Source organism: Ursus arctos, unplaced genomic scaffold (assembly GCF_023065955.2).
Source record: "Ursus arctos isolate Adak ecotype North America unplaced genomic scaffold, UrsArc2.0 scaffold_8, whole genome shotgun sequence".
Lineage (NCBI taxonomy): Eukaryota > Metazoa > Chordata > Mammalia > Carnivora > Ursidae > Ursus > Ursus arctos.
In genome coordinates, this window is record NW_026623100.1 from 66,236,514 (window position 1) to 66,519,636 (window position 283,123).

Consider the following 283,123-nt stretch of genomic DNA (forward strand, 5'->3'; position numbering starts at 1 on the left):
GGGCAACAGAGGAAAGGGTGAGGCTCACTCCTCAGCCCCACACTGGGCCGACCCTTCGCTGGCACTGACACTTGCTCCCCTGCTCCTGCCCCAGTCTCGTCCATCCCCTTGGCCCTCTGGGGTAGGAGCACTTGAAGGAGCGTGACGCCACAGGGGGCAGGTCCCCGTCATTTGGGCTACGGAGGTAGGTGCTCTGCTTGCTGTTTGGGGTCTAAATGAGAGGGTGTCACAGAGAATGGCCTCAAGTCATTTTCTTTGGCCCAAGAGGTATTTTTAAAATGATTTAATACGTTGCAAATGGTGAAACATCAGAAGATTTTACAGAAAAGTCCAGATTTACAGCTTCTCTGGAGAAGTTAAGAGTATCTGGCTACTCTGGTCCCACAAGTCCCCCATGGCAACGATTCTGCCGAAGACCCTCAGACACCCTTCCTTCTCACTGACCATGCCTGCGCGTCCTGGGCAGCTGCTCCGGGGGCTGCCGGGGCCTGGAAGCAGCAGGTCCTTTCCTGCCGTGTGGGGGTATCCGTTCATCCTCCGAAGCCCCAGCCACAGAGCACCCACCCTTCCACTCCCACCTCCTCACCATTCCCAAGCTGCAGCCCAGAAGAAGCCTCCCTCTGGCCCCAAGGAGAAGAACGAGCCCTTTTAATAGGAGCCGAGACAACTGAATTTCTGGGGAGCTCAGACTTGTGGGAAAGCATCCACACCCACGGTTATCCCACCCCCCTTTACCATGCAGACCCAGAGTGCTGGGCCAGAAAGGCCAGAGAGGGGCCTCACCGCTGAGTCAGAGACAGTCCCCTTTGCCCCGGTCAGCTGCTGCCACTGCGCTTTCAGCCACCATCACTGTGGGGGAACTCCGCTGGCAAAAGCCCCACACCCCCAATCTATATGTGGACCGCTCTGTTTTGCTCATCAGCGGCCGATGTAAAATTTGCATAGGTAAATGCCAAACTGTGGTGTTCCTGGCAGACATGACTTCGGGCCACCCCATGCTGATGGTGGCCCGGTAATGACTGTCCAGGATGGCCCTGGGCTATAAGCAGGAAAGGAGGGAGATTTGAGAGAAAAAAGCAACTGGGGAAGAACAGGAGGAGAGACGCTTCAATGTTGTCACAATCGGGAAGTCAGCAGCCCAGAAGCTCACGTCCCTGGAAACGTTTAGGCTTTGTGTCTCCATTCATTCAACATATACAACCTTGAACCTTGGAGCTTTGAACATGGGCTCCTCTTGACTTCCTGAATGGACTGTAAGCATCCCAAGGTTGGGGATGGTGACCTCTTTCTTCAAGTCTTCTCATAGCAGGAAATACGACATTCTCCAACATTCCTCGGGACTAAAATGAGTGCTTATGGACAAATACCTAAAGTGCAAATGATTTGATAAATAGAGATGGATAAGATCTGCCCATCAACCAACACCTATGAAATAGTGTTATTGTTATCCGATACTCACCTCGGATAGTAAGTATCTGAACAAAGTTTACAAGTAATATTGCTATTTTGTTGCCTTTAAAAATTTTTTTTATTTATTCATTTGACAGAAAGAAAGAGAGCACAAGCAGGGGGAGCAGCAGAGGGAGAGGGAGAAGCAGACTTCCCGCTGAGCAGGGAGTCTGATGAGGGACTCGGTCCCAGGACCCTGGGATCCTGACCTGAGCCAAAGGCAGATGCCTAACTGACTGAGCCACCCAGGTGCCCCTATTTTGTTGCTTAAAAAAAATATATATATATGTATATGTATATATATTTATTTATTTCTTTTAGAGAGTGCAAGCACAAGCAGGAGGGGCAGTGGGAGTGGGAGAGAGAATCTCAAGCAGACTCCCCACTGAGCGTGGAGCCCGAGGCGGGGTTCCATCTCACGACCTTGAGATTATGACCTGAGCGGAAATCAAGAGTCAGATGCTTAACGGACCATGCCACGCAGGTGCCGCCTCCCATCACCTGTCTTCCTGAGTGACCTCCGCCAGCCCACGGCCGCTGCTGGCCCCAGCTAGAGCGGAGAAGCTAGTGTGCTCTCCTGAAGCAGCCTGGGGACCCCCATCCTGGGACTCGGGAGCCGGCGCCCGCCTGCGGGTGTTTCCTGGGGCGGAGGCAGGCAGTCCGATTACTCCGGCCCACGGGAAGCGATGTTTTGTTCTGGCGCAGTGACCATGTGGATATTCCCACCTGGGAGCACCCAGAAGGGGTGTACCTTCCCTGACACACCAGTCCACTTGAAGCAGGGGAGAAAGAGCTAGAAGTGAGCACTAAGGGCAGATTGGGCTGATTCTGAGCAAGCAAATGGCCGATGATGGGGACCCAGAGAGTGCATTGGCCTGGAAATGAAACTTAAATTAGAACCGAATTGTTGTGTAGACTGTTCCTAACTAATCTGGGTAAAAGACTGCTTTTCAGTGCAGTTAATGACTACGTGGTTTACGATGATGCAGAGAAGCATCCGTCTCTAGAAAGAACTCGGGCTACCGGGGATGGTAAGGACCGCGTGGAGCGGCAGAGGGGAGCCAGTGCTCCAGCTGTCTGGGGTCCTCTCACTGCCTAGGAAAGAGCCTGCCTGTGGTCCCGGCCGCCCCCTGGTCACCGGGGGGCCGGACCCTTGCTCTAACTCTCTCAGTCCCGGCAGCCCGTGCGCCCCCACCTGCACTCTGTCTGGTCGCGCTCTCCAGCTCCGAGGCCGGTGCAGGTGACCCGCCCAGCTCCTGGAGACCCCGCGGGCACCAGGCCTGCCCTGTGCCCCGACTTGCTCACAAGGCATCCAGGCCTGTCGGGGCACCTCAGGCTGCCCCCGGCTTCTTCCCCCCACGACCTCCCCAGGCCTGGCCTGACTTTAATCTTTGGAATCCTCTCTCTTCTCTCTCTGTGAGCCTGCCCCCTGCAAGCCCCTCACTAAGGCTCCTCCTTCTGCCCCATCTTTCCTCGAAGGCGCCTTTGCCACGAGGGCCCTGCCCTCCTCTCTGAGCTCATCCTGTCCTCTCTCAGACACCCGGGTGAGGTCCTATTCCTGGGGGGAGCTTCCTTGGGCTCCCTGCCCCGGACCTTGTTTTCTTGGGCAGCCGTAGGGTAGAGTGGAACAAACAGGGGCTTTGGGGGGGCCGACATGCCTACATCTGAATCCTCATGCTGCTCCTTTCTAGAATGTGACGTCAGCTAGGTCACACCTTATTCTCCGCATATAAAGGGAGGATCCTTTCAGCCTACATGGTTGTTATGAAGACTATATTAAAAGTCTGGGAGAGCGCTCGGCACACAGCAAACGATCAATAGCCGTTCCTTCCCTTCCTTCCTCCGATGCTAAGTGCCCCGCCCGCTCGACAGGACGGCCCTGCCCTTCCACAGCCTCAGCCCTGGGGAGCGCTCCAGAGCCAGGCCTGGCAGCAGGTGGCTCAGAGTCACCCCACTGGTGTCTCCCAGGGCCAGCGAGGGCCGCAGGGGCTTGGGGCACCAGTTAATCTCCCCTGCACGGACGCATGAGGGGCCACAGTGTGGGGTCCAGAGTGCTGAGCTGAACGAATGTCTGTTCCCAGTGTGGCCTTCCCGTCACAGGAAGAACCACTTCCGGGATGGAGGCTGCTCCAGGAATGCCGGGTAAGGACCAGGACGGGCCGGACCAGCTCACGGACCCCACCCCCCACACCCAAGCACCTGCACACCCCACTCTGGTGACCAGTGGCCCCCTCAGGGGGTGAGGCCAACGTTTCAAGCCTCTGAAACTCCAGAGTCTCGCACCAGCCTTCTCTCAGGGCTCAGAGGCCTCTCAGAACAATTTATCCTTCGATGGGGATCCCCGCTCTGCACACTCCTCATTACACGGAAGGAAGCTTCTTTATAGACCAGGAGGAATCTGCTTTGTTCTTTCATTTAACAAATATTCATAGAGTACCTGCTAGGGAGCAGACATATCCCAGGCCCTGGGGATGCAGGTACCTGCCCTCTGGAAACTTCCATTCCAGGGTGGGAGCCATACAACAGACGACCTCGTGTGCTGCCAGGAGGTGGAAGACACTTGGTGGGGGGCCGTAGGGGAAGCAGGGGGAAGTTTAGAGAGGACATGGCGGGGAGGGCAGCCTGTGAACTTTCCAGAGTTCTCAGTCTCTGCCCCTGTGCGCAGGAACTTTGTTTTTTGTTTAAAGATCTTATTTATTTATTTGAGAGAGAGAGGGAAAGAAAGAACAAGCAGGGAAAGGGGCAGAGACAGAGGGAGAGGCAGGCTCCCCACTGAGCAGGGAGGATGTGGGGCTCGATCCCAGGACCCTGGGATCATGACCTGAGCCGAAGGCAGATGCTTCACCAAACTGAGCCACCCAGGCGTCCACCAGAAAATGGCCACTTTTTAGGGGAACAAAAAGAAAACACAATTACACTTGGCAGGAAATTCCTCTGGTAGGTACCCAGTTGAGGACAAACCCTTTGCTCTGGCAGCTTATGACCCTCTGGGTCATGTCCCACCGTTGGCGGCCACCCAGGCCAGACTCTCCCAGCAACTAATCCAGCCTCAGGCTAAAACCTTCCTGCCTCCTTTCCCCCTGCTTCTCCCCTCTGAAGTCCACGCTCTGTCCACAGTCAGGTGTGGCTTGTTTGCACGCTTGCTTCGCCAGTCCTTCATTGGCTACCTTCTCCAGGGACAAAGTTGATAGTCCCCCTAACCTATCTGACCCCAGAATATAGCTTTCTACCTGGAACAAGAAAAGAATATTCTGGAAGTTACACACTTTCCAGTGCTTTCCTCCACACCAACCAGACAGAAGGCCAGGTAGTCCACCTTGGCTGCCCGAAGGTATCTTCCGAACCACCTCACATCTCCTTCTACTCCTCCCTGGCTTCCTCGTCTTCACAAGGGAGCCCACGGGTTTTCTAGAATGAGATCAGTTACGCTTCGGTAGCCTGCTCTTCGGGGGAGGGGCTCTGTGGCCTGCCCTCAGTACTACACTTCCTCAAATCTCCACGCTTCTCTTTCAGAGCACCAGCCACTTCTCATTTACTGCCACAAAGGAGTTTTTTGCTTCGTTTTGTTTTAATTTGGCATGGACGTGATCGCTAAATCGTGTCCGTGAGCTCCTCGAGGGCAGGGCCCAGGTCCGTTTTGCTCCCTGTTGACTCCACGAAACCCCGCCCAATGCCTGGCAGAGAGTAGAAGCCTAACAGTTGTCAACTGTGCAAATAAAACATACCCAAGATACAAGTATATTGGTACTACGCGTACAACAAAGACGAAGGAAACACGAAGAAGGAAGGTCTGAGTGGTAGATCCTAAACCTCGGCTCCCTTCTAAATAAACGATGTATTTATTACAAGTAGGCCTGACCAAGGATGTTCCCTGATGTGCAAATTTATGAGGCGTCTTATAAGGGTATGAAAAATGGAAACTCAGTTTAGCTGTAGAGAAAAAAATAATAACATGAAACACAGAGACACGCACCCCTTCCTCTCGCCCCTCCCTAAAACCTGCTCTGGACACGAAAAGAAAGCGAGACTGAGCCCAACCAATCAGAAGTCAGCTTTTCCAAGGCCCGGCCCGCCGCCGGGGTGACGGACAGCAAGCTCCGCACCAGCGCAGCGCCACCTGCAGGTCTAGGCGTGCACATGCGGCGCCTGCCGGTAGGGTACTTTGCCCGGACCTGGCCGGTCTCTGTGGCCCGTAGAGGCGCGGGCCTCCGGTCCGCACGCCCACTCCGCACACCCCCCGAGTCAGAGCGCACAGGGGGCCGCTGTGGGGTCCATCAGGCAGGATGGGAGCCGCTGAGGAGCTGTCAAGCGGTGTTTATTTTGTTCACTCAAGTGACTTGGCCCACAACTTTCCCCTACTTTAAGCTATCCCTGCTTGGCCAGAAGAATGGATTTGATGAGGAAAAGTGTCTGAGAAAAGTGACACAAGAGTGGTTTTAAATGCTTCAGTTGCATCTGTTTGGGGCCCAACCTCCATTAAGCAGATGGATGTGGAGGGCCTAGCACCCTTTCCCTGGTCCCCAGTCAGTGGGGCAGGGCTGGGGGAGGGGTTGCTCCACTCCCACTCCCTGTCTCCCCCCACTCCCTACCCCCCACCCCCAGCAAGTGACCCGGAGAGCCCAGGCTGCTGGCACTACACCCAGACCCGCAGGTCGCCCTCTCTGAATGGGCCTGACTTGGTGACTGTCAGCCCTGCTCTCCCTCACCTGGGCAGGGCACAGAACTAAAATCATCATATGCGTTTCATATTCCTTATTCCTGATTTTTAAAAAATTTTATGCATTATTTATTTATTTATTTATTTGCAAAGTTTATTTATGTAAATAATCTCTACACCCAACGTGGGGCTCGAACTCACCCCAAGATCAAGAGTTGCCTGCTCCTCCGACTGAGCCAGCCAGGCGCCCCCTTATTCCTAATTTGAAAGAAGGTCTGAGGAGTATTCCTGCAGGACACTGAAGACTTGCTTGGCTCAAGGTAGATTTTCCCCTTGTGTCACTCAGTGGCCCTCAGGACAACCCCTTGGTGCTGCCTGACCTCCTCTTCAGGAGGGGTTTGTTCTGGAAGGAGGGCAGCCCGACATCCGGGATGTCCCGATGCTCTCAGGAACCCCCAGTATGGGGAAGGTCGGGGAGGATAAAAGTGTGGGGAAGAGGCATTTTTATTTTAGTGAGCAGCTGCTATGTGCCACGTACCATGTTAGATTTCTGACCAGAACAACAACGTCCTCACAAAAGCCCAAGAAATTTCGTTTAAAAAACATATTTATCATTTGAATATCACATATTAATTTTATACAAACAAGAATATCCCTTAAGCCTCTTCTTCTACCACCTGGCCCTGCTTTTCTTGCCTGTGGCCAAAGCAAGTGGGAGTCTGTAGGATGGAATGGACAGGTATGCCACCAAAATCACCTGACAAGGTAGTCCAGATCCCGGTCTGATTACTACCAGAGCAATTGCGAGAGCTGGAAAATAAGGACCCAGGCCTCTCCCAGATGGGCAAGGAAGAAGCTCGAGGTTTCTGAAGAAACTGGCTCTGGAAACTCCAAGATGATGTGTCTGGTCAAGGGGGAGTGGACAGGACAACCCAATGAGCCCTGCTCACTGCTGGCTGCTGGGAAGGGAGGGTCTAGGTCAGTTACGGAATCTGGGAAATCTGGTCTTTGTCCAAAGCCACCATAGTGGTGAGGGAAGACTTGCTTCTTGGGGACACAAGTTTGCCCCGGCAGAGTCAGCAGCCAACCCAGGACCTAAGACAGGTCATTCCTGTCAATTCCTAGGCCAATGCCTAGGCATCACAGTAAAGTAGCCTGTGCTGGGGGTAAACTGAGGCAGGCAATTGGGGCCCCAGCACGGGTACTGCAGGGACAGGGCTGGGGTGAGGCCTGCCTGGGGACAGAGCTGTGAGCCCAAAGGTAGGTCCTATTGAGGGAATTTTCCGTATTCCTTTCCCACTTCTGAGACAAGGGACAGAGAGAAGTGGAAAGGCAATTAATAAAATTACTGCTAGTACACCTGAAACTAATATCACGCTGCATGTTAATTAGGCTGCCATTAAAACATATTAGACTTGCATTAAAAATAAACAACTGAAAGTCCTGTCTGCTGACGTTTGCGGAGCGCTTGCTGAGTGCCAGGCTCTGTACTGGGCACTTAGCGTTAGCCATCAAATCCTCCCAGCGAGCCCAGGTGTGGGCAGGCCCGTCCTGCCTCATTACGCCCGAGTTCACAGCGTCTGCGGAGCGGCCAGGCCCGACTCACCTCCGCATCTACCCGAAACGAAGGCCCTGCCCTTCCCCGCAACACCGTCCTGGGACCGGAGCCCCGGTGAGCGAGACCCCCTGGCCTGGGGAATCTGACCTGAGTCCCGTGCTGTCGCAGCTCCCCGTGTGGGCCTGGGAAACATGGACTTCTCTGGGCCACCACCCCCTCCTTTGTTCACAAGGGGTTTTGCTCTCCACGTCCCCTGCTGGGTGTTTGGGGTCATTTCTATCGTTCTTACCCTGGTCCTCTGTCTGGTTAGAAAAGGAATAGACGTGCAGAAGAGGGGCAGACATGAGGGGCTGGGGGGGGATGTCCTGAGTCCTAAAGTGGATTCCTGCAGCTGTTGAGCATCCCCACGTGTGGTCTGGACTCAACCGCCCCGAGTGGGGGGTGGGGCAGTGGAGCCTGTTGCCAAGCCCACGGTTCAGAAAACTAATGTCTTCTCAGGTCGAAGAGCAAGTCAGAGGCAGAGCTAGGGTTAATCCAGGTCTCTCGAGCCCTAGACCAGGCTGCTCTCGGCTCCCTGGGCTCAGGCCCCAGGCTGGAGCAGAGGAGGAAGGACAGGAGAGGGGGTGTCTGCAGGGCTGTGGTCCTTTCTGAAAGCCTAAGGCCGGACCCATGTTCTTGCCTTTGCCAGCTTCCAGAGGCCACTCACAGCCCTTGGCTCGTGGCCCCTTCTCCTCCTTCAAAGCCGACAGCAGCAGGTCAGGTCCCCCTCACACCTTGTCCCTGTGTTGCTGACTCTTCTGTCTCCTCCCCTACTTCGAAGGCCCCCTATGATTACACCGAGCCCCCTCCTCCGGGATAATCCAGGTGATCTCCCCATCTCCAGCGGGGCTGACTAGCAACCTTGATGCCCCTTGCCATGTGACCCAACATATTCCCAGGTTCCAGGGATTAGGATGTGGACATCTTTGGGGGTCACTATTCTGGCTGCCATATGCCCCTTGTCCCAAAGGCGGCTTCCCCCAAATAGTCACATTTCCTGCACATCGGCCTGTGGACTGTGATTTGCACCGGCGGCTTTCTCCCGAGTACCTCTCGGAAAAGATGGTGTCCGGCCCCAGCCTCATCCTCAGAGAATTTCCCCTCATTCCATTTCTGGCTTCCTGTGTTCCCCTGCAAGGGTTCCTGGGAGGTGCCAGCCCCTGGTGGGCAGGCCCTGGTTCCCACCTTCTCAGCATTCCCCTGTCTTTCTGTGTGTCCCTCCCACAAGTGGACCCCTGGCCTCTGGCCTGGACGAGGGACAGGGAGACAGGCCCAGGTTGCTGGCCAGGCTTGGCAGGGGAAGGCAGACTTGTCTGCAGATGGGACAAGGAGGTGGTCGAGGCTGGCGCATCAGCTGACGGGCCGTCAGTCCTGGAGTGAGCAAAGGGCTATGGAATCCATTCCTGTGCTCCCAGGCCCCAGGGAGGGTCCTGTGCCTCACCGGAGAAATGGAGGTGGTTTCAGCTGGTGAAATGGAGATGGGGGGCCAGGCTCGGCCTGCTTATGTGGCCCTGCTCTGCTTGGGGGTGGAGGGGGGTGGAGGAAGCCGACCAGGCAGACAGCTGTGCCAGGATCTTTTGGGAACTGGGGTGGAGGCCGTGAGTTTGTCCATGTCCCCCGAAGTGCTGGGGGCAGCTGGGAATTGGGCATCACTGCTGGTCGCCCTCCATGCTGTCCCCTGCCCCTTGCACTCTCTTGACACTGTCCTCTCAGGGGCCACCTGGGGCCATCTTGGGTCAAATGCAGCCACCTTGTCTTTGCTCCCTGTCCTAGGCAGCCAAAATGGTTTCCTGGGACTCAGACCCTTGTGTAGTCCCTTCCCCTTGAGTGTGGGCTGGTCCTGGTGACTTGCTGTTTACAAAAAGAGTAGGACAAAAGCTTCTAAGATACTGACACAGAAGTCTGCGACTTCCCTCCTGCCTGCACACTGTCTCCCTGTCACTCTGACGAAGGCAGCTGCCATCTTGTGAGCTGCCCTGTGGAGAGGCCACACGGCAGGGAACTGGGGGCCACTTTCAGCCCTCAGCCAGCATTGAATAGATGGCCTCAGTCCGACAACCCGCAAGGAACTGAATCTTGTTAAGAACGACCACATGAGGAAGCTTGGAAATGGATCCTTCCCTGTCAGACCTGGAGATGGCTGGAGCCACCCCCAGATTCCTGACATACAGAATCTGTGAGATAACGAATGTTGCTGTTCAAACCACCAAGGTCTGGGTTAGTTTGTTACACAGTGATCGATCACACACACCCCCCTTTGTCCTTGACCCTGTTGCCCCATCAGCCCTTTGTCCTTGGCCTTTGTTTACTCATCTGGTTCTCCCCTTGCCTTCCCAGCCTCCTCCTCTCTCCTTCGCCGTCATCTCTTCCACCCCAGGCTGAGGTTTCCCCCAGCATCTCTGGTCGCCACACACCTCAGGGAGAACCCATCTATTCACGGCTTCAGTAATGGGTAAGTACCATGTCTATAGCAATGTTCTTCCAGTCATTCCCCCCGTTCCATCAGCTCATCTGCATTCAGTTCCATTTCTCCTCCGGCCCCTGAATATATATTTTATCTGAATGTTACTATAACAACCCAAACCAGTGAATATGTCCCTTCCCGTCATCTCTGTTTCCAGTCAGCAATAGATGTTCCTTTTGGAAGGAGGCTGAGGGCTTGCTCATACCCCCTGTCAGAGCTGAGCACAGATCCCCTCGCCTCTGAGCTGCCTCCCTCCAAAGCAGACTCGCCTTCCTTAAACATAATCCCCAAGACATCAGATTATCACTCTCGAGTCTCCACATCCTTTCCCATTGACCTTGCCTGATGTTTTCCACCAAGATGCTCACGTGACTTTAGCGGCCAGACTGGGGTCTGCATGCTGGTTCTACCATATTCTGCCTGGGTGCCGGTGGGTTCATTTCCTTGGCCTCAGGTTTCTAACCTGAAGCTAAAAACTGGAAAGGCCCCAAATGTCCTTCAACAGGTGAATGGTTAAACTGTGGCACATCTGTACTGTGGAATTATGTTGGGTGAATAAAGCCAGTCCCAAAAGGTTTGACTCCATTTACATAACATCAGTGAAATGAGAAAACTGTAGAAATGAAGAACGGATTCATATTGCCTGGGGTTGGGGAGAGGCACAGGGGAGGTGGCTGTGACTATAAAAGGGGATGGACATGTTCTGTACCTTGATTGCGTCAATGTCAATATCCTGGTCGTGATATGACATTTAAGTGTTGAGAGAATTTATCACGGTCTGGGGCGGGGGACTGGTAAAGGGTACAGAGAATTTCTCTGCAGTTCTTACAACTGCACGTGAATCTAAAGTTATCTCCAAAAAGGGGCGCCTGGCCGGCTTGGTCGGTTGAGTTGGTAGATATCGTTGTCAGTATCAACGTGGCTATTGATCTCCGAGTTGAGAGTTCAAGCCCCATGTTGGGCATAGAGCTTACTTAAAAAAAAATGATCTCCAAAAAGTTTAATTAAAAAAAAATACCCCTTTCATTGAGTTGCAAGGAACTCAAAGCCTGGAAGGCACATTACTAATAAAAGAATATGAATGAAAAAAATAACTGCTTTTTACTCACGAACATGTTTGTATCTGACACACACCACAGGCTTCCAGGCTTTTATCTTGATATTGAATTACCTGCCCCACAGAGAACCCGGTGGGCTGCGGGGTTGCTCAGCACCTCCCCTGAGCCCATGAGACCCTATTCGGCAGGGGGCAGCTCCTTTCCTCTTCCCTTTGCCGGAGCAATGAAAGGGGGGGTGGTGGGCGGACTTGGGTGAGGGAAGGCTGCTGCAGAGTCAGGAAAGTTCCGTAAGGCAGGGTCACTGAGTCTGAGGGTGCAGGCCGGCAGCAGGGGGAGAGAGATTGAGGAGAAGTGACCAGGGGATCACGATCTTGCCCTCCCTGTGCCTTCCTGAATATTTCCCTCTCAGCCCTGATGCCCTCACCTACCAAATCCCAACCAGCTTTGAGCTCTGGCTCAGGTCTGTTTCCTGAGACCCTCATCCCAGCCTCAATCTCTGCTTATTTGAGCTCCATAATTTACATTTTATTTTAATTTTTTTTTTAGAGAGAGAGAGAAGGGAGGGGGGACAGGCAGAGGGAGAGACAGAGAATCCTCAAGCAGACTCCTCACTGAGCACAGAGCCCGACGTGGGGCTCAATCGCATGACCCTGAGACCATGACCCGAGCCGAAATCAAGAGTTGGATGCTTAACTGACTGAGCCACCCAGGTGCCCCTGAGCTCCACAGTTTAGCTCATGATTCACTGGCTAACGTTGCCTGGATAGTGTCACGTGATAACGCCTCACAGAGAGAAAGCCTTGCACCAGGCTCCTTGGCACAATGCTGGGCGTAGAATACACGTACAGAAATAATTGTTGGCTTATATCACAGTCAAAGGGATGACCCCCTTGATTTATGGAGCAGTCATAACAATCAAGGAGAAAGAGATTCACAGCCTGATGGAAAAAGGGTCAAAAATAAATGGATAGTTTTCAGTTTATAAATGCAAATGGCCCTTAAACCTGTGAAAAGATGGTCGACCTCCTCAAAAAGGAAGAAATGCAAAACAAAATGTGTGGTGAGAGATCGCTGCTCACCTATCAGATGGGCAAACATCCAAGAGTTTAACAACATTCTCAACCGGCAGCATACTTTTTCATGCATATTCCTGGTGGGAAGGCAAAATGCTGCAACCCCTAGGGGTAATTTTTTGAAAATTTTATTTAAAAGCAATCTTAAACTTACAGAAAAGATGCGAATCCAGTAAAAGAACTTCATTTTCTCTAAACTTTTTAAAAGATTTTATGTATTGACACATTTATTTAGAGTGTGAGCGGGGGAAGGAGCAGGGGAGAGGGAAGGAGAATCGCGAGCAGACTCATGTGGGGCTCAAGCTCATGATCTTGAGATTGTGACCCCGAGATCATGACCTGAGCCAAAATCAAGAGTCAGATGCTTAACAGACTGGGCTTCCCCCCATCCCAGGCGCCCCTTCTCTAAGCTTTTTATGATGTGTCAACATGAAGCCCAACCACTTCCAAGAAACTTTAGTATTGGATATATTTCTTTCCAATAAGGACATTCTCTTTCACAATTATAGCATAAACATAAAAATCAGGAAAGTAACACTGACCCATTACTACCATCTACCCTCAGACCCCATTCAACTTTCTCCTATTATTCCAATAACGTCCTTTAGAGCAAAAAGATTTGATCCTGGGGCGCCTGGGTGGCTCAGTCATTAAGTGTTTGCCTTCGGCTCAGGGCGTGATCCCAGAGTTCTGGGACCGAGCCCCGCATCGGGCTCCCTGCTCCACTGGGAGCCTGCTTCTTCCTCTCCCACTCCCCCTGCTTGTGTTCCCTCTCTCGCTGCCTGTCTCTCTCTGTCAAATGAATAAATAAAATCTTAAAAAAAAAAGATTTGATCCAGAATCACATATTTAATTGTCACGTGTTCAGTTTCCTTTGATCTGAAACAGTCCTCAATCTATCATTGACTTTCAAGACCTTGATAGTCTTGAAAAATACAGGTCAGTTATTTTGTAGAATATCCCTTGGTTTGGGTTTGCTATGGTCTGGTGTTTGTGTCCCCTCAAAATTCCTATGTTGAAACCTAATGCCCAAGGTGATGGAATTAGGAGGTAGGGCTTTGGAAGGCTCTGCCCTCATGATTGGGATCAATGCCCACAGAAAAGAGACCCCAGGGTGCTAGCTTGTCCCTTCCACCGTGTGAGGACACAGAGAAAACATGGCTGTCCACGAGCCAGGAAGTCCTCATCGGACATCAAATCTGCTGCTGTGATGATCTTGGACTTTTCAGACCCCAGAACTGTGGGAAGTGAATGTTTGTCGTTCATAAGTCACCAGCCTATGGTACTTGGTGATAGAAGCCCAATGGATTAAGATAGGGTTTGTCTGATGTCTCCTCAAGATTAGATTCGGATGGGGCGCCTGGGTGGCTCAGTTGTTAAGCTCTGCCTTTGGCTCAGGGCGTGATCCCGGAGTCCTGGGATCAAGCCCCACATCAGGCTCCTCCACTGGGAGCCTGCTTCTTTCTCTCCCACTCCCCTTGCTTGTGTTCCCTCTCTCGCTGGCTGTCTCTCTCTCTCTCTGTCAAATAAATAAATAAAATCTTAAAAAAATATTAGATTCGGTGATGCATCTTGGACTGGAATATCATAGAAATGATGTCGTGTCGTCGCGCATCCCGTTGGTGGCATAACATTTCAATCCGGCTCATTACTGATGATGTTGACTTTAATCACTTGGTGAAAGGGACGTGTTTCAGGTTTTTCCATTGTAAAGTCACTCTTTTCCCCTTTGTAATTAGTCAGTATTTTGTTGGGAAGTATTTTGAGACTATATAAATATCCTGTTCCTCATTAAACTGGCAATTTGTTCATCTATTTCTAGCAGTGGGGACTCCTAGATTCCTATTTTATTTGTTGGGTTATAATCTGTTGGTATCATCTTGATTCTGATGCTCAAAATTTCCCATCTTTTGCCAGTGGGAGCCTCTCCCCTGCACCCCGTTATTCTTTGAGCACTTCCTTACTTTTCAGTGTGATGTGTTCTGGGCTCATCTTGCTCCTTGCTTGACCCCACTCTGGAATCTGCCATTCCTCCAAGAAGGTTCTGTTCCTTTTAGTAAAGAATGGTATTTAGAAACTAAGATCTGGGCATGAGGTGTGCTCATTGCTGTGGAGGACTCGTTGCTCACAGGCGCTCTCCATGGACAGAAAAAGAGACACAGACAGACATGTATATACACACGCATATTGTACATCTGTATTTTTATACCTGTCGAAGCACAGTGTGCAGCTCATGCTGGAGTGAGAAGTAGAGGCTGAGGTGTCTCCTGGAGGGAGGGGCTGACCCAGTGTCTAGAAATGGGGGAGGTTCACGACAGTTGCTGCGGGAATGGTCCACCCAGCCCTTTGGGCCTTTGGGGGGCTGGTTGCTGGTCCACGGACTTCCCAGAGAATAGGCTGACTGGCAGCTGGCTGAGGCTTTACAGAAGTGACGTCAAATCCCCAGCCCTAGGGATGGCTCATGCTCTGAAGGCATCCCCGGGAAGGAAGGCATGACCATGCCAGGAGGAAGCCGGCTCCCCCCAAAGGAGACTTCCCTGTTGGCCCTCAGGCCCAGCCGAGGAGGACAATGAACCGGGGAGATTCTCTCGGGACCAGGACCTGGATCCCCTGTGGAGAGGTGAGCCCTGGCAGCCCAGCCAGCAGGGTGTGGTGTAGGCCGTGGGCTGGCAACCCCTGAGGGTCCTCCCCTTCTCCCCTTTTGCGAAGTCAGTCCTTACTGCGGACAATCTGTTTTCTCTCTGCCGTCAGAGATTCGGTGTTTGGGGTGGTTACATTTAGAATTGAGCCACCGTGATAGATAAGCAGCCACATCCACCTCATTGAGAGAAATGCACATTACTCAGAGATCCTGATTTTAGAGCTGGTCATGACTTGGATCGTCTTCCTTTGGGAAGGAGATCAAGTGCATTTTTAGTTGTAGATGGCGTGGGTTCTTCATTTTAGTAAGAACATCTTAAAAATATCTTTTTTTATTGAGGTGAAATTCCCCTAACATTAATCATGTAAAAATGTACAATTCGGGGCGGGTAGCACCCTTGCAATGTTGTGCAACCACCGTCTCCATCAGGTAGCCAGGGCGTTTCGAAAGTGCGTCCACGAGGAAAGAAGGTACGTGTGGGGGCTGGGCAGCCGGGGGGTGCGGTGTGTCCGGCCAGCACCCCTTGCTCGGGGGACAGCTCTGCTCCTGCTCCGCGCGCGCTGGCTGCATCCGTGTGCACCAGGGCCGCCTCCGCGCTCACTCGTGGGGGTGGGCGTGTGACTCAGCTGTCCTGCTAGTTGTAGAACCCGGTTCACGGCGGGCCTGGGACCCAGGCCGGAACAACTGAAGTGACCCTTGGAACTTTTCTGCTGGGGAGGGCCCCTTGAGTGAGGGTGACAACGAAACACAAAACAGAACAATTAGGTGTCTCGGACCTTGAGGCTCGAGGTGGGGGAGGGGTCGTTGCCAAAGGCCGCGGAGCTTCTTGTCCTAGAAGCACGAGGGCACTTCCTGAGGGGAAAGAAAACAATGTTCTTCCACTGGGATCGCAAACTGGCAGGAGGTACGCCCGCGACTGCTGGCCGCCATCTTGGAGTCGCCTCAAGGAGGAGACAAGGTGCCGCCACAGTGGCGAGCAGACGAGCGTGATGGCGCCAGTGAGCTCGGGAGCTAGCCTTTGAGTCCCCAGATTTACCTGTTCCTCAGTCCCCGACCCCGGGGCTTCCCAATTGTCTCAACCCTAAACTACTGAATCCCTTTGTTTAAAATCTGGTTTAGGCTGGGATTCTGTCCCATGTGACTGAGAGTCTTGACGAATATAACAAGCCACATGGAAGGTAGGTGGAAGCAGCACCATTTGCTATAGATGAGGAACCTACGTGGATAGTGGTCCGTGATGCAGCTCTCCTGGTGGGTGTGACAGCCGTGGATATTAAGATGACCCAAGTGGTGAGTCACTGTGGGGTTGCAATCACCGAGCCGGGTGGTAGGTGAGCCAGGTCTGGACACCAGCGAGGGGGTGCAGCACAGGTAGGCGGAATGGCTTCAGAAGCCGACTGATGGAGAGGACAGAAGGTCTCGCAGGGTGCGGGGGCCAAGGGTAGTCTCATCTGAGTCAGAAGTGTGGGAACGGAGCCTTCCGCTGGAGTCCCCGGGTGGAAGATGTTAGAGGAACATGCTGTTGGGGAAGGAGCTGAGAGGCCCGGTGGTAGTCATTGGTGCCGGCTGCTGAATATGCCTGGTTCTCCCTGCTTTGCGGTCTGGTAGTGGTTACCTCGCGGTCCCGGTAGTTGAATGGAGCTGTGTGGCTGGTTCCGGCCAATGAGGGACGCGTGGCCATGTCAGGGTGATACCCTCCGGTGCTCTCCTTGCGATGGTGGCTCTCCGGTCAGCCAGGGTCCCAGAATATGCCATGAGCTCTACCCCTCGGCAGACGTGCCGCAGACATGGAACAGGAGCGAGAGAAGAAACTTCACGTTTTTTTTAGAATAGATTTAATAGATTTAATTTATAATTGGGCCATGCTAGATTTTTTGTATTGTGGTAAAATCGGTATAACATAAAATTGCCACCTTCACCGTTTCGAAGTGTAGAGTTCCGAGGCAGTAAGTACGCTCTCATAGTGTGCAGCCATCGCCACGTCCACTTCCAGAACTCTTTCCATCTTTCCACACTGAAGCTCTGTACCCACCAAACACGCGCTTCCCACTCCTCACGCCCACCCCACGCGCCCCAGTCCCTGGCGGCCACCATTCTGCTTCGTCTCTATGAATCTGACTACTCTGGGTACCTCCCGTAGGTGGAATCACACAACATTTGTCCTTTTGTGTCTGACTTATTTCACTTAGCAGAGTGTCTTCAGGGTTGATCCATGTTGTGGCAGCTTTCAGAATGTCCTTCCCCTTTAAGGCTGAATAACATTCCATGGACCGTATACGCCACATTGTATTTATCTGTTCATCTATTCGTGAACATCTGGGTGGTCTTCACCTTTTGGCTACTGCAAACAATACTGCTATGAACACTGGGGTACAAGTAGAGACTATGAGAGTCTCTGCTTTTGGTTCCTTCGGGTCTATACGTAGAAGTGGAATTGCTGGATTGTATGGTAATTCTATGTTTAATTTTTGTGAGGAGACACCGTACTGTCTTCCGCAGAACTTTTGTGATTTTAAGTCATGAAAATTTGGGGTTGTTTGCAATATTGCAGGATAACCCTAGACTATCCTGATACTGCCCCTTGCTCCGGATAATCTAGGATCAACCAGGATTCTGGTCAGGCCACAGTGGAACGGACAGAAGTGAGGGGGTCTAGGAGCCCGAAGGCTAAATCAGTCGGAGTCAGACCCAGTGTGATGTGTGGGGAGGAGGGCCAAGTAGAGTTAGCCAGCACTGAGATGCCTCTTCTCGGGACCACCTGGAGGGGCCACGTCAGGGCTAGGTTCCAGAACCAAAACTGCAGCCACATGGTTGCTTCTTGCTGGACACAAACCCCCTCTAACATGGTCATCTTGGGCCTCTTGACCCCAGCAACACAGATATCCAAGGTCACACACATTTTGGGCTCCCAGTGACTTCATCATAAATAGTTCTACTCAATAGAAACTTAACTTTGCTCTTCTTGACCTGAGAATCTCAGCTTGTGGAGAGCAACTATAATGTTTTAAAAGTGTGAGGTGGTGATGTCAGGGTCCGATGGACCAGGTTTTGAATCCTGGTTCTGTGACTTCCCCAACTGTGTGGCTTTGACTAAGCCTCAGTTTCTTCCTCTGTAGAGTGAGGATAATATAAACTACCACATAGGTTCGGCAAGGACTAAGGGAAATGTGCCAGGTCCGGTGCCTGGCGCACAGGAGGCACTCAGGAAACAGTCGCTGCTATTTGGGGGCAGTATTATATAAGCCCTTGAGGAAGGGAGAGGCATGGCGCCATCTTTCTGAACACGGCCTTCCCCTTAGCCATGCTTCAGAGTATTTGCGGGTGCCTGTCTTGATGTGGAAAGCAAAGCGGCAAGGAGCCTGCAATGCACACATTCATTCAACAGATGTTTATTGAGAACCTACTGGGCGTCAGGTGCCAAGCTACAGATGTGGTTCCTGTCCTCAAGGGGGAAACAGCATGAGTCTCTGGAACTGGACAGGTGAATCCACGGATAGCAGGGCCTGTCATCAGTGGCATGGGGCGACCACTTGAGTGAGGCTGACACTGAAAGAGGCCAGGACGATTGTGTGGAGAGTGGCCTCTGACCTTGAGGCTGGGGAGTGGGGAAGACTGTTGGTTGTGGGAGCATTCCTTCCAGAAGGAAAACTTCTTGGACGAAAGTTGGGTTCCATGTCTCAAAGAGTTAGGTAACTCTGTTCCTGTGCCCTCAAAGGGGTGAAGCTGGAGGGGGAGAAGGGAAAAGTAGGACTGGTTTCAGCAGTGAGGGCCTGAGTACCCATCTTTGGGACCCCCCACCCACAAGTGGGATGATGGGTGCCTGCGGAATGGAGCACTCCATGCCCTGGGTCAGAGAGCTCAGGGCACTGCCATGTGGCTGAAGTGCTAGGAGGATTGGGGGTGCACAGTAGGAGAGGCTGGTGGAGGTATGGGCAGAAGTGGAGAGCCAGGCTGGGGGGATCAGGGGGCCCAGCACCAAGCCCGAGAGGTAGCAGTTGGGAAAGTGATGAGCAGAGGGTGGCTGTGCTGACAGAAGTAGACAGAGATGCCCCAAGTCAGAAACCTGGAGCCCGTAGAACTCTCTGGGAAATGAGAACAACCCCCGCGAGAAAGGGGTGAGTAAGCGTGAGGGTGGAGTGTAGGTGTGCAGAATCTTCGAGCTGGAAGGGATCTTCAATGTCATTTAGTTCAACCTCCCACCCCATGAAGTCTTTCAGTCTTCCACTGTCCAACTGAGGGCACTCAACTCTACTTGGACACTTCAAGGTATGGGGAGCTCACTCCCTCTAAGGGGACTCATCCTATAGAAGTGCCCGAGCCTCCAAGACGGCCTGGATGGACCTGGCGCCTCGACCTTCGTCCTGTTGAGTGGGCTGGCCTCCACTCGGCGGCTGCACCTGGCGGGGGTGGCAGGTCGGGTGGGGATTGCGGTGCGGATGGGCCGGCGCTGCTGTCCCCAGCCCCAGTGCTGAGGCAGGCAGAGTGCAGTGGGCTCTGGTGGAGGTCGGGAGAACTGCAGGGTGAAGGCCGCCGGGGGCTCCGCGGGCTTCTGGGGGGAGGCACTTGACACCGGCCCGGGGAGAGGAGGGGCCGCTGTCCCTGCGGCCAGTGCTGGATGCGGGGACCCAGCGCAGAGGCAGCGCCAGGTAGCGGGGCACCCCGCGGGGGGTGGGGGGGAGGGCTGCAGCAAGGCCCCCGGCGGAGTGGCCCGGAGCGCGGCCGCGGAGGGGTGCCCAGGCCCAGCTCAGGGTCTGGGCACTGCGGGGTCCGGCCCTCCGTCTCGCAGCGTGCGTAGACCCCCGGCGGGGCCGCAGAGGCCGGGAAGTCGGGCCGAGGGCGCTAGGACCGGCCGCGCGCCCAGGCCGCTACCGCCGCGGCGCCCCGGGGCCCCCCAGTCGGCGCTGCCTCCCGGGCCGGCTCCGCAGCGCCGGGGCCGGGGCCAGCGCGGCCGCGGGGGGCGAGCAGCGGGCGGAGGCCTGGGCCCGCGGGCGGCCGGAGGGAGGGAAGGAGGAAGGCGGAGAGAAGGGGTGGGAGGGGGGGACCCGGCAGAGGAGGCGGAGAGAGGGAGCGCGACAGCGAGCGGAGGGAGGGAGCGAGCGAGGCAGGCAGGCGGGCCGGGAGGGAGGGAGGGCGCGCGGGCGGCGGCGGCGGCGGCGAGAGCAGAGGACGAGCCGGGACGCGGCGCCGCGGCACCAGGGCGCGCAGCCGGGCCGGCCCGACCCCACCGGCCACACGGTAATGAGCGCCGCTGCTGGCGGCCCGGGAGGCCGGCCCGGAGGCGGGCGGGGAGGAGGGGAGGCCGGGCGGGGGACACGGCGGCGGGCAGTGCCCGGCTCGGGGCACGCTCCCGGACCCCTGCAACTCGGCGCCGGGCGCTCGCGGGGCCAGGGCTGCGGGCGGGGACGGCGGGCCGGGCTGGCCAGGGCGGCGCGGGGGATTTGAGGGTTTGTTTATGTCCCCGCGGGCTCGGCAGGCGCCCCCTCCCGTCCCGCCCGCTCCCGGCGCGGAGCCCCCTCCCCGCCCCCGCCCGGCTCTGGGCTCAAGTTCAAGTCTATACAATGCCGCGGGGGGCCCCCTCCACCGCCGGCCTCAGCCGCGGTGCCCGGCTCGGCGCTGCCGCAGGGGCCCCGGCCTGGCCGCCCCCGCCTTCCGGGCTCTGCCCCCGCCCCGGGGCCCCGCCTGGGGCCTGCGGCCGGGGCGCTGGAGGGCGCGGACCCCGACCCGGAATGATCGGCTCCCGCCGCGGCCCGCAGGGAGCGGGGGAGGGGGCGGGGGCCGGGCCCCGCGCAGGCTCCGCGGCGGCGGCAGAAAATGGCAGCCTGGCACGACCCGGCCCCCCGCCCCTCCCCCCGGCTCCCGGCCCTCCTCGGCCCGGCGGGGCGGAGGACCCGGGAGGCCCCCGGGGGCGGGCCGAGGGGTGATCCGGGGGCCGGGCCGGGGAGCGCTGCGCAGCGATCCTCCTCCGGCCACCTGTGGCTGGGGGTGCGGGGTGCCAGCGGATCTGGGAGGGGCGGCGGGGGTGGGGAGAGTGCCACTTGGGGGGCACACCTCCCCGCGGAGGGCCGGGCAGCGCGCGGGGGGGGACGTCGTGCCTGGCTCCTCCCTGCCCCCGCCGCGGGCCGTGGGAGCCGGGGCGGCGGCGGCGGCGGCGGCGGTGGCGGCGGTGGCGGCGGCGCCGCAGTGTGGGGGCGGGGCGGGGGCGGGCGAAGATCCCGGGCCGGGGCCGCGGGGACCGGAAAACGCGGGGATGGGAGCTGCGGGCCAGGGCCAGGGCCGGGAGCGGCGCGGGTGGGAGCGCCCGGGGTCGCCCCCTGCAGCAGCACCCCCCGTCGCACACACACGCACGCGGACACACTCACGCACACGCACCCCCGCTGGGCCGGTGCAGACGTGTCCTTGAAAGCTTCGCATCTGCACAGTGAAGGACGAGGCCTCGCAGAGGCTGCAGATCGGGGTCTTCGGCCCCGCGGCCCCGCGCCCCAGGAGACCCCGAGCTTCGGAGCCGCAGGCGGCCGCGGTCCGTGTCCCGCCCTCACCCCGGCTCCCCTCCCCCAGGCCGCCCTGCCCTCCCTCCCACTCGGCGCGGACCGAGCTGGCGTGGGTCCAGGGCCCGCCCCCGGCCTCCCCCAGCCCCCCATCGCTGGGGCCCGCGGCCCTCCGGCTGCCAAACTGCATTTCGCTTTCCTGGAACCTCCCTTCTTGGGGGCACCCACTCTCCTCCCACCCCCCCTCTGTTATTTCCCACTTTTCTCTCCCCCACTTTTCTATCCCCAACGTCCTTCCACCTCTCTCTCCTGCAAAGCCAGTTGAGTAGGTGTTGCTGCCCTGGTTGGGGAGTGGGGGCTTGCTGAGTCTCGGGGGCTTTCTTCCCCTGCTCCTGAGGGGAGCCCCCTGTGGCTGCACCTTGACCCAAGATGGCGTCCAGCACCCAGCTGGGCAGCTCCCGCCTGAGGGCGGGGGAGGAAGGGCAGCGGGGTGTGGGGGGCACTCAGAGCCACTCCACGCGCCCCCTCCCAAACTAGCAGGGACAGGAGCCTGGGCGAGAAGCGCCCTCTGCCCTGTGACCCAGCTTGCCCCTCGCTGCCATGCCCAGAGACTGCCATCAGCATCCCTGGGGGACTGCTCAGTCTTCATGTTTCACCCTGGGCTGCCAGCGGCTGAACCGGCTTCCAGTCTCCTGGGCTGGCGGGCTGTGAAGGGATCCTGGGATCAGGTGCTGCTCTGCTGTGCCTCCTCCCTTCCAGGCAGATGTGACAGCTGCAGCCAGGGAAGCTTTTCTCCTTCGGCGGCGGCGTTGCTGGAGTGTTAGGACTGGCCTGTGGGATCTGGGGAGCCCAGCTGTTAGGCGGAGGGACCCTGTTTGGGTTGTCCTCTCTGCTGGCAGGGGCTATCTTTTGGTGGCTTCTGAGCTGCCTGGCTTTGGGAGGCTGGGGTTGTCAGGAGTTCCTGCTAGGCTTCTGGGGCAAGGTGGTCCCCCTGTGCCTCCAGGTCCTATTGAGGAGAGCCTGGTTGGTTGACAGGCAACTGTGAAAGTGTGAGCGTGCGTGCCTGTGTGTGCGTGTGCATGTGCTGCACCCAGGCAGGGGCCGGCCGACTTGTGCCTCAGCTCTGGCACCTGCCTGCCTTCCTCCCTTCCCCGGCCCCACTGCTTTGGGCCCTGGCTCCGTCTCTGCACTCTTCTCCAGCTGCTTGGTACCGGTCTGCAGCTACTCCTCAGAAGCATAGCCCCTGCCCTGGCTCAGGCTGACCCATGTTCTCCTTGTTTTCCACCCCAGGTCTGGGGGGGCGGGTGGCTGCAATAGGAGGCCGGCCTTAAAAAGGTGAATTCCTTCTAGAATCGAGGCGTGCCGGGTGCACAGTGCAAGGGCAGCCCCCCTAGCCCTGGAGAGGACGACCGGACGGTGGCCATCTGTCAGGGTGTCTGCAGACAGGATTCCTCTGTGGGGTGGGGGTTGGACTGGAGCTTGGAGGTCCATTCCAACTTTGAAATTCTATGGCTCTGATTCTACTGGTGGAATTTCAGAACCAGGAATGGGGGCGGGGTGGTCTGTTTTCACCATACAGCGGTAATCCGGAAAGGCTTCCAAGGAGAGGAGGTCTGAGAGAGCAAGGCCTCCTGGGGGATGGGCCTTTGAAAGGAAAAGGTGGCTCGAGGGTTGGGGGCCCTGCAAGGAGAGAGGTTTGTCACAGGTGACTCCACAGAGAGTGTAAAAATACAGCCTCGGGGTGAAGCTTCACACGCGTGTGTCCTTCTGTAGGCTTATGTGTAAATCTGTGTGTGCACGTAATTTCTGAGGTTTTTTTCCCCCGAGTTCAATTCATAATATGCTCTCGAGTCCCTTGTGAATATTTTCCTATCACAGTCACACATCACTGCCAACGGTCCTCTGAAAAAGGCTGCAAGAAATGCAGGACAAGCTATAAAATGCTTGCCCAGCGTGACTTGGCCCCACACTGTCCCGTCTCCTGCTCTCTCCCATAAGCCTGTGGTTTCCACAGGACAAGGATCTTGACTTGGCTGCCTCCGGGTCCCCCATCAGACATTTAGTGGGGCCTCCATGGGTGTCTGCTGGACGGTGGGGGAGCTTGCTACACATCTGTGTTTTGGGTCCCTGCCCTCTCCCTAGCGGTGGCCAGGCAAGGCTCCTTTTGTTGAGAAGTATACAGGAGACTCGGAGGAGTCTTACCTGCTCCCTAATGGGTAAGTTAAGAATAGACCACTCGATCCTCATTACTGGGCCTGAAATGTTACCATTAGTATCCAAGCCTTACAATTTAGGCTTGAAAGAGAACTTTTAAGCTCTGAGAGCACTTGGAGCTGGGTTGGGACTGTTAGGGTGTGGGGCCAGACCCTGAGGCCAGAAGAGCCAGTCCTGAGCCTTTCCCTGTTTGCTTCATGCTGCTTGTGCGGGCCTGGGGTCCCTGACTCAGTGTGTGGTGTGTGGCATGGCGCTTGGGAATTGTTTCCACTTCCACTTTGGTATCTAATAGGTGGGAGAGCCAGTTAGGAGCGCTCCCCCCCCCCCCCCGCCCTTGGAAGCTGGGCATCTCCATAGGCCTGAGTTTGGCCTCCCTGAGGGCTTTCATGGTAAACTAAGGTGCCAGATACCTTTCCTCCCAAATCTTGAGGGCTTGTTTTCAGTCTAGTCTCTCTTTGACTATTTTTCCCCAAAAAAAACAACAACAAAAAAAACCAAAACCAAAACCAAATCTGAGACCCATGAAGTGTCAGAGATGTGTGTGTCTGTGTATGTGTGAGTGTGTTCCAGCCTGCCTCCACTTGGCTGAATGTTGTGGGCAAGACAGGGTGTGGTGCACGTGTGTCTGTGCAGACTGTGTACGCGGTGTGCAGCCGCGTGGGGAGAGATGTGACTTGCTTAGAAATGAGCCCGTTTTGAGGCATCCGAAGTGAGGGTCCTGGAGTCAGCCACTTCCCTGCGGCGAGATCTGGGGCAGCTAACTTAATTACTCTGTGCCTCTGTTTCCTCACCTGTACCGTGGAAATAAGATGCGGCCGTACTTAGGGTTGTCGTGAGGATTCCGGGGACAGCGTGCGTTCCTCCCTTAGCGGAATGTCAATGCCCAGTGTTTGGGCAGCATGGGTGGACCGACGCTGCAGGAAGTGCTCTCAGAAGCCTTGTCCACCTTCCTGCCTCTTTTGCACAATCTTGGACAACGGAGAAAATTGCTGATCCTGATTGACGGAGCTTCAGAGGGGAGGGCTCCTCAGTGCCACTTGGCAGTCTCTTCCGGAGTGTAACAGATCACACTGTGAACAGGTTGTCTGTGTGCTCACCTTAAATCCCTCACGCCGGAGTTCCAGCTCTTTATTCGGATCTTACCTTGAGCATCCCGTGTTTGCTTGCTGAGCATTTCCTGTGGGCAAGGCCCTGTACTAGGATTTGAGGGGACACAGAATGAGTTCAGGATGAGCCCAGCTAATTAATCACCATAGACCAAAGTCACAGGAGAGGGAGAAATAAAGCGCTCAAAGGACAGTGAGGTCACAACGACCTGAGGGGATCAGGGAAGGCTTCTTGGAACAGGTGGTACCTAAGATGGGCCTTAAAGCACTGAGGCGGGGCTTCCAGGCTGAAGGGAGGAAGCCAAGCTGTGGGGAAAGGGGTGGCTGGAGTGTGGGGGAGATGCTGGGGGGTGGAGTGGGGCCCCCGGTGTGCTGGGGGCCACACTGAGGCCCCACATCGATTTGGGGAGAGCGGCCCCTGTTCTGTGTAACTCCTGCTTGTCCTGTGGACAATCGTTTTGAACTACCCTGCTTGTCGTGGCTTTATGGGGTGGAGTGGGGTGGGGAGAAGCCAGAGGGACGACAGGGAGGGCAGGGAAGGGGCCAACGGAGCTCATTTGCTGTAGGCGCTTGATGAGCCCTTTATATTCCATAGATGAGCACTTAAGAGCTCAGACTTGGAGGGAAACAGAGCATATTTAAATCACACCAACCCCAGGGGGCTGTGGCGATTAAGGGGAACACCAGCCAGGGTAAGATCTGCATGCCAGTGAGGGCAACCGGCAACCAACCGTGGTATGAATGGGGAGGAGGAGGGTCCCTGGCCTCCCATTGCTTCCCCTCACCCAGGCTGAGGTGCCCCAGCATCCAGAACATTCCTGCAAGGGGCTGTGAGTGGGAGGGGAATGAGGGAAATGAGGGCTGCAGAAGCTGACTCTGCCCTTCTCTCCAGTCTCCCTCCAGCACATGCAGTCGAACTGAGCCCCCGGTTCCAAGGGGATGTGACCTGGGCGTGGCTGCAGGTGCCTGGCAGCCCCCAGCAAGGACAGCTAGTGGTCAGGGCCCTCCAGGCCACATCTCCCTTGCTGATCACATCCAGGCCAGGCCTGTCTGGAGGACAGCGACAGGGGGAGGAGGTGCAGACGTCTGGGGCTTTCCTAACCGAATCCCTGTAGGGAGTGGAATTTTTTTTTTTTCAACCATAGCTAAGCATGGTCCACTCCAGTCCTGCTGAGGTCCCCTCTGACTCCTAAGGCTTCCCAGCCTTATTTACTTCCATACCCAGGTTCCTGTTTTCTCTTTCCTGCGGTCATGGCCCTGCTCACTGTCATCCCTATTGATCTTCCCTCTCTGTTTCTGTTTCAAATGTCAAGGTCATTTTTATTCTGAGCCAGTTGTTAGCTGCCCTGTCTGGGTATATTGAGGGAACAGTGGACCATCTCTCCCAGCTAGTAAGCGGATGGTCAGAACTTGGGTGTCCTTGACTCCTACTCTAGTACTCTGCTGTGTGCTGTGTAGATGAATCTGGGGGTTGGTACAGATGTTCTGGACTTAAGAGATGACCTAGATCCCTGTGTTCCAGTGGTCCTTACTTGAACAGGTTAAAAGATGCTCAGACGGGACCTTATGGGACGGTGGGGTCAGATCTGTGGCTTATTGAGCCCTGGATTGGACCAGGCCACGTCACGGTGAATGTTGGGGAATGCTTGGACTGGGAGGCCATGAGGCTGGGGGCTCTGGAAGTGTTCCTCCCCTCAGAGAGGACCCTGAGAGGGGCTGGCGAGGGCCGGCAGGCCCGTGCCTGGCAGGTGGGTTCCTCTAACACTCCAGCAACCAGAACCTGGGGGCTTCTTGAGAGAATGGTCCTGTGTGATTAATTTTAGAGATTCTGCGAAGATAAATACATTTATGGATAAAGGGGAATCTATTTAGATTTGATATGTCTATTCTGATGTGTTAAGTGTCCGCAATATGGTGTTGGGTAACCCACAAAAGCAGCGTACAGAGTGTAATCTTGTTTTTGTAAAATCCTTTAAAATAAACACAAATATACATGGACAGAAAAAGTTGTTCTGGAAGGATACACAGCAGACCTGTCAACAAAGACTTTGCCTTTTTACTTTATATGCTTTATACGTTTTTGTAATCTTTGAAAAAATGTAAACGCACATGTGTTACTTTTTAATGACAACAACAAAAATAAATAAAACCACACTTTTTAAAGCTTCTGGATAAGAACATGAAAAAGATTTGAGTCATGCTAGGCTGGAACGATAACTCTTTTTTTTTTTTTTAAAGATTATTTATTTATTTATTTATTTATTTATTTATTTAACAGAGATAGACAGCCAGCGAGAGAGAGGGAACACAAGCAGGGGGAGTGGGAGAGGAAGAAGCAGGCTCCCGGCGGAGGAGCCCAATGTGGGACTCGATCCCGGTACGCCGGGATCACGCCCTGAGCCGAAGGCAGACGCCTAACGACTGCACTACCCAGGCGCCCCAGGATGACTCTTTTTTATAATGGATAAGAAATGAGCTTGGAGACTGACAGCAGAGGGTAGGGCCACTCAGGTACCTGTCCTTCCCGGAAGGGTTGCAGGGAGAAATAGTACAGATGCTGGGGGCCTCTAAGCAAAGGCTGGGCTAAGTGGGCGAGTGGAAAATAGGCAGCTGGCTGAATCCCCGTCTGTGCCAGGGCCAGCGGGCCAAGTTAGCTTTATAGGATGGTGTTCACCCGGATGGGAAACAGATCATTGAGGGTCTTCACAGAAGGCTTCGATCTGGTGGCTCTTGTGGCCCAGATGGTTCCCTGGGAACAGGAGGTATAACCAGGGCCGGGTCCCAGGGTGGAGCTCAGGCGACCCATCCCTGACACAGGGACAGCCTGGGGAGCTGCGCACAGAGAGGACAGAATGGGGCTTTGGGAGGCCCCCAGAAAGGGATGGAAAGGGTTCTGGGGAGCTCATCTGGCACGTGGGCTGAAGCTGCACCCAGCTCTGTGATCTGGAGGCCCACGAGTGGGTGGCAGTGACCCAGGGGACAGGGTGGAGAGGTGAGAAAAGGCAGCTACAAATTCCTCTGCCTGTTGCTTGGCAACAGCTCCCATCTTCCCCTTCCACAGCCCCTCCCCCAGTGCCAGCCCCCACCCCCACCCATGGGTGCCTTCTTGGAGTTTGCTTTCCCCTCTGAGGCTGCCTGTTTAACATGACACGAGAAAGGGTATGCGTCCTTGTCCGTCTCTGTCCCTGCCCTGAATTAAGGCAGGAAGATACATACAGGACCACACAAGCAAGCGTGGAGCAGGTCCCTCTACCCCCCCCCCCCCAGCCCTGCGCCCTGAGTCCTGGCAGGCGGGCGGGGGCAGATGTGCATCTCGGTGCTCCTAGCTCGCAGTGGCTGTGGGCCTCCATGTCCTCGTGTCCTCGTGCCACAGGCTCTGCATCTGTGCTTCGGGGAGGATGGCCTCTGCCTCGTGCCTCTTACCCGTGGTGCCCGAGTCAAATTAACACTGTCTGAGACAGCTGGCGCTGTTCCTGGCACACAGTAGGTGGCCAGAAGGTAGGAGTTCCTTTTCTTTAAGTGGGGTCACGAGACAGCTGCATGAGGGTTTCTGTGGGGACCGGGCAAGACGACCCCCGTGAAGGCCCTGTTGCTCCGTCAGACCCTGCAAATGTCGTCTGTCATCCGCACTGTAGGGGTCTCAGGGCCTCCGGAAAGCCAGCATTCGGCTGGTCGATCTGTGAGCCCTCAGGCCCTGGCCGCCTGGTCTCTGGGCCTTTGCTCAGGATGCACTAACTTCCATCTTGCTAGCGTCCATGCCCACTGGGGACCTCGCTGGTCCCCTAAGTCCTGGGCCTCCTCTCTCGCTGCCCTCTGGTCTCTTTGGGTCCAGAGCAGGCAGTGACCTCTCTGCCGGGTTCTGGCCCTGCTGGCAGGGCCGGCTCTGCCCCCTGGCCTGGAGGCATGGGAGGGTCTAGACCGCAGCGGGCCTGGCAGCTGGTGCACAGCAATGGAGCCTAATGGTTTTATGCCCAGCAACAATGTGGTGCCTATTGCCATCCTCTCACGGCCGGACTCCCCGCCCATCTGGTGGTGGCCTGAGGGCCTGCCTAGTACTGGAGGCTCAGCTGGGAAGCCCAGTGGGGCCGGGCAGTTGCTTCTCTGTTTTTTTTTCTGTCAACACGCTCTACACAGTCTGGACTCCAGGAGAGCTGGGGTTCAGCACAGCGAGCGTCTGGGGCCCCACCTTGGCAGGCCTGGCGGCTCTCGAGTTTCTGTCCAGAGGTCCCTTGCTTCAGATCCTTGAATAATGTTCATCTGTTCATTTATTCAAGACCTACTATGTGCCAGGCACTGGCCACAAAGACGAAAGAGACTGAGCTGGTCTCTACGCCCACAGCGAGATGCATCTGAGCAGGGCGATGATTCGAATACAGGCTGGGGGAGAGAGCTCTGGACGTCACGGGGCCTCAGAGAAGCGATGTCTCCTTCAGAGGGGAGAGAAAATCAGGAAGGGCTTTTTTTTTTCTAATGGAAATTTCTTTGACCTGTACTGTTAAATGAGCTTCAGGTGTACGACATAGTGAGTCGGCAATGACATAAGGAAGTGCTAAAGATGCTTGAACAGGGTGTCAAAGGGCAGGGAGCAGTGAGCCCGGGGGTCAAGGGCATTTTCTGACCTGATGGGCTGTGAGGAATGGTGGCCTGTGGGGGCGGGGCTGGAGCTGGACCATGGAAGGCCTGGAGTAACGTGCCCGTGTTTATATCTGAGAGCGCACCTAGGGGCCTCCGGGCAGAGAGATTGGACAAGAGGATGGGGGCAGGGAGCCCAGGCAGAAGGGGAGCAGCAGCCTGGACATGGAGGCGGGGTACTCCGTGAGGCATTTCGGGAGCAGAGCTGGCGGGAACGGCTGGGCCGTGTCACCTGGCCAGATGCGTGGGTGGAGGTGGCAGCCTCTGAGAGGCACAGGTGGGGGTAGCCTGGGAGAGCCCTGGGGGTGCTTCACGTGGGGGAAGGGACTGGAGTTGGGGAGCCCAGGGTGGGGCCCGGTCCAGCATGATGGATTAGAAGGGCAGGCACATTTTCTTCCATAACTGTAGCCATCCCTGTAGATTTTTGAGGAGGGACATAACTGGGGGAATCCTGATGTTTGGGACCCTGAGCAGGGGCTTGTACTTCTCAGGAGTCCCCTCAAAAGATGAAGCTCGGGTACCTGGGTAGCTCAGTCAGTTAAGGTTAAGTGTCTGCCTGCCTTAGGGCTCAGGTCATGATCCCAGGGCCTTAGGGCTCAGGTCATGATCCCAGAGTCTTGGGATCCCCACCTGGCCTCGGGCTCCGTGCTCAGTGGGGAGTCTGCTCCTGCCTCTGCCCCTCCCCCTGCTCATGCTCTCTCTCGCTTTCTAATAACGTCTTTAAAAAAAAAGAAAGAAAGAAGAAGAGCCTCTAAGGCCTCGACTCTGTCCCTGGGCTCCCTGGCTGCAGGACCTGGGTGAGTCCTGTCGCCCTTTGAGAATAGTATGTGAATTGCAAAGTTGGCATCCGCCCTCCCTTCAGAGGCAGGCCTGCGAGATCACTGTGGATAAGCTGGGGACAAGCTGGGGACAGCAGTTTTGGGAATCAAGTAAAAGAAACAAGCAAAAACTTTCTCTAAAATAGAAGTGAGTCTTCTGTATGTCACAGGAAGGGCCATTTCCAAAGAACTTCTAGAAGAATGACACAAGCTGGGATAGCACCACTGAGAGAAGTGTGGCATCATGCCAGGGCCACCAGACCCAGTGCTGGACAGACAGGGGTCTCGCCTTGGCCCTGCCGCCTCCTCGCCGCACCCTTGGGCAGATCACGCCACGCTCCTTAGCCTCAGTTTTGCCATCTGCCAAGTGGAGATAACTTCACAGGCTTGTGTTTGCTTGTTTGAAACACTGCTTTTTGTACTAAACCTGGGTATTTTATGTCACTTGTCACACTTTTAATGTCACCCCTCTTGTAAAAGAATCCTTATGCGGTTGGCCTCACAGGTGTTTGAGAATTCACATTCCGCCGCTCCTGTTCCCCGTCTGGGGTTGAGGGGGCACACACGTGCGTGCCCCTTTCCCTCTCTCGCTGGTTGAGCTGCTTCTCGCTCTTTGCCTCTGGGAGGCCTGTCCCACCTGTCTCCTCGGTAGGTTGTGAGGAGTCCCCTGTCCTGGGCAGGTGGGCTCTCAAGCCTGGGTCACCCCGGTGTATTTGAAGAGCAGCTAGTGGACGACATGGGAGTTAGGGGAGTCGGTTCCTTTTCTCTTTGATAGAGGGGGGACAGAACTGCCCACGGCTGTGTGGAGAGCAGAGGGCAAGCGCGGGCGGAGTGCTGCTGGGACCTTGCCCAGAAGCTTCCTCGGTGTGCCAGGGAAAGGGGTGCAGGGCCCTGGTGGGGTCTGGGAGATGAGCTTGGGGTGACCCTGTCTGCACAGTGAGGCCAGCTTCCTCATGAGCGGTCACCCATGGTGACCATTGGCAGGATCCTGGCCCCTGTGACATGTAGCCACGCCCAGGGGGAGACCTTTGAAGCATCTCTGCTTTCTGCAGGAGGCTCTGCTGGGAAGATGGCTTCCGGGCCCCGGCTCCCGGGGCGGTGACGTCGGCAGGAAGGCCTGGCTGGAGTCAGGCTGTCTCTGGCTGGGCAAGGGGTTGGGGTGGGGACCACTATCGATTTGAGTGTGGAAACCAGTGCTTCTCTGGGTTTGTACAGACCTGAGCATGTACCCCGTCGGAGGGGCAGCCTTCTGGAAGCTGGGCATATATGGACTGAGGGTGTGGTGTGTAATCAAATGAAACGTACAGCATAATTAATCTGGCATGCCCTTAATGGTATGCATAATTGTGCTGCATGGTAATTAGGTGTAAATGGTAAGCAGTTCACATAAATGTTTTTGTAATTGGTATTAATTTTGCAGAGGCAAACTAAGTTTATGCGGTTTTTCTCTTCTTGCTCTGTTAGTTTTCTAGCACAGGCAATTCCTAGCTCTTGGAGGAATTCTATTGCAAATGTTTGTTTATCGGGCAATGTTTTGTGTTTTCTCTCGGAACAATGTTATGAATGGTTATGAGGTTCCCAAGCTGGTTTCCAAATGCCTCTTTGGCCCAGAACATAGGTGAAATGTATGACGCATGTGCAGGGGGTGCCTGGAGTGGGAGAGGCGTGTGTGTGTGTGTGTGTGTGTGTACATACGTGTCTGTCTACATATGTGTGTCTCTGCATGTCTATGTGTGTCTGTATCTGGCTGTGTGAGGGGGAGTGTCTGTGTGTGTGTACGTGTGCGCACGCTTGTATCTATGTGTACACATACGTGTGTCTGTGCATGTGCATCTGTCTGTGTGTATCTGTGTGTGCACGTGTGTGTGTGTGTGGCCACGGTGACAGATTCTGGGCTCTGCGGAAAAGGTTACCCGTTCTTGTGGCCAGGGGCCTTGGACTGGGGGATTAGCAGCAGACTCGGGCTTTAGCTCAGCGAGGGGACTCTGGGTCAGGCCACAGTGAGCGAGAGCCACTTGTGGGTGTGGTCTTAAGCCAGAGTCTAGGTTTCCTAAGGACACTTCACTGGCCTTTTGCCCTGGTTAATCACATAATACTTTTTTAAAGACTTACCATTTATTTAGTGCCCACTGTGTGCCAGGCACGTGCTGAACGGTTCTGGAATCCTCTCATACCTTAAAATGGGTCTATAAAGTAGGGGCTCCTATGTACTCCATTGTACGGATTGAGAAACCAAAGCCCACGTCTCTGAGTGGCAGAAGGGTTTGAGGTGGGGTCCAGCTGAGCCTCCCTGGGGCCCAAGGTGGGGACGAATGGCACCAGGGCCTCTGGGCCAGGGGCTAGTGATTCTGAGATGTGCTGCCCAGAATCTGGGGCTCTTCCTCCTCTCCTCAACCCCTTCCAGAAGAGGTTTGGTTTGGGGTGGCGCGGAGGGTGAGGGAAGGCAAACCAGGAACCAGTGGGAAGCTCATTTAGCAGTGGGTGGGGAGGGGCTGTGCCCCGGCAGCAGCTCCCAGGCCCTGAGGACCCTTTGGGGGACATCTTAGTTTTGGCCTGGGAGGGGTCAGGTAGGTGATCGCTTGGTGTCATTTGATCTCGGAGGAGTGGAAGAAGCATGCCTGTAGATGGTGGGATAACAGCAGTCACAGGCGAGCCGGGGGCTCAGCCTCCAAGGGCCTGGAGGGGTGTGGGAGGCCAGCCCCCCTTCCTTCCTGTGGTTCACTGACACCCTGACCTGGGACTCTCACAACCCTCTTCTCCCTGAGCATCTGGGGGCTGGTGGAGCCTGCAAACCAGCAGGTGTATGTCCTGGCCTGGGAAAGGTGGCATAGGAGCCCAGAGTCCCCGAAGAAGGCCTTTCCATTGGCATACTGCCTCAGGGAACTCTGCTAAGCGACCCCTAGAATGGGGCTTGTGGGGGGTCACTCTGGGCACCGCAACACTGTGCTAGGGATGTTGCAGCTGCCTGGGAGTGACTTCACACAGTCCTCTCTGCCTCAAGGGTCACCCAAAACAGGCAGAAGGGGGAGGGGTGGGAGGGGGAGACAGCTGTTGCCCATTTGGGGGGCCTGCAAGGTGCAAGACATGAACTCTGACCTCATCTGTTTGGGAAAGTAGACACATGCATATACACACGGAAAGCAAAATGACCCCACAACAGAAGCTGATTAAAGACCCCTGGATGGGTGGTCGAGGAGAAGCAATGGGAGTGAGGGGTGCTGAGGGATGGGGGAGAGGGGGCCCCGTCAGAGGAGAGAATGCTGTGAGTGGAGTCACAAGTGTGAGAATGGAGGATGTAAGCTGGGGGATAGTGACTGGTGCTGGAATGATGGGGTCAGCTGGGGGTGGGGGGGCAGGCTGCAGTGAGCCATTGGCGTGGGACCAGGCCAGAGTTTAGAATTTACTGTGGTGAAAATCATTGGCATCATGGGTTTTTTAAAAATACCAGCTTTATTGAAATATAATTCACATACCATACAATTCACCCATTTAAAGTGTGCAATCCGATGGTTTTTGGTACATCCACAGAGTTCTGCTGCCACCATTACAATCAATTTTAGAGCGTTTTCATCAGGCATCATAGGTTTTGACTGAGGAAGCCAGGTGTGGAAAATCTTTGCTGAGCGGCTGGGGTGGGAGGTAGAGGTACGAGAGGCAGGGAGCCCCGCTGCAGAGTAACCACCAAGGTTGAGGCCTGTGATGCAGAGGGCCCCGGCGGACGTGGGGGATGGAGGCCCGAGGATCGGGTGGAGTGGAGACAGCAGGGGAAGGGGGATCACAGTTCTCTTTGGGGTTCGGGGCTTCGGCAGCTGAGGGGAGGCTGGTGCCAGTTGCACAGAGGGAGACAAGCCAGAGGAAACAGGAGGCATCTGGTTCTAGAAGAGTAGGATTTTAGGTGACTGCCAGTCAGCCGGGAGGACATGTTCACAAAGGGGACTCTGAAGCCTGAGTATCTCAGCGGAGGGGCATTTAGAGGGCAGCTGAAGGTCCAGCGCAACCCCTGAGGGTGCCCACTGTGCAGAGTGGGCCTGTGCGGGGCTGAGATGGAGCAGAGGGGCCCGAGGGGTGCGAGAGTCCAGGGCATGGAGCCAGGTGGAGGCATGGATGGGGAAAGAGCCAGAGAATCCCCCACTCTGTGAACTTCCAGAAGTAGGGGTGTCTTGGGGCTCAGCAGTGGCACTCAGTAGATGATGGGCGTGCTGGAAGTGGGGTAGTGGTTGGCTGGCACGGGTGCTGAATTGAACTCAAGGACCGAGAGGATGGAAAACGGCCCTTTGAGGCTGTGGGTGACCGTATCAGTCAGAGTCCATTCAGAAAACAGAAACCACATAGTGATTTGAACAGGAAAAGTTCACTATCAAGACTTATTAACTATGACAGGGGATGGGAGTAATGAGAGATTGACTAGTAAGCAGTAAAAGGAACAGCAGAGAATCTAGAAATAGCACGTTTGAGACCAGCCACTAAGGGGAAGAGGACCCCCAGGGCTGAGACCCTAGCTGGAAACCTGCCCCCTGGAACTCACTGGAAGCCCGTCCTTTGGGTCCCAAGGAAAGCTGTGCATGAGGAAATACCTTTGCTGGAGGCACAGTCGCCACTAGATCCCCCTCGAGGGGAGTGTTGGGTGAAGCTGCTGGCCGCTGCTGGTGGTCCTACACTGCAGAGGCCCCTCCCTGCAGGAGCCCCTTCCCTGCAGGAGCCCAGTGCTGGATGGGGCAGGACTGGGCGTAGAGGAGCCGCAGGGGGGGATCTGGCTGCTGGAGGAACTGTGCATGGTGCCTCCGGGAGAGCACGGGAGAGCACGCTGGGTCTAGGAAAGATGACTCCCTTTTCTTCAGTGTCCCTCCATCACCCTCTGCTGGCAGAGTCTAACACCGGGCCTGCCGGCCAAGGAGAAATATTTCAAGGGCCTAGCTCCATTTTCACTGAGCAGGAAATGAAGGATGAATAAATCGATAACTGGCACCGTTTACTCCTTTGGCTGCTCAGTTCCATTTGCACCTTTCACGCACATTTGGGCCCCCCTACAACGACCAAATAAGCTATATTTCTACCTAGCGAGATGCAGCTATTTTTCTCACTGAGGTTCTCACCCTTTTCCCCAGATGAAGAGTCCCACCAATCATTGTATCAACCACTGTCTACATGAATAACTTCTCAAATTCAATCACAGTCCCACTGACTATTCTGTTACCTAAAGACTAAATTATAGGGGCACCTGGCTGGCTCAGTCAGTGGAGCGTGTGACTTTTTTTTTTTTTAAGATTTATTTATTTATTTGAGAGAGCGCAAGCAGGAGGGGCAAAAGGAAAGGGAGAAGGAGAGAGAATCCCAAGGAGACTCTGTGCTGAGTGCAGAGCCCGACGTGGGGCCCAATGCCCAACCCTGAGATCACAACCTGATCCAAAACCAAGAGTCGGACGCTTAAGCGACTGTGCCACCCAGGCCCCCCTGTGCGTGCGACTCTTGATCTCTGGGTTGTGAGTTCGAGCCCTTAAAAAAAAACAAAACTAAATTATAAAGTGAACTTCCAATAACTGGTGTATAAAATAATGGAAAGAAGGAGGAAAAACAAGAGAACAGTTACCATGTACAAATACACATGTATATATATCAAGTAAATAGGAAATATGCAAAACCACTACAGTTCTCATTTCTATATTTTTTCACAAGGCCACGTTTGCTGTCTGGCTCCTCTCTCCCATCGCCCACCCTACATTTCCTCTGCACTCAGCTGAACTCTCAGCAAGCCAGGCTTCTTTTACCTGGTGAGTGACCTAAACCTAGATTCTCGAAGGATCTGAATTCCCAGTTGTCCTGTCTTCTTTGTTGTTGTCGCTGTTACTGAAGTTTTCCCTTAACCTTAACTTTGGGGCATGGAAGTTCTAAGAGGTGACTGAGAGGATCCTCTGGATTTCAGACATGGTCTTCCTTGCCTCTGTTGTGAACCAGCAAGCCGATTTCTCTTTGGTAACCAGGATGGATCACCCAAGCCAGTGGGGTCCCTCCTTTTTTTTCGTCTGTTGGTTCAGTGGCACAGGGATCCAAAAAAGCCAGGCTGTTGACTTGTCTTCCAGTGGAACCATGGTGGTGGCAATCATGACATTCAGCACTGCTAGAGGGTTTCAGAGACGTGGGGACTAGATGCAGGGGTCAATGGGGGTGTAAGTGAAAAAGCAGGTGTGGACCACGGGCCACCTCCGGGGAGGGGAGGACAGAATCTGACCCATTCTCAAGGCTGCCCCAGACAGCAGGCTCTGCCGGGGTTCCCATGGCTAATTCTCACATGGACCCTCAGCCTGGCCACCCTGGGTCCCTGACTCCGAGGGCGTGAGATGCCCATCCGGCTGCTACAGCACGCATGGCTCCTGACAGGGCATCTCCTGCCTTGTCACGCTCAGAATTGCATGCTCCTTTCTGGAAGTCTATACTGGCTCTTTTTAATGCCCAAGGACAACTTCAGCTCCTTACCAGCATCTATTTTGGGTACAAATCTTTTTTTTTTCCCTCCTTGCTTTTGGGGCTGTGTCATGGTAACCATTAGTATGAGCAGAGGAGTCTGATTCAGCTCCTCTCCGCTAGTGTGGCCATCTTCGTGGCAGCAGGTTTGAGGTGATCAGAAATGCTCACACTGGTGGTGCCTTGGCCTCGAGGGTGGTGTGAGAACCACAAGTCATCGTGTTGTGACTCCAGAGCCAGACAGATGGGCTTTGAAGTGGCAACAGGATGGCAGGACTGTTGGCCTGCTGCCCATGGCTTTTGGTATTCTATGTGCAGCTGGTGGTTTGGATGGGAGAGACGTTTCTGGAAGCCAGAGTAATGGTATGATGATGTGCATCTCACTCACGTTGAGAGAGAATGAGCAGTCCAAAGGAGAGATACTCACCCCACCCCCCCAACACACACATCCAGCCCAGTCTTGTGACCGAGAGAGGCTGTGTGGCACAGGGGAAAGACTTGGCAGATAGACATCTCTGTCTAGGAAGCCCTGATCGCTCCCCTCAGCCTTCTACTGGCCCCCAGCTTACCAGTGCCGGAGCTTATCACCACCCTGGGTGGCATGGGGCCCAAGATGACTCTCCTGCCTTCTGTCATCTAGGAGTCATTGGTCCTCCTCCCAAGTTCAAGTGGGAAATTCAGCTCTGAGGCTGTTATCTGTGGACTGGTGTCACAGCAAGGGCGTAGATAGCTGATCTGGGGTACATGCTTAACATGGGTATCCATGACGGAATGCTGCCATGTTTGTAAGGCCTCTGGAGTTAGATGGACCTGGATTCACAATCCTGCTCTGGAACTTTCTCCCTGCACTACCTTGGAGAGGCAATAAACCTCTCTTGGCCTCAGGTTCTCCTTCTATAAGATGGGAATCACAAGAGAACCTACTTCATAAACTTCCCAGGATTGTTGTGAGGCTGAAATGGGACAGGGCATGTCTCTTAGCAAGGGCCTGGCTTATTGTAGGTACTCAGCAAATAGCTGAATGAATGACTGCCACATTGGGCAGGGCACCAAATACTATGATTAGAAGATTGCATTGCTTACCACCCTCCCCCCAACCCCGTCCCCACCGCAGACAGGCCTAACCAGGAAAAGGAGGTTAGCTGGAAACTTCGCTTTCGGACCAATCTGTGCCCAGAGTGAGTATGTCTGCAACAGTCTCATGTTAATTGTAAGAAGACATTGGAAAACTCTGGACTTCAGAGTAGGACAGACCTGGATTTGAATCTGGCTCCACCGTTTAATTATGACCCCGGGCAGCTTTGTTAACCTCTTATATCTCACTTTTCTCATCTGGAAAATGGGGGAAAAATAGTCCCCGCTTCAAAAGGTCAGAGTGAGGCATCAGGATGAACGAGATATTGCGATTGTAAAGCTCTATTCACAGGGGCTGGCACATCGTGGGAGCTTCCCAAGTACAAAGCTGCTGTTTGAGCGATGTACGCTCACAGGCACTCGGGGGATTTCAAGAAAGGAAAGAAAACTGTGGGCTGGATTAGTCAGGGACTAACAGTTGCTAAAATGTATTGTGTATTTTCTTCGTGCCAGGCACCCTTGTAAGCATGTTCAATACATTTCATTTAGATTCTCACAACAGCCCCGTGAAGTGGCTCCTGTTCTTTCCCCCATTTTACAGCTGAGTAAACTGAGGCTGTGGTCCACGGTTTTGCCCCAGGTCTCACAGCTGATGGAGTAACCAGGTCAGTATTTGAACCCACGCAGGAAGAAGCCCTTTAGGAGGCTGAGATTAGCATATGAGTCAGGACTGTCAGCCACAGGGCACAGACTCACTCACACCCAAATACGGAAAGGCTCCCATGACGGGGAGGTTCAGAGATGCCCTGCGACCAGGTACACAGAGTCGGGGACCCAGACAATGACCACAGTTTGCCATCCCTCTATCTTCAGCCCTTTGTTCTCAGGCAAGCCCTCCCCCGCAGGCAGTCGCTCCTGACTCACATCCTATCCTGTAGCATCTTTCCATTGCACCCCCACGGGCCTGGGAGGTGTCTGATTGGCTCTGCCTGGTCACGTGCTCACTCTGCCTGGGGTGAGGTGCGGGGGGGGGGGGGGTCAGGCAAATACCAGGTAGCTGGAAACAAGCAAAGTCCACGAGGAGAAAAGTAGACTTCACATGGAGGGGAGAAGGAGGGCCTGCTACAGAGATGGTCAGATGTTTTCCAGCAGTGCAGATCGAGGGCTGGAGGTGGAGTGCAAGGGGCTCTTACGGCCCTGACGTTAGGATTGTTCTCGATGGAGCAAGGATTTAGGTTTGGGGCAATGCTGGTTTTGCTTCTGGAAGAGAAAATACTTCTGTGCAGCCCCTAGTTGAGGTGACACAGTGGGGTGACAGTGTCAGTGCTGGTTGGGGCAGGCTTGGAGGGGAAACTTGGGGTGATCAGCGGGGGAGGTGCTGATGAGGTCGGTGGGAATGGTGGGGTGTGGGGGGATAGTGGTGGGGGCAGGGGTGGCAGGTGACGTGGCTCGGTTGGCTGAACTGCAGGTCTCTGGCTGAGGTGGGCTGTTGCGTGAGCCGGCGTCATGGCTAGGGATGTAGGCAGCAGTGGGGGGCACACTATGCACTGGGAGATATGAAACGTTTGGTGAGGGGGGGTGGCGGGGCGGGGAGGGAGGTACCACTTCTGTAGCTGGTGATGGAACTCTGTGTGGGTGTGAGGAGCTCGCTGGTCATGGTTATGCTGTGGGATGTGATGGTTTCAGAGAGCAACAGTGGTGGAAGGGCTGAGCTGCGCTCAGAGAGGAGGATGGAAGCCATACCCAACCAATGGTTGCCGTGGGGAGGTAAGAGCTCCTTCCCATCCCCATTCTGTCTTTTAAATTTTTCTTTTCTATTTCCTCACGGTAGAACATGCATATCATTTAAGACGGCAGTACCAACATCTCTTCCCCAGAGGGACGCTCCCATCCTCTTCCTCTTCTCAGAGGCCACCACTTGGAGCTGCTGCTTCTAGCAATTTTACATCTCGCGTTTCTGAGGAATGTGCATCTTTTTGATCCTTCATTTTAGACATTTCCCATTGATTTCCTATTTAGTCAATAAGAACGGAGCTCTCCTACATGGCCACACTTTCCCCTCCTAAATAGCTCTAAATAGTGGTGGGCATATCGTTTCTTTCAGAAATGTTTGCTGACCTCGACATATTCATCTATTCACATACACATGAATTCACGTGTGTATACTCATGTTGTAGGCTGTGTAGTGCCTCACGCCCCAAGACGGACACATCCTCATCCCCTGAACCTGTAAATATGTTACCCTTATGTAGCTAGAGGGACTTTGCAGTTAAAGATCTTGAGGTGGGGGAGATAATCCTGCAGTATCTGGGGGCCCAGTGTCATCACAAGGGGCTTTAGAAACGCACAACAAACGCAGGAGAGACCGAGGAGTTAGGGAGGGGAGCGGGGTCAGAGTCATGCGATGGGGGAAAGCCTGGCCGTTGCTGGCTCTGGGGCTGGATGGGGCCAGGAGCCACGGCGTGTGAGCAGCCTTTCGGAGCTGAAAAAGTCAAGGGAATGGATTCTTCCTAGAGCCTCCAGAGGAGAAGGCAGCCCTGCCAACACCGTGATGTGCAGCCCGGTGACATGAACCATTTTGAACTTCTGATTCCCAGAGCTGCAACGGAGCAGATTTGTGTTGTTTTAAGCCCTTAATTTTGTGGTAAGTTATAAGAGCAGCTGCAGGAAGTTTCTATGTGTCTATATGTATATACACACACATCCACATGCATTACATATGTGTGTATATACACACACACACATAGTTGTTAAATCAATTAATGCAGCTGTGTTCACAGCCAGGCCTTACAGTAGCCTGCAAGAGTTTCCTTTCTTTATTTCCCCAGAAGTTAATAATGACCTTGTTTCTTCATCTGCCTTATTTTCTTTGTACGTTCTGCTGATTGCTGCCTCACCTTCTGACAGCTGTCAGCGGAGCTCTCTGCAAGGGCAGTCACATCAAGTATGACATGTTTCAGTTCCAGTTCTCCAGTTTCTGCTGTCTGGGTGTGGGACGTGTCGTAGCGGCCATCCTGGGACTTCCTTTTGTGGTCCTCCTTGGCATTCCCTTTGCCCTCTTTCTGGTTGGAGTTCATGTTTTCTGGATCTCGTGTCTTCCTCTTGTTTGGTTTACTCCCCCTCCTAGAGCACGTGGTCCAGGACAGGTACCTGTCAATATCTGAATCCATTCAGTTCCCGAGTTTGGATGACAGAGTGCAAACAGTGAGAGACACCTGTGGTTTTGTCGGATTTAAAAGACCCTTTGGTGGTCGCGGGCATGGCGACCACGACACTCAACAGACCGGAGCCTTGAGTCACAGTGCTTAGATCTGAACAGTGGCCCTCGATGCCTTCATCTGACCTCTTTTCACCTTAATCCTGGAGAATCCCTTCCTTTGTCTCGTGTGTCTTAGAGGACATCTCGCGGTTCCTGAGAAAGGAGCGTCTGAAAATATCTTTATTCTACTATCGCACCTAAATGATGATTAGGCTGCATAAAGAATTCTAATGGGAGAATTATTTTAAGAATTCCGAAGGTATTGGTCCTTTGTCTTCTTGCTTTCCACATTCACGTTGAGCAGTCTGAAGCCATTCTGGTTCCTGAAACTCTGTATGTCACTCTTTTCTCCCTCTGTGCAAGTCTGTAGGAACTGCTCTTTGTGCCAGTGTTCTGAAATTTCACAGTGACGTGCCTTGTTGTGGGTCTGCTGCCGTGCAGTGGGCCTTTTCAACTGGGCCACTAGTGTCTTGCAGTTCTGGGAAATTCTCTTGCACTCTTTCATTGGTAATGTTCCCCCGTTTTTTTAATTTTCTGTAACTCTTGCTTTTCAGATATGGAAACTTCCGGACCAGTCCTCTCTCTTTTCCATCCTCTCCACTTTTCATTTTTCTTTTTGAGGTACCCTTTGCGTTGAGTTTCACATCTTTAGCATGGTTTGTATTTCTACGGACCTTTTTTGTTCTTTGGATCCTCTTTTTAAACAGCACCACGTCCTTGTTTCATGAATGTAGTATCTTCTCTGTGCGCGACGTGTGTCTTTTCCAAGTTGGGTTTTGGTTTGGTTTGGTTTGTTTGTTCTTGTCTCTATTGTCCAAGTCAGAGGCCTCCCCAGCTGTCTGCTGGTCCATGGTTATGCTGTATAGGACTAAGAAGAGGGGACTGGAAGGCTGATTGGGAGTTCTGTGTGTGATGGTGAAGCTTGCTTCCTGGCAGGTCCACACTGGTTGACCCACACAAGCCATTTGGACACCATCTGGGTTCTGGGGGCAGCCTCTATATCCGTAGGCCTTTCCTCTCAGACTGGTAAGATTCTCCAGAGAAGAAGGTAAGGGTCTGGCTGCCCGGGGTCGAGGAGCCCAGTGGGGGAAGAGCTGGGGGCACTCAACATCAGCATTGAAAATAACCTTCATCTCCTTGATTTTGATCTTTTACCTTTGCTCTCAGCTGTGCCAGTCAGCTCTGTACAAAGACCCTGTGTTTTGTGCTCCCCAGAAGGTAAACCTTCAGACTTCTGGGGGAGGGGGTCTAGGGCTTTTCCTTCTTTCATTCAGTCTGCTTAATTTTCACACATGGGTCCTCTCCACCCCTGGCCTGGGAGGTACCTGGTGCCCTTGCCTCCAGTGTCTTTGAAGGATTCCTGTTATAAATTTGGTTTGTTTTGATTTGATTTTGATTTGAAAGCAGTTTTGTCTGAAATCTGGCCATTGCAAGTCTGCTTTCCAGACCCCAAAATTTCGTTGGTGGTGTCTCCTCTTTGTTCAGCCCACTCGTGTGACTGTACGTCTTTAAAAAAGCTTTCTACTAAGTTGGATTTAGAAGGCAGTGAAACTGGGTGTGCGTATTCAAAATCCCAGTCCTTTTTCCACAACAGTTTTGTAATTGGAGTAGTAATAATGGTGACCGTGTCAGTTGTGATACCAAGAATTTTTTATGATGTGGGATTCCTTGAACGTTTGTGAAAGTTATTGTTAGAAACATTATTTATGGCCCCTGTGGCCATTAGAAGTATCAAGGAGGAAATAAAAGCTGCCTGTCATGGTGGTAGGGTTTTTGGCATGGGTTTTTCTTTGGTGGTGGTTCTTGTGGTACAGCCCTTGGCGTGGGTGAAGAGGATGCTTCAGTGCCAGAAGCAGCAGAGCCATGCTTGGCGAAGGACCATCATGGTGGGCACAGGCTGCTGTGTTGGGACTGTGGGCCTTGGGGCAGGTCCCTCCCCTCAGAAGGGCTGCTGGAGACAAGGAAGCTTCTAGAGCCAGGTAGGGAGCGCTGTGTCAAGTCCTGGACCACGGCCACCACAGTGGGCCCCTGGCGTTGTGCAGCGCGTAGCCTGCCTGGGCATATGCTGGATGGTTTTAGATAATGCGGGGTGACTCTGAGGAACACTTTCTGACAGATCTGTTCCACCGAGGAACACAAAGGAACCTACAGACTGACCCAGGTCAGCTGAATTTGCCTGGAGGCTAGCGCACGCAGCTCTGATATCGGGGGATACGTGGGAGAAGGGGAGGAGGAAAGAGCATTTCCCTTCCTTTCCGGGGTGTCTGCCCTCAGGGTCAATGCCTTGTGATGTTCTGCTTTTCCCTCCTACTTCCTTCCTCTTCTCGCTGGCAATCAGAGGTTCTCTGAAAGTGTTTGTTTTTTTTTTTTCTCACAGAAGCTCCCTGGATATTTCTAGGCCTCAGGCAGTGCTGAGACAAACATCTGGCAGAGGTTATCTGCCTGTATTTTGTGCCCGGGTCTTCATGGACTCCATGCTGGGGCTCTGGGGCTCCTAAAGGTGTCCCAGCCTTGTCTGCTTCTCCCCTTTGCCCTTGGCGCCCCCAATAGCTTGGCAGGGCAGGGCTAGAAGACGCCTTGTAGATCATGTAGTCCAACTCGCCCATTTCATGGATGAGGAAGCTGAGGGCGGGAGGCCCTAGTCAGGACTAGAACGCCCATCTGCTGACTCCGGGTTCAATGTTCTTTCCAACCAGACTCTGCCTGTCTTAGCTTCCACATCTTTTTGCAGGCTTTGATGTGGGGGGTGGGAGGCCATTGGACATGTTTGCGCTAACAAGCTGTGTGTGGGTTTGAAGGGGAATTGCTGGCTGGTAATGGAGGGAAGGCTCATGGAGTTCTGGGTTGGACCAGTTCTCTAACGGACTCTCAAGAGTTGTTTCTGTGCCGTGGTGTGAGTTGGGGGACACAGCTTCACAGAGACCGCCCTCAGAGCTTTAGTGAGAGAGATCTGGGTTCAGGCCTCCGCTCTGACTCTGGAATACGGACAAATCCTAATCTTTTTGAGTTTGAGGTTCCACTGCAAGCGGGGGATAGTAATCGTACTAGTAGCTGCCCGCAGGCAGGCAGGCCGGCCTGTCACGTGCTTAGCACCGCGTCTGACACGTAAAGCAACACTCTCTGTTGCCGTCTGCGCACGCACGCGTGTACTGGGGCAGCAGACGTGCGTGGAGCCCAGTAGGGGGCTGCGCTGAGAAGTTGCACCTGGAGTTTGCTCAGGGCTCACCTGTGGGGCTTGGCGCACCCTCAGCCCGGTGAGGTTTTAACTTACAGCCCCTCCTGTCCTGGCCCAAAGGAGGCTCCTCCCAGTGCCAGTCTCCCCCTCTGCACCCGAGGCAGAGCCCACCTCCCTGCGAAGCCAAGTCCCTGGGGAAGGGGCTGTGCCCGTGGGAGACCCAAGCCTGTGCTTTCTCCAGTGCCTGGTTTTCCAGGGAGCCTTGGCTGGAGGGGGATGGGAGAAGAAGCCCAAGAGGGAGGGGAAGCCGGGGAAGCAGAACGGGAACTGGAAGGGGAAGGGTGTGGGTGGGCCCAGATCCAGTGCCTCCCACTTTCCTTCTCCTGCCAATCCCCTCCCTGCAGGCGGGTGCACTGGAGGCAGGGGCTTGGCCCGTGTTTCCTCCTGGGGGGTGGGGAACCGAGAACTCAGTGTCTCCGAGCAGAGGGGGTTGAATCTGCAACACCCCCACCCCTAGCTGAGGCCTGCGGCAGGGGCTTTGTTATTTTACTGGCTTGAGGCCCACACCTGAAGCAGGGAAGATGAAAAGCCCCTAAAATTAAGCTGTGTGGGTGCGGAAGGCCCCCTCAAGCCCCCCAGTTTCCCGAGGCAAATGGGGCCGATTTGTGGGGTGGGGGGGAGAGCAGCCTCTGGTCCGCCCTCAGCGTGGCCTTGGCTGTGGCCTCTCCCCACCAGGACGTCCTCTCAACAGCACTGCAGACCTAGGCCTTCAGCCTGGCCGCAGCCCGAGTTCAACCTCAGCTTTCTCTGGGCCCAGGCGCTGGTCCTAAAGTGAGGTGACATTCATTTCACTACATCCTGTGACTGCAGCTCACTTCCTCCACGTGGTGGGAGCGGTGTGGGGGTGGGGGCGTGAGGGGAGGACAGATTAGAAGGAAAATGTAGCAGGGCTGGGGACCTCTGGGATTTCCCAGGGGGTGGCTGGGTGGGAGGAAGGGTGCGGGAAGCTTTCAAAGGAGAGAACAGAAGTGAATGAAGAGAAGGGAGGAGGCAGGAGGCAGTTGGAAGGCCCAGAAGTGGCACCCACTGCCACAGCAACGCGGAGGCCCGGGGAGACTGTGGCCGCCGCGGAGGCAGGAGGCGGCCCTGAGGGAAGCCAGGCAGTACCCTGCCAGCTGAGTCGGCCTCGGTTTCCCCCGCTCTCTGGCGTGCCAGGCTGGCCCGAGCTGCCGGTGAGCTTGGGAAGAGGAGTGAGGTCCGAGTTGCTTGGGGCTGAGGGGGGAGGAGTGTCAGGTGGGGCCTGGGTTGGGGGTGCCCTGCCCTGCTGACCCCTCTTGTCTTCCCCCCACAGGTGGAGCCACTGGAAGCCCACACCCCAGGCAGCCGGAGTCAGAGTTTCACCGGGATCTATGTCTAAGTTCTAACTCTTGCTTACAAAGACCACGATAATTCCTTCCCCAAAGCCCAGCAGCCCCCCAGCCCCGCGCAGCCCCAGCCTGCCTCCCACCGCCCAGCTGCCCGCAATGCCCTCCAGCGGCCCCGGGGACACCAGCAGCTCCGCTCCGGAGCGGGAGGAGGACCGCAAGGTGAGCGGCTGGCTCTGCCCAGGACCCCCTGGCCCCAGCCCTGGGACGGGGAGAGGGAGGGCCCGTCCCCAAGTAATGACAGCTCCCTCTGAGCGCTGGACTGTTCACCTCAGCCTTCACACTGGGCGGTGGGGAGGGCTGATGTCCCTGTTAGAGCCATGGTTTGTAGAGGTTTGGTCTTGGGGGTACGGCGGGAATTTGAAGCACATAGTCAGGCTCTAGTACCCAGGCTTTTAACTCTCCTGGTGTTTAAGTAGAGGTTCAAGCCCCGGGTCTCTATGGTGTTGGGGGACAGCCCAGCAGAGTGTCCCCAAACCCAGATTCCTCTCTGGATTGGCCTCTACCAGCTCTGTGTCCTCATGTGGGTCCCTTCACCTGTCTTAGCTGCCTCTGCTTCCCCAGAGTATTCAATAGCTTCCGGGAGGCCAAAGACAAAGACAAGTTTGGGGAGGCTTAGTAGATAGGAGGCCGCGTGAGGGCTCCCCCTCTCAGAGTGCCAGGCACACTGTGACACCAGTCATCCTGGAGATGATGATTTCCTGCCCCTCACCCCCACCCCGGTTTCTGAATGTCACTTCTGACCATGGAGCCAATGACATCCTTGTTCTCAGAGCCCCCTGCAGGGTGAGCTCAGCACTCTCTGCTGAACTCCAGAATGGGCCTGAATCAAAGGAGATCCCCGCAGATCCGTAGGGATTCCTGCTCGGTCCCAATAGGCTGCCTTGGGACCATGCCAAGCTGTGTCCACCTATAGGCAAAGCCACCCTGAACCCCCCAAATCGGGCTCTATTTTCGCTGTCTGGCAGTGAGATGGTAAACCCCACCACCACCTTTCTGGAGAAGCTATGCAGCTATGGGTCTTTCTGGGGTGTCCTATCTGTTGTGCTCTGGTCCCCACAGTTCTCTCTGCCTGTTACCCTTTTTCTGAGTAGGAGGGAGGGGTGGTGAGGCTCGGGGGGTATAGTTTGTCCTTCTGGACACCTGGCAGCAGGTATGGGCCCCCTGGGCACTGCAAGGAGTGTCCCATCTGCTTGCCCACCATCAGGGACAGCTCTGAGACCCGCCCCCTGCTTATCCTCCCCAATGTGCCCCCACGCGTGCTCAGCTCCTTCCTGGGTTCCCTCAGCCTTACAGCCTGTTTTTGTTCTCTGAGTGATTTCCAGCCAGTTGGTTCTCGGGAACAACCCTTGAAATAAGTGGGGCAAGGACAGATGGCCTTAGTTTACAGATGAGGAAGCTGAGCCCGGCCACTCAGTGGTGGGTCCAGATGAGAGCCCGGTGGATCAGAACCTTTCCCGCCAGCCCACCTGTGTCAGTCCTTGTGTGGACACACACGTGGGTGTGTGCACGAAACCCGGTCACCTGCCTTCCCAGCTTGGAATTATGCGAATGCCCTAGCGGGTGGTGTGTACCCAGGGAGCTGGGGAGAAAGTACTTGCCATGGCCTGCTGAGCCAGGCTCCTAGGGGCCACGGGTCCCCTTCTTTCTGACCCCACAGAAAAAGAACAAGTAGTCCAGGTTATCCCACGGGCCTTCTGAGCTACTCCTGTCTCAGGCAGCCATCGGGCCACACCCTGCCGCCACAGAGTCAGGGCCACCTGTGCTCTTGAGTGGAGGCTCTGGGTAATTCCTTTCCTCCATCGGGTCTGTTTTGCTCCTCTGTCGGATTAGGTGACCTTGACCTCCCTACCCGCTCTGATGCCCCGGCTGGTGCTGACAGAGCTCTGTGTCCACACACCTGCGGTTGGTGGTCGGCTGCCCCCCACAGGTGGGGAAGGTGGGGACAGTCGGGCCAAGCTTCTCTTGTTACCGGACAGTGCTGCCCTAGATAGCAGAGCCGCTGGCTCCCTCGCACGGAAAGCAGCAGAGCAGGCTTTCTGTTCTGACAGTTTAAGATAGAGAAAGAGCGCTGGATGGAGTCAGAAGCCCCAGGTCCCAGGCCCGAGGACGCCACTTCCTGGAGATGTGACTTCAGGCCATCTGGGTTTGCGTTTGCTCAGCTGTAAAGTGGGGATAGTAACTCTAGCTGTGCCTGTTTTACAGGGTGGTTGTGGAAGTCAGATGAGGTCATGGGCATGGAAATGCCCTGCAAACAGCAAAGTCTGGTCCAATTATGAGGGATTACGACTGCTATTATTATCTACCCATAGTAACTGTTCTGGCTCATGCGGCAACAAACACACACCCAGGCCCAGATCCTCGTGCTGATAGAGCGGGCTGATAGACGGGGCCGGGCTCGGCCGGCGCTCCTCCCCAGCCGCCCACGCCCGCGGTGCGCATGCTGGCTCACCTGGCACACCTCCCTGGCACCTCTGGGCTGGCTCCCGCAGCTCCGGGGAGCCGCCCGGGGAGGGCGGGTAGAGACACTGACAGCCGCCCACAGCAGCCAGAGAGAGCCAGGCCTGGGGCAGAGGAGCCATGTCACTGCAGAGGGGGACAATGGGCGTGGGCTGCAGCCCAAGGAGTCTGGCAGAGTTGCCAGGGGCACCTGGCACTAAGGAACTGTTTGGTGAGCCAGAGGGAAGGGGTGTGGCCACCCACTGGCCCCTGCTCCGTGGGCCCCACGTGTCCCTCCAGCCTCCTTCCCGGCCATGCCTCCCCGTACCTTCCACTCCGGTACTTCCTGGAGCCGCCAGCCCTTTGTTTATGCCCCTTCCTCTGCCTGGTGTGCCCTTTCCCTAATTTTCACTGCTCCTCTCTGATCAGAGCCCTTGCTTCCTTTGGTCTGCCTTGAATTACAGTTTGTAGGGGACCCGGGGTTTTCAAAATGTGACCCCTGAACCAGCAGCATCCAGTGGTACCTGGAAAGGTTAGAAATGCCAATCAGAGCTTCTGGGGCTGGGGCCCAGCAGTCCATGTTTTAACCAGGCCTCTAGGGCATCTGAAAAGGACTGGCGTGGATAACAGGCAGCCCCGCTGCTGCCCCTGCAGGGCCCGGCCTGACTAGCACAGAGTAGGTGCTCAGGAAGTGGCTAGGGTAGGAAGAAAAATGAGAGTGGTAAGACCCCTCCACAGGAGAACAGCCTGGGGGCTGGATCCGGCAGGCTGGGTGTGGAGCCAGGGGTGAGAGCCGAGGAGCACGTTTATGGCTGGGAGTGCAGGGAGGTCTGCCCAGCATCCCTTCTCCCCATGGCCTCCCCTACCCTGCCATCCATATGTTGGAGGGGGAGGGAGCTACTGGGGAGGCTGGGACAATGCAGGTTTTGGGGGAGCTGAGTGCTGGGGTTCTCGCCAGGCTGGGTCAGCTGGGGAAATGTGGCCACAGTGAAGGGAGGGGGAGCTGGCCTTATGGGAGATGGGTGGGGAGGTAAAGAGCAGGGAGGCCAGGAGCGGGGGGTGGGGTGTCAGGCCCTGCATGGACGGGAGGGGAGGGGCAGAGGGAATAGGAAAGGGGACCAAGAGCATTCCAACCTTGGGGCTAGAAGGGCCTCCTCAGATCCCCAAATATGAATCAGTGCCTGGCCAAGAGTCCAAGCCCCAGGCTGGGCCCCCGATCGTGCGGCTCCCCTCTTTCTTTCCTCTGGCCTCAGAAGCACAACAGCCAAGCTGCACCGAGTGCTGCTGTCTGCCAGGTGCTAGTTCGAGCTCTGTGCTCACGTGGTTTTATTTCACCCTTACTGTTGCTCCGTAAGGTCGGCTCTGTTTTTCAGCACTCTGTCTTGGTAACCGCCGAATGGATGCTTAGAGACGTGAGGTCATTTGCCTAAGGTCACACAGCTAGTGAGTGGCTCCTCTGGGGGCATAGCGCTCAGGCAGGCTGCCCCCTGTAGGAAGAGGTTCCCCCCCCCCCACCTTGATGCTCCACAGTCCTGCTCACACTGCTTCTCCTGGAGGTTCAAGGATGTTTATCTAGACTGGAAGTTGGGACGGTCAGGGAATGCTTTACTTGGTGTGAGCGCTCTTGCCCCAGGGTGATTGGGGGCGCTTCATCTCCATTAAGAATTCACACACAGGGGCGCCTGGGTGGCACACCGGTTAAGCGTCTGCCTTCTGCTCAGGGCGTGATCCCAGCCTTATGGGATCGAGCCCCACATCAGGCTCCTCCGCTATGAGCCTGCTTCTTCCTCTCCCACTCCCCCTGCTTGTGTTCCCTCTCTCGCTGGCTGTCTCTATCTCTGTCAAATAAATAAATAAAATCTTAAAAAAAAAAAAAAAGAATTCACATACAAGCCTAGTATACACACATACACATACACACACACACACCCACTCCAGATGCATACTCTTCAATGAAGGCAGTGCCATGGTCGCGCTGCTCCTTACCATTCCTCCCTCCCCGCCTACATGCCTCTCTCCCTCCTGCATGCATTGTTTCTCTTTTCTCCTCTTCCTCTCTTTCCTTCCAGGTACCTTTCCAGGTACCTGGCACATAGTGGGGCTCCGCAGGTCTGGCAGATGAGCTGAATAAACATCCCTGGAGGACCTAGTCAAGGAAAGGGGATAGGAAGATACAAGTCGTGGCTGCCATCCAGAGGACAGCTGGGGAGTACAAGCAATGGCAGGGGGTGTGGATTCGTGCTGGGCGAGCACAGCAAGTGTGCCTGTGTGCATGTGCGTGTGTGGACACGTGTGTGTGTGTGTGTGTGTGTGTGTGTGGCCAGTGCTGTGGCTGGGCTTGTTCCTCCTCACCCAAGGCCAACCTGGAGGCCTGACAGGTGCCAGCTTCCCTTGGGCACTCACTACTTCCTGCGGTCAGCACACAGGCTCGAGGGCGCCCTGGGTGGGCTTCTCCCAGCTCCACTCTCCGCCGTTCTTGCTGGTCTCTGGGTCCACTGCCTGCTCGGCAGGCTCTGCGTTCATTACACTCAGATGCCCACACACCGTTGCTGAGGGCCGGCTCTTTGCTTTCTGATAGTCGCTATAGAGGTGTTGAAATAGCATCCCTCTTAGTACCTTCAAGCACTGAGAGAAAAGGCAACTGTACCCTTCCCTCTTCGGGAGCCCAGCTAAGGAGAAGGGCGCGTCCATTTTTAGCGGAATCGGCAAGGTGCTTGGGCAGGTGGAGCAGGGGTGGGATGCATGCAGTGTCCGCCCTCGTGCTGACTGGGACCTGTGTTCTCGTGTTCAGATTCTCTCAAGTTCTCTGAGTTAGGAATGACGGGTGTGCCTCAGGGAGCTTGAGGGCTCGGTTCCAGATCACCACCGTAAAGTGAGCGTCGCACTAAAGCAAGTCACACGAATTTTTTTGACTTCCCAGTGCATAAAAGTCATGTTTGTGCTCTTCCAGAGTCTATCAAGTGTGCAATGACATGTCTAAGAAATTTACATACTTTAATTTTAAAATAGTGCTAAAAAATGCTAACCCTCTGAGCTTTCAGCAAGTTGTAATCACTGGTCACCGTAACAGATATAGTAGTAATAATAAGGAAAAAATTGGGAATATTGCAAGAATTACCAGAATGTGACACAGAGACACGAAGCGAGTGAAATGCTGTTTTAAAAGTGGCGCCGATAGACTTGCTGGACGCAGGGTTGCCCCAGACCTTCAGTTCATTAAACGTGCGATATCCGTGCAGCGCAGTGGAAGGAGGTAGGCCCGTGCGCGTCCTGTTCCCATAACCTGCAGTCGATACAGTTGGGAGCGGGCGTCCCTGGGACCCTGGAGACCGGTGTTTGAATCTGGACTCTGCTGTGTGACTCAGCTACGTGGCCTCTGAGCTGGAAATGAGCGGTTTGCGTGGTGTGTGTTTAACACGGGGCCTGGCACGTACTCATACTCAGTTAGTCTTGGGGCTGATTTTGCATAACTAGCTAGCTTGCTGTCTACCTACCCAGCGATCTCTTCATCTACCTGCCTGCCCACCCATCCGTGCTGTAGGTCTGCAGCCCAAGGAGTGCAGGGGCATGGGGCGAGAGTGTGGAAAATATAGGTGGGGTGGGAATGGTGTGGGTTGAAAATCCACGGAGAACCTGCTCTGTGGAAGGAAGGTTATTTCTGGGTCTTTGACAACAGGCAGGCCTGAGGTCCCTCTTCCCTTCACACACTGAATAGAAGCAACACTGAGGCGAGAGACTGGGAGCCCTAAGTCTTGTTGTGAGAGGCTGTGGCTACCTTCAGAGGCTCGGGTGAGGGTCCTGCAGGCCTTCAGTGGTCAGACTGGGGATGGAGCCCCTCCCTGCCAGGAAGCGTGTCCCCCAGGACCTGGGCCAGAAATGCTGAGCTCAGCTCTGCAGAATAGAAAAGGACAAGCTGCAGTGGGTGTCCTGGGATGATGGGGAAGCGGCGGGGAGGCAATGCCCTTCCTTTCTGGCACCTGGGCCTGGCCCTGCCCTGCGGAGAGCCACAGTGCAATTAGGGAGATTACTTACAATCGTCCCACGCAACGTTTGCACAGTATGGAAGGGCATGTAAAGGAGTTTCCTTGGCTTGGCAATTAATTCACTTAATCCTCACGATTGCCCTGGAGGCATATCCTCTCATTATCCCCATTTTAGAGATGAGGAATTGAGGCATAGGGAGGTTAAGAAAGTTCGCAAAGGTCACATGGCTGTGAAGCAGTTTCATCTAGATTCTTTCCTTCTGTAAATCAAGACAAATCATGCCCGATTGTAGTGCCTCCAGAAGGGGGTCCCCAGTGGGGTGGGGATGAGATGGCGGGCTGTGCAGGGCCGGCGCGGGCTCGGGTCCGCGGAGGGGGACACTCTACTCAGGTACTTCTTTGTTTATGTGTTGTTTTTCTCTCTAAATCGAGTGTTCTGTTTGCTTATCTTTGTATCCAGTACACAGTAGGTACTGGATAGATATTTTTGAGCGTGCCCGCTGGCCTGGCCTCCTATCGGCCTTGAGGCCACTGAGGTTAACAGGGCTGGGCTGCTGTGTGTTGGGTGTGTGCCTAGTGGAGTCTCCATTCTGGAAGGGGCTGAGGCCCCAGCATGGTGTACAGGTTGTGGGTGAGGGTTGTAGCCCTGGCTGGAGGGCCTGGGAAAACCCACAAGCACCACCCTTTTCAACCATTTGGCACTTATGGAGCACCTGCTGTGTGCAGGTAACCTGGGAGCTGTGGGGGCTTGGAGGGCAGAACACGACGTGGCGGTACCCTCCAGGAGCATGGCCTTTTGGGAGGGATGGAGGCTTTCATCGATATGTATAGTACGAAGCAGACTAAGCAGTCGATGAATACTTATTGAATATGGTCGAATAATTGAAACGGGGCTGAGAGCTTTGGGAGGTTAACAGCAGGGGGCTTTGGAGGGTATGCAGAAGTATGAGCCTTTGCAACCATTCCCGGGGCCACTGTGTGGCCACTTACACTGCAGCCTCATATCCCTGCCCCCCAGCATCTTGCCCTGCTGCCCACCTGCGTCTAGGCCCAGCCTGGGCGCATGGCACCTGTCAGCCTGTGTGCACGCTGTGCTGTGCGGGGGTCCTCTGGCCATTGCTCTGCAGACCTGGGCCTCAGGCAACCCAGAATGGGGCTGGGCCTGGCGGAAAGGCCCATTGGTTTCACTGAATTGCACGATCTCAGACAGACCCCTGGAGGCCAGCCAGCCAGCTGGCCAAGGCTGTCCGTGCTTCTTGTCCCAAAGGGTCCGGGCAAGTGGCTGGCTAGATCCGGCAAGTTCATCCCCTCCACTCAAACACCAACTCGAGACATCTGCTCAACGGATGCTGTGTCAGTAGCATCCGGTGTATGTTCTGAAGGGAGCCCGTACATCTGGCTGGTTGGCTCCGGGCGGGACATAGATCTCTTAAGGGGAGGGGTCCTGTGTCCAGGCAGGAGCCTCCTGAGACAGCTGCGTGGATATGCACACTTGAATGCCAGTGTGTGCCTCTACCTCGGATTGCCTGTGTGCTCATGGTTTCCCGGTGACGCACACGGTGACACACGTCAGGAGCACAGAGCGTAGTAGGGTATAGTGGCGTGTTGCAGCAGAAAGACCCATGAGCCTGGAATCAAAAGATTTAAATGTTGGTTCTAAAGCCTTTTTTCCTGGCTTTCTGATCTCTGCAAGTTAGATAACCCCTCTGAGCTTCAGATCTCCCGCCTGTGTGTTGGAAGAAAATAATACGGGCCCTGCTTTCTGTAAAGCAGAAGAATAAAACGGAACAACGTATGTGAAAATGCTTTGTTAATTACCACGTACTGTACAACTGCGAGAGATTATTATCGTCACAGCCCAGCTCATCAGAATGAGAAGTTGTATGTGGCTTAAAATAATCCATCCAGTGAGCTGTGTTAAAATCTAGGTCAAATCATAGCCTCAGAAGTTTAGAGAGGCTGATGGTAACTACCTAATCTAACAGGCCACCAAATGTAAAGGTGCTTTGAAAGCTGTGAAGAGTTACATAAATGTAAAGTGACGTGACTGTGTTTAAGCCTAGAAAGTACATGTTGGTCATCTGGTTTCCTGATTCGAGATCATAAAGATCAGAGGAGGACTGGAGCCTCGTGCACAGTTACAGTCATGCCGGTGTGTGGATTTACATGTGTACTGCTCTGTGTGTGTGTGTGTGTGTGTGTGTGTGTGTGTGTGTGTACTCTCTCACGGAGGACCTACTATGTGGCCGTCACTCCTCAAGGGTTTTTGAGTGCCTGCCTCACACTAGGTGCCTCGGTCTAGGTGCTGGGGGTGCCGAGGTAAGACACAGTCCCTTCCCCCAAGGGGCTCATGGCCTGTCTAGGACACTAGCTGGCAGTTGCAGTGTGGGGAATGGGTGCTATGGGGGAGAGAGGACCTATGGACTCCGTCAGAGGATCAGAGGAGGGAGCCTAGGGGAAGGAAATCTGGGAAATGAGGTTGGAAAAGGAAGAGTTTGCTGGTCAACCTGAGGGGGAGGTAGTTGGGGCAGAAGGAATGGTCTGTGCCAAGGTGCTGGACAGGGGGGAGGGGGTGGAGCAGCCTGTTTTTGCACCTGGTGCAGTCTGTTGGCCATGGGTGGGAGGAAGGCAGCAGGGAGAGGAGACCAAGGCGGCCCGCCAGATTCTGGGGGCCTTCCTTCACTCGGGCTAAGGAGCTTGGCTTGATCCTGCAGGCCCCTGGGAGCCCCCTCGGCAAGGGCTTAAGCTCTGCAGAGTGACATAATCAGCTTTGCATTTTGGAAAGATCAGAGAGCCCCATGTTCCTGAGTATCTCACTGCAGCAGGACCAGCTAGATGCTGGGGTTTGTCTGTAGCAGTGAGTGATGGCTGCAAATGCAGGGCGCTGGGATTTGCATAGGGATGGGAAGGGGGGGCGGGGGGAAGAGGGAGGGATGCACTTTTGTGAATAGTTCTGGTCAGGATGTGTGGAGCAGAAGTTAGCAGTCCTGGAGGGACTGTATCATGTGTCAGCTTTGGATATATTACTACCTCATTGAATTGTCACAGCATCGTTGTAAAGAAGATGTTATCACCCCCGTTTTATAGGCGAGGAAAGCAAGACTCAGGGTAAATAGCCTGAAGTTACTAGTGAGTCAAGAGTCCAGCTCACACCACCCACACACACCGCCCTCTCCAAATCCCATCCAACTAGAATTTCAGCCCCCTCCTGCCACCTCCCACTGTAGGGATTGACTAATTCAGTCCCCTTCATGGACGGATGAGGAAACCAACCTGGGCTCATGTCTGTTCCTGCTCAATTTGTTACTGTTTTCCAGCTGCTCCAAGTCACCGTGGATCCGATTCTCCCCTTTCAGAGTATTAGTGACGCCGCCTAATTCAGTGCTGCTTACAGATTTGATAAGCATAGTTTACATGCCTTTGCTCAGCCCATCAGCAAAGATATTGAATGAACCCGGCCCCATGACAGATGTGAGAATGGACCACTTGATACGCCTCCTTGAGGGGCATGGCTCTGAGCCATCTGCTCACCCTCCTCTGTGTGTTATCCCCCCAACTCTGTGTGAACTCAGGCAAGCCTGGAGCAGGAGGTCCCACCGCCCTTCTCTTTGCCCTTATGACATCACTACATCGCAAAAGAGTGTGTGTTGGCCCCAAATAGCATGCTTTTCACAGAGCCATACTTTAGGGCCTAATGGAAAGGGCATGGGCCAGGAGTTGCATAGACCTAGGTTCAAGCTCCCACTCAGGCTCTTGGGGAGCTTTGGTTTGTTCAGGCACAAGCCAGGGGTGCCTGAGGCCTGAACGCCAGATGGGGCATATCGTACCGTGCCTGGCACCTGGCGCGGGGCACAGACTCGGCATGCGGCGGCCTGCCCTGGTGATGTCCACACTCTCAACGTGTCGGGGCCTGGTGAGGTGGCATGGCATCCGGGCAGTCCTTCCTCCCGGGGTGTATTGCGCTGCATTGAATACAACGGGGGATGTGTGTCGAGCATCTCGTGCGCGTCCGGCATAGACCGTGTCGCCACCATGCAGAATCACAGCCGTCTCCAGCTAGTGCAGGAGCTGCCTGCCAGGGGCCTCCCGGGCTTTTTCCGCGTGCTGATGGGAGCCAGGGCTTAGGGTTCCCGGAATGTCAAGTATCTTTGCTGTTAGGTCATTGCAGTGGGCTAACTGTGGTTCCTAGTGCAGAGGCTCCTAATGGCCTTTGCATCTCGGGTCAGTTCACAATAAAAGAAACTCCGCTACATCCCTCTGTCGGAAATGCAGTCTGTTAAAGAAATAGTTCATAGCCCAGAATTTCTGGGCAGTAGGAGTCTTTCCAAACCCTGCGGCCACTCAGACTGATCCTGATCCACATTGGTGGCCCCCTCTTGCCCATTGCCTTGTGCATTCCCCTCCCAGGGGCCCTGCCGGGAGGAATGGTCAGCAGCTTGGCGAGGTCTGGCCTCGTGCTTTCCAGGCCAACACAGGGGCTGCGTGGGTCTCCTGCCGCCAGGGAATATGTAAGCCCCCCTCTCGTGGGGGGGCCTGTGGAATACTCACTAAGTGCGGGGCCGGGTCTAGGCTCTGGGAACTCAGCAGTGCACAACACAGACAAGGGGACAAAACGTCAGTTCATTCCTCTTGAAAACTTGAGAAGCAGGCAGAATGGGCAGCTTCGGGCTCCCCTCTTATGGATGAGGAGAGTGAGGCTTGGAGAAGGTGATATGCTGTAACTAACTAATGGGCTAGCCTGGCCCAAACCCTCGTGGGTCTGCTCTAAGTCCTGTGCCTTTACATGACCTTACATGACCTCACACTGACTCTGTTTTGTACATGCTGAGTTACCTGGTCAGAATGACCAAGACAGTGCCCATTTTGCAGCGGTGGAGTCCGACCGAAAGCACCATCTCAGCCTGAAATTCACTACCATTGCATAGATCCAGTTGAAACCATCACCAGGATTAAGGTGCACTGGTAATACTTCCTCTCTCTGCGATCCAAGTGGTCATTTCTTCTACGGAAGTGTCTGCGGGGGTCTCAATGACAGCCCAGAACCAGAGGCCTTGCCTACCGTGGGCTATGTGCCCCAGCCCCTCCACCGTCTGGCTGTCCCCCCTGTGGACGTCCTGCCCTCACAGCTTCTCTGCTATGTTTTCCTGAAAAGAGCCTGTCAAGGGTCTCTGGTCCTCTCCACCCTGGACCCTCCCCTCCCGCCTACAGACGGGCAAACCACAAGCTATTTTGAAATCACAGAAAATGAAAGTTGAGTGGGATGTTGAGGGACATCTTGATTAAATCCACTGGGAACCTGGGCACCCTCGCTTTCTCTCCTGTGGCACCGGTGCCGCTCTGGGCTGGCACCCTCCCTGGGGGGGGGGGGGGAGACTGTGAAGTCATCTTCAGCTCCTGGCGTCCTGCAGGAGCTTGAAGAGCTGCCCGTGGTCCCTCCGCTGGGTCAGGGTCCCTTTCTCCTTCCCCGGCGTTGTATCTGTTTGTGATTAGTCATGCTGGAGCCGGCTGAGTCAGAAGCGACCCGTGGGTGGTTTGTGGCCGGGCTGCTGGAGCAGTGAGGCAGGAGGACTTTCTAGGTTTACGTCTCCGGGCTCCATGAGACAACGTAGCAGGGCCTGGCCCTGGCAGGTGCTGGGTGATGTGGGTCCCCAAACCAGACTTTGGGTCCACAACTCCATGAGTGCAGGCAGGGCATCCAGATGAACCAGGACCCTGTCCCTGAGGTGCTCCCGTGGGGTGACAGGCATCCGGGGCAAGCCCTTCTGAGCAGGTGTATTCACAGGGGCCTTGAAAGTTCTCCATCGTTGGCCACAGTCCTCATTCCAAGTGTTGCACCTGCTTCCAATCGCTAAGTTTAATATTTCTTTTTGGGGGATCTTATTCTCAAGAAAGGTGATCTGTTAAATAATATGACTCATTTGATTTTTGAACCTGTGTAAGATGTGTTTCACGGAAATAAACTCCTATCCAGAAACACACTTTTTGTCAGAGCACGTGTTGTGATTCTGTGGTTGAGAAAACACGTTCACCAGGAGGGAGCGCGGCACAGCGTCGGGCGGCAGCATCTACCCTGAAGTCCCCCGAGGTTCTGTTTACATGGGACCTGAAGGGTCGGCTCCCACTTTGCCAGGCCAGAGACGGACGAAGGTCACCCCTGCCGGGGGAACAGCCCGGTGTGACCCTGGAAGTGTGGCCGTTGTGGGGGTCGGGGGACGGGGAGGGGGCCTCTGTGAACCAGCCCCTGGTTCATAGGCTGTGTCTGTACCCACAGGAGGGAGAGGAGCAGGAGGAGGCTCGTGGCAAGGAGGAGCGGCAGGAGGCCAGCACGACCACGCGGAAGGTGGGGCGGCCTGGACGGAAGCGCAAGCACCCCCCGGTGAGTGTCACGGCGTTCCCCCAGCACGCACACACGCATGCACACGCGTGCCCGCACACACGCTCTAAACAGCAGTCATGTGTGTCCTGTAGGCACCTGGGGACATTCGGGCTGGGCCATGGGGTGCAGAGCTCACTGACATTCCCCATCCTCGGAACCCTACCACCACCCTCACAACTTTCCGGTTTCTGCCTTGAACGGGAAGTCCCTAGAGACCAGAGGACTGTGAGTTGTGGCAGAGCTGGGACTTCCTTCTGGAAGGGGCAGTAAGAGAGCCTGACAGTGACCCCAGGCTAGGCCTGTGGCTTTGGCAGAAGGACTTGCTATTCCCTGGGCAGCCTGCACAGGCCCCTTCCTCCCCATTTACACACCCACCTTGGGCCTCAGCCCCACCTGAGAACCCGGAGGAAGGGAGCCCAGGCCTGCGAGTCCGATCAAAGTGAGGAGAGATGCAGGCCAATGGGTCCCTTCAGAATAAAGAAGGAGCCCCAGACACTGTTGAAGTGTGGGCTTCAGGGCTGGCCCCAAGCCCAGGCCTGGGGTTGCCCCAGATGAACAGTGCTCCAGAGGGCACGGCCCGTGGGCTCTAGGAGCCTGCCTGCCTACGCCTCAGACTTAGAGGCAGAGCTGTAGTTATTTGCCAGCGCCGAAGACAGCTGGCTCCTTTCTTTCAGCCCCTTCCAGCTGAGAACGGGAAAGTCGAGCAAGTAGGCAAGGGGGAGCTGGGAGCTCAGATTTGTAACTCAGCCCATCAAGGAAATGTTCTCAGCAGGGCAGGATTTTCTCCTTTGGGGTGGAGAGTCAGGGTGAATGGTGGCCTTAGCTCAAGGGACAGCAGAGGGAGGGAGGGCTGCAGCAGCTGGAGGCGAGAGGGCCCCCAGAGCCAGAGGTCGGGCACCTGTGCGTACCAAAGTGCACCGCTGCTAATTCTGCTTAAAGAGTGGGAGGGGCGGGGGGCAGAAGTTAAGTCATTTAATTGGTAAGTAATTTTAAGCATTTTAATATTAAAGCAAACATGGATATTTTATGGCCTGTAATGAAAAATTCACATGCAGTTGAAAGATAAAACAGGGGACTTCAAAGGAATTTCCAGCTTGCAGCAGACTCCAGGCTGTACTCCCAGATTCCCAGGGTGCCCCTCTCCTCTCCTCCTTGTGGGAGAAGGTGGAGGGCCCCAGTGCAGGCTGGAGTGGGAGGGGGAACTGGGCTGAGTCAGAGCCCACCGGTAATTCCCCATCTGCCCATGTGACCGTGATCTGCGTGTGACCGTGATCTGCGGGCAGGAACTCCACACCCTGCCCGCCGCCCCCCATCCAGGTGCCTTGGAGACAAGTCACCACCTATAGCAAATAAAGACCTGGCAACCCTTCGGGTCATCCTCGTGAGTCCCTAGGACCAGAGGGAGGGCACATGAGTGGGAGGTGGCTTGAGACCCTGGGGACAGAAAGTGCAAGGAGGTCAGGGGCAGGTGTGTGCAAATGCATCCAGAGAGGGACCAGTGAGAGGGAGGAGGGGCAGGGCCAAGTGGGGGAAGGGTCCGTGGGTCCTACGTCCTCCCCACCCCCAGCCCTGGGACAGGGGCTTAGTGTAGAAGGAAAAGCACCGTCTTCAGAATACAACAGACCTGGGTTTAAATCCTGGCTCCTCCACTCACCACCCATGTGATCTTGAAGAAGTCACTGTCTGAACCTTGGCTTCCCCTCTGAAAAACAGAGATGGTAAGGATGCGTTCCTCCTAGATGCCTGGGGGAATTAAATGTGTGCAGGCACCAGGGAGCCAGCGCTTAGCGAAGGTCTGTCCTGCGCTTGCCCAGCCAAACCTTTCCGCTTTCGGAGGCCGCAGCAACCTCAGTTTGATAGAAGAAATAGCACTAGATTTACTGCTTCCCAGCTGTGTGACCTTGAGCAAGTTACTGAGCTTCTCTGACCTTCTGCTTCTTCACTGGGAAAATATGGCTACCAGTAATACCTGTCCCTGTCCACCTCCAGGGGTGCTTTGCAAACAGCAGAGTGGATGCAAATGTGCAGGGCGGGCAGTGTAATAAACTTGCTCCTCTGCAGGGGGGCCCAGGAGCTGGTGGGGCCAGGGTCTACCAGACCTTTCAGGTGGGAGCCCAGCCTTGGCCCCGCAGCAGCCCTGGTGGGAGGCCCTGTACATCCTGTGCTGGTCACAGTCTGCGTTGGTCCGGCCCAGGCCCTGGCTGACACCTGCCGCCCCCTGGACTCTTGAGGAGGCCCCAGGATGGGAGAGACAGCATGGGGGAGGCAATGCCAATGGGGGAGGCAGCTGTTGGGAAAGGAACCCCTTGCACTCTGGGGGAACAGAGAAAGACTGACCCCAGAGAAAAGAGCTCACAGGCCTTCCCAGGCAGCAGGCCCCTGGGCCCCGAAGGGAGCCCACGTGGGGGAAGTTGTTGCTGCCGCTAGAGGTTGGCTCCACGTCCCCTGGCTCCTGGCTCCTACGCCGTCTGGCTTGCTTGGGGAGCAGGTGCTTGCCCTGGCCTCCTCCCCTCCCCAGCAGAGCAGCGTAGCTGGAGGGCTTCTTGGGGACCTGGTGCAGCTGTGGCCCTGGGAACAGATTGACCAGGGAGCTTTAAAGCAGCTGAGTGTGTGTCGTCCAGCTAAGCCTGGAGAGAGGAGGGAGCTTGGCTCAGATCCCGACAGGTGGCACGGGGCGGGAAGTGCTGGGAAGCGGAGAGTAAGAGCCGGCTGTGGCCTGGGGTCTTGATTGGGCGTATCCTGTGCTGGACAGGGAGGGGTGAGGCACAGCCCGTAGTCTTCTCACCCTCCCCTGGCCCCAAGGCTAAGGAATCATTGTCTCTCTCCTCGTTTTGTCCCCAAGGCCCGTCTGTCCCTGGCTATCTCCCACTCATTCCTGCTCTGGCCTCAGCCTCCTGGCCGCACCCCCACCCATACCGGACCCCCGCTGCCCCCAGGATACTTTATAACCCCTCAGCGACGGACACTTGACACCCACTGAGCCCCTACCAGGCTGAGGAGGCCACACTGATAAATAAGACTTACCTTTCATGCTGGCGTGCTGGAGAGGAGGGCCACATTCAGTTATGCTAAATACTGTCCACGGTACGTTTCTGTTCAAGAATCTCCAGCGACCCCCTTTTTTTCTTTTTTAAGATTTTACTTATTTGAGAGAGCATGAGCAGAGGGGAGGGGCAGAGGGAGAAGCCGACTCCCCACTGAGCAGGGAGGCCAACACGGGGCTCCATCCCAGGACCCTGAGATCATGACCTGAGCTGAAGGCAGATGCCTAACTGACTGAGCCACCCAGGCGCCCCCAGTGACCCTATTTCTTATGGAACAAGGTCTGGAATACTCCCAGTGGCTCCTCACCACATGATCTCTCCTGCCCCTGCTCTGGGGCTCCATATCCATGGCTTTTGTCATAGAAACCTCAACTTCTCGCTATCCCCGGAACACACCAGGCATGTTTCTCGTGTGCTGGTCGGCGGTCTGCCCTTCCCTCTCCCTGCCCCACCGTGCCAGACCATCGGAGCCCGTCCTGCAAGTGAAGCCTACCTCAGCCACTGTGACCCTCTCTCCTGAGCTGCTGTAAAATAAATCAAAATGAACACTAAGGAATGAAAGAGAAACTACTGAGCCCACCAACCGTGTGCTTCTATGGCACCGGTCTTTGAACTGCTACAGGTCTTTATAGGACGGGAGATGAAGTAATTTGAAACTTTTAGTCAATTTGATACTGTCGCCACATCCACGTGCATGATTCTGAATTTTACCAAAGTATCATTTCTTTTCTTTTTTTTTTTTAAAGATTTTATTTATTTATTTGACAGAGAGAGAGAGACAACGAGAGAGGGAACACCAGCAGGGGGAGTGGGAGAGGGAGAAGCAGGCTTCCCGCTAAGCAGAGAGCCCGATGCGGGGCTCGATCCCAGGACCCCGGGATCATGCCCTGAGCTGAAGGCAGATGCTTAATGACTGAGCCACCCAGGCACCCCCAAAGTATCATTTCTTGATGGGTTGAGAACTAAGAAAACTACAGCAAAAACCTGGTCTTTCACCCCAGATAGTTGGAAAAGCACATGGAGAGAGCTTGTCCCTTCCACTAGATTTGACGTTTACTGCCTCCCCACTTTGCACTGTCTACCCACCTCACTGAGGCCAGAGACCATGAATAAAGCCTCGGAGTAGTGTAGCACTTTATTGCCTACGGAGGCTTGCGGCAAGGATGACCTCCCTGTGGGAGGTAGGTGGGGCCTCTGTCGTTACCAGTCCCACATTCAGATGAAGAGACCGAGGTTCAGAGAGGATACGTGGGACCTGGAGTCCCCATGTCCCGCCCTGCAGAGCCCACAGTGCTCATTCCTCCTCACCACTCCAGTCACGTGCTCTGGAAGCCTGGGTGTCCAAAATCCCCTTTAAGTTAACATGTGAATGCAGGGCTGTGGGAAAGCAGTGTAGACCCGGTCCAAAGAGCATACAGAGAAATAGAACTCACATATATAATATGAGGAGGGTGATTGACCTAAGTACCGGGGAGCCTGTGCGTAGGCGGGGAAGGCTGCGGTGGTCTGAGGAGTGAGAGTTGGGCCCCTTCAAACCAGGCAGTGGCGTGGGTCTGCAGCGCTGGCCTCAGAGCCAGGATGCTTGAGCGGAGCAGGCAACAGGAAACAGGAAGCCAGTGCAGGGCTGGGCGGGGCCTAGGAAGGGAGCTGGCACCTGGGCTCGGGGCCTGTGGGCTGGCTGGTGCCCATGATGGGAAGGAGGGACAGCAGTGTGCAGGGCTGATTTCTGCCGGCCGGAGAGTGTGAGCCTGTGTGTGGGTGTGAGTGTCAGGGTGGGAGGAAGAGGCATCTTCCTGTTCACCAACTCCTGAGGACGTAACAAGTGAGGGCGTCCGAAGCTGGGTCCTGCCTGGTCACAAGCCCAGGCGGCCTTGCCGCCACCTTTGTCTTTCATGCTGGTTACAACTGGGGCATCAGGAGGGACAGTTTCTGCCCTTGCCCACCAGACCCTGGAGGGGTGACCAGCCCTTTGGGGCTCCATACCCTGTTTACTAGCTATATGTATTTATTCATTGAAGATTTATACCCACCAACTTCCTCCAGGGTTATTTTTGCTCAGTGGGAGCATTCTGAGGTCACCTCTTGCTAAGAATAACCCAGAAAGGGAGGGGGAGGGGGAGCAGGAGGGGGCTGGGAGCAGGGGCTGAGCTCAGCCAGGCCAGCCCAAAGCCAGCATTACTCACTCCACGTTGGAGGCTAAGCCTCTGTCACAATGCCCGAATGAGTTCAAGAGGGCAAAGCTGCCCCTCTTTGGAGCAGAAGACTTGGGGTATAAACTGGGAAGTTAGGGGCCGTTCAGCTGCAGCTTAAGCCAGCTGGGGACAGTTTAACTCAGCTGGGAGTTTGCAGCGTGGGCTTATTTGCCAGCCTGATAGGACCTCTTGATTTGTCTCCAAGTTAAGACGGAGCTCAAATCCCCTTTTTGTGTCCAGGTCAGAATGATTCCTTCACCAATCCCTGGAACCTCGATTTAGTGACTTTATGCCCCCTGGTTTTTATGCACAAAACTTCCAGAAAGAGTATCTCCCAGTCCTAGCTGCCAGCCCCTCAGAGGGCTCCCCTGCCTGTGAGCCTGCGTGGACACTGCTGGGGCCCCTCTGCTCATGTGTTTGAAGGTGTGAGGAAAACAGGTCTGTCACACATCTTACGGGGTGAGAGACCTCTCTTGTAACTGTGTCCACAGATTCATATGCCCATTCCTGCACCTGATTGGTCAAAGCAGCACTCACCCATGGCGTCCAGGACCGAGAGGCTGGCTGCTGGTCTGGTCTCCAGGTGCCAGAGACATGTTGTGGGGGGAGGGGATCTGGGGAGGGAGGTCGTGTTTTGAAGTCCAGGGCAAAGCGGGAGACTTTCCTACCTGGGACCTTCCTGAACCAAGGTTTGGAGGGAGGAATGTGCAGGGGGGCGGGGGGGCCGGGTCTGCGTGCTGACTGGTGTGGCTGAGCGCCTGAGGGTTTCTTGTGTGAACATGTTAGACCCTTGTTGGAGAGGTCATTTGCAGGTGGCCTAGGGGGTTTACACTTTATCATCTCAGAAATATGTTTACCTGGAAGGTTTCTGAGGGGGTGGGGGAGTAATGTTTTGGGAAGCTGGGCCTGGCATCCGTGAGCATGGTGGGTCGAGCACGAGAGGATGTGGGGAGATGGGGGGATGGGACGGTGCCAGAGCCTGCTGGGGGGAGGCAGTAGGGGACAGATTCGGCAGGGCCTGCACTGCTGGCTGCCGCAGACCAGGGAGAGCAAGGGGAGAAAGGAGATGCTTCAGGCCTCAGGGATGGCGTCAGTGTTACTGTCAGAGATGGAGACTTCTGGAAGAGAGCAGATTTGGCAGGGGCTCTTGCGGAGGCCACTGTAGATAGCCAGTCTTCGTAGGGGAGCTGCTCAGTGAAATCCCAGCATCTCCATTTTGTTTTTCCAAAAATCCCCATTGCTTTTCATCCCTCCCTGGTCCCTTCCTTGGAGTCACACATTCCAGGGCCACCTCCAGGGAAAGTCACGCGCTCCCCCCGGGTCTGGCCTCTCTGGGCTTCCTGGGAGCCTGTGGCCTTCCCTGGAGCCCGAGCTGCTCCTGCACCACTCTGTGCGGCTGGGACTCGCTGGCAGGTGCGTCTGGACAGAGCTGTTGACGCTGCTTTTCTTTCATCATCCTCGCCTAGAGAATTGGGTGCTTTTCGGTCCTGCCACCTCGAGAAAGATATAACCGAACTGGAAAAGCTCCAGAGCCCGGCAGCTAGCTTGATCAAGGGGAAGGCAGTGCTGCCAAGTGAGGACAGACGAAAGAGATTACAGCTCTCCAGTCCGGAGAGACAGAGGCTAGCGGGGATATGATTAAAGCTATGAAATCACGTTGTGGGGTGGGGCAGGGGGAGTGCACCCCAGTGTGGGCGTGGCGGGGTGGGGAGATACCCATTTGAAGCTTTAGAAAGGTACGTGAAGCATAGAAAAGAAAGCCCCATTTCCCAAGGTGGGTTTCCTACTTACCAAACCCCAGGCATGGATGGTAGAGGTTGGAAATAGAAATCACTTCAAAAGAGATTCACTTAAATATGTGGATCTTCTATACATAATGGCTTGTCAGAGGGAGCCTCCAGCTCATCCTGAAATCCTTTGAGGTTGACTTCAAAGAGCACAGCCAGGCCCTCTTCCAGGTGGACAGGTGTCCCAGCTGGAAGCGGAAACCCCAGTGGCTTGGCCACCACCAGGCATGCTCGTTCTTGCATCCACCTGCCATGGCCAGCAGAGGCACGGACTGCATGACCTCTGATGCTCTGCTGGGCCCTGAAGTTCTCTCCTAAAATCGGTGTCTGTCTGTCTCTCTCGGGCACATGCACATATGGTAGAGGGATCTCTGGGAGGAGGAAGGGAAGGCAGCTCCCCGCCCAAGTGGCGAGGGAAATGGTGAGACCCGGAGGGCATGCCCAGGCTTTCCAAAGTTGGCCCTCTTTGGTTTCTGGTCCTACTGTCCCTTCATCCCCCTGGTGGCCCTTTTAGCTGCTCCACCAGGGAAATGGAAATCGGAGGTCCTAGTTCCAAAGTCTTGCAGCCCGACTCCACTCACTCCAGGAAGGCTGAGCAGGGAGGCTTTGAGGACCTCTCTTGGGAGCTGGCACGGGGTGGACCTCTCCCTCTCTCCCTGCCTCAAGGCCACTTCCGGCCAGTCAGAAGCCGGGCTGCCAGCAGAAGGGGCTGCAGGAAGACCTGGAGCAGAGGGGAGGGGGGAGCGTGGGCCCAGCGCCAGTGCTTGTGGGACAGGCTGCCCTGCTGTTTCCTGAAGCTAGAGTCAACCTGGGAAAATCCAGGGCTTGGTCAGGGGCTGATGGGCTTGCAGTTCCGAGGAGAGGGGGACCGTTTATGTGTTTTTGTTGACATGGCTTTGCCGCATCCTTGCACATCTCCCGGGCTGTGTCTCCGGGAGGTGGCGCACCCCTGTGTGTCTGTGTGTGTGACTGTGTGTCTCTAATCAAGAGGCCAAGGCTGGCCGGATGCCAGGGTTCCCGGCTGGCACGGAGCTGAGTGCTGCCAAGGGCCTTAAAGGCACAATGGCGGTAACATGGGGTGGGAGGGGCCGCCCCACATCTGCCAGCCTCTGGGCCTCCCTCCCCAGTGCTGTGCTGGGATGCGGCAGAGAAGCCCCTTCCAGCCACAGCCCCTGGCCTCCAGCACCGCAGGGAAGAGCAAGGCAGGTGCCCAGAGCCAGCCCTGGACCCTGGCTCGGACCTCCAGGGGCTTCCAGTAAGAGAAGCTGGGCCCTGGGCCTGCCCCCTCCACACCTGGGCCCAGGTGAGCCTGCATGCAGCTGGTCCCAGACAGCTGGTCCCTGTACCCCGGCCGCCCCCAGCGAACGGGCTCCTCTGACCACAGATGTCTGGGCCTTGTCTCTTTTGTATCGTTTCCCTCATCTCTTATTTGTTAGGTTTTAATTTTTTGTGTGTAAATATTATTATTATAATAAAGGGCCTCTCAAAAATCACTTCCTTATTTGGAGCCTCAGCACTCTGCCCGACTTTGGGAGACCAGGCCTCACCTGGAGAGGGCGGGGAGGGCGTTCTGGGGTCTGGTCCAGACTTCTAGCAGAGAGGGAGGAGGGCCGGGGCTGGGGCCTGGACAGGTTCACTGCTGAGGGTTGCTTCTCGCTTTGCCTCCGGCTTTTCCCTGCAGTGGCTGCTGCCAGGGAAACAGCCGGCGGCCTTTCCCTGGCCCTGCTTAGGCACATCAAAGCCTCCTTTTCCTCCTTGGAACCCTTGGGATTTGAGGTTGGGTTTTTCCAGAGACTCAACCCAAAGGGGGAGCCAGCTTTCAAATGCCTCTCTTGTACCTGGGTCATTCTGGAAGCTTTACCACTTAGAAGGTGTGTGACTTGAGGCAAGCCTTGGACCTCTTTCCTCGGAAAAGTGAGCGTGTAACACTACGCATCGGGACAGTCGTGATAACGACATTAATCGATTGTGTACCCGTATTTACGTCAGCCACTGTGCTGCGTGCTGGGGAGCTGGATGTGGAGTGGTTGGAAGGGAGACAAAAAATAAGTAAGGCAGAGCTCACAAGTCTAGGAGGGAGACACGCAGTGAATAATGAGGTGCAGGAGAGGAGCGCTATAATGAGATAGGGTGTGGAAAGCTCTGTAAACACACGGTGCCTGTGGTGGGCCAGGGGTTCGGTGACCATGCAGCGGACTTTACCCCCACTCCTTCGCTGCCCGGCTGGGGGGCTGGGGGGGGTGAGGGCTGTGGCCTGGGGGCGGAGCCCAGCACAAATGCCTCCCGGGGGTGAGTATGTGTGTAAGAGACAGACAGGCAGACTTTCAGACGTTCCTGCGAAGACAGAAAGCCGAGTAGTGGTGACCGGGACCGGAGGCTGTGGGGGAGGGGGGTGTGTGGGGAGTTAATATTTAGTGGGGACACAGTTTCAGTCCGAGGTGACGAAAAAGTTCTGAAGATGGATGGTGGTGACGGTTGTACAATATGGATATACTTAATGCCACTCAGTTGTACACTCGGAAATGGTTAAAATGGTAAATATTATGTCATATATATTTGACCACAATATTTTTTTAAGGTTATTTATTTATTTATTTATTTTAAAAAGGCTCTTAGAGAAAGGCAGTCTCTGGTCAGTGCGCTGACCTTCAGCCCTGTTGACCTCTTGGGCCGAATAATTCTTCCGTTGTGGCTGCCGCCCTGTTCTAGTGCAGAGTTCAGCAGCATGCCTGACCCCTACCCACTGGAAGCCAGCAGCCTCCCACCCCAGTGTGACCACCACAAGTGTCTCAGACACACAACCAAAGCAAAAGTGCCTCCAGTGGAGGACTACTGCCTTCCCCAGGTTGGAAGAAGCCGCGCGCAGGGGAGGCCCGAGGTGGGGGCAGTGGGCAACAGGGAAGCAGGAGGCAGCTGTCCTGGGATGGAGGGGTCTTGCCTGCATAGAAGGCAGAGGTCAACAAATTCTGAGGGACCCCAGGGGGTGGTGGGAAGAGTCTCAAGATCCAGAATGGCCAACCGGACATGGGTAGGTACACAGAGGGCAATAGGATCAGGCTTTACCCAAAATTTGTTGCCCCACCCCCAGGGAAGAGAGGGGCACTCATGGCCATCATTCCCATTCTGCCACCTCTGCTACCCCCCCCCCCCCCCCCCGCCTCACAGGTGAGAAGCAGAAGAAGTTGAAATTGTCACCTTCAGCTGCTGGTGGTGGCTTCTAGAAGGACCAGGGGCTTCTGCTGCTCCCCCTCCCCCCACGGGGAAAAATGAGTATCTCAGGGTATGCTGTCTCCTTTCAAGGCAACTGTAAAATAAAAGCAAGCAAAAATAGAATTTTAAACAGTTAACTTCTGACGTGCAACTAAGTTGAAACTCCCTGTACGCACACGAGCAAGATGTTCTGAGTCTTAAGCGAGGCTGAAATTCAGGAATCAGTTCTGGATACCGAGTGCCCACCGGGCGCCCTGCTCCTGTTCCTGCTGAGTCTAGCCTGGGAAAGCAAAGTCCCTGCCTCCAGGAGTGGACAGGCCCAGGGTGACGGGGGCCAGGAGGTGGCTGAGAGGAAGGGGTGAGGTGGGGGCAGAAGGGCGCAGGTCCAGCTCTCCTAATGGCTTCCAGGTGTGGAGTAGGCTGTTCTCATCAGAGATGCCCTCTTCCGGGCGAACCCAGCCCCTCTGAGAGATCTGGACAGGTGCTTCAGTCCGTTTGCCTGTGGACCTCCTTCCTTCCTCTCAGTGGTTTCTTACAGGTGGATCCAACCTGCTCAGTTGCCTGGGCCCCAGAGAGGGAGCCAGTGAGGGTCAGCTGCTGGCTGGGGCGGGCCGAAGGGGGTGTGTGTGTCTTTTCTTTCTTTATTTTATTTTTTTTAAGATTTCATTTTTAAGTAATCTCTGTACCCAGTGTGGGGCTCAAACTTACAACCCGGAGATCAAGAGTCACACGCTCCACCAGCTGAGCCAGCCGGACGCCCCAGGGCGGGAGGGCTCGTGAGGGCTGAGTTGGGTCAAGGGCTGGCCTGGGCGGGAGTCAGCAGCTTCCCGGATCCCAGAACCTTGGTTAACACAGGGTCATCTAGAATCAGAGAGGGTGGCTCAGTTGGGAGGAGAGGAGGTGAGGACGGAGGGGATGGGGGGTGGATTTCAGCAGGCTGAGCTCACCCTGGGCGGGAGCTGTGCAGAACACTTCCCTTCCCCTCCCTCGCCCACCCCTGGAAGGCAGGTGGGCCTCAAGCTGCTGCAGACTGGGGTCCTCCAGGGCAGGCCTGGGAGGGATGCTTGATCAGCGTGAGTGTCAGAGCAGGTACTCCTGGCTCTCTCTGCTATGGAGCTGGCAATCAACAGGAAGTGAGTCCCAGAGTGAGAGGAGGCCATGTGGTCCCCAGGCAGGAAGTTAGTGACAGCAGAGTTATCTCAAGCAGCTTAGTGGGGCTGGGAGCCTGCCCCAACTTCAGGTGTCTGTGGGGCAGGTGGTCAGAAGGAAAAAGGACACGGCCATGGGAAGAGCTTGGCTCTGACCTGAATTTCCCAGCCTGAGTTGGCCAGGGGCCCCCCCAGCCCACCTCCCTGAAAGTGCCACATGTAGATCGCTGGGATACCCAACACAGCTGGACACTAGGGTGGCTGTGGGGGCCTGACCATGCCCCACTCTGCTCGTGCTGTCTAGAGGTGAGAGGATTTCTACCAGGGAGGGGCATTCTAGGCCAAGGAACTCTGTTGGCTTGAGCTGGGAGGTGGGAAAGGCCATCTCAGTACTGGACAGAGCGTGTCCCAACACTCAGGGATGGAGGCTAAGGAGAAAGGGCCTGCTTGCTCACTCGCATTCCTGTGTCTGACCTCCTGGGTCTGCTGGCTTCAGCCCTCTGTGCCCAGGGCTAGGCTAGCAGAGGACTTCTTGCCTCTTCCAGAAGCCTTCTCATTCTCTTGCTCCCTACCCCCACCTGCCAAGGACTGCACACCTTTGCAGCTTTCCCTGGGAGCTTCCCTTCTTGGAAGCAGAACTGCCCCGAGCTACCTCACTGGGCCAGGAAACAGCCTGGCAAGTCCCTCTGATCGCCCTTAGGCTGCTCTGTGTGCTTGGAGCCGTGTCCAGGGAAGACTCTAGTTTTTATTTTTGCTTTTTTTTGTTTTTTTTTTGTTTTTTTTGTCCCCCATGTCCTTGTCCCTATTTGCCACCCTGTGGTTCCTCAACAGACAGCAGTGGGCTCAGAGTTGGGGATATAGACCTTAGAGCAGAAGCAGCCTTGCAGATTGCTGGGCTGTGTGGGGAGGGAGCCCAGCGCTCTCTCGGGCTGTCAGGGTACGCTGAGGGGTACAACTCTTTGGAGGGAATTTGGCCTGTCGACTCACACTTAGGCAGGCCCTCCTCCAGCCAGCCCACCTCTGGGATTCGGATCACAGACATACGCAGGTGCACAGAACTGTAAGTTGAAGGGGTTCATTGCAGCAGAAAGCAAATCGGCCCAAAGTTCTATTAGGGGACTGCCTGAATAAATTACGGGGCATCCATTCAATAGCATGTTGAGCAGCTGTGAAATAGGAGACAGATCCATATGCACGGGTATGGAGAGATGCCCACTGTGCTTGTTAAGTGAAAAAGCAAGTTATAGAACACTGAGTAGTGAGACGCCCTATTAGAAAAAAAAATTCTGGATCTGGCTGTGTGTGTGAATCCTTGTGTGTAAACATGTAACTCACACGTGATTGTAGACGCATAGAAACAAAGTCTAGAAAGGATCCTAACCAAACTGTGAATAAGGGTTTACCTGTGATTTTGGAGGTAGGGGATTGAAAAAGGAGCTTTAACCCTTTACCACGACTCATTTTTGTGTCATTTGAATTTTTATATGTGTCTGGCTTTTATAAACAGAAAAAAAAAAAAAAGACTTAGATGGAAAAAACCTCAGGGGACTAGCCTAGGCGTCTCACCTTACAGCTGGAGCCGCCGAGGCGCCCTCCTGAGCAGCGCCCTCGCTGAGGCGGCAGGCCGGCCATGTTTGCCCTTCCCGAAGGCCTGCCGCCGATGGAGCTGGGCGGGAGTGCTGAGGGCAGCCTCGTGGCCATGGGTGTGAGCGCAGGGGGTGCTGGCCTCTTCTGCCCCAAGAGGGCACCTCTGTTCCTTCTGAGGTACCCTAGCCTACTTGCCCCCCTCAGGGCCAAGGACAGAGTGCTCACCGTGCTCTCATGCCCTCACTCTGTCCTGACAACCCGTGTGACCTTGAGCAAGTCACGGAAGTCTCTGAGAGCCTCCTCGGGGAGGTTGAGTGGCCCTAAAGGAGTCATGGTGTGAAGGAGCCTTGCCCACCATGCAGTGGCACTTACAAAGGACAGTTATGATTACTCTTGCTGTGATTCTTATTACCTGGAACTGTAGCAAGTTCCATTCTTAGAGTCTGGGGATGAAGGGATACATTTCCTTCTGGAAGGGGAATGTAAGACCACATGCCAGGGTCCAGAGCTGAAGGAAAGAACTGCGCTGGGCTTTGGGGCCCAACAGAATGCTTATTTGGGAGGCCTCCTTTGACCCTTCCGCTCCAGTCGGCAGCTAGTCCCTGTTTGGGTCTGGGCCTTGAGAGGCCGAAAGGAAAGCTGGAGGGATCTGGCAAAAGTCAGATCAGAGTTTCAGATCAAAGGTTACCAGAATTGATTGGTGGCACTTGAATCTTCTGAGGAGGGGTCCTGATTCGAAGTAGGGAGAGTGTGAGGAATGTTTGTTTTCAAAAAAATCCTTGATTTATTTTTTTGTTTTTAAGTAAGCCCAGTGCAAGGCTTGAACTCATAACCCTGAGATCAAGAGTTGCATGCTCAGGGCACCTGGGTGGCACAGCGGTTGAGCGTCTGCCTTCGGCTCAGGGCGTGATCCCGGTGTTGTGGGATCGAGCCCCACATCAGGCTCTTCCACTATGAGCCTGCTTCTTCCTCTCCCACTCCCCCTGCTTGTGTTCCCTCTCTCGCTGGCTGTCTCTATGAAAAAAAAAAAAAAAAAAGAGTTGCATGCTCTTCCGACTGAGCCATGCAGGTGCCCCAGAATGTTTGTTTTCACTTGCTTATATATGTATTTTTTGGTCACTTATGTATAGCGGAACGTTTGTTTGTAACAGGGGCTGCAGGGTAGGCTTGGAGGCCCTGTGTCACCGCAGGGAGTGGGGGTGCTGGCTGCCATGGGTCACAGCTGGGGCAGTGAAACCAGGCTGGCAAACCTGCCTGCATTCTTCTTCTGCTTCTTACACCCGAGTCCACAAACCCCTTGACTTCAGGGTGTTGGGCCTAAGGATCCCTTAAAACTGAGAGCAAAATTGTGTGTGTATTTGCTTGCATGGACGCTTATGTGAACAAGGTTTTCTGGACAACGGGTACATAACTTTCACCAGAATTTCAGAGGGGTTAGTGATCCCGAAGAGGCAAGACCACGGATCTAATCTTCCCCTCCTGTTTCTTCATCTTTCTAGGTGGAAAGCAGTGACACGCCAAAGGACCCCGCAGTGACCTCCAAGTCCCCGTCCATGGCCCAGGACTCAGGCCCCTCAGAGTTGTTACCCAACGGGGACTTGGAGAAGCGGAGTGATCCCCAGCCAGAGGAGGGAAGCCCTGCTGGAGGGCAGAAGGGCGGGGCCCCAGCGGAGGGAGAGGGTGCGGCTGAGACCCCGCCCGAAGCCTCCAGAGCCGTGGAGAATGGCTGCTGCACCCCCAAGGATGGCCGAGGAGCCCATGCAGAAGAGAGTGAGTCCTGGGCGCAAGGGGCAGCCTCTTCTGGGGTCTCCAGGATTCCCCCAGGGGCTAGAGACTGGGAGCCAGCAGGCCCCAGGAGGCATGGGAGCTGGAGGTCTACTTGCCAAGGCTGTACCCTGAAGGCTGCTGGCTGAATGCAGCCTGCGCACATGTTTTATTTGGCCCATGTAGTGTTTTAAACATTTTAAAAAATTAGTTGCCAGTATTTAAAAATCAAGAAATTTCACATAAAAATCTGGAGTTCTGGCTTCTCATGGGAAAAAAAAAAAAACCTAGATCTGGCAACAGTGGGTTTATAGAATGCCAACAGTTGCAGGACTGGGGTGATGGCTCTCCCCGCACCTGGCCCCCCACCCCTTCGAAAGCTGTTGTGAGCCTCAGTTTCCCTCAGCCCTCACCTGGCCTGCTTCCTCTTCTGCAAGACCTGCAGCTCTCCGGGACTGCGTGTGTAGCCCCTGGCCTGGGTGCTCCAGGCAGCGGATGCCCTCATAGCTGGGAAAAGCCCAGTTAGCCTGCCCCAGCACAGAAGTCTCGAACCCACCACAGTTCAGCTGACTCAACTCAAGTGTGGTTGTAGCTGAGCGGGGTGAGGGCGGGGCAGAGAGGGGTGGCCAGTGCGCCGCCCCGGCCCAGGCCCCTTCCTCCCCAGACTTTTTGGCCTTGCCCTGGAATCCTGGAAAATTGCCTACTTTTCTCTTTCAGGTTAAGCCAGTGATTTCAGGGCCAACCGAGCTGTAAACATGTTAGTAATGAGGACAACTAGCATTTGTACGGGGCTTCACAGTTTACAGAGCGCTTCCTCATATATTATCACATTTGATCCTCCCGGGGCCCTGCCAGGCTGTTTTGCATATGTGCATTTTAATTCCAAAAGTCTTCCTTCCAAGTGTGTATGATGGAATGAGTAAATCGATTAATTGGCATAACTTATTTTGCATGGCTCCAAACCCAATATTCATGCAGGGTTGAAAGCATTTCCAGAAAAGAGATTTCCAAATTTAAAAAAAAAAATATATATATATATATATTTCATTCATTATTCAGCTAATATTTGTGATGTTCCCATTATGTGCAAAGCTCTTTCTGAGGTACTCTGTATTTGTTGTTTTAGTCCTCCAAACAATCTTCTTCAAGAGGTGTCATTATCCCCATGTTAAGGCAGAAAAAGCGTGCCACTTAGCGAGATGAAGTGACTTGCTCAGGGCCCCCTAGCCTTAGGCGGTGGATCCAGGATGCATTCTGTCTTGGTCTCTGGCTTCAAAGTTGGTGTGCCTTCCGCTGTCCCCTTCTGTTCTGCAGTGGGGCCTGGGGCAGGCTAGTCTGGAACTGCCCAGAGCTCCTGGCCTCACCTGATTGCCTTGTGGGTAGGCCCTGACACAGGGCAGGAGTGTTCAAGGGGCCAGAGTGGAGGGAAACCAAGGAGAAAAGGGAGATGAGACCCCATCCCTCCCGCTAAGAAGACCAGATATTCCAGAGTGGAAGCTGGGAGCCCATCAGCTCCCCCCCCCCCCCCCAACCCATGTGCTGATTCCTGGGACCCCACCACTGACAGGCAGAAGCTGCAGTCCTTCCTGCCTGGTGGGATGGGGCTGTAGCTCTAAGGCCCCTCTTAACCCTTGAGGGTTTGCTTTCACTTTGGAATTTCCCTGTCTCCACTTCTGTTTGTTCTCCAGAGTTCCTTCTTCAGTCAGTCAGTAGGTGTTTATTAAACATCCATTTAGGGGTGTGTGTCAGGATCTGGGCCAGGAGCTAGGGAAACCATCATGAACAAAAACCTGGTTCTTGCCTTCAAGGACCTCACAGTCCGCTGGAGAGACAGACATTAATGAGAAATTCACATTGAAAGGCGTGTGATTATACAGGGAGATAAGTTCTCTAAGAGAAAACAAACACAGTTCTATGAGGAACTGTGACCAGGGAAACCCCAGCCAGCCCGGCCTGTTCCACGGAACGGAAGGATGACTGGGGGTTCACCAGGTGAGGGGTGGTGTGGGAGGGAGTGAAAACAGGTACAGAGGCTCCCGGGTAGGAGGGAGCAGGGCACCCAGAGACCTGACAGAAAGCAGCAAGGCTGCAGAGGAAGGAGCAAGGGAGAAGGGTGTGAGAGCTGCCGGGGCCAGGGCAGGCCTTTGAGGACACCTTGGGGCTGGCGGGCGGTGGGGGGAGTGACACGATCTGCTTTGTGTTTTGAAAAAATCACTTTGCGCTCTGGTTCCCAGAATGGAACAGAGGGTCTGGGAAGTGGTGTTAGGGGGCTGCTGCAGGCGTGGAGGGGAGGACGGCGGCTGTAATGAGGGGGCAGCAGAGGTGGAGAGAAGCGGGCTACGCCAGGAACCCAAGGGGAAAGGGGAGAGATGGTGTCGAGGTGACTCCTGGGTTTGGGATTTTTGCATATCGGGAGGACCTTCTTCAGAATCTTAGTGCTGAGTGTGGCAGGCAAACGCTCCAAGACTCCCTGACCTCCCAGTAGCCTCAGAACACTCCTTGTGAGGAGCTGGTGGGCCTCAGAGCCGCAGGGACCCCTGAGATGCTGAGACCGGTGAGGTGCTGCCCGGGGGCGTGGGCGGTGGTCTGCTGAAGGCTCCACCGCCTGGCCCACAGTCAGCCACACAGAACACGTTCGCAGCTGCTTAGCTCCAAGGAGGAAGGAGACTAAGGCCCCAGGGAGGAAGCAAGTTGGCCACAGTCTCCCTTCTGTTCCCCTCATTCCAGGTCTCCTCTCAGAGGGCCCTATCCATTTCCCCTGAACCCCTCCCATTAGTTCCTATACAGGAAAAACAGAGGACTTTAAGGCAGCGTTCCTGTGCACACAGGTGCCCCAGATCCTGATAGTACAGCCAGGAGAAAGAAGGAGGGACAGGGAAGATGATGAGTAATCAGGACAAGAGCCACCTGGATAGGCAGGTGGTGGCCTTCAGACTGCTCCTGCACTCCTAGCATTAATGCCGCCATGATTATAATAGAAATGATGGTAATACGGCTTTCTTTTACTGAATATCGACTATGTGTGGAGTGTCCTACATCCTCACTACTCAAAGTGGCCCATGGACTAGCAGTGTTACCTGGTATCACCTCGGGAGTTAGAAATGCAGAATCTCAGGCCCTACCCTAGACCTGTGGAGTCAAAATCTACATTTTAAAGAGATGCTCATGATTTCGATGCATATTAAAGTTTAAGAAGCCCTGCTCTTTAGTTACATGTTCTATGGTTTAATCTTTGTGATCAGGTGAGGAAGACTCTTATTGTCCCCATTTTTCAGATGGGGAGACTGAGGGTTCAGAAAGGTTAAGTTACTTACCCAAGATTATACAACTAGTAAAGGACCCGATTAGGGTCAACACAAAGCCCTTTTCTGCTGAGATGGAACACCCATTATTGGGCTAGTGAAGGCCCTCTGAGGCAAGCCTGGGCTTAGCCTTGTCATGGAGATTTGGGTTCTTTTTAAAGGAAATTTGGGGTGGCCCCCAGCTGAGTATAGGCTTCAACAGACAGGTAAGTGTTGGAAGCACCCTGGCCTCTCCTGCCCCCTGGACCTGAGATACTCTAGGGTCATGTCTGAGCCTGCCAGGGCCACCCCGGGAGGCACACAGCCACCTGGCCCGCCTGTGACCCTGGGTCTGGGCCAGGAGCAGATGGACTGCAGAGGGAGTGTTGAGAGAGCAGCTGACCCTCCTTGACTCAGGACAAGTGCTGCATTCTGAGGCAGCCCAGTTTGTTGTTTTGCTGGGCCAGGCTGGAAAGTGTGTGTGTGTGTGTGTGTGTGTGTGTGTGTGTGTGTGTGTGAGATATCACTCAGTGGGCATGTGCAGAATCTGTCAGGGAGAAAATTCCAGAAAGAAACCAGTTGGAAACTGCACGAGGAAAAGTAATTCTGTTTGGGGGAGCATGGGGGCCAGGAAATGGGGAAGGGGAGAACATGAAGGTGGTGGAGGGCACCGTGAACGGGCTTGGCATTCAGGAGCCTTGAAATCAGATTTCAGCTCTGTCACTAAGTCACTCCACACCCACCCCCCAGCCTCAGTTTCCCCACTGGCAAAATCTAGGGGCTGGACAGATGCTCCATCATCTCTACAGTTCCCTTCAACCCTGACTTTCTTTCATCCGAATTAATAGATGATTCCCCATCATGAGATGCCCTGGAGGGATCCCTATAGGAAACGTTTGCGAGGTCCGTGGGACCCCGGGCCGCGGCCTGGTCCGAGGGCGGGCGCCCCCTTCTGGCAGCCCAAAGCCTCGCCGGGACAACGTTGCAGGTCTGAGAGAAGGGGGGGGTAGGGCGGGACCCCGGGGGCGGGAGGGGGACCCGGCTCCAGGGAGCCTGAGAAAAAGTCGGGGGAGCTGGCTGTGCTGAGCGGAAGCACGGAGGAAGAGACAGCAAGCTCGGGTGAGACACCCCTTAACGAGCCTGTCGTGTAAAGTGTTAGCGAGCACCCCCGTTGCCACCGCGCGCGCCCACGACAGATACCCACGACAGACACCGGCGCTTCCTCCCCCGCGCCCCCCGCGGCAGCCGGCGGCACCGTCCTTGTCCCTGTCGCACGGCCCGCGTGTGTGCCCGTGCTGGCTGCTGGGGCCCCTGCGAGCGCCGGGGGCGCTGTAACCCCGGGACGGCCCCTCCCCCGGGGACACACACTAAGAGCCCCAGGGCTTCTCTAGTGAGAGAGAGGGAAAGAAACTTCCTCTCTGGGGCCTGAGGAGGCCTTCAATGCTGTGTCTGGTTTCCGCTTCAGAGCCAGGAGATGAAGTAGGGGCTGTTTTTTCCGTTTTTGGCTCCCCCACCCCAACTACCATGAGCCAGCCTCAGTGACCTTCCTGCTTTGGGCCCAAGCTCAGTACTCTTGGCTTCTGAGAAGTTCAGGGGCCCAGGTGAGAGGAGGGCTCCCCGCCCCCCCTCTCCAGGAAGCTCTGGAAGGCATAATTACCCCAGCCTCACAGCCAGGGGCAGCTAGACTGCAAGGTGTGTGCTGGGCCTGGAAGGGCATCTGGGTGAGGACCTGAGAGGACCAGGGTAGGAGCACGGGGATATTCTGGAGAAGTGTGGCTGCCCTCTCGTGTGGAGCCGGGACAGGGACAGGGAGAGGATGAAACTCTCCTATAAACAGAACTTCTGGGGCTTCTGTCCCCAGGGGAGCCGTTCCTTCTAGGAACTGGATCCAGGCCCAGTTGAAGAGCTATGGAGAAGAGGAGCAGAGAAATGCATTAGGGAAAGGGATCCAAACTAGTATTTATTGAGCACCTACTATATGCCAAGCCCTGTTCCAGGCACTCAATGTTCCCAGTAACTAAAGATTTTAGAACAGTTGGCTATCTTGATTCAGTGAGAAAACAGACTAGGAGACGTTACAGGGGTCACACAGAAATACCTGGAATCCAAGTCTTTTAGAACAAAAGTTCAGAGACCTGAGAATGGGGTGGGGAATGGGGGTACAGAGGTAGGTATCAATAACAGAACCATAGTATTGAGAACTGCAGAAGGACCCTAGAAATCATCTCCAGCATCATTGTTTTCCAGATAAGGAAACTGAGTCTCAGAAACAAAGTTACTTCACCGGTCTTTCTCCAGTGGCCCTATACCCCACTGTCCCCCAGGACATCTTTGCCTCACTCCATAGAAGCATACAGCTCCCTTCCAGGGCAGGGGGAGGCTGTGCCGTCTGGCCCCTCCTCTGGGAAGGGAGCTGTTCCCAGATGACCCCGTTTGTGTGCCTGAGACAGTCAGTGGGCCAGAAACTGTGGCCCTGGCTTTTCTATTGTTCCTTTGGATTTGGGCCTCTAAACCTGCCCCAGTCCCTTCTCTGCTCTAGGCCATGCTCTGAGTCCTTGGGGCTAGCATGGTGCTTAGCACATGGCGGGCCATCAGGTTTGACACATGAACAACTGAATGGTTGGAGGACCCTTGTCCCTGTGGCAGGGACCCCAGGCACGAGGTGGGGCCTCTGAGCCACTCCTGTAACCCTGCCGACAGTCCCTTTGTTCTTCCCTCTCCACAGGCAAAGAACAGAAGGAGACCAACATCGAATCCATGAAAATGGAGGCAAGTGTTTTCCTCACCCCCCAGGGGCTCTGTGGATCCTGATTCTAGAAGAAAGCCACCTCTCTGACCAACTGTGGCGAATGTGTGTGAGGGGATCGTGAGGTGGTCCCATCCCCTTCTTTACCTGTCCCTGTGTAAGGAGGAAAGGAGATGGGTGTGGAGGTTAGAAGCCCCCCAACAAAGCAGCCAGCTGGTCCCCCTCGGAGACCAAGCGCCTCCCCTCATGGTTCACGTCCATTTGCCCCCTTGCCCCGTGGCTCACTTCTCCAGCCCAGACAGGACCTTGCCCAGCACTTGCAGGGTTGACATCTCTGGCCAGGAGTCAAAGCTCCTGTGTTCTGTTCGAGGTGAGTGCCTCCTCAGTTCCCCCTCAGGAGGAGCAAACCTTGCAGTGGGACTGCCAGTGCCCATCTTAATGCCAGTCTCTCTGTCGTCTCTCTGTCCTAGGGCTCCCGGGGCCGGCTGCGGGGTGGCTTGGGCTGGGAGTCCAGCCTCCGCCAGCGGCCCATGCCGCGGCTCACCTTCCAGGCGGGGGACCCCTACTACATCAGCAAGCGCAAGCGGGACGAGTGGCTGGCACGCTGGAAAAGGGAGGTGAGGTGCCTTCTGGCCTGGGCCCCAGCCTGTCCCACCCACAGAATTGGAAAACCAGAAGTTAGCTTCAGCCACCCTCTGAAGCTGTTGTCAGGCCCTGGCTGAGCCTCAGTTTCCCCTTCAGGTTAACCTCTTGCACTTACAGGGAATTGCTTAACTCCTAGGCAGTGACTGGTTTATTTTTTTGTTCAACAAACATTTATTGATCACTTACCATGTACCAAGTAGCATACTAGGCTCTGTGCATATGTAATTCCCAGCCTCGTGGAGCTGACATTCTGATGGAGGAGATAGAACAAGTAAAGAAGGAACAGTAAAGGAGGGGCTGAAATAGAGGATAACAGAGGTCTGCTTTAGGTGGGGTGGTCAGGGGAGGCTTCTTGGAAGAGGTGGCATTTAAGGTAAGATGTAAAGGAACAGGAGAGCTGGCTCCGATCTGGTCACTCCTCGGTCCTTCATTCTCCACTGCCGCAATGCCTCTTGCTGCTAAATCCCTCTGCTAGCTCGCTTCCACCCCCAACCCACCCCCTGCTATCCACAACCCCCATGGAAGGTATCTGGTGAAGAGCAGGCTGGGGTAGAATGTTCCAGGCAGAGGAAACACCACAAGCAAGACCCCGACTTGTTTGGCAAAACGAGAGACCAGTATGCCCAGTGTGAAACGAGCGAGGGAAAAAGTGGGGTCAGACAAGACTGGGAGGTAGGCAGAGGTCCAACCGCATGGGGCTCTGCAGGTCTCGGCCAGAAGCTGGTGTAATTCTGAGTACATGAAGGTTTCTGTGCAGAGGAATAATGTGATGTGGATTAAAGGGGCAGCAATGGAGACAGGGCAGATTCAGGATGTATTTTGGAGATAGAATCAGTAGGGCTTGCTGATGGATGGGAGGGGTGAGGGAGGGGAGGAAGTGGAAGGACCCAAGGACAACTCCCAGGGGTCTCACCTGAACTGTCCAGACCCAGTGGTGGTTGTGCCAAGTCCTCAGATGGGGAAGACTAGCAGGGGAGCAGGTTTGGGACTGGCGGGAACTGCCAGTTCCGTCTGAGAGGCTGAGATGCCTGGCGCCTGGGGGGTAGGGAGGTCTGCTCTGCAGATGCAAAGGCTGGAGGACGTCAAGAGCAGAGGCTGGTGTTTAAGTCCAGAGAAACCGATGAGCTCCCCTAGGGACAGGGAGAGAGAAGAGCCCAAGTCCCAGGGTCACATCCACAGAAACCCCACCGTTTATGGGCCGTGTAGCGAGGACTGCAGGAGCGGAGAGGCATGCCCGTTGCCTCTGCCAGCCTGGAGGTAGCTGGTGACTTTTCTAAGAGAAGCTTCCATGGGGGTGGAAGCCAGCCTGTGGCAGGCTGCAGCAATGACAGGTGAGGCCGTGGAGACTGAAAGACCAAAGAGACAGCAGCCCTTCAAGCCTGATGTGTGGGGCTGCTCTCCTGTCTGATCCGCAGAGACAAGGTGGTGGACCTCTGGCACCAGGAAGGGAGCGGAAATGGCGCTAGTTGCCACCATCTGGGGCGTTCACCCCAGGCCTACAAAGGAAGGTGTTATCCCGTTTCCGTTGTGTGAGAGTTTGCTCTTAAAAAAGTTCAGAACAAGGTTGGGGCTTGGCTACTTGACTGTTTCCAGTTCCTTCGGGATCCAGGAAGGCAGAAATTTCTCTCCTGGAAGAGCCTGGAAAAGGGGCAGCCTGTCGAAGGTCCAGGAGAAGAGAAGCACTTGACCCTGAGCACGAAGTGTGATATAGGATGAAATTCAGGAACCTTGGGACTACTCTTGCCATCTGGTCAGTTGCCCACTAATCAGTCCCAAACGGCCAGCAGGGGGGGGCTTTGCTTTTTCCTGCTCTCCCTGAGCCCTGAGGCAGGAAGCTAGGCAGAGTGACTTTTAGACCTGGGACGTTTATAAATTCTGTGGTTCTCAAACTATGCTCCCCTGAAGAAGCATATGGAAGCCTGCCCTCGGCTGCCATAGAAAAGGGGATCTTCTCCCAACTCGCAGGAAAAACTAAGATAGTAGGTGCATTTTCTCGATTTTAAGATTTCTACTAAAAAATGAAAAAGACTTTATCATGGGCCTCTTGTAGCATACACAGAAGTAGAGAGAGTGGTGTGCTGAGCAAACCCCCACGTACCTATCACCCAGGGTCAACAATCATTAAAAGCTTTTCTAGTAAATTTTAAACATTTGGCATCCGCTTCCCCACCCCCAGCCAAGAAAGGTAATCAATGAGCATTAACAGAAAAACTTAAAAAGTTGATTTAATTGAAAATGTTTTAGGTGTACGTGACTTGAGATGTTGAGACCTGCCCCTGCCCCCAAAATATATTTTCTGGGGCACCTGGCTGGCTCAGTCGGTCGAGCATGAGACTTGATCTCTGAGTCATGAGTTCAAGCCCCACGTTAGGTGCAGAGCTTACTTAAAAAAAAAAAAAAAAGTATACTTTTTGCCAGTAAAACTGTTCCTTCCTTATTTATATTCTATAACTAAGATGTCCATAGTGAATTCTGTGACTGCCAGTACAGATGTCAGAACTGCTGGTCCCCTTACTCAGACTAGGGGGGCAGGGGCTGCACTTAGGCGCTGGCCATAGGCTTGGGCCCCATTCAGGATTCCTGCCGCCCACCGAGGCCTGGCCCCGGTACTGTACCCGCCCGCCTTGGGCTGGGCCAAGGGTCTAGAGGACAGCTAGCTGCAGGTAACAGCAATGTTGGGGAATCCCAGGTCACTCTCAAGACTGCCAGGTTCCCTTCAGACTGAAGAGTGTTAACTGTCCCCAGCAGAGTGGCTTACCAGAGGTAAGGAATCCTGTCCTCCTCTGGCAACCTCACCTCGTCCCCTGGTGTTGGACCCTATCTTCTGACATGGCCTCGCTCGGCCTTCCTGACCTTGGCCCTGAAATTCTTCCCCATTTCCTCCAACTGCACTTCTCAGTCTCCTGCTCTGTCCTGTGACAATGGCATCCCCAGATCTGTCCCTGCCTGCCACGCTCGATCCCCTTACCACTTATGTGCTCTCATAGATCCTACTACCCGCCTTCTTCCCAAAGAGACACCTCCCCTCCCAGAAGCATGGTTCCAGCAGTTTCCTAGGCAGTCGCTTGAAGGCCCAGCCAGCACTTCTTAACCTCAGAATGCAACACCTGCTCTTTAAAACTTCCTGCAGGGCACTGTTACTGGGCAACCAGAACCCTCCATGTCTGAGCACTGTGTAAGATACTGGGGATACCTAGTTAGAGGATTCCTAGTTATCCCAAGATGGGATGAGGGTTCAGGGAACCCTCAGGAAGAGTGTCACCCCAGGGGACTTAGATCAGTTTTGCCCAGATCACCCTTGCATCAGCTTTTGGCTTTTAAGGTATGAACTAGAATTTAGGGAAGGGGGAGGAAGGGCATCGCAGAAGGGCCTTGCAGCCCGTGCAAAGGTTCTGGGGCACACGGCAGCATGGCCTTTTCAGGATCAGGAAGGGAAGTTGGTGGTGGAGCACAGGATGTGGGGCCTGAGGACTGTGTTGTTGTCCTGTCTCGGACAGTCTGCACCTGCTCCTTCCCTGGTCCACGGGGCCTGCTTCTCTCAAAATACTCCCTCAGCTAAATTTCCTTTCGCCACGACACCCTTGTCAGGCAGTTACTGAGTGAGGTTTACTCTTGACTTTTCCATCTGAGATTACCTACCTCCCCGGGCTTTGCTCCCCCAGAAAAAAATGCTTAAGAAGGCTTAGAATATCACAAAAAGAATGAAATTTAAAGTAACTGGGTGAGGAAAATGAGACATTTGCTCCTTCCCTGGGGCTGAGGGGGATTCCGGCTGGAGGTGGGAAGCTGTTGTCTTCTGTCTGTCCCATCACGTATTCCCTTCGCTTCCTTACTAATCCTTTTAAGGACTAAGCTGTGCTTGAATCATGACCAGGCCCTGCTATACAGCCTATAGTGGCTCCCCATTGTCTCCCTCGTGGTGCCAGAAATCCCCTGGCTGCTTCTCAAGGTGTCAGCTTTCGCTGTGACTTCATCCCACCCTGCTTCACTACCATTCTCTAAGAGAAAGGTCCTCTAAGAGGGACCAGTCCCCGCTTTATATTTGCCTCTTGTTTCCTCCGTGCTTCTGTTCCCACTTGGCTTTCTTTTATCTGTTTGGCAGGAGTGAGTCCAGGAGGCTCTCGGTTCACACTGATCCCCTTCACTGCATCCCACAACCCCTACCGTTCACACTGACCCCCTTCTCTGCACCCCACAGCCCCTACTGTTAGTATTTTTGGACTTAATGCTCTGTAGTATTTCATAAGGTATTTTTCACTGTTTCTTATGTGTTAATCGCGTCTTCCCCCATCATGCCTAGTCTGATGTTGGGCAGGGGAATTAGGCTCAACAAACGGCGGTGGGTTGGCCACGCAGTTGACAGGTTGGTGAACGTGGACACCTCAGAGAGCTCAGGCCCAGGATTTCTGCCTTGAGGCCCCAAGCCCTTGGTTTCCATGTGGTTTTTCCAGAGGCGATGACAGGTGTACCTGGAGAACAGCACGGGGCCAGGGGACCTGTGTGGTTGGGTTTTCATGGATAAGGTGGTGCCCTGATTCTCGTTCACCCTGTGCTCCTGCGGTTTCTGCCGGGCCTCTGCTGTGCTCGAGCCTGGGGGAAGCTGCCCCGCCCTGGTGGGCAGAGCGGGCCAGGCCCTGGCAGCGGGGAGGGCAGGCGTGAGGCAATTCCTCCTCCCAGGGGAGGGCAAGGCCTAGGCTCCTCTTTCTGGTAATTAACGGAACAGAAGGACCCAAGGGAGTACTCTGGGCTTAGGAAGGGCTTCTCACATGCGTTACTTCGTTGATTCTCCCCACTGTGAGGCAGAGGGGGTGAGGAGGGCTAGTCAGGCAGCTGGAACAGTCATCCAGCCAGAGGGGCTGTGGACGCCCAGTTTGTACTACTGCTAATGGTTTTAGGACTAGCTTGTAGCTGGGGTGTTATGCTGTCAGTTGTCTCTTCCCCCAGCCCGATTCTAAGTTCTGTCAAGACAAGGATACCACATCCCGCTGGTCTAGGATCTGCTCTCTTTCCTGGCTCCCATCCTGAAGGGAGGGACTCAGGCCTCCTTACACCTACGGGATGCTTCATGTGTATTCAATAGTGATGATGACAGATCATCTGTGGTTCAAGTCTAATCTCTCCTCCCTGTCCGTCCCCCTCCTACATCAGGCAGCCGGGCGGCCCTACAGGTAGCAAAGCTTTCATATTCCTGAAGGGAAGGGTGCCTTTGGAGGTGAGTTCAAATGCTGTTGGTGACTTCCCAGAGGTGGGACCTTCAGCATCACTTTTAACCTCAGCGAGCTGAGGTCCCTAGGCTGGCTGGCCTTGGGGATGCCGGGCGCTCCCGGGCGTGTCTCATGTCCCTGTGAGCAGCACTTGCCCGGGCTTGCTTTCTGCCTCTCCCCACCCCAACCTTGGTAGATGCAGGCACTCTGGGCACCTCTGTCCCCAGGGCTGGCATTCGGGAGGGGCTGGGTAAAGGTGTGCTGAATGAACAAATAATTCTAATCTCAGCATTGTGCGGGTTAATAAAGTAATTCTTAACATCTAAAGCTCCTAGGGCAGGGCTCGCATATAACAGGAGCCTGATGATTTTTGAAATGATTTTAAATGACACAAGTATTACACAAGTACGTTCTTCTTGTAAGAGAGAAAACCTCATCCCTCCCCCATGATTTTAATTCCAGCAGCAGAGCTGCCTGACGTTGTTAGTTTGGTGTCTGTACGATGTGATTTTTTTCTGTGTGTATAAATTGCTGTGTGTATAAATATATAGTTTTGCTTCACAGTTGCTTTTGTTTCTTTTCCCTTTTTACATAAATGGAACCACAGCTCGGTTTTTCACTGACAATAAGTATCAACAGTTTAGCCATGTGTTTATGGTTCTGTCCCACCGAATGGACCACCATGATTTTACTTACCTGTTCTCTGAGCGGGGGGCGTCCATGGTGGTTGTAGTATTTTCCTGCCTGCGCACCTGCCACGGTGAACATCCTTGGTCATGCCTCTTTGTGCATCTGTGTTTCTCTATGACAGAGACCCAGAAAGAGAAATGCTAGGTCGAAGGGAATGTGTATTTTGCATTGGGTCAGATCTGCCAAATTGCCCTGCAAAAAGGGCAGGCGCCAGTTTACGCTCCCATAAACAGGGTATGAGAAGACTTCCACCTTTGCCAACATCAATATTTTGCTAATCTAATGGGTGGGAAAAAACGGTATCTTGTTATGATTTTAATTGGCATTTCGCAGATACTAAGTGAGGCTGGACATCTTTTCATGTGGTTATTGGCCATTTGTGCTGCTGCTTCTATGCGCCGAGCAAATGTTGCTTCCTCTTGCTTTATAACCCCACAGTCTCAACAGACTGTGCTTCCTGTCCGTCCTGGGAAGAGCAGCCTGTGAATGTCCAGAGGGTCATCTCCTGCTGTGCTCTATTCCATTTACTAAGCAATCACTAAGCACCTACTAAGTGGGGGGCCTCTGTGCTGGGGGCTTTGGGAATAAGGAGATGAATTAGGTGTGATCCCCTGGACTTTAGTACAGGAGACATGAGAAATGGTGGCAACGCAAAGTAAACCATTAAGGACTAAAACCAAATGATGAGCAAAGTATGCGACTAGTAGTTTTAGGGTGTTGTGACCAGCAGGCCTTCTTCACTTATCCACCCTATATACATTAATGACAACCCGAGCTTTTGCAGGATGGCCTCAAAAATAACATCTCCCTTTAAGGAGGTGGGGCCATTTGGGGCAGGCGTGACAAGAATACTTTACCAAAAGGCTGAGCAGGTTTTTAAACGTATGCCTGTGACAGCCTGTAATCAGAGTGACTTCCAGGGCTGCTGACCTTTAGGATGGGCTGTGAAACTGTCATCCTAGAGGCTCCCATGGTCTCCTAAGTGGGTGGGCCATTTGTACACTGGGGCGTTCACTTCATCCGGGGGCACAGAGGAGAGCTCATAGAACAACCCTCACTTTTTAGGGTTGAGAAAGCAAGTGGGGTTGAGAAAGCAAGCCGCAGGCTGGCGGTAGGAGTGGGCAGGGTCTAGCAGCTGGCCGCACCACCCTGGAACCAGGAGAAAGGGGTTGGACTTGACTGAGCACCTATTTCGTGCCACGCACTGTGCCAAGAGCATTCACTTTCACCCCAGAGCTAAGATGTGATCGAGTGAATTCGTGTTTTGGGACTCGCAAAATTGAGTCTGCTCCAGGGGCCCAGCCCAGGGCAGACATCTAAACCTCAGTCCATCCGTGCTTATGGGAAACACCTGTCCCAGAAGCCTCAGAGACACCAATCACAGCCGTCCAGCTCAGCTCTTGCACTGGCTCACCTTACCCTAGAAAACAAGACCTGTTAGCCTTATAAGGAAATTCCCGACTTCCTAGCCAATTGAGTCCTGCGTCCGCGTTGCCTCTCCCAGCATTCTGTCACACTCACTCCTCTCCCGAATCCCTATTGCGTGTTAGGCCCTGTACTCCCCGATCCGTAGGTTGTTCTCCCTTGAATAAAGGACATCAAACTCATTACTAAATTGTATTATTTTTGTCATTTGACAGATATATTGTCTGCAATTACTATAAGAACTATTTTTATCCCTGTTTTACTCTTAGGAAACCAAGATTTCCCCTAGATAAGGAGGTAAGAGCCACACGGATGTGCTTGTGGAGAGTTCACAGGGGCAAAACTGATCTCAGGCTGCTTCTGTTTTGCACCCAAATGACTCACCTAGAACAGAATCTTCCTGGTTTGCAGTCGTGGCTTCTCCTCCAACTAAAGTATGGGGTTAAAAGAGGGATAGAGCCAGCTGGCCCAGCAGCCTCCAGCCGCCTCCACTCCCCACCTCCGGGGCTGCCCGTGGGCAGGCCGATCTATCTTTCCAGGTTTGGGTCCTTTTCAGCCCTTGGGACTGGTCCCCCACTCCGCTCCTTTGGTCCTGAGCCTTTCCTTCCCTTGAATTGCCGGTTTCTCATGACTGTGCGTTTGACATTGTGAGATGGGATTAAAACCATGTTGGAATGCGACTCAATAGACGTCACTGACCCCAGAGATTCTAAAATTCTCTCATTTGGGGTGGGGGCGGGGGGAGGAGGGCTGGAGTCCTGCTCCATAGCACCTTTGTCTTCTAAAGTACCTTGGACATGAAGTCCACATTAAATATTCGAGCGCATTCTCTGACCTTACATACATGCCTCTTCAAGGAGTACACCTGTAAAGTATCCTGATAAGGGTTCTTACAAAGTCTTCGTATCATTTACATGTTCGGTGCTAGAGTCTAGCTTTCCTTCCCTCTTCGCTACTACCCCTCTTTCCTCCTCTGCTGTTATATACCCGGATCAGAAAGGTTGACCATGGTGTTCATCTTCAGATACTATGCCCACGCTGGGGAGGGGCAAAAAGGCCATGTTGCAAAGCCCCCCCCCCCCCCATCAGTTGACACTCATGTCTTCCTGGGGCGTTTCCTTAGCTCTGGAAGTCACATTCCAGCTTCTGACTTTGGTGGCTGTCTACTTAGATCTGCTCCTTATTGTTAGTTTTCTTTTCATGAATCACATAATCATTCATTATTTTAAAGACTTGTTGAACCTTAACTGAGCAAATGCTGTGCGCTCAGGCTTTAAGACAACACCGCTCGAGTTTGGGTATCTACTGCAGTCCAACATTTTCTAGACACTAAGGAAACAAATTTGAAGGAAAGCCAGAATCCCACCCTGGGATCCCCCTTCCCCCCGAGAGGCAGGCAGGTAAGGGAGTACCTCGTGCTGTAACCCAGGAGGGCCATTTTAGAAAAATGAGCAAATGGGCCATGGGAGCAAGTAAGTAGCCAGCCCTTTGGGGCAGACTTGCCAAAGAAGAGACAGCATGTAGACCCTCCATGGGAACCAGGAGTCTCCCTGGCAGCGATGGTGGGGGAAGGGCACTGAGCAGGATCCTAAGATAGGTGCTGAGAAATCCTCTGGGAGTTTGGAGTCTAGAGCACCTCAAGATGGCTTGCATAGTTAGTTCAACTTCGAGAAGCATTCTCGTAGCACTTTCTATGAGGCAGACAAAGGAGAAGATATAATGGTGATGTTCTCTCTGCTTTGCTTTAAAGACCAGACCGTTTGTCCAGGAGGGCCCAGGGATGTTCAAGCATGGGGATGGGGGGGTGCCAGCCGAACTGTGTGACTCTAAGCCAATACACTAGACGAAGGAGTTAATGGGCTTGAATTCAGTTATTACCGAACACACAGCACAGTGCTGGTGCTGGAGGACTGGCTGCCTGGGCACAGCTCCCGTCCCAGAGGTGCACGGTGGAGGAGGCTGGAATGTTCACCGTGAACCTCGGTGTCAGGTAGAGCGCGGGGCTTGTTCTTGCTGCTGGCACCAAGAGTCTGGTGAGCTACAAGGGAGGGCGGGAGTACTTCAGGGGGGATTCCCAGGAAGCTTCCTGCCGGGGCGTCCTTTGAGAATTCTAGTAGGGCTACGTAAGGAAGGCATTTCAGGGAAAGAACCACTGAAGGCAAAGAGAAGGAGGCATGAAGCTTCTGGGTTGTTTAGGGAGCAGCAAGAGATCTGGTAACTAGGGTGTGAGAGTCAGGGAGGAAGCTAAGAAGAGATAAGACTACAAAGGAAGATGGTCAGATCGGCAAAGGCCTTCCTGTCACCGTGAGAAATTTAGGCTTCGTTGTGCCAGGGAGAGCAGGAATGTGAGAGAAGTGAGCATGGATTTTAGGAAGATAACCCTGGCAACATTGTAAGGGAGTCCAGAGCAGAAAAGTTGAGAAGCGGGACAAGTTAGGAGGGCATTCCACTTGGCTTTGACCGAGGGTCCAGGTAACAGGAGGCAGACATGATAGAATGGTCTCCAGTTGGAGGGCAGGGAGCAAGCTGCTTCATATCTGGGGGCTGGGGGGGGGGGGTGGTGGTCATTATCTGAGCTAGAGAACCCTGGGGGAAGAGCAGGTTTGGGACCAGAACGTGGTGGGGGGTTTTCATTTCCTTAAGGATGTATTTTTATCAGCAGGAGCTTTTAATTTTAATAAGGTCTAATTTATCCATTTTGTTTTTCTTTTATTGGTTAGTGTGCATATCTCTAAGCATTCTTGCCTACCCCAAGGTCAGGAAAATATTCTCTCGGGTGCGGGGGGGGGGGGGGGGGAACCTTTGAGTTAGGCGTTAGACAGGCTGCTTTTGAGAAGCCAGCGGGGTGGCTCTGCTGGGGAGAGGTGTCGCAGGCCTTTCAAAAGGTGGGTCAGGAATCAGAGTCCCAGAGTCACCATTGTGGAGGGCAAGTGCCTGCTGCAGAGCGGCGAGGGAAGGGCTGGGAGCAGGAGAGCAGCCCGCACTGACAGGACCCTTATAGGGAGGGGCAGGGACACAGAGCTTCTGGGAGCAGCCGGCACCCGGGACTTTGAGGACTTCCAGAACCCGAAGGAGTTCTGGAACCCATTAGAGGACCATCCAGGCCCCCTTTTTTGCCAATCTGTGGAGCCCTTTCTAATCTCCATGTAGTGTCCGGCCATCCTGGCTTTCCACCTCTCCATTTATACTCTCCCATGGCTACCAGATCGTGTGTGTGTGTGTGTGTGTGTGTGTGTGTGTGTGTGTGTGTGTGTATAATTTTCCCAGTTTCCAGACTTGCCATTTTTTCATTACAACTCTTTGCAGATGCCTTATGACTCTTTCCCATTCCTCTTTTGTCAGTAAACGGTGGGCAGTATAAATATTTTAATTTTTCATTTCCAACTCAGATGGGTGGGACAAAAACAGGGACAAAACAGCTCAGTCTCTGCTGTATCTGCATCTAGATGCTGTTTAAAGGGCAACTTTGTGGCATAAACAAAAACCAAAAATTGAGTTGGACTTGCTTTATACATAACGAAAATGCCATCAGAATTCAGTGTGTCTGGAAGGGCAGGTTGGTGTAATAATTCCGCATCAGAATCGTCTGGGCAGTGCATTCAAAAGGCACATTCCCAGGCCCCTTTTGGAACCTATGGAGACAGATTCTCTAGGGCGGTTCCTGAGAAAGCTGATTTTCTAGCCAGCTACCCAGATGATTCTGCAGCTTATAGGAGTTTGAGAACCACCAAGCTTTGGATGAGTCCAAGAAAACCAAACTCGGCACAGAAGTGATTCCCCCAAAAGATGCATTTATCGTATCACCCACATCGGGGGTCTCTGTGCACATTACGATCACCTGGGAGTTTCGTTTTGCTTTAACCCCACGGCCTGGGTGCCCCCTCTGGATTCATTACATCTGGCGTTTAGCGATGGGCCCTGGTTCACAGAGTTGCTGAAGCTCTCCAGGCGATTCTGATGTACAGCCTGGGGTGAGACTGTGATCTGGGAATACCGAGCTAGGAGAGCAGCGCGGCCTCTAAGGCAGGCAGAGCTAGGGAACTGTTTCCAAACATGGGTGGGGGAGAGAAGACCGGAAAGGACTTGGTACAGGAATTCAAATTTTCCCTTTGGGATGGAGATGGTAGGCGTTCCCGCTGCTTTCAGCAGTAGTTTACCGCAGTGCTTGTCTGCCGGGCTCCTCCTGGGGCTTCTCTTAGGACTCTGAAACTTGAGAGGGTCTGCATGCCTGAATCTGAATGGTGTCACCAAGGCCCCTCCCTTTGACCCCCAGGCCTGGAGCAGGGGTGGGGGAGGGGAGGGGAAAGGACAGGAGGGGAGGGCAGCCCAGGCTGTTTGGGTTTACCAGGTCCCTTTTGACCCATACCCCCCACGTATGAAATTCACACTTCTCTCTAGGGTCAGGTTTCTAAAGCAAAGTGACAACATCATCAAGTCTTCAAGCCAACTTGTCATAGGGTTCTTTCCACCTCTCAGATGCAGCTCCCCCCTGACTTCTTTCCGTCCCCCCTGTAACATTCAGCAGATACTCGTGGTCCCATCAGACTGATTAGGCAACTAGGATCCAGAGAAGCTAGGCATTTACTGAAGGTCCTGGCATCTGTTGTGATCCCCTGTTCAGTCTAAGACCTCACATCCTGCTCCTTGTGGGGGATGTAGTGAGGTATGGGGACCAGGGACCCGCAACACTGTCACCCGCACCCCTGCTCCCTACCCAGACCCTGCCCTCCACTCACTCACTGGTGGAGCACTGCACACCCAGCTGCTCTGGGCTAGGGGATGCAAGTGATCCCGAGGGGAGAGCTGGCTTTGGGGGAAGCCCTCCCCTTACGGAGCAGACCTGGAGCTGGAGAGAGGGAAGGAGAAGGCAGATGGGTGCAGAGAGGAAGGGGGGTAGCGGCTGAAGCTCTGGGAGCCTCAGGGCTGCCCTGGCGAGCTAGGGCTTCCGGGCACACAGCATTAGGGAGAGTGCGGCAGTGACTGGAGAGAATGCCAGGGACTGGGGGAGTGAAAGCTGCGTGGAGTGGTGGCAGGGAGAGATGAGGCGAGGTCAGCCAGGAGGTGCCTCCCCGACCCTTTCTGTGGCTCTCTGGATCCGAAGAATGCCTTTGAGTGATCTGAGTGCGTGGACTGTGCAGCGGGCGCCCCGGGGCTCCTCTCTCACAGCTAGGCGTGGACACTGTGCCTGCGCCTCGCACCCCTGCCCTCCATCTGCCGGGGAGCCGATGCAACTGCAGACATCCCCAAAGATCTGGCTGCCTCCGTCTGAAAAACCTGGGAGGTTGTGCCCACTCCCCGTTCACCCTCTGCCACGCTCACGTTACTGCCCTTACTGATCTTGGTCTCCTCCAGTTTCCTTGGGCACATGGAGACAGCATCCCCACCACATAATTCCCCAACTAATTGCATGCTGTCTTGGAGGAGGGCTGTGGTTCCATGTGTGGTGGGTCTTGGGCACACAATTAGGCTGTGAGTAACACAAGAGTGGAGGCCCGTCTCCCCCACCTCCGCAGTGTCCTCCCCCGGCCCAGCTCCTGCAGGTGCTCAGGACGGCCATGCTCCTGGATTCTGGGGTCCGGCTGTGTTTCAGGCAGGGTCCGATGTCCGCTCCAGAGCACAGCAAGGCCCCCCTGTGGGTTCTTAGACTGGTGAGGGGGATGGGATGCCCCTGGCCCCCAGCATTTGCCTGAATGCTGCACCTCTCCTGGGCCCAAGTTTGGGAGGATGGCACAGAGCCCAACCAGGCCAGCACGCTGCAGGTTGCCATGGTGACCCTTTTGGTTTCCTTCCGAAGGAGGATAGTTTCTTTCAGCCCAGATCATCTGCCTGGACTGCCACCATTCTCTACACTCTGGGAACCAGACTGCCCAGCCCCATTACCTCTGCTTTGTGCCACAGGGGACAACGTGTCGAGAGGCTCGGTTCTAAATCACAATCCAGTATCAGCCGCTAGCGTGTTCCGGCTTGAAGGGGCGCAGGAGGGAAAGGCCCCGGAGATGAGGCCTCCGCTCAGACGCGGGCACTGGGGGAGCTTACCTCTGCACCTCCTTCTACCTACCCTTCCTCTCTCCAGACCGCTTCCTCTTCAGTTAGTGGCTCTGACCCTTTGGGTGGGCTCAGTTCCTGCAGGTTTCAGTTTCCTCATTTGTAACAAGGACAGCCAGGGCCTTTAGTGGTTTCCACACCTGGCAAGAGCCAGAATTACCTAGGGAGGTTTTCAAATAGATTCCTGGGCCCTGCTTCAAGCCTGGTGATCTCCACAGGAGGGCCCAAGAATCTGTATTTTGAAAAACCTCCTTGGGTGATCCTAATACAATTAAACCCAGCCAACTTTGGGATTCTCCTGGCAAGATGATCTGTGGGGCCTTTGTGGAAAGAAAAGGAAGCTCTGCCCTGTGCTGAGGACTGACCAGCCTTTCGGGGTTCTCAGGAGCTTCTGAAGAGCCCGTCGCAGGTTACTCTTGTCAGGAAGCCGGTGTTTCCTGGTCATACTGGCTAAGCCAAGACCAGGCCCCCACCTTTCCCCCACAGGAGAAGCCCAGAGAGAGAGAATGACAGGAAGGGGGGGGGGATGTTGCCATAACAACCAGCTCTAGGCAGAGGCCTCCCTTCCAGGGGCTGGTACTTCACCCCAGTAATGGTGGTTTCCATGGAGATGGGTTACTGAGGGACAGGGGGAGCATTTGCCCCACTTAGAGCATTAGTCAGGAGTTGCCAGAAGGCAGAACATCTCTAGGTGGGAGCCTTGGACCCCTGTCAACCTCAGCCCCCCCCCCCCCCCCCCCCGCAACTATGGCCTCTGCTCTCCAGGTGCAGGTCTGACGCTCTCCTGCTTAGTTGCTCTCTCTGCGATTGGTCTCCCTAGCAACAAGTCCTGCTAACTCCTTGCTGTTGGCTCCGTGGCTATTTTTAGCTTCACTGCCAGCAGCCCAGTCCTGGTCATTTGCTTGCAACCTCCAGATGGATTGCAGGGGAACAGGAGAACAAAGGTTCCCGGGTTCTTTGGGGGACCCTAGGCCTGGACGTCTTAGCACCTGCTAGAATTTTGCTCTGGAAAGTATCTGTCCCCAATTGGGAACTTGGTGGTGGATTCTGGAGGAGGCTCCGGAGACAATGTTGAATTCAGTTCCGCAAACACTTGTTTAAATCCTCTACGATGTGCAAGGAGCTCTAGTCGTCACTGCTTCCATAGGAAGCTGGGTAAGGTCCCGGCCCTGCCCTCTAGGAATTTTTAATCTTGTGGAGGAGAAAGATGAGTACACAGTGGCCTTAGTGCACAAATATTGGCAGGTGCTGAGAGAGGATTGATTACAAGGTGCTATGGGAGTGAGGTGGAGGAGGGGCAGGGTAATTTTTCGGTGGAGGGAAGGTAAGGGGAAGGGGCCAGAGCAGCGCTGTCCCAACAGAACTCCACAACGATAAAAATTTTTAAGAATCGGTGCCATCCAGGACAGTAGCCCCAGACACATGTGGCTCTTAGACACTTGGAAGGTGGCCAGTGCAACTGAGGAACTGAGCTTTTAGTTTTATTTAATTTTAATTAACTGAAATAGCACATGCCGTGAGTGGCGACCCTATTGGACAGTTTGGGTCTAAAGAAACTTTCCTGGTGGAGGTAACTGGTGAACTGGGCCTGGGAGGATAGATAGGATTTGGGCTGGTGGGAGTTGAAGGGGAGGAGCAAGGAACAGCATGAGCAAAGGCACAGAGGCAGGGAAAAGGGCATATTTTGGGAATAGCAAGTGGGTGGGCAGAGTGTGGGCTGCGTGATGCAAGTGCTATACAGATTGTGGGGGCCTTGAATGCCACGCAGAGTGTTGACTGTAATCATCACGTCGTCAGAGTCTACTGCACAGCACGGAGGCTTTTGAGCTCGTAGGTAAGAGAAGGGCAGGATCAGAATAGACATCCACTTTGATCTCATGGCCTTTTGTCTGGATAAAGCCTCCCTGGCCTTGGGATGGCTGGGAATGCTCTTGTGGCAAAAAAAAAAAAAAAATACGCAGTGCGTCCTCGATCCGTGTGGCTTTGCAGATGGCTTCACAGGGATCATGGCTTCTCTGGTTTTGAGTAGAGGGACTCAGGTGGTTAAACGCCCTGTTTCGTGGAAGCCACATAACCTCCCCCCTCCTTCCAGCACTGGATTTCATGTCAAAGCAGACCACAGAACACCCAGCCCAGCTGACATGGCATTCCCACCTTGACCCGTGGGAATTCCTGCTCTTTGGGGAGGGGCGGGACGGCGCTCATGGCCTAGCAGTGCGTCATCTTAGTTCTGTGAGCTGGAAAGTCAGATTAACCACACTTACTGCAATCATGTTCTTCACAAACACGGGAGCGTGACATACACCAGAATGTTAAGTTTACTGATTTCTAACAGGACAGGTCCTCGCCACACAGATCCAGGTGCTTGTCCTGCTGCCTTCTGACAACTTAGTGGTATCCAGGGTCAGGGCAAAGAGTCAGGTGCCCTGAAAGGAGGTAATTCATCAGGCCTGTTGAATCACTGCTCTCTGCCTGTCAAACAGGAAGTGTGCCCTCTCTTTCAGGTCACCCTGTCTTTGGGGCCATCCTGGATACTGCCTCTCCAACACTTCTTTTAGGCTCTTGACATCCACCAGATCTTCTTTTCATCCAGGAGTTCCCCCTTTCAAAATACTTTTATCATGTTGCCAAGACCCTGCCTTGTTTTGCATGACCCTCCTCCTTCAGGCTGACTATCTTTATCACAATCAGAAGGCCTGTCTGGGGTGCCTGGCTGGCCCGGTTGGAATTGATCTCGGGGTCGTGAGTGCAAGCCCCACATTGGGTGTAGAGATTACTTAAATAAATAAACAAACTTAAAAAAAAAAAAAGAAAAGAAAAAAGACCCATCTCAGGAACCAGCCCGGGAGGGATACTTTGTAAGGTCGAGAACATACCTGACCTGAGGATCCTTGAAGCCTGCCCTGGTTTTTTCCTGACCTTTTGCTAAAGTCACCTCGTGTTCTAAATCTGAGGTCTCTTCAGTTTTGGGGCCTGTCTCTGCCCGCTGAGCATGAAGAAGACACGAATCTCTGAGTGACTCATGCCTAGTACGGAAGAGGGGGAACCTTTCCTGTCCACATAGCTACCGGAGAGGGAGGGTGCCTGAGGTTGGCAAGGGGACAACCTTGAGTTTGGGCTTTCTTTTGCTTAAGCTGGGAGCTATGTGGAAGACATAAGATTTGAGCTTAATTTTAAAGGATGAGAATAAGGAAGTTTGGCAGCTGGAGGGAAAGGCTCCTTTATAAGTGGGCCAAGAGAAGGTGAAACTGATGATGGCCCTGGTCCATTCTGACACCTTGAGCCCTGGCTGCGATGCACAGGCATCGTTCCTTACTGTTTTAAGAAGTCCCAAGACCGAAGAGTTGTAGGGGCTAAGGTGTTATAGCCACATAGTAATGGAAAAGGAGATGTCATAGAGGAGATAGAGTGTCTTTCAAAAAGAGCCAGCCAAGCCGGATCAGGAGGTCTTTGTTTATGGGCCCTGGATGCCGAGGAGACGTCAGTGGGAGAATCAGCAAAGCAAGTCCTATTGCAGTCCTTGAAGGATGAGAGCAGGCAAGAGGTTCAGGCTCAGGGCTTCTCGTCTCTGCTTGGGGCTCTCCTGAAAAATTGTACCAGACACCCTGATGGGGTTGAAAGATGGGTTAGAGCAGAAGAGCCTGTGTTTTGCGGAACAGCTCCTTGTCCTGGCCGCATGGATTCTGGGCCTCCGTCGGGGTTGGGAGAGGGAAATTTGAACTCTCCAAGTATTATTTGGAGAAAGCCCTCTCTCTGATTTGGTGTCCTCCTCCCTCTTCAGAGCTTGCTTGCTCTGTTGGCCCTCAGAAGGATGCTGAGCCCTAGGAGGGAAGGTAGGCTGTCCTTCACAGCACATCTCTTGACCTCATTCTCCTGGCATGGGTTCCAGCTGGTATGCTCCCAGCTGACTGTGGCTGGAAGCCAGGCACCTGGGGCATTATCTCTTTAAGAGATGCTGGTATTCCAGGGCCTGGGAGGGCAGATGTTATCACTTCTGTTTTGCAAATGAGAAAACAGACCTCTTGGGGTTAAGTGACTGGCTCAAGGTCGTGGTGGTGGAACCAGAACCCAAGTCCCGATCTTTCGACAAGGGCTGCTGGCTAAACGGCCCTCCGCTCTTCCTTCTGATTCAGCTTGCAAACTGAAACCAGGCTGATCTTTCCAAAATACGCATTCATCTGGTCTTCTCAGAAAGTCTGCCGTTATCCTTCGCTGCTATAGGATGTATCCATTGACCTCTTCCTCTGCACCTTTTAGCCTTAGTTGTATTGGGAGGTGGCAGGTGGAGGTGGGCAAAGATTTTACTCCCATCCCAGCCTTACATGTCTTTATGTCCTATCTTACCTCATTCCAAATCTGATTCATCTCTGCTCCGCACTGCCCTCCTTAACCTCATTTATCACTCCTACTAGCCATTTTTTTTCTTGGCTTTGAAGCCAACCAGGTCAGTGGGGCTTGGTATTTGTGGTATAGTTATCTTCACAGGTGTTTTCCAATGACCTTTTCCTATCTCTCCAAGTCTAGTTGAATCTGTCAACTCCTTGAAGGCAGGAGAGCCAAGAGGGTCTGCTTCTTTATCTGATGTGGGTGGAGACTGTGTGTGTGTGTGTGTGTGTGTGTGTGTGTGTGTGTTTGTCTGTCTGTCTGTGTCTGTCTCCGTGGGGGGAGGGGCCTCTGCTCGGGAAGAGGGGGTTTGCATTGGTTGAGGCTGCACCTGGGGGCTGCACCTGGAGGCTCCGGGAGAGGAATGGAGAGCCTCCTAGAGCTGCAGGTGGTTGTGCCCAGAAGTGAGAAATTGCTGAACTTTTAAACTAGAGCGTGCCCTCCCCACCACCACCTTGCACACAGGAAAATGGGACGTTCAACGCAGACCCTGAATGACCTAGGGGATCCAGGGACTTGGCCAGGAAGAGGTTTTCAAAGTCTGAACGCAAGCCACGCTTTTAAGGGACCCCTCTCTATCCACCTGTAGTATGAAGAGGAGAGCCCTCTCCCCAGCATTCTTGTAATGGAGCGCTCCCAATTTCTGCAGGCGCCTTCTGTCCGCCTCTGTGTGCTTTGAGTTTTCCCTACAGTTTCCTGGGCCTCTACGCTCATCTGTAAGCTTTTTCTTGTTTTTTCTTGTTTTTTTTTTTTGGTTGTGCTTCCGAGAGACTGACTTTTAACAACTTTCTCCTGGCTCTCCCAGGCTGTCCGCAACCTCCTCTCTTCTTTTGCCGGCGCTCCTGGCTCTCTCCGCGCTCCCGGCTTACCTCCGCCCTGCAGAGCAGCCCCTTCCCTCCCGGTCCCTTTCCCTGCCTCCGTGGGCTCCCCGGCGTCCCTCGGAGCTCTCGCAGAGTTGGGGAGAGGGGGCGGGAGGGCCAGCCCGGAGGAGGGGGCGGCGCCGCCTCCAGCACGGCCGGGGCGGGGTCCTGGGAACGGGCGGAGGCCCAGCCGCGCCCCCAGGCCCCAGCGGCGGCCCGCACCCCTCGGACGGGAGGAGAGGGGCTGGCCCACTGCCAGCGTCTGAGAGCCGGCCCCCTCCCCCGGCCCGCTTGCAGCCAACCAGGCACTCCAGCGGGGCCCACGTGACCTGGAGTTCTAGACAAAGAAAATGTTCAAGCCCTCCCCCCCACCTCCCCCCTCCCCCTCTCTCTGGCCCCCTCCGCCCCCAGCCCCATCGCCCCCTTCCCCTCCCCCCAGACGGGCAGCTACTTACAGAGCTTCAGGGCCGGGGCTCACACCTGAGCCGGACCACAGAGGGGCTGCACCTGGCCTTATGGGTAGGTTCCTGGACGGAGCCCTGGGGAGACTGGGGGCGGGGAGGCGGCAGGGGCCGGTGGGAGGATCTCTGGGCCGCTGCAGCCCTCTGGATTTGAGAAGAGTCAAAGTCTGCCTCCCTGGCCCGCAGGAGCTGGCTGCTCTGCCTGGCCTGAGTTCTGGAGATGCTGAGTTAGTGCTGTCCCACCCACTCCCTCCTCAGGAGCCCCAAGCCCCACTCCTCCCAGCGCTCAGGTGGGACCTGGCGGTGGTGCCGAGGCCAGAAGAGCAGCCCCAGCGTGTGAGCCTGGGGCAGGAGTCAGTGAAGGCTGGGGGGCAGGCCCTGGCGCAGGGCCGCTGGGGGACCAGGCGTTGGGCAGCGAGCAGCGCCTCTGCTGAGCTGGCTGGCTGATGGGCTGTTGGCATTTCCTTGCCGACCTGCGCTCCTGGCTGGTGGACCATACTGTCCTCGGGCCGTGCCAACCTTGTGGCCTCTTGGGAGGGACATTTTCCTCTCGTGCGTTTCCCTGGGAGCCAGTGGGCAGGCCCTCAGAGAGACGTGGTGCTGGGTGGGAGGGAGTAGCGTGACCCTGACAGGGGCTGTGGCACACCAGCGGGTGCTGTGGGGAGCAGCCTGACGCCGGCCTGTGATGGGAGAGGTGCCTGGGACAGCCTGGGACCCGCTAAACCAGCGGGGAGTCCGCATGGGCGCCCAGACCTCTGACCTTTGGAACGGGAAGCAGCCCGAGTCGCAGAGGAAGGTGGAGGCGGGACAGCTGCCCAGGAAGATGGGACTGGTCGGGGAGGCCTTGCCTCTACTAGAGTGGAGTTACCAGTAGCTTTCCAGGCTGGACAAACTCCAGACGAAGTGGCTTCCTTGAGCCACGGTAGTGGGGGGGTGGTGTGGTGTCTCCCTGGTCCTGCCCCATCTCTGGGCCGCTCTGGAGTGGGACCTTGTGAACTGGGGGTAGGAGCCTTTAGCCCAAATGCCAAAGCCCTGAGTTAACCCTTCTTTCTCCCATTGTTTGCCTGGGGAGGAGGGTTGGAGTGAGCGTGGAAAAAAGGCATTCCCACACTGCCCTAGGCAGACTATTCTAATGAGGCCCCTCCCCCATCCAGCCACTGTCTCTGCCACTTCTTCCCCTTTCCTCATGCCTCCTGCTGCTAACCCACCCCCTTCCTCCTTCCCCCACCCCTGCTGGCCTCGTCCCGACGGAGGCCCCCTTCTTCCTCCTCCTCCGCCTGCCAAAGCCCTGCTGGGTGCTTGTTCTCCTGCACCTAGTGGGTTGGGGGCGCTTAACAGCCATCAGCAGCAGCATCTGACAAGCTGGGGGACGTTGTGGGGGAAGAAAAATGTTCAGGAACTTGCTGTGGAGGGGTTGGGAAAAGAGACAAAGGGGCTGTGGGGGAGTGAGGAGGGTGGCATCAGGCACGACTCCCTTCTAGACCTGGGGAGCCCGGCACCCGCCCACTGCTGCTTGCTGTGCAGGTGACTTCACCTTTCCTCAGAAGGCCCCTCCCGCCCTCTGCCACCTGCACCTTGTTCTGGCCGAGGGGCCTCATCACCCCTGAAGCAGAGTCTTGGGGTCTGCATGGTAGCACCCTGGTCTAGATCCGTCCTCCATGCCTGAATTTCAAGGAGGCGTGGTGTTTCAAGGTGTTCCTTGGTGTTTCTCAGTGAGAGGATCTGGGGCTTCAGTAGTGCTGCCACAGCTGATTCTAGAAGAGGATGGGGTTGAGTGCACACCTAGGTGCGTCTTCTTATGGGGGAGGGGGTGGTAGATAATTGATAGTAGGAAGGGGAGGGCAAAGTCCCAGCAGGTGAGAGAGGGGGCTTGGGAGGGAAGAGCAGTTGCTCTGCATTCTCCCACTGCTGGCTTCCGTCCAGCTCAGTTTTCCAGCTGTTTGTGGGCTGGGGGCAAAGGATGCAGGATCCCATCTTAGAATTTGTTGAGTCAGGGAAAGAACTAGGATTTCCATCCTCAGTGTTCAAGGACTCCACCAGAAGCAAGTTTGGTTGGCGGCCTGGAGGCAAAGACGTGAGATTGAAACAAAATGAATCTATAGCACAGTAGACCTTTGAGCTTAACATAAAGGTTCTTAATCTGGGGCCCTGCGATCTGGGAGTCCATGGGGACTTTGGAGAGTCCTTGGCATTCTTGATACTTACATACATCAGATTCTTAAACCGGTCAGAAACATTTAATGGAAATCCTTTAGCTGAAGTGCTTTTTTAGGTTGGAGCAACTTGGAAGAGAGCGGACTGCTCCAGAATGGGCTGTTGAGTGAGCTGCAAGGCGAAGACGGGAATGTAGATGCTCTGACTTTTCGCTTGGAGCTCTTCCACTCTGAGTTCCTTTCTGATGTTCTTGTTTAGCCTTGAGGGTGGGCTTTGCCTTCCCAGCTCTACACTCTCTGGGAAAGCTGCGTGTTGAAAGGCACGTGGAAGGTGGGAGGGTTTTCATGGAATGTGGTGGAAACAGGTGCAGAGCCTTAAAGTTTGAGTTCATGGGGTCCCTCAGATTCAGTCACTGGGGTGAGATTAGTTGAATGGTTCTCAGAGCTAAAGATCAAGGATTTCATTCTCTTCTGTAGGGTGGTGGGAAGCCTGGAGCAGGTTTTGGGAAGGATAAGCGCGAGACAGTGAAAGGATGGAGGCTGTCCAAACGGGAGCATGATTGGATTTGGATTGGTAATTTATCAGGGGGATGGCAGAGAGGATGTGTGGCCTGTAGTGTGTTCTCAGTAAACCGTTGTTGAAAGAATAAATGTATTGACGGATCTGAAAGTTGTGTGTGTAGAAAGAATGGGTGAATTTGATAACATACATTTGATAGAACCTAAGATTCCAGAATGGCGTGGGAGCAGGCAAGCTCTTAACGGGGCTTGCTGTGATGTTTGAGCAGAGGGGGGACACACAGAGCAGTGATTTCATCATCTGTAGACATCACGACTACACTGGATTTGTGGTCTGGAAGCCAAGACCAGGAATAGAAGGGGTTGATTGCCCAGGAAAATCGTAAAAAGGACGAGAGGATCCAATTCGTGATTGGCAAGTAAGATAGGAGAGGACGGAGCCAAGGTCTGTGCCTATGCTACGGCGCACAGTTACTGTTTGAATGGAATTCATCTTTCTGTGTCAGAGGGTGGGCAACTGATGGAGGCTAACCGATGGAGGAAGGTTTCATGAGAGGCGCAACAAGAGAAGGTTGGACACCAGCCAAATGATTTGAGTTCACCGACCAACTTCAGATTTGCCCATTTTCCACGGCAAGCCAATGGAGTTGATGATCAAAGAACTCCGTCCTTTATCTCCTGTCACTGTCTCCAGACCACAAAGAGATTGAGAAGAGCCTCCCCCCGCCCCAAGTATCAAGTGGCCTTGCTAATACCTGGAGAGGTCAAGGTAACTTCTGTTCCTTGTTTCTCCAGGCTGAGAAGAAAGCCAAGGTGATTGCAGTAATGAATGCTGTGGAAGAAAACCAGGGGTCTGGCGAGTCGCAGAAGGTGGAGGAGGTCAGCCCTCCTGCAGTGCAGCAGCCCACCGACCCCGCATCCCCCACCGTGGCCACCACACCTGAGCCCGTGGGGGCGGACGCTGGGGACAAGAACACCACCAAAGCAGCCGACGATGAGCCGGAGTACGAGGTGAGCGGCTCACTTCTTCATCTGCCTCGTCCAGCTCTTTCCTGGGTCCTTCCACTGCCAGCTCTTCCCGTCCTGCTCTCCTCTCTCCACCTGACCCCAGGCCTCTTCGTCTCCCCAGTCTTGCTCTGTCTTGGTCGGTTCAGATGGAGCTCCCTCCTGGCTGTCCTGACCCTCAGATGCCCAGGGCTGGGGTTGCCATGGGGGGATCAGGGTGGCAGGGCCTCGTGACCACCACGTAATGACTTCTGCTCCTTGGGGCTCCAGGACGGCCGGGGCTTTGGCATTGGGGAGCTGGTGTGGGGGAAACTTCGGGGCTTCTCCTGGTGGCCAGGCCGCATTGTGTCTTGGTGGATGACGGGCCGGAGCCGAGCAGCTGAAGGCACCCGCTGGGTCATGTGGTTTGGAGACGGCAAGTTCTCGGTGGTAAGTCCTGGGGTTTGGTGGTAGCCTTGGGGAGGAACGGGTCTTGGTCCCAGGGCCTGTGGTTTGGGGCTGGGGGCTCAGTCCAGACCTGGGGTGGAAGAAGTGAGTTCTGCTCGCCCCCGCTCTCCACATGGGACTGGAAGATGCGCTAGAGAAAAGTGGGCTGCCTTGGGGGGGCTCGGAGAGCTGGGGCACCTGTCAAGCTCTTGACCATTGGGACCCTTTCTCCAGAACTCCTTTCCTGCTTGCATTCGGGTCCTCCCCCACATTGGGGTTGGACTCCTCCTTTGAGCATCATGGAATTATTTATCAGTCCATCTGGTCCTCTCAAGGGCGGAGGCTGAGTGTCAGTGCCCCAGTCCTTGCCCATTGCCAGGCATGTGGTGGGGGCTTGACGGGTGTGGCAGGAGGAGAAAGCGAGGGCGTTGGTGGTTCCTCCAGGTGTGTGTTGAGAAGCTGATGCCGCTGAGCTCCTTCTGCAGCGCTTTCCACCAGGCTACCTACAACAAGCAGCCCATGTACCGCAAAGCCATCTACGAAGTCCTGCAGGTGAGTGCCCCTCCGCGCAGAGGGGGCTTAGACAGCAGGGACTCCTAGTTGGTCTAGAAGCTGAAGTGCAGAGGTTAGGCAGAGGGCCCACCTGCAAGGCCCCCGGGATTCCCTTTTGTCCCCCATCACCCCCCCCATTACCCCTTTCTGCCCTCCCCTCCTCCGACACTCTCCTGTGACCCTCCCATGCCCCTTCTTCCAGCTCTTGCCTCAGGCCACCCTTGCTGTCCTCCAGCCTGTTTTGACACCCTCCCCTCTATGTGTTGCCCTCTAGGTGGCCAGTAGCCGTGCGGGGAAGCTGTTCCCGGCATGCCATGACAGCGATGAGAGCGACACTGCCAAGGCCGTGGAGGTGCAGAACAAACAGATGATCGAATGGGCTCTTGGAGGGTTCCAGCCCTCTGGCCCCAAGGGCCTGGAGCCACCTGAAGGTAAATGCAGGTGCCCAGGCCAGCCTTCTGGGACCCCTGCCAGCTGGGCAGCTCTATGCCAGGGCTGGGAAGGCCCTGCTTGGGGAGAGCTGCCAGCTCTTTGGTTGAGAGGCCCAAGGGGAGTAGCCACGGTCTCCCTTTCCCTGGGGTCATGATAGGGGCAGGGCTGCTGTAGGACTCAGGATAAGCTCCTCCCATTGGCTTGCTGGCAGTGGAGAGCTGGGAGCTAGAACAAGTTGGGGACCAGGCCGCACCCCTTTGGAGGCAGTATAGAGGAGGAGAGGGAGCTGGCACTGCTTGTCGGTAGTAACCGCGATCTCGTCACCTGCTTTCCCCATCCAGAAGAGAAGAACCCCTACAAAGAAGTTTACACAGACATGTGGGTCGAACCCGAGGCAGCTGCCTATGCACCACCCCCACCCGCCAAAAAGCCCCGAAAGAGCACAACGGAGAAGCCTAAGGTCAAGGAGATAATTGACGAACGCACAAGAGGTAGTTGGCCTGGCTCTGGAGAGAGTGGCACGGCGAGGCTGGCGTTCAGAGGCGTGGGCGTGGCCCTCACGGCCCCCTCTGATGCTGGGCTCTCCTCCCCTCCGCAGAGCGGCTCGTGTACGAGGTGCGGCAGAAGTGCCGGAACATTGAGGGTGAGTCCCGACGGCCGTTGATTCCCTGGGAAGTCCACAGTCTTGCCCCCAGGACGGGCAGGAGGGCTTGGCCTCTAGCCTGGGGCCTGGTGCAGAGTAGCCTAGGCACGTAGGTTTGAATGTCCTGGGACGTCCGTACCCAGTGAAGGCCTCTGTCCTGCCCATCCCACCACCCCCACCCTGCTTCACCCACACAGCCGTCTTCCGTGCTACTGTCTACTTCCTATCAGTGGCCGGCGCTGGTCGTTAGGGTTTGGGACACTCCCAGTGGGTCAGAAAAGGGTGGCCTCTCTTGGATTTGCTTGAACTTGTGACCTTTGGCCTTTTACCTTTCCTCACCTGCTCTCATCCAGTGGTCGTTAGAGCATCTCAGGGCCGGCAAGGATGGGGGCAGGAGCCTAAGACTTAAGGACTGCCCAGGGACTATCTCCTGAGTCACCCAGGGTCCAGGCCCTCTTCTCATAGGCGGGTTCCTGTCCTTGAATTATGCCTTTCCTCGATGGGTGGCATTGCCCCTCTGAGAGCTGAATGGGCATCGAGATTGGGGCCATGATGCCCCCTGTTCCATGGGGCACCCTCCCAGACTCCCATCTGCCTCCTTCTTGGGCTGCTGCTTTTCTAGAGCTGCGCTTTGGTCCCAAGGTGGGAAGGGGCCCTTTGGAGACATTCACTCTGCTTTCTCTACTCTCCCTGCTTTCCAGACATTTGCATCTCTTGTGGGAGCCTCAATGTCACCCTGGAACACCCTCTCTTCGTTGGAGGAATGTGCCAAAACTGTAAGGTAGGGGCACCCCCAGCAGCGAAACAGCCCCTGGTGCTCTGCACCTTCACCCTAGGGGCCCGTAGTCGCCTGGAGTAGCTGCCGTGGGTATACCGCGGTTCGCTCTGGACGCAGAGTCCTGATAAAATGGGCCCTTGGGCTTCAGTGTGTTTGACTGGCTGTTTGTCCTCCCCAGAAAGATTCCGTTTTCCTCGAAAGCCCATTCTGGTCTACAGATGTGGGCTCACAGTGTCACAGTTCCTAGTGTGGGGTGGCGGTGGGGCAGGGGGAGAACGGGCTGACTGACGGGTGGGCTGGCGCATCCTTGGGGGCCCAGGAGGAAAGCCCAGAGCTGCAGCGAGGGACAAGAGGGTACAGCTCCCTCCCAGGCCTCACTCTGGGGCTTCCCAAGTCCTCACACTGCTGTGGGTCGGGATACCTGCTGGCCACCACCCACTCGTGTGGCTCAGTGGGCAGCAGGCTCACATCTTCAGGGATGGGTTACGCTTCCCAGGGGAGGGCCCAGAGGCTGGGCGCAAAGCCTGCCTTTGCCCTGGCCATGTGGGGTGCTGCCCGGGGGCCTCTGACCTGCCGCCCCGCCCTCTAGAACTGCTTCCTGGAGTGTGCGTACCAGTACGACGATGACGGCTACCAGTCCTACTGCACCATCTGCTGCGGGGGACGTGAGGTGCTCATGTGCGGGAACAACAACTGCTGCAGGTGAGGCCCTCCCCCCGGCCGGCCCCTCCCCCAGCCCGGCTCCCTCGGGGGTGCCCCGCTCCCCCCCGCTACACTGGGCTTCCTTCCAGGTGCTTCTGTGTGGAGTGTGTGGACCTCTTGGTGGGGCCGGGGGCTGCCCAGGCAGCCATCAAGGAGGACCCCTGGAACTGCTACATGTGCGGGCACAAGGGCACCTACGGGCTACTGCGGCGGCGGGACGACTGGCCCTCGCGGCTCCAGATGTTCTTCGCCAACAACCACGACCAGGAATTTGTGAGTGCTGGGCCTGGGCCGCCTCTCTTCACCCCCGCCCCGCCAGAGCCCGAGGGCAGGCACAGCCATGCGGGAGGGCCTGGGCCACGGCGGAGGGGCCTGAGCCGCCTGTGGGGGTGCAGGTTCACGGGGCGGCGGGGGGTGGGGGGAGCGGGGAGCGGATTCCCAAGCCAGAGCAGTCCTAGCGGGCCGGGAGGGCCCATCTGCAGAATCTCCGCGGGCGCTCACCTAGCCTCTTGTGCTCGCTGCCTAGGACCCTCCGAAGGTGTACCCACCTGTCCCAGCCGAGAAGAGGAAGCCCATCCGGGTGCTGTCTCTATTTGACGGCATTGCTACAGGTGAGCGTGTGGCCCCGACCCCCACGAGGAGCTGCGGTCCCTGTCCCGGGGTGGGGGAGGTCTGCGTGAGGGACCACGTGTGTTTCATGTTGGCAAAACAAAACCATAGTTAACATGAGAGCCATTAACGTAGTACCCTGCCGAGGAAACTTTTGTTTGAGAAGTAAAATCCGTGGTCAACCGCCATGTCTGGGGCGGGGCACGTGTCTCCGTGGGGGGGTGGGGGGTGCTCCAGCAGAGGACAGGGGCATCGTTAGAGGTTATTGAAGATTTTCACAAAGCCTCAAAGGACAGACTCGGCGACCAGAACGAAAACATAGGCAGTGTCTGTCGTACGATGACCGTAAGTCACGGTAAAAAAAAAAAAAAAAAAAAAAAAATCAACAAGAGAGTCTAAAAAATAGTTAAGTCATCCATAATCCTATTATTAGCATTTTGGTGTATATCCTTTTCTATTTTTTTTCCGTGCGTAGAAAAATAAAACGAGAGGATAGTTAAACGCACACTGTGTTGTAACTCGCCTTTTCATTTGCTATCATGACCGCTTTTTCATGTTAACATGGAACTGCGTCCTTCATTTGTAAGCGCTGCATAGGGTTCCACCGGGTGAAAGTACCATGATTTATGTAACTAACCCGCTGTTGGGTTGTTGAGTGTTTTTTTCTCTGTTCCAAGCAGCGCTGTGACAAGCATCCGTATACACACATCATTACATACGTAAACTTCTCTCTTGTAGAGAGAGCTGGGACACCACGTTTGTTTCATGTGGTTCTTGACCTTGCCCAAGAGCCCTCCCGATAGGTGCTGCTGACACATACCCCCGCCATGCCCCCAGGCCGACGGCTTCTCCGTGTTCTTAAGAAAGGAATAACCCTCCTCAGAACGGGTGTCTTCCTGTGGCCGGAGGGAGATGGGCTGGGGCGGGGTGGCATCCCAGGCCAGATGGGCTGGGGCGGGGTGGCATCCCAGGCCAGATGTTTCTGTTCTAGTCTCAGCTCAGTGTTGATATTCTATAAACCTCGGGAAGTTATATTACAGCCTTGGTTTCCCAGGCCAGAACCTCGAAGCCCTCTTAAACCACACCACACCCCAAGAGACTGTAAAACCCCGTCGGTGGGGGGGGGGGGGGGGTCTGTGGGAGCAGTGGAAATGGTGCTGCTGCTCCCTGTTTCTCCGGAGGCTCTCGGGGTCTATTCTCATTGTTTCCTTGCCCTCAGTCCAGCAAACATTTGTGAAGGGATCATAGTAAGGAAGCGAGTGTAGTTTGCTCAGGAGGAAACACGGATGAGCTCTTCTCTGTTCTGAAGAGCATTTGGCACATAAGAGAAGGGCTGAATTAGGCATATCCGCTGTTCTGAGGAGTTGGAGAGAGATGCAAGGTGCTAGGGGCTTACAGAGGAGGGGGGTTGCTTCCAGGGGGTTGCAGGGTGCGGTGTAGGGGGCTGTTGATGAAGCCTTTATGGAGCAGGTGGCGTTTCTGTTGAGTCTTGGGAGGACGGGTAGAATTGCAGCAGGAGGCCATGGGCCGGGAGTGTGGAAGGAGCGGTCTATGCAGGATGTAGGAACAGCAAAGAAAAGGCCACCCAAAAAGTCACCTGCTGTTCTCTCTGGTTCTGGAAACCACCTATTGTCTGGTCTTGATGGCCTTCTAAGTAGATCAAAGTAGGCATAAAGTAGGATCCAAAAGGATCCTGCAGCTTACTGGGCAGGGTAGGGCTCCGGCCTGTTGCTGACTCGTGTCCTGCTGGCCAGAGAGCCCCCTGCAAAGACCAGGGTGCTGGGAAGGAGCCCCAGTGACCGTGCCTTTCGCTGGCTGGCACAGGGCTTCTGGTGCTGAAGGACTTGGGAATTCAGGTGGACCGCTACATCGCCTCCGAGGTGTGCGAGGACTCCATCACGGTGGGCATGGTGCGGCACCAGGGGAAGATCATGTACGTCGGGGACGTCCGCAGCGTCACGCAGAAGCATGTATGTCAGTGTAGTGGGACCCATCCCACCTTCTCTGTGTCCCTTGCGCTTTGCTCCTGGGGCGGTGGCAGCCGCCTTGCATTTTGCTCCTTTGCTCTTTTCCTTTCTCCTTTCCCCCAGTCTCTTGTCATCTGCCATGTTCCTCGTCTGGAGAGGGAAAATGGGCAGATTCCAGCGGGAACTGCGAGATGGCCCTTTTAGGCTCCGGCTGCCCCCTGGCTAGCCTCAGGCCTTTGTAGCAGAGTGTTTTGGTTCCCGTTCTCCCAATACTTTTGGCAACATCTTTACCAGCCTCCATTTCGGGGGGGTGGTGGTGCTTGGGTGACCCTTTGCCTTTCCAGTTAACTGTGTCTACTCCGGAAACTGCAGGCCCTCAGGGATCCCCGAGGGCGTTTAGAGGGCGTTCAGATGGCCCAGACACCCTGCTCCAAGTGTGCAGAGCACAAAGTGTCTTTGCAGTCAGCTGCCCAGCCTGGACCGCCTTCCCTCTAAGTGGCTGCTTTTCCTGTTGGGAGCACGCTGTTTCCCTGCTGGCCTCGGAGATGATCCGATTGGATCCCCTCACTTTGTTTAGGAACCTAAACTCAGAGAGCCTCAGTGACTTGCCCGTGGTGGTGGTGATGGGGTGTGTGTGTGTGTGTGTGTGTGTCTGTATGTACCTATGAATGTATATAGTAAGCATCCCAAGCAGCTAGGTCTCCTCGCTCTGGTGCCAAAGTACTTTTTTTGCCAAGTCCACAGATAATTTCCTACTTCCCTTCTGCCTCTGTCGCCCGGACATCAGGCCATCCCATTACCTTTATCCTCCCAGATCCAGGAGTGGGGCCCGTTCGATCTGGTGATTGGGGGCAGTCCTTGCAATGATCTCTCCATCGTCAACCCTGCCCGGAAAGGACTCTACGGTAGGTGCTGTGCTCACCCCTCCCCTTTCTGAGCTGGTGCTTCCGCACGTAGGTTTCCTACTTGGACATTTCTGCCCTGGGACAGCTACTCCCGATGACCCTGTCCTCCCTTGCCCTCCCTGTGCCCGAGCCACACCACTGTCTCGTGCAGACAGCCCCAGCTGATGGCTTTCTCTTCCGACCTCTCAGAGGGCACTGGCCGGCTCTTCTTTGAGTTCTACCGCCTCCTGCATGATGCGCGGCCCAAGGAGGGAGATGACCGCCCCTTCTTCTGGCTCTTTGAGAATGTGGTGGCCATGGGCGTTAGTGACAAGAGGGACATCTCGCGATTTCTCGAGGTATAGCCAGCAACCTTGGTTTGGCCAGCTCACTAATGGCTTCTACCTTGGACTGCTGCTTTATCCCTGTCTCATCTGCATTGTGGAGCTGGGGACTGGTGACTTCTGCTTTGCGAGGGGCCTGTTCGGGAAGCTCCAGGGCTTCCTAATTAGGGAGGAAACACTGGTAGAGGCCTACTCTGGAAAGAACCTGTGGTCTGACTCTAAGACGTAGTGTGTGGGTGCGGGCCTCCGGGCTTGAAGGACTTGACTGTTCCTAGTAGGGTGGGGTGCCAGGCTCCTAGAGTGTGGAGTTCTGAGTGGTGTTTCCCTGGGGGGACCTTTGAGGTGGCCACATCAATTTTCCCTGACCAGAATGGCTTGCCCACACTCCCTGGCACCATGACAGATGCTCTGTGTCACCTGGGAAGTAAAAAACATGGGTTCCCCATAACGTGGGTTCCATGTCCGCGCTGAGCTGGGTTGGAGCCATGCACAGGGGGTCTCTGTGGCCAGAGGCATTCTCGGGGTGGGCAGTCTGGGAGCTCGAGCCTATGCTCCAGAGTCTTGGGGTCGGTACACCTCGAGCTGGTGTTCTTAAGTGCGAGCAAGTGTCTTTTTGGCTCATAACCTGGACATCCAGTGAACACGTCCACACTCATTAGAACTTTGTTGCTCAGAGCCTCTGGGTGAGCTAGAACTGTGTAGACTGGTTAGGGTAGCCCTCAGCCACGTGTGGAATTTAACATTAAAATTCCTCAGTCACTCGAGCCTCATTTCAAGTACTCATTAGCCACCTGCAGCTACTCCGTTGACCAGTGCAGACAGAAAACATGTCCATCGTCACAGAACGTGCAGTTAGACTGCAGAGGTCTAGAATGTTCTAATGAGAGCATGTGGAATGTGGCTGGGTTCCATTCTGGCTTTTCCTGGAGGCTTCAGGCTGTCCTACTGCGTGGCTTCCTGAGAGAGGAGTAAGCAAGGGCCTTTGAAGCTGTAAAGCTCTAAACCAGCAAAATTTCCTGGCCCCATCCGCTATTCCTCTCTCGCTCATCTTTACTCTTTCTCCTGTTTTATAGTCCAACCCTGTGATGATTGATGCCAAAGAAGTGTCAGCTGCGCACAGGGCCCGCTACTTCTGGGGAAACCTTCCTGGTATGAACAGGTTGGTGAGAGTGCCCGGGCCTGGGGTGGCAGCGGGTTGGTGTCTGTAGGCAGCTTGGCCCAAGGAGGAGGAGGTCACCGAGTGGGCCCTCTTGGGCACCCTCCCCTGCGGACTAGCTTGCTGCTCTACCGTGTTCTTCTCTGCTTCCTTCTCCTTGGGGGAGAAGGGGAGTCAGGGTATAGAAAATACCTGAGAAACCAACAGCTAGCGGTTGGAATAGGAGAGTCCCCATGCTGCTGAGTCACATCGTTGGTTCTCGTGCATTGGTGACGTATCCAGAGTCAGCTTGTCCTCAGTCTCCAGAGGTGGGGCTGTGGAGGGTGGAGGTGGGATGGGGAAGAGTGGTGCCCACAGCTGGGCCACACCTGCTCCGTGCAGCTTAGAGAGTCCTGCTTTGCTTATTAGCCACACACTTGTGGCTTCAGGTCTGTTGTTGGGAGGCTGTTCTTCATTGAGGTCACATGAATAGAGATGTTAACATCCAGGAATGAAGATAACTTCATTTCTTCAGTGTGTTAGTTGGATTATAAAAAGGCCGATGAGGAGAAAGGAATTCTGGTTGAGAGTCAGCAGTTCAAGAGCAGAGTGAGATCCACCCAGTCTGGATATCTGTTATGCAGGATGTTTTCAGAATGTTCTAAGAGTGGATTGTCAACCTTGCCATATCTATAAATTGTTCACATTATCTAAGCTGGCTTCAGTTTTCTCTCCCTCTCGTCCATTAGCATGAAGTTGTAGGAACATCCCCAGTCTCATATCTTCTTTACAAAGCTGCTGGCTTTTGTGAGGGCTTATTGATGGGAAGGAGACCTGTCCGGGGGATAGCTGACCTGCAAACCGCTGAGTCCCACCTCCTACGTTTCCCAGCCCTACCTGTGTCCCGGAAGAGTAGACTGGGTTATGTAGTCCAGTATTCCATAGGAGCCACGAACTCAGTGTCTCCTTGGTCTTATGGGATTGTTCTCACCTGCGTCTTCCAATTCTAAGATTCTAGAGCTCTGAGCTTCGAGGCGGAGCAGAGGTACCATGTGGGGGGTGTGTGCATAAACAGGGCGGAGGCCGGAGGCCTGCACTTGGGCCATGGGTCCCTGTGGGTCCCACGCTGAGAAGGTAGACTGCTATGTGAAATGTCAGGAAAGGTCAGAGCCAAAGGTGATGTTCAGTGATCTGCTCCACTCTAAGAAGTGGCACATTCAGTGTCACAGGATTGTAGTCTTCTGTGGACCGTGCAGACGTTAAAGCCTTTCTCACTGCACGGTTAAGGTCCGCGCTGGGATGAATGTCAGCCGTTGCACACACCCGTGCAGCCATCGCCACAGTCAAGAATCAGAACGTTTGATCACCCTCAAAGCTTGCTTTGTCATGGATACTTTTTTTTAAAGATGTTATTTATTTGTTTGTTTGTTTGATAGAGAGCCCATGGGTGGGGGGGAGGGGCAGAGGGCGAGGGACAAGCAGACGGCCCCGCTCAGTGCCGACTCCCGAAGCGGGACTCGATCCCAGGACCCTGAGATCATCACCCGAGCCGAGGTCTGACACTTAACTGACTGAGCCCCCCACGCCCCTGTGACAGAGACTTTTAGAACTCAGTATATTTTAAGATGACTGGCATAAAAGTCATTTGAGTTTTCCTTCTTGTGGGCGGGTGTTATCTGCTTATTTGTAGATTGAGACCACCGTGGAATTTACATTTAAGGATGAACGCTTGGGTCTACCAAGCCTGCTTTGCACGCAGTCCTGGGTCCACCAGTCCTGTCCGTGGATGGCTGCAGTGTGTGTGCATATGTTCTGGGGGAGTTTGAAGGGGGTTACGATGTGTGTGGGTGACGACGGTCCTTTTCCACCGTTCTGTGTAAGTCGTGGCTGCTGGGCCGGTGCTGCTGGCCGCATCCCTGCTGGTCTCCTGGTCTCTGTCGTTACCTTCTCTTTCTGCCTCCTAGGCCGTTGGCATCCACTGTGAATGATAAGCTGGAGCTGCAGGAGTGTCTGGAGCACGGCAGAATAGCCAAGGTTAGCCCTGGCGCCAGAGCCCTCCGCAGGGGGGTAGGGAGAAGGGCAGAGAGCGCCGGATGAGCCTGAGTGCTCTCCAGGGCAGTGTCCGCAGTGGTGTGGAGAACACGGTTTAGGAGGTGGCATGGGGTCATGCACCCAGTCGGCCAGAGGGGAGGGCCCAGGGGAGAGCCTGGAGGGCACGGAGAGAGATCAGAAATCCTTCCTGGTCTTCAGCCCGTCCTCGCTGAGCGTCGCCCGCTGGTCCTGTGAGAAGCAGACACTTAAGAAGTCTTTGCCAAAGTCCCTGAATCTGCTAGGGCTCTTAAATTTTTTGGCCAGGACCTATCGCATGAGCCTTCAGGATGGCGCATTCTCCTGTGATGTGGAAGCCGCATTTCTCTCTGGAAAAATCCCCCGGAGTGAGTGTACCAGGCGTCAGGTTTCATGAGCGTGGGTGCCAGCATCCAGGACTGCAGGCGCCCCCAAAGTGTCTGTCAGGAGCCCCTGAGTAATTTGGCATCCGTTTGCCTGCAAGTCACTACACCGGTGCAAAGAACCCGTTCTTAGAAGACTTAGGAGCTCAGCGGCTTGAGCTGCTCCCTCTCAAGTCCTTGGCCAGCGAGACTGGAGTAAGGATGGCCGGGTGACCTCAGAGTGGGAAGAAGAGCAGGGCAGTGGCGTCTGCGGAGGCTCGTGCTGGAGCCTTTACCCTGGCCACCTGCACAGACCAGGCCTTGTCCGTGCTTGAGTCACCCGTCCCGGCAAGTGCCTGGTGCTCATGTTAGACTCATGGCCAGCGAGTGAGTGCTCATTGCTCTTTTCCTCTCCTTGTCTTCTAGTTCAGCAAAGTGAGGACCATTACTACTAGGTCGAACTCCATAAAGCAGGGCAAAGACCAGCATTTCCCCGTCTTCATGAATGAGAAAGAGGACATCTTATGGTGCACTGAAATGGAAAGGTAGTACCACGTGCTGGTGTCCTGGGGCGCGTGGCGCGTGGCGGTTGCTGCCTGTGAGGGAGGGATCGCTCCCCCTTCCGGCCGAGCCTGTAGCTTCCACAGATACCGTGTGAGCAGCGGGTCTCCCCAAGCATTTCCCAACAAGGCAGGTTCCGGGAGGTGGGGGACACTCCTGTGCGTTGTAAGGCCGGGCCCAGGGGCAGAGGAGTCTAGGAGTAGGTTCAGGGGGCCGTGGCTCCCAGAGGTCCTGCTAAGCTCCGTGGAAACAGTGCAGCTCCAGGAGCTCCCTCCACTCATGCTGCTCATTTCGGGGACTTTGCAAACCAGGACAGCGCACAGGACCGGGTGGGCCACGCAGCCTCACTCCCTGACTGGGTGCAAACCAGACTCACGGGCTAGACGGTCTCCTGGTCCCTCGTGTGACTGCAGTTTAGCCAAAGCGACCCTTTGACACACACGACCAGAGCAAACAGAAGCTTGGAGCGGCTCCGGTCAGGCCAGAGTCCGGCTCCTTCGTCGAGGTCTCGCTCTTACGGGCGAGGTCCTAGGGATGCGTGTTTATTACCGACAGGTTTCAGGTACACGTTGCATCCCGTCTCCGGCCCAGCACGCCCCGGAGGGGTCTTTCAGCAGTGCTAGCTTTGTTTCTATCGTGTGGCCACTCCCGGGTGGCGCTTGGCTTCCTTCCCTTCCGACCCACAGCAAGTGGCAGGGTGCCTGAGTCGTGGTTGGCGCTCCAGGACGGAGGAGCCCGCCGGATCGCCCCCGCCCGCGCTCAGCCCCGCCCTTTCTGCCTTTTCTCCCCAGGGTGTTCGGCTTCCCTGTCCACTATACCGACGTCTCCAACATGAGCCGCTTGGCGAGGCAGAGACTGCTGGGCCGGTCGTGGAGCGTGCCGGTCATCCGCCACCTCTTCGCTCCGCTGAAGGAGTATTTTGCTTGTGTGTAAGGGACATGAGGGCAAACTGAGGTAGTGACACAAAGTTAAACAAACAAAACAAAAACACAAAACACAACAAAACACCAACAACATGAGGATGGAGAGGAGTATCAGCACCCAGAAGAGAAAAAGGAATTTAAAACAAAAACCAGAGGCGGAAGTACCGGAGGGCTTTGCCTTGCACAAAGGGTTGGACATCATCTCCTGATTTTTCAATGTTAATCTTCAGTCCTATTTAAAAACAAAACCAAGCTCCCCCCCACCCCCCCACCCCCCCTTTTTTTTTGGTCAAACCTTTTGTTTTCTACTCTTTTCAGAGGGGTTTTCTGTTTGTTTGGGTTTTTGTTTCTTGCTGTGACTGAAACAAGAGGATTTATTGCAGCAAAACTCAGTGACAAGGAATAGTAACAATACCTTGCAGAGGAAGGTTGGGAGAAAAGGAAAAAAGGAAATTCTATAGAAATCTATATATTGGATTTTTTTTTTTTTTTTTTTTACTATATATCTTTTTTTTTTTTTTTTTTTTCGTTGTTGTCTCTAGCCTGATCAGATAGGAGCACAAGCAGGGGAGAGAAAATAGTGACACCCAGTGGCAGAGTTCCCTCCCAGCCACTGAGCTGTCTTGCCAGCACCATTCCTGGTCATGCAGAACAGAGCCCAACTAGCAACAGGGAGACAGAACACACAAGACCCTTTTATACAGTATTTCAGGTGCCTACCACACAGGAAACCTTGAAGAAAATCAGTTTCTAGAAGCCGCTGTTACCTCTTGTTTACAGTTTATATATATATGATAGATATGAGATATATATATAAAAGGTACTGTTAACTACTGTACAACCCGACTTCATAATGGTGCTTTAAAACAGCGAGATGAGTAAAAACATCAGCTTCCACGTTGCCTTATGTGCAAAGGGTTTTAACCAAGGATGGAGAAGGGAGGCAGCTTGAAGGTGAATCGTGGCCGTGGCGGGCTTTCCCCCGGGTATTTAACAAGGCGAAGGGGGAGAATCCGGGACCCGTGTTCTCCTGCTTCTCCCTGCCAAAAAACGGGGGTGAGATGAGGTGGGTCGGACCGTGGAGAGCTGAGAGAGGGATTCATCCAGGCTCACGCAATAACCTTTTGATTTTTTTTCAAAAAGGAGACTCCCTCGGCAAGATGGCAGGATAAGGGGTCTTCATTCCCAATTTCTCACATTAGCCGATTTGAGGGCTCCTTGTGGTGGGATCAGAAATAATCCAGAGTGTGGGCAAGTGACCGTTAAAACCCCACCTGGAGCAAATAAAAAAACATACAAAACGTACTGGTGCTTTCCTGTCTAAGTCGCCTTTTGTGTGTTCTTTTATGAGGCCCTCACCATCCACCCTCTGCACAAGGCGGCTTCCGGCCCCTGGAATGTGATGTTTTTGGTCATCTCCAAAGGCTGCAGTTTTATACTGGGAGGCTGATGACACCTTTTGTTATAATTATTCTTATGGTTCTGGTTATAATTATGTTTGTTTTCAGATTTTTCTTTAAGAAAACAAAAACCCAACCCCCCTCCCTTGCGGTTTCAAACCAAGGTGCGGGGAGCAGGGTGCTTCTAAGTTAGCGGTGGCCCTGGTGCCCTGGCTCCCCACCCCTCGGGCCAGGTGGGCCACCGGGCGCAGCGACAGCTGGGCGGCCAGGGGAGTCCCTGAGGCCGGCCTTCCGGGCGCGTCCGTCTTCTCTTCTACTTCCCCTCCTCTGAGTCACGCGTGTCAGGGCTGGAGGGAGGACCGGGCCATCTCTCTCCTCGTGTGTATGATTGGAGTGGTGTGTATTTCTTTTCTAGTACTTGGTCTAATGATAGCCGCGCTCTTAGCCGGGGCCGGCGGCACCTGGAGCCCCAGGTGCGCGGACACTTGGTTCCCCCTCCTTACCGAGGCAGGCGGCCTGGTGTTGGCGGTAGGCAGGGCCGGCACTGGGGCTCCAGGGTGAGGGCCCAACGGGCAGATGCTTGCCTGGATAGATGGGGTGTAGATATGTGGCATATAGAGATATATATTTTATAATGGGAGGGGGGTTGGCACCTCCTGGGACTGGCAGGGCTGGGAGGTGTGCTGTCAAGCACATGGTCCCAAGTTCGCATCCCTAGAAAGATAGGGCCTACGGTGATAGGCGCTATATAAATACATAGATAGGGTCATGTATAAGAAATATTATGGAGTGGGGAGTGGGGCGAGGGGGCTCAGAGTGCTGAGCCTCCGATCCCACTGCAGACATAAGCCCCACACCAATCAATCAATCCCACACGCATACACAGGAACAGATTCCTACCGATGCAGAATGGGCGCGCACACACACACACACACACACACACAGCCAGGGGGCTCTCAGCGCTCTTCTCCCCAGGATTCAGGACTTTGTGGCGTCGGCCCTGCAGCTCTTTACCTCTGTTGCCCTGATTGCAGGTAGACTGTCAATCCCAGAAGTTGCTAGGTGCTGAAGGCAGGAAAAGGAGGAGGTTTTATTCCCGCAGGTGCTCTCCTCTAGCAGGTAGCATTCTATCTCTTTTGCCCCTGGTGATGTCAAAAGATTCTTCTGTTAGCAACCTGTGATACTGACCTGCAACTCTAGGCACCAGTCAAGTCAGCCCTCGACTCCCCCTACCTATTCTCCCCCAACCAAAATAAAATTGACATCCAGGTCTGTCTTGGCCAGGGGGCTTCCATTGGACAAAAAATAAAAATAAAAATAAAATGGGACAGTGAAACTCATGTTTTGAATAAAGTAAATTAGTAATTGGTGACAAAACTAAACCAAGGCTTTGAATCCCTTGCTCACTGCTCAGGAGTAAGCTCACAGCTGGTGGCCGCAGTCTCACGGGCCTTTTAGAGGTGCTTGGTCCTGGGCTTCAAGCCACGCGTTTCCTTGTCAAATTGGTTTTTAAGATCACACCCAGTCGGCTTCCTGCCAGCTCTGTGACATGACGGCAGGTGGCGATGGTGGGCCCCCTTGGGGCTGGAGCAGCTAGGAGGGGGGTACCTCTGCCCCTCCCTCGTTGGAATCCCTGTACCTAACCCGTGGTGCTCGCCCTGTCCCCTCCTTCTCCAGCCGGGCTCCATCTTCCTGGCCTGGGTCCACCAGCACCACTCCAGGAGGGCTGTGGGGAGGAGGGGCTGCCTCAGGCAGTCCAAGGTGCTCCCTCCCCCACTGGCCAACGCTAAGGTCTTCGCAGCCCCCAGTGTCAGGACCGGCTCTTCATGGGCCTGCCTTTGCAAACAGACTTTCCAGCTCTCCTGGCTGTCCTAGGCCTTTTGTCCACTGCTTACATGAAGGAGTTTGCCTTTCCCTGTGGCCCAGGCTCCTCCCAGGGTGTTGGTGTGGTAGCCGTGGAGACGGCAGGTCTGAGGGCTTAGTGTGGGCCAGCCAACTTGCTCGGGGGAGGCCTGGATGTTGTGGCTGATACTTAAGAGGACTTAAGTATCCTGGTCCAGCAACCTGACTAGGCCCCAGAATGGGCCAGATGACAGTTAACAATCACCAGCTTTTCTTCCAGCCCACCCCAGGGGCTTGGTCCCCCAGTAGAACTTGGGAGGGTGCAGAGGACCTTGGGAATGTGCCAGCCTGACCATGCCCCATGCTTGCAATGGTCTGCTTTAGCCCCGGGTGGGGCGTTTCTGGGGACAAGGATCTGGTCGCCTTCTAAAGGAGGGCTGGGCTTTGGCGAGGCAGGATTGTGTGAGGATTAAGGAGGGTCTCGTTACACTTGCTGTGGGTGAAGCTGAGGGTAGAGGTGTGGAGAAGGAGAAACCAAGAAGGCCTAGGGAAAATTCTGGAGTATGTTCACCAGTGGGATTTTTCTTTCTCATAAAATTTATCCCTGGAAACCAGGGCTTCTAGGGACCGAGGATGATGCCTCCCAATTCGTTTCAGGTGCCAAGTAGAAGGTGGTGCCAAAGAGATCGGTGGCTTTTGGGGGAGGTCGCCGGGGGCTTGTGCCAGGGTCACAGAGCCGTCGGTCGCCTGTCTGAGGAGGAAGTGAGTCTCCCGTAGGCAGCAGCTGAGCCCTGTGGGCCGGGCCTCAAGCTGGCTGGTGCTAAGCCCCTTCCCCGTGGGACTGGCTGGAGAAGAGTAGGCTGGGGGAGCATCAGGTGAGGACTGGGTGGGGAGAGGGTTCTTGCTGTCAGCAGATGATGCCATGAGTGTGTTACTATCTGTTTTTCTCTCTAGACCCCAGAACCTTCCTGCTATTGAACATTCTTCTAGAAAGCAAACTTCCCCAAAGAGCATCCAGGACCTCTTAGCTTTTGAGACAGGCCTGGGAGTGGTTGGCTGGTGGAGATGCCCGTGGGAGTCTTGGTGAGTCGCTAGGGTGTGGATTGGGACAGGCAGACCGGGCAGCAGGGAAGGCTGCTGGACACTGAACTGGTTTCGTGAGGGCCGGCTCCCCTTCCTTCCCACTTCGCTGGTGGTTTTGGGAAAGCCTAGATGGGAATACGCACCATCTCCGGCACAGGAAGGTCTGTCTCAGGAGCCAGGGAAGGAGCATTTCCGTGGAGCCATCTGGGAAGTGTGTTCTCCAGGAAAACTGCCATCCGGAGTCTTCCCATGTTTGATGATCTAAGTATACATAAAGTCGATCTTGGAGGAGGGTTTCAATTCCTGTCGCCGTTCTGCTTGGCCAGAGGTCGCTGTGCCTTTCAGAGGAGTCGTTTTTAGGAAACTTGCAGGAGCCCCCTCGAGCTGTGGATTAGGGCCTTGGGGCCCCCCTGGCACTGTGATCTGGAGAGAGCTAGCTGTTTCCTTTCGTCAGGGGAAGAGCAGACCCAAGATTCTGGCAAGAACAGTTTCTAGCCAGGCCCCATTCTGATCCCAGGAGGTGAGAGATCTGAATTTGTCTTTGGGTGTTGTCTAGGACGGTTGCTCCCAGTGCTTGTGACTAGAGGTGACACCAGAGTTGTCCTTGGCAGGAGAGCTGAAGGCTTTCCTCCAGCGCAGGATGGAGGGGTGTTGTGGAGGCCTAACCCGGAGCCAGCACGGCCGCCCAGCGTGACCCTACTGACTCAGGGATTAACGACACATGTTCGCAGGATCCGGGAGGAGAGAAGGGGAGATTAATGGCAAGGATAGACTCCATGGTTCTAGCAGAAGCTCTCGAATCTTTACATTTTGGTGAAGGAAAGCCTGGGTGTCTTTGGGAAGTGAGGCCAGTCCCTCCTGTCCCCGTGTGTCTCAGAGACCTGGCTGAGGCGGGCCTTTGCTTGGTGACCGCTCGCTCATCGAGGACCCTAGGCGGGGGATCTTCTGGGGCGGGAGAGACAGGTGGACCTAAAGCAGCAAGGACAAGGACACAAGGTTCCCTTTGCTAGTTGTGACTGGCTGAATTGCCCGAACGCAGGCCCACGGACTCCTGGAACTCTGGTAACTGGAAACCCCCCCCCCCCAATCTGCTCCACCCGAGGGCCACGGGAGGGCGGGCGGCTCCCCCCAGGCCCTCCACCCCAGTCCCACAGCCTCTAGCTCCCCACGCCTGAGGACCTGAGCAGGGAATCGAAAGCCTCACACCAGTCCCATTTCACTTCCCAGACCAATTCGGTTGCATAGCATCCAGAATTCAACCACCAACCAAAATGCCGAAATTTCTTAGAATACGCAGAGGGAGGAGGTGACTCAACAAGGTGCTAAAACATTTTATTAAAAATATATATTGTTAAATTAAGTCTGCTGTCTGGACAATGACTGTTTGTTTTGTTTTCTTGTAGTGGAGTTTAAAAGAGACTATTATTTTACTCTGATATATTATTATTAAAAAGGCATTTTAACTTTGTACTTGAAAACTAAATGAGCGATTTCATGTGTTTTAGCTGAGGCATTGAAGTAGGGGGTGCTTACTTATTTGTGGGAAATCATGTATTCATACTGAAGAATAAACTCTGTAGCTGGCTTGGTAATACCTTTTACTGTTACAGACGAGTCCGCTTTGACCCCGTCGGCAGAGCGCTTTTACTCCACATTCCACGCAGCTAAATGCAGGACTTCCTCCCCCGCCCCTCCCCTCCCCCAGCCTTTCTCTTCAGTTCCTCTTTTTTCCTTTTTTTTTTTTTTTTTTCCTCCTTTGGGGTTGTTGTTTTTTTTTTTTTCGTTTGTTTGTTTTCCTGGTTCCAGCATCCTTTCACCACTGTATTTTTTTTTTTTTTAGGGTTGCTTCTCTATTTATTGACAATAATAATGTACATTTCACAGTCTGGTTCTGGGACATCCAAGGAGGGGCGCGGGAGGGGGGCTCCCCCCGAGTGGGTCCCCAGCCCCGTCCCCTGGTGTTCTGTTGTATCTCTGTGTAAGTGACGCTCGTGACATAGCTGTTTATGAAATAATTAAAGAGGTCAATGCGTACAGCAGATGTAGAAAGTCTGTCAGTTCCGCCTTCATCACATTTTTTTTGTGCCCAGAAGAATATAATAAAGCTCCTTTCTAATGTACTTGTGCTGGAGAACACTTGAATAAATGGACTGTTTTTGTGCAAAAAGAAAAACGGAAAAAGCACCGTAATAATGTCCTTTTGTCTTGCGTCTCCTTCCCCCTGACATGACTGTTCACAGCCTTCCCAGAAGGGTCAAGTGCCCAAGTGGGGAGGGACTGGCATTGGGTCCAGACAATGCAGTTTCTCCCTTGAAAACATCACCTGTGTGAGTGTTAAATAGGGGCTGTAAGACTGGGTGGAAAAAAGGACAGTTTGGTCAACTCGAAGCTCAAACGTAACTTACGTAGTGAGACGAGGTCGCTGGAGGAGCAAATTCTGTCCGGGGCTGAGGGGTAGGAATTTTCAGGCTGGAGCCGCGAGAGGGGGGGCCTCATGCCAGTGTCTGGGTCAGATGAGCAGAGGGCTTTTGGTTACGGGCACTGTTCCCCTCCCTAGGGGGTTTCTGGCAGGTAGACAATCTGGACCGTGCAGGGGACCCTGGAACGGAGAGAGGCATTTGGCCTAAAAAAGAATCGAGAGATGTTTGCAAACAGTTGACAGGGCAAGGCCGAGGGGCTGGGATTGTTCTGGGTCGTTCCGTAAAGCAGGCAGAAGTGGGGCCAGTCTGCAGGAAGTCAGCCCGTTTCAGCTCACCTGAAAGTAGATCCTTCTTTGCCCCTGGCCAGCAGGACACGGGGGCCTCTGGGAGTGCAGTTAAGAGTTAAGACAGCCACTTGGGGATGCCACTGGGCTTCCGTGAAACCCCGAGTCTGATTTCCTCTCGCTGCGCGGCCCCTCCTCAGAACTGTCTTGCCAGTGGACCATGCCTTATGCATTGAAGAGTCCATTCATATGCAATGTCCCCTTCATCTTCACGATTCTTTGAGTCACTAGTTGCCAGTCTCCACCATCTAAAAACCGGCATCTGAACCCACATAGGAACAGGATCTTCCTGACACCTCTCAGCTCGAAGACCCTGGCGTTCCGTGTGGTGTTTCTGTCTCCTTAGTGTCAAGCAAGTCCCTGCCAACGGCTGTTTCTCTTAAGAGAGGATTATTCAAGGTTTCTTTCCTACCTTAGACTTTGGAGAGGCTTAGGACTGCAACACTTGGTTGGCGGCTTTGAAAGAAATTCTAAAGGGAGAATTGGAGAAAATAAGCTTTTCTCATGGGCACTTTTCTTTACAACATTGTAAATGTACATTTTTATCCTACTTTTTTCTCTCGTTTTCAGTGTTGATGTAGAATGCTTTTTTTTTTTTTTCAAATGGCTGCATGGTATTTTCTTGTTGAGTATCTGTTTCTATATATATGCATTTTATTTTAGCTATAAATAGAGCTGCAATAAATATCTTTATGTGTTGGTTTTCTTTCCCCCCTATATTTTGTATTTTTTTCTCCTAAAGCTAGATTCCCAGAAGTGAGATGTACTGGGACAAAAAAGATGAAGATTTTGGTTGGCTCGTGACACATTTGCCTGATTTCCTCCAAGTGCTCAGCAGACACGTAGTCGATCTTCAGCCCTGCGGCTCTCAGTTCAGAAAACAGAGTCCTTAGTTGGACCAACTCAGAAAAGTGTTAATCCCAGTGGGGAAGTGAAGGCTCAAAGCATTTTTTTCCCCACTGAGAAGGAAATCTGTAGCTAGAAGCAGGAGGTGGCAGCAACATGGTTTGGTCACTAAATTTTGAAAATGAGCTCACTGGGAGTGCCCACCTGGAGAAGCCCGCAGGGATGGAATTCCCGCTGAATCTTTGAGACTCTGGTTCCAAGGCTAAGGAGAAATGGGAGGGTGTCATCAGTATGGAACCCGCCTCAGTGTCACCTGAGCTGGAGATGGGCAGTATGGCCAGAGCTTACAGGAAGGCGTTCCAGGGGCCATTTCATTAGTAAAAACCACCTCGCGAAGTTCCTGCATTTTAACAAGGTACCATTTGATGGTGGAGGAGTAGGGAAGAGAGGGAAGGGTCAGGGCTGGGCAGGAGTCAGGCAGTGGTGAAGTGACAGGGCCCACAGCCCCAGTGGGACTGCCCAGGTGGGTCTGCCCGAGGTGGGGTGGCGAGGCTGCGCATCGCCAGGCCCAGGCTTGCTGGTTCTGGAGAAACTTCCCTGGGCTCGGCAAGGTTGATGCGGTGAAGCTGGGGTGGAGTAGAGGAGGCAGGGAGACGAGGTTGTCTGGGAGCTGGCGGGTTGGGGAGGCCAAAGGCACAGAGCAAGGCCAGAGGTGGCAGGCACGGGCAGTGGGGGTCCTTCTGGGGGATGTGGGTGTTAGGCTTCAGTGAAGCGAAGAGACTGTATGTTGAAGATGGGGGCATAAAGAAGTCACAGCTGAGGGGAGTAGGTCTCTCCTGTGACAGGCTCCTGGCGTCACTCCCAAAGCTCCCTTTCTCTTTGGTTCCAATACGCTTTAGAAGAACAAGGCCCGTTCACTTCAGTGGCATATTTTGCTCCTCTCGGCGGGGATCCTAGGAGGGTGCAGCTGGGTTGGGAAGAAAGGGCCTGGAGGTTTGGGGGTTACGAAGTCTCAGGTACCCTGAACTGAATCAGGAAAGACAACAGCATTTAGAACTCTGGGATCTGAATCTGTGTGACCGTGGGCGGGTTAGCTACTGGTCTTGAGCTCAGTCTTCTGGCTGGAAACCTGGGTCTTCTTGTCTGTCAAGCATGTAGTTTCTGGCGCCCCCTCCCCCGCCCAGGTGTGGGGGGGGGGGTAGTTTGGGGGCCTGGGGAGGCAAGGAGCCCGGCCTGTGGAGACACGCTGCCACTCGGCCCTCACTGAGCCCAGGGCTTCGGCCAAAGTGGGTATGTGTGGGTTAAGGGAGGGAACCTGAAGCCTCTCGGAGGCTTTCGCTCTGATGGAAGCCCAAGGCCCCTGCCTCTCGCTGCATGACCATCCCTTGCCTGGCCCTGACCTGGCTCATGTATTGCCATGAGCAGTGGGTTCTGCCCGGCCCGGTGTGAGGACTTCCATGATCTCGTGTCCCTTCCTGCCCCAACCCGTCCCTGCTGCCTGGCTCGGGGATCTCCCTCCTCGAGGGCCGCCCTGTCTGGCTCTGAATCCTGCCCTGTCCTCCTGCTTGGCCGCGGCTCCTCCATCTGGCACCAGTAATCTCTCTGTTTCTCCCCGAGCATTTCCTTAATGGCACCGTCGATCTTTGACACACGTGCACACTGTCCCTTGCCCTCCCTCCAGATGCCCTATTTCTCTGCTCCACTTCACAGCAAAACTTGAAAGCACTCCTGGGATTTGAGGACTTTGCTGTTCTTACTCCCATTCTCTTCCATCTGCCCCAGAGGCTCCCCCGCCCCCCACAAGTCACCTCTCAGGAGCTGGGCCTGGGCGGGGCTTCCCTCCTCCCTGAAACGGCTTCTTCCCTGGGCTCCTGCATCATACCCCGTGTCTGTCTTCTTACCCCCCTGGCTTCCTTGGCTCTTTCCTGTTCTCTACCTGTTGGATGGCTCAGGCATCCCACGTCTGCTTTTGCCCCAATGTCCCCCGAGGCCCAGGTTCTCCTGTCCAGCTGCCTGCTTGGCCTCTCCACTCGGGTGTGGAACGGGCACTTTGAACATGACTCTGTCAAAAACAGAGCTCTTGGGGCGCCTGGGTGGCTCTGTCGGTGAAGCGTCTAATTCTTGGTTTTGGCTCAGGTCACCATCTCAGGGTCATGAGATGGAGCCCCATGTTGGGCTTTGCGCTGGGTGGGGAGCCTGCTTCAGATTTTCTCTCCCTCTGTCCCTCCCCCGCTCTCTCTCAAAAACCAAACCAACCCCCCCCCAAAAAAAAACCCAGATCTCTTGGTCTCCTCCCAGCTTGCTCCCTTACTTCCACATCTTAGTAACTAGTGCTTAATTGGTGCCAAAGCCCTGGGGCTCATCCTTTATCCCCCTTTCTGTCACATGCCACGTCCCGCTCGCCAGCTTGCTCTGACAGACTCTCCTCTCAATATACCCTCATTTGGGCCATTTCCACTATCTTACTTCCGCAGCTTTTCCCCAAGTCCACATCATCTGTCCCCTAACTGGCCTCTGTCCCCATCCTAGCACAACAGATCCCTTTGCTCTCTTCCTGTCCCCTCCAGTCCATCCAGCACACAGAATAATCTTAGTAAAAATCAAACCCATCAGCTGTGTGCTCCTGCAAGCAGGATAAACCCTTCTTGCCCTTCTTGCCCCGGCCTGCAAAGCTCCACCTCTTCAGACGCTCCAGCCGCTGGCCTCCCTTCCCTGGGACACGCCAAGCTCTTTCCCACCACAGAGCCTTTGCACATGCTGAATCTGCCACCTGGAAATCTTGCTTCCTCTCTCCTTAGCCTGTTCCCCTTCATTCAGGTCTCAGCTCACTGCCTGCCCGCTGTTTCTCAAATGCTTCTGTGCCCGCCGCTTTCTATTGAATGTATTCTCTTCATAGCTCTCACCCTCTGCAGAGTGTGGGAAGCCAGGGCATAGGGAACCTTGGTGGGTTCATTTTACAGCTCTTCTGTGCGCAGACATTCCTACTGGTGCCACTTTCCCAGGAGAGGCTACCCTGGGCTCAGATTAGGATCTCCTCTTCCCTAATTTCTTGTTTCAGCCTTTTACTTCCTGTGCAGTTCTTATCATAATTAGTAATCATTTTGTTTACTCATTTATTGTGTCTTCCTCACCAAAATGGAAATCCAGGAGAGCGGGAACAGAAGCTGCTGGTCCTTCACTGTATCCCCAGGAGCACTTACATGTTTGTGAAATGAATGGGGAACCACACCCAGCCCCACACCTGTGGGGATCTCCGGGACGGTGTCTCTCCAGAAGTCTCTTGTCGGGCTGAGCAGGGTTTCAGGAATTTTTTATAATGTCTAGGCCTCTGTTAGTTCCAACTCGGCTGCTTAAACGTTGGCTCTGCCCACAGTGCAATAAGGGCAAGGAGAAGGGAAGCAGAGTTCATTACTGAGCGTCCGGCAGACACAGGAACCCTAGCCCCCGCCAACAGTGACTGCACTCCCCACGGGTGCAGACTCGTGCCACGTTCTCTACGCGCATTAGCTCGTCTCATTCCTGCGCAAAGCCCTCGTAACTGTGCTTATTTTAGAGATGGGAAAACTGAGGCTCATCAAGGGAACACAACTTGCCAGGTAGAAGCTGGATGGAGGTGCATCTGACACCCCAGCCTGGCAGGCTGTTTCTGCTGTCCGGGCTCCCCCAGAGAGGGCGTCTGCCCGATGGAAGGGGGCCTGTGCTCTCCAGGCAGCCTCCACATCGAAGAGAATGAACCATGGGTTTTTAAAGAAATCAATATGACTCCCCAGCCTAAAATTATGCTCATCGCTCCTTTAAAATAATAAAAAAAGGAGTAAGTGAAAACTCATTCATTATCCTGCTTCCCAGAGATAGTGGCTGCTGGAATCTGTTTCGTCCTTCCTCGTGCGACGCATCCACATCCTCACTCATTTAAGGCCACATTATTCGTCAACAGACTGTTTTGAAATAGTAATTACTAACATTGTTTTGAGAATTCACTGTGTGCCAGGTATTATTTTTCTGTTAACATTTTCCTGTGAGCATTTTCCCACATCGCTGTTCTTTGAAAACATCATTTTCCATGGCTGCGCGTTATTCTGTCTCATAGATGCAGCGTAATTTATTTGATCCAGCTTGTCCTCCAGAGGGTGGGGCGTTCCCACCCCCTCCCAACTTGCTGGGGAGGGGGTGGCCCTGCGCAGGCACCTGGCACCCTCATCTGCTACGATGACCCTGACTCCCCCGTGACCGAGACGCATGCTGCCTGCAAGGAGCACAGTCTAGTGGGACCCTTTGTTCAGCCTGGTGTCTGCATGTGATCATTTTCTAGCATAAATGTTTGAGATGTCATTTCAGGTGGAAGGACTCGGGACCCACGTTAGTAAACGGGCCCCGGAAAGATTGTGTGCTCCCGTTGGGGGCAAGTGTGGGCCCCCGAGCCCCCTGCCCCATTTGTATGGCAGGTGGAACAGCAGATAGAGAAAGGTCAGGGGTGTTAGGGGCTCACCTTTGCTGAGGGGCCGCTGGGGTGTCTCCATGCAGTTCTCAGAGGCCACGCGTGGGGGTGGGCATGGGGACTGTCGGGTGGTGGCCCGTGGCAGGAGTGTAGTGGCTGGGGATCCTGGACAATTTGGGTTGCAGCCTTCCATCCTAGGAAGGTTATTTCGCTGCTCTGAGCCTCAGTTTCCTCACGTAAGGAAATGGGGGCAATAATGGGGTTATTGTGGGAATTACAGTGATACTGTTGTGTAATGGCCAGCACCAAGGACTGGGCTGACCTATACGGAAGCACAATAAATGCTGTCTATGTGTGTGTGTGTATGTGTGTGTGTACGTGTGTGTGTGTGGTAGGTCCGGGAATGGGCACAGGTTTGGGACGTGTACAGGGTCACCCTGGCCCGCAGCCTCCTCCCTTGCAGCACTGAGACTATGAAGTCCCACTGTTGACCGTGCACTTTCCCCTGTAGTCCTCCACACCTGGGCTTCTAGGTGACCTGAGTCAGAGGAGGGGCTGTGAGGACATCTGGGTTTGCAGCTCCGGGGGACTCCGCTGTGGTGGGAGTCCTTCTTGGAAGTGGGGGGGAAGTGTGTGTGTTGTGGGGGATCAGGGGGGCTGCTCTCTCTGTCCTGGCTTGCCGTAGAGAAGGGCAAGAAGTGGGTCCTGCTGGCAGGTGCTCACCCCTTTGGAGTTTGGGGGTGGTGTCCGTAGGTCTGTGGAAGGAGCAGGCCTCCTGATCTGGGCCAGGTTTCACCATTTACCTCCTGAATCCGATCTGTGGCCAGAGGAGGGGGCTGCTATGGTTTCATGCATGCAACTCTGAGGAGCCAGGGACCCCCAAAGGCCTGGAGAAAGTTTAATCAGGCACTCCACACCTGGTGGTGTGGTCTTTTGTTGAGTATGGCACGTGGAAAAAGCACTAGACCCAAAACTGTCCCCTATGGGTTCTTACTGGACACTGGACACTGCAGGCAGGGTACTTGACCTCTCTGAGCTGCCGTTCATTCACCTACAAAATGCACTAACTCTCTGCTTGAATCAGGTCCTCGGGGCGTGACCGCGGGCAGCCACACGGGGTGCCGGTTACTGAAAGCCCTGCTCAACCCGCTCTGTCGAAGGGGCCAGCCTCCATCAGAGTGCAAGGTCAGAGACGTGTGATCCCCCCACACCTTGGTCCAGGTTTTATCCAATTACTCAAGCCACACTTGTATGCTGAATTAAAAAAAATTAGAAATTACAGAAAGGCACAAAGTAAAAAATAAAAATATCACACAGTGGTTACCTGGGTGCGTATTTTTGTCAAAACCGATTGAACTGTACTCTTAAAATAGGTACAGCTTATTGTATGTAAATTATGGCTCAATAAAGTCTTTATTTTTAAAACATTTATTTTTAAAATTCCCACCATCATTGGCATTTTAGTATATTTGCTTCTAGATTTTTACTTAGACACGAATATATATTCTATCTTATATATGTATGTAAATGTGTGCGTTTCTCTATATAAATATTCTGTACAAATGCTGAACAACTCTCAGACTCTAAATGTATGTGTGTGTGTATATATATTTATTTGTTTTTTAAATAAAACTGGACTAGGACATGCCTGCTGTTTGTGAGTGGAGGCTTTCTGGAGCCGAGGCTGCCAGCTGGCACGCTCCACCTTCTGGTGGCCTCACCCCTCCTTCGTTACGGACCCGGGCCATGTACACGGGCCCCTGTCCACACCGCGTGCGGTCCGACACGGAGTCACTCGGAGGGGGGGGAGCCTGCCTACCTGGCGAGAGTAACACTCCCTGCCCTCAGCAAGACCTCTCTCGGGCCCTGGGAGCTCCGGGGAGAGGAGGTACACGGCCTGTGGACAAGGCTGGGGAAGGAGGCAACCCCGGTCGAGCGACGTTGACGTGAGACTGTCTGGAAACTTGGGGATGGTATAGATGGAGGGGGAGGGCTGCCCGGAAGGGGTGGATGGGAGTGGCATGAGCTCGGTCACAAGAGGTGTTGGAGGGAACACAGGATCCTGTCTGGCTGATAGAACGGGGTTCGGCAGAGCTTGGAATGGGTGTGGAGGGCTGAGGGAGGGGAGGCAAAGATGCTTGGATTGATGTGGGCTTTCCCAGAGAGACAGGGTCCCAAGAACTGCCAAGGGATTTCTGTATGGCTGGAGCGCATGCCGGGAAGATCTGATAGGGGTTCGAGCTTGCGAGCAGGCCTGGGTAGAACCCCGTCCGAAGGGCAGAGCGGACAGACGAAACAGGCGCTAGGGGCTGACGTCGCTTCCAACAGGAGTGCGGGGCCCGCTGACTTCTCACCACGGGAGAAACTTCCTGGTCAGTTCATCCTCCGTCCCTTGAGCCCCCGGAGTGAGTTTTCATGTGACGTATTAAAGAACCGCACGCTTAACAAAAAGGAAACGGTCCCGCTCAGAGTTAGGAAGGATGTGGGCCTGGTCACAGAATGGAGCAGACGTCAGGACCTGGCCTGGAGAGGCTTTGATGCCTCTCTGTTGCCTTCTCTCTCCTTCTCGGTTTCTGTCTCTCGTGCTCTTTCCACTTCTGTCTTTTGTTTGGCTCTGCCTGGCTTTCTCCTGTCAACAGACAGATTCCAGATGGGGGAAAGACAGCCACGGACACCTCGTAGCTCACAGCCTCCGTGGGATTCTCCCGAGAGCCTTGTATCTCGCTCCTTTTGGGGGCAGTCTCTGTGTCCAAGGAAGCTGGGTACTCTGATTGGCCAAGCCAGAGTGATATGGTTGAAGGGGATGGGATAGAATCCGCTTCCGGAAGGAAATGGGGCGGACAGGGGCTGGCTGACCAAAACCAATAGCAACCAGATGCCGTTGCACATGGTTTTCAGGATAAAGTTAACAAGGAGGAAGGCAGAGGGTCTACACTGAAGAGCACAGTCTATTCAGGATGACGGAAACACCACAGAGGTCCCTAGAACATCCTAGTGGCTGGCTATCCTCAGCCCACTGTGAGACTGCTTAGCTCTTGGAGAAATCAGAGTACAGACCTGTTAGCCCTAGTGTGCAACTGGTCGATTCACATTTCAAGGCCGTAGCAGTTGGAGGAACCAAGCCTAGAAATATGGGTCTTAATTATGGTAACAATACAGTGTGGCAAAGCGGAAAAAGCAGACAGACCAGAGATCGAATACTTGCTCTTTACTAGCTGTGTGATAATCTATGTCTTCAAAGACTCAGTTTCCTCACCTGAAAAATGGGAACAATGAATGGCCTCCATCCCAGGGTTGTTGTGAGATTGAAGACAGGCCCTCGGATGTTCGAGAGAGCATGTACCCAAGCACTCAGTAAATGAGAGCCAACATTCTGGTACTGGTCTTTGACCCACTGCAGCCACCAATGAAATTGCTGGAATCCAGCCCCAGTTCCCTCCCTCTCTTCTGGGGGGATCCTTGCTTCCCAGAACCCCAGATGCATTCCTTGGGTAGAAATAGGGCATCACGGCCCTGGAAGGTGGTGGGATCTCCTTGGATGGAGGAAGATGCCTCGAGGACCTGCCCGGGGCTGGGCACCCCTGCCTTCCTTGTGGACTTGCCCCGAGGCTGCTGGTTTGGCTACAAGGCCCAGTTGCCCACCTCAGCTACTTACATGGAGGGGGGGGGGCTGGGAATAAGCCCTCAGGCATGAGGCACCCAGCCGCGGGAAGCAGAGCAGCTGTCCCAGCGCGAGGAAGGACAGCAGGCAGCCACTCTCTCCGGCCTTTCTTCTCTGAGGCCCTGTGCCCTCTGCCTGCAGCTTTCCTGCGGCTCTCTTCCCTTTCCTGGCCTCTGGCTGTTCACTTATGCCTGCCTCTCCAGGCCCCTCGAAAGGGCCCGTGGCCCCACATTTCCAACCTCCCAATCCAGGCACCAGTCCTGGCTGACTCAGTCTCTCCCTCCACACCAGGTTTCTGAGACAGGATCTGGTGGCCCAGCTTGGAAGGGGGGTCACCCCAGGCCAGTGAGCTCTGACCAGGGAATGGCTCGTGGCGGGGGGAATGCTAAAGCCCTTCTTTCCCCAGCGAAGGGCACGGCCGGCTCTCTAAGGCAGACTAGTGGTCGGGAGGTCCGGTCGGTCACGGGAGGAAAGGCCAGACAGCCGTCCCAGGCTCTCCGCTACGCACGTGTCTGTGCTGGATCCCGACGCTGCCTTGTGTTCTTGACCAATGACACCAAGAAGTATTTGGTGAGATGCGAACACCATATGAAGTTCCAATTCCGTGTTGTATTCATTTCCTGGGGCTGCTGTAAGAAAGTGCTATGAACCGGGGGGCTTAGAACAGCGATTTGTTGGCCCAGAGTTCTGGAGGCTTAGAAGTCCCAGGCCAAGGCACTGGCAGTGCCGTGCTCCCTCTGACGCCTCGAGGAGGATCCGTCCTTGCCTCTTCCCACTCCTGGTCCCCCTGGGGTCCTTGGCTTGTGGCAGCATAGCTCCCACATCTGCTTTGTCCCCGCACGGCTGCTTCCCTCTGTGCCCGTGTCTTCAGTCGGCATTCTCTGTGTGTCTGTGTCCAAATTCCCCACTTCTCAGCAGGACACCAGTCATACTGGGTTAGGGGACATCCTGAGGACCTCGTCTTGACTTGATGACGTCTGCATTTCCAAATCAGCTCACACTCCCAGGTACTGGGGGTGAGCACTTCAAACGATCTTTCTGGGGGACGAAATTCCATCCGCAACAAGTATCTGTAAGTAGAATGTAATGTAACGGTTTCTCGAGCTATTTCTCTAGGACGCTTGTAACGGTAGGTAAAGCCTCCATGCTAGCTGTGACAGAGACGGGAGACAAAGCTTACCCTCTTTCCCATTTGGCTTTTTATGGGAACTGTCGGGGGCGCCCTGCCTGAGGGGAACGGGGTGCGGCCCACGGAGGAGAGGGTGCGGGGCGTCCTGGGCCCGGTGGCCAGCCAGGGAGGCCTCTCGTGAGCTGTGAGCCTGGAGCGCTGACCGACAAGGCATTTCCTGAGCTAGAGTTAAAATACAAAGCGTCTTGAGTGGAAACCCGCTCAGAAACAGGCCTGAAGTTTTTCTTTCCCCGCGGGGAGGCCCGTGTGGGAACTGGAGCCATCGCAGGGCAGCCCAGGGCCGCTCTGGAAGGATCCTCCACGGGGGCTGTGGAGACACCTCCCCGCCTCGCCCCGGCCTTGCCTCTGCGGATCCCACTGGAGGGACAGTGTCCGTCCGACGACTTTCTCAGGAGGCCCAGTGGGCATTGTTTTCTCTGCTCTTCTGCTCTCAGATCCTGTTTGCATCCGTGGCCCCCGGGAGCCGTCCTTGAGCCCAGACAGCGCGATTCCAGAGTCCAGACCTCGTTGGCTGGAAATGTTTGGGAAGCCTCATGTCACCTCTCCTGCTGGGTTGGGGAGAGTTCCCTTTTTGGTAGTGGCGGGCTGAGATCGGTAAGAAGGCCGTGGGAGACACCCAGGCCCCGCAGGCCCGTCTGGCCGGGAGGGTGAGTTGATTGTGCTCAGGGCCTGGATGAGGGTGCCCGCGTTCAGCAAAAAATGACCTCGTGGTAGCCTTTCAGATGGACAGGGCAGAGGAAGGATCCCCATCTGACTGCTGGAAACGGCAGCTCCAGGTGTGTCTCCTGAGTTGCCCAAGGTCACACAGCTAGGTCAGGCCCTGTGGGACCAGCACCTCGGCCTTGCACCACCCCGCCAGGCCTCCTCTGCTCTCCACCTGCCTTGTCCTGCCCAAACTTTCCTCCTCTGTTCATGGATGACGTAACACGTAACGTGGCCGCATGAAAGGGAGACATTTATTTTATTTTATATTTTTAAAGATTTTTATTTTTATTTATTTATTTGACAGAGAGAGAGAGAGAGAGCACAAGCAGGGAGAGTGGCAGGCAGAGGGAGAGGGAGAAGCAGGCTCACGGAGCAGGGAGCCCGATGTGGGGCTTGATCCCAGAATTCTAGGATCATGACCTGAGCTGAAGGCAGATGCTTAACGACTGAGCCAAAGGGAGACATTTAAAGAAAATCTCTCAAATCCCACACCTTAACTCACTGCTACATAGGCATGTGTTCTTTAAAAAACCCATTCTTGTGTGTTAAAATTGCATAGAACTACACACACACACACACACACACACACACGACTTAAGTAAAACTGGAGAACTCTGAACGAGGTCATCGGCATCTATCACCGTCACGATCCTGCTTCGGCAAGAAGTTACCGTGAGAGAAACTGCAAAACCTGTACTTTGTCTAGCAATCTTAACTACAAAATTAAAGTAATAAAATGGAAAAATAAAATGATAAAACATGGTGATAAAAGAAAACATAAAAAAAGTAAAATAAAGTTTAAAACGAATATAAAATATAAAATTCAGGGAAAGAAAAGAAATTGGATATAATATTAAAAAATTGAAAATAAAGATACAAAAATACAATATAATATAAATTTGTTCGTTTATTTAACAGGCAGGGGAAGGCCTGCGCCAGCCCTGGCTCCTTCACAGTCCAGCAGTTTGGCAGTGGTCCTCAGCCACCTGGGGGGAGGATTCTGGGTGACAGGTGCCTGTTTCTCAGGGGTGATCACTGCCCAGGAGGCGGGTGGGGCGAGCCAGGTGGAGCCACAGGTGGGCGCTTAAATTTGAATTTTAGATAAACAGTAGATAGCATATGTGTATTATGTAGCCCCTGTATATCCTGTTTAGTGCATCTTACTTAGTATAAATATGTCCCAGGTATTCTGTCCTGTATTTTTATTTGAATCTGGCAACCCATTTTGCAGAGGAACACCTTCTTTGGAGGAAACCTGACCAAGAATCCTAACACCTAGCACAGGGAAATCGAGACAGTTTCTGTGAACTGAGGACGCGGTGAGAAGATGAGCCCCGCGGCACAGAACCCATGTACCCCACCTCTCCCGCAGGGGTCTTACCCTTCCCAGAGGGCAAGATAGCAGGAGTCATAGCTGGAGCCTGATCGAGCCTGCTGCCCCTGTTCCTGTCCCCCTGGGTCGTGGAAGGGGACCAGCTGGCACCAGCAAAGGGAGCCGTGATCTCTGCACGTTGAATTTTCACAACCACAACTGGCCCACATCCTCTGAAAATGTCCCTCAGGCTCATAGTCTGTGAGCAACAAGGTCCAAGGGTGGGGCCCAGGTTGGCCACTGTGGGATAAGGGCAAGCTGCTGACACCTCAGTTTCTCCATCTGTGAAATGGGCGATTGCTGGGGTTGCACAAGACGAGTGGAGTGAAAGTGTTTGGTGAACTGCAAAACACAGGCACTCGGGCCGCTCTAGGCCCTGATTCCCAAGCAGTAACATCCACCAGTTAGCATAACGGTCATGGAATTCTGGCCGACGTTTACGGTTGTGTGATTACTACAATGACATATGTCCCCCTTTTCCAGGTCCACGAACACTGGCTGAGCACTGTGCCCTCGGCTGTGCCAGGCACTCCAGGCACAGAGATGAAAGCCGAGTCCTCCCTTGGGGAGCGCGGAGTCTGGGAGAGACGACGGGCCCGCGCACACAGCTGTGGGAGAAGCAGCACGTGCAGGCGGCGCCCCGGGGCACAGAGGCCCAGCAAGGTACGAGGTTGCTATCATGCCTGTAACTCCCTAGAGCGGTTCACCATCTGGTGGCCTCTACTGCAGCCCCCGCGAGCCCTCAGCCCACCCCGCAGAAGCTCACTGGGGCCCATGTACACCTACATCCTCTCTTCTCTTTATCCGGCAGGAGCTCATCCCTCTTCATGCGGCAAGGCCCAACTCAGATGTTGCCTCCTCTGAGAAGCCACCTGACTTTCCTCGTGGTCCTAGAACGAATTTGTGGCCCTCTGTTCAGTGGATTTGGGGCCTCCAGGTACTTCGGGTTTGAGGGAAGCCCAGCGGGAAGGGCTGCAGGGTGGGCTAGAAAAGGATCACTTCCTGTAAGCAGCAGGTGCAAAGGGCAGGGTAAGGAATGTGGGGGCCGGGGCGCAGGGACGCAGGTGGGGAGTTTGAGTGGCCTTCCTCCTGGACCAAGTCCACTCAGCCAGGAGAAGCTGTGCGGGGCAGGAGCCAGAGTTCAGGCATGGGGGTAGTGAATGGTGTACCTGCTGGGAAGGGGCCCTGCTTGCACAGCCTTCTGGGTCGGGAAGAGGTGCACGCATTCAAATACTCACTCGGCAGGGGCCAAGCAGGCTCCCACCTGCTGCTGAGACCTGTACCCATGAGAGTGTGTGAGAGTCAGTGGGGTCAGGGGGCAGAACCAGCTCAAACCCTTTCCCTGCTTAGCCTGGGGCTGGTGGGGGGGGTGTCTCCCACTCAGAGGCTCTGAGCTCTTAGAACCAGTGCTGGTGGCCACTGGCCCCCTGGGTCCTCCAGGCTCTGTTCCAACTGGAGAACTTAACAGATGTGGTCTCTGTCATCACAGAGCTTCTCCCTCTTCCTCTGCCCCTCCCCTGGCTCATGCTTGCACTCTCTCTGTCTCTCAAATAAATAAAATCTTTAAAAAAAGAGAGAGAAAGAAAAAGTGCATGCTGGAGCTCTTTTCCTACGGCCATATCCGCGGACTGCCACCCTGTCTCCGGTGTTGCGCTCTTCCCAGTAACACAGCGGTGAAATCAGTTCCTAAAGTGGCGTTGCTGGCGTGTTGGGGACGGACAATTAAGACGTCGGTAGCCACTGCCCAGCAGCTGTTCCTAGTGGCCGTACTGACTTCCGTGTGTGCGGTCGGACACTCCTCCTCTCCCTTACCAACTCACTTTTGTCACCCTGATAAGGTTAAAAATAGCCATTTATTTTAATTTATATTTTTAAAATTATGAGTTAGGCTGAGCTTCTAATGTGTCTGTTACACACACGAGTCTCTTTTCCTGCTACGCGTTGTCTTGCCTGTTCTTTTTACTGGGTGGATAGAAATACATTCATGTTTCCTTCTCATGCCTTCATGGCTCAGTTTTTACATTTAAACTTTGATTCACTTGCAGTTTATTTGGACGTGGAGAAAGGTATGGATCCACATTAAATTGTTTCCTAAATGGCAAGTGGTTTTCCCAGGGCTATTTATTGAATATCCGTTCCCCCACTGATGTATTACCACATTTAGCATATTCTAAATTTCCACGTAAAGTTGGGGTCTATTTCGGGTCTCTCGATTGTGTCCTACTGATCCTTCTGCCTATTTTCGTATGGATACTAAATCACTTTATTTACTCCAGCTTTATATTTTTATTACCTGATAAGATGATGATTATTTTTTTTTTAAGAAATGTACTGGCTATTTTCACGTGTGTATTTTCCAGACGAATTTTAGTGTTCTTTTACCAAGGTAGCAGGTAGGCAGTCAGAACACACCATCACAAAAATAATCACACGGTCGTACATGTTATGGAGGGAAAGTTCCGGAATTTGGCAAAGTGTTAATACAGGGGCCCGAGGATCCAGAAGGTTACGTTATATGCGTGTGGCAAATATATAGGGAGATTTGAGAACACATCCCACTTTCACAATACTGCCTTTTATTCAAGACAAAATGTGTCTTTCCATTCATTCCTGTCTCTTTTCTGTCCCTCAGGAAAGTTTACAGCTTTTCTTTAGACACGTATTACATATTTCTTGATAAATGACTTTCTAAATAGTTTGTTCTTTGTGTTACTCTTATGAATGGATTCTTTTCTTCCAGGGTACTTTCTAGCTGGTTATGTTCATACAGGGGATCTTTCTACAAGGCCAGTCTCGCTCACATCGCTCAAAACCCTGCGGTGACTTCCTGTTGCCCCAGGATGGACCCCACACTTGCTCCCTGGCTTACAAAATCCTGGGAGGTCTGGCCGGCCATTCCCTTCCCCCCTTCTTCTCTCTCGTTCTCTGGGCTCAGGTGTTGTACCTGTGCTCTGTCTGCCTGGGCCCCGCCCTAATTACCCCTGCACAGCCTTGAGTTCTGAGCTTAATGAAGCCCTCCTCAGGGGAAGGGGGCCTCTCAGATGAAGTCGGATGAGCTCCGGGTGTCTGGAGCACCCGGATCTTCAGGACTGAGGACCCCGAGGCAGTAAAAACCCACACGGGTGGGATGGGAGGCCACTCAGCTTTGAAGAAGCAGCCGCCCCTAGACCAGACCGATGGCTGAGGACAGTCACTCAGTGGACTGTCATCCAGCCATCAGCAGTGATCTGCATGAAGCCTGGGTGGCAACACACTTACGACAGAAGCGAAGATCTCAGGATAAAAAAATACAGAGTGATTTCGGCCAGGCTGTAAGCCCTCTGTGAATACTTGATCGGATGAATGAACTAGGTGTCAAGCAGGCGTGACTGAAGCTCCAGTCGCATCAAGGGTGTTAAGGTGATGCGATTACTTCTTATTCCCTTACTCACTGTCTTCCCAGTTGTCTGCAATGGGGTCAGGCAACTTGCAGGATGAAAAAAAAATTCCCTAAAATCATTGTCCAGGCTTTTCCGCGATGGCACTGCACGTGGTGGCCACCAGAGGGCAGGGCTGCCCTACTGTCGGGGACTGTCACCGCCAGACCAAGATTTTTCTAAAGACTTCTATGCGGAGGTTTAGTTACTTGCCTGGGGGCCTTCCTGGTGACCGGAATCAATCCCATTTGCCCCTCGCCTAGATCTCAGCTCCCCAGATTGGAGACAAAATGGTCTTTTTTTTTTTTCCCTCTCTCCTGTCAGGAACACAACCTGTCCCGCTGAGCCCTGCACCTTCTCCGAACCACCCATTGTTTGAAGGCTGAGCCCCTCTGAGTGTCTGCTCTGAGAACGGGACTCAATCCCTACTTCACGGGGCTTGTCCCAAGCTTCAGATTCACGCAGGAAAGCTCAGGCCTGGAGAGATTCCAAGCTTGCAAAAAAAGTCAAGACTTTAGGAACCTGTGTTCTTTTTTGGTGTGTCTGGAAAAAAAGCCTGCGGTGCTGACTTGTGTGGCTGGGGCCTGTGGGCAGGTTCATTCATTCTCCCCAGATACGCACCCAGGGCCTCTCGGGTACAGGCACCACTCCAGGTGCTGGGGAAGCGCGCAGACCGGGTGCTCAGGAAACTGCCAAGTTTGTGGGGGTGGTACTCAGGGTGAAGCCGGCGGTAAGTGCTCCGAAGGAGAGCAGCAAGAGAAGGGGATTGACAGCGATAGGCTGGGGTGCTGCTTTGTACGAGGGGATCAGAGAAATCTCCGATGAGGTTCATTACGAGCAGAGACCTCAGTAAAAGGAGGGAGCTAGACTAGTGGCCATCTGGGAGAAGGCAGAGCAAAGGCCCTGAGGCAGGAGTGCGTTCGGGTGGGAGTGAGTGTGTGTGTGTGTGTGTGTGTGTGTGTGTGTGTGAGGTGTGGGTCCCAGAGAGGTGTGAGATCCCACAGATCGTGGGCACTATTGCAGATTTCTGCCTTTCACTCTGGCCGAGTTTGCGTTGAGAAGAGTGTGTCGAGGTGCAAGGTGGAAGCAGGGAGACCGGTGATCCAGGTGAAATGATGGTGGTGGCGTCGCTCGTGGGACGTGAATGCTTGCGGAATGGAACCAAGCTGTTCCACACAGAGCTTGCTAGAAATCGTGACTTTCTGATCCCTACAGAGAATGGAAAAATCACCACAGGAACAAAGCCTCTGAAGCAAAACCTGCCCCGATTTTGGTGGTTGGGGTTAAGAGGAAGATTTCTTTCTCGTCTCCGACAGGAACCTCAGAGTTCTAAAGGGGAAAGGATCCTGGTCAGAGATCCCTGGCCACACCTCAAATTTGACGGAGGAGTTCTCTGAAGCCCCGGGTGGTCACGTGACTGATCCATGGTCACACAGCGGCTCGGTGGCCACCCGGGACTCCGGATTCTTGCCCCGCACGGTGTCTCTCTTTCTGCTTTGTTCCTTTCTCAGGCTCTCAGATGGGCCCCTCTCTGTTCCCAGAGCACAAATCACCGCATCCCCAAGGTTCCTAAGGTCTGCCATTGAGTGACTGTGGTACCTGCCAGCTCGGCGAGGTCGTGGCCAGCAACCCAAACCTTGCCTTGTTCCCCCAGGACCCTGAGCCGGCTCTGGTCCTCTGTCCCCTTAGCAGGCGATCTGGTTGTCTCACTCCCCATCCGGAACAGAATGCGACTCCATGCCCTCCCGATCTGCCCCCTCTGGCCTTCCCTTCTGCCTCTCTCTTGTGGGCCGCTCCTCGGCCACCCAAGCTCTAATGGGCTGTTTCTCCAGGCCCTAGGCGCCGTCCCCTCTCCCCTCTCTGTGCTATCTTGGTGCGACTCTCAGCTCCCTTGAGTTTAAGTGTCATCTCTACGCGGACTCTCCCTCTGTTAGGTCTTCAGTCCTGACCTCTAGACAGCCCCAGACCCGTTCAGCCAAATTTAATTTGCCATTTTATCTTATTTCATTCTTTTAAAAGATTGTATTTATTTATCTGACAGAGAGAGAGTGAGAGAGCACAAGCAGGGGGAGCAGCAGAGGGAAAGGGAGAAGCAGGCTCACCACTGAGCAGGGAGCCCGATGCTGGGCTCCGTCCCAGGACCCTGGGATCATGACCTGAGCCGAAGGCAGTTGCTTAACTAACTGAGCCACCCAGGTGTCCAATTCCAGAACATTTTTATCACCCCCAAAAGAAACCAGTCACTACCATCCCTCTCTCCCCAGCCCTAGGCAAGCTCTTGTTCACTTTCTGTCTCCACGGATTTGCCTGGTCTGGACATTTCCTATAAATGGAGTCAGACAAGACAGAGCGTTTTGTGTGTGACTTCTTTCACTTACATCCGGTTGGGGTTCATCTATGTGGTCGCCTGTCTCAGCCCTTCATTCCTTTTTGTGTCCAGGTACGAGTTCAATGTTGTACCACGTTTGGTTTATCCATGCCTCAGTGGATGGACATTTGGGTTCTTTCCGTTTCTTGGCCATTGTGCATCATGTTGCTATGGGTATTGCGGGCAAGTTTTCATGTGAACATGTGATCAGTTCTCCTGGACGTACACCCAGGAATGGAATTACCTTTCACCTTTTGAGGAACTGCCAAACTCTTTCCCAAAGCCGCTGCACCATTTTACATTCCCACCAGTGGTGTACGAGTTCCCGCCTCCGGCCTCTAGAGGTTCCCCCCGGAGGGGCCCCGGGGGCCTCTCACACGCAGCGAGTCAATACGTGAACACTCTCTCTCCTTCGTCTTGGTCCGTGGCACACAGCTAACTGTTCAAGCTGGACACTTGGGGACCGTTCTTCAAACTGCCTACGTTCTTGACCCCTTCAGTCAATTCATCAACAGGTCCTCTCAGCGTTGCGCCCCAAATAGATCCCCAACCTTTCCATCTGCCCATCACCACTGCCAACACCCTATCCACTCACTTGAATGGCCTCTGCGGTCTCCTGATGGCATCCCCACTTCCAGGCTTGCTGCCTCCAATCTACTCTCCAGCAGAGTTATTTAAAAGAAATTTAAAAAAATCAAATCAAATATCTATCTATCTATCTATCTATCTATCTATCTATCTATCTATCCATGGTGAGAAAAATCAACCATTAACCAGAAGGTACTATGGCCCACAGGCCATCCCTGATCTGGCTGCCTGTTACCTCTCAGACCTTATCTCCTACCTCTCTGCCTTGGCTCACTCCAATCCAGCCTCACAGGTCTCCTTACTGTTCCTCAAACCCACCAGGACCACTTCAACCACAGGGCCTTTGCACATGCTGTTCCCTCTGCTGGTGTGCTCTTCTCCCAGATGTCCATGTGGCTCTCTCTTTTGCACTCCTTCACACATCACTCAGTGATGCCATCTCAGGCCCAGCTATCCGAAATTGTAACCCCCTACCCCATCCCATCCTTCCCTCCTGCTTTTTTCCCCCCATAGCCCTTACCATTCTGGAACACATTACAGATTTTATTTCTTGTCTCCCCTTCTGGAATATATACTCCTTTTTTGGGCTGCTTTGTTGACTTCTGTATCCCTCGTGCCTAGAACAAGGCCTTGCACCAGTGTAGCTCAGCGAGTATGTGTTGAATGAGTAAGTGAATGGATGAAGTGCAGCTGTCCCACCACTGGCCTCTTTCCCATCCCCGGTCCTCTGCCTCGGAAGTCACCACTTTTCACTGTTTGTTGTGGTTGTTCACTCCGTTTCCCTGCATAACGTGCTACTGCTGTTGGTTCTGACTTACCCCCTGAAAACACGGCTGACTTCCTCTGACCCTGCTACCACCTCCTTCCCATCATCCCCAAACTTATATTTTACCTTCCGTTAAGTGGTCAGGACTATGTAAATATTGTTCTCTGCAAAGACAAGTTCGCACCCTGATGCTATGTCCTTCCTCACGCAGTTTTTGCTCGTCCCAGCGCTCACGGCAATGTTTATTGCAGCGACCACAATCCTGATAACGTTCACATGTCGCACCATATCAGAGATGCTCAGGCCTTTTTCTCCCTTCGTAGTTTATTTGACAATGTGTAATTATACATCTGTCTGAACGTATATCTGTCACTGGAGCATAAGCTTCTAGAAGCCTCTTTGTTTACCAGAGCATTCCCAACACCTGGCATCTCACTCCGTGCCTGGCACATAATAGATCCTCAATACATATTTAGGGAATAAATGAACAGTAAAAACTGGCAACATAGGTGGCCATCAGTGGCTGGCTGGTTGGACAAATGGTAGAGTTGTCTCTGTCCTGGAATAGGATTCACTGAGAAACGATAAGCCTGAAAGTCTGAATACTTTTCCAAATCATCGTTTTGGTTGTTTTTTTCTTAAGTGTATTTATTTTTTTAATAATCTCTATATACATCAGGGGGCTCGAACTCATGACCCCGAGATCAAGAATCTCATGCTTTTCCTACTAAGCCAGCCAGGCGCCCTGTTTTCATTCTTATTACTATTAACCCCCCCAAATTTAGCGGCCTCCAAATAACCATTTTATTACAATCAAGGATTCTGTGGGTTAGGAATTCACCTCCCCATTACTGTTTTTAAAACTTAACATTGAGGGGCGCCCGGCTGGCTCAGTCAGAAGAGCGTGCCACTCTTGATCTGGGGGGGGGGCGTGAGCCCCATGTTGAGTGTAGAGAGTACTTAAATAAATAAACTTAAGAAGATAAAAGTTAACATTGTGTTTTTTTTCCCTATGAGACTGAAACGTGTGGAAACAAAAAGAATAAATAAACCCCATCATCTAACTCCTTTATCTGTAAATACCATTAACACCTCCAGTGTGTCCTTTCCAAGTCCTTCGTGTTTTGTTTTTATGGAAGATCTTCTAGGCTTAAACAAATGTAGATGCAAATCCCTGGCCATCGCCACTCAATGGCACACGGTGGCTGTCTCTCCCCACCAGGAGTACCAGTCTCGGGGTGCCTGGGGGCGCTCAGCTAGTGAAGTGTCAGGGTCCTGATCTCAGGGTCGTGGGTGCAAGCCCTGCTGGGCGTGTCGCCTACTAAAAAAATAAAATAAAATAAAGAGTACCAGACCTCAACGTCACTCTTCGATGTGCTGTATCACATAGCTTTTGTCTGCTTGCTCCTTTGTGCCTTCCTCCTTGGGCAGAGACCTACTATGTGCCACACGCTGTCTTACATGGTGTTGACGGGGCAGACACCGCTCCGCCCTCTCCGGGCTTGCGGTCACTTGAGCGTGTGAAAGCCCCGTGATGTACTGGACCAGCTGATGGCTGTTCACTTGTTCCCCTCTTTGCCTCTTACAAATACAAACTCCCCTCTCCATCCATCTTCAGGCACCTCTTCCTCCTCTTTCTTAGGATAAAAATGCTAGAAATCGGATTGCTGCGGTGAAGGACGGGTGCATTGACAAGATGGACACATAAATCCGGATTTGCTATCCAGCAAAGTTGCTTCGGTTTCTGTGCCCAGAGCCCTGGCTGAGAGTCAGATTTTGTTTCTGGTACCCACCTTGTGGGTGCCCACCAGCGCTCCGGTCTCTCTGGGCACACCTGCCATCCAGCCCGTTAGGGAACAGACTCTCTTTCCAAGCCCTTACCTGGTCTCAGAAAAGAGCCGACCCATGGTAAACACACAGCCCCCCTTTAACTCTCGGCCCCTTTCGGCCCTTCCCTCCGCCCCTCTGCTCTCCCTGCTCTGCGTCTGTCCCCGCAGCTCAGCATTTCGCTCTCCTGTAACCTTGATATCATTTGGCATCTTCTCTTCAAGGTCATGTATTAACATCTTTTAAAAGACCAGTCCTTGCACGGAGCCCTGAGACGCTGAGCCCTTCCATCTCGCTGTCCCACCGGTTTCCTGTTCGTGACGACACTCCCTCTCGCGCAGGGACACATTTGCATTAAGGTGCTTTTGGTGGAGAAGCTACGTGTCGAAATCTGAAAGGATGATGCAGGCACTCAGCTGCAGGCACAGGTTTTCTTCAAAGCCTCATCTTTTGTTCCTTGAGACGAGGCCTCGGCCGGATTATTTTGGGAAGTGGGGGTTCTCCATACTGTAGCAGGATGTGGGGGAGGGAGCTTTGTATTGATTTATGAGTCATTAAAAGTTTTTTAAATTAGTTTTTTAAAAGTCATCTCTACACGGAACGTGGGGCTCGAACTCATGACCCCGAGATCAAGAGTCAGATGCTCTGTTGACTGAGCCAGCCAAGTGCCCCTTAAATTTGTTAAAAATTTTGTCTTACGAAAGGACTATGTGCTTATTTTAGAAAGTTTAGCAAATAGAGACAAGCAAAAAGGAGAGAAAAATTCCCGATATTCCCCAGATAAGCATCGCTAGCTTACTGTACGCTTCCTCCAGAGATGTACGTTTTCTTGTATACAGTCTTTGAAAATAGCAAAAATAGGGTCACACCATAGATATTGACTTACAACCTGCTATGTGTCATGTAGTAATTGCATGGACATCTTCTCACGTCATCACACGTTTTAATTCAACATAGAGGTACTAATTCCACCAATCCGAGGGAGAGACTTCTGGATGCTTGTGTTGTCAGCATCCCCCTCATGCCTGTGCGCGAGCCCTGCTTGACCCCGGGGGTGGTAGAGAACCCCTCTTGGCTCTGCCCCTGCCCCCGACTCCTCTGGGCCACAGGCTCTGGCCCGTCTCAGGATTGCTGGAAAGTGTGCGTCCTTGTCCCTCCACTGACGACGAGGGGCAAACCCTGACCACCGCATGTGGGCCTTGGGGTTTGAGTCTGTCATTCCCGATGTCCCAGCCGGCCCCTGAGTGCACAGCAGAGCAGAGACCCCAGGCCCCCTGAGAACTTCTGAGAGGCTCCCCACCCCAACCTCCCTCCTCTCTTTCTCCATTCTCCCATGCCCTTCACATCCCATTACCGGGTTCTGGCCATCATTAGCGTCTAAAACATATGCCAGCCGAGTCATGGGGTCCCAGGGCCTTTGTCTTCCAGCCACTTCACTGTGAGTGCAGTGGGCTGAAGGCCGTGGGCACAAAGGCCCATGGCTCCCCTGCCTGCACTGAGGCAGCCGGGCCTCTGCGCTTCTGAAAGCCTCTCCCTCCCCAAGCTCATTTCCCCAGCAGCCCCATCTGGGAAATCTGCCTCTTCAACCCAGGATCCTGCAAACAGCCTCCCCTCTCAGCATCTCAAGCTTTTTAAAAGCAGAGGGAAGAGGTGGAGATGTGACTACCCCCTTTCATTCCGACCTCCCTCCCCTTCCCATCCGCACTCAGGCCTGTGGAATGGAGGCAGCATCTGCCCGAGAGGAGGTCAGGGCTTTGTTAGGGAAAGGCAGAGCCTGGTGGACCTTCTTTCTCCCCCCTGGCTTCAGCTGAAAAGGCGGGGGCCCTTGACAACATTTGTTTCCTCTCAATGACTGTCTCAGGGCTAGTGTTCTCAAGGCCAGGCCGCCAGCAGCCCTGGGGACTAGTCAGCGCAGATCCGAGGTGGAGGTGGACCGTCCATGCTGCTCAGGTGGCTGGACGTGTGCCCTACCCAGAGACCCTTTGAGGGCAAACATGGCCGCCATTCTCCTCCTGCAAACTGGGGTATAATTTCCCTACAGTGAATGGTACACGTGATAATACCTTTTGTGCACCTCTGACAAATGCACACACCTGTGTAACCCACACCCCATTAAGACATAGACATTTTCCTGACTCCAGAAAGTTCCATCCAACCTCTTCCTGGCCAACCCTCCCCGCCATCACCAGGGGCAACACTCATGGGACTTCTTTCACCTGAGATGAACTTTGCCTGTTGGAGAACTTGACAGAAACAGAACCACACAGTATGAATGCCTCCCACTTCTTTCACCCAGTGTCCTGTTTTTCAGATTCTCCATGTTGTTGTTGCATCAGTTGTCTGTTTCTGTTTCAAGTAGTATTCCCTTCTATGAATCCACCGTCATTTTCCATAAGCTTTCCTCCACCATCATGCCCTCCCCGCTTTTTGTTGTTTCATGTTTGTTTCTTTCTTTTTTTAAGTAGGTTCTGCACCCAGCTTGGAGCCCAAGGCAGGGCTTGAACTCAGGACCCTGAGATCAATACCTGAGCCAAGATCAAGAGTCAGACGCTTAACTGACGGAGCTGCCCAGGCTCCCCACGTGTGTCTCTTTATACGACACTGGACTGGATTTTTTAAAACCTATCTATACATATTTTTTTTGTAGGAGACTCAAGTCCATTTACCCATATGAATATGCTTTATTGGGTCCAGTTTGTCCTATTGCTTTAATTTTCACGTGTTACACCTGGTTATACATACCGAGTAGGGTTTTTCACTAGATGGACTATGTTTTCTTCCTCATTCTGTGGTGTTTAGGAAGGCATATATTATTGTTCCAGGGATGATCACTAATGACTAATTTCTAAGAGATACCGTTAGTTATCTCTTTATTCAGAGATTTAGATATTGTCTCTTGGTTTCCCAGTAGGAGCCATACTGACATTAGCCACGGACTACTTCTTTCCCTCTCTCGCCCACTAGTTTGCTGCTCAGGATTTTATCTCTGTAAACAGAAAAAACACCTGTTACTTGATTTTTTCAGTAACACCAGTTATTTGATTTTTTCCCCTAATGCCCAAAGGCAGTCCAAGACCTTATTCTAGTTTATGCTTATTACCTTCCTTCCTCTCCCACTTGTAGCTGAATTATTTCTACATGGTCAGAGCATATGACCCGTTCTTACAGCTTTGCCTCCCTTTGCCCATCTTTTGGTTTTTTATGCTTGGCTTATTTACACTTAATATTAACCCTTCCAGACTTCTGCTGAAGCTTCAAAACTGTCTTGTAGTTACCTAAAATTTGGGCTGTGTTCGATCCCCTGCAGCTCGTCATTGGTTGTCTGTGGTCTTTTTTTTTTTTTCTCTCTCTCTCTCTCTTTTTTTTAAGATTTTATTTATTTATTTGACAGAGAGAGAGACAGCCAGCGAGAGAGGGAACACAAGCAGGGGGAGTGGGAGAGGGAGAAGCAGGCTCCCAGCGGAGGAGCCTGATGTGGGGCTCGATCCCATAACTCCGGGATCACACCCTGAGCCGAAGGCAGACGCTTAATGACTGAGCCACCCAGGCGCCCCTTGTCTGTGGTCTTTACACTTGAAGAAGGGTTTAGGGCAAGACTAGATCCTTGGCTCACATGTTTCCATGGGAATGTCCCTTCAGTTAAATATTAATTGACATTAACTGTTATTAATTTATAATTAATTGATTAATTAACTGATAATAAGTCTGATTTTCTTTGATCTATACAGATTTGGACTTTCTGCATAATGCTGAAAGCATGTTTTCCTTGTAATAAAAGCCCAATGATTGTACTGAGGTACGTGTCGGTATTGAACATTTTGAGTCAACTTTTCAAGTTACGGAGTGTCCTTTCAATATAAATATTAAAACATGTTATCTATATATATTTTAAAGTTTTTCACATTTATTATTATTTTTTAGTAATCTCTACGTCCAAGGTGGGGCTCAGACTCATGACCCCGGGATCAAGAGTTGCATGCTGTTGTGGCTGAGCCAGCTCCGGGCGCCCCAAGTATATCTCTATTTCAAAGTCTTTTATTACAGCAATGTCTCCTTGAGTTATAGTTTTAAATATTTATTCCATTGCTTTGGTTTTCTTTTCTGGAGACGTCAATTAAATATCCGCTAGATCGGGGCGCCTGGGTGGCTCAGTCAGTGAAGCGTCTGCCTTGGGCTCAGGTCATGGTCTCAGGGTCCTGGGATCGAGTCCTGCCTCAGGCTCCCTGCTCTGTGGAGAGTCTGCTTCTCCCTCTCCCTCTGTCGCTCCTCCCCACTTGTGCTCTCTCCGTCTCAAATAAGTAAATAAAATCTTAAAAAAAATATCAGTCAGATCATGATTGCCTCGCTTCTTTATCATTTTCTCTAGAAGCTTTTATTTCTTTTTTTTTTCCTATGTGATTTTTCTTTTACCTAAGTCTTTTTACAGCTTATTTCCTTTCTGTGCTTTTAATTATGTGTATTTTTTCTAGTGTTTGTTTTTGTGCTTCTTCTAATCTAGTCTTTATCTCTGAAACATCATTTTCTCCTAATATGCTTTTATTTCAGTAAGCATTCTTTCGCCTCTTTCTGCCCACCCCCGAATAACTCCTGACGGTGTTAACTCACATCCCTGCTTTCGTTTGCATGTTTAGATCGGATGGGTTTTCTGGGGCTACTATAGGAGGTTCTCAGGGAATGGCGTGAGCTAATAGGAACTAGATCTTATTGAGATAATAGGAAATATATAACCGTATCTCTGCCCCTCGTTCCTGGCACTGTTCCTAAGACCCTAGCAATTTCCTAAGTGATAGGAGTACCAGGCGCATCTTTTCTTCTATTGAGGGGACTCTGAGGTGACTCTGAGGGGGCTCCTGGATGGACACCGGTCACCAGAAAGACCAAGGCATGATTAAAAGCTTGAAATTTTCAGCACCCCACTCTTGTCCTCTAGAGGGGGAGGGGCTGGAAATGGACTTGATGATGAATCCTGTTTACATGAGGAAGTCTCCATAAAATCCTAATAGTGGGGCTCAGGGAGCTTCCAGGTGGGTAAACACTGGGAGGGTGACACACCCCAACTCCACAGGACAGAAGCTCCTGCTCTCAGGGTCCTCCCAGACCTCACCCCAGGCGTCTCCTCATCTGGCTGTCCACCTGTATCCCTTATCAGGTCCTTGAATAAGCTGGCAAACGTGTTTCTCTGACTTCTGTGAGCCTCGCTAGCAAATTAATCCAACCTGGGGAGAAATCACGGGAACCTCCGGTTTGTAGCCAAATCAGACAGAAGTTGTGGGTGATCCGGGGACCTGCTATGCGCCATTGGCATCTGACGTGGGGTGGGGGTGCAGTCTAGTGGGACCTGTGGGATTGGACTCTATCTCCAGATAGACAGTGTTAGAATCAAGCTAAATTGTAGGACACCAACCTGGTGTTGTGGAGAATTCCTTGATGTGCGGAGAAAACCGCAGACATTTGATGACCAGAAGTGTCAGGAGTGAAGTGTTCTGTGTGAAGAGACCCACAGCAGAGACACAGGAGGAGTAACTGGGTGTTTTTTCTTACACCAAGGGGTAGTAGGTCTGGGTGGTTTTCACACCCTCACATCTGCAGGGTCCCCTCCTCTTTTCTTATTTTGGAAGATTCGACACAAGCCTTCCTCTGTGGCCACATCTTTGTCTCTCAAAAAATTACCCCCTCTTATATAACGTATGGAGATATAATTCACATACTATCCAATTCATTCATTTAAAGCATAAAGTGGCTTTTATTATATTCACAGAGCTGTATCACCATTACCACAGTTTTATTTGTTTAAGATTTTGTTTATTTGAGAGAGAGAGAACACGAGCAGGGGAAGGGGCAGAGGGAGAAGCAGACTCCCCACTGAGCTGGGAGCCTGGCGTGGGGCTCGATCTCACGACCCTGAGATCATAACCTGAGCCAAAATCAGACTAGTAACTGAGCCACCCAGGGGCCCCCGCACCACAATTTTAGAAGATTTTCGTCACTCTAAAAAGCACCCTTATGCCCATGAGTGGTTACTCCCCATTTTCCCCAACACCTCCAGTCCTAGGCAACCACTAGTCGACTTTCTGTCTGGATGGGTTTCCCTCATTCCGGACATGGCGCGTGCGTGGAATCCACCATATGCAGCCTTTCGCGCCTGCCTCTCAGCGCAACGCTTTAAATATTCGTCTGTGTTGCAGCAGCTCTCAGTCCTTCATTTCTTTTTATTGCCCAATAAAATGCCACTGTACAGGGTGCACCATATTTGGTTTACCCATCCATCAGTGGATGGACATTTGGGTTGTCTCCACTTTGGGCTCTTATAAATAAAGCTGCTGTGGACATTCATGTATAAGTTTGGGGTATAGACCTGGGAGCAGAATTGCTGAGACATATGGTAACTCCACGTTTGACTCTTGGGCAGAGCCACAAACTATTTACCATCATTTTAGATTCCCACCAGCGGCAGAACTCCCTTTGAAAAGCAAATATTTTGTAAGGTCTTATTTACTCTCTTGAAATGAAATTCAAAGATAGCATAACCTTCGTACACCCACCATGAATAGAAAAAATTTCAATATAAAGACCCAACTATAATATAAAGGAGAAAGAAAAGGGGCATAATTGATGCGTTTTTAATAAACCTAATTTAAAAAAAGATTCTATTTATTTATTTGAGAGAGAGAGAGCACGCATACGAGCACAGAAGAGGGGCAGAGGGAGAGGGAGAAGCAGACTCCCTGCTGAACAGGAAGCCCCGGTGCAGGGTTCCATCCCAGGAACCCTGAGATCGTGACCTGAGCCAAAGGCAGACTCTTTTTTTTTAAATTTTAAAGTTTTTTTATTATATTATGTTAGTCACCATACAGTACATCAAAGGCAGACTCTTAACTGACTGAGCCACCCAGGCGCCCCACTGACGCGTTTTTAAAAATGTGACTTTGGAGTCAGAAGACGGGCCTTCTTGGTTGACTTAGAAACTGGCCTTGGAGGCAGCTCCCCCAGAGGGGTCTGCCAAAAGCTCCAACCCCGGCCCCACTGTAGGCATCGCAAACGACTGTAGGGGGGCTGCTTGGAAGGGCATCACCTTCGGCTGGACGTAAAGATGCTAGCCAGTTTGTTAAAAACCAAATCAAACTACCTTGCAGATGTCCTTGCACCGCTCGCATCACTCCCCACCCCCATGTGTGCATGCCCAGGTTCCCGCGCATGTGCAGAGCCCTGGGCTCTCGGAGCTGTGGCAGATCAGGTCACGGTGCACCTGCACTGCCCAAGCCTGGCGTCACTCTGCCAGGGCAACAGGCTTGAGGGCATGGCGTGGGCTCTCTGGGCCTCCATGCCTTTGAGCAGGACTCGAAATACAAGATGAGCCCCAATGGGTGGGGCTCAGAGATAGGGACTGAGCTGAGTGCCTGTAAAAAGGCCACTTCAAGCCCCCACCACAGCAGCCATTGTTGCCTCTGGAGGAAGGAGGACAATTCCAGAGCCTCTGAATGCCTCTCCTGTGACTAATGGATGTCCATTATCAGTGTCCTTCCTGGCCACCAAGGCACTCTCCTGACTTCTACTCCTGGCTGGAGAACTCTGCATTCTTCTGGAAAACCATCTGTCCTGCCTAAGGCCTCACAAAGGCATTTCTCCACAAAAGGCCCATCATGACGGTCACTGCGTCAGAGTGGTGGCTGCCGGCATCTGGGCTCTGTCTGGAAGTAGTGGCAGCAGGGACGTCACTAGGAGAGCTTAGGGTGTCCTTAATGTCTGTGACATCTCCAGCAAGACCCCCACCTCTAGAGTCCACTTTGCACAGGAGCAAGCCCTCAGTCTGAAGGAAGGGATTAGGATAAGGGGGTGGACGAAAGAACATCCACACGGTTCTATGTGCCCATGTCCCTACATACCGAGTGTGTGACGTTCCTTTTTTTTATTTTAAATTTTATTTATTTTTTAAAGTAGGCTCCACGCTGGGTGGAGCTTGAACTCAACACAGGACTCGAACTCACGACCCTGAGATCAAGACCTGAGCTGAGATCAAGAGTCGATGCTTAACCGACTGAGTCACCCAGGTGCCCCAGAGTGGGTGACATTTCTAACTGGGACTGTAAATATGAAGTAACAGGCCTCTGCCCCCCCCAACGTCCCCCCCACCCCCCAGCCTTGGTCACACTGAAATTGGCCCTGTGTAGAGAAGCAGTTGCAGGGGGCTCTTTACCTGGACTGGCCATCTGGAGACACCGGGTCGCCTCGGGTAGCCGCCTGCAGGGCTCTGCCCAGTATAAGAGAGGGAGGTTCGTCAAGCCACCCCCTGGCTTCCTCTGGGATTTGGGGAAGAGAAAACAGAGATCTGACTGGCCCATGGAGGGGGCTGGAGCAGAAATTTCGAGAAAAACAGGCAGAGCATGAGAGAGGCCTATGAGGAGAGAAAACAGAGCTTTGCTCCTTAGCCCAGCAGGCTTTGCTGTCCCCATTCTGGGCCACATTCTATAAAACTAGCTATTTTTACCAGCCGGTTTGACTTTAGAGATGAACGTAAAACCATAGAACATCAGGCCTGGGTGGGACCGAGGGGCCCTCTACTCCACAAGTCCCCTCCCTGCCACTGTTTAGAAAAGACAGACCCCAAGGGGCAGGGCCAGCCCAGGTTTCCAGGCCCTCGGGCAGCAGAGCTGGGGCCCGAACCCTGTCCCTGCTTCTTCCTCCACTCCTGACTCTGCCTTGGACCCCGAGGGGGCCGCACACCCATTCCTGGGAGGGGGCTGGCCTCCGGCTCCTGGGCCCCCTCTGGCCTTTCCCTGCTCTGCCCACCCCCTTCCATCCAGACGGAGGCCAGGCTGCTGCACTAATGCACCATTAGCGGATAAAAGCAGTCTCGAGGGTCTCTTCAGGAGGCCCCTTCGGCTGTAATAAAGCAAATTAAAACCCCATTCAAAGGTCAATTGAAATCGCTTTCATTCCAGTTCTCTGCACAAATTGATTCCTCTTTGCCCTTGGGGTCAAACTGAAGGCCAGCAAAGTGGCCCAGCTGCAAGGGGCTGTGGCTGGGAGTATGTGTGGGGAGCAGGGCATAAAGGGGGGGCGGGCGTGGGACCCTCCCCCTCTCCCTGGGCCATCGGGGCACCAGGGACCTCCTCCTTCACTGTATTCCAGGCTTCAGGGTCCCTTTCTGGAGGCTAGCTCTACGTCGGCCCCCCCAAGCCCCATCAAGCTCCCCTTGGAGGAATTCTTTTCCATTGACAAGAATCTACTGATAGTTAGCTTCTCTCACACCCGCTCAGGAGTCTTGCAAGAATCCTCTTCAGGACTGTGAGATGGGGGCTTTGGATATCCCCAGGGAAGCTCAGAGAAGTAACTTGCCCAAGATGGCAGAACTCATGGTTTCCTCCTCCAAACCTGTGAGCCCTTCAGTCTTCCCCAGTATCTCTGAATGGTCCCACGGACTCACTGTCCAGATGTTTAAACCAGAATCTGGAACCTTTTTTAAAACCTCCTTTTGAAAAATAAACAAATAAGTAAATACCCTCCCTTTGCTTCACTTCCACATCTGCTCCACGTCCTGTTGATTCTGACTCCTGTTGTTTGCCCTCAGATTGATTCTGCAGACAACAGCCAGAGCCATCTCTTAAAGGAATTCTAGTGGATTCCGTTAGTCCCTAGCTCAGAACACAGCACTGGCTTCCCTCTGTTCTTGGCATAAAATCTGAGTCACCATCTAATGACCCTCACAGTCCTCAAGACCTATCCCGTCATGTTCCTCCATTCCCAGGGTTGCTCCCCTCACCTTACTCCCATTCCAGCAACTCCTGGAATGCCCTTATCTTCTCTGCCCCAGGGCCTTTGCACTGTCTGTTTCTTCTGCTAAGAAGTTTTCCCCTCCCCTCTCCCACTCAGTTTCCTTCATTGTATTTACCACAGTTTGTAATAATTTATTAATTATTTATAAAATTATAATTTATCAATTACATGTGTATTAATATTAATATATAATTAACTATACTTATTAATATAATTAATGAATTAATGAATTCATTAATTAATGAAAATTAGTAACGGGAAGCCTCACTAAAATGGAGTCAGAAGGTTTCGGCAGGTGGAGCTCTCACGCCCTACCACTTGTGTTCAACTGCAGACCCAATAGGAAGCGATGGACTTGACCTTACCTAGACTTGACCTTGCACATGGCTGGCTACTCCTCTACTACTTCAGCTGGAGGAAGAGAAGCTTTCCTCATGGCTCGGGCTCACAGCTCCACCAAAGAAAGGCCAGCACATTATAAACTCCCAATTTACTCCCGTGTACTTTCAGTTCATAACAGCCTTCCTAACTTACCCGTTTTCTCCTTAAAAGGCACGCCTTTCCTATGTTCCCCAGACTTGCCTGTGGTTCTGCTGCAGCTCGTGTGTCCCAGATTGCAATTCTTTTTGGATATCCGAATAAACCCATCTCTTGCTGGTGAAGTCACTGGCAGTGTCTGTTTTTAAGGCTAACATTGACTAGTTTATTTTTAGTTTCCCTACAGCCGAATTCCCCATGGGGGAGGGTCTGTCCAGGCACATGCTGGGGTCCGTGGCCATTTGTTGAGTGCATGAGTGATAGAAGCAAATCTGGTCGCTCCAAGCCGGCACTGTCCCCACCACACCTGGAGGCCTACTACGTGCTGTGTGAGCACCCACTGGGTTCCTGGTTTCGGGCAGAGAACAGATTGGACGGTCACTGCTTCAGAGACAACATGTCTCAGCTACTCCCCCTCCTTGTCCTCCCAGCCCACCCCCCCCAGCCCCCACTAAATCCTGCCCAAATTCTCTCCCCCAACCTTGAATCCAGGCAAAGCCTAAGGCCTGACCATGGCCCTTTAATGACCCTTCCTCCCAGTCTCTCTCCCTCCCTTGCCCTCTCTTCCCTCCTCCACTCCTGGGGCAGCGTGCGCCCAAAGCCCCGGTCACCCCAGACACCCTGCTGTACCCCTCTCACAGACCCTCCTTTCCGCTTCTCTCTGCAGCATAGGGGCTGGTCTGCCTGGGGCCTCGCAGGGTCCTGCTCTCCGGCTGCCCCCTGGAGGCTCCTCTTCTCCCAGAGAAATGTCCCCCCTGCCTGGCCCCAGTGCCTGGAGGCCGAGGGCAAGGCCACCCTCCTTGTGCGTCCCTTCTGCATTGGGCTCCCAGCCACCCATCCTTGTCGCTGACCTCCCTGCTCTTCCCCCTCCCCTGGAGGCCACCTCTGCACCTGTCTTTGCAACACACTCACACCCTGGTGACATTGTTTTTTCAATTAAACCCTCAAGGGTGAAAAGCTGGGATGACGAGAGCAGCCCTGGCCCTGTGCCTGCAGCCAGGTGTGGGCACGTCACCTCGCCCCAGGGTCCTCACACTGAGTCTCACCTACCCTGTCCAAAGACCCCGTGTCTGCTCCTTCCTTCTTTCTCTCCCTTCTTGCCTTTCTCCCTCCGTCCCTCCCACTGTTCCTTCCGCTCCAGGCCGGGCTTTCCTGGGCCAGCGCCTCTGTAATAATTAGGAGAAGGGCTCTAGGATCTTTACATGTATTACCTTATTTCAGCCACATGACAGCCACCTGGGTTAGGGCAACCATTTGCCTCATCTCACGGATGAACAGCTAAGGACAGAGAAGTTGGGAATTTGTTCAGCATCACACAGCTCAGCAGTGGTTGAATGGAGGTCAGACCGGGAAGCCTGGCTTCAGAGCTGTGCTCTTAACCATGGCACTGGACTGTGCCATCCAGGCGGCCACATCCACCTTGTGTGTGTGTGTGGGGGGGTCCATGACTCCTTCCCCGACACTGATGCTACCTCTTTAATATTTCATGAACTTGCCTTTGCCTCATCTCCCCACTCCCTGTTCTCACTCCTGGCTGAACTGGTCTCCGGGTCCTGAAACAGACCACTGGACTTCTGATCATCCCTTGCTGACTCCAGGCTCCTTCCGCTCTGATTATATCCTCCTCACTGCCACAGAAATCTGGTCCTTTTGCTCCTCCAACTCCATCCCTACCTGGTCCTCTACTTCCTCCCCTTCAGTGCTCTCTCTCCCCTTCCAGCACAGGCACCCGGCATTCCAGGAACATAACCTGATTTCTCCTGCCTTGAGCTCTTTGCACATGCTGTTCCCTCTGCCTGGACTGCCTTTCCTTTCTCCATCCTGGTGACCTATTCTATCAAGGCTCAGCCCAACTTAGCATTTGCTTCTCTGGGAAGCCCTTACTGACCACCCACTGCCTCTACTTGGCAGAGCAAACTGCCTCCAGTTGCATGCTTGGGTGGCCTGAGCCTTATGTAAGAAGTCCAGCTCCCCTAAAGCTGCCAAATGCAAGAGACCAAGTGGCAAGGCTAGAGAGAGACAGAAGGGGGTGTCTGAGGAGCCCCAACTATTTTTGCCTCCAGCTGTTTGAGTCTTTCCAGCCCAGGAACCAGTCATGCGAACGAGTGGTTTCGGTAATTATAGAAGCCAGCCTTTAAGCTGCCCAAGCTGATGCCAAGTGGGGCAGGGACATGCTGGCCCTGCCAAACCCTGATCATACTGCAGATCTGCGAGCAAAATAAGTGTTGTTTTAAACCACTACGTTTTGGGAGTAGTTTGTAATATAGCATTAGATAACCAGAACAACCACTACACACACTTTGATATCTTTTAATCTTTATCTCAATTCCTATCTCTCTCTCTATTTATATCTATATCTTATTATACTTCCTCCACTTAACACATAGTAGCCATTTTTTATATCTAGAAATAAATATCTACATTATTATTTTGAATGACTTCAAAGTATTCCATTATATGGCTTTATAATTATACCCCACTATAGATGTTTAGTTTATTTCATTTTATTGCTACCATTAACAATGTTGTATGAATAGCCTTGAACAATATTTAGTGTAACTGTTAAGATAATTTCCTCAGGATAATTCCCAGGAACTGCTGGGTTAGAAGGTAAAGGCTATGGTTCAGGCAGAAGTCCACTCATCCTCCCCTGGCTTATCCTATAAGTCTACCTGTGTCTGCATCTCCTTCTCCTCCTTCACCACTGCTGTGGAAGAGAAAGACCACCCACTGTTCAAAGGTCAGGTTCTTCTGGATCCCAGCTTGCTAACACCAAAGACTTGGATTATTTTGTTCCCCCCCATCTGTAGCATCAATTTCCCCCCTCCACCAGATTATTCCCATCAGCATGTAATGATGCTCTAGTATCTTTCTGCTTTATCTTGGTCCTATATCACTGTCCACCACTGCCCCACATTCACCATGAGATTTACAGAAAGAGATGTTTTTATAGCCAGGACTAAAGGGAGAAGTAGATAAATCTACAAAAACAATGGGGAGATTTCAACAACATACTTCTATCAGTAACTTATAAAATAAGATGACAAATAATCAGAAAGGATATAGAATATTTAAGAAACTTGGGGCACCTGGGTGGCTCAGTCATTAAGCGTCTGCCTTTGGCTCACGGCGTGATCCCAGGGTCCTGGGATCGAGCCCCGCATCAGGCTCCTCCGCTGGGAGCCTGCTTCTTCCTCTCCCACTCCCCCTGCTTGTCTTCCTTCTCTCGCTGGCTGTCTCTCTGTCAAATAAATAAAATCTTAAAAAAAAAGAATATTTAAGAAACCATAAAATACATAATGTTTTGAAGTGTAGATAAAACACTAATCAAAATGGGCCGTAGGTTCATCCATTAAGCAGCCCCACACATACACACTAATTTCAAAGGACTGAAATGAAATAGAGCATGATCTTTGACTACAGTGGAATCAGTCTAAACATTAGTTTCAGAACATAACTAGAAAATCCCCAATGTTTGGAAGTTAAGCAGAACACTTTTCAATAACCCATAGGTCAATCCAGACATCTTAAAGAAAATAAGAAGATATTTCAAATGAAATGGCAATAGAAAAAAAACATAGCAAAACTTGTGGGATGAAACTAAAGCCATATCTCATTTTTTAGAAAAGATTTTATTTATTTATTTGTCAGAGAGAGAGAGCACAAGCAGGGGGAGAGGCAGGCAGAGGGAGAAGCAGACTCCCTGCTAAGCAAGGATCCTGATGCAGGACGCAAACCCAGGAGCCTGGGATCATGACCTGATCCAATCACAGACACTTAACTGACTGAGCCACCCAGGTATCCCTAAAGCTATACTTTAAAATAAATTTATAGGGACACCTGGGTGGCTCAGTTGTTTGGGTGACCAACTTTTGATTTTGGCTCAGGTCATGATCTCAGGATGGTAAGACTGAGCCCCGTGTAGGGCTCTGTGCTCAGTGCAGAGTCTACTTGTCCCTCCCACCTCCCCCTGCTTATGCGTACTCTCTCTCAAATAAACAAATACAATCTTTTTAAAAAATAAAAAAATAAAAGAAATGTATAGCCATAAATACATATATCAAAAAGAATAAAGGTTGAACATCAATTGTCTAATTAAAAGCATTCATTTAATGTCCAACACAAGAGGATATAAAAGAGGGGCTCCTGGGTGGCTCAGGTGGTTAAGTGTCACTCTCTTTAAAGCTTTTTTTTTTTTTTTAAGAGAGAGAGTGAGCATACATGGGGTGGGGAAGAGCAGAGGGAGAGGGAGAGAGAATCTTAAGTAGGCTCTGTGCTCAGTGTGGAGCCAAGGCAGGGCTAGATCTCATGACCCTGAGACCATGACCTGAGCTGAAATCAAGAGTCAGGTGCCTAACTGACTGAGCCACCCAGGCACCCAAGCCTCTGACTCTTGATCTCAGCAGCTCAGGTCTTGATCTCAGGGTTGTGAGTTCAAGCATTTGGCTCCATACTGGGTGTGGAGCCTACCTAAAAAAAGAGAGAGAGAGAGAGAGAGAGGATAAAAAGCAAATAAATAATTAGGAATTAGAAAACAAAAAATAACAGTGGAAATTTCAGAAATAGATAAAAGTGTACAAGCAATAGAGAAATCAATGAAACTAAAATTGATTCTGTAAAAACACTAATAAAATTGATAAACTCCTAAGAAACTAATCAAGAGAAAAAGAGAGATGACATAAATTACCAACATCAGAGATGAAAGGGGACCATAATTACAGATTCCATAGATGCTAAGAAGATAATAAGAAGATAGAAGAAATAATTTTGTCAATAAATTAAAAAATTTAGATGAAATGGATACATTGTTAGAAATATACATCTTACTAAAACTGACACAAGAAGAAATAGATTATTATAATAGTGCTATTCAAGTGATTGAATCTGTAATTAAAAGCCATTCAACAAACAACAAACATGGTATCACTGATGAATTTTCCCTAACATTTAGGGAAGAGATAAACACCATTGTATACAAATTGTACCAAATTATTAAAATGGAGGAGATGGGGGATAGAAATTTCCAGCTTGTTTTATGAGGACAGCTTAATTTTGACACCAAAATCTGACAAGAATGCTACAAGAAAAGAAAATTACAAGCTTATCTCATAAATATGGATGCAACATCTTAAATAAAATATTAGCAAATTAAGCCCAGTGCTATATAAAGATAACACATCATAATAAATTAGGCTCAAGCTAGGAACATATGGTAGGTGTAATACTAAAAATCAACAATGTAATTCACCACATTATCCCAATAAAGGGGAAAAATCATATTATCATCTCAGGCAATCAAAGGAGCTGTTCTGGGCTCTCAAAGAGCAGCTAGTGCTAGAGAAGCAAGGGCAATGGTCAGTCCTGCCTGGTGGCATCTGCAACCTCCCACTTCTTTTTATTCTGGGGACAGAAGTTATAGAAGTATGTTCAATGCCTATGGTGTTGCCAGTGCTACTTGTGGCCTCTTGTTCCCAGTAATGATCTGATTTTCTTTCTCATTGGATCCAGTCAGCAACCTGATTTTGGTCATGATTCCAGCCAACTTTTTGCCCCTGCCCATTTTTAGGTCCTGGTTCCCCAACCTGCTCAGTGATTCTAAATGTAATTCAATGGTCTTTCAGTTCTGCTGCATGTAATTAAGAACTCAGCTAACAAAGGACAGGAGCTGGGTCAATCTGAACTTTTCTTGGTCTGGCCTTTCTGCTACCACCAGCTGCCTCTTAAAGTTAGAAGAATAATACAAAGAAAAATAAGATAAAATCACATTCTGATTTAGAGTGCTCAGAAGCCTGGTGGTGGTGGGACAAGAGTAGGTGGAAGAGGAAAGATGGAAGACAGCATGGAATTTGTTCCAGCAATAAAGGCTACATGTGCAGATGGGATGAGAATGGGACTCTTTGGAGAACAGAGAAAGCCATGTTTCATGTCCCAGGTAGCACAAGGAGCCAAGGAGGGTTTGAGAGAACAAGTAATGATGGATGAGCTAAATCTTAATGCAGGAGTCCAATTTTCCTGGGTGGCCGGAGAGAGGAAGGATGTTCCAGTTGTGGGAGTAGCATGGACAAAGACATGGAAGCTTGAGAACATAGCGTTTGTGGGAATGGGAATGTTGTGGATGGTTTTTTTTTTTTTTTTTAAAAGATTTTATTTATTTATTTGACAGAGAGACAGCCAGCGAGAGAGGGAACACAAGCAGGGGGAGTGGGAGAGGGAGATGCAGGCTCCCAGCGGAGCAGGGAGCCTGATGTGGGGCTTGATCCCACAACGCCAGGATCACGCCCTGAGCCGAAGGCAGACGCTTAACCGCTGTGCCACCCAGGCGCCCCATGTTGTGGATGGTTGAAGTGCCAGGATGCAAGATGGACAGGTGGGAGATGACCCTGGAAAGAGGGCAAGGGCAGATGATAAAGTACCTTGTTTACTGTTTAGAAGCTTAGATTCTTCCTGTGTCCCAAAAGGAAAGGATTGTGGAATATAAAGCCAATGTCACCAACCAGGAATTCTCATGAGAGTGTTAGAGTCCGAAAGAACCTCTGACCGGGAATAAAGAAAGCTCCTGCAATTGGCAGAGTAAAACAAGCACCTCAAAAAATAAAAAAATAAAAAAATATAACAAGTACCTTGATCTGAAGTTCAGTTTAGTCGCAACACTCCCTCTCACCCCCACTACTCCTTACAATTTGTTTCTCCTTTACTCCAGGTTAAGGTAGAGGCCACAGGGAAAATACTTCAGCTGCTCTTCACAGAGCACCCCCTTTCCCCTCTCCATCAATAGTAAAAGGTTAACAGCGCCTTTTCCTCGGGGTTTGGGGCACAGGAAGCAGCCTGCTCTGGACTAGGTCCCAGGAGGGGCAGTGCAACTTGCCTTCACACCTCCAAGAAGGCAACCTTCCCTGGGCTTCTGGTGAGTGACCCCTGGCCTTCTCTGCTCCCCTCCCTCCCCCTTCCCCGACCCCCCCACCAGGCTGCCCTGCACCCCTAACCTGGAACTGAGGCATTGTGATTCCGCATGACGTCTTCACTACAGTTTCCAAACGATGGGGGAAATCTGAGGCATTACAGATGTACTCCCCTTTGAGGGATATTTACCTTCAAGTGCGAACAAGGCAAATGACAGTCCAAGCACGCACACAAGTAACTTCACCCTCTCCTCAACGACCTCAGCCGGCGCTCCAGGCCTACCCCACACCGGGGTGCTAAGCCGCCTGCTCGTCCTAACTGGAGATCCAACACCATCCTTAATTAAGTTCTTTCCTGATGGCCGCCAGGTGCGTCTTCAGCAGGGCAGTGTTAATTCCAACCTCCGGGGGCAGATACCTGGCCCCCTTTCCGGGCATGCCTGCCCTTGCGCTAGCCCCTACCTGGAAACCCCCCTCCTGAGCCCCGCGGCCCCCCTTCTCATGGTCGGGGGAGTTGCTTGTTACGCTGCCAGGAAGTTCACGTCCGTTGCCCACCCGGGCGAGCCCCGCAGGTATATAAGGACCGAGGAGAGCGACCCGGACCAGGCAGCGGCGAAGGAGGAGAAAGGAAGGAAGAAAAGTGACCTAACGAGGCCACCAAGCATCCTCGCCCGGCGCAGCGGTAGTCTCCCAGAGCGCAGCCTCTCCGCAACAGGTAAGGGCGCAGCGGCGCGAAACCTCGCTCTTAACCCGGAATCCCCTACCCCTGGGCCTCGGGATGCTCTCGCCTGGCTCCCCATCGGTGACTTCAGGCGCCTTTGGCTTCCTGCAGTCCTGAGTTCCTTGAAAACTTTCTGTACTGAGTGCGGCGTGGGAAGCCTCCTGCAGCAGAGCAGCGAGGGCCAGCCCCGGGATGGTGAGCGAAGGGCTGCGACGCTGAAAGAGGTGCCTTCCAGGAGCGGGCGACCGCGTCTTCCCCGGGGAGTTGGGCTGCTAGGACCCCCGAGACTCCTATAGCCTTCTGGGGGAGATCTCGGTAGAGCCCCGCCTTTGGGCTCCTCTTCCTCTAGATTTTCTTGGGTAGGTGTCGCTTCTTAAAAGATACCATGTGCTGTAGAGCAAATTAACGTTGGAAATGAGAGCAGGAGAGTAAAGGCTAGAAGCTACAATAAACTCCCTGCATTCCAGATTTCTTTGGATTTAGACACCTGAATCCTGGTTTCTCTGCCCACCTTAACGCACCCGATGTGGCTGAGGTCGGTCCAGACACGGGTCTCCTTTGTAAGACCCAGCTGGGATTAAAAAGAGGTGGCCCGTGTGGGAACTGTCCAAGGTTCTGAACCACCCTGTGTGTGTGCCCTCAATAGGACCGCAGAATGGGCCTTCTATCCTGAAGACCCTGGATTGCAGGGAGGAAGCAGCCTTTTGAGCTGATGGAGGCTTAGGCAAGGGAGGTTTCTGGTGAAGAAAGGAGAGTGTGCAGGGCATTTGGATTCCCCAGTTTTTCGTGTATAAATGAGGAGGTGGTGGTTCTCACAGAATGGCTGGAAGAAGCCAAGGAAAGTACAAGTGTGCATTTATTTTGTCAGTGAACATATGCACAGATTACATCTTATTTAATGACTTAATATTCCTTTGACACTTTTGTTTTAGGACTCGATGTGTGTGTATCACGGTGAAAGGAGAAAACTCCTTTCCTCTGCTCCTCTATTCTTTACAAAAGGGCATGACCAGTGTACAGTTTTAGACTGACAAACACAATGTTTTGCTTAGCTCAAAGAGAATGCATCTACACATATGAAGTTCTAATAAGTGTAGTTCTGTCATAAAGTTAATGTCAAGATTAGTAAATTACAAATTTCCATTTATTTTCCCAAGGCTTTCAATTATTGAATTATATATAACATTATCCTATTTACAAAAAGCACAACACTTGATGTCTCCCCGTTAATTTATTGCTTGAAAAAAATGACACAAGGTAATATTTGTTCATTATAGAAAAATAGAAAATACACATAAGCAAAAAGAAATCAAGTTGCTCTCAGGAAACAAACTTTTTAGCAGAAGAATGGAACTCTGAGAGGTTGGCAGTGTGACTGTTAACATGTACAACACAGACAGCCAGTGGGGTAGAGAGAGAAGAAATGCTCTCTGGGACTTTGCAGGTACGCCTGAAATCATGAGGTAGGTTTTAAGAAAATGGAAATCATCCCAGAATGGCCAGCCTTGAGGAGAACTGAAGTATAGTTGAGGGGACTGCCAGATCTGTATGATTTTGCTTCTTTCTCTACTAAGAAGTTATTTTACATTTGCCCACAGTGATGTGTAATGACCATTTTTCTGCCTCTGTTGTAAATCTCAGCATTTTTCTAACCCAAATGTGTTGTGTGGTCTCAGAGCTTTAACCTAAATTGCTTTGCCCACCAAGTTCGGGCTCCATTCTTGAACTGGAGCGTCAAAACGCTACAAGGGGAGCAGCCTGACCCTGGTCAGGACTGAACACCAAGGGTGATAATGCTCTCCTTGTTGCCCCTTCAGCCTGAGGTGCTGATGGGCCAACGGACTGGCTGCCAGCGCCATCTAATGGCTGCTCTGAAGACACTCAGGTTGTGCCTGGCAATCATTCAAGAAGGGAGCCCTGAGCTGGCTCAGCTTTGGGGGAAAGGAGTGGGGGTGGGGCATAGAAAAGGAAATGGCTTTCTGAACTAGACAATGAAAGCCAGAGAGAACTTTCATCTCTAAAGCCTTCTCTATAAAAAAGATTTGGCCACCTCTCCACAAATAGATTTCTGTTAGGCAAACATTTTAAAATGAAAATGTCCACTAGGACAGATAAGAAAATTAGTCATCCACACCTTAATGTGAACTGCTTTTCTCATCTAATTAGATTTCTTTCTATAGCTGGTTGAGATCTTCTGAAATCCAAAACGATTGTGGGTTGGTGGTGAGCTAATGACAAAACTTGGGGTCAACTCTGGAAGCTGACCTGGGAGAGGAGGGAGGGGGAAATGGCAGTGGGAGAGGTAGAGGGCTGGGGAAAGTGTTGGGCACAGTGGGCAAAGGGCAGCATCAGTGCTCCCTTCTTACTTCATCCCGACCTCTTGACTTCAGCCTCTGCTGAGACGTACTTTCTAACTTCTCCAAAAGTGTCTTTGGTGGGTGTTCACAATGGGGGGTGGGTAGTTCCCTTCTGTTTCGTGTGTTCATCTCCTTCTCTTCTACACGTAAAGCATCTTCAAGTCCAGCTATTTCAGACTACATTTGAGAGACTCAGAGAACAAGTGGAGGTCCAATATGTAATGTATTCAGAAGATGAGCCGGTTTTAAAAGAATGGGAGTTTGTTTTAAAAATAAATCTCTTCAAAGCTGCAGGAACCTGAGAAATAGTGATCATCTGAGTGATTTGTGTACAGGACATCATATCAGGTTGGCTGAGGTTTTGGCCACATTAGTCAGAGGTTTTATTTGCCTTTATGCAAACCTACTATTTGTAGGAAACAAGTGTTTCCAAAGAATGATAGGATCGTAGTAGACGAGGAGGAGAATAGACCATCTTGAGGAAGAATTTCAGAGTCCCTTGTCTTTCCCAAGTTACTCCCTGGATCTCGAGTGTTAGAACTATGGCTTCATGAAGGTAGTGAAATAGAAAAGTTCAGAGAAACAGGAGCACTTAGCCTTGCCTCGTCATGAGCACCCAAATTATTTTCTTTCTGGACCTTAGTTTCCCCATCTTTCAAATAAGGGCTGGACCAAATGATTCCTAAAATAGCTACCAGCCCTAACCACCTTCGGGGTCTGATTTTTTAACAGGAGAAAAAGGGGAAATTGCACATAGACTACCCAGGTCCTGCTCCCCTCCTCTCCACCACAACTCACACCAAACTTCTCCTTGAACTGCTCCTGTCCTCAAAAAGCCTTGAGCTCCACAAGTGAGTGTGTTGTTAATATTGGCTCACAGTCCTTCCTGGTCAGTGGCCAACATTGTTCTGCTCCTTGCAGGGGTCCCACCAATCTTGTTTGCCTCTGCAGAGCCTCAGCCTGCCTGGAAGATGCCGAGATCGTGCTGCAGCCGCCCGGGGGCCCTGCTGCTGGCCTTGCTGCTTCAGGCCTCTGTGGAAGTGAGTGGCTGGTGCCTGGAAAGCAGCCAGTGTCAGGACCTCACCACGGAAAGTAACCTGCTGGTATGTGGGCTGTGGCCGCCATCTTGGTTTGGGCACTGGCTGGGACTGGGGCTGGGACTGGGACAGCACAAAAGAAAGGGGTGTGGGGAAGGGGAAATTCATTCCCAGAGATATGGGTAACTCAGCACAGGGTAGGAACAGATCTCTAGGGTGAAGTCTTAATTGAGCCAAGGAGGGGAGGAAGCAGCTTCAGGGTGATGGGTCTGGTCCACAGTTTCTACTTGATTATCTTTCTGCCCTATCTTCTTGTATGAAGACCCACTCCCTTTAAACTATTTAGAGATATTGCTGTTAAAATAATAACAATGATAGTAACAGTAATAATAATTGTTCCCTCTATTGATTCTACATTTTCAATCTCTTAGCCTTTTTATTTCTTTTTAAATAACCTTGTATCACTTGACATTTTCATTCCTTCTACCACCAATTACAAAGTCAGCTAGGTAGTACTCCAAATCATCTCTAGCAGGAGAAGGAAAAACCCAGGTGCCATTTTCCTCTAATTGGTGCCAAATGTGTCATGCTTCTTCCAGAGGACTGACCTGCAGCCTTTCCAGAAGCATGTAAAGGCCCTTTGTGCCACGCTGGAATTGCATGTTTGTGTGTATTGGGAGGCATAAATGAGAAATTATACCAAGTTAAGGACTAAAAGACACACTGCCAGTGTTAGTGACTGAGTTCCATCCTGCTGCCACCACCTGCCTGGTGAGGGTGGAATGCACATCACTACATTCGGTGAGTTTTGTCAATGAAGAAGCTAGTTAAGGTGAAGAGAGAGAACTCAAAAACAAAGAGCAGTTTTTATATACAATATAAAATAGAAAGAAAGAGCTCAGGGAATTCTGTCAATTCTAGTTCAGAGAGAGATCCAAGAGACTCTTGATTGGAGATACCCACTGCACAGCCTCTCCTGTTGAGAACCCACCAGGGAAGGAGCAGCGACCACCGTCAGAGCCCATGAGTTCTAGCCCTACCTCTGCCACTGAAGAGTCGAGGAAACTTGCCAAGGTCCTTTCACTTCTCTGAGCCTGCTGCTTCGTTATGTGTCCAGGGGAGAGGCATATGAGATAGTTTTTACTTTCCACTGTTAATATTCTGCAGCGTCATAATTCTAAATCCCTGGAGTATGAAGTTCCCAACTCTACAGAGTGGGTGGGATCCTTCTGTTTCCTCCTTGGCAGTCCCAAATAGCTGAAAACTCAAGGCTGCAGCCTATAGGTCATTTTTCTCAGGCCAGTGTGTACATAGTGGAGTTGTCTGTTTACAGAGAGCACAGACATATGCTCCATGACCCAAGCAATGGAAATAATCCTGGCTGTTTACCCCTCCCTCCAGTCGGAACGAGGTGACAGGGAAGGGAACTACTCCTTCCCAAAGCTGGCTGATTGGGGTAAGTACCGGATCAGCTCAAAAGACTTGAAAGAACCAAGGAAAGTGGCAGATGGCATGGGAAATTTTTTGAGGCATGGCACAGGGAGATGCCTGGGGTAGGACATGAGTTAGGTGTGCAGAACACTGGGGAAAGGTTGACGCATTATTGAAAATACAGGCTCTAGAGGCCAGACTTCTATACCTCCCACCTGAATAGATTCTCCCCCCAATTTCAGCCCAATGCCCCTCTCAGACTCGAACTGAGCCATACTTACTCGATTTATTCAATATTCATTAAGTGCCATTTACCATTTATTGATCAATGCCTATATATCATGCTTATTAAGGTAAGACTCTGACCCTGCTCACAAAAGCTCTGGGATAAGTAAGCCAACAAACGGGATGGGGGTGTTTGTTGCAGCTGCCAGGCAGAAGAACAAGGGGGGCAGGGGACAAAAGAGGTGGTGAGTCATAGACGTCCGCGGGCGCCAACAGGCTGGGGAGGGCAGACGTCCTCGGCGTGGAGGCCGCGGCCACAGAGGCCTCACGTCCTGCCCGCACGTGCTAAGGGCCGCGGGCGCGCAGGGCGCGGAGGGCAGGCGCAGCGTGAGGGACGAGGCTGCAGGGCGAGGCGGCCCTAACCAACCCCCTCCCGCTCGCGGCCCTCCCCGCAGGCGTGCATCCGGGCCTGCAAGCCCGACCTCTCGGCCGAGACGCCCGTGCTCCCCGGCAACGGCGACGAGCAGCCGCTGACGGAGAACCCCCGGAAGTACGTCATGGGCCACTTCCGCTGGGACAGGTTTGGCCGCCGGAACGGCAGCACGGGCCAGAAGCGCGAGGAAGAGGAGGTCGCGGTGGGCGAAGGCGGCGCCCCGCTGCCGGCGGGCGGCCCGGGGCTCCGCGGCGACGGCGGCGAGCCCGGCCTGCGCGAGGGCAAGCGCTCCTACTCCATGGAGCACTTCCGCTGGGGCAAGCCTGTGGGCAAGAAGCGGCGCCCGGTGAGGGTGTACCCCAACGGCGCCGAGGACGAGTCGGCCGAGGCCTTCCCGCTGGAGTTCAAGAGGGAGCTGGTCGGCCAGCGGCCTGAGCCCGCGCTTGTTCCCGAGGGCCCGGCCGAGGGCGTGGCGGCCCTGGCCGACCTGGAGTACGACCTGCTGACCGAGGCCGAGGTGGCCGAGAAGAAGGACGACGGGCCCTATAAGATGGAGCACTTCCGCTGGGGCAGCCCGCCCAAGGACAAGCGCTACGGCGGCTTCATGACCTCCGAGAAGAGCCAGACGCCCCTGGTGACGCTGTTCAAAAACGCCATCATCAAGAACGCCCACAAGAAGGGCCAGTGAGGGCCAGCGGGGCCAGAGGCTTCTCTTCCGAGGAAGTCCAACCTAAGGCCCCCGTCTCCTCGCCTGCCCTCCTGCCGCCTCCCAGCCTGGGTGTGCTCCTCGCTCAGGCGGCGATAGCCCGATAGTCAGCCTCTTAAAGCTGTCTGTAGGTAGGAAATAAAACCTTTCAAGTTTCACATCTGACTCCGACTTTGAATGTCCACTGGGGAATAAAATAAAAATACAAATCCATCAAAAAAAAAAAAAAGCAGCATATATTGACAATGGTTTCTATGTGACCACGTGGTAGTATATTTTATAGGACATAGTGGGAATGAAAAGAAAATGTACCCCCGCCCCCTGTGGGTCTTAAAGGGAAGGGTGCAGGAACTCCCCTCTATTAAAGAACAAAAATTCAAATGAATACATCTGAAGATCTAATTGGCTTTATTAATGATTCATGAGTCTAGTAGCATCCCATCTAGCATGTAGAAGGAAGCTCAGAGGAGTTGTACAAGATGGAAGGTTTTTAGGGGAAGGAGGGTTGGGCTCGAAGGTTATTAGCAAAAGAATTGTTCAGGGCAAGGTCTTTCCCTTAGAAGGAAAAGCAGGGGGTCTCATGCTGATTATCTAATCTTTGGGGTGGGGGTGTGTGATGTGTGTGCATGCCCACTGTGCATGTTTGCACGTTGAGGGTGGTGGGCAGCAAATGGAAAGAACCCATGTGACAGATAACCTGATCGGTGCTGACCAGGAAATTACTGATCAAGGAATTAGATTTACATTTCTGGGGGAGGTTGAAACTTTAATTAGGTAAGGTCTTAAGCCCCAGTTTGGTGACTTGGCTGATGCCATTTGGGGCCTGTGGTTTTCTTTTTAACATGTCTGAGAGCCAGCCCAACATTGGTTGAAGCTCACTGTTACTCGGGGGGCCCTCTGGGCTGTGAGATAGGAAGCTGTGGTAATGCCTTCCTGAATCTAGCTATCTGTATGACCTTAGGCAAGTCTCTATACTTTCCAAGATTTGGTTCTCTCATCGTCTATCCACCCTCCCTTCCTAGTATGAGGATTCATAAGAAAATAGATGTGATCTTTTTATCACTGAGAGGCTACATGTGACAGCTGAGGGTTGGTAACAGTTCAGATTTGACTGCACTCCCAGCTACTCACAAATATTCTCAAACACTTGCTCTCATCTACATAGACGCCCGCCCCCACCATGGAGACACATCTGTATAAATACAACACAATAGACTGTGACAGATGCTTCTTCCAGTCCCTCAGGCTCAAGCCTTCATGTCTCTGTTTTCTCACCCTAGCTATACCCAAACTCCTCCCCATGTTGCCTCGCTTCAGCCTTCCTCTTTATTATATTCAGGGCTCGGCCTCGACTATCCCAACAGCTTCCTAACCAACCAGTGTCCTTGTCTCCAGTCCCTCTCTACCCCAACCCATCATCACAGGTTCTTCAGATTAATGTATCTTGCTTTCTTCGCATTCCCTGGTTCAAGAACCAAAAGTCACCCCATCCCAATTTTCCATTAATGTCAAATTCTGGGCCATGGTGTGCAGGACCCCCATCCATCAGCTTCACTCTCCTTACCAAACTCCATTTCCCATGTTTCCACGGACCGGTCTTCTCACTCTTCTTTTCCCTTCCTCCTTCACTCTCTGCCTGGAACTCCCCCCCACCCCCATTTTGAAACCGTTTTTAAAACATGAGCCCAGACTTGACTCCAATTCTGCTGGGAAAGTTGTGATCTCTTCCAGCGGAGTCTCCTCATTCTCAGCCTGGAGGGTACACAGTCCGGCTCAAAAGGCAAGTTCCTACCTACAGGTAGAGCCTGCAGGTGGAGCCCAGTGTGGGGCTTGAATACATGACCCTGAGATCAAGACCTGAACTGAGATCAGGAGATGGACACTTAACTCACTTAGCCACCCAGGCACCCCTGTTTTTCTTTCATATGTCTGCATGGTGTTTGTAGAATGCTGAGGCCATGGATTTACAGCCACACACATTTACAATTCACAAGAAACTCACAAATATTTATATGCACGCAGAGATCCACACATACATGTCAATTGCGTTAGACATACCAGGGAATGGTGTAGATCAAATGCAGCTGGGAAACATTTGTGTATGGCACTTGCACGTAGACCCCCATATTTTGATGCTCCAGGAGTTCATAATTAAAGAAAACTGGAATGCACCCTGGGAAATCCTGTACAAAGGGAATCAGAAAGCCTCTTAAGTCTAAAATCTCCCCCACGGTGGGTTATGTAATGGGGCTAGAGGCTAGTCACTGTGATGAAGAAATGGCCCAGGCTTTCCCATCTGAGGGTGCTCCCATGCTGGGAATTTTGAGCTTCATGTTTACATCTTGGTAGCATCTTTCCCCTACTTTCCTTCCTTTTTAGTTGAGTAAAGTAATGGTAGGCGGCGGTGGTTAAATGTCAAGAGTTGATGTTGGTATTTTCAGATCCTGTTTGCATCCCCCCAAAACCCATTTACTTTAAAGAAACCAAATACACAACCATGTGGTGACAACATTAACATTTATTTGAAAAGGGCATCAAGAAGACTCATTGGGAACTCATGACTAATAGACCTAATCACTGCTAAAGAGTCCTTCTTCCTACAACACCCCCTCACCCCCACTCCTCTTTCCCCTTCCTTAAAATAAAACTAATTTGATTTAATGAGTTTAAAATACAGAAAACTGCCACAGGCACTAATTCTGCACTCCCATATAAATACGTCAGCTGTTATGTACATATATGGTCAACTATGAACTACATTGCCCACACACGTGTGCACGCGGGCACATACACTCGCAGCCAGCTCATGAGGGTCTAAATGGACACAGACATGCTACAATGTATGGGTAATCCTGCAGCATCTGTGGATTTACAGGTCTGCACTCCGCAGGCCAGAACTGACAGTCAGGGAGGAAGAGCTCGGAAGGGGAAAGTGATGGCCTGAGGCCCCAAGGTCCCCTGTAGGAGAAAAGACCTGGTCAACCTGGCTGGTGCTAAGGGAGAGCATGGAAAACTGCCTTCGGACCCCAACAGGGCACAGAGTCCCATCCGTAGTCCCCGTGTCTCCTCGCCTCTTCCTCAGCTGGCCAGGCCCACCATGACCATCCTTCTACAATCTTCAGACCTAGGGTCACTTTAACCAGAAGATTTCTAGGGGATGGAGCAGCAGCACGTGGCCCTAAACCTCCTCAGACACCATGAAGATACCTTGTTTCAGCAGGATCTGCTGCCAGGGTCTAGGGGCTGGGGAAGCAGGCATGACCTGCTCTCATGAGCCATCCTCCCTGCCGACCTTTAAACTTACTACTACTCAGCCTTACGCACAGGCCTCGTCCTTTCCCACAGACCCCCATAGGCCAGTTGCCATTTTAAGGTCACAGAGAAGGATTGGGAGAAATGGCCTCACTTCCCAGTAACACTCTCTGTGACCAGGTCAGAAGGCCTGGGGAGCATGCAGCAGCAACTGGAAGCTATCATGACCCAGGGGCCCCCAGAGAAGCCCAGAGGTCTGGCTTTGAGCTGTTTCAAGGTACCCCGAGCTGCTGCGATTCTGGGGCCAAGTGAAACATGTCCTCTGGGACCCAGACCCCCAGGGCAAAGGGAAGCATGTGTATGGTCCTCGTGCTTCTCAAGCACTGTGGACGGTCCCAGCCCCACCTTTTCACGCCCAATCCGTTTGCACTTGTGTAGGAGGCCGGACAGAGGACAGCACCCGAGGGAGGACCTTTCCAATTCTTCTCACCTACTTGGGCTCCGCTTTGGTTAGAAGGCATTTAGGAGTCAAGCAACTACTTATCTCTACTTTTCAGAGAGTGGAAAATGGGCACAGGCACCGGGCATTGGGGACCCCACTGAAAGGAAAACAAGGAGCCTCCAGGATCATACTGGTACTTTCTGCTGACCTGCTTCTTACCCACTTACAGGATTCAATCAAACTAATAGAACCCCTAAAATCTCAAATACATTCATGCCTTAAGTTCTGCCAACAGAGTGCTAACCAAACCTACCCCTTGGCCCTGAAGCAAGAGTCCTCAGTGGCTCTGGGGAGCAGCTGGTTTGGATGAGCTTGCTGGCTCAAGCCAAACAGAGAGAGGCAGCAAGAAGGCTCGGTCGCGTGACACAGTGCAGCCAGACGCCAGAGGGGTTGGAAGGCAGGAAGCAGTGATGTGAAGCCCAAGGCCTGGGCGCCCACCACGCTCTGCTTTGCCTCTCTCCCTGGGCTCGTGGGAGGTGGGTGTGGGTGCGACAGACCCTGCTTAGTTGACCAAGGACTTGTCTGTTCGAGTTAACAGTCACCTTACTTTCTGACTCTGAGGCATATTCGGCTGGGATCCAGGTTCTGCTTCATGTCATCAGGCAATCCAATATTCTACTGAGTGGAAGTTTCTAAACTGAAACTGAGAAGAGGGCACTCAAGAAATGGCTAGTTCTCCAAGGGAAGCGCATCTTTGCTGAGCAGTCGTGAGGTAAGGAAAGAGCTGCTTCGGGCAGAGATGGGGTGAGTGTATGAAGAATGGTAACCCTGCACCTGTTTCTTCACTCTACTGCCAGGGTGGGGAAGTGGGAGAGGCATCTGAGTGGGCCTACAGATCTCTGGTTCTAGCGCTGGCTCTAGAACGAGGCTCCAGGGCCACGACGCCCTGGTCCCAGGACCAGGACCCCGGGGGCAGGGCTCAGGGTGCAGCTGCCAGGGGGTCGACACTGAAGTCAAGTGGACACGAGACAGAAACAGGGTTTCTCATCAAAGCCAAGCAGGGGATAAAGATGGAAAGATCCAGTAAGGAAAGACATATTTGTGGCTCAAGATTGAGATTTTCTCTGAAGTTTCTTCCAAAGGTTATTTGCCTTCAAATTTTATTTTAAATTGTTTCTTCATAAAGAGATAGTGAGGTAAAGAGAAATCTGAGCTCATGCTTATAAATTTGGGTTCAGCATTAGCCAAGAACCATAGAACAGAGCCAGAAGCCAAAAGTGGGGGTGGGGTGGGGGTGGGGAGCAGGAGCCAGGCCCCTTGGGCCTTGTAATCATGCAGGCCATCCGGTAGCCATAGGCCCATAGCACAGAGGTACCGACTAGGGTGGAAACTATAGAACAAGAGTCAGATAGCCCCCCCCCCCGATCCAAAACATTTATTGCGCATGTAATGGGAAAATGCATATGTTAAGGTTTTCCCAGTTTGGGAAAATATACCTATTTATCCTCATAATCAGGCTTTCATTGTGGGTCTGTGCAGGGCTATGGGCCAGGGTGTGACCAGAGGGTGTCCCAGGAAGCCCCTTCCCCTTAGCAGAAACACCCTGCTTCTGACCCTTCCCTACACTGCCTAAAATTGTAGCCTAAAAAAAGATTTCTTTGGGTCAAGAAATCTACTCATTCTCCCTCTTTTTAAAAAGCAAATTCTCCAGGGAGGAATCATTTGACCATTGGAAGTTTTCCTGGAAGAGAAGAGAGGGGCTATTTTGGACCATATGGTGCTGCCATGGGAGGGGACCCTGGAGGCTCGGGCAGCACAAAGGCCTCTGGCGGGAGGATGGGTGGGGGCAGCAGAGAGAGCCCAGCAGAAGGTCTTCTAGCTGTGCAGCAGCCCCTCCCTCCTCCTCTGCACAGACAAGCAGGGCACTCAGAAAAAATGGAGACCCAGAGCGGTCTCTACTGCCTCTCCCCAAGCCTCAGTTTGCCAGTTGGCATCGATGTCCTGACTTTGTCCAAAGAGAGAAGAGATCATTCCAATATTAGCTGCTGGATCCTTCTTTCCTTGAATTAAATATCCAAAAGGTTGACTCTAACATCCTTGAGATGCAAAATGCTATCCTTAGAACCCCCTCCCCATCCCCCTCCCTGAATCAGGCTGGCAGCCTCTCCATAGGAAGTGCAGTGGGCAGGCCTGGGGGCCCTTGCTGTTCTTGTTCTTTTTGGACCATATAGAACCAGATTTTCTTGAACCAGATTATCTCATTCTGCCCTCCCTCAACCCAGAGGCTAGAGAAACAGGCTAGGATCCTCAGGAAGAAAGGCATCGGAGAGAGAAAACTCAACTCTGAGAAACATCCAGAAGGGAGAGAACCATGGGAAGACCCAACAAGCTCCCTCTGAACGAAGGAGGTGAGAAGATGCTACAGAGAGACATGGCCTTGCCCACTTCTGCCTGCTGTTCCTCTACAGGGGTCAGACCCAGCCTGGGGAGAGCCAGCCCTCTCTATGGCCAACCTGCCCCCCCTTGATTTTTATCCTTTCTTGCCTTGTGTGGTATCTCAACTGCAGTTTCTGTTGGAAGGGCTCGACATGAATTAATAATAGAAAGAATCACAAGGACACAACTGGTAGGGTGAGCAGGAGAGTGGAAAGGAGGAGAAGCTGGAGGCCTCCAAGCAGAGGGAGGGAACGCTCTGGAAGAGAGCAGGCGCCCGCCCAGCCTCGCACAGAGCATCTGGGAGCCTGCCCTGCTTTCTCCTGACTGCCGTCCGTGGCTTCCTCCAACCGACCGTGTCTCTGTCCGTTCCCTCCTGGGGGACTGGCAGCTGTGCCCCCCAGACCACCTCATGAAAGCGCTTCCCATGCTACACCAAACAGGAGCATCTCGGGGACCCCTGCCTCCCTCTGGAGACCTCCGTGGTTCCGGGCTCCTGGTGGATCCAAAGGAGGAGACAAAGGGCAGCGGAGATGCTTATTGGCCCCAGAGGGGCAGGAGGCCCATCTCCCTCAGGGAAGACAAAGAGGAGGTGGGAGGGCTGAGAGGGGGCCCGAGGCTCCACCTTGCTTAGCTGGGGAGGTGCTGCTAACTGAGGTGCTTTTTCTCTGAGATCTCAGTTCTGACTTCCATGCCACAGGGATGGGTTGTGAGGGCGAGCCCCTCCCTCAGACCCCACCTCTCCGAGGAGCTCTGTCTTCTGGAATTCAGTATACGCACAGATCGGGAAACTTCATCTCGTAGACGGGGATGGAGTGGTTCTGAGGCTGGCCGTAGGCTGCGGTGATGGTGCCTGATGGGCTTGGAGGGGGCCTGGGTAGAAGCACATGGAGGAGAAAGGCGTGAGAAGGGGGTTCTCGGGTCCCACCCTGTGCAACCAAAAAGAGTAGCTGATTTGGGTTTTTCTTTGAGCAGGGACTAGAGACTATCACTCCATGGGTTCCTAGGCTGCAAGTTTTAGAATCTTCTAGACTTCACTTGAAGTCTAGCTCCACTGCAGGCTCTACAGTGACATTGTTGCTTTAGAAAGTACCAGCCTGGGACACTAGGACCCCTGGCTCTTTTCTGGGGTTCACTGAACTCTCTCTTTCTCCCTCTAGTCTTGATTTCCTGGTCTGGGAGAGCTGGGTGCCTGACTCCAGCCCTGGAGGCAGGGGCTGCAAGCAGAGAGGCCTGGGATTAGGTGTGCGAGGAGGACTCAGGAGGAGGGGTCCCCCGCCCAGGGCTGCCACTTACCGGATGGTGATTTCAAAGATCTGATTGAGTTTGCTCTGCAGCAGTGATGCCTAGACACGAACAGAGGGAAGTGAGTTGGGGGCTCCCCTGCATCTGTGCCAGCTCTCATGAGCCCAGCTGTCCAGAGAACCCGTGGAGGTGTGGGGCAGTTGCAGTCTTAGGAAGGGAATTGGTGTGAGCTCATTTCTGGCACCTCTCTGTGGATCCTGGCCGTGGGTTCAGATCAGGCCGGGCCACCAAGGAAGGCCTGCTGGGGACAGCACAGAGGCCAGGACCCCCAGGAGGGCCTCAGCAGGCAGTTCTTAAAGGGCCCTTGGTTTCTCCAGGGGGGGCGGTAGGGCTTGCTGGGCATATGGTCAGGAGGCTCAGAGCTGGTTTCGGATCTCCCCTTAACTCCGAAGGAGCAGCTGTGCAAACCTGGTGGGTTAGGGGGCATGTTCTCTCCGGTCCCTTCTGGCTCTGGCTCAGCCCATGTACACGGGGAGTGAGACTGTGCCTGTGCTGAGTGGGCCTCAACTCTGAGCTCATGAAATGAGCGGCACCCACCTCTGGACATGGGTCAAGAGGTGAGAATAACATAGGCCCAGAAAAATCCATAGCTATTTACACATCCAATTATATTTTATATATATATATATATATATATATATATATATATATATATATATATATATATATATATATATATATATATAATGAAATATAGATAATACATCTAGAATAATATATCTAGAAATATAGATAATACATCTTATGTAATAGAAAAGAAAATAACATGTATTTTTATTGAGAGGAAAGAAATTACAATAAAATAGAAGTTATTTGTAGATTCGGGATATTTACAATTATGTTTCATTGTTACTAAGATGGCCACTGCGACTAACAAATCCTAATCAATTTCAAGAAATGCATAGACACGAGTCCTTCTTTTTACTTATTTGGCACCTCCTCTTTCAAATCTCTTTTCCAGGGCCAGGCTGTTCCATTCCTCCTGCTGGGGTCCCCCGGCTGGAAGTGGGACCCTACTGCAAATGTTGACCAGCTTTCCTCTGCCATGGCTCTTCCCCCGCCCCCGCCGTCCGTAATGACATGAGCATAAAGGCACGGACCTCACAGAGTTGTCATGAAAATGACATAAGTGGAAAAATGTAAGATGCCCTGGCGAGTGCCTGAGTGCCAGTTACATACTTGCTATTATAAGTACTACAGTTTGTCTGTTTGATGCGGAGTCCCTGAGGTCAGGACTTCCTCTTTACATGGAAATTACGAGATCTAAAGGAGTGTATGGTGAATAGCCAAGCCTTTTGGTTCTTGGGGGGAAACGATGTAGTGCCAGGGCATTGTTGGGGTCTAAATGCTAATTTCTGGGTGACGAAAGTGCCAAGATCTCCTAGAAACTCAGCCCTGCCCTGGACCCAAATCCAGCATCTGCTTGGTCCCCAAGGACTCACCCCTATTATGGCTCACTCACCCGGGCCCCGCAGTGTGCCGCAATCTCCTCGAAGGGTGCCTTCTGGAACTTCTCCACCACCTGTCGCCGCCGTTCACGCTCCTGTTCCTCGACTGCCACACTGTCCACTGCGGTACAGAGAGCTGGGTCAGCCCTGAGGTCCTGCTCCACTGATGTGCGGGCAAGGGCTGGAGGAGACGGAAGGATGGGTGGACCCCTCCAGGGCAGCACTGTCCATGAATGCGTTTTGGCCTCTGCTCTCTGCGGAAGAGCAGGGCATGGAGGGTGTGGTGCCATTACTTGGGCCCACGAAGGCTAGATCTATTCCTGAATTGGTCCGAGGCTCAGCCCCTTTGCTTGTGAAAGAGTTTGAGAACTAGTGAAGTGGACCCTTCAGCTGGGCTTTTAAAGCCCCGAGTGGCTGCATCACCACTAGGACTCTCAAAGGAAGTCCCTGGAACAGGAAGTACTCTGGCATTAATTTGGAAGGGATGTCAACAGTGGAAAAGCGAGATGGGTCCCAAAAGCCAAGACAAGAGCTCGGCCCCTATGGCCCAACAGTCTGAGGTCGTCCAGTTTAAGGCTTCTACATATTCCTTTTAGTTTCCAAAATGAGTCAGCAAAAATAAAGAAGGTGGTGGGGGGGAGTGGTCAGATATGTTCACGTAAGAAGGCAGACCAGTATGTGCATTCAGAAGGAATGCTACCAGGGGCAGCCCAAATTAAAACAGTTTGGTATCTGAAAGTATAATTTATCATCAGTTATCAGAAAAATTCTCTTATTTGGATACTTCATTGCCCACTAATCCAGATAAAGGAGGTACTTCTGCATTTTAAAATCTGTTGCCAGTAACTATTAGTAGGGTTAATACGATGAATAGCATTCATCTTTCACTGGTCAACTTGTCTTTTGTATTACAATCCACCAAAAATTCGTCTAAGTATTTATACAGAATTGCTTTTTACCTAATTGGCTGTAACCCTCAATTGATTGCATTTAAAGGCATCTTGCTGTCGTCGAAGAAGGGTTGCCTGACACAGGATAGGCTGGCCAGTGCTGCGGACCCCGATCAGGAAAGAGAACTTTTCAAGGCAGCTCTGGCAGCGGTCAGGACTTTCAGGGAAGCTGCCCGCCTCCCCTCACCTCTGTGCTGAATCCCCCAGCAGGTTGCGCACACCCCTGCCCGCCCCCGCACCCAGCCGCGGCCTCCCCGCCAACTTACCGATGGCCTTCTTTAGGGTCTCATAGGTGATCTCCTCGGCAGGCACTCGCTGAGGGAGAAGGGACAGAAGTGCTCAGAAAGGTGGGGTGAGGGTGGGGGACGCGGCTCTGGCTTCCTCAGTTACCCGGCAGCCCCCTTGCTTCTCAGAAGAATGTCCCCATGGGCGGAAGCTCCCCCAGGACACCCACATCCTCACCAGGGTCTCTGAAGCTCCCCCAGCAGGTGGCAGGCACAGAGCTGCCCCCTGATGGAGGGCAGTGAGCTGGAGGGGGGAGGCCCAGTCCTCATCAGCGTGCGGAGAATCACCTGAAAGAGCTCGCGGCCCTCCCCGTCCCCCCACCCCAGCTTGTCCCATTAAGTCCTGTGGGAGCAAAACCCTGTGAAACTCAAAAAAACCTTCAGAGAATGTAACAGAAAATACTGGCAGCAAGAGGAAGCAGCTGGCAGGTACGTAAATTGTAAGAACTGAATAACATTTTTGAAGACTCAGGATATCAGATTATCCATTGAGGTGATTTGAGTATTGACTAAAGGTCAGACATGCTGAGGTTGGCTCAGGGACCTGGGCCACAGGATCTCAAGCCTCGCAGAGCCTATTAAAGGAGGTGGAAGATAATACATGCAAAGAAGGACCCCATGGACACACAGCCTCGGGCTGGAGGCTGAAAGCCGTGAAGACTTTGAGTTAAGTCCCAGGTGTTCCCCAGTAGCGTCTGAGCTCCCTGAGGCAGGTCCATGATTCATTCCTATCCCATCACTTAAAAATAGTATTAAGTGAAGCAGACACAGGAGAAAATGATTTCACTGATAGAAAGCTCAAGAAGTGACCTCGGTCAGGCTAGTGGCTCCCTTTGGGAAGGGGGTCTCTTGGGCAACAACAATGTTCTGTCCCCTGATCTGGGTGTGACTGCACAGATCCATTCCTTGAGTGAAAATTCACTGAGCTGTCCTTTTCTGATTTGTTTAGCATTCAGCAAAGGCTAGCGTGAGGAGGAGAGGCCAGAGAGGGAGCTATGGGATAGAGTCATGGACGAGATATGAAGTGAGCCCTGGGTATGGGCGGGACTCTCGGCTGGTCACGTGGTAGAGGTGGCACAGTCTGTTAGCGCGGGAATGAGCCGTGCTGAGCTGTCAGTCACTCCGAGGATTCAAACTCTGCACGTCCCTCCGTGCAGCCACTCAGCACAGGCCACCGTGTGAGGGGCTGGGGAACGGTGTCATGGCCCAGAGAGACAAGGAAGGTCACTGGTCAAGGGCTGGTAGAGAGAGGCTTGTGGAGGAAATGGGACGTGAGCTGAGCGTGGAAGGGTGGGTGGTTCATGGGTGCAAAGGTGCAGAGGGAGGGCCTCCCACGTGGGATTCCTAGCAAAGACCTATAGCCGGACGAGGCCACCCCTGGGAGTCTGAGCACAGCAGCCACAAGGGCCCAGAGGCTGTCTGCCAGAGGGAAGAGGGAAATAACATGAGCCGGTCGGACCAGCCCAGACTAGAGATGGCTCTGAATGCCAGGCGCTGGGTTTGGGATTTGACCAAACCAGCATTTATTGATCAACTGCTATGAACCTGGCATTTAAGGCTACGGGGAGCCCCCGCAGGATTCTGGTAGTGCACGTCGGGCTGAGAGCGGAGAGAAGGGTAGCGTGGCTGAAGGGCACGGGGTGGAGGCCCCCACACCCTGCCTGTAGCTACTAGGCTCTCCCTGAGCTAGGTGGGGTCCCAGGAGGAAAAGGAACCCATTCTGGTGACCCACGGGACACGAGAGGAGGAGGCTCTGTACGTAGGCAAGCATTTCTCCTCCTTCTGCTTCAGTTTACTCATCAATTCCTGAGGGTCTCTTAACTCCTGCCAAGGGAGAATCACAGCTATGGGGGAAACAGCAGCCAATTCACGCGGCAGTCCTGACATGGTTCCCTGTCCTGCAGAGCTGGAAGGTCTTGGAGGACTCCTGGTTCGGCCTCATTCCACTCTTTCAATTAGCCTGGGTCAGAGCTTCCTTCCTTCCAGGGGAAGTTTCCAGACAAGTGTCTCAATGAGTGAAGAGTTGGGGAAGTGGCTAAGGGCACAGTTAGAGGGAGGCTTGGTCCCAACCCCAACGACTTCTCGTTCCAGTGCATCTGGGCAAAGGCTCAGGATTGAGGCTGTCCTCCACGACTACCCCAGCACCAATGGGCAGAAACTATCCCAGTCCCCCTCCCTGCCAGGGGCATCCTCCTCACTTCCTGCTGAAGCTTCCTCACGTGTCCATCAGTTCCCTTACTGGCGGGAGACCCCATTAAACACAAGTGTGCTGTATCTTAGGGCTTCACCTCCCTCACGACCCCTTCCTCTCCCTCTCTGCCTCCCCCCCATATCTCTTTTTCATTTGTAGGAGTAAGCTGAGTCTTTCCACTGTGATTCCTTCTTCTCTTACTCATGGGCACATCTGCTTTATTTTCTGAGGTAGAAGAAGTAATGGCAGGGGAGATATCCCCAGTTAATTTGAACAGAAATTAGATATTCACAGCCCCCAAGAGAAGATGGAAGAGAGATCGTTAAGCTGCAACTCTGTCTTTAAAAAAGCACCTCTATTGCTCTATCTGGAAGGAACACCGTGAAAGCTATTCTCACCCTCATCTCTTCTGTTAGGTCTTCCAATTTCCAACATGGAGCACATCTGCCTCCATTGGGAAAGGGAAATGACCACCAGCAAGCTTCTCGAGAGGGATTTGTATGACATCATCATGGGAGAGAGAGAGAGTGTGTGTGTGTAGTGCATATAATTTTCCCAGACGGAAATATCTATGATATATATGATTAGAGACGGTAAGAGATTGGGACATTTGAGAAATTTGCCTTCCATGCAGCTTTAAATGTGTTACGCGGTCAAGGGGGCCTGGAGCCTGGAGCACCTGACTGCAGGGAGCAAGAGCAGGTCCCCTCCCCTGGGGATGCAGGACAGCATGCCACTCACCTCCTCCTTCTCTGGGCTGTTCCTAGACTCCACCTCCACCTGCAGGGAAATGGTTTCTCCAATGCTCTTCCTCTTGGATAAGCGATCCTCATCTGGGAAAGGGAAGCCCAGAAGCTAGAGCTCCCAGGGCTCGGAGCGAGCCAGGCTCACACCTCTAGCACCATCTCCCAACGCCCCCCACCCCCCTTTGCCTGGCCCTCAAGCCTCTGAGGGCTCAGTCCACACGGAGGCTACAGCTGGTGTTTTGAAGGCTGCTGGCCTCCTCTGCCCACCGTCGGGTGGTGAGTTTTGCTGTTTAGGGCTAAGATTTTGAAATCAGTGATGAGCACAAAGAAGCTGCTCGTGACAGAAAGCACGTCTCGACTTGCACGAGTAGCTGTCACTTGCGGAGCATTTCTGGAAGTGCCTTTGGCTTTATTATTATCCTGTGTGCGTCTCCCGCCAGCCCTCTAAGGCAGGTGTTGCTAATCCCTATTCTATAGTCAAGGAAAATGAAACTCCAAGATGCCGGGAGACTGGTCTAAGAATTTTCGGGAACTAAACTTGGCAGAGAACTTGCACAGCCCACGTGTGCTCTGTCGGGCTCTGTGGGGCCTCTCCCGTCCACAGGCCAGCCTGTCTCAGGGGCCACTTTCTCCCAAGGATCCTGCCCTGAGGAGAAGAGGTGGGGGAATCAAGAGGCTCTCACCGTAGATTTCCACTGCGTTCGTCAGCTCTTGTGTGACATGCAAGGGACCAGGGCAGGCGACCGAAGGGCCCAAGAGTCCCTCACACTCAGGCCCTGTCCTGGTGAGGAAGCTCGGGAGGCAGGCTCGGAAGGGCTGGCACAGAGCGCCTACCTGTCAGCTGAGGGATGTAGGGGAGGCAGAGCCGGTCGGAATTGTAGCCGCTGCCCCCCAGGACTTCGCTGATCTTGCTCTGGCGGAAGAGGAACTCGATCACTACTCCGTCAAGATTTTGGGACAACCTGGAAGACACAGAAGGAAACGGGCAACTAGAGGGATTTCCTAATGCCTTTATGATGAGGAACACTCATCATACGAAATGACAGAGAAGCAGAAGGAAAAGAAAATCACCCACAGTCCCGCTTTCCAGAGACAACGTCCTTTTGCGCAGAATCCTTCGGTCACTTACAGCTATGCGCGTGTGCACGCACACGTCAGCCCACCCCCTGTTCTGCGGTTGATTTTATCTCCCGATTCCACGGTGCGTATTTCGCATGACCGCTGCTTCCAAACCGCGTGGTGGAAAGGCCATCGTTAATAAAGCTACCCCCTATTTTTGGACATTTTGTTTCTTCACAGTATTTTCCTTGGGTTCCTCTGAGGCTGACGTGACACAGACTGCAGTCTGAGGACGCCACCTGCATGGATCTGGTGTCCTGCAGGGACGACTTCTCCAGGATGCACGGCCCGTGGGCTTGGCCAAAGCTCCCCGAGTTTACGCCACATACGCTACAGCAAACACACTGACATGGCTCAAGGCGTGGATTATGGCCCCATGACGAAGGTCACACTTGACCCAGACGTCTGGGCCACAGGCAGGGTCCCTCTTCAGCCCTGGAGCCCATAAAGGCCTCGGCCCCTGGCTTCAGACTGCCCCACCGTCTCACTCTGCTGCCTTGGGTGTCCTTGACCACGTCCCAAGTGTGCTCTCACCTGGGCCTCTCCACAAACACATCCTCGGGGAGCATGTACGGAGCCTCCTTCTTCCTGGTCTCTATCACCTGGAGTTGGGAGGAACCACATAAGAGCTGGGGACGACAGGGAGGAGCCCTGAGCCGGCAAATGAGGGCGCTTCCTCCCCCCCAGGCAGTTCCTTCCTCCCACAGACTCCTTGGCAAAGCCCCCCGCAGCTGGGCTTCTAAGGGAGAAACTCGGATCAACAGTGACCCTCACAGCAGCCTGAGAAGCCCAGGCAGACCGCTCAGGCCATCCCCGATGATGGCTACGCATCAAATGTCCTCCAAATGCAGGGGACTTAGCCCCCAGGAGACAGCAGTTTCTTGCTCCTGTGCCCTATTCCTATTTTCTATGTAAACAGGAAAAAGGGAGCATAGGTCACACCATTCCCCCAACCCAGGTGCATGGCAAAAACATCCTGATGGACAGCCACAGGTGGAGTTTCCCTCAGTACCCTTGGCAAATTTTTGACAGGAAAAGTGTAAGATGGTAAGACGGTGAGAGGTGGGAGGGTAGCTGGCATGCAAGTACGGGCAGGAGTGAGCGAGCCAGGCTGTGGCTACTGTCTGAATGGATGTCTGGGCATGGCCTTTTCTGCGCCCCCTATTGGCCCATGCTGGGGGTCACAGTGACATGGCACCCTCCCGTGCCCCCCCCACCCCCAAGCCAGCTGAGAGGGAGGTTTCTTATTTTAGTTCATTTTGCTTGTGTATTTTAAAGTTAATCCTAGACATTATATCATTTCACCTATAAATACTTCAGTATGTTTTAAAACGTCTTTTGGGGACAACTGAGAACATCTGATTACAGACTGGGTATTAGATAACACCGAGGCATTATTGATAACTTGATTAGGTATGTTAATAGCACGGTGATTATGTAGGAAGGTGTCCATATTTTTTATACACAACACTGATATCTATAGGGGTAAAATGACAGGATAGCTGAGATCTGCTTTGACATAAGAAAAAGAGAAAACGAGATAAAGCAAATGTGGGAAAACCTTCCCAACTGTTTCATCTGCATGATCGATATATGATGTCCACTGTTCTCCTCACACTGCTTTGGTGATATTCGAAAACTTTCATAAAAAAAACTTAAAAAAAAAAGTGGTGTTAGTCCCAAATGACATGAGAGGCGTGTGTGGCTGGGGTTCTGGAAGCAGGGGTGGCACAGGGGGCAGGGAGTAGAGGCAGGCAGGTCGCAGATGAGGAAGGGGTCCAGGTCCTGCCCGTGGCCGACCCCACCATGCTCTGCGGTGTCCTACAGGAGGAAATGCTGCCTCTAGTAAGTTCCCACTGTCCCTAGCTGTTCTGTCAACCCTTCCTCAATGCCCGGACTAAGCACGGGGCCCACGCAATGAAGGACAAGTTGTTCTGGGGAAACCCAAAGCCGAGGGCCCCCCGCGCTCTCCGTGGGGTGAGGACACCAACCTCGCGGACGTGCTGGCAGAAGGCAGGGACGGCGGTGAGCTGGCTGATGAGGTTCAGGTAGGCCGCGCCCAGCCCGTACAGGGCGCAGCGGTTGTACACGGGCAGGTTCTCCTCGTTGACCTGGGCCACGTCCTGTGGCAACACAGAGGGGCCTTGGAGTTTTTCAACTGACAAATTATACGGGTGCCCCAACGTCTGTCCCACCTCTCCCAACCTTCTTTAGAGAGGGCCCATCTCTCTAGACTAAGCCTTTTTCAGCATTTGTCCCATAATTTCTTGGGAGACAGAAGTCATCCTCGGAAAAGCGGAAGTGAATCATCCCGAGAACAATCCAAGAGCTGGGAGCTCATAAGTACTTGAGTAGAGGGGGATGACCTCATGCTTCACTTTGCAGTTCCAGCTTTGGTGACCTTGACCGTCCAATCCCTCATCATTAATCCTACCTCTAGGATGCTGTGTCCTTGAATATAGGCCTTGAATGATTCTTGGGGGATTGGACTGGTTTGTTAACTGGGTCCATATGCTAAGTTAAAAGAGTTGCGACAGTTACTAGGGATGGGGACACAGAGGAGTCTCAAATTCTAGGGTGAAGACAATCATAGCAGCTGAGTTGGCCTGGCAGGAGTTAGCACTGGTGGCCTAAGATTCTCCACCACTGATTTCCCAGGTTTGCCATCATTCCTGCTCCTAGGTAGGATCTGATGCCACCTGGCTTCAGGACCCTGGAGACCCTGGTCTTTTGAGGTCTGAAGAATCCACCCCAAACCCTGCATCCTTGAGTACACTTCCACCCAGAAGGACTCGGGAAGTCTGAAGCCCTATCTAGTGAACACTGGCTATGGAAAGGTCATGAGGGAGGCTTGTTGAACCTCCAGGTCCCCACGCGTGGGGGTAGAACTGGGAATATGTATTTTTCATTAAGCGCAGGGGGTAATTCTGAAGCACAGCCAGGCTTGGGAACCAGATGATCTTTAGACAAAGTGTGTTTTGGGATCATTCAGGCTTTATGAGCACCCTCTTGGTATTCCTTGGAGTCTCATTCAGACCTTGTTAAGACTTGAAATACTAGGGACTAAAGGGTGTTTTTGAAAGATCTTGTTCCCTGGGTCTCCTTTAGCCTGAGGATGGGCTAAAGCCATGAGTGAGGCATTCTTGGGCGGTTCCCCAAACAGAACCATGGCCTGTGGTCCCTGGAGGAATGGGGAGCAAAGGGTGCAGTATTCCCAGGCTCGGGGACAGGTGTTGAGTAGCCGCTCGTCGGTGGTCTCATTAGTGCTTGGCGCACCCGGTCCCCTGGCCCGATCCCACCCACCACGTGCTGCCCACACCCGGTCCCACCTGCACAGCCAGCACCAGACGGATGAGGTCCACCACCACCTCCTCATTGGCCAGCTCGATGCTGATGAGCGCCAGCAAGCCATAGACCGCCTCATAGTGCTTCTGTATGTTCGTCTCCTCCTTACAGCTCAGGTAGATGTGTCTGTAGAGCTGCTGGGAGTGCTGGGCGTGGGGAGAGGGTGGGGGCAAGGCCACATGGGCAGGTGGAGGCGGGAGGGGCAAAGAGAATGTGAGGAAGACCAATCGCAGGCGGTGGGACAGCGTGTGTAACCCATCTCCACCCTCAGGGAGAGGATGCCTTCTCTCTCTCTCTCTCTCTCTCTCTCTCTCTCTCTTTTTTTAAAGTTTCACGTATTTAAGTAATCTCTGTACCCAACATGGAGCTCAAACTCATGACCCCGAGATCCAGAGTCAGCATGCTGTTCTGACTGAGCCAGCCAGGTGCCCCAGGGAGAGGATGCCTTTAAAGCAGACCCCAGTGGAAGCAGATGTGCAGGACACATTTAGGGAAGGAGGGGCGCAGTGAAATCAGCAACAGAAGCTGCTGCCTAAACCCAGCTGTGTTTGGGAGAACACAGCCTGCAGCCCAGCCTGCGCTGAGATTACCAGCAGTGTTCCTGACTCTGGCCGCCATATTGGGTGTGACCCTAGGGGCTTGGCCCACCCTGAAGTGGTCAGCTGGTCATCCTAACTACGCATGCTCAGAGAGGGAGAGAGCAGGCTTGGGGCCAGGGGTCAGTCCTGACTTGGAGGCTGGGAGGTGGGCGTCCACAGAGCCTGGCCCACCTGGGGTTCACTGAGGCTTAAGGTCACACTGGCTAACCTTCTTCATGAAGACGGTGTCCTGTCGGGAGCACTTGTCCACTTTCAGCTTCAGGACAGAGATGTCACTGAGGGTACTGGGAAGGGACACAAGGGGCCACCTTAGCCCTGTGCAAGGCCAGTCAGAGCTCATGTGGTGTTACTGGGCTTTATCCCAAGGTTGTTAGTTGTGTCCCAGCACCCCTGCCCCCCACCCCGTGCACTGGTTCTTAGCCCAATCTCCACTTCCTCAAGTTCTCAAACCTTCTGTCCTGCCCACTTTTTTCTTGTTCCTTTTTCTTAAATACTAATCCAGATTATTCTCTTCCTCCCATCCCCTCCCCCCCAAGTCTTTACTGATAAACCTGCATCCCCTTCCTTCCTCCCCACCCGCTAACTCCCTTTAGTATCTGCTCTTCATCTCCCCCATCTCCAATCCATGGCTCCCTGGAAAAAGTGCCCTTCCATCTCGCCTGCCCCCATAGGACCCCAGGGTCAATGTCCGTGATCAGCTCCTGGTAGTTCCCACTGAAGAAGGGAACTGTCCTCTCACCTGGGTGTGAGACCTATCAGGAGTCTTCTCCCCCATCACACACCAACTGGAGGGGAGACCCCAAGTTCACCTGATGGTAGAGAACTTGTGGCGGTTGCCATGACGATCGATGAAACTGATGAGAATCTCTAGAACGAAGAGGCGGATCTCTGCGTCCTCCATGAGGGCGGTGGAGAGAAGGCGGTCCAGGAAGTTGCTGGGCAGGGCTGACATCATGTTGTTGCACTGGAAACCTGTGGATACCTGCCAGGGAGCCCAGCATGGCGGAGCTTAGGAAGCCTGGCGCACTCAGTGCAGTGAGCAGATGGACAGCAGCCGGCGGACCTGGGGTCTAACGCACCCAGCCTCTCTCGACATCTCCCAGCCCGGCTCCCTTGTCCTCCACCCCAGGCCCTGGATGCCTGAGGCAGCTTTTTTGAACATGCCAACAACCACCTGGACAAGTTTTTGGTTGTTAAAAGCAAGCGAGGGGTAAGCACAAGAGGGGAGCAGGAGTCAGGGAGCCTCTGAACCAAATGTTGCAGCCACAGGTGGAACAATGTTCCAGGACACAGTTGACGGACACGCACCACGAGCACAACACTGCAGTACGGGCACGGACAGTCACACAGACACGGAGAGACAGCGGGAGAGCTTAGAGCCGGGCTGAGGGACCACGACCCACACACACGCAACAACCATTTCTGACATCTCTTCTAGGTGCTCATACAGGGGGGTCTTCAGATTAAAGCCAGTGGGCGTCAGGAGACACATCATCCTTGACGTTGTCAAAACATTCAAAAGCAGCCAAACCACCCCAATGTTTAGCAATGGCCACAGTAGCCAAACTATGGAAAGAGCCCAGATGTCCCCTGACAGATGAATGGATAAAGAAGATATGGTATCTGTATACAATGGAATACAACTCAGCAATCAAAAAAAATCTTGCCATTTGCAACAACATGGATGCAACTAGAGGGTATTACACTAAGCAAAGTAAGTCAATCAGAGAAAGACAATTATCATATGATCTCACTCATATGTGGAATGTAAGAAACAAAGCCCAGGATCATAAGGGAAGAGAGGGAAAAATAAAACAAGACAAAATCAGAGAGGGAGACAAACCATAAGAGACTTATCTTAATCATAGGAAACAAACTGAGGGTTGCTGGAGGGGAGGGGGGTGCGGGGAATGGGTAACTGGTGGTGGACATTAAGGACGGCACGTGATGTAATGAGCACTGGCTGTTATATAAGCCTGATGAACCACTGAACTCTACCTCTGAACTAATAATACATTAGTTACATTATATGTTAATATAATACATTATATGTTAATTAATCGAATTTAAATAAAAAAATAAAACCCCCCAAAAAACAAAAGCAGCAAAACAATATTTACTGTTTAGTTCAAATTGCAAAACAAAAATGCCTTTGATGATTCAGCAGGCCCTGGGGGATCTAGCAAAGCTTGGTGGCATCAATAGTAAACATCAGCTGAAGGGGGATGTGAGTGCACCCCAAACTATCACCTTGATAAGGAGCTGGGTACAGTGAGGGTAACCTTAGCAGAAATGGCAGGAGTACAGAGACCAGGGAGGTCACAGATGTGGGCAGTGCCAGCATGAAAAGCCTTTATAAAAACACAGTGACATGAACGGTGTGGGCTCGGGAGAGGGAAGGCAAGGGGTGGATGGTAACGAGTGGGGTGTGCAGATCAGCATGGCTGGAACAGAGACTGCGGGGCTGAGGGCTGAGATGGGGGGTTAGGGAGGGAAGGGGACCTGGGGATCTCCCACTGTTAGTCAGAGAAGTTTGAAATCTGCAGGCACATCAATTGTACACTGACACCTACTATTTGAAAAGGAGCAACATGTGGGGAGCAGCATTTCTAGAAAATTCTTCTTGTGGTTGTATGTATGATCGGTGAGGACAGATGGGGATAAGGGCAACCATGAGGAGAATCTAGTCGTGAGATGTCTAGAGCTTAGGCAGGGCTGTGCGTAAGAATCCCTGGGGAGCCCGTTACAAATAGATTCCAGGACGCTACTCAGACCGACGGCTCCAAATCTCTAGGGAGTCCATATATATTTTAACAAGTTGGTCATGAGATGGCATTTGAGGATAATGAATCTGGACTCCATTGAAGGCTGCAAAGATGTAAAGAAGAGGGATGTAAAACACTGATGAAGGGAGAGAGAGAGGCTGGGGGACTGAGGTGGGCATGAGTGCTGAGGGGGAACAGGTGGAATGGACGTAGGGAGGTACTTGGAAGGGGAAAAAAGGCAGGAATCAAAGATGGCATCCCAATTCAGAGATAATGTTTGAGTGACAAGGCTACCCAGTAGCTGATAAGGAACCTTTGTGAAAATTAGGAGCAGTGCCCTGCCTGCTCTGGATGATCCAGCTCTGTGGATGCCCAGACTGCTAGTGAGTGTAACACAGGCTGGATTTCAGCCCCCTATTCACCCTTCAGGCCGGGCATATTTGTACAGTATGCAACCTGCACAACTGTATGTGGTAGCCTTCTCTTGGTCCCTTGGAAGGAGCTGCCTCCTGTAGAGGCAGAGCAGGAATGGGGACAGGAGAGGCTCACCTGAAGGAGGGATTTCAGCAGCATAATCTGGGTCAGCCGGTTCCTGTTCTCTCTGTAGACCAGAGACACAAATACTCACCAGGATGGTGATGTGGGCAGAGACCCCACACTTGCCTGCCCAGCTCCCCTTGTGTTTAGATTCTCCATGAGGCTTGTTACCCAGGACAGCTGACTTCCAGAGCCAGGAAGCAGACCAGAGAATGAATGGCTTGACCAGAGAATGAATGGCTTGCCCCAAAGGTGGGCAGTAGTTATTGGTGGGGCAGTCTGAGGAATTGTGGGATCCAAGGGGGCCCACTAAAGGCTGCTGAGGGACTTGAGAGTAGAAGAGAAGTGAGGGCAGGACCAGGAAAGTTAAAGTGGAGAAAGGAGTCCGTGAGAAAACACGGGAAGGGAAGCTGGGCTGGAATAGTCAGCCAATAGAGGAAAAAGGGGAGCAAGGCTGGTGGGCTTACCCTGTCCTCCCTGTCTCCATGGGATGATGCAGGGAAGGCAGTGGGACCTTGCTCATGATGAAGAGGATCACCTCTGAGCGCTGGTAAGTGGGCAACGTGCTGGCAAAGGAGCCTGCAGGAAAGAGATGGGGGACAGGGTTGGCTCAGGTGAGGCCGCCAGCTGCCGGGGTCTCCGCCCGGCCTCTCAACTGAGCAAACTACTGCCCGGAGTGCGGGCTGTGTCTCCAGGGAGACAATTAAGACGCAGAGGAGAAACCTAGACGACGCCAGAGGATTCTTCCCGTTCCGGTGGCTTCACTTGTCATTCCCCAGGCTGTGGTTAGCGTCTCTGGGAAGGAGAGGGGAGCGCCAGGGGTGCGAAGCCAGGAAGGCTCTGAAGGGATGATGAGCTCTGCAGACTGGAGAGGTGGCGGTCCGGTTCTCCCCGTCTGCATCCCGGTGCGCATCCCCGGGGGCATCCACGGCCTTCTCCCTTTCCTTCCTCCGGCCAGGCCAGTCCGAGAGCTGCGCACGCCGTAGACTGACTCCATTTCCTCCAACGTCCGCAAGTAACACAGTTTGAGCGGATGACAGCGCCAGGGCGCTGTCCTGGTGGAAGCCGCCCCCTGCCCCACCCAACCCGGATGGGGCCTGCCGCGCCCGGCCCCGCCCACCCTGTCCCCGCCCCACCACCGGGCCCCGCCCACCAGGGCCCCGCCCTGGGTCCCACCTATGGTCTTGATGACAGCCTCCTGGAACATGCGCTCTTCGTGCTCCTTGATGATCTTGGTGCCCAGGCTGATGGCCCCGTCGTAGCTCCCGGTCAGGGCGTAGTCAATGCTGAGCCGCAGCTGCCTCAGCAGAGTGTTGAACATCTCCAGCACCGTAGGCCCTGAGCGCAACGGGGGTGGGGGGTGGCGTGGGGGGAGACCCGAAATCCAGGGCTGGCATCCCCGCTCATTCTTCCCTGTCTTGCATTCCAGCCAGGGGTTTCCTCTGTCCCCTCCCTGCACTCCCTTGCCCTTTTCTGGAAGGGGAGGCAGCCTCCTGCCGAGGGCATCACTTTGTCCTTTGAGGCTTCCCGGCCCTCACGCTGTCGCTCAGGGCCTCCTTACCGACAGAGCCGGTGGCGGCGATGACGGCAGCTTCCGACAGGACCTCCACGATGCCCGCCCGCACCGTGGCCGCGCTGCGGCTGTTGGCATCCAGGTGGCTCAGGAGCTGCTGGATAACCAGGTGGGAGTGCTGCGGCTGGGGGGAGGAAGACGTGCTGGCCCCAAACAGCAACCCCCACACGGCCTCTGCGCCAGGGCAGCCCTCGACTGGGACCCAAAGGCCCGCGGGGACAAAAGTGAGGTCCTGACGCCACGGGGCACTGGAGGTGGTGCCCACGTATTCCGGTTCCTCAGTCCCTCCCTCTTGGTCCCACAGGAGCAGAGCCCCATTCCAGGGGCGACCTCGATTTCCAGAATTGTCCTGGGCCCTTCCACTTCAAATGGGTCAAAAGTCAATTTTGAAAATACTGTCTTTCTTTTCATGGTTCCTGGGTCCCAGGTCATACTGATAAGGGCCACAACAGGCCAGCCTGCACAAACTGTAGCTTGATTACACTGGGAGAGCCAGACATGGAGAGTCAGTGCTCAGGAGGCAATGTCACGGTGCTGTGGCAGCCAAGTGTGGTCTGTGGGCTCGTATTTTGCATGAGTTTTTCATTTACTTTTTCTAAGACATTTTTTTAATTGTATTTTATAATGTATTGATCTGTGCTGTATCAGAAATAAAACTAAAGCCTGCCCTTCCTCACAGCTAGCTGAAGCAGCACGTTGAGACAACTGGGGGCTTGGGAGAAGTCACAGAGGACAGCTGGCTTTTTCCTTTAGCACACTGGCCTGCTCCCAGAGGTGCCCTTGGCCAGGGGGACAAGCTGGACCGGGGAGCCACCATACCTGAATTGAGTACATGATGATTTTAAAGCAACGGATGGCGAACACCTTGGGCTCCCAAAGAGAGTGGTTATCCAGGTGGCTGTGAGGGAGAAAACACAGGGGGGTGGCTGTGAAAAGTGATGGCAGGGAGGAGAGACAAGCTTGGGGGCGGGGGGGGGGACCGCCTGAGAGACCCAGCCCCTGGCAGAGTTCCCAGGTGAGAAGGGCTTGTAGGTGGCGGTGAGGGACCCTGGGACAGTCCTGGCGCAGGAGCTGGGGGAAGCCAAGAACAGGTCTGTGGCAGTGGACTCAGGAGTGAAGCCAGGCACCTTCCTCCAGTTTTGGGGAAACTCCTACCAGCCCCTCTCCTCAACACTGCACTCGGCCACTGGCTTCTGCCAACACACAGGCACAGACAAGGGACCGTCTTGGGCACGGCACCACCCCCATAACACCTCTGTCCCTTCTCCCTGAGTCAGCAAGATGCCAGGACCTGAAACTGTTCTCTGAGGGCTGTGGCAGGTAGGGGCGTGGGCAGGGGGTACTCACATGAGAACAGGCTTGATGGCATTTTTGATGTTGCCAAAGGCGGCCCGGCCCAGCAGTTCCCGAAGGCACCTCTCGGCCAGTTCTGCTGGGTTCTCTTTCTCCTTCTCTGGTGCTTGGAGGGGCGACGGAGAGCGGCTGTGGGAACAAGCAGCATGTGGGTAAGGGATGGCCGGCAAAGCCAGAGTCAGTCTTTGTGCAGCCTGCGTTTTTGTTTTTTTTTTTTAAAGATTTTATTTATTTATTAGAGAGCGAGCACAAGCAGGAGGAGTGGGAGAGGAAGAAGCAGACTCCCTGCGGAGCAGGGAGCTGGATGCCAGCTGGATCTCTGGACCCCGGGATCATGACCTGAGCCAAAGGCAGAAGCTTCACCAACTAAGCCACCCAGGCACTCCTGCAGTCTGCGTTTCTGCCCTGCAGCCTTGCACGCGGTGCACTAGGACAGGCAGGAATTTGACATGGGCTGCGCGAGATACTGTGGGAGCTATCGTGGCCATTAGAGATGAAACAGGATAAAGGAGCCCAGGGTAAAGGAAGATCATGGGCGAAGGGGTCAAATTCTCTTGCTGGAAATCCTTGAGGACATGCGCCCCCACAGGAAGGATAGACAGTCTGCACATCATGGGTTTGGGGAGGCAAGACCAGCGTGTCTCCATGCCCCAAAGCCTGGGAAAGAAAAAGATGGGATGTGAAGAGAGGGAGGCCGAGTAATAGAGAAAACAAAAGAAAGCGGGAGAGAGGAGGGAGAGGAAAAAGAAAGGCATGGCGGTTGGCTCAGGTGTGACTCAGTGGTACCTAAGTCACAGGGGCTGGGCCTGGATCTGGACAGAAGGAGCCTCAGGTCTCTGGGGGCTGAGACCACCAGAGACCACCGGTGAAGCGGGTCGGTGAGGTGCAGTTCCAGGAATAGCCACCAGAGGGCACACCTACTTCCCCTGCCTGTCCCCAGCTTCACAGGCTCAACGGAGTCGGAGGGAGGGAGGAACCTGCTGTTCTCAAACAGCGTCTTGCACAGCCCAGGTGGATAGCAACACGAGCATCCCGTTTTACAGATGGGAAGAGCGAGGGGCAGGGACAGACCGAATCCCCTGTCTGAGGGCTCCCCAATTAAAACCCAGTACCTGCAACTTGTGTTCAGGGGCTGTTGGCCAGTCAAGCAGGTTTTAAGGGCCTGAAGGACCATTAGGAAGGGAGGGAGGAAGGGAAAGTCCTCAGTAACTGGAAGGCGCTTTAAAGCCTCCTTGGCCTGCTGCTTTCAGAGAGACAGAGGTAACCCGACTCTGGGTTCTTTGTGTTCTTACCAGCGCACACTTACCGTTAGGGAGCCCAGCCCGGTTACTGTCCTTCCTTCGTGAATGCAGACCTTAGGGGGTGCAGCAAGCTGGCAGAAGGCCAGACCCAAGGCTCCTAGGGAGCCGGCCTTGGACTCATTGCAGAACAAGCCACAAAAACCAAGATCCCTGGCCTTTTAGTTAGGCTTTACCCACCAGCCCAAGCCGTGCGGTTCCCAAGCAGATGGCCAAGGCAGCCTGGGAGGACCGTGCGTGTCTGCTGCCCGCGCTCCAGCCTCGCCTGCTTACCTCTCTGCCTCCTCTATGTGCTGCAGATTGAAAAGCAGCGACGGGACAATTTTGTCCATGTGCTGTGGGTCCCAGATATTGGCTTGCAATTCATCGTTCACCGTCTTCCTCACCACCCCCTGCAGACCTTTGATGCCTGACATTCTGATTCTGTAAGAAAAAAGGGCAACATGGAGCCATGCAATCCTCCAGCCCTGAGAAGCCCAGCTTCTGTGGCAAGGGGAGGAACACGGCGTAGGGACTGGGGATGCACGCGTCCATCCAAAGGCAGAACGGAGCCCACCTTCCCCTTCGTGTGACTCAGCCTCCTGGCCTCCTGGCTGGCTTCCCGTGTGGCTGGATGCGAGCCCAGGAAGCCATGACCTCCGGCCCATCCTAGAGATTGCCAGACTGCCCTTGCCCGGTACCACATGGGCTTCGTCCCTACACCGCCAGTTGCTCCAGGCTCCTCCTCTTTAGTACCCCACTGGGTTTGTTCCAGCTTGAGCCCAAGATGTAAGGGCTCAAAGTACTGCCAAGAACTGATGAAGCAGAATCCAGGGCTGTGAGCGAGTTACAGCGGGGAGGGGAGGAGGGGCTGCCAGGAGGGGAGGCACAGAGCTGCCAGACTCAGCACAGAGAGGTCTCAGCTGCGGCTAAGCTGGCTGAGAAACCAAGAAATCGAGTGACAGTGCAGAGGAGGCCCCTTTCACCCCCCACCCCCAGTCCCACTGTGCTGACCCAGGGTCCCTGTGGGAGGGGTCTCTTTACTGGTGTGTAGTTCAGTGCCAAGTCTCTTTTGTTCTTTTTGTAATCAAACTTTTTATCTGATTATAAAATAATACATGCCAATTATAGAGAAGTACAAAGAAGATTTACCCCTATGATCACCATTCAAAGAGAACCATTACTGGCATTTTGGTGTCTTTCCTTTCTTCTGTGCATAATACATAACAGGATTAAGAACCTGTTCTGGCTTTGTCTCTCCATAGCATTTTCCTCTATCATTAACTCTTCGTAAACATGCATGATGTACTGTCATAAGAACTTTCTCAACTAGTGCCCTATTGGTCATTTCAGTTCTAAACTTTTTGCTATTGTAATAATGCTGCAATCGACATCACCAGATAAAATACTTCGTAACATTTCAAATCATGGCCATGAGGGGAGTTTACGAATCCAAAGGTAAGAAATGAGGGGCACCTGCGTGGCTCAGTCGGTTAAGCATCTGACTCTTGATTTTGGCTCAGTCGTGATCTCAGGGTCGTGAGATCGAGCCGCATGTTGGGCTGCACGCTCAGAGGGGAGTCTGCTTGAGATTCTCTCTCTCCCTCTCCCTCTGCCCCTCCCCCATGTGCTCTCTCTCTCTCTCTAAAATAATAAGTAAATCTTAAAAAACCAAAACAAGTTGAGAAATGCAAGGCTCCCAGCACTGCCCGGTGCTCTCCCCGCCGTGGGGCACACATGCAGGAGAATGCCGTCCTCCCCGAGCTGCGAGCTGTGTCAGCACGGGGGGGGGGGGGGGGGGGGGGCGCGGCTCGCTGTCAATGCCTGTTCTAATCTACGCTCAGAAAAGGCCTCACATCTTGTAGCTATTTCAGTTCAGATTCTTTTAATGATTATTGGAGTTGAGCCATTCTGAGTGTTTAGTTGCCCTTTGTATTTTCAGCTTTAGTTTTAAGTGTGGTTACCAGGGTGCTCCCCGGGGCCTTACCTGGCGACCATAGCTGGCCCGAGAGCAGCAGGAAGCCCTGTCCCAGGACCCGTGAGGTCGGGACAAGGGGCAAGGATTCCTTGGGGAGCACTCAGCTGCTCTGATCCTGCCCCCTGGTCAACAACATAGCCACAGGCTATGCAGACTTATGAGTGAAATAACTGGAATATTATCCCACTCACTATTCTTACTCTTGGTTCTGGGTTAACGCACAGTAGAAATATATCCCAAGCAGGCTGGACTCCTCTGTCCCACCCAAGAGAGCCTGGCCAGCAAGAAACCAGGCCTGGTGGATGGGCCATTTCCTCCCCAGGCCTTCCTTATGTGTGAATGGGAATCAATTCAGTCTCCCCAGAATGCTTTCCACATACGTACACACTTCAGTCCACGACACCTGGAGCTGACGGACCCTTTCCAAATGAATTCCAAAAGACCAGGCCTGCAGAGAGGTCTGCTCCCCTTATGGCTTCTGGTCATGGGCTCACTGGAGGCCTACCCACAAGCCAGGGGCCTGGGAAGTGTCTGAACCCAAAAGGACCACACGCGCGCGCGCGTGCACACACACACACACACTCACACACACACTTATTTACAAGACCCAAGGGTTGTTCTTGGAAAGGGGCTCTGGGCTCTGCTGAGGCTGTGAATGAACAACAGGGGGATCTCAGGGTAAAGGGGTGCAGGGAGGCTGTGGAAGAGAGAGAGAGAAAGAAAAAGGATGACTGATGCCAGAAACGCCTGTCACCCTGGCAGGCCTTCCTTTCAGGGTTGGCAAGTGCTGTCTGTGGGTGCTAATGGTCCTGCCCAGTTGCCAGGAGCAAACCTCAGCCACCCTCCTCCCGATGAGCCACACATCCCAGTGCTATCACAACACAGGGCTGACGACGTCTGCTTCTGTGCCTTCTTCCCCCACTGTGTACTGTGTGTGTGTATGACTGTGCATGTGCTGTTGTGTTTGTGTGATTCTGTGTGTGTGTGTGTGTGACTGTGCATGTGCTATTGTGTTTGTGTGATTCTGTGTGTGAGTGTGTGTGTGACTGCGCATGTGCTATTGTGTTTGTGTGATTCTGTGTGTGTGTGTGATTGTGCATGTGCTATTGTGTTTGTGTGATTCTGCATGTACGTGAGTGTGTGTGTGTGACTGTGCTATTGTGTTTGTGTGATTCTGCGTGTATGTGAGTGTGTGTGTGACTGCGCAAGTGCTATTGTGTTTGTGTGATTCTGTGTGTGAGTGTGTGTGTGACTGTGCATGTGCTATTGTGTTTGTGTGATTCTGTGTGTATGTGTGTGTGACTGTGCATGTGCTATTGTGTTTGTGTGATTCTGCATGTATGTGAGTGTGTGTGTGTGACTGTGCTATTGTGTTTGTGTGATTCTGTGTATATGTGTGACTGTGCAAGTGCTATTGTGTTTGTGTGATTCTGTGTGTATGTGTGACTGTGCATGTGCTATTGTGTTTGTGTGATTCTGTGTGTGAGTGTGTGTGTGTGACTGTGCATGTGCTATTGTTTTTGTGTGAGTCTGTGTGTGAGTGTGTGTGTGTGACTGTGCTATTGTGTTTGTGTGATTCTGCGTGTATGTGAGTGTGTGTGTGACTGCGCATGTGCTATTGTGTTTGTGTGATTCTGTGTGTGTGTGTGTGTGTGACTGTGCATGTGCTATTGTGTTTGTGTGATTCTGTGTGTGAGTGTGTGTGTGACTGCGCATGTGCTATTGTGTTTGTGTGATTCTGTGTGTGAGTGTGTGTGTGTGACTGTGCATGTGCTATTGTTTTTGTGTGAGTCTGTGTGTGAGTGTGTGTGTGTGACTGTGCTATTGTGTTTGTGTGATTCTGCGTGTATGTGAGTGTGTGTGTGACTGCGCATGTGCTATTGTGTTTGTGTGATTCTGTGTGTGTGTGTGTGTGTGACTGTGCATGTGCTATTGTGTTTGTGTGATTCTGTGTGTGAGTGTGTGTGTGACTGCGCATGTGCTATTGTGTTTGTGTGATTCTGTGTGTATGTGTGACTGTGCAAGTGCTATTGTGTTTGTGTGATTCTGTGTGTATGTGTGACTGTGCATGTGCTATTGTGTTTGTGTGATTCTGCATGTACGTGAGTGTGTGTGTGTGACTGTGCTATTGTTTGTGTGATTCTGCATGTATGTGAGTGTGTGTGTGACTGTGCAAGTGCTATTGTGTTTGTGTGATTCTGTGTGTATGTGTGACTGTGCATGTGCTATTGTGTTTGTGTGATTCTGTGTGTGAGTGTGTGTGTGTGACTGTGCATGTGCTATTGTTTTTGTGTGAGTCTGTGTGTGAGTGTGTGTGTGTGACTGTGCTATTGTGTTTGTGTGATTCTGCGTGTATGTGAGTGTGTGTGTGACTGCGCAAGTGCTATTGTGTTTGTGTGATTCTGTGTGTGTGTGTGTGTGTGTGACTGTGCTATTGTGTTTGTGTGATTCTGTGTGTGAGTGTGTGTGTGACTGTGCATGTGCTATTGTGTTTGTGTGATTCTGTGTGTGTGTATGTGACTGTGCTATTGTGTTTGTGTGATTCTGCGTGTATGTGAGTGTGTGTGTGACTGCGCAAGTGCTATTGTGTTTGTGTGATTCTGTGTGTGTGTGTGTGACTGTGCATGTGCTATTGTGTGTGTGATTCTGCATGTATGTGAGTGTGTGTGTGTGACTGTGCTATTGTGTTTGTGTGATTCTGCGTGTATGTGAGTGTGTGTGTGTGTGTGTGTGTGTGTATGTGTCGTGGCACAAAGGGGTGTTCTCTCTGCTCCCCCTTCTGAAAGCTCGGAGCTGCCTGAGTGACCAGTGCCCGTTCCAGCCACACCTGGCTCTCGTCCTGCACCTTCCCCAGCACCTGCTCCCAGACACGCCCCAACTGTTCCAGCCCCTTCTGTCTCTTTGTAGCCCATCTGCGGTGTGGTGGCTACAGCTGGGCCAATGCTGGGGAGAAGACAAGGGGCTCCTTCCTCCAGGGGCCCCCACTGTGCGTCGGAGGCACTGGGGTAGCACCCTTCCAGAGTCTATGATTATTTTAAGAGATGGGGGCCTGGGGAGGCTGGGATACTGCCAACCACTCCCAGGGTGACCTGCCCTGGAGGCGTTCCACAGGCTCACAGCTTTGGGAATCGGCTCCCTGTGGGATGGAGGGGTTCACTTCCCGTTCCTCCATCCCAGACCATCAGCTGTGGCAACAAGCTGTTGTTTGGGACACACAGAGCTCCCTGACCCCGCTGTTGCACAAAACGTGGCACTCAGGGCCCCTCCAAGGTACTGGTGTGACGAAGGAAAAAGCCAGCGGCTGAGTTCTGGAACAAACCACTGGAGAATTGGGCTGCTGTGGGCATGCTGGTGTCAACGTCAGCCCCCCTGCCTCCTCACTCTGACTCCTCCTGCCCTCTCCCTTCTCTTCCCTTCTCCTTCCTTCTTTGTCTCCTTTGAACATATTCTCCGGTTTCATATAGCCTCCCCCCTGCCATGGGCAGAGGCCCACTTCCAATCGTTTCGCACCATATCATTCCACGGCAAGACTTAGCGCAAAACACCGATTCACCACTTCCTCGCCTGGGCACCACGCCGTCGGGCCGATGCTGTGCGAGCTGCCTTATCCACTGCCGGCATACATTCACGTAAAAGTCTTTGTGATTGCATTTGAGAATTTTTCTTTCTATGTTGTTAAGTGTGTTTCTGTGAGTTAAAGAACTTGGTAAGTTTGAGTCTGTGACTGTAAAGGCGTATTCTGTAATTCAAGACGTTTATCCAAAAGCATTCATTCTTGGCACCCGGCTGGCTCGGTTTCTAGAGCGTTCGACCCGTGATCTCGGGGTTGTGAGTTCGAGCCCCATGTGAGGCACAGAGACGATAAAAGAAATAAAATCTTAAAAAAAAATAAAGAAAGCATTCATTCACTCACTCATTCATTCATTCATTCATTCAACAACTGTTTCTCGAGCGCCGACTGGTCCCCAGGCAGCGGCGCGGCACCTGACAGGCAGCAGTGAACAAAACGATGACTCTGGCCTCCCAGAGGTTACATTCTGCTGGTGGGACAGGCAATGAGTAAGAGACAATAAGCAAGTTATGGAACGTGTCTGAAGGGGATTGTGCTATGGGGGGAAAGCGGAGTGGGGTGAGGAAGAAGAGAAGTGAGTGTGTGGGATGTTCAAGAGAAGGTGTGTTGGCCAGCGGTTATTTGAGCAAGGGCTTGTAGGGGGAGAGCAAGTGAGCTAGACAGATCTACAGAGGAAGCATTCCAGGCACAGGAACAGCCTGTGCAAAGGCCCTGTGGCAGGAATGTTCTTGGTGTGTTTGTGGGGCAATGAGGAGGTCTCTGTGGCTGGAGGAGAATAAATCGAGGGTTAGTGGAGGAGACAAAGTCAGGATGCCAGCAGAGATCAGCCAATGTGAAGACACTGGCTTTTTATCAGCAGGTCTATATTGTGATGAATAGTGGTGAGTGAGTGTGTTTCTGGGGGTGTATAAATGCATGTACTCCCGAACAAAAAAGCAGGTATGTGCACGTGTGTATATGTCTGCTGTCGCTGGCTCTCAAATTTGGTTCCCAGAACCATTACCTTCCATCTGCTCCTATTTTGTGCCCCAGAAGATTCTCCTCTGAAAGCACATGCTGGGAGCCCAGCTCTGCCCACTTGCCCCCCTAAGTCCTGCCAGGTGTTCCTTTCCTTCCCAGTGACGTCAGAGCGTGACTCAGAGCAGAGGTAAACGCTGATGAGGTCAGACAATTCACTCTGGGCTAGGAACTCCGTAAGACCCATTGATGCTGTTGCCATTAGCTGAGTGGGCCTCCTGGCCTCCCCCACTTACTTGGTCTTGATTTCCATGTCATCGTGGCTGGAGTGGCACATTTCACTGAAGCGGGACACAAAGAAGTCATAGCTCCGGTGATAGGATGGGGTGTCCTCTTCGATGTTGGCAAACTTCACAAACTGCCCGGGAGAGGAGAGAGAAGTACCAGTGAGAGGTGACCCACTGCGCTCCTCACCTGTGGGCTCAGAGCTCTGGGACTTGCCATCCTGAGGCCCCCTGCCCTAGTAAAGCCACGGGACATACACACCCGGGAGCTGTGCATTCCAGGACTTGGCTCTGGTCTGCTTCCCACAGCACACCCGGTCTCCACGCCTCCGTGGGTTCCAAGTCCTGCTCGCCCTTCCTGCCCACACTGCATGACTGGACCCCCATGGCCCTTTTCAGCCCTTCCCTGCTGAGGTGAGCAGAGGATGGGACAGGTGAGGACATGAAGGCGACTCCCTTAAGCTCCTGCCCCCTTCCACGTCCAGAGCTGCCCCAAACACACAGAGGCGGGAGGCAGTAGGGATAGGCTGAAACAGCCAAAGCCAACATTGAACTGTACCTCAACACTTCAGAATGAATTCTGGGAAACAAGAGCCAATCTGAAATTTGATTTAAAAAAGTAATTCCATTTTATTGCTTAAAATTATTTATTAATTAATTTATTTTTAAAGATTTTATTTATTTATTTGAGAGAGAGAGAGAACAGGAGCGTGGGTGGGGAGGGACAGAGGGAGAGGGAAAAGCAGACTCCCCACTGAGTGGGCTCGATCCTAGGACCCCCAACTGAGCACCGGCGGTGCCCCTATTGTTTAAAATTTGAGCACATTTTTATTTTTTTTTTATTTTTATTTTTTAAAGATTTTATTTATTTATTTGACAGAGATAGAGACAGCCAGCGAGAGAGGGAACACAAGCAGGGGGAGTGAGAGAGGAAGAAGCAGGCTCATAGCGGAGGAGCCTGATGTGGGGCTCGATCCCACAACGCCGGGATCACGCCCTGAGCCAAAGGCGGACGCTTAACCGCTGTGCCACCCAGGCGCCCCTGAGCACATTTTTAGTTTGCGGGTTCGGTTCTGTTAAGTCTGGCTCAGCATTATCAGCTGCTGGATTCCTTCTACCACCAGGCTGCACATTAGCAATTCTAAATAGGGACTTCATTTCAATGGAATCCCACAGAGAAGCAAGACTCGTGGACTAAGTAGAGTTAAATTGTTAAAAATTAAGTGTAACTCTTATAGGTTCCTTTGTTTAATGTTATAAATTTAGTACTGCCAACAACTCAAAAGATTACGCTTATAATAAACTCTGTTCTCCATTATTCTGTCTTGTATTGTTATTTAAGTTTTTATAAACGTTTGTTGGTTCTAAAAGGATATGCTATTATTTCTAAAATTATCTAGTTAATGAACTCATAATATTCATTATCAATTGCCAATCTGTTTCTCTATTTAACTACTCAAAATGTGTTAACTTTTTCTGGATGACAATTAGCAACTTGAACCAACATCATTAATTATTCTTTCACTAACAAATATACATTCATTTTCTGCTGACTGATAAAATCTCAACATACAAAGCAGAGGAGGAGATCTTTCTTTGCCAGTTAACATCTAAAATGCATACATCTATTTGGAAGTGAATATTCTGATATTAGCAATAAATCCAAAGGACACTGTTGCATTATCGATGGGGTTCTGCAGAAGAGGTGTAGTGGTAATCCATGTGACCTTAATAAGATCATTGATTAGACATAAGTTCAGGAATTCTAGAAACAACGATAAAGTCAGCCTTCGGCTACGTGAACCTCTTAAGCCCCCCAATGGTTAGAACACAGAGGTAGGCTGATACCGAGGCTGAAGCGAAGTTTGGGCTCACTGCTGCTCTTCCCCATGGACAAGATGACCCCGGGCTGCACTCCCCTCCCCACGGCTGAAGCCTGGCATGGTCAAGGTGTCCATCTACTCAAAGGGGACATGCAGCAGACCTACATTTCACTGGCAGTGTGACTTCTGAGTGGGACATTTAACTTCTCTTATGGTTTGGTTTTCCCGCATGTAAAATAAATACTGCAGTCATCATTCACTAAGATTCTTCATTTTTTTAAAAAAGATTTTTGAAACATTTATTAGAGAGAGGGAGAGAGAGAACACATGAGCAGGGGGAGGGAAAGGGGGAGAGGGAGAAGCGGACTCCCCCCTGAGCAAGGAGCCTGATGCAGGACTCCATCCCAGGATCCTGGCATCACAACCTCAACCGAAGGCAGACTTAACTGACTGAGCCACCCAGGTGCCCCTTAATTTTTTTTTTTTTATGCTGTATGTGCTTCACATGAGTCAGCTTAAGATAAGACAATCTGAGTGTATGCAAGAGAATGTGCGTTTAAAATAATGAAAACAGGACCGAAAAAAAGAGACCATAATAAAGAGGAAGGAATAGTCAAAGAGCTTGTCTCTAACATTGACTGACTGTGTAGACTCAGGTGTGTGTCTGGAGGATGAATGCCCAGACCTCATGTTCACTGGTTTGGGAGTTTGGGGGCCGGCAGTGAGGAACGTGTGGGAGCTCCTACATGTCAGGTGCTGCCCTAAGCATTTTACACGCATCCTCTCTTCTTAGAATGACTCTGAGTGAGAGAGAGATTACAGTACAACAGAACCACAGGGCTCAGTAACCACATGGATTTGCACCACTGGCCCCAGACATGCTGAGTCATTCTGGGAGGAGATCCAGGGGTTTACCTTGTGGCACGGTCCGTCCTAGGAGACCTGATGGGATGGTCCCCACTTGAGAAACACTGCCCGGTCACTGATGGACAATCTGGCCTCCCGTCTTCTGCACACCACCCCTCTCTCCTGACACGGACGCTTCTCTGAACCAATTCCTGATCTCTGTGCAACGTGACATTGAGTTCCCCTGCACTTTCAACTTTGACTTTCCTCTTCTCCTGAGTGCCATGAAGCCATGAGCAGGCCCGACTGCCGGTCAGGGGCATGGCTTGAGGGCTCGCTCATGGCCAGTGTTTGTTGAGACTGGCCATTACCCATGCTGTCCAGGCTGCTAAATATTTTGACTAGTACCCACTGGCTGTAAGGTTAGAAATGAGATTACAATCAATTTTTAAAAACTGAAAATTCCATGACAGCCATCTGGTAACACGGGATAGAAAACAGACATGGGGACTCCTTTTCTACAACCATGGGTGACCTTTCTCTAATTTCTTCTGAATCTATGCCTACAGGCCAGCCCCGGCTGCTAACCGCATTGGAAAATGCCCTCATTCTTCTCTTCTGTGACTGTCTGCGTCCCTGGATTTTCACTCTTCTGCACTCTTCCTCCTGGAAATTTAGGTCTGAGTCTTCTCAAATTCTGCTTTTGACACAAGAGTTCTTCCATTTAAGTAGACAACGGTCCCCCCTACGCTGCCGGGGCCACAGTTGGACGGTGACGTCCTTGCTCTGCTTCTTGTCCTCTGTGTGACTGTGGACAAGTCGTGAAACTTCTGAGCCACTGTCTCCTCATCTGTGATGTAGGGACACGAGGACCTACGTCATGGGGCGGTCACCAGGATTAAATGCGGGGACGTATGCAGAGTGAGTAGCACAGTGCCTGGCTCTGAGCTGTGCTGAGGAGACAGTGCTGTTCCGCCTCCACCCTGGAGGTTCTGGGGCAGCAGGTCTACAGACCCTCCATCCTCTGTCCCATTACTGGCAAGCTGGACCCGTAGCTCTGGAAATGCTCCCAGCTAGGTGCTTATGCAAGATGCTGGGAAAATGTTGGTAACGGAGGTCAGCAAGGCTGGATAGATGGCCATCTCCTTTGAAGGCCACCTCCTTTGAACTAAAGTGGTTTGGGGTTAAACCAAGGGTTGGATGGGTGACTGGATTTTGGCTCCATCTCTGGGGCCCAGAACGGCCTCGGGGGGCTGTAGCTTCAAGGCTTTGGCTGCCAACCATTCCATTCCCATGCTCGCCAGGACTCTTGTTCTGTTAGGAGGTCTGGTGATGAGACTGCACTTACTGCCCATCCTGAACCTTCCATACAGAGGGTATGTGCTCTGGGTCATGTAAAATAGGTAAATTTTGTTACCAGGATATCTGAGCATCCCCAGGAACCCTTGGTGTGATAGCTTGATAGAACAAGTTTCCCTCCCTCGAGTCTGAAAACATGACTGTCCAGACACGTCAGCCCCAGTGGCCTGGTCAGGGAGCGTTGGCCTGTGGAGTCCCCACGGAACACCTCTTAGAGAGCCCACCTGGAGCTGCTCCTGAGGCTTCTAGGGGCTCAAAGGAACCTTTGGTAACCATGATTCAGAGGGTCAAATTGGGGTGCTTCCTGGGGGTCCTGGTCAAGTCCCCACACCCACTGTGGAAGTCCACCAAGACCTGGTAGACATGGGCCTGGAATGCTAGAGTTTCATGTGAGGAAGGCCTCTATTCCTCTTATGAGAGACAGTAGAGTGTTATGGTTATGAAGGGGTCTGGGCCAGACTGCATTGCTGAATCCCACCTCCGCCACTTACGAAGCTTACCTGGGGCAAATTACTTAAGTTTCTTGTGCCTCAGTTCCCCCATCTGTAAAATGGGGCTAATAAAGGCAGTTGTCTCATCAGCTTGGTATGAGTAGTCCAACCCAGTTGACAGTTACAGCCTCATTGCCCCCCCACCCAGAGCACTTCTGGCTTGCTAGGAACACTACCTGGATTCTCAAGGGGCCCATTTCCCTGTGGGACCAGCCACTACTTTTTAAAATGCATGATACAGCAGGGACTTCCTGTCTGCTTCGCTCCCATTATTGCTAATTCATACCTTACAAACGGCTTTTGTTAAAATGCTACTTGCCTAATGAATAAGATTGTGGAATAATAAAGCTGGGTTTGGTTTTGGTTTTATTTTTTTAAGATATAGTAACGATGAGGAAGGTCTCCATAGCAACAAACTGAAGATTTTATTTATTTATTTGAGAGTGAGTGAGCGAGTGAGAGAGAGAGAGCATGAGCGGGGGAGGGGCAGAGGGAGAAGGAGAAACAGATTCCCTGCTGAGCAAGGAGCCCCACATGGGGCTCCATCCCAGGGCCCCCGGGGTCACGACCTAAGCTGAAGGCAGTCAACCAACTGAGCCACAGGCACCCCCAAACTTAAGATTCTGAACACGTGACACTTCAAAGGCCCCAGGCACTGCTAGGGCCACCCTTTCAAGATCAAAGTGTCAGCTCTTTCTACACAACAAAGGGTGCCAGGCCTGCTGGGGCAGATCACCCACCAGGCACAGGCAGGCGGAGCCGCAGTGATGTGAATACTCAGGGTTCCCGAGGGCCTGAGTTAATAAAGGGAAAGCAATCTCCAAATATTGACATTGTAAAAACAGCTCTCCCCTGGTGTGGAAAATGGAAGCTGAGCTGGCTGGCCTCACTTCGGTGCCAACTGAGTGTCTCCACGCAGAAGTGAGCCTTTCCCTCTCGTACAGACGAGCACCTGAGCCACACGACTTCCTGCCATCGTGGACGGAACCGCAGTCTAAGATGCTGGGCGCTCCCCTGGGTCTAGGACTGCAGCCCGTCTCGCTGCGTTCGCCCCACCAGGAGAACTGGGAACTGCTTCTCAGCCTCACTGCGACAAATCCTAGCTGGGAAGCAGATCCTGTCCATTGCCTGGGTTTGACTGTAACACCCCCTGCCCCAGCCTCCAGCTGCCTCTGTTGATGGCAACTTCTGGGAGCGCTTCTCACTAAAGCCAGAGAAGCATTCCACACGTGATCATGCCCGGCCGATGCCAGCCGAGGCACGGTCATTCCCTAGACCTAGGACATCTTCTCCTGTTTACCCACATAATGCTTCTCTTTTTCAAGATTCTTTGCAAAACCGGCACGGTTTTAAGGTCTCTTGGGAAAGCCTGGTCCTTGCTGTCTGAGAAGGTGATCCCTCCGGCCCCCGAGCAGCCCCACGTGCTGGCCCGGTAAATGCAGACCCAGGAAGCACCAGCTAGCTGCCTCTGCTCTAGAATCCCCGTGGTTTGGGGTGCTGGCCCCCCGAGATCTAAGCTGTGCAACCGGCCTCACAAGTCTGACCTGATCCACCTTCAAGGCATCCACTTGTATGTAGCTCGGGGGTTTCTAGCAGTGGTTTCTGCGCTGGTGTTGGCTGGGGGAGCATTTCCAGTCTAGAGATGACAGTCAAAACCGCCAGAGCTGATGAGTTGTCCAGGGGGAGCATACAGAATGAGAAGATGGGGCACCAACCATGGAGACCACAGACATGTCAGGGGCGTGCAGAGGAAGAGAATCATTGCAGGAAACTGTGTTCGCTTCCGATTGCTGATGTAATAAATTACCACAATTTAGTGGCATAAAACAACACACATTTATTACCTTATGCTTCTGGAGATCACGAGTCTAAAATGGGTCTGCAAGGCTGCGTGCATCCTGGAGGCTCCAGGGGAGCGTTTCCTTGCCCTTTTTAGCTTCCAGAAGCCCCCTATATCCTTTGGCTCATGGCCCCCTTCCTCCATCTTCAAGGCCAGCAGAGTAGCATTTCAAGTCTTTCTCTCTTTCCCTCTGCTTCCATCATCATTCACCTTCTGCCTGACTCTGACCCTCCTGCCTCCCACCTATAAGCCTCCCTGTGATTCCATCTGACCCACCTGGATAATCCAGGAGAATCTCTCTATCTCAAGATCTTCAATCTGATCCTATCTGCAAAATCCCTTCTGTCATCTCAGGTAACATTCACGAGTCCCAGGGATTAGAACGTGGACATCCTTGGGGGACCATTACTCAGTCAATCACAGGAGCTAAGAAGGATGAACCAGGTGGGAAGAGCTGGGGTGACGGGGCCAGGGAAGTCAAGGGAGCCTCAGGAAGGTGCAGTCAACAGGGAGAAGGGCTATATCAAAGATAAAACATCAGCTGAAAGATGAGTGGGGAATGGGTTACTCGCCTGGTTTCCACAGGTTTCTACTGGCAAAGACAACAGTGTACTTGTAAAATGGAGAGAACTGGCTGACACCACCCTAACCTGGGATAGCATCCATAAAAAAGTAAGACTCCAGACATTTGTGCTCCTGTTATAATTCCAGTATGCAGGAATTACAGGCGACAGGAGAGCAAAAGAAACTGTGTCACAAGCAAGGAACCAGACAAACCCAGAATGTGCAGCCTTCCACAAAGCCACTAACCCGGTCTCTCCAAAAAGTCAGTGTCATGAAAAGCAAAGCTGGGCAGGAGAGGGCTGGGGACAGGCAAAGAGCCACAGAAGACGAAGTGAACGCATCATCTTTACTGAATTTGAATTTGACTCGTAGCAATAAAAGACAGTTAGGGGACTATCAGGGAAATTTGGATTCGCACTAAATATTAAAAAAATATCAGGGAATGATTGTTCGTTTTTTCAGGTGAGCTAAAGGTATTTTGCAGTTACGTAGAACATATTTTTTTCCTGTGAGTTTGTTACTGACTTTGTTTATATTGACACTGGAAGAGACACGAGCTTCCATGTCGATGGAGGGAAGGAACCAGAGAAGGGGCAGGAGAGAGACCCGGAGGAGAGAACGGATGGAGGAGGGCTCCTGACCAGATGCGAGTCTTCTGAGAGGAAGGTGGACGCTGGAAGTTGAGGGAACCCCACCTATTTTCTCAAGGACAGAAGAAGGCAAAGCTGCCTCTGACACCGGAGCAAACGGATATGGGAAGGGACTTGAGGAGAAAAAAGGAAGGTTTGTAGAGATCACTGAGAAGATGAGTGAAGGCGGTGGCCAAAAAAATGGACTAAGGAGCCACCCTGAAAGCCCAAATAAAGTTGTGCAGCATGTATCTGCAGGGTCCCCGACCCACACGTCTTGTGGTTTTGGGAGGCACTGCTCTGAATGGGGCCATTCTGCTGGGGAGACAGTGTGGCCGCGGGACGGGGAGGCAAGGACAGGTGGAAAGCCATGGCTCACACGGGGTCCGGGAGGGAGTCCAAGAAAGGGAGCGCCAGCGGCAGCTGAACCTGGGAGAGAAAGGAAGGCATCCTGGAGGTGCGGTCTGGAGGGGACCCGTGGGAGGGCAAGAGGGGAAGGACAGGACACAGGCAAGTCCCAGCGGGAAATCTGTTTTCCCGGAGGGAGAGGGTTCCGGGCTCCTGCATCCCCCCAGCGCCAGGAAGGAAGCCGCCCTTCCCTGCAGGGCCTCCCCGTGCCTGGCGTACAGTGGTGGCTCAGTGAACACACACGCGCTTGTGTGCCATCGACCTTGGGCTGCTTAGAGCTGAAAGTGTGGTTTTATTTTTATTTATTTGAGAAAGAGAACGTGAGCAAGAGAATGAGAGCACAAGCAGGGGGAGGGGCGAAGGCAGAAGGAGAAGCCGACTCCCCACTGAGCAGGGAGCCCTGATGCGGGGCTTGATCCCAGGAGGGGCTTGATTCCAGGACCCCCGGATCATGATGTGAAACGAAGGCAGACGCTTAACCAACTGAGCCACCCAGGCGCCCCTGAAAGTGCGGTTTTAAAACATTCATGTAAAATTCACAAAACCTAAAGTTAACCCTCTTAAAGTGCGCAATTCAGCAGCATTTAATACATTCACATTTTGCAGCTAAAGCATTTCCTCATCCCCAAAGGAACCCCAGTACCCACTAAGCAGTCACCCCCACTCCCCGCTTCCCCAGCCCTGGGCAACCACTGCTTTGCCTTCTGTATCTGTGCATTTACCTAGACTGGACATCTCGTCTAAATGGAATCACACCCTTTGTGATCTTTTGGGTTGTTTCCATCTTTCAGCTGTGGCAAATTGTGTTTCCGTGAACATTTGCGTCCAAGTATTCGTTTGAGTATCTGTTTTCAGTTCTCTGGGGTATATACCTAGGAAGACTTGCTGAGTCATCTGGTAATTCTATCTGGTTAACTTTGAGGACCGACTTAACTGTTTTCCCCAGTACCTACACCATTTTACTTTTCACTAGCAATGTATGAGGGTTTCAATTTCTACACATTCTGGCTGACACTTGTCGTTTATAGTTTTCTGTTTTTTTTATTTTATGGTCATGCTAGTGGCTGTGAGGTGGCATCTCCTGTGGTTTGGGCTTGTATTTCCCTAATGATTAGTGATGTTAAGCATTTTTTCATGTGCGTCTTGGCCATCTGTGGATCTCCTTTGGAGAAACGTCTACTCGAATGCTGGACCATTTTTTAATTGGGTTGTCTTTCTGTGGTCGAGTTCTAAGAATTTCTCATACATTCTGGTTGTTGGACCCTTATCAGATATATGATTTGTAAATATTTCCTCCCGTTCTATGGTTGTCTTTTCACTTTCTCGATAGTGTCCTTGGATGCACAAAAGTTTTTAATTTGATGAAGTCCATTTGTCTATCTTTTCTTTGTCGTTTCGTCTTTTGATGCTGTACCTAAGAATCCAATCCAAATCCTAGATCATGAACACATAATCCTAGAGTTTCGTTTAAGAGTTCTATAGCTTCATCTCTTACATTTAGGTCTTTGGTCTATTTTGAGTTAAGTTTTGTATATGTTGTGATCCAAGGACGAAAGTGCAAACTGTAATCTATGAATCTTCTTAAGAGTTTACCATTTGTATCCGTTAGGCTAATACACTGGACTGGTCACAGAGGGCACCTTGTCATTTTCAGATTGAATTTTTTCAGTTTATCATCAGTGAGTGATCTCAAAAGGTCAGGGCACATGGTCACTTCACTGTCCCTGAGACACACACTTGGACCCATCAGGCAATGAGGCAAGTGCACAAATGCAAATGCCCCAACAAGTAAAGTCAGCTTAGCTGGCGCTGGTTCCCCATCTTCTCCAGATTTTCCTGGTCCCTTATCAGCCTCCAAAACTCCGATATTCTCATTAAGGGCTTGAAAGCATCACTTAAATTTTAAGAATCACACTTTACTGCATGCAACGCGCGGGAGTGGGATTAGCAAATTTGGATTTTGTGACAAGTCTCAACACAACGTCATCGTTGCGGTGATCAAGTACAAGCCGGATGGACATCTATTAGGGATGAGGAAAGGAAAAAAGGAAGGAAGGAAGGGAGGGAGGGAGGAGTCCCGCACAGGTTTAAGACTGCAGTGTGTCAGGACTCCCCAAATCTGCTGCTAGCGTCACGTGGGAAGCTTCCTTTTCTCTTGCTTTCTCTTTCCTCCTCCTTCCGTGTCTTCCTGCTAATGTCCTAGCAGCAAAACCCTTTATCCAAACGGTTCCACACAGGATCCTCCTAGTCTTCCTCCCAGGTCCTCCTTTGCCCCCACGAGGCCTTGAAGCCCCATGAAAACCAGTTGAAGCTTCTAGGCTAGGCTCTCTAGGACGACATCAAGTGCTAGCAGGCCGGTAATTCTAAGACGATGAGGAGCAAAAGAACACCGTTCTTGGGGAGGCTTGTGGAGGTCCCAGGCTTTGAGAGCTGGGAAGAGCATCTGGATGAGGGGCACCACCAGCAAAAGCTGCCTCCGAAGCTGGACTTTGAATCTATTGCCTTTCTTTGACTTACTCATAATCGCCTGTCCTTACATAACCTCCATTGTATGCAGTACAGGAGTCAGGAGCTGACTCACTCCCTTGCTGAAGCAGTGATTCGCTGTGATGGGGAATCTAGGAATCTGCAAGGCTGGAGCTAACAAAACACCTACCTGGGCCAGGACCGGCTGTGGGGAAAGGTAGCTCTAGCAGCCACCTGCTCCTGGGTCCCCCAGGGGCAGAGGCCCTCTAGTTGCATGATGACTGGCTTGTTTTCCATTCAGATGTTCTCTCCTAGACTATAGTTATCTTAAACAGGACAAATGAAACAGTATCTGAAACTGTTGCCAGGGCAACCTGACAAAAGACTTCACCCTCAGCTACTGTATACGTAATTTGTCAAAGGCAGCTGGCTTCCAGGGAGAGGAAAGGGAAGGGCATAGTTGCTACTTTGGGGCCTGAAAATTAAACTTTAATGACTATCTTCTTCTGATTGAGATCAACTCATGTAGAACAGGAAAGCAGTTGTGATCCGTGCAATAAAAATTCAGAAAAGCCAGGCTGGGAAGGCAAAGAGAGCACACACCTTTGACTTGTCTTTTGTGATATTTGTAAAATAATTGCATATCGGGGCTTTTAACACCAAGCTGCTCAAAGGCCTGGAGCTGAAAGTATGCCCTAAAGGGGAGGGAGGAGGACCGAAGGCAAGACACTGAAGAAAGCCACCAGGACATTCGAGGATATATAGATAAATATAAAGTGGGGCATTTTTGACACATCCCATTTGGCATGCCCCCAAACCATAACCTCTCATGACAGCAGCCACCTGAATGGAGACCAGCATTATAGAGCTTGGACCAAGTTCAGTCAGCTCGCGGTATGGATAGAAAGACAGGTCCATAAAAGATAGCCCACTCAAGGTTAGCCAGAGGGGCAAGGGCAGAACTAAGCTGGAAGCCCTGTTTCCTGCTTCCCCATGATCTTTCCGCTTATCTGATGCCTCTGTCCTGGGCTTCTTTGAAAGAAGCATAAGCCGGACAGCTTTCAAAGTGTGACCCATGGAGTCAGGGGCCAAGTGGGGGAGGGCGCGGGACACCCCCTGCCCTCAAAGGAATGGCTCCCTTTCCATCTATTTTTATACCCATTGGGGCCCCACTTAAAGTTATTTCAGGGAAAAAAAAAATCCATGACTAAAAAACGCTTGAAGATCCCCAGCCTAAAAAGAAATACAGTGGATCGTGGCAGTGATTACACAACCTTGTGAATATATTAAAAATCACTGAATCATATTTTTTACTATGGTAAATTTTATCTTTAAATTTATTTTGTTTATTATGTATTTATTTAAATTAAAAAAACCAAATAGCCCTTTATTCACACCAAGGGGGACATGAAATAAGAGGTGAGTTATATTTAGGGTCAGAAGCCAAATAGGAATGGATTATAGCAAGGCTGACCCCCATGTCCTCTGTGCCTGCCCCCTCCCCGTCCTCCCCATTCCCCACTCCCCAGCCCTCGGGTGGCTCCTTACCGAATTGGTGCCGAGGATCTGCAGGTTGGGCTTCTCCGACTCCAGCAGCTTGGCCACCATCTTGAGGAAACTCTCCACGAAGAGGTTGATGCTCTGGCAATGGCAGGCCATGAGCAATTGGTCCAGTGCCTCCATGGCGATGCACACATACCTGGGGGAAGCAACAGCGTCACTGGGTCTCATGCCCGTTCCCCACTCATTGCATGACTGGGACAATCAGCATAGTGACCACCTGGCCAGCATCTGGGTAATGAGGCTCTTCCAATAGGCTGCCAGTGTCTGGACAGCCATTCCAACGAGTGTCCACTCCAGCCCAGCACCAAGAATCAGCAGGAACCAGCACTGGAAGGGAGCCTGGAGACCAGCTCTCCCCAGCTACTCATTCTACAGATGAAGAACATGAAGATAGATGGATAGATGGGTGTACCGTCTCATGTGTAGATACAAGCAGAAAGGATTGCTGCTTGGAAGAGCAAATTCTGAACCCAAACCCAGTGAGATCAAATAATTACTCGATCCAAGGTCAAGTATTTGCTGAGTACCCACAGGGGAAACACTCTGCCTTAGCACAGGGGTATAAGGAGGAAGAAGCCCGTCAACTCAAGGTGCCCAGAGTTGGACGGACAAGATAAAAACAGAGATATCTCCTGTAAAGGGAAGATAAGAAACACTACAAGAAAATCATGCAGGACACTCCACAGAGTTCCAAAGAAGGAGAGAGATGGCTCTAGTGGGGAGGAAGAGAAGAACTTCAGGAAGAACATTCATGAAGAATCTGAGATGGACCTGAGGACCAGTCAGCTGCAAAGGTTAAAGAATATAAAACCCGCAAGTATTGCATTTGAAGACTTCAGAAGTCCTAAGATCATCATACAATATTGTTGATGGTATTACCATAATTAGGTGACACTTACCATACCTACGGAGCATCTGTGCCTCGCAGAGGATAAGATACACACAGAAAAAAATTATTATTTTTTCTTAATGAAGATGATTCTGAGGCCCTAACTACTTATTCCTTCTACAGTCTAAAACCTGAGTGAAGGGGCGCCTGGGTGGCACAGTCGTTAAGCGTCTGCCTTCGGCTCAGGGCGTGATCCCAGCGTTCTGGGATCAAGCCCCACATCAGGCTCCTCTGCTAGGAGCCTGCTTCTTCCTCTCCCACTCCCCCTGCTTGTGTTCCCTCTCTTGCTGGCTGTCTCTCTGTCAAATAAATAAATAAAAATAAAATCTTCAAAAAAAATAAAAAATAAAACCTGAGTGAATACCTCCAGAGACCAGAAATACGCAGCACCCAATGATGAACGTAATAGGTAAGTCAGCTCACCCCATTTCTTGACAACTAAATAAAAACTTCTTCATATTTCAAGCTAAACCCTAATAACTTTGTCCTTTAGTCACAATTCTGCTTTCAGGAGCAGTAGAAAACAGGGCTACACCTTCTACCCACCCAGCCTTCAACCACTTGAAAAGAGCAATCCCATTTTTCTTGCTCTTCTCTTCTCCATGCTAAAAATACTCAGTCCTTCCCAAACTAGCCTTCACAGGACAACCCCTGATGATCCTGGCTAGTGGTTGTCTTCTTCAATGCCTCTCTTGAATCCCAAGAAAAAATGTCATGAATCAAATTCCTACTGAGAATTGGAAGCGCGCGTCTGAGCCCAAACCCAACGTGTGTTTCGGTGGCCGCACGAGCGAGTGGTCGGGTACCGTGCATCATGAAGGGTACGTGCCCCACTTACAAGGCACTTGCACACTAAAGAAAACAGAGTAGGGACGCCTGGGTGGCTCAGTCGGTTGAGCGTCTGACTCTTGATTTCGGTTCAGGTCATGATCTCAGGGTCATGAGTTCAAGTCCTGCACTGGGCTCTGTGCTGGGCGGGCAGCCCGCTTAAGATTCTCTTTCCCTCTCCCTCTGCCCCTCACCCTGATCTCTCTTTCTAAAAAGAAAAAGAAAAAGAAAACAGAGTAGACATTCATTAGAAAAGGTTATTGTTTAAATTCTAATGAAGCAGCTGCTGCAAATCTTTCCAATATCATCCTAGTTAAAATCTTTGTAGTCTTCTTTAGGGAGTTAGGTTTCTGAGGCGGACTGCTAGACGTCTCCCCTGGAATCTCTTTCCCTCCTTCTCCCTCATAATTTGGAATTTTAGCTGAGTGTGTGGCCACTCACCGGGAGCAGTTCTCAGCCCCTCTCGCAGTTAGCTGAGGCCACGTGACTAACATGTTGCCCTTAATATGCGGGAAAGTGAGGTGAACAACGTCAGCGTCACTTGCTCAGAAGACAGGATTGACCTCCACGTCCTCTCCTCCCCTCTTCCTGAGCTAAGGAGTGGCAGCACCTAGAGTCCCAGGCATGGAAGTCCCCGGACGGCCCTCACGGTGCAGGGCCCACACCACCAGGCTGGATGGTTGCACGAGAGAGAGCAAAACCCCTTCGATATTGCTGGAGCCGCTGTATTTTTACACAAATAACACAGATACCTAATAATCAGGGTTAGGAGCGCTTCGGAAACCCAGTGGTGCAAATAAAAGTGAATCCTGAGCAAATCCGAAGCAAATCAGAGCACGACTTCATAGGAAGGCAAGGAAGAGCTGGAAGAGATTCCATCCTGTGATGGGGAGAGCATCACAAGAGTCCACGGACTCGTGAGTGGGTTCACGTGCCCGTTCCAGGGTGTCGATCCTTCTACTCGTTATGCCAAACCATGTGGACTAGAAGAGTCCTTTACGATACACAGAAATGCAGGACAGGTCAGGTGGGCAGAGAACTCCCAAACCTAACAGAGGTGCCAAGGAATCAGGTTAATGCCACCAAGTCAAAAGCAAATAGCAAAAGACCTGTCTTAAAGATTGTGGTAGAGCTGTCAGCGCGAGCTTTTAAAGTGTGAAAGCTGCCCGATGCTCGAAAGCCAGGTTCGTATGCCAGACATATAATAAAGGATGACTTTAAAGATTTGCTCTTCTTTATGCCTCAGTCCCAATCATACCCACCTTTGAAATGTAGGCATATATTTTAAAACCCTTTGATTAGCAGTTGCTTATCTTCTTTTTTAAAAACAAAGTTTGGTTAAATAAAAAGAAATAGATAAAAAGTGTGACTACAGGGTGATTTCTGGAGGTGCGATGAGGCCACGAGACAAGGCTGCATGATCCCTCTTGGGGCAGCTGTTTGGTTTCAGACATTGTGTGTCCAAACCACCTCGCACAGGAGCCGCCTGTGCAAATCCTACCCTATAAAGCAACAGCAGTCATGGTGTCTCCTCAGGGCTCTTTTTTTTTTTTTTTTTTTTAAGACATCAGATACCATTTCTTAGGTACCCTTCAGCTAACTTTTATACTAAGCAATCATAAGAAAACAGCCTCCCTACTCTGAAATTTTCCTGTCCATTTAAAAAAAATGTTTGGTGAACTGAGTCTGCTATTATTAAATTATTACTGAATATTATTAAGCACTATTAAATAGTCATCTCTGGGCATGTTTACAAATGGATCAGGTCATGCTCTTATCTACAGAATGTCTTTCAAATACAAAGGCAGCACTGGGTCTCTGAGCTCCTGGAGCAAACAGGAGCCCCCGGTCTCTGCTGGGGGTGGTGCTGGCCATTCCTGGCTCACGATAGCCTTGTCTTCAGAGGCTCTCACCATCCCAGTCCAGGAAACCTGCCATGCCTTGCAGACAGTCCCCATGTGTTTCAGGTCGGCTGTGCTGGCCAGTGAAGCAGACTGAGTCATGTGTGGTTGTGGAAGCGGCCTGGCTGGGGCCCTTCCAAAGGAGACACACTTTCCTTGCAGACAAACTGGGCCACATTCGGGCAACCAAACACGGCGGGTGGGAAATGGGGGCAGGCAGAGTAGAATTCTCTTCTCTCGTGAGAATCTTCTCATCCCCAGCATCTTATGTATGAAGGGCTTCACCCTTAGTTCACAGAATTTAAATGAGGGAAAGGAAGAGGTGGGGTGGGGTTTGGCAAGAGAAGAAACTAGAAGGCTTCCCAAATTCCAGAGTTTAGATTGCTGCTTTTCCTTTTCCTGTAAAAAAATTCCCAGAAAATCCTAATAAGGAAAAATCATCCTTTGCTAATAAAACGACTGAATGAATAAAAAAATAAGATAAAAAGCAACTGGCTACGAACCAGGAGTGGAAATTCTGAGGGCAAGTGGAAATTATGGTAGAAGAGAAACTGAAAAGTCAAGAAGTTTAAGGCCTAGTTCTTTGAATACACTACTCATGTTGGGCCCCAGTACTAAGGATGGAAGGATTGCAATTACGAACTTGAATTTTTCCAAGTACCTTAGAAGACTGGAAGCTCTCTGCGTTGGTCCTACCTTCCCATAACCTTCCTGGATATGTCCCATAGTTGGGCCTATACACTCAGGGAGAATAGAGCATGGGCTTCTAGGTTGATGACTGCTCAACAGGACCAGGACCAGGACCAGAAGGGTTGGTCTCAGCAGAAACCTGATCTGGGCTCGGTGTCCTGGAAGGAGTCCAGTGTAGTAATAGGTCTGGGACACTGAGCTGGCCTGAGTACTAGGAGCAGGGTGAGGCAGGAAGGAGCTGGTGAGGGCCAGCCCCCCACAGAACCTGAGGGGGAAGGGCAAGAGCAGTTACGGACGAGCAGCAGGTGACAACCAAGGGTCCTGGATGTACTCGAGAGCTTCCCAGCAGGTGAGGAAGGCAGAACCCAAGGAATCTGGGATAGAATAGCGTTCATGGGCAGCAGCTGACGCCGGGAGAAGACACCTGACAGGTGATAACAACAGGAACTCAGGGACAATGGCCAAGGCAGGAAGTGAGTTATAACATCTGAGGAAAACACATAGGGAATGATGCAAGACGTGTCTCCTGTTAAAGTCTAGAATAGCCAGCTGGTTCTGCTTGAACACTTTGAGCTCCGTCAAGAGGCCCCGAGCTCCAGGAAAGGAGGAGCAAGTGGATAGAGTCTGGGAACAGGGGCGCGTCGGAGAGGAGAGGCAAAGTCAGAGGTGAAGACCAGCAGGCAGGAGAGAGGGGACAGCTTTAGCAAGGCCAGTCACTGCCCAAGAATCACTCAAAGGCCCGTCACCTTGACAAAGAACCTCTTACTCTAGGCAGTTGGAACGTGCTTGGTCAGCCCCACTTCAGGACTGAAACTTCTGGGTTTTAGGAACTCAGCAGTAGGGGCTGACCTCAGCCGAGGGAGGGAAGGATGAACCCATCTTCTAGTAGGAATCTGTAATGTCTGTCTGAAGGGTCAGCGCCGTCCTCCAACCACGCTCAGGGTCCTTCTGGGAAATGTGTGTCTCTTAGGAGTCCCGCCAAATCAGCTCTGGGGCCACGCTCCTCAGGGAGTAGCCCGCCCTTCCTTGGCATGGGCGTCCCCACCCACAGGGCTCCAGGCACTGGGGAAGCTGACAGAATCCAATCCAGCACTCTGTACGTGGTCAGAGTCCATGGTCACTGCCAACCGACTTTGAGTCTCATGACGCACTCTCAGTACCCCCCTTGCTCTCCAGTTTCTAGGGCGTTCTAGCAGTTGGGCTGAACTGGAAGGAAAATGTACAAAGAAGGAGAAAAATAGGAGGAAATCTCACTTTTTGCTGCTCTGCACGTCTCTGCCCATCATGGTTCACGTCAGTGAACAGTACCTCGAATTCACACCTTAGCCTCTCTCTGCCCACATCTGGTTATCATCCCTGATGTCAAACACAGATAAGGGCAGAGTTCACACACAACCGGAGTGGGGTGATAAGGCAGGGAGGCAGGGGGTAGAAGAGGATGGTTCTGCCACTGAGGCCAAGCCCCGAGGTTCACGTCCACATCGTTAAACCGTAAATACAGACCCCTGCATGATGACAGGGAGATGCAGCCCCTCAGACTGTCTGCATCGGATATTTTGCACTTCCAAAGCTTCCATCAGGAAGCTACAAATGACAAGGAAGATAATAATGATGTTATTATTATCAAGACGGGGCGGGCAAGGAGAGAGACTAGGAGATCAGATCTAACAGCTTTCTCTTCTCCAAATGTTTATGATTAAGGCTTCCAGTGAGGCCTTCAAGGCTTTAAATACTTAGATGCTGCAATGACTATTTTTAACAGAATGATACCAATTTTGAATTGCGGTTCTAAGGGCAGTGGAATGATTCTAATTGGCTCTGCTGGCTACAGGACATTTTTATCGAGAGAACCATCACTGCAGAGGGGCAGATAAAATTAGTATTAAATGTTTAACGTTATTGCTCACATATTAGTTTGAGGTTCAGTCTAGGATGAAGTCATTTTTACTTGCTCGAGCATGCTTTACAAGATGTCAAGGCGATTTATATCATCAGCACGTACAGTATATTTGCGCCATTTTTATTGAGCGTGTAACCTAATTTTATTTTATAAAATGGTGATAGAAATGTATGGTTTCTGGTCTTGCTGTTACTCCTAGGGATAGCTTGATTTCAGATTCGAGAGTGGCTCCTGCAAAGGTTGGAGGTCTACACCGTATCAGCACAATGCAAACCTTTTCATTCCAGTGTACGTTCAGGCTTCCGGACCAGGAAGAAGGGAGCTCGGCAGGTGGTAGGGCTGACGGGCAGTGGCAGGGGCCCACGACGGGGGTCTGAGGGGAGAGAGCCCTGCCCCAGAGGCATGAGGCTCAGAGAGCCGGGGGGGACTGCCAGCCAGTCCGTCTGGAGTGGGTCTAAAGCAGGCATGGCAGGTGTGGTGGGCATGGCCAGGGGAGCCTGGTGAGTTAGGAGAGCCAGGTCTGTGTTCTGAAGATCATAGCTAGCAGTAGCCTTCTGGAAGGACCAGAACAGGAGAGACAGAGCAGCGAGAGAATGGCTAATGTTGCCCTAATCTGGAGTCTGTGGTAGGAGGAAGGAACAAACAGAGGAAGGTAGGGGATGGATGTATGGAGAAGAGAAGCAATGGGACTTCGGAACGACTGGCCTAGCTCTACCCCACCCTCCGTCCCATCAGCAATGCCACCAGGCTGTCTTTGGGTTCTCTTGTAGTCAGCTTTGCTCCGAACTGGGCTGTGGGTAGGGCAGCAAACATAGCAGGTCCTGCTGCTCACTTTTCTTGTTGGATAGTGACACATGCTCAATAGAGAATATTTAGGGAACACACAAAAAAGGTAGATAGGAAACAAAACAAAGCACACACACACACACACACACACACACACAAACCCAACCACACTGCTCAAAAAATGAGTACTCTTAACATTTATGGCATATTTGTTTTTACTATATTTTCTAGGCATTGAGATTCGTTGTTTATTTTTTAACTTGATTGTAAAACACTGTATATGTAATAACGTATTCTATTTTTCATTTACTTAAGGCATTTTCATTATTATGGGGAAAGCACATTTATAAACATCATTTCTATTGAACAGACAATATTTCACCAAGTGAGAGACATCATAATTCACTAAACTATTTTCCTCTTACTGGACATTAATTTCCACTATTTCATTATCATAAAAAACACCATAATGAACATCTCTGTGTGTAAAGCTAGTTTATATTTAAGATTGATTTCTTGGGATAGAAGAATAGAAATAGAATTTACTGGATCAAAGGGCATAAATGTTTTTGAAGACTTGACTTATATTTCAAAATTATAGTCTAAGAAGCTTCAATCGATTTGCACTTATGCTAGAAAAGTATGAAACCGCCCCTCGTGTTGCCATTCCTTGGTTAGTACTGGAAATACTTTTTTTTTTTTATCAGTGTGCTAATGAAGATGGTATCTTAGTATTTCAAGCCACATCTTTGATTATAACTTCATTGACTATTATTATTTTCCTTCCTCTTTGTGTGAGTTGGTTATTGGGGGCCCTGGCTTCACAGTTTTTAGTGACTCGGTTTCCCCATTCCAGCCCCACCTTTTGTTATATGTTACTAATACATGAGTTTGAATCCTTTGTCCTATTCTTTCAAAGTGCTTCTTTTAGTTGTTTAAATTTTGATGGTTTCTTTTTTAACATCAAAATATTTAAATTTTTAAATAGCTAAATCTATTGATCAATCATTTTCATTTAAGATATCTTTTCTTTACTAAACATAGCAAGTCCTTCCCTCTCAGAAGTTCGATAAATATTTCATTTAAGTGTATTTTTAATGGACAAATTACCCCTAACCTTGCCTTCTCACTAGAATGCAGATAGTTCCTCCCTGCTTTTTTAAAAAATATTTATTCGTTTTTTTTTGTTGTTGTTGTTTTAAATTAGAGAGAGAAGGGAGAGGGGCAGAGGGAGAGGGAGAAAGAGAATCCCAAGCAGCCTCCATGTCCAGCATGGAGCCTGACGTGGGGCTTGATCTCATGGACCCTTGATCTCATGATCTCATGATCATGACCTCAGCCGAAATCAAGAGTTGGACACTTAACCGACTGAGCCACCCAGGTGCCCCCCCTTCCCTGCTTTTTAAGACTGTAAGTTGCTTGGTTTGATGAGAATAATGGCAGATTCTAGATTAGACAAAGTTTTCAAGGCCCCAGACTGTGGGTGAGGGCTTCTGGATAGAGACACAACGGGAAAATGGTTGCCAACAGAGGTGCCCCTAGGAAGCCAACATCCCCTTCTTCCCGCAACTTGGCAACAGCATCAAATTTTACCCGCCATTGGAAGGACACATGTACCCCTCCCTCGGGCCCAGTCCCCCTTTTCCCAGTCTGTTCAATGACAAAGTCTACTATCATTTTCATAAAAGGACCCTATGTTTCCCTTAAAAATATAATATCATTTCTGAAAGTATCTCTCTTACTTTCTCACACTCTTACCCATATCGATGACGACCCACATCACGGATGAGCCTCTCGGAGAGGTAGGCGCCAATTCGATCCAGCTTCTCTGGAGCTGAGAGGGCATAGAAGGTCAGCTTCTCCATGTTGGTCTTCACCAGGCCATCCTGTGAAAGACAGGCCATCATGTCTCACCGTGACCATTCTATGGCTAGAAGGGTTCAAGTCTCAAGGTAAATAATATGTCAATCTAATCATCATTTTGCAGAGTGCCATTATGTATGTGACAAACTCCCCATGTGGGGTCAGGGATACAGAGATGATTAAAACATGGTTCCTGCCTCCCAGGAACTCGTAACTTAGCCCAGAGTGTGCCAGCTACAAATTAGAATCGTTGTATAAATGTATACATTATACATGTATGTATGTGGGTACATGCATATATGTACATATACACAAATGTATATATATGCACATGTATATAGGTGTGTATACGTGTGTGTGTGTGTGTGTGTGTGTGTGTGTGTGTGTGTGTGTGACAAGGCTTCGCTGAAAGCAACTCAGAATTAAAATGTGCCGGATACCCAGCACCAAAACATGAGCAAGAAGAGAAGGCAGCTCAGCAGCAATTAGGGAATTCTCCAGAGGACGCTGGAAATGTGGACCTTCAACTGTCCATCAAGAAGATGTCATTGATTTGCAGAGAGCAAGCCAAGAATATCACTCCTGACATTTCCAAAACCACACAACCCATAAAGCAGCCTGAGTGGGGAGTGGCGGCAGGGAAGCCGAGAAGCCAGACCTCCTGTGTGCACAGACCCGGACACCTGGCAGATGCCGGCGGAGCCCCAGAGAAGACACGGGCTCCCGAGCCAAAACCCGAGACGGGAAGTGCTCACACGAAACAGCAGGGAAAGAGGACCCTCAAGAGAGTTAGCAGCTCAAGGAACCATCGCACAGAGAGACAGGAGTGAGAAAGATGTCTCAGTGGTACAGCAAAGGCCCAAAGTGTGCCAGAACCGACTTCCCGAGCCCTCTGCAGATCCTGACTTCAGACGATCCAAGTCTCCACAGCCTGGAGGCCCCCGGAGGCCCCCGGCGGCCTCTCTGTACTGACCAGAGTCTGAGCAGCCCACGGGTGAGGAGTGCGGGAGACCCGCCTTCCCCTCGCAGCCCTGGACGGGTGAGACGGGGGAGGTGATGCCGGGCGGAGGTGTGACCCACCTCGGGATCCTCGGGGAAGATGTTGTCAACCAGCCTTTTGTACCTGGGGCGTAGAGCACCGCAGCAACCACACACACCTGCAACGGCAAGAAGAAAAACCCGTTGAGTGTGGCCTCCCACGCAAGCTGGGGGACCTGGGAACCACACCACGGCGGCTTGTGAGGAACCCGACCCAGGCCGGGAAGCAGAAGGATCCCTCCCCTCCGGTGTCAGGGGCCCAGGGGTGGCCCTCTCCCACAACGTGCCTGCATTCCACACCTTTGCCCTGGGGGGTCAAGCACGGTGACATGTGTGAGCATGACGCCAGGCCTTGGAGGGGCACTTTCGGGGTGCAAGCTCACCTAGAGGTCAGGTGCTACCCCTGGACACACACACGTGCACACACACACTCAGGGGCAGGACTATAAACCTGTCTCTTGCAGCCCAAGAGCTTCCCCCGCATCCTGGGAAGATGGACACAGCTTGAGGAAAATTTGTTCCTCCTATCCCACCCCCCACTGACACCCCACTTCTTTTATTCTCCCTCTTCAATCTCCTCTACCATCCCGTCCCCTGGGGCCATTTCCATTACAGAATGTTATGTGAAACGATGATAAATTAACATTACCATTAATTATTAACATTTGAAAATGCATCTTTAATGCAGTGTGATGGTGGTGTTTCAGGGTGGGGCAGGCCCCTAGGGGGCCAGCCAGGCCGTGCGTGGTCCCCGGTGCCAGCCCTCCCACCCCACAAAGTGTCCACTGGCCTGTGGCAAAGCGAGAGACCAAGAACAATGTGGTACATTTTTAGAAAGCTGAATCTATTCCACGTAGAAGGCCGTCTGACATGACCTCTTTCTTTGTCTTTGGGTGCTGTGAAATGATGGTGTTAGGAAATCAGCGGTAACAGAACAAACCTCGGGAAAAGAAAAAGCTGACTCTTGTAGGTCCCACCATAAAAACTGTCAGTGGACAAAGGACACGGAACCGTCTGGGATCCAAGGCTGTGTCACCTTCCTTCCGCCCCAGGGGTCTCTCCTTCCTCTTCCCAGCCACACCACCTCCTGCCCTGTGGGCGGGGAGTGGGCATTGTGGGAGGGGCCAAGGGGAGGGCAGCGAAGGGCCTGGGAAAGTCCACCCCCCAAAAATAATTGCTCCCTCATTCTCCCAATTAATGCTTAATTTTGCTTGTATAAACTCTCCAGTTGAAATGCAAATGCACATGGAAGGATCAGGCCTAAGGGTCATTCGGAAAAGAATGAATTACTTCAGTGGGAATTACTTGAACCACACAAAGAGCTTTACAGCTGCGGAGAAAGGCAGCTCTCTGGGAATTTTGATTGGGAGGGGGTGCAGGGAGGCAGTGCCAGGAGGAGGAAGGAGCAGTGATTTGGGCCCCGGGGTGACTCCGGTACAAGGGAACAGGTGCTCTCTTGAAGAAGGCAAGGGGCACACCAAAGGAGGACGGGATGTCAGGTAACTGACCCATGCCCCCCTCGCCCCAGCCTCCCACTTGCCCATGCACGAGGGCAGCAGAACGGCTCCGCGGCTGCTGCGCCAGGCCCTCCAGGGGCAGTCTCGCTGGGTTGGCCTGGCATCTCCTCATCTCTCTGCCCACGCCTGGGAGGGGTGTTCCAGCTCTGGATTCCAGCCAGGGCTATTTTTCCTGACGGAACAGCTCCCAGGGGTGGCGTTCTCTGTCTCCGGCCTCCAAGCCTGGGATTTAAATCCATCCTCCTTCCCCCTTCGGCCATCCTGCCCTCTGCTCAGTGCAGCCATCAGCACGCTTCTTTCCAAGATGCCCACGGGACATGCCCTACACTCTCCCGGCAGCCTCCTTCGTCACTGTCCCCAGACTAGGAGCACTGGCCGTTTGTGTTTTAAAGGAGTGAGGAAAGAGCATCACGGAGAAGCTGGGACTGCAAAGTCCCCATGCCAGTCCCTTCCTCGAACATTTCTGAGAGGCCTAGGAGGCAGGGCCTGCACGAGACAGAGGCCAAGTTCATGGTTGTTAGAAACTCAGACTTGTCGAGAAAGCACAAGCCCATTTTGGGTACTCAGGGCAGAAAGCCCTGTGCAGGGCCACCAAGGGGGCTGAGGGCTCTTGGTGCTACCAGTGGGACCAGGAGCCACTTCCCAGGGGCAGCAGGCCTGGCTGTATCTCGGTCTAGGGACGCTGGCTCAGTTTCTTCCCAGTAGAAACCAGACAGCCTGTTGGTCTCCTGCTCTCTTGTCTCGAGAAGAGTGTGCTTCATGCCCCCCCTTCTGCTCCAGTGCCTCCTTCTCTAACTCACAGGCCTCTTCCTGGAACATGCCTCTCCCAGCACAGAGGCGGGAGGAGCCCATGCCGGTGAGAACCAGTCACATTCAAGGCCCCAGGGCACTGTCCCACCAGACAGGGAGAGGTAAGAAGGCCAAAAGAACAAGACAGGAGAGCAGGTTCCCCCCCCCCCATCAGCAAACCTGCCATTGCTTTTGGGGGGCTTCCTGACTTCCGTCCTGGTGCTTTTTCCTAGTCTGTTCTTCCTTTCCAACCTCCTCAGACCCCTTGAGGGCTCAAGAGGCAGGTGGTCAACAGCACGGCTTTCATTTCTTTCTTAAAATTTCATTTATTTATTTATTTATTTATTTGAGAGAGAGAGAGGGAGCGCTCATGAGGCACAGGGGCAGGGGGAGGGCAGAGGAGTCAGGGGCGGGGGGGGGGGGGCAAAGGGAGAAGCAGACTCCCCGCTGAGCACAGAGCCTGCTGTGGGGCTCCATTCCAGGACCTTGAGACCATGATCTGAGCCGAAGGCAGACACTTAACCAACTGAGCCACCCAGGCACCCCACAGCATGGCTTCTAGCTAAATCCCAGCACTGCCGCTTCCTTGAGCACATAACATCACTGTGTTCGTGAGTGTCCTGGGCTCATGGCACAAGGCTGTTGTGAGGTCAAAGTGAGCTGCTGGTGGCAAAGCCCTTGCAGTAGGGCTGGGCCTGGTAGCTCCCAGTGAAGGGTCACTAGGACTGTCCTCCCCTTGCATTTCCCAGGCCCGGAGCAGCCGAGCCCTTCCCTGGCTGCCAGCTGCTCTGCAGCGGCTCGTACACCTTGGTGGGGCTCTCCCCACTGACCACTTGCTCAGCGACAGCAACCGAGGCCGGTGCACATCCAAAGGCCTGAGCAGTGAGACTCAAGGCACGCTCCTTCAGATCAAACCTCATTGACCTGTGGGTCTGAGACATGTACCGCTTGCCCGAGGCAGCTCGAGGCACTTGCAAATCACTATGCCTTGACCTCCACCTCCAGTGCTTGCCCAGCACCTTCCCGCAGCCAGGGTCCCCAAACCGTCTTGCCTCTGCAAACCCCAATGCCAATGTGACACGCCAGGCACTCTCACAACAGAGCAGAGTCAGATGCTGACGAGATAAAGCAAGAGTGTTGCTGGAGACACTCCCTGGGACTGGCGCTCGGGAGGACAGTCACTGGCATAGCAGTGGTCGTGTGTTGAGACAGCGAAACAGAAGGGTCCCCACGAGAGGAAAAGCTGGGTTTTTTTCCTTTGCTTCTTTTGGGGCTTCTATTCTTGCTAGGACCTGCTCCCCCACTCCACCTCAGACATGCCTTGTGATGCAAGCATCATATGTCCTCCTTGTAAGGGACAAGAAGCTCATGGATTTCTCTAAAATAGATAACATCTAAGGAAGGACCAGCTGATAATGACCAGGGGAAGCTATCATCTACATATTCCAGATCCCCTGGCTCCAAGGAATAACACCTGGGTCCTCGTCTTTGTTCTAACCAGTTCCTGGATGCCTGAGAGGCAGGTACACCAGACCACTGTCCTCAATAAAAACCCACAGATCCCAAAGAAAGACAGACTCCCACTCCTTTCTTTTCCAAGTCTCCTGGATGGTCTGTCTGTGTCTGCTCTCACTCTCTCTCTCTTCAATAAACTCTTTCACCTCCTGCTGGCTCATCCCAGCTTGCCAGCCTCACTGTGGCAGAAGTGAGGGTGAACTTCAATGACCTGATGAGTCCATGGGGAGAGAGGGGGGCTCTGGAGAACAGAGCTGCATCCCCCAAACCATGCTCTGTGGAACACTGGTTTTGAGACGCTAACAAGCACTCCTCAGGACAAGAGTCTAAGGACAAGTAAATGTAAGAAAGTGGGAATGCCAAATGTCCCGATTTCAGATTCACAGTACAAATTAGCATATTAAAGCCTCTGGAAGTCATAAGGTAAAGGAATCCGTTGAAATTTGCTCAAACCAACATTTCCTCATTTTTTTGAAATTACAAATATCGCCATGATGAATACTTTCAACATTCTTTTTCCAAGGCGTATGCACTGCCTACCAAAATGGGATAGACAGGTATACAATGCTATAAGTCTAGTATATTGGAAACAGTGCTAATTTTGGAGTCTGAAAAGTACTGGGTTCAAGTCCTGGTTCTGTCGCTTTGAACTCCAGGTTCAAGTCGTGGTTCTGCCATTTTATCTTTGAGAACGTTTCTTCATCAAGACAATAAGAGGAAAAGATTTTCCCCAAGCTACAATGCTGTGACTGCTGTCCCAGAATTTGCCACAGATTCCAGAAAGGAAGAGATCGGCTAGAGTTCTGATGGTCAGGGCAGGGCTTCTCAGAACAGAAGGGACAAGATGTGGGGTAGGATTCACACAGGTGAGCAACACAGTGGGCGCTTTCTTCTTCCTGTGCCTGGCACAGTGCTAAACCCTGTACTGGTGTTAACTTGAGAAATCTTTACAACAACCCCACCGGGTGGTCCTATTTTATCATCATTTTATAGATGGGGAGACTGAGGCATCAAAAGGTTAAGTTACCTGCCTAGAGTGGCACAGCTGCTAAGTAGCAGGCCAGGATTTGGACCCCAAAATCCAGGGGCCATGAGGTTAACTATGATACGAGGGAGGGGAGGGGTTGGCACTGTCATGGAGCTGGGAAAGCCAAGGGCTTGTATGGAAAGAGAAGAACCATCTTGAAGGGAATCGAAATATGCCACCTCAAAATATGGCTCTTTGACATAAACATTATTTTGAACTGAAGGCAATTAAAACCTCCCCCTCTCTGGAAAGGTAGAAATGCAGAGAGTCACCAGAGGAATGTGCAAACAAACTTTATTAGGCTAACCCATATCTGCCTAGTTACTTCTTCACCGTCTACTACCCGTAGTCCGAACCCCTTTGTCTTGTCAATTCTTCACAAGTTTCTTGTGTCTTTGCCTAAAAGGTATGAAAACTCCCTGCTCTGGTCTCGTCTTCGGGTCTCCTTCTCTTGTGAAGGCGCCCAAGTTCCTGTAAAACTTCAAATCCGTGTGCGTGTGTCCCGCTAATCTTTGTCAGTTTCATTTTCAGACCCAGCCCTAAGAGGGTCAAGGAACACTTTTTTCTCCTCTAACATCTCGAACCGTAAAGGGCCCAGGAGTCACCTGGGGAATCTACTAAAACGTAGATTCTGGTTCAGCCCGCAGGGATGGGGCCTGAACCCCTGCGTCCCCACCATGCTCGCAGGTGCTGCCACCACCCCTGGTCTGGGGACCGCACTGGGGGTGCCAGGCTCCCGAGCACAGTGGTTAAACATTTGGGCTCAGGGGGCAGACGGGCTTGGGCTGAAATCCCAGCTCTTCCCATTTCTGACTGTTTGACTTGAATAACTTACTTAGCCTAGAGCCGTGTTTCCTCGATGGAAAATGAAGGTGGTGATGGCTCCTTGGGGGCGGGGGGGGGGGGGGGGCGTGGTGCAGATTAAGTGATAACTTGGCGCCCTCCCTCCTCTCTCTCCCTTAGCTCCCTTGAAGGAAAGCACAGGCAGCCAGGCTGGGCCAGACTGAGGACAGCTTCGAGCAACAGGCCGGACAGGTTAGGTGTTGCCACAGTTACCAGGGAGCCCTGGGAGTCTCGTGAGCAGGGGTGACAGAGACCATGAACCTGGGGGTGGCTGGACCTGAGACGGACTCAGAGGTTGAAGGCAGAGATAAGTTAGTGAATCGCCCCGGGGCAGGAGTAAATGCCTGAAGTGAGGGATGCTGTCCGGATGGGAGAGGAAGGGGCAGAATTCGAAGACTGGAGTGGTTCTGTGGGGAGGATGCTACCAAGTAGGACTGGGAGCTTTCCAGTACAACCAAGTAGGACTGGGAGCTTTCCAGTACAACGATGGGAGAATAGGGGAAGACAGGGGTGGCTGGGGCCAGGGGAGTGGGGACATCAGGTGGGGTTGTCCAGCAGGTACTCAGCGAGGAAGGAGAGTGCTTGTGAGGGAGACCAAGGCTGGAGCTCTGAGGGTCGTCGGCCAGGACATGACCGACTACCAATGCTATGACACAGGATCTGATTGCTCAGGGCAAATGGGCAGGGGAGCAAAAGTCAGAGCCCCCTTGTCCCCTCCTTCTGCCACTTTCTTCCTGTTTTCCCCTCCACTGCTTTTCTGTAAAGCATTTCACCTTTTCCTCATTTCTCTCCCCTTCCCTAAGGCCCTCCAACTAAGGCATTTGAGGCCTTCAGGCTGCTTACATTGGTCCTAGAAACATGCCCTTATTAGCACCCTGCTAAAAATCAAAATTCCCTGTCTCAGTGATCTGATTATCTAATTCACAAGATGCTAGTAGCTGATAAACAGTCTTCCAGAGGGCATATACTTCTTTAAAAAAAAAAAAAATTTCTAAAGTAAAACAAAATAATCTCTAACAGTAGAATCTGGAAGGCATGGGGCAGAGGTAGGGTGTTTATATGACGGAAACCAGTATACAAGTGTCCGTAAACTGATCTGCTGTGTTGGACTCTGGAGTTTTTAGTTTGTTTTTTAACCCTTTACATACCCAGTTTTAAGGAAAATTAGCTAGAGAAGCAAAATAAATAGGCCTGTTCTTTTGGAGCGGAGAGGAAGAATAGAAAAAGTTAGTCGTTTTTTGTTTGTTTTTAAGCATGTACCACAGGGTGACTTTCAGGAGAGGATGGGGTGGACAACTACAAAGTCATATAGCTGACCTTATCCTGATTGGAGGAAAGAAACACAAGAATGAATCACTGAGGAAAATAAACCTGACTCGATTATTTATTATCTTATCTGCTCCCGGTTAGAAAGGGACTAGTCACATAACTAGAGAGATTTTTTGGAATCTCAGCCAGAGGGCAGAAAGCCTTGAGCAGCACTCTGCACTTCCTGGTAAGTAATCAGAGACGAAAGCAGAAGATAAAAACCTCCTCTCTGATAAGGGAGATGTCTGGCAAGGCTTGGTCAGGACCCCTGACCCCTGGTGCCAAAGCAGCTCAGGAGATGATAGGAACCCACAGGCACCACTAGAAAGCTTCCAACCAGGAGAAGGTGTATTCAAAGTAGCCACATCCCGACCAGGGGGAAAAAACCCCAAAGAGCAGAAGGCATTTAAAAGAATTTGAAAACAGTTCATTGCTACGAGAGATTCATTGATACTGTTTCATGTATTTCTTTAATCCTGCTACTGATGGTACTTATTCCTAATGGGAGTACATAGAATTAGGTGGAGTTTAACTCACAGCCATGTGCCTGTCAAAGAACCTTTTAAATTCTGAGCCATTTTATTTCTAAGGCAGAAGTACTCTCCCCCAGGGCTCTCTCTTACTCTCTGGGGACTGTGTCTAACAGATCCAACCACACGATGCTAAAAGTAAATTTATTAAGGATCGTTCTCCATCACCAGGACCTGTCCTGTCTAATATTTTTATACCTGTTTTTTTTAAAGACTTTATTTATATATTTATTAGAGAGAATGAGCCCTCACGAGGAGAGGTAGAAGGGGAGGGAAAAGGAGAATCTTTTTTTTTATTTAAAAAACATTTTTAAATTAACATATAATATTACTTGTTTCAGGCGTACAGGTCTGTGATTCATCAGTCTTATATAATACCCAGTGCTCATTACATCACATACCCTCCCCAACATCCATCACCCAGGAACCCTCCCCCTTACTCCCTCCCCTCCAGCAACCCTCAGATTGTTTCCTAAGATGAAGAGTCTCTTACAGTTTGTCTCCCTTTCTGGTTTCGTCTAAGAGGGAGGGAATCTTAAGCAGACTCCTTGGTTGAGCACAGAGCCCCACGTGGGGCTCGATCTCATGACCCTGAGATCATGACCTGAGCCGAAACCAAGAGTCGGCACTTAACCGAAGGAGCCACCCAGGCGCCCCATACCTATTTTAAGAAAGTGAGGGAAAAGTGATACAGCCAACTTGACTAGCTTGTAGCTGGGCTGGTTACTGAAAAATCGCACCAGTAGGTATTAACAGTGTATAATGGCAGGATTTCAGTGGCCTTCTTGGACTTGAAAACTCTTCAGAATGTTTACATCAGCCTCAGCGGCCCCCTGCCCCTCTTGCTATTTCCCTATGGCTGGAACATTCTTCCTATTTCCTCTGGGCTCCCCCACTTTTTTCCCTAAGGTTTCTGCCCAAAATATCACCTAACTGGTAGGAACTTCCCTGACCCCCATTCTCCTTAATTTTCTATCCCTGACTTATTTCTCTTCACAACACTTTTTTTTTTTAACCAATTGACACACTTCATATGTGTCTACACTCGGGCTCCCCCACTTGCAGGTGAGTACCCCGAGAGCAAGAGCCTTGCCTGTTTGTCCCTGCTGAAGCCCAGAGTCTGGACAGGGTCTAGCCTTTGGGGAAGTGGGTCAATGGTTATACATATTTGCTGAATGAAGACTGAGCGTGTGACTGGGCAGAGAAGGAATCACGACTTTCAAGGTCAGTAAGGGGACAATAAAGGAACAGAGGTCTAGGAAGGCCTCGGGGAAATGTGCCCACTGCAGAAGCCCTGACTCTGGCCCATCTTCTGGGGTCACCACCCTCTGTACCTCACTGGAGCCAAGCTCCCTCCAGGTGAGCAGGGGTGGGGTGGGAGGGGTGCTTTGGACGGTGGGTGGCCTGGGGCCAGGGTTCCTTCTGCCCTGCCCCTGCCGCACACTGGCCCCTGCCTGCCAGCTCCTGCGGCCCTGACTGCTCATCAGAATTACCCCTGAGTCTCAGGAGGGGCCCGAGGTGTTCCTCTGGATTCTGGTGCGCGGGCAGGGGGAGAAGCACTGGCATGTGGTGGCAGATCTCACAGCTGCTGGCAGGCTCTGGGGACTCTGGACCTCTCACCTTGTCTGCCAGCAGCATCGGCGTCCCTGCGACTCCTACTCTGCAGCCCTGTTTCTTTCTCCTTTGCCCACTTGCCCGATGCTGTTTCCTGCACTGATCTGTCCCCTTGATAGGAGCCACCCCCTAACCAGGGCAATGGGTGGTCTGAAGCAAACAAACAGAAAATCTCAAACAACATAAACACATCATTCTTTTCAACACCTAGGGCCCTGGCTCCAAATTCCCCATTAACACATCCTCTGTCAGATGCCCTGAGATACAAGGTTCATTCCTTTGGAGTCCTCCCTGCCCTTCATCACTGCCCCAGCTTCTCAGGTGCTGATCTTTACTACCTAAAGAAAACACCAGGGTTCACCACCTCCTCCAGCCTTAGCATCACACGACGAATATTTACTATATACTCATAACAACCCAGCAAGGTATGCACCGTTATTCTCATTTTACAGCGAAAGAAGCAGGATCAGCGGGGGGTGCCCTACCTCAGGCCACACAGCATGTGACTTTCTGCCATGAGGTTCCTCGAATTCTCCCATCACTTGCCCAAAAATATACCCTCAGCGACTCCTCAGGTTTATCCCGTGCTTTCCTTGGCCACAGCCACTGTGCTAGGACGCCTGCCGGACACCTGATCTCCAGTCCTTGTCACCGCCCCTTGGCCAGTCTCCTGGCTTCAAGTCATTCTATGTGCAGTTTTGAGGCAAATCTTTGTTTGATTTAGTGCTTCACAGCCAAGCAGTTAGTGTGGCTAACTCATTAAATGTCAACCCTTCGACTTAGTATTCAACATGGGGTGGCCCATCAAGGTGGTGGTGGGGGGGGTGTCTTCATGTCCTTCCCTCGCCGTAGGGGGCCTCTTGCCCATGCTCTCCTCCTGGGACTGCTGGCCCAGAAGCCAGAGGCCACATCAGCTGGGACAAGAGAGGGAGGTGTGAAGAGCAGCAGATGGGCAGGCCCTTAGTTACAGAGAGCCCTGCACCTGCCGATGACAGGGTGTTAGGGTGGCAAGGACCGTGCAGAACCTGTGGATGGTGAAGGGGCAGGGGCATCAGAACCTCGGACCTGAGGTCTTGAAATCATTATGTTGGGTGGATCCTGGCACCTGCTGGATCTTCCTTGAAAGACCTCCATTAATAACAGTCCCGGCACTAGGCGTCACCTTCCGCTCTCCAGCTGTATTCCTGTACTGTCTCACACGCTCTTCCATCACCGCTTGCTCGGTCTAAGTGATTTCAGTGACTCATATTTTCTTCCCCCCAGATACACTGTAAATTCCCCAGGTCTCTTTCCTCTGACCTCAGTACAGTATCCTGAGCCCAGCAGGACTGGAGGAAAGCTGGTATGACGTGGGATGCCTTTGATCAGCGTGAGACCCGGCGAAGTCACCTCCTCTCCTGGCCCTTAGTTTCCTTTTTATAAACATCAACTGCATTATCCCCATTCACCAAGAGCAATGCCTTTTTGCTCAAAATAGTTCATATTTATTTTCTTAGCTTTACAGTCCTCTTGTAAAGGCAAGGCCTGGACTTGGTCATCCTTACCAAAGCAAACTAATTCTATTTGAGCAATTTACAATGAAATTTAGCCCAGGGCTGATAGCACAGACACCCCCTCCAGATGAATTGGAGGAAGCACAACAAAGTTTGGAGAGCAAGGGGCGTCTGACTCAAGTGGCTCCGGAGGGGACCCGGCCTGGGTCCAGCTGATGCTAACTGATCCAGCACAATGCACAGTACTTGCTGGGTAGGGTGGGGAAGAGGAGGAATTTAAAATATATAGTTTCTGCCATCAAGGAACTTACTCTCTAGTTGGGACTGACACATATTTAAAGTTGATGATGCATCACAATGAGACAAAGGTGTCCATAAGCCTGAAGAAATCTCTAGGACTTCAGTGAGTCCAGGAAGGCTTCCTGGAAGAGGGAAGACCTGAGCTGGATCTCTAGGGCTGGAGAGAGCTGGTAAGTGCAGGTGAATCCACAGAAGGAAAAAACAACAAGTCTTCAAAGGGAGAAAAATTGAAGAAAACCGAAAAGATTCCATCTTCCCTTTTCCGTTCTTTCTCGTTTCTAATTTTAAAAGGACTCCATGCTCACGTGTATACATTTGTAAAATAGGAAGAAATAAAAATGAATGTAAATATCACATAATCACACTATTTGTGATTAACTATTAAAATTTTAGCGCATTTGTGGTAAGTATTCATGTGGCTAGAAGATTCCCAGACAGCACAGAGATAATGGAGCCTTTCCATCATCACAGAAAGTTCTATTAGGCAGCACTACACTAGAATATTTTTGTACTGCCTTTTCTCAGATCAGTTCATCTGTGTTAGAGAATGTGGATATCTTAATTTGATGGGTCATAATGTTCCACGAAAATTCTTGAATGTACAATTGTATGTTCTTTTTATTTTTCACAAGTAATTGTTGCTCTGCTCATTTCTTTTTCAATTTCCCATAAAGTTTGTTGTTTCCAAAAAAAAAAATTAGTGTATTTGTTTCCGTGTTTGTGCGTATTTTTAAATATAAGCATAAAATTGGGATCAAACAGTATAGTGTTAAATCCTTTCTTCTTTTTGTACTGTATCTACCTTCCCACTCAGTATTTTCCAGAACCTCATTTTCATAGCTACTCACCACTCCACCTTTTGACCAGACTTTGATTTATTTAATCATTTCTCCCAGTCGTTTCTAATTTTTCATTATCCTGAATGATGCGGCAATTTGCCCTTGATAATTAAAGCCAGGAACCATGCAGGGAGAGCCTGATTTGATTTATTGGGGATCAGGAAATCAAATGGTGACCTGTGGCTGCCAGACTTGTGGCCCAGTACAGGGGGCGCCTGAAGGGTCCAGCACCTGTCTCTCGCTGTCCAGGAAGATTCGGGAGCAAAGAGACCATGAAGATGTGCTAATGAAAATGAGCTTGAGGAAGGAGGCAGGGTCCAAGTTTCCAGACATATTTTATTGGGAATGGAATTAAATAGCAAATGAATTGTCCCTGGGGAGACAGTTTGGACCAAACCATGTCTGACAAACCAGTAGCTGTCAGCAGCCTGACCTTTCTGAGCCCCCCACGTTTCCAACATGCTCACTGCTTTCCGGCCAATCTTGGTTAATCTGATTGCCACCTTAATTGAGGTTGGGGATGAAAAAAAAAAAGAAATGTGTCCAGTTGATTTCGTGTCAAGGCTTCCATTCTTTACTAACTGTAAGCTCCCCTGGGCTTTGGTATTGCTCTTCCATTAGTGAGAAATTCATTAAAATAACAGACTGTGGGGCGCCTGGGTGACTCAGTCGGTTGAGTGTCAGACTCTTGGTTTGGCTCAGGTCATGATCTCAGGGTCGTGAGATCAAGCCCCCAGGTCAGGCTCTGTGCTGGGCGTGGAGCATGCTTAAGATTCTCTCTCTCCCTCTGCCCTTCTTCCCCCCACAACCCCACAGCTCACACTCTCTCCATCTCTCTCTCTAAAAAAAATAATACTAATAAGTAAAAATAAACAGAATGCTTTTCTATTCTTTGTCTCTTCGAGCACTGACAGTAGGAAAAATTTATCCCAACTATTTTCAGGAGCCAGACAGCCTGCAGTCTGACCCCAGTTCCAGGTCTCACCAGCTGTGCACACTTAGGCAAGGTATTCAAGCTCTCTGTGCCTCCAGCAACCCATCTGCAAGAAATGGGCAAAACAGAACCACTTCTGTGAAGTCTTCCTAGCATATAATAAGCAGTTAGATACTATTAACTATTATCATCATTAATATTAATCTAATAATAACTATTAAAATCTCTTTCCCAGCTTAGGAGAGAGAAGGCAAGACAGAATAAAATGGAATTTCAGAGCAAAATGACCCTGACAGTCTCTTGGTTTTATTTTATACTTGGAGCATGAAGTAAAACACAGACAAGTGTTTAGAGATTTAAATCCAAATCTAGGTAGAGACACATCAGCTCTCGGATACCCAAGGACAAAGCTCCACTGAGCAGCTGCTACCATGTTTCGAGCCTGTCTGGACCAGGTGCTATGCTGTGTCTCACTTGCATTTGTCTGTTTCATCTTTACAGAAAAGTCTATGAGGTTGATGTAATCATCCTTGTTTTAAAGACGGCACCATCCCCAGGCTCATCCAATACGGTGACTTGTTGAAATCAACGCATGGAGGTCTGCCCTCAGATACCCTTAAATCCCTGATAGGCAAAAATAGAAATAAAAATATATTCGACAGGAACATGGAACATATAATCAGGATCATACTAATTAAATGTTGCACATACACAGAGCAGGACTGCAGAGGCAACAAGAGATGGGATGGAAAAGTAATTTTGAGAGGAGACCAAATTTGAACACTATTTAAAAGAGAAGGATTCCACTGAATTGTGAGAAAAAGAGGGCTTTCCATGTATCGGTGGGGTAGAAAGGACACACTGGCATTTCCTGAGCGCCGATGATATCACGTGCGTAGGTCAAGCACTTCATACTTGAACAAGAATCCCATGAGGTTAGTATTGTCACTTTCCGGAGGAGCAAACCAGAGCTCAGAGAGGTTAATGAATTTGACCAAGACCACACAGGGAGCAAGGAACAGAGTCAGGAACAGAGCAAGAGAGGCCCTCTAACTTCAAAGCATGGATGTGTATAAAGATTTGAAGTGAAAGTAAAGATGTCAGGCAAGTGTATGAAGAAAATGTGCCCAGGTAGAAGAAGATAATTTTCAAGGTGGATTATTTTTTTAAGTTATAGGTAACTCACGATGAAATCTGAACTAGCTCTGTGGATGGTGCCAATGTCCGTTTCCTGGTATTGATGCTCAACGATAGTTATGCAAGAAGCAAACACTGGGGGTGGTGGGGGACGGGTTTCCCAGTGCATTTCTTTGCAACGACCTGTGAATACATTTTTCAAAATAAGAAGTTTTTTAAAAGTTGGCATGTAATAACAAAGACAAAGGCACTTGCTTTGAGCGGAGGTGGTAATACGCAGAGGACCTTGACACAGGACTCTGATCTGCTCCCAGGGGCACAAGACCAATATCACCCCAGAGCCTCTCCCACTGCCCCTTTGAATGACCAGCCAGCCCCATGCTAGCTTGGCTACCACTGGAAGGAGAAATAGGCTTGTCCACATACATGGAGCACCTATTATGGGCCCCCACCGTGCCAAAGGCTGCCTGGGTATACGGGGTGCTAACAAGACACAGGTCTGGTTTTCAGAACTCTTACAGTCTATTGGAGAGAAAGGCACAAGTAATAAAATGTAAGCCAGCCTGGGTGGACTGAGGTTTCTCAAGCAAAGTTGCATGTGTTACAGCAATTCAGAGAAGACTGAATTAGGCTGGGTTGGTTAAGGAAGATTAATTCTCTGGGGGAGGGAGAATTTAGGCAAAGCCTTGGAGGATGTGGGCCTAGCAGGTACTCACTCCAAATAGAAATTGTGTCATAAAATAGCCACCATTTTGTATTTTATAGCATAGAAAGAGCTTTGGAATTAAGCAAAATCAGGACTATGAACTAAGTGACCTTGGACAGGTCATCCAAGCCTCTGCTGGTTTCCTAGTCTGTGGGAGATGAACAAAATACCTAGCAGGAGCTGGTACACAGCAGGTGTTGCATAAATGTGTGCTGTCTGGTCCCCTTATTTCATAAGCATTTTTCCTGCTGCTGAATTGTCATCATAATCATCATTGTTAATGTGACTCAAAATCCCAGTGAGGAGAGCTATAATCATTTGCTGACCTTTTCCATATTATTTGACATTTATCTTGTTGCCATGTTCATGCTATTAGAAATAACGCTAGGATGAATGTGGCTACATTGCAGCTTTTTTCATTTTCTGGATTATTTCCTTAGGACAGAGTTCCAGAAATTGAGGAAGTCTCTCGTAGGTGAGGGGGAGATACCTGAGGGTTTGTTGAAAAGCAGGGGTGAGAGGGTGAGAATCGTGTACTGGGAAGACCAACAAGAGTAACCCGGACGGTCGAAGTTGAGTTTGGAGAGAATGGAAGAAGGGAGGCCATCGAGAAAAGGAGCAGGAGCCAAAGCTTAGGACAAGACGGGCCAGGGTCAGGGTGAGAACGAAAGAGAAGCAAGGGCCCGATGGGTCACAGCCTAAGCAAGAACAGCCCATGGCCCAGGGTTATGGCAGAGAGATGGAGGCCAAAGCCCAGTGCCGGCAACTAGCGACCAAAATAGGGACCCCCGCCCCCAATGGCGCTTCAGTAGCCACATCGGTCCTGGAGATGGGGTGAGAAACTCAGCCACTGAGGTTGATTTGCACCAAATCAGAGTGACATGCAAGATGCGGGATCGGCCGTGACAAAGAAGGTCAGTTGAGGCCAGAGTCTGAACACTGACCAGTAAAATCAATACACTGAAAGCTGATACAAATCTGGAGAGAAAACAATGGAGAGGAGCTTTCCAGCACCGGCTCTCCTGTTTTCCAGATGTCTGCGAATCACAGGCACAGGATACAGGCTCACCACGATATTTGTAAACAAAGGAACTCGGAGGGAAACGTAGCCAGCTGGCTGGAACGTACTCGAAGAAGGAACATAAGTGCAAACCTCACTGGCATAATTCTGAAGACTCGGTGACAACCTGGAAACATTGTACAATGGGGTGTTTAGTGAGAAAGGTGTATGCTGAAGTTGTGTTCACAGGACGGCCCAAACTATGGCAACTGAGGTTAAATCAGGACAGAAGATGTTCAGGAAAGGAAACAGCTTGACCTGTTGGGGGTATCAAATCACAGTGAACTTTCTCCTTTGTTTTCATGCCCAGGAACACTGGATATTGCATTCTTTCCCCCAGTTCCGCTTGTCTGCAAGCCTGATTAGCAGGCTCTGTTCCCTCCGAGCCGCTGCTCTCCTTCCCTGTTCTCACTTCCGTCCCTTTCTCCTTTCCTGGTTCTTGGTTGGGACGACGGCCCATTCTCTCTCTTGGCTATGGAGGGGCATTTCTTTTTCTTCTTTCCTTCCTTCCTTCCTTCCTTCCTTCCTTCCTTCCTTCCTTCCTCCCTTCCTTCCTTCCTTCCTTCCTTGTGTTATGTTAGTCACCATACAATACGTCATTAGTTTCTGATGTAGTGTTCCATGATCCATGTTTGCATATAACACCCAGAGGAGGGGCATTTGTAATTTATAGGATGCTACCTGCTGTTCGCCACATCCAAGGTTAAACCTTAAAATCACTGGTAACCCCTGGTAACCACTGGGAAAAAAAAACCTAGTACAGAATCTTTAACAATTTTTATTTCAGCATGCTTTGAAATTAGGAATAAAAACAAAAACAAAAAAAGCACTAGATACGATACACTGTGGTCACCAGAACAGGCAAAGGCCTCTCTCTTCACTTTAATTCACATGGACTCCTGGCTATTCCCAAGGCCTCGGCCTCCTTTGCCTCACTTAGCAAATGACTCCCCGGTACAGATCGGACCATGAATCTTTGTTTTACTTGTTGCTCAACACCCAATTTTCAAGTGCAAATAGATGGCCTTCAAGCCCTGTTACCTTATTTTGTTCCCCAAGATGGGGATAATGACCGTGTTTTGAGAAATCTAACTCAAAAAGGAGGCACTGAACATTCCAGGTTTTTCTCAAGCTCTGCATCGAACTCGGCTTGCTTATCTTGCTGAACGCTGCCTGTGTCATCTTCCAATTGTTATTAACGCCTCCGTATTTTCAGAGCGCATCGCAGCCTGTTTGATAAAATCTAGGCTTCAACTTCTCAGCATGGGCCGTGAAAACAAAGATCACAGTATTACACGGCTACCAGCTTCCTACAAAACAATAATAATATTAAGAAGAAGAAGAATGGCTCCTGGGCACTGTCTGCCGGTGCTGACCCTGCATACATGGTCCAGGAGAACCCGGCCTGGGAGAACCATGGGGAGAATATGGGTACTTTTCCTCCCCTTGGTTTAGAATTCCATTCTCAGTATCTGCAGCTGCCCAAATGCACAGGGAAGCAGATACGATTGGTTTGGGGGCCTACATGTTCATTAAGAGGGAACCGGCTAAATGAACCAGTGAACCTCCAGGCGACAGACAGTAGGCAGAAGCTGAAATGAAGAGAGCGGGGCTCTGAGCGCGGCTCCCAGGAGCTCTCCAAACATACCGTCAATTCAAAAGGAGGCTGCAGAACACACATGGCATGATGCCACTTGCGTGAAACACTCGCAGGCCAAACAAACTCGGCATGTGTGTGAATACGTGTCCAAAACAGGCTGCAAATGCACCCAGAAAGTCCGGCAAGGATCCCCACAGTGCAGGGTTGGCCACTCACCACCTGTGATTATTTAAATGAAATAAAATTTAAAGCTCGGTTCCTCCGGCACAGCGGCCGCATTTCATGTGTTCAACAGCCACACGTGGCTAGTGGCTACGGGATCAAACAACACAGATATAAAACATTCGCATAACCACGGAAAGTTCCCCTGGACAGCTCTGACTTAGACCTTGTAGTTTTTTTTTCAGTTTCCTTCCCCAACAAAAATGTTTCTGTATTATATAATACAAAACAGTGTGTTATGTATGGGTAATACACAAACATCCCTAATTTTCATGTTTCTTCCATTTTCTCTTCAAAAGTGATAGGAAGAATTTTCTGTTCAAATATTTGGAATCCAAGAGTTTAAACACACACGCGCACACACACACACACACACACACACACACACGGGCTGTTTTCTGCACTTGTTCAGCTTGGTTCTTGCGGGAATTTTGACACAAAGTTGTGAAAGAGCCAGGAGTCACGTCATCTATTCACACATGCACACACCCATGCATGCCCCACAAACCCATCCAGTACATTAGACGGGTAGAAGATGAAAAGAAATAGAATGCCCGGGCTCCCGTGCCCTTGGAGTGAAAGCCTGTGCACAAGCTGACTTCAGAAAAGTTAATATGAGCATCCCTGGAGTCAGAGAGCCAGCGTGGGGGGACTTCCGAGGGTGGAGATGTCGTTTCAGTTTAGACGCGTCCCAACAGAAATGAGGCACAGATACAATGTTGACAAATAAGAGAAGGGAGGGCATTCCAGGCAGCGGAAACAGCATCAGTGGAAGCTGGGAGGAGCCAAGTCCAAGGGAGCGTTGGGAGAGAGGTCATTGGCCCGTCTGTCTGGGGCAGTGTTCATGCAGCTCGAGTGTTAGGGAAGGGCCAGGTGGTGAAGTGCCCGCAGATGGCAAGAGGAGAACTGTCATTATTAGTAAATGACAGTCTCAAAACCTCCTCCCCTTTTTGGTCGTCTCCACACCCAACATGGAGCTCAAACTCGCAACCCCAAGATCAAGATCACGTGCTCTACCAGCTCAGCCAGCCAGGCACCCCTCGACCACACCCTGTTGTGCCGAAGAATGTGTAAGGAATCTGCTTCCAATGGACAATACACAGACGGAGTGTGGTCTGCCTCTCCCTCTGCCACTGGGAATGAGACCCTGCTAGCGGAGGATCAAGACAAGGGGTGAGCCCCCAGTGCCCACTTGGAGATGTGACGAAAGAATGTAAGGGAGTCACACTGGGTGAGTGTGTGACGGGGCGGCCAAGGCAAATTCAGTCTCTCGCCACAGTGGAGTGGTGAGTAGGTAAAAAGGGGACTCAGGAGGAAGGAAGGGCTTCTGTTTGGTGGCTCACCAGCCCTGGAGCGAGTGATGACATTTGGGATCAGGGTGGGGGACCAGGGATGATGTGGGCAAAAGGTGAGCTCCCTTAGGCCTCTCTCCCTCTCTTTTCCTGTGGGGGTCACAAGGGGAGGTGACAGCTGAAGGGGAGGAGAGAGGCTTTCAGGAGAGACATTTGGAGACAAGCAAGGGCAGAGCTTCCCGGCATCTGCACAGTGACGGGCAAGGATGCCTGCCATCAGACGAAGGTGAGCACCCAGGGGCCACCTGTCATGGCACTTTGGGGGTGAAGGGAGTTCCAAGAAGTGCAAACGGTCAAGATAGGAAAACCTGAATGCTGAGAGGACTGGGAAGGCATGTGGCTTTCCGGATAGGTTTTCTGCAGAGAGTGGATAGTGGGATCTTGAATAGAATGGGTCAGTGGACAGCCACCATGGAGGGAGGAGGAGAGGTGTAATGTCAGCTTCCATCGCTTCTGGTTTAGAAGCATCTAGAATATGACATGAGTCATTTTATTTAAAAAGAGCAAAGGTAATGCTTGGTCTGTCTATGCATCCATGATGGCGGACACGTTGCCTAGGCAGCTCACCACCCCCGCTGCCAGGCGTGCGTACTTGAGGACGCCCAGGCCATATCCAGTATCAGCGACATGGGCCCCTGCGCGCAGGGGGCCAACTTCTGAGGTGGCCCTCACACCTCGTGCTTCGAGAGTGGCCTCAGGACCCTAGACATATTTCATAGCTTTGATGGTAGAATTATTGTTGATGGAGCACTGTTGCTCTTTCATGATTCACTTAATACTTTATAAGCATTGTTTATCAGTTTAAGTAGTGTCCCGGTTACATTTGTGGAAGAAAGTGTTTTGTGGCCCTTTGAAGCCCAGGGAATCCTAATCAATGAGAGCAAAGGGGGGAAAAGTTAATCCTTATATGTATAGCTGTTTGTAAGATGTTCTGAGCTCACTGTGGGAATTCACTCATCTGAAAATAGCACATTGAGGCATTTGATTCTTTTTTTTTTTTTTTAAGGACATTTGAACTATGGGGGATAAGAAGCCTTCCAATAAATAAGTCCTGCCCTCAAAAAGCTTACAGAGCAGTCAGTAGACTCTATCACATGAACACAGTAGAGTGTTAGAAATTTCACTGGCAATTTGTTTTAAGTTTGGAGCTAAGAACTAGAAACCAGGACTTAGGATTTACAACACACGTATGCCTTCCCCATTCCCATAATATGTCCAGCTTCCTACTGTGGCCACCAGGCAGCCTATAAAAAGCAGGGTTACTCACCTCCAGCTTTCCAAATGAACACACGGTATCAAATATAGAAACCAGAGGAAGCTTCATTGTTACGGAGCCAAACTGATTGAGAGCAAGCGTGAGTGCTCCAAATACATAGAGGAACTAGCAGATTTAAGATGCAGACTCTTACGGGCTATGAATCCAAGATCAATCACTTAAGAGTCCAAATATATAATCAGAGAGTCTGTCACAGCACGAGCTGTTGGTGCCAGAACCCAAAATCGGCACCATGCCCAGAGCTGCTAAAAAATAAAGCCAGGACCAGGGTGGTCGCGGTGCCAGAGGGAAATTTCAGAAGCAACACTTTTGAAATGCAAAACAGAATCAGGAGCAAGTACCAGAATTCTGCAAAAATGCAAAACAAGTACTAGGTTGAGTCATACTAAAAATGCCAAGTAAGCAGCAGGCCAAGCACAGCCAAGACCCATTTTTAATGAAGCAGCTCTACCGCGCATGGGTGTTCCGGACGTACCAGCGCGAGGAAGCAAGTCCCTCCAGCAGGTTCTGGCCTCTGCAAGAAGCAAAAGGCAGGTGGACTGAGAAGGCAGCTCAGCCGAGCGCGTGCGTCTCTGAAAGCAGAAACCCAGCTGGAAAGGAAAAGCTCCTTCGAAAGCTCTCAATGCGGAGTGAGGAATGCCTCCCTGGAACACTATCCTCGGGGCCCCGTTACTGCTATGTGAAAGCTCTCAATGCGGAGTGAGGAATGCCCCCCTGGAACACTATCCTCGGGGCCCCGTTACTGCTATGTTTTCATTACAAAGGTTGTCGGTAGTAAATTATGACCTCACCTGTTAATCAGCTGGCATTCAGCTCTCGTTATGTGTCAGGAACTGTAAAGAGGTCTGAACGCATTACTTTATGTAATCTTCCCAACAATATTCGGGGGGGTCTACTGTCCGCATCTTACAGATGAGGAAAACTGAGGCTTAGAGCAGTTAAGCAACTATCCAAAGTCACACAACTGTTAGGTGAGGTAGCTGGAACTCAAACCCAGGCTGCTCACACTTGACCCTGGCCTGCCAAGGGGACACTGAGATTCATTCCTTTCCATGTGTCATTAGAAAAAAAAAAATTAGCCAGGAAGTTATAGGTCTTTGTAGAGAGATGTCACAAGCCAGCACATTACTGAGAATTCTTAAGAACAGGTGAATAATAAGGCCATTCAAGGCTCACAAGTCTTCGGCAAAAGACAGGACTGTGGGCTGTGAGGTCACAGCAGCCCCACGGAGGAAATGGAAAAATCAATCCTGTACACACGCCCGGCCCCGCTCAGCCGTCAGCCAGGCCTATGTTGGTGCTGAGACGGTACTGTAGACCTGGTCAAGCCAGGCTTTATTTTGTCACTCAAAGTCCCAGAGAATGCCAATAGCAGTGCTCAGAAGGCCTTACACCAGATGGCCCTGCTCTGTGGGCCCTCTGCCCACCGCCCTGCCGGCACCATCAGCTCCCCAGCTGCCAGCGACGAGCTGGACTTCCCGGGGCGGCTTCCTCCACTCTCCGCTCAGCACGGAAGCTGTCTAGCAGCATAACCCCCCTGACCAGCAGCTCTCAATGGCCGCTTTTCCTGGGGTGCTGGGGACCATCTGGGGCTGTGGCTAAGATCCCTGGTGCCGGCTGGCACAGGTCCTTGGCTGTCTCCCGGCACGCCGACTTGCCAGCGATGCAACACAGACCCGCTATTGTTTGCGTGCGTGTTTTCTTCTCCCGGGTTTCCTATGGTCTTGTTGCAATATAATTAACACGCAGTAGACGCTCAGATCTTAAGAGCTCACTGCCTTGAGTTTTGACAACTGTTGATACACTCGTGTCGCCACCACTCGAACCAAAGATAAAACATTTCAGAACCCTCTAAAGAGTCCCCCTTTCTAGTCAAGCCCCTCACCCCACCACTGATTTCTAATTTCTCTCAACATAGATTTGTTTTTGCATGCATTCTTGCATAATTGTTTCTACAACATAATTAGAAGATTCTAGATAACTCTCCACAGGCTTCTGACAATGAAAAATACTTTTAATTCTATTTACGTTCTGCCATTATGAAACACACGCTCACTACACAAAATGTGAAAAATACAAACTATTTTTTAAAGAAAATTCAAAAATCATCCATGAGCCTATCACACAGAAATAACCACAGTTCGTATTCCAGCGGATTTCTTTCAAGGCTAGTACACACGCATTGATTACAGGCTGGCTCCCTCGTGGAGCATGAGCTTTTTTGTAAATAAATCAGGCTTGTTGCTCACCTCAGAGCGGGCCGTTTAGAGCTGCCTGTGTGAGAGGTGGCTTGATCAAAAATTCAACCTGCAATTTAGGGCGCCAGCCCCTCCAGCTCAGTGGGGGCCACCGTCTGAATTCACTGTGTATTTTCTTCTGCGGAATATGTCTTGCACGCCTTTCCCCTGGACCTCTCGCGGCGCTTCACAAGGACCGTGGCTAGCTCCTTGGGGTACACCCCCCACCAAGGTGAATACGCATTTGCCAGCCACGCAGGCCACCCCTGATGCACCCTCCAAATCTCGTCATCATTCCGGCCACGTCCACCACGGCCGGGCAGTAACAGACACGCCCTCAATTTTATTTATATAAATCTTCCTTCTTAAAAAAAAAGGTACTTTTATGATATTCTTCATGCAAGTTGGAGGAGTTTTTCAGAGATCCAAAGAATGTGATGACATCATAATTTCTGGTCTCCTTTTCTATACACCCCTGAGCAATCAGGTGACTAATGCTAGGTCATCAACCATGTCTGAGGCTGAATAACATCCCGTTGTATGTATAGATCACATTTTGCTTATCCATTTATCTGTGGCTAAGCACTTGGGTTGCTCCCACTTTGGGCTATTTTGAATAATGCTGCTATGACCGTGGGTGTACAAATACCTTTTTGAGGCCGTGTTTTCACTTCTTTTGGTATATATCCAGAAGTGGAATTACTGGATCATATGGTAATTCTATTTTTAGTTTTTTGAGGAACCGCCTTACTGTTTTCCATAAGGGTTGCGCCATTTTGCATTCCCACCAGCAGTGCACAGGGGTTCCAATTTCTCCACATCCTCGCCAACACGTATTTTCTGGTTTTTTGGTAATAGTGTCCTCGTGACTCTGAGATGATACATTATTGTGGTTTTGATTTGCATTTCTCTAATAATTAGTGACACTGAGCATCTTTTCATGGGCTTGTTGCCATTTATATATCTTTGAAGAAATATCTACTCAGTCCTTTGCCCATTTTTTAACAAGATTGTTGTTGTTGAATTGTAGGCACTCTTTTTTTTTTTTTTTTTTTTTTTTTTGAGAGAGAGAGCGCGTGTGGTGGGTGGGAAGGAAGGAGCAGAGGGGGAGGGAAAGAGAGAATCTTAAGCCGGTTCCACACCCAGTGTGGAGCCAGATGGGAGGCTCGATTTCATGACCCTGAGATCATGACCTGAGCCAAAAGCAAGAGTTGGACGTTTAACCGACTGAGCCACCCGGGTGTTCTGGTGCTCTGGATAGTAATCTCTTATCCAATGTCTGATTTGCCTATACTTTCTCCCATTCCATGGGCTGCCTTTATACTCTGTTGATAGGGCCCTTTGGTGCACAGTTTTTAATTTTGATGTAGACCAATTAATGAGGGTGTTTTCAATAAGAATCCAGGCATAATAGAAGAAAATAACATTGGAATGAAACAGACCTGGCTCTTTTCTTGGCCATGCCACTTAATGAGCAGGTTGACCTCCAACGAGTCATTTAACTTTCCTGAACTTTTTTTTTTAAGATGGTATTTTTAAGTAATCTCCACACCCCAACATGGGACCCGAATTTAAAACCCTGAGATCAAGAGTTACGTGCTCCACTCACTGAGCCAGCCCGATACCGCCTTTTCTGAATGTTCTTATTATCTGAAAATGGGTCAGGGGAAAGGAATACCTCCCACCCAGGATTTTTGTGAAATTTGAATATACATAAAGCAAGAACCGTAGCGCCCAGAACGTGGGAAGTACATAGCTCCTATCCACGCTTACCCCGACTTACTCGTCAGCTTGCCTCACCCCATTCAACAGGACCCCAGGACAGATACTGTTTGCATTAACATCTGATCAATGAGGAAATGGATGCATAGCCAGGTTACATAAAGGACCCGAGATCACAGTGTCTACGTTGCCATCTGGATCTTTTGAAAACTCCTATTGTGGGTATACCCTCAGCCCCTGCTTCCTCGCCCACGGGACGGACAGCTGCTCCAAACCATTAGCAGACCCAAGGACCAGGGAACCCTTCAAGACCATCCAGTCCAGCTCTCCCAATTTGCAGAAGGTAAAGCCAAATCTGAAAGAGGTTGGGCATTTTGCTCAAATTTACAGAGCCAGAGTCAGCCCTGATGGCCAACTCTCCCTCCCAGCACAGAAATGAATGTCCTTGATCAAGCAGAAGGAAAGCCTTGTACGACGTCCAGCACCGCCCACTCCTCAGAACACTCAGCCTTGTTCTCTGATAGTATTGTCTGGGGAGAAGAGGACATTCCTAGCAGTGCTATGGAATAGCTTTGGGGCAAAACTTCTCAAGACAGATGTGTGTACTGTATTTACCGGCTGCTGGCCCAGGCAGCTTGTAGGACCAGGCACTTTCAGGAGTTTGATGGGAACAGTATGGGAAGACCCTGGTGTGTGTTCCCTCTTCTGTTCTGTCTGACCCTCAGCCCAGATTCTCATACCTGCTCTTCCACTCAGTGTCTCCAGCTCTAAGACGGAGGATGCACAAGGCTGTGTAGTGCTTTATACGGGAACATTCTGGTCAGGTGCTTCCAAGCAATGAGAAAACAGACATTTCATTGCCTTTGCCTCAAAGGGCCTTTTTATCTTTCTTGTTTTACACAAGAATAATGCACAAAAGATATGAATGGAAATCAAAATAAAGATTTCCCCATAATTATACTACTAAGTGACCTTCCTTTTTGAAGAAAAAGATTGTGACATTTATTCTGAGCTCCACAAACCAAGGAGGAAATGTGTGAGACTGTCTCTTTAACTGCCCTTCGCCATTTCTGCGGGCAAGCCAAATGGCTGTTTCTCGTGACGAACACCGTCAAAGTCTAGAGGAAAAGTCAAATGGTTATATTCTGGCATATTCTTTACTCCATACAGCATTATGACCAATGGGGGAAGACAAAGTAAAATGGTGAAATATTGTTGCTATCACTACAGGATCTTTCTGAGAGACACCCCCCCACACACAAACACACACACCCCGCCCACTATCATTCGTGCCCTGGCTGCTAGGTTTGTATGTATGGATGGATGGATAAATGACACATATAATTATTTTATAGTTCAATGCAAACATCTGAGCTCTTACTACATACCAAAGATTTCTGCTGGATGCTAGGAAAAATAAAGATAATTTTTTTTAAAGATTTTATTTATTTATTTGACAGAGAGAGAGAGAGACAGCCAGCGAGAGAGGGAACACAAGCAGGGGGAGTGGGAGAAGAAGAAGCAGGCTCCCAGCGGAGGAGCCTGATGTGGGGCTCGATCCCAGGGATCCAGGATCACGCCCTGAGCCGAAGGCAGATGCTTAACAACTGCGCCACCCAGGCGCCCCCCAAAAATAAAGGTAATTAAGATACAGGCTGTGTCTTCACGGGTGTCACAGATCTAGTTCAGAAAGAAAGAAATGACATTCGGTGTGACAAATAAATGACAAAAATAACAGCAGAGCATAAGATACAGTGGGGACACAAAGAAGACGTGGCAGGGGACTGCAGGGCTCTCGATTTTTTCAGCATTATTTTGGATGCTTCTGCTCTAGAAGGATCCCTCCTGTACAAGTAGTGAGAAGACATAATAGTATAGGTATTCCTTTCTAAGGGCTCTCTGCCAAGGTCTTTATTAATGTTCTTGTAATTTGGGGATTCTTCTTCATACAATTTATAAATGTTATTTAAAGTATTATCCACTTAAAGAGAAAGTTGGGACACAGAATGAAGTCTTTCTCAATAAGCAAGAGATGAAGCGTGGAGCTCTGCCAAGCTAAGAATCTAAGACTCTTGCTTCCCAGGTGCTTGAATTTATCTGGGTCCTTCTGTAGGTTGACGACAAAGTCAGTATTTGAACCCAGAATCCCTAATTCTCAGATTTGTAGTCAGACCACAGGACGTGCATTAGGGCACTGAGCTTAAAAGTCCTAGATGTAGGGGTGCCTGGGTGCCCGACTTAACAGTCGTTAAGCGTCTGCCTTCGGCTCAGGGCGTGATCCTGGATCCCTGGGATCGAGCCCCACATCACGCTCCTCCGCTATGAGCCTCCTTCTTCCTCTCCCACTCCCCCTGCTTGTGTTCCCTCTCTCGCTGGCTGTCTCTCTCTCTGTCATATAAATAAAATAAAATCTTTAAAAAAAAAAAAAAGTCCTAGAAGTAAAGCTACAATGAAACCATGCCAAATCTACCCAAATATTCAGCTTGGAATTCTTCCCTTACAGTGAAATTTGCTGTTTGGCCTAAGGCACACTAATTGCCACCAGGTACAAAGTCAGTGTTTGATCTCACACGAAGCTCTGTGAGCACCTGCTTAGGAGACAGTGAAGAAAAATGACTTCAACCACCTGCATGACCTTGAGCAAATTGTTGGACTTCCAGATCTCTGTGCCCTCAGCTCAACCACAGGAAGAATGGCATCCACCACCCAAGAACTGCTCTGAGTTGAGATAATGAGTAGAATGACATGGAATAAACATTGCTAAATGTCAGTAATGCACAAGAACTTAGCATAGTATAAGACTTGACTAAAGGGGCCACATCTGTCCTCTTTGTGGTCTCTGAGATTTTCTTGTCTTTCTGGTGCAGGTGGTCACGGACCGCCAATCCATGGCTGGTCCTCTAGGAGACCAGAAAGCGCTCAACGTCATCACTGTCCCATCTCAGGGGCCCAGTCTGCCACAGATTTCACAGAGGCAGGTGTCTAGCTCACAACATGGAAGCAGCTCTATGGTTTTACATTGCTTTTACCAGACCCTTCCATCTAAGGCATCTAACAAGTACAGTCTAAACTTAACATTTCCATCCTTGTACACAGGGACTGTCAGTGTTTCTGGAGAGGTTGTGGGCATGCCCCAGAAGCATCCACTAGAATTGCTTGGATGGGGATAATACCACTTTTTTTTTTTTTTTAAAGATTTTATTTATTTATGTGACAGAGAGACAGCCAGCGAGAGAGGGAACACAGCAGGGGGAGTGGGAGAGGAAGAAGCAGGCTCATAGCGGAGGAGCCTGATGTGGGACTCGATCCCGGAACACCAGGATCACGCCCTGAGCCGAAGGCAGACGCTTTAACGACTGCGCTACCCAGGCGCCCCGGGGATAATACCACTTTTGATAGGCACAGTGTTCTCTAATGGAAACACATGCACCTAGACGTTATTTTGTTTGACCCCCTCAGTATACCCTCACTACATCAGGCAGACTGATTATCCCTATTTTACAGGGGAGGAAATGGGCTCAGAGGGAGGGGAACTACCTGTCCAGGGTCCTATGGCTAGGAAGTGGCCATCTGGGACTGGGGCCACCGTCCCTCTCTCCCACACAGAGCTCAGTCCTGAACCAACCTCCAGAGGCAGGGATCGCCGCATCCAGACTGGCTGGACTTGAAGGCACAGGGAAGGAGTTTTAATTCACAGGCAAACTGTCAAGAAGCAGAAGGTCCTCCTGCTAAAGAATGTCCCCAGAGTCTGTTCTCCTCCAGGCCAAGCACTGATAGTGGGGCATGTCTTTAAGAACACTGCCATCTAGGCATGCGTGCGACTCAGTGGTGGTCGTGACAGCCCCCCTCTGCCCCCCTACCTGTCCCTGTCTCTGAGATGCACGCCCGTGCCTCCTTGGTTCTCATTGCCATCACGGGCTCCTGTATCCTATCTTCAGACCTTACCAGCCTGCTCTCCTGGCTCCTCTCCTACTTACTTATCTACACCTAGGGCTTTCACGGGGCCCTTTGTCTCCCACAAAGTGAAACAATGATAAAGGAGGAAAGAAGGGTGCCCAGAGGCAGAGGATCCCACCAGAAGTGAGGGTTCCCAGCTTCTGCGCTGACTGGCTTGGGCCAAAGAGAAGGCACGTCCCCCGCAGGTGTTCATCTTTCCATCCCTGTCTTCTGCACTCCCCTGCATGGCCCAAAGTAACACACATGAGTCTGGGAGGTACAGTAAGCTCTACAAAGGAAAGGCCTGGATTCTCTGAAACATTCAGAATATTATAGGGCCAGTGCTGTGGCAGGGAGGGGGAGTCCACACTCCACCAAGGTTGAAATCCCAGTCCTATCACATAACTGTGTGGCCGGGGGCAGGTTCATAAACCTCTCAATACCTCCATGTTTTCATTTCTAAAATGAAAATAATAATCCCTAACATAGTTTGGGGAAGATTAAGTCAGTTAATACATAAAAGTGCTTAGACTACAGCTTGGCACACGGTAGTGCCCAGTGAATGGAATCTAAAGTAATAGTAATTGTATTGCTATTCAAAACACATTTAAGGCTGAAATACATAGAGGGTCGGAAGTTACAAAAGTAAATAAAAAAGATGACACCTAACTTAGGATTCACTCATTTAATAAAATTTTCCAGGGCCTTACTCTGTATCAGGCAGTGTCCTATGCCCTAAAGAGGCAGCAGGGAGAGAAAGAAATGAGTTCCCTGTTTCCATGGAGCTGACAGTCTCGTGGAGAACAGACAAGGGAAATACAGGAGGTGATGAACAGCTGTGCGGGGAGGTAAACTAAGGCACACGAATGGGAGCGAGCAGACAGCCTCCCTAACTGTAAAGGCAGGAATGACTTCTCCAGGGAGCAACCTCTCCGAGGGCTCACATCCATCCCTGGAAGGAGAAATCACATCCGTGAAGTGGGACAAGAGCCTCAGTGAGTCTTGGCTTATGGCAAACCAGGAAGGAAGCCGAGAACAGAGCCGGGGGCAATTTCAAGGTGAGGAATCAGAACCCACAACTTGCATTTGGACAGGTCTCAGTACTCTCCAAACTGGCATAGGGCAGATTAAGCGAACTACATTTGCAAAAGGAAAATCTAATTTAGACCAATATTTATGAAATAGCTCCTCTTTTTGGAGGAACTCAGGGAGGATTTTCTCTCAGCTCTCAGCATCTTGAAAAGCTGCTTTGGACCTAGGCAAGTGAATAATAATAATAAAAAAAAAATCTACAGATGCTAATAGTCTTGCAAATGACTTTTCCCCTCTTTTGTGGCCTGCAGGAAGCTCAAAACTGAATTTCCTGTAGAAAACTCAACACTGAATTCACAACAGGGTCTGCTGGTATGCACTTTTTTTTCCCTGAAATAACTTCATTCTCGGCTTTATTTTTCTCTGTATAATTCTTAGATTTTCCTTGTTTTGACCTCTTTCTTTACTGTAGTGCAGGCATGTGCGTATGTGTACATGTGTGTGTATAAAGGATAGGCTCCAAATCATTTCTAGAACAAGTTAGATTATAATAACTTTACAACCCTAAGTAATTTAGCACCTATTTCAATATAAACTATTCTCTTTTCTTTTAAAATAATTCTTTGGGGCACCTGGGTGGCTCAGTTAAACGTCTGCCTTCGGCTACGTCATGCTCCCAGCTTTCTGGGATCCAGCGGCATCGTCCGACTCCCTGCTCAGCGGGAAGCCTGCTTCTCCCTCTCCCACTCCCCCTGCTTGTGTTCCCTCTCTCGCTGCCTCTCTCTCTGTCAAATAAATAAATAAATAAAATCTTTATTTTTATTTTTTTATTATCGTTATCTCATAATGGTCATTAGCCGTCTTTTTTTAATAATTTTTTATTATATTATGTTAGTCACCATACAGTACATCCTTAGTTATAAAATCTTTTTAAAAAATTACTTTTAAAGTTTTTTTTGAGAGAGAGAGAGAAATAAACTATTCTCTATGTGTGCTTATATAACCCACATTCATGTAGCACGGGAATTTTTTTAAGTTTCAATTCCCTCCCTCCCACCCCCATCCCCAGTCCTACTCCTTTTTTTTTTTTTTTTTGAAGGGGCAAACATTTCCCACTGAAAATGCACAATTATAAGTGGTCCAAAGCTTTCTCACTCCTTCGGCTACTACCGGTGGCTCCAACAACTGTCTCTGCTTTTCTTCATTTTCACTTCATCCCCCTCCCATCCCATTCTGCACAGTGCCCCCAGCTTCATTTCCCTAAAAGATCAATTGTGCAAATCAGCCTTCTGGCAGTTTAAAATCTTCAATTGTTCCTAAGACTCACAGAGATAAGTGAACAGCCCTTATCTTGACAAAATCTGCATCAAGTCATTCCCCACCTAACCTCTGCCCAAACCCAGGTAGCCCCCCCCACCCCTAATTCTCTCTGGGCAGGTCTCCTCTTTCCTTACCTCCGTGCACGTTCTCACCCTGGTGCCTCCAGCTGGCACACCCTTACCACCTCTCCATCCAGCCTTCAGACCCCCTCTGAAGTCCTCCAAAAGCCTCCACCTCCAGGGGTCTCCTCTACCTCGAGATACTGCTGGCTGAATGTCTAATGAGTAACTCCGGGATCCCACAACCACTGTGCAACTTGACCGAACCTAGCTTTGTAACATTTTCAGCCTTGCATGTTTTGCAGCCTGGTTACAGACTCAAATTGTAATCTTGATGGAAAGGGCTTCTCTATATTTTTGTATCCCCCTCGATGCCCTATGGAATATCATATGTAGCTGACACTCCAGAAATACTTGACAGTGTGTATCTATTTCCCTTCAAAATACAAAGCATAAGGCAAATGACAGGCAAGTAGTTAATATCCTCAGTAAATAAAGCACTCACTTGTATGAAAATTCACTAAAATGCAAATGGTTAAAAAACATACGAAGTGTTTGACCACTAGAAATAATGCACGTTAAAATGATACAACTTTTCTATCAAATTAGCACAGGTTGGGGGGAAATCTCAATATTTAATGCTTTTGAGAGTACAGGGGGTTAGGTACTCTCACAACTGCTAGTGGGATTATAATTGATTCAAACTGAAAATAATTTGACAATATGTAACAGATATTTCAAATGTTCATATACCTTGATCAACCCATTTGGAGAGCTGCTAGGGAAATATTCTAAAATTCAGAGAAAGCTTTGGTATCTTTTCCAGGGTTATAATACTGTATATGCAACCTAATTGTGCAAGAAGGAAATTATACTTTCACTCAGTGGACTGTTACATAGCCAGTAAAAATGGCAGCCATTAACTTGGGGGGTGGGCAGGAATGCTTATATTTCAATGTTAAAGTAGAAAAAAATACAATATAAAATCATGTAAAATGAATAATTCCAACCACATAAACAAATGCATGAAGAAAAGATATCCAAACAGCAAAAGCAGTTATACTTGTTTATAGTTTACTATGTTTCCAGATTTTCTAGAAGGATTGGATGACTACCAGGAAAAAAAAGATGCTTTTCAAATTAGATTTTCCTTTTTTTTTTTTTTTTGGTTTGATATAAGGAACAGTCTCACAAGCACTGATATTAAGCTTATGGGACATATATTTTTTTCCCCCTCTGGCTTTTTTATTAAGAAACAGGGAGGAGAGAGTTGAAGAAAGGGAAGGAGAAAGTGGGGGCAGCTCTCTTATCCTGATTAATCTCTGCGGTGAGGTGGGCGGGCGTTGTCATCTTTGTAGATCCAGGAAACAGGTTCAGAGAGACTCAGGTCCAAGGTTACCTGAAGGGCAGAGTCAGGGTTGAGACCCAGGCTATGGGGCCCTTGGTGCTCCCTCACCCTCACACCCAGGGTAACCCAGGCAGGATGGGGGCAAGAAATCGAAAGGAAAGGGCAAAAGGTGAGTACAAAATCCGAGTGGTCATTTATATAATAATATTTTTTAAAACATCGGTTTTAGTGTGTAGGATTGTGGACAGTCTTTTCCCTCCTCTTTTTTCTAGACTTGCTATAAGGTAATGCAACTGTCTACTTTCATACATGTGCAAAAAGAAAACTGCATTTGGATTCACTGAACTGTGAGCCCAAGGAGATCCTGCCCGGCTCCTGAGAGGACTAAAGGAGCTGGGGGGACGGGGGGAGGCAGGGCACACAGCTCCTGTCCCAAGCCAAACACCACACCATAGGGCTGCAGGAGCCTCAAGAATTAGGGAAGGAGGTTGCAGCCTGTGTGTGTGTGTGTGTGTGTGTGTGTGTGTGTGTGTGTGTGTGTGTTGTGGGAGTTGCCTGTGAGGAGGAGCTGCAGGAGCTCGGAGTTCTATGCAACAGTGAGCCCTGCACCTCAGAGGGAGTCAGCTCCACCCTGTGGCTTTTCCACACCATCCACACGGGTTGCACAAGTGCGTGCTCTGTAAGGCATCTTTACAGAAAGCTGTCCACCGTGGCTCAGTTCCCTACAGTCAGTATTCTCAATCACAAAGGCAAAAGTTGAGGATGAGGCAGGACCTAGAGGTGAGCAGCTTTTGTTCTAGTGGGATCGGGCTCTGTGGACTGTATGTGGTTCTGGGGAAATCCTGTCCCATTGCTCTCCATGGCCCACTGCCCTCCTCCTGGAGGGTAGCATTTCTCAGAGCTCTGTCTCACCTCAGTGGGTAAGTGGGACACTCCTAGGCAGGACCGCTCTGGCTCCACCCCAGAAGAGAGGAATAGGGAAACTTAGTTATACAATTCTAACACAAAGAAACAGTAAGGGGAACGTTTTTCTTTCCAGAAAATTTGCTATGATCTTTCTACCCCAGTACCAAGTGCTTTCGTTTTTCCAGCTCCTTTATCAACCTGTGCTCCCAGGTATAAACAAGACTGTGGGAAGTCACCAGCATCCCTTATGGAGAGCCATTTCCAGAAAGTGACTGGGGTTTAGGAATGAGTGCGTGGTAAGGAGGCAGCGGGGGTAAGTTTAGCTAAGGCAAAGCAGGAGTTCAGGGGCTTGAGGGGCTAGTGAAGGAAGATGATTTGTGTGGTTAAGCTGGGTGGGCGGTGATGCAAACACCCATCTCAGAAACTGGCAGAGAAGAAGAGAGAAGGGTAGAGGCCCAAGAGGATCTGAAGGGGCCAGGCTCTTGAGCAACCTGTCTTGTGAGTGCAGAAGCTCTTGGTGCACTGTCACACCCACTGCCCAGCTTTGAGACTCACCACAGGCTCGGGAGGTGTAAATGGTGTAATGAGATGTAATTCCGAGAGATGACCCCACTTGTCTGTGGTCACATAGCCATGAGCTGGCTCTTAGATTGAGATGGGCTGACTCCAGTTCTAAGATTCTTTCTGTCCCAAATAGCACTGTGTCCTTTAGCCAAGACAAGGGGCCCTTATTCTCCCACAGACAGAAGGAAGGGGAGGGAGGAGACTGAGGAACACAGAAAGACTGAGTTGTCAGGGGCTGAGGTAAGGTGAGGAGGAGAGAAGAGGGGAGCTGAGGAAGATCTGTCCCGGATCTCCAAGCAGCTGAGAGGTGGGAACAGGAGTCAGGTTTTACAAATTCAGAGTGGGATCAAGTCACCAAGGTGGGTGGTCAAGGGACACCTTTACCTAAAGCTTAGGTGACTTTGGCTATACATGGGGGCCTCACTGCCCATCAGCCAATAAAATCCCTAGTGGCATTTTCCTAGTGAGCATTTACCCAAGGCATTGAGAGCGGAGGGGCACTGAGCTAGGAAGCCTGTTTTCATTTTCCCCTGTTCCACCTAACTGTGTCACCTTGGGCAAATCATTTGGAAAATATGGGAAAACAAGAACCAAATATAAGAAGTCTGGCTCTGTGCCTTCCCAACCTCTCTATCCACTTTTTTTCATCACTCTCTTGACTGCTGGAGAGAGAATGATTATAGGTATCACATGGACCCTTTCTTGTCATAAAATTCAAGAAAATACTGAAATCCAGGCCACTGAGCCCTCCCCTTAGAGAGCGGGCTCCCTTTTACACCTCCTAAAACAAGGCTTTTCACTAAGTAAGACTCAGTAATCATCTCCCAACCAGCATTGGCGTGACTTTCCTTTGCTGCAGGCAACTGCCTAGAGGATTCCTTCTTTATAATCTTTCTATGAATGATTTAGGAGTAAGTACCTTCTCTGTTTGCATCTGGAGGAATAAGAACATAACAGAGAAATGAAAAAGCTGTGGTGTATCCAAAAATAACACCCAGATATGTTGGCTTCCCAGTTCACCTTTCTATATCAACCAACTCTTTCTTGATCTGCTTCACACACAGAGGCAGACAGGGATCCCCAATGTCCCAATATCAGGGATCAGTTACCAAACTGTGTCAGACTCACTGCAATGAGGTGGCCCCGCAGAACTAGGGTTCCTAATTCTTCCCCATTCTGATGGGCCTGGTCCTAACTCCTTGCCCACTGCAGGTGCCCTGCAGTCACATGCTCTTGTCAAGTGATCTGCAGCTCCAGGCTGCACACTCTGCAGAAGAGAACAGGGGGGAAACAGAAAGAAAGAAAATACGGCTTTCTCCTGGGAACCTCACAACCTCCCAGCTTACCAAGCAACCACCGTGTTACCTGCCTGCAGAGCACTGGCCCACAGAACACGCTCTCAGGTCAACCTCCCCTCCCTTTGGTGCATCGAAGAGAAATCATACTTGCTGAGGGGATCTGCTCATGTCTCCCCCTGGTTCAGAAGTGCAGATGTGTGACCACAGGACAGGAAAGGACACTGATGAAAAGGCTGAATGTCTCTCTCTCTCTCTCTAAATAGTGAGGCCCACGGACTGCAGAGCCTTTGTACCAGGCTCAGCTTCCTCTGCCTCCAAACTTTGTGACTCACAGTCTGTGTGCAGAGTGAGGCAGCTGAGCAGGCCTCAGGTTAAATCCGGAACTTGCTCTTCTCCCAACACTCACCAGTCAGGTGCCACCTGAGCCCCTACCTGGCTGTGGGGATGGGAGGTGAACACAGCTCCAGTGTTTTGGCTGGTCCTACGTAGCTGCCAGAACCCAGGACCTGGGTCCTGATGGACTTATGTCCATCGGAATCACATTTCTCTCTCTCTCACTCATACACACACACACACACACACACACACACACACACAACTAGCTCAGAACATCTGGATTCTCTGTAAGGCAGTTGATTTCTAGACTGGTCTGGGTCTCCAGTGCTCCATTCATTAAAGATGCAGTGTGAGACCCAAAGTGCTCTCTTTTCTCTAACCACTCTGCCTCCAAACCAGAGAAATGCCTGGCAAATTTTTAAAGCAGAACTGTGCATCAGGAGGGTCTGGCTAACTGTTGCACATCAGTTGAGGGGATGGCTGGGGAAGGGAAGAAGAGAGGTTGGGGGGGGGGAGCAGCCAGGAGGTGGCCGACTCCCCACAGCTGCGCTCTACGCTCAGCAGCGTCTCCTCCCTTCATCACTGCGGAGGGCAAATCTGGAAGTTCGGGAACCTGGGACCCGCGGGCGGCAGGGGCGGACAGAGGCCACGTACATCCAGGGGCGGCGACAAGAGGCTCCCAGGACTGGCTCTCGCACCGGCGCCGCCCCCCTCATCCTCCCGGCCCGGCGTAAGGCAGACAGCGAGCTCTCCCCGCAATCCCAGACCGGCTTCCCGCATAAAACTCCCTGGCGCAACCCGCTTTTGTTAATTCTGCAAATGCTGTCACACGACCACCTCCACCAACGCTCCCCGCCTGCTCGGCTCCAAGGGAGACCCGCTCTCCCCACAACACAGCCGCTCGGGATCACCCCAGCCCCCCGCCCCCCGACGGACCACCGCCCACCCGCCCCACGCCCGCAAACGACCGGCCCGAAGGACTTCCGAGGACCCCAGGGTCCCCCGCCTTAAGCATCTTTGTCCTCTCAGCGCAGCAGCGCGCGCACAGAACGACAGAAAGAACCCAGCCGGGCACCGAGTCCGCGCCCCCTGGCCTCGCCGGGCCCCGCAGGGGGACAATGGTGCGCCCCCCGCAAGTTTGCGAGCCCGGAGGCAGAGCCCTCCTTACCGTACATCTCCGCGGGGCGAGCGCCTCCTGGGAGGCCGCGTCGCCGTGTCGCCTGCAGCCAGCCCCGGCGGCGCCTGCCTTTCATTCACAGCCTGGGCGGCGGATGGCGGCGGCCGGCGGAGGCCGGGGCGGGGCGGGAGCGCGAGCGAGGGCGGGACGCGGAAGGGCCGGAGCCGGGAGCCGCTCGCCCATTCAGCCGCCCAGGCTGAGCGCGGCGGGCCTCCGCTCGGGTTGCTGGGCAGGGCCGCGCCGGGAGGGGAGGAGGCTATGCTAATGAGACGTCCCTCCCCCTGGCGCGGCCACTGCCAGGACGCCCCGACCCCCGGCCCCGCCCCGCCCCAGGCAAATTCCCGCCCTCCGCCTGCTGCGGCCCCGGCAGCCTCCCCAGCGAACCCCAAGATGCGCCTTTCCCAGCCTGTCGCTCCCAGGTCCTGGGCGGTGCGTTTTTCAGCTGCAGCGTTCTTCGGGGGAGTCGCCCACCCAAATTCCCTGCTCCTGTCGGAATGCGCAGGCCGACAGCTAACATCGCCCCTAACCCGTGGGTCCCCAGTGTCAGCAGGGGCTCCCGAAGCTGCAGGTGTACCCCCCACCCCCCATTTGTCCAGGTTGCGTAGGCTGAGCCAGGGGACTCAAGGAAGAGGGACTGTGGAATAACTCTCTTCCCTTCCTTGGCTCCCTTAGCGAAGCCCCATTCCCTAATCAAGAACTCTGCTGTGGCCCTCCCAGCCAGTCCTCAGCCGGGTGCTTGCTACCAATGAGCGTCCTTCCTGGGCCAAGTACGCGGGGAAACGCACCCCACACCATTCCCTAAGTGCTGCAGGAAGCCCGCTTGCTTTCCCTCTCCCAGATTATACGTGTAATTCACACTTTTTGCGCCCAGGATCCTCTCTACTTGTGCCACAGGCCGACTTCACCCTCTATGACCACGTGAGAAACAGACCCAAGGCAAAAGGCTCACGCCCCACACCCTGATGACATCTTCTGGCCTAGCCCAGGGCTTCCCTAAGGCTTCTCCATCCAGCCTCCTCTGCATCTCACACATTCACCTGGCCTTCCTTTCAGCACCTATTCCTTAGTTTCTCCTCTTGCCCCATGGTTGAGGTTTTTGTCCCCTAAAGCAGGAATAAAGGAGGTAACAAGCTTAAAGGTGGTGCGATGTCTCCCATTTTACAGAAGAGGAAACTGAGGCGGTTAATTTGTGTTCTTCTTCCTAGATCCTGAGCTGTGTGTCTGCAGGCCAGTCATCCACCCTCTCTGAAACCTCAGCTTCCTGCAGGACTATTGGGAAGTTTATATAAAACCTACATGAAAGTACACAGTGGGAAATCACACAGTTATTTTCTTTCTTTCCTTCCTCACCCAAGGCAGGGAACAGAACTGGAGGGAGTTGCTGGACTCTTGGGACAGTGCTCTCCCTATTGTACCCCAAACTCAAGTTTCCTATTTCTCTCTGGCCTCAGCATCTCCTCCTACTCCCTTGCTGTTTTCAGGTTTTGTTCCTGTTCCTTTACCTGTCTTAGCAGCACATGTGAGTGCTGGAACCCCTTCCCCCCCCCCCAAAACCCTGGGAGGGTTCCCGGATCTCACATTTAGTCTAGACCCTCAGATGACTTACAAAGAAGCCCAGTCTCTATTCTCCAGTTTTAGGAGCTCAGGTGGCTCTGAGATCTGCTGAGAGTCAGACCTGAACCAGGGCAGAAAGGAAAATGTGGAATCAAGCTTGGTCTGGACACCTGGAATACTCCCAGCCCACAGTTCCATTCAGCACAAAATATACTCATTATGCCTGCAGCACAGTGGCAAATGCGTTGTCTTCATGGAGTGAAATGTCTGGCAGGTGTCATTTCCATATGAGGAAAGTGGGTGGGGGCACAATCTTCTGGCTCACAGTTTTGTTTTTTCTTTTTTAAGATTTTATTTATTTATTTATTTATTTATTTGAGAGAAAAAGACAGAGACAGAGAGAGAATGGCAGAGCACAGGTGCATGAGCAGGGGGAGGGGGAGAGAAAAGGGAAGGGAGAGGGACAAGGAGACTCCCCGCTGAGCACAGAGCCCTGATGCGGGCTCCATCTCATGACCCTGAGATCATGACCTGAGCTGAAATCAAGAGTCAGATGCTTAACCAACTGAGCCACCTAGGCTCACAGTTTAAATATAAGGGCAGAAACCAAGAGTCCCAATATCCAGAATAATGTGCCCATGAAAAAACATAGAGCAGCTATCAGCTATTTAGGTGAACTGTGGTAAGGAGGAAAAGGAGGAAAAGTCAGAATTGGGATTTCTATCTAACTAGGTTCTTTCTGTATCTGCAGAAACCCCGAACATGGTGATGAGTGTGGCAGGAAGAAAGTGGAGAAGAAATAACATTTGCTGTGTGCACATTATGCGTTGGGTTCTGGGTCAGACGCTTTACACAGTTTATCTCAGACAACACTCTCAGCAACCTTGCAAGGTCAATAGTGCGATTCCCATTTTGCACCTGGGAAACTGAGAGGTGAGATGACTTTAGTAAATATCAAGCAGGGATTCAAGCCCAGGACACTCTGCCCAGGACCCATTTTCTTCCCACCACACGGTGATGCCTTGCAGTCCACACTGATGTACATAGGACAACTGCATTTTAAATCGAGTAGTTCTTCACAGTCCAAAGGCCATGCCCCCTTCCTGCTCTTTTATCTGCTTTTTCTCCCCTTCTCATCTGTATTTCACCCCCTCCCCCCATTACTTGGGTTTGGAGGGTAGAGTGGAGAGAGTCTCAAGCTATCCAGACCAAAGCAGGTGCTGTAATTTTCACCCCTCCTAGGCCATCAGTGGTGGACCCCTGTGGCATTAGCTGTTCCAGAGCCCAGAGGCATCTTGGGACCCGGTCGGTCAGGCTGGAGGAACTAAGTCTGAGGAAAGATCATTCCTCTTTAGCCAGAGTGCAGCCCGGGTAACACAATCACTCTGAGCAATGTACTTAGCTGCAACAGCTCAATGAGCCCCTGTGCCATGGGCGAGCACCACAATTTCCAGAGTTTCCATATAGACCAAAGGCCACATTTCCCCGCATTTCAGAGAAAGGAGGGCTTAGAAGTGGGAGGCAATCCACAACCATGGCATAAAAACCAGGACCTCGCTTGCATCCAGGGCCCTGGCATCACACCAGGCCTGTCCTTCTGCCCAGGAGCCTGGCTTGTGATGTTCTAGCCTCACACAGCCACCCCAGCTCCACTGTGTCTGCTCAGGAGCCTCTCATCACTCCGTCAGCCGCACAAGCAGCCCGTGCTCTGGGCAGCAGCCCTGAGCAGCCTACAGCTTTAAAGAGCCTTCTGGAGGGAGGTGAAAGGGAAGAAGATGACAGGCCCAGGGGATACTGCTTCAAAGAAAAAAAAATGATGAGGCCTAGAGAAGGGTCCAGGGAGAACCAGGGGAAGACTGTGCCCCTAAGATTGTCACGTAGCTGATTAGTTGTGAAGCCCGAAATAGAACTCAGGATTCCTGACTCTGGGCCTGGTGACTTGAACCCCTGGCACTTCTCCCTTGAAGCAGCTACCTTGACCTACTTCTCAGAAGCCGCAGGGAAAGAACAGCCTATAAAAACAATACCCAAGTATGGGAGCAGGTGGGTATCCAAGGGCTGAAGAATGCATTTCCACAACACAGAAAACAGCCCACAAGCCGGGTCAGTAGGACGTGCTCTTGGCCAGGTTCCTGGAAGCTGCCTTGGGCTGCAGGAGGGACACAGGGGGACAGGGCTGCCTGCTGCTGTAAGATCAGGGCCTGAGTGTCTGGGGTACAGAAGGCTATGGCAGACACATTTCCCCTCTAAACCAGATTTTGCCAGAGAGTGAGCGAAGTTTGAGGTATCGATTATTGACATGTCACGGTTTAAAAGCACTAAGCAAATTCTCCTGGTCACTGCCCTCTTCGCTGTCTTTGGTTCACCCCGTGTTTACCTTCCAGAGAAGAGTCAGCTTCCCTTCATTAGCTGCGGCTGCTTGTGGTCCCTGGAGAAGAGGCTCCTTTCCCATGTGAAGTTCAAATCCATGTTCACTTGCTTCTAGTAAAAATCTCGGGGATTACCACGCCCTTTGCCCTGACTCTTCTGTCCTTTCACTCTGTCCTTGCTCCCGGCTGTCAGGAGCCACCTGTTCCCCACTCATCACCTCCCATCTCCAGCTTATGTGATGCTTGCTTCCACTGAAAGACTTGAAGGCCTATGGTGTCATTTTTGTCCATTGAAAGGCATGGCTTAGAAGAAAGAAGGACATGGGAAGCAAATGGCTGGTCAGACAGATGATCTCAGAAGGTCAGATCTGGCTTTCCAGACCTTGGCTAAGGAGACCTGCATGGCACCACAGCCAGAAGGAACAGGTTTGCCCAGAGCCTGACCAACCCGGTCAAAGCTTGGTTTAAGCAAACTTGGAGGAGGGAGAAAAACCTGATCACTAGGGAAGAATACAGAATGGACATGTGTGATGCTGAACTCTAAGACCGGAAAAGTGGCACCAGTGGGGGAAGAGCCCTGTGACTTCAGTGAGGCCAGATGCCAACTCTCCACAGAAGCTACCCTGGCCTGCCTGAGCCAAACCCAGGCTCCCCAGCCTTGTCTATTCACAGCCTCGCTGTGAATTTGGCTTTGGAGAGACCTCTCCTTTTCTCCCAAAAGATGTCCAGCCTCTGGCAACCCTGCAGTTAGGAATCCCTGGCCATGCCCATTTCCCCCTCCCTGGACTCTGCTTGGCCACAGGACCCCTCTTTGATACTCAGCTCCATTATCAGTTTTTAAATCTCTAACCCAGTTCTCACCTTTCTGGCTCAGGGATGACAGCTCAGTTCAGTCCCATGACAGGATGCTCAGCAATTCTCAGGTGAAAATAATGGAGAAGCTCACCCATCTATATACCAACATGCATATAACAGAGAAAGTCAATTAGATTTTGAACCCATCAGTATCTGATGCCTATTAGGTTAGGACTCAGTTGTGCTCTAATTTATGGGACATGCATTTATTGAGAGCATACTAGATGCAAGAGACTCTGTTAGAGAGCCTAAGAGAGAGAGAACTAAGAACACCCCTGCCTGCCATCCAGAAAATCCATGGTCTAGTAGAGAAGGTAAGTCAAGACAGAAAAATGACATATCAGAAGAGGGATCAAAATAGAGTGTCAGGACTCTGAAAACTGAAATGTTGCTTAAAGGAATTAAAGAAGACACAAATGAATGGAAAGACATTGTATTCATGGACTAGGAAATTTAATATGAATGTTGAAATGCCCATAGTGTCCAAAACAATCTTTAGATTCAATGCAACCCCTATCAAAATTCCAACAACGTTTTTTTCGGAAATGGAAAAAAAATCCTAAAATTCATATGGAACCACAAAGACTGAATAGTCAAAGCAATCCTGAGGAAGCAGAATAAGTTGGAGGCATCACACTTCTTGGTTTCAAGCTATATTACAAAGCAATAGTAATCAAAACAGTATGGTACTGGCATAAAGATAGGCATATAAACCAATGGAATAAAATGGAGAGCCCAGAAATAAACCCTCACATCTACAGTCAGATGACTTTCAACTAGGGTGCCAAGACCATTCAAGGGGAAACGCCAGTCTCTTCAACAAATGGTCCTGGGAAAATTGGGTACCCACATGCAAATGAATGAAGTTAGACACTTATTTTATACCAAACATGAAGATTGACTTTAAATGGATTAAAGACTTAAACACAGACCTGAAACTGTAACGCTCCCAGAAGAAAGCATACTTAAGGAGGTTTTGACATTGATCTTAGCAATAATTCTTTGGATGTGATGCCAAAAGCATGAGTAACCAAAGCAAAAATAAACAAATGGGACTACATCAAACTAAAAAGCTTTCGTACAACAAAGGAAACAATGAAAAGACAGCCTATGAAATGGGATAAAATAATTACAAACCATGTTCCTGGGATTAATATCTGAAATACACAAGGAACTCATACGACTTAACATCAAAAGAAGAAGAACCTGATTTGAAAATGGGCAAGGGGTCTGAATAGGCATTTCTCCAAAGAAGACATGCAAATGGTCAACAGGTATATGAAAAGATGCTCGACATCACTAACCATCAGAGAAACACAAATCAAACCGCAATGAGATACACTTCACATCTGTTATCTAAAAGACAAGAGATAACAAGTGTTGGAGAGCGTGTGGAGAAAAGGGAACCCTCGTGCACTGTTGGTGGGAATGTAATTTGGTGTAGCAAATATGGACACAGCGTGGGGTTACCAAACAAATTAAAAATAGCACTACCATATAACTCAGCAATCCCACTTCTGGATATATATCCAAGAGAAATGAAATCAATATCTTTTTTTTTAAGATTTTATTTATTTATTTGACAGAAAGAGAGAGAGAGAGAGTGCAAGTAGGCACAGCAGTAGACTGAGGGAGAGGGAGAAGCAAGCTCCCCACTGAGCAGAGAGCCCCACATGGGGCTCAGTCCCAAGACCCTGCGGTCATGACCTGAGCCCAAGGCAGACACTGAAATCATGACCTTGAAGAGATGTCTGCACTCCCGTGTTCATTTTGCAGCATTATTCACAATAGCCAAGATATGGAAACAACCTAAGTATCAGCATATTGTTTGGTAGGAAGGATTACAGGTACTTCCACATGACCCTATTTACAAAATAGGCCTTATTCCACAGGTGAGGAACCCATTTCTGTGATTATGCCAATCTCTGAGAACGTCTAGTCTAATTCTGTACTCAAGAACTGAGGGAATAAGTATGGGGTGGGCTCAAGGGTTCTAGGGCCCACTGTGAAGTAGATGCTGGCCGCTTATGACCCGACCCCGTAGACCCGCACTCAGCCAGTAGGCAGTAGCAATATTAAGTGTTCTTAATATTAGTGTTATGTCAAAGTCATTGTCCAGTAACCCCTAAATGATCCTTTTTTTATGGCCACAATCCCCTCTGGGAAGGGCAGAAGAAATATAAACAGTCTGTACTTGTGGTGGTACTGCAGTGTTGTTCCTCAAAGGTACCTGGACTTCCCCTTTATTCACGGAGTCTTGGGTCTAGCCGTTTGTTGTGAGGCTGCCACTCTATTGTAAAGACTGGAGCCACACATTTTTTTCAGCAGACCAGGTGTTCAGTTTTCAAATTTTTGAATTATTTATATTAAAAAATTTAAATCAAATGGGATCCTAGTGACTGATAATTTATTTTAGTATAAAAAATCCTTGGGGCGCCTGGGTGGCTCAGTCGTTAAGCATCTGCCTTCAGCTCAGGGCGTGATCCCGGCGTTCTGGGATCGAGCCCCACAACAGGCTCCTCTGCTGGCAGCCTGCTTCTTCCTCTCCCACTCCCCCTGCTTGTGTTCCCTCTCTTGCTGGCTGTCTCTATCTCTGTCAAATAAATAAATAAAATCTTTAAAAAAAAAAATCCTTGAAGGCTGAAGCTTCTGATTATCATACCGGCCTTGCTGCCCACAATGCAAATCATGTCCCTGTACCACTAACAATTAAGTGTCATCATTTGGCCTTTGCCGAGCCAGGATCTGTCCACGGTAATTGAAATAAAGGAACGGGGGTGTGTGGGGGGGTCCACTTCAGCTGTGGCATAACACAGCCATTCTTGGCCTACTTAGTATAGCCACTAAAGCGATCTCAAAGACCACCTTTATGAGTATTTTCTGGGCCACCTTGGGGACGTAGAAAGAGGAGATGAAAAATGCCTTCTGATATTTCTACCTGTCGGTGTCTTTGAAGTTCTTCTTCCCACCATTACACTGCACTGTATCTCAGCTTCACTTAGCATTGTTCTCTATTGTGACTAGGTTTTAGGCAGCCCACCAAGAAAATACAGAGAAACACTTCCAACTACTCAAATTAGTATGTTAAATTCGAATTTCTAGAAAATACATCCATGTCTATAAATTCAGCCTGAATCTAAAATGTTGGTGTTCTTCCTTAGAAAAAAAAAAAATCTATTCCCATGTGTGATTCCCCCCATATTCATATAAATTAAAACACAACAAAAGTTGATGTGTATCTGTGTGTGTGCGCGTGCGTGTGTGTGTGCCTGTGACTTGCCCACAGTGAGTGCTGTTCATTAACTCCTAGGTTGTACTTCATAATTGGCCCCCCTGGGCATGCTGGTACCTCATTCCAGTTACATGTTTGGAGATAATGAGGAGTGAAGGCTGTAGAGTAGGGGAGGATAATTGGCTTTTCTTTGCAAGGTAACTCCCTTAGATGCAACTCCATGTAAAACAATAATAGCCTCATTAGACATAGGAGCAGATCCTGTTTGGACTGGTGGAGGCTCAGTGAGGTTTAGGAGAACAGGGTTTCCCAAGTTCTTCAGATTTTTGCATCTATTCCCATTCTAGTGCTTGGGGTACGCCACTTTCCTCATCAATGCCCTAACTTTGACATATGAGACCTAGTGAGGCTGTGAATTCAGCTGACTTTGTAATTTGGTAACTCCTGGAGTTTAGCTTTGAGTTATCTCTGTCCTGTGGCTGTAAGAAATGAGTTTCTTTTTCATGCAGTCTTAGAAAATTTGTATTAAAATCGGAGAATTTGAGGACTTCAGCTTGTGACTTATTTTCTTTTCGGCAAATTCGAAGCAACAGAAGAAGCTACACCATTCTGTAGTCCTTTAATTCCTTTTGACATTCTTCTGGCTCGGCGGGAGCAAATAGTTGGTTCTAATGAACAGTGATCAGAGGCATTATCTACCTTTTAATTTTTTCCAACCATTGTATGGCATGTATACTAATGAGATTTACTGCTCTTGGTCTGAAGTAACTAGGTAGCCGATTCTGTCTTCTACCCGTTTCCCCAAGGTTCTGTTGCTGGCAACCATCTCCCAGCGCCAGTTTCTCTGTACTAGTCAAGGTTCTTGGTCCACATAACATAAACCAACTCTGGCTAGCTGAAACAGAAAAAAAATTCATTAGAATAGCAGAGAGTCAATAGGAAGCCCAAGATCAAAACCCAGCCAAGAACCAAGAGATTGGTTATCCAAATACCATCAAAATCATGCCACGAAAATAAGGCCACCATCCCTGACACCACCACCACTGGCTACTTGCTGCTGCCACTTTCAGTGTCTCTGACAAAGGATGCCCATTCCTTTGCATCTATTCTTTCAGATCCACTACTGCGGTAACAAAGAACTCCCATCTTCTGTATCTTCACAATATTCAAAATTCTGTATAGTAGCATCTGTTTCACTAATTGTAGACCAGGCGCTAATACCTTTGGTGGAGAACCAGGAGAGCTGTTCCCCTTGGTTTCCATAGTGGAAGGTGGAGCCTTGTCTCCTACATATGTCGGATTTCCTCACATGAGAAGAGAGTTTGGATGCTAGGTGGTCCCATTCCGCTCCCCCCAGAAAAAGTCTGCTATGGTCTTTAAACTGAAAAGATTTAGAACAAACAGCAAAAAGACTATTAAAGCCTAAGGTACAGGTGAAAGTAATTTATTAGAATTAATTATTTTAACAAAAACCCCCATGTCTAGATAAATTTCTAAGAAATATAAAACAAAAGTCTTGGAAAAAGGATTGCAAAATAACTAGCAATAAACCTTAAAAATGCATGAGAAACTAGAAAGGAATTGAAATTGAGTTGACCTTGTATGAAGGAAAATTGTGGGTTCTGCTAATTACCAGCTTCGTGTTGAATGCCAACAATTAGTAGAATCACTTGGTTAAACAGGGTTGCTTGTTGTGAATACCTAGAAAATGATTAAGTGAACACTTGGAGCCAGGATGAATTTATTAAGCACCAGCCATAGTAACCATCATTATTTCCTTTTGAATCAATCAATCCATTAATCCATTAATTAATTTGTTTTTGACCATCAGTAGACAAAATGAAAATGTTATAAGTACTGTGTCTTTAAAAAGTTAAAAATACCATTATTTACTTTTACTATAAAAAGAAACCATGGTAATTATGGAAAAGTAGATAGAATTTTCTAGTGAAATGAACTCCAACTATTGTCCGTGCTTTCTCCCCACTAAAATTACATTAAAGGAATAAGAAAGATAAGAATCCACAAGGAAAAGGAGACAAGGAGAAGAGATAATAGGACTGTAGAGGACAATGCATTTTTGGAAGATGGAAATAAGTGGATGCATGGAACTGACTTGGCAGAACAAAGAGAGTGGAAAGCAAGTGTCTACAAAGGAGATGCCAATGAAAGCAAGGCAATGTGGACAGCAGAACTCCAGGAATTCTCAGGAATCACAGGCACTAAGAGCCTGATGTAAGGAGTGAAGCTGAAAACAGGAGAATTGGATACGGCTCTTGTCCATTTACATTTCTGATCATATTTTAGTGGGTTGCTTTTAAATATGAACTGAAAGCCAAAGATAATCAGATCCTTAAGAAAAGCATCTAACATGAGAGATAGAGAACAAAACACAAAACAGTGAAAAGGATTTGCAGGAAATAGAGACAAGGCAGGTAGTAGAAGAAAGCTTTACACTTAACATCACCAGAGAGGGAAGAGAAGATATTGTATCAGTGAAAAATGACTTTTATTTTACACTGCATTTGTAGAGCCTCACCCGTTTATTGTACAGGGCAAGAAGTAGCCAAGTGGATAGACCTCCCATTCACACGGGCACTCTGGATTTTTTGTTTGTTTTATATATTGGAATTTTTAAAAATGGTTTAACAAAATGTTAAAGAGCTCTAGAGTAGAGTTTTGTTTTTTTAAGATTTTATTTATTTATTTATTTGATAGAGAGCAACACAACCAGCGAAAGAGGGAACACAAGCAGGGTGAGTGGGAGAGGAAGAAGCAGGCTCCCAGCGGGGCAGGGAGCCCGATGCGGGGCTCGATCCCAGGACACTGGGATCACACCCTGAGCCGAAGGCAGATGCTTAGGCATCTAGGCACCCCTAGAGTAGAGTTTTAAAATTAATCTTTAAATTTATTTGTTACTGAAGTTTACTTGACACACAATGTTACGTTAGTTTCAGGTGTACAACATAGCGATCCACAACTGTATACATTATGCTAGGCTTGCCACAATTGTAGCCTCCATCTGCTACCATACATAGAGTTTTTGATTTAAGCGACAGAAATTAACACTAGATAATTTAAACAAAAACGCTGTTCATTAGAAGGTTATGGGTAGCTCATTGAACTAAACGCATAGGTGAAAAATCAGAATCAGAAAGGGGAGGAGTCAGGGCAGCTCTGGGCTCCTAGGAGCAGAAATGTTGGATCAACCAGTTGGATCTGGGCATTAATGCTGTGATGAGTCAGTTCCAACTTTTTGTTTTTCAAGTGCTAGGAGAGGGGCGCCTGGGTGGTGCAGTCGTTAAGCGTCTGCCTTCGGCTCAGGGCATGATCCCGGCATTATGGGATCGAGCCCCACATCAGGCTCCTCTGCTGGGAGCCTGCTTCTTCCTCTCCCACTCCCCCTGCTTGTGTTCCCTTTCTCGCTGTCTGTCTCTCTCTCTGTCAAATAAATAAAATATTTAAAAAAATAAAAAATAAAAAATAAAGTGCTAGGAGAGAGAGCCCACTCGTCCGTCCTAGGTTGGGTCAGGGGTACACCCTCTGGCTAGGGAAGCAAAAGGTACGTTATTAGTTTCAATAAAAGTACATCAGTTGAAAAGGGAAATCTCCCCCCTGGAATGTCAAAGTGATATTATCAGAAGAGGGTATGAAAACTAGGGAGCAAACCCAGCAAATTTCTATAGTATCTATGGCTAAAAATAAGTTTGGAAACCATGAATCTGCAGAATTTTTTTTTTTTTTGCAATGACGAAGAACAGTCCATTGGAAGTATATGCAAAAATGTATTCAATCAATTACCTCTTATGGGACATTAAGATTGTTTTCTATTTTTTGCTTTTATAAATAGTACCTCAACAAATATCCTTAGACCCCAATTTTATGGGCATCTTTATTGAGAAGTGGTAATCTAGAATCCTTGTGAACAAGGTTGAGATTTCTAGGCTGGATGATTTCATGTGAAAAATGCTGCTGGTCCATTGATGTTGACTTGCAGAGACTTAACTAATGTTATGTGGATTTTGCCCTTGGCCTCTTTCTGTTCAACAACTTTATGGATGATTTAGATATGCCATTAAAAAATGTACTTAACAAATTTGCAGATGCCATAGACCCAGGAATGATAACAAATATGATAGAATGTCATCAAACTTCAGAATGATCCTTATGAACTGAAATACTAGGTCTAAGCCAACAAAATTAAACCTAACAAGAACAAATGCAAAAGTTCTGCGTGGTTTTTTTTTTTAATCAATTCTTCAGAGACAGGAAGGGTAAGTGCTATTTGGACAGAAATTCACACAGAAAGGTCTGAAGGTTTTATTAAATGCAAGGTCATTATGACTCAACAGTATGATAACCAAAACCAGTGTGATCTTAGAATGTATTAAAATAAGTAAAACATCTAGAACTTGGATGCTAGCCTTCTGTACCTTTTGCTCTGGTCGGACTAGAATGTTGAGTTTAATTTTGACTGGTTACACTTTTTTAAAAGATATTTATTTATTTGACAGAGAGCAAGCACAAGCAGGGGGAGAGGCACAGAGAGAAGCAGACTCTCCACTGAGCAGGGAGCCCAATGTGGGGCTCAATCCCAGGACCCTGGGATCATGACCTGAGCCGAAGACAGACACTTAACCGAATGAGCCACCCAGGTGCCCCATTGACTGGTTACACTTTAAAAAAGAGATAGTAACAAACTGGAGAGCATGCAGGGAGAGACATCTAGTAGTTATAATGATAATTTACTGAGTGCTTACTCTGTGCCAAGCGCCATGTCAAAAACATTTTTAAAAAAATTATGAGGCAGGTATAATTTTACAGATGGGGAAACTGAGTCATGGGACGCTCAATAACTTGCTCAAGGTCACACAGCTAGTGAGTGAGGAATCAGAGACTGGAACCCAGGAGTCCACCCTGGGGGACTTCCGTCGCTCATCACACACACTGCTAGTTCGTGAAGCAAAACAGGTGACCCCACTACATAAGTGTGATCTGAGGGACTTTGAGCCGATCGTCTGCAGGGAAGTGTCTCACTGGCTAGCGGGACCACACAAACAGGCCAGTTATGCACTTGGTCTTTATACCTTAATCCAGAGATCGTAATATTTTGTGGATTGACAGCGAGCTAAGAAAAGATTTTGATAAAAGGAAGAATTGTTCAAGGGTGCTAGACAGTGGGATTCATTCCTTCACCAGCTAGCTGAGTGCTGCACTGAGAGCTGCGATGTACTCGGCAATGGGGTAAGCCTGATAATATAATGACGAAAAAGGCTAATGTTTCTTTGCTCTGGCAGCGTTCACCTCCAATGGAGGGTTGAAAATACAGTTGATCCTTGAACAACACAGGTTTGAAGTGTGCAGACCCACTTATATGTGGATATTTTTCAATAAATACAGCTACGTACTGTAAGTGTCTTTCCCTTATGATTTTCTTAATAACATTTTGTTTCCTCTAGCTCACTTTATTGTAAGAATACGGTATATAAAACATATACGAAACAGGCAGATCAAATGTTGGTGTTGTCAGTAAGGCTTCTGGAAAATGGTAGGCAATTTGTAGTTAAGTTTTGGGAAGTCCAAAGTTATATGTGGATTTTCCACTGCATGGGGGTCGGTACCCCAACCCCTGCGTTGTTTAAGGGCAGCTGTAATGAAATCAGTGATATAGTAATAAGTGTAGTCAGTAAATCAGGAAAGAGGGGGAATTATGGAATCGTTCGGTAGGAAACCTTCTCCTGTCCAGTGGGGTGGCAGTTTGGGGGTGGGGTGCATTTCTTTGGGACCTGAAGGCCAGGTTGAAACTTGAAGACTGAGTCCAACTTTGCCCAGAGCAGGAGCTGGAGAGAAGGAAGAGAGTTTTCTGGGCAAGTTTCAGGTAATTCCAGTAGGAGGTGATGACGGCTGAGTTCTGGGCTATGGGGTGAAGAGAGGATGGATTTTCCAGCGGGTGGTCTGTAGACTACTGATCAGTACTTGAGGTTATTTTAGGTGTTTCACAGATACATATATCCGTACTAATTATGTGTTTATTTTAATATATATTAGAAATATATGTAACTGCTATATCAAACTTGATTTCCCAGATGGTATTATTTAAAATGAAACTAGATACTTAACATTTTAAAAAGAAAGTCAATTATAAATATTAAGCAAATAAGGGTACTGGTACCGTATTCCAAGAGCTATTTATGGGTAGAATGCGGGGCTGCAGAATTGCTGGGTGAACCACATTGCCTGGGGTCAGTCCTGCCAGTGACAGCCCTGTCCTGCCCCTCCCTTTACCACCCCCCCACCACTTTGGACTCTTTCTTTACACGGTGTTTGCCCTGAGTCTTACCCTTCTTTGTTTTATCCTTGAAATTTCTCACTCTGCCTGTGTGTGAACAGCTCTCTCTCACCATGTCCTCAATATAGGCATTCCCTGACTTAGGATGATTCAGCTTATGATTTTTCGACTTTACAATGGTGTGAAAGCAATGTGCACTCAGTAGAAACCATCCTTCAAATTTTGAATTTGGATCTTCTCCCTGGACTGGTGATATGTGGGACGACCCTCTCTCATGACGCTGGGCAGTGAACACAGGATGTATGAATGTATGAAATGCATTCTCGACTCATGGTGTTTTCAATTTATGAGGGGTTTCTCAAGATGTAACCCCATTGTAACTTGAGGAAGATCATACTGGCTTTTGCAGTCCCCTAATTCAGGCTGTTGATACGCCTTTCAGAGCCCTTAACAGAGCATTTTCCAACCAACATATATATCTTTTTATCTTAAAGTTTTAGAGTACAACTTCTTTGAAACACAGCGGTAGACAATTTCCACACTCCTTCTCTTCCCTTCTGCCACTCCCGTTCTCAAACCACCGTGTTCCTCAGCCTCTCCAGCTTCACGTGGATTCTCATCCTGGGTCATATTATTTGCACCTCGGCAGAATCAGAGCGGGGGGGCTCAGTTCCAGCGTGAGTACCCACTGCGGTCAAAGTGCCCGCAGCCGAGCAGAAAGACTGCGTCTGCGAATGTGGCGCAGCGGGCCATGTAGCAGCTCCCTCCTCATAGCTGCTGGGGCCAAGCACCCATCCAAACGTCACAAGGACTGTGCAGGGGTGCTGCCACGCAGGTGTCATGCACAACAGAGACTCCAGAGACAGGCAACACACACACGTGCTGAGTTCTGCCAGAAACAGCCATAAAGATAATCCTCTATGAGGAGCTGGGGTCTGTCTCACACCTCTAGCCCCAAGGCAGGGAAGTGCGCAATGCCTGGTTCGGGCCCAGGGTAATGAAAGGGGACAGCTGTGTCATCACAGTGACCTTGAGCAAGCATGACTGAGTCAAAGAAACACACCGTCCTTGCCCATTTCTCCCTGTGACCCACAGGCGACTCTGGGAATAGTAAGTTCTGGTCCTTCACCACGTGGTTTAAGGGACAGCCAGAGATTTAAGTCTGGGATATCACAATGAGCATTTTGGAACAAATAGGGAAGTGGAAAAAAGCAGAGTGCTGATAGCAATGTCTCTGGGGACTGACAGCCCAGCTCTCAGTCACAGGTCCCATGGAGGAGGTCGTGTTCCCAGGGTCCCCCAGGCCCCACTTCAACCTTGAGCCAAAGCTATTTTCTCTTCTTGTTCTGAAACCAGAGGGTTCAGGTGTTAGGAATTGCAGGGGTGATAAGGAGGTTTCCGAGGGCAATAGAAATCATTGGAAAAGAATCTGTGAGCAAATCCTGTTACAGTTCCTTCTTAATGTCTATTAATACATCATATTAAATAATGTAACTGAACAAAGTTTAAAAAAGAAAGACCACAGAATGTGGAAACGATTTATGACAAATATAACTCGTGGGAGCTTACATTCTTAAAAAATCTAGATCTAATAAAATTTTTATAGCTACTCTTTGGCTCCTCTGTGGCAACCGGTCAGAATGCAAAAGAATAAGAATAAACAATTTCATACACAGGAAAACAGATAGAAACTATGGCCCAAACCACTGATGGAAATTAGATAAATACAAATCAAACAGCTTAGAGGTTCTGTTATGTACTTACAAGTCTAGCAAAAATGAAATCATAAAAGCCAGCGTCACTGAGACTCAAGTAAACAGTCCAAAGGAAAACAAAATATTCGCACGATGATACATTCACAGAGTTACGTATGACGCCAAAGTAATTTAGAAACAACCCCTAAAGCTGTCACAGTAAAGGTAATTGAATAAAGTGTGGCATAATCAACAAAATGGAGTATTATGTAGCCATTAAAAATCACGAGCATGATGGTCATAGAAATGTACATATTTGGAAAATTGCAGGAATACGGGGAGTACGTAGGCAATAATTTCAGGTGAATGTACGTATTCTAATGAGGGTTAGAAGCGATTTCAGAGAGACGTACTTGGTTTATGGGATTTCCTTTTTTATAAAGTGCAAAATCAAAATATATGCATTTATAGACCCACAGCATATAAAAGAGGGGGCAGAGAGTAATTTCTCCTTTCTCTTTGCTTCCCGGGGAAACCATGAAGATGAATTAAGTGATTTGAACTTCTTGGCTCAAAATATTAAATGCTTAGATGAGTGAATGGTTCAGGGTCTTCCTTGGAAATAGTAAACAATATCCATCTGTTAACTGTTAGGATGTTTTTAAATTAATTTAATGACATTAGGAAGTGCTCGTGATTAATGCTGAGTGTTTTTTTGGAAATTCTAGAATGTGTCCCCCTGACATGTTTCTCCCACTCCTCTCTCTCTCTCTCTCTCTCTCACACACACATACACACAAGCACACACATACACAGCACATTAAAATTAAACTATTATTAGCCATTAGTAAGAAAGGAAGAGAAGGAATCTCCGAAGTATTTACCATATGTGTCCCCACACCTCTCCTATTTAATTCATTTCTTTACTCCCTTCAGTTGGTTGCCCCCTGCTACGCACTCACGATACTCATACCCCCTGCAAATCCCTCCACCGCTATCCAGAAACGGTAATAGACTATCATAAACTGAGAAATTCTATTTCTTCCCCTTGTCCTCTCTTTATCCCGGTATTCTCTGGTATTAGATTGATAATGTAACAGGCCAGCCTTATATCAGAACAAGAAGAAATGAGCCAAGAGTTGTCACATCATTTGGAAAATATCTTACATGAAAACAGTAACTCTTTGGGGTGCCTGGGTGGCTCAGTCGGTTAAGTGTCTGCCTTTGGCTCAGGTCATGGTCCCTGGGTCCTGGGATCGAGTCCCACATCAGGCTCCCTGCTCAGTGGGGAGCCTGCTTCTGCCTCTCCCTCTGCTGCTCCCCCTGCTTGTGCTCTCTCTCTCTCTCTCAAATCAATAAATAAAATATTTTTTAAAAATGTAGTCCTCAATAAATGCAAACCAAATTTTAAAAAAAGAAAACAGTGGATCTTTTTATTACATAAGGAGATACAAATAATGATAAAGAAACATTTAAATATTTCATTTTAACATATTTTAACATTTTAATATTTCATTTATTTCATTCTTGAGTATATATTGTGTTTCATCATAATAAGTTTCCAAAATGACCTTTCATTCTTGTAAAATTCTGAAAAAGACATCGCAGAATGGTGATCTGTCCCATTCCCCCACAAGACAGTGCCCAAGAGGTGTTAAATTTTAAAAAATCAAAAAAAGTATGTATATGATTCATTAAAAATAAGGATACAACGATATGTATATAAGAGATCAGCTATGCAACACACGCACGTGTGGGCTCCTAACCATTCAGAAAAAAAATGTAGTGGTGGCTATCCATTATTGTGTGAAATGGTGTAACTGTGGGCAATTTAAGTTTTCTTCTACATAGTTTCCCAAATTTTCCACATTTCCTATCATAAATGTGTGTTAGCTTTGTAACAAAGAGAATCAGTGGAAAGCTGTATCCCAGAGTCTGGGGAAAAGCCCTGACATGAAGTCAGGGGGAAGCCACGGTCAGGAGCCACGGTCAGGAGCCACGGTCAGGAGCCACGGTCAGGAGCCACGGTCAGGAGCCGGCAGCTACGGCAGCTCCACTTCAGGAGCCATGTGAGTGAGGACCTCATCGAGTCAAGAACAGGCTGTCGAGGGTGGGTGGCCAAGAAGGGCTGGAGGAATAAATTAGGTCTGAGAGAACAAAATGGCAGATGTGATAAAATTTCACTAATGCTTAGCTCAGACGGCTCTGAGTAACATTAGTAAGGAAGGAGAAGTACAGCTATGCGCTTGCAGAAGGTTAAAAAGGACCGCAGAGGATGTCTGGTTCAATCTTCTCAGTGTCAGAGAAGAGCCCCAGAAGAGCTAAACTCGCCCGCTCAACCGCTTGATGGTAGAGGAAGGATTAGAACCCAGGATCCCGAAGCCTCGTCAGCGCCCTCCACCTCCCAGTGTGGGCAGTTGACTGCTGCTGTTACTGTGGTTGCTGCCACTGTTTGCATTAAGAAAACACCTCCCAGAACCTTCGGCCATGGCTGGAGCTCCTGACTGGGCCTGCTTCCTTCACTTTGCTCCAAACTCCAAGTGGATCCCCTAACATTATTCCAGGTTGGGACCGATCGCCCAGAGGTCTGTGTTTCTGTTGTCGACTCCAGTCTTCCTCTCCAAACCCACTGCCACTGTCTTGGATCAAGCTCTCATTAGGTCTTCTTTTCCTGCTTCTCCTCCTTCTTTTTATTCTTTCTCATTGTGTTTAAACCCACAAAAACCCTGAAAGGATAGCACAAGAACTCAAATGTATCTTTCACCTAAGCATAAATTATTAACATTTTGCCACATTGAAATCTCTCTCTCTCTCTTACACACAGACACACGCCATATATGGTGATATGAGCACCCATACATATCACACGTATATCATATATGCCAAAGCTTCCATATATAACATATACATACATATATAGACATTAGACATTTGATGGAGCCATTTTAAACTAGGCTGAAGATATCAACACACTTCACTTCTTAGCATCACCTAAGAATGAAGATATTCTCCTACGTAGGAATGATAACATTATCACGCTAAGAAAACTATTATCTCATATTTAGTTCTTATTCAAATTTCCCAAATTGTCCCCAAAATGTCTCTTAGAGCTGTTTCAAGTTTTTGATCAAAGATCTCATTAAGGGTTACATATGTACGTGGTTGTTGGGTCTCCTTAACTTCTTTCGATTTAGAACATTCCCCTCACATTTTGTATTTCTGTTTTCCATACACTACATTATTTAAGAGTTCCAGCCATTTTTCTTAGAAGATCTCCCACGTTCTGGATTTGTCTGTTTCTTCATGATTAAATTCAGATTAAACATCTTTGGAAAGAATACTATATAAGAGTTGTTCTGTGTCTCTTACTGACTCACAGCAGAAGGCACAGAACACGGATTGTTTCACTGTGCTGAGTTTGACTTAAGGTTAAGGTGATGGCCATCAGATCTTTCCATTGCAAAGGCACGGATTCTCCTTTGTAATTAATAACCCGTGGAGTGAGTCTTTAAGACCACATGAACATCTTAGCTTCAGTGGATAATCATATCCTTGCTTGAGTCGGGATTGCAAAATAGTGATTTTGCTACTTCTCCTATTTTATTAGCCGGCATTCTCTGTAAAGAAGTTCTCCTCATATCTTGCATGCTCTCCCACGACAGTGTTCTGACTCCTCTTCCTGCCTCCAGTCTGGCTCACTCCTCTCCATCTGCTGCCAGAAGCAGCATGCTCAGTTGCAAATCTGGACACATCCATGCCCTGTTTAGAATCCTTCAGGGATAAACTCAAATCTGTGAGCTTGGCACAAGGCTCTGAGATCTGTCTCCAGCCTACGTCTTGAGCGTCAATCTCTCCCCACACCCCTCCTGCACGCCATTCAAGTTATCCGCACTTCTTCAAACACGGTACCCTACTTTGCGCCCCTGCTCCCCTGTACACCCTAGCCCTCTGCCTGCAAGACTCTTCCCATCCTCCAACATCATCTGACCCCCACTTGTTTTTCAAGCTTTGGCTCATGCATCCACTCCTCTGACCCTAGAGTTAAATAGGTGCCTTTTGGAGGGTCTCATGGCACCTGTGTCCACGTCTATCATTGCGCTTGTGGCCCCACATTGAAAATGTTTCCGGGTTTGCTTGTCTTTCCCACCTGATTGTAAGCTCTTTGTGAAAAGAAATTTGTCTTTTACCTCTGTGTGCCAGACATCTAGTATGACGTCTGGCATTAAGTAAGCACTCAGAAAATCTTTTCTAATGAAGTAATTCATGTTTCCTCAAATTGTTAAATAATGTGATCAACGTCAGAACAACTAGATTATATGCTATTTAAGGACAAAAAACATGTCTTATAAATCTCTGTATTGTTCACATGTTCCACCCTATTCCTTGTTAATTTGAATTAGCTTTTCAGCAAGTAGGCTGACACTTATACAAGTACATCGATACATTACTTTTCATCTGCCTGCTACATGTTGCTTTTGAGAATTGCTCCTCCTCTACCTAGCAGGACGGCCAGTCTCTTGCCTGGTCTTCCCACACATGGGGGACCCATACTGTGAGCTAGTCATTAAAGGATTTCATCCTCCTGACTGCAAAGTTGGTTCTCTTGGCCCAAGTCAAGTCTTTCAGAGTCATCCCTGGGACTTTTTAAGGAGCTAGTGAGGAAGACACAAAAGGAAAATAATGTGATGGCTATTGCTGTCAGAGGCCATCTTTGCTACAAGGTGGGGAGAACCTACCTGGCTGGGAAGCCAACTCCAGGCAAACAAATCAATGATGGGAATAAAGGACTAATGACATTATTTAAACCCCTAAACCCAGTCACATCTGAAGAGTCATGTTTAGGACTACCTGGTACGTGAGTCAATAAATCCCTTCCTTCTTGCCTTTTAAGTTGACAAAATCCTGACAAATATACAAGATCTGATTCCACAACATTCCACATTTGGTCAAGCAGGTAAACTGAGATGAAACATGAGAATTTAGCTTCCATTTAGTCCTTTCATGATTTGGCGCATCAACACACACGCACATACACACACATATAAAAGGAGACTTATTATAGGAATTGGCTTATGAGAAGCCCCACAATCTACTATAGAGAACCTGGAAAGCCAGTGGTATAATTCCGTCCTAGTTGAAATATCTGAGAACTACAGGAGCTGATGGTGTAAATCTGAGTTCAAAGGCCTGAGAATCAGGGGCCAGTTGTGTAAGAACCAGGAGTGAGGATGTTCCAGGGCGGGAAAAAAGAGATAGCTCAAGCAAAGAAAGCAAATCACCCTTCCTCTGCCTTTTTGTCCTACCAGGACCCTCAGTGGATTAGATGATGCCCGTCCATGTTGGGGAAGGCATATCTTCTTTACCCAGTCTACCAACTCAGATGCTAATCTCTTCCAGAAGCACCCTCACAGATGTACCTGGAAAAAATATTTTACCAGCTCTCTGGGCATCCCTTAGCCCAGTCAAGTGGACACATAGAGTTAACCATCACAGACACCCAAATCAGCTCCATCGCTGGAGCCCATGGCACCCAGGAAGAGATTTATCTAGGTTGCTTGTCACATGCCTCAAAGAATTTGAGGTATATTTGGGGACCCCATTCTCATGTTCCTGTTCCCTAAGTCTCTTTCAAAAGGAACAAAACAGACCAAGGAAACATGTCATAAATGGTAATGATTGGCCTGCATCTTCATTATTTCTGTTCCAGATGATTGATTTTTTCCTCACCATAACTGGTACATGGCATCTATTTGCTTTTTGAGGTCAACAGTAATCTACTCTGCTTCTGGAAGCTCTCGATTTCTGGGGGATTTAAGGAGTCCAGTGTGGAGTGGTAAGGATCAGGGCTACCTCTAGACACAGGTGTGGACATTCACTCAAGGACCTGTTGAGTCTAAAATGCCGAACGCATTTTAGGAAACCATCCCTGTGGACATTTCCTAACTTTCACCTTACATTTCTGGGAAATTTTGCAGTGAAGCATGAGAGGAGGTGAGAGGTGGGGCTTCTCTAAAGTGGCCTGCAGAGCTTGTTGGCCCTAGAAGGCGGAAAGAGGAGAGTCTTGGTTTAAAAAGGATTCTCTCACATCAGGCCAATTGGGTATCCCGTGTGGCTGTTTTAAGAGGTCAGGGAAATAGCCAAGCTCTTTAAGAAGAGCATTTTCATGACTTTAATTTGAATTAGCTTAATTAGATGCTTTTCTCCTAACTACTAGCTGAGATAACCCTGCCCAAGGGAACCAAAGTTGTGATGAAATGTGGAAGAGGACAAAGGAGAAGTCCATGTGCATTGTTGCCCCATGGGGTCTGGCTGGGGCATTTCTGCATAGAGCACCATGGGGGAACATAATTCCCTGGAGAGAAGTAAATTAGAAGGAAAGGGCAATGCAAAGACATGGGCCCAGAAAAGAAATGAGGACACCCAACATAAACTATAATTCCTCTTCAATTTCACTTAAAACTAGAGCCGTTGGTCTACCCCAAATGTGTCCTTTCTAGAGATGCAGCGGTGAAAAACGGTAAGAGAGTCCATCATGTGATGTCCCTGAGCTTGGTAGAAAGGGAGATGGACATCCCCACCTTCACCCCCTAGGAATCTATTCTAATTATGAACTTTAATTTTTCTGACTCTTGCTACCAAATTTCATGCTGAGGCAAGAGGCAGAAACCTGGCTTGGAACAAGGAAGAGAGATGGAGGAGAGCAGAGCTCATCTCCAAACCTGTTGCTGCGGTCCCAATTCTGCCCTGGACTCGAAGTCGAAAAAGACCCGAAAGGGTGATGACCATAAGCTTCAAAACAACAGCACCAAATTTAAAAAACAAAATGAAAAACAACTTGGCAAGCACAGGGAAAGGAAGGGAAAGAAGGCTATGCTTCCTTCCTGCCTGCAGGACTGGATTCTGAGTGTACTTACTTCCTTAGAGTCCCCTGGTTTATATAATTCGAGTACCTGGGGATTCCAGAGCATTACCTCATTGCAACTATTAAAAAGTGCCACGAGCACTGTTGCCCCAGGGGGAGTGGGAGGAAGGATGAGAAGTGAGACACAGAGGAGACAGAGGGAAGGTCAAGGGCTGGCACAGCGGGGGGTGGCCACTCATTCCTCTCGGTGCCTGTCACAGGGCCAGGTGACATTGCTGGCAGATAATTAGCTGACTGTCTGCCCTGTGCGTCACATTCAGGGGAGGGTACTCCAGGCAGGCAGGTGAGAGCCCTGGTCTGCCATTCCACCTGTGCACCTGCCGGGTCTCCACACACACAGCCCCTCTGGCCTCCCCCGCGCAGCCTCCGTCAGCCTGCAGCACCGATCCTCCTGTGGTCACTGCGGCCACCGTGGCCGTCGCTGCCACAACCCCAGAGGGGCCAGGGCCATGCCAGCTGTGGAGCTGTCCCCGCAGTCTCCCCAGAATCCTGCAGAGAGCCAGAGCGGCTGCACACAAAGGGAAAACCAGGGGAACGCTGAGCCTGCATCCCTGACTAACGATCACGCCTTCAGGATGGGAGGCAGTGACTCAAGCTATGCGGAGGCACAGCGAATGGAAGACAGTGGGAGGGAGGGAAGGGACCGGGAGGAACACACAGATGCAGGGCGGGGAGGAAGGAGAGAAATAGCAAAGGAACAAAGGCCTTGGCACTTGGAATCCAGAAAGATGCCCTACCCCATGGCCTCTGCCATCATTCATGTACAAGATGACGAGACCAAGTATCTTTACCCCACAGCCCAGCAGTCCAGTTTGATGTCACTTGGGAAGGAAGAGGGGACCAATGTGATAAAAGGATGTTCCCGTAATTGCAGCACCTGGGACTGGCAGTACAGCATCATGTGTGCTGCACAGACAAATTCAGGGTTCTACAGACTGTGAAATCTGAAGGACAAGAACCATGGCTCTTTTTAAGCTAGAAAAGTAGTAACAGACACCAAAGCTGTTTCGGTTTGGTCTCATTCCAAGAAAACAAGCCTGGCCAGGAAGGATATTTAAAGACAAATGAGGTTCAGTTTTTCCATAGGAAGTTGATGTGTCCTGGGGTTTAGTATTTGACACACATTCTATCTGATTGCTTGTAATAATAACAAGCTATGTTATAAGAAAGGATTTGCTTTGCACGTGCAGCATACGTGGACACATAGATTGTGTGTGTGTGTGTGTGTGTGTGTGTGTGTGTGAACTATAGTTCTACAGGTATATTTAAACATTCATTTTGGGGTGCCTGGGTGGTGCTGTCAGTTAAGTGTCTGAGTCTTGGTTTCAGCTCAGGTCGTGATCTCGGGGTCGTGGGACCGAGCCCCATGTTGGACAGTCTGCTTAAGACTCTGTCCCTCTCCCGCTGCCCCTCCCCCTGCTCACGTGCACTCTCCCTCTCTCTCTAAAATAAATAAATCTTTAAAAAAATAAATAAAAATAAAAGTTCATTTAATATTCCAGAATAGTGGTTCCAACCCTGCAGGACCTAACATTAACTTTTTATTAAAAATATTTGTAACATCCTGAAATGAAATTCATAAGCAATATAGATAACATAATCACATCACTTCCTAAAATGGATATATTCTTGTGATGTAAAGGAGAAATAAAGGAAAGTAATTGATAATGAAACAATTTGTATTTTAATGCATAAATACTCAGGCACAGCTAAGTTAGAAGATATTATAAAACAGGTAGATGCTTGTGACCCCTTATAATGAATGAGTTTGGATTTAAGAAAAGTAAGATGACATTCATCTGAATACTGTTGATCTTTTATCTTTCTAGTTAACATTTAGAAATAAAGGTTAAACAAATATGCTTCTATAAACCATAAAAACACCATAGCTTGGACAGACAAAAATGCAGGCTGATACAGGTATATTGACTCAAATATCAAAAGCAACATTACCATAAGTTATATGATTTTCTGAAACTTTGAATAACTCTTGGTAACGTTCCCAACAAAACAAAGTGCGATAGTCTCTTAATTTAACCAGCAGTTACACTTGAGGAAAATTCAGTATATACAGTAAAGCCATGTAAATTGTGCGTGTGTGTGTTCATGTGTAAAATGGAGTTCACCTCTAGGCTTGGGTAAGTATAAGAAGGATTTCTCCTACATGAATTTCCGGCAGCATTGGAAACCTGTGTGGGATGTGGGACAGTTCATTGTGTGGGCTTGTCCACGCATTGCACACAGTCCAGCATCTTTGGCCCCTGCACTGCAAGTCACTGGGGCTCTTCAATCATGGTGGCAAACAAAATGGCACCCACAGATATCCAAACAGCTCCCAGGGATATTGTCCTTTTTCAAGATTGTTTTGGTTATTCAGAGTTCCTTGAGATTCCATATGAATTTTAGGATGGATTTTTCCAAAAGTCACTAGGATTTTGACAGGGATTGCATTAAATCTGAAGATCCCTTTGGGTGGTACTGATATCTTAATGATATGAAGTATTGTAATCCATGTAGACGGCCTCCCATTTATTTGTCCATGCCCTTTTTGAATTTTTAACTATTGGGTCAACGTTTTCTTTTCTTTGTAAGGATCTGGTTTCCTAAAATCTAAGG

General features: G+C 51.3%; 3 protein-coding genes and 2 long non-coding RNA genes across 9 annotated transcripts; 3 read left to right on the plus strand and 2 right to left on the minus strand.

Annotated features, from left to right (window-relative positions):
* Positions 1 to 18,147: 18,147 nt before the first annotated feature.
* LOC130543138 (uncharacterized) lies at positions 18,148 to 21,472 on the minus strand. The gene is made up of 3 exons (XR_008958227.1): positions 21,309 to 21,472; positions 19,187 to 19,336; positions 18,148 to 18,662 (listed from the first exon to the last, which is right to left on the minus strand). It is a non-coding gene; the product is annotated as an uncharacterized LOC130543138 (long non-coding RNA).
* On the plus strand, positions 19,511 to 121,423 carry DNMT3A (DNA methyltransferase 3 alpha). Of its 3 annotated transcripts, none has more exons than XM_026520123.4 (23): positions 19,511 to 19,585; positions 45,513 to 45,747; positions 58,279 to 58,383; positions 72,851 to 73,121; positions 79,122 to 79,165; positions 79,613 to 79,759; positions 102,323 to 102,538; positions 102,803 to 102,961; positions 103,403 to 103,510; positions 103,785 to 103,941; positions 104,284 to 104,433; positions 104,541 to 104,585; positions 105,287 to 105,366; positions 105,953 to 106,065; positions 106,155 to 106,338; positions 106,592 to 106,676; positions 108,499 to 108,644; positions 109,456 to 109,546; positions 109,736 to 109,884; positions 110,943 to 111,028; positions 112,969 to 113,038; positions 113,860 to 113,978; positions 114,786 to 121,423. In XM_026520123.4, exons 2-23 carry the CDS (start codon positions 45,685 to 45,687, stop codon positions 114,925 to 114,927), a joined length of 2,730 nt encoding a protein of 909 aa, XP_026375908.1. In that variant the 5' UTR covers positions 19,511 to 19,585; positions 45,513 to 45,684; the 3' UTR covers positions 114,928 to 121,423. The 3 variants fall into 3 exon arrangements, with proteins under 3 accessions (XP_026375908.1, XP_057165162.1, XP_044246613.1); XM_057309179.1 differs by lacking the exon at positions 19,511 to 19,585 and adding an exon at positions 20,090 to 20,174; XM_044390678.3 differs by lacking the exons at positions 19,511 to 19,585; positions 45,513 to 45,747; positions 58,279 to 58,383; positions 79,122 to 79,165; positions 79,613 to 79,759 and having other exon boundaries at positions 72,979 to 73,121.
* Positions 121,424 to 164,441: 43,018 nt separating this feature from the next.
* POMC (proopiomelanocortin) lies at positions 164,442 to 167,376 on the plus strand. Its single transcript, XM_026517191.2, has 2 exons — positions 164,442 to 164,573; positions 166,619 to 167,376. Exons 1-2 carry the CDS (start codon positions 164,442 to 164,444, stop codon positions 167,282 to 167,284), a joined length of 798 nt encoding a protein of 265 aa, XP_026372976.1. The 3' UTR covers positions 167,285 to 167,376.
* A 2,422-nt stretch (positions 167,377 to 169,798) lies between these two features.
* On the minus strand, positions 169,799 to 257,718 carry EFR3B (EFR3 homolog B). Of its 3 annotated transcripts, none has more exons than XM_057309290.1 (23): positions 257,584 to 257,718; positions 221,638 to 221,714; positions 220,453 to 220,580; positions 211,686 to 211,836; positions 199,724 to 199,845; positions 193,216 to 193,365; positions 191,639 to 191,773; positions 191,111 to 191,189; positions 190,280 to 190,385; positions 189,895 to 190,056; positions 189,186 to 189,297; positions 188,731 to 188,782; positions 186,226 to 186,398; positions 185,625 to 185,700; positions 184,802 to 184,963; positions 183,464 to 183,595; positions 182,007 to 182,074; positions 181,188 to 181,315; positions 180,349 to 180,440; positions 177,399 to 177,447; positions 176,197 to 176,303; positions 174,726 to 174,775; positions 169,799 to 174,302 (listed from the first exon to the last, which is right to left on the minus strand). In XM_057309290.1, exons 1-23 carry the CDS (start codon positions 257,666 to 257,668, stop codon positions 174,197 to 174,199), a joined length of 2,502 nt encoding a protein of 833 aa, XP_057165273.1. In that variant the 5' UTR covers positions 257,669 to 257,718; the 3' UTR covers positions 169,799 to 174,196. The 3 variants fall into 3 exon arrangements, with proteins under 3 accessions (XP_057165273.1, XP_026375855.1, XP_026375845.3); XM_026520070.4 differs by having other exon boundaries at positions 190,280 to 190,388; XM_026520060.4 differs by having other exon boundaries at positions 190,280 to 190,415; positions 257,584 to 257,687.
* LOC113270637 (uncharacterized) lies at positions 171,682 to 176,849 on the plus strand. Its single transcript, XR_003321898.4, has 3 exons — positions 171,682 to 171,768; positions 173,279 to 173,404; positions 175,696 to 176,849. It is a non-coding gene; the product is annotated as an uncharacterized LOC113270637 (long non-coding RNA).
* Positions 257,719 to 283,123: the final 25,405 nt, after the last annotated feature.

What these genes read in the sequence shown, in the direction of transcription:
- DNMT3A (XM_026520123.4), top strand. Translation starts at nt 45,685, where the DNA reads ATGCCCTCCAGCGGCCCCGGGGACACCAGCAGCTCCGCTCCGGAGCGG. An exon ending in GGAAGCGCAAGCACCCCCCG is followed by an intron (nt 58,384 to 72,850) that starts GTGAGTGTCACG and finishes TCATCTTTCTAG; the next exon opens with GTGGAAAGCAGTGACACGCC. An exon ending in GGGCCTGGAGCCACCTGAAG is followed by an intron (nt 103,942 to 104,283) that starts GTAAATGCAGGT and finishes TTCCCCATCCAG; the next exon opens with AAGAGAAGAACCCCTACAAA.
- POMC (XM_026517191.2), top strand. Translation starts at nt 164,442, where the DNA reads ATGCCGAGATCGTGCTGCAGCCGCCCGGGGGCCCTGCTGCTGGCCTTG. An exon ending in CCACGGAAAGTAACCTGCTG is followed by an intron (nt 164,574 to 166,618) that starts GTATGTGGGCTG and finishes CCCTCCCCGCAG; the next exon opens with GCGTGCATCCGGGCCTGCAA.
- EFR3B (XM_026520060.4), bottom strand. Translation starts at nt 257,668, where the DNA reads ATGAAAGGCAGGCGCCGCCGGGGCTGGCTGCAGGCGACACGGCGACGC. An exon ending in TCTTCCCCGAGGATCCCGAG is followed by an intron (nt 220,581 to 221,637) that starts GTGGGTCACACC and finishes TGTCTTTCACAG; the next exon opens with GATGGCCTGGTGAAGACCAA. An exon ending in GTCTGGTGCTGGCTGTGCAG is followed by an intron (nt 183,596 to 184,801) that starts GTGGGACCGGGT and finishes GTGTTGCCACAG; the next exon opens with GACGTGGCCCAGGTCAACGA.